General features: G+C 38.6%; 8 protein-coding genes and 1 non-coding gene across 28 annotated transcripts in view; 7 read left to right on the top strand and 2 right to left on the bottom strand.

The window, feature by feature from the left end:
* The window catches only part of LOC101738075 (proton-coupled amino acid transporter-like protein pathetic), a 12,360-nt gene extending 11,331 nt beyond the window's left edge, over positions 1-1,029 (top strand). For all 3 annotated transcript variants that reach the window (XM_021347098.3, XM_004924853.3, XM_021347099.3), the window contains one exon: positions 936-1,029. In XM_021347098.3, the coding sequence (XP_021202773.2) occupies positions 936-1,023 (88 nt within the window). In that variant the 3' untranslated portion in view covers positions 1,024-1,029. The remainder of the gene's footprint in view (positions 1-935) is intronic.
* Positions 1,030-17,781: 16,752 nt separating this feature from the next.
* LOC101737942 (proton-coupled amino acid transporter-like protein pathetic) lies at positions 17,782-32,490 on the top strand. Its single transcript, XM_004924852.5, has 9 exons — positions 17,782-17,910; positions 23,161-23,303; positions 25,967-26,111; positions 26,276-26,406; positions 26,548-26,783; positions 27,753-27,950; positions 29,300-29,405; positions 29,986-30,202; positions 32,229-32,490. Exons 1-9 carry the CDS (start codon positions 17,806-17,808, stop codon positions 32,421-32,423), a joined length of 1,476 nt encoding a protein of 491 aa, XP_004924909.2. The 5' UTR covers positions 17,782-17,805; the 3' UTR covers positions 32,424-32,490.
* Positions 32,491-32,624: 134 nt separating this feature from the next.
* Positions 32,625-36,763, top strand: LOC105841439 (uncharacterized). The gene is made up of 3 exons (XM_012689288.4): positions 32,625-34,093; positions 34,676-35,150; positions 36,383-36,763. The coding sequence occupies exons 1-3, from the start codon at positions 34,037-34,039 to the stop codon at positions 36,670-36,672; spliced, it is 822 nt and encodes a 273-aa protein (XP_012544742.1). The 5' UTR covers positions 32,625-34,036; the 3' UTR covers positions 36,673-36,763.
* A 4,266-nt stretch (positions 36,764-41,029) lies between these two features.
* TRNAA-GGC (transfer RNA alanine (anticodon GGC)) lies at positions 41,030-41,108 on the top strand. Its single transcript is given in 2 exon segments — positions 41,030-41,066; positions 41,073-41,108. It is a non-coding gene; the product is annotated as a tRNA-Ala (tRNA).
* A 5,781-nt stretch (positions 41,109-46,889) lies between these two features.
* LOC110384990 (uncharacterized) lies at positions 46,890-64,244 on the top strand. Of its 3 annotated transcripts, none has more exons than XM_062675652.1 (10): positions 46,890-47,036; positions 53,869-53,991; positions 55,913-56,050; positions 56,941-56,982; positions 58,478-58,594; positions 59,473-59,547; positions 61,124-61,168; positions 61,946-62,056; positions 62,880-62,957; positions 64,109-64,244. In XM_062675652.1, exons 2-10 carry the CDS (start codon positions 53,983-53,985, stop codon positions 64,220-64,222), a joined length of 729 nt encoding a protein of 242 aa, XP_062531636.1. In that variant the 5' UTR covers positions 46,890-47,036; positions 53,869-53,982; the 3' UTR covers positions 64,223-64,244. The 3 variants fall into 3 exon arrangements, with proteins under 3 accessions (XP_062531636.1, XP_062531635.1, XP_021202795.2); XM_062675651.1 differs by lacking the exon at positions 46,890-47,036 and adding an exon at positions 48,882-49,368; XM_021347120.3 differs by lacking the exons at positions 46,890-47,036; positions 56,941-56,982 and adding an exon at positions 48,882-49,368.
* A 923-nt stretch (positions 64,245-65,167) lies between these two features.
* On the bottom strand, positions 65,168-75,212 carry LOC101743163 (zinc finger matrin-type protein 5). Of its 3 annotated transcripts, none has more exons than XM_038019907.2 (4): positions 74,990-75,205; positions 73,967-74,101; positions 73,073-73,330; positions 65,168-65,661 (listed from the first exon to the last, which is right to left on the bottom strand). In XM_038019907.2, exons 1-3 carry the CDS (start codon positions 75,114-75,116, stop codon positions 73,083-73,085), a joined length of 510 nt encoding a protein of 169 aa, XP_037875835.1. In that variant the 5' UTR covers positions 75,117-75,205; the 3' UTR covers positions 65,168-65,661; positions 73,073-73,082. The 3 variants fall into 3 exon arrangements, with proteins under 3 accessions (XP_037875835.1, XP_062531641.1, XP_004924158.1); XM_062675657.1 differs by lacking the exon at positions 65,168-65,661 and adding an exon at positions 68,275-70,173; XM_004924101.5 differs by lacking the exon at positions 65,168-65,661 and having other exon boundaries at positions 68,275-73,330; positions 74,990-75,212.
* A 9,723-nt stretch (positions 75,213-84,935) lies between these two features.
* On the top strand, positions 84,936-108,789 carry LOC101737811 (uncharacterized). 2 transcript variants are annotated; one of them, XM_004924851.5, is made up of 10 exons: positions 84,936-85,078; positions 90,148-90,295; positions 94,005-95,107; positions 96,019-96,187; positions 96,851-97,023; positions 97,909-98,129; positions 99,896-100,060; positions 100,694-100,820; positions 102,948-103,037; positions 104,326-108,789. In XM_004924851.5, the coding sequence occupies exons 1-10, from the start codon at positions 85,004-85,006 to the stop codon at positions 104,851-104,853; spliced, it is 2,799 nt and encodes a 932-aa protein (XP_004924908.2). In that variant the 5' UTR covers positions 84,936-85,003; the 3' UTR covers positions 104,854-108,789. The 2 variants fall into 2 exon arrangements, with proteins under 2 accessions (XP_004924908.2, XP_012544774.2); XM_012689320.4 differs by lacking the exon at positions 102,948-103,037.
* Positions 108,790-110,763: 1,974 nt separating this feature from the next.
* On the top strand, positions 110,764-283,310 carry LOC101739070 (ryanodine receptor). 13 transcript variants are annotated; one of them, XM_062675634.1, is made up of 114 exons: positions 110,765-110,979; positions 147,568-147,691; positions 158,740-158,889; positions 159,985-160,038; positions 162,064-162,141; positions 162,766-162,884; positions 163,649-163,718; positions 166,017-166,216; positions 166,962-167,144; positions 167,645-167,816; positions 168,134-168,303; positions 168,489-168,613; positions 169,458-169,661; positions 170,145-170,314; positions 170,554-170,744; positions 171,060-171,200; positions 172,257-172,411; positions 172,819-172,960; positions 173,421-173,631; positions 173,776-173,853; positions 174,044-174,174; positions 174,429-174,519; positions 174,816-174,965; positions 175,284-175,437; positions 175,692-175,819; positions 175,964-176,044; positions 177,303-177,402; positions 187,044-187,161; positions 188,139-188,219; positions 188,807-188,919; positions 189,089-189,200; positions 189,754-189,890; positions 190,372-190,497; positions 191,492-191,612; positions 192,078-192,216; positions 192,923-193,000; positions 194,836-194,972; positions 195,499-195,642; positions 196,224-196,398; positions 196,872-197,069; positions 197,671-197,776; positions 197,941-198,052; positions 198,524-198,664; positions 200,003-200,140; positions 200,965-201,120; positions 201,454-201,569; positions 202,147-202,321; positions 202,886-202,989; positions 203,148-203,281; positions 203,854-203,943; positions 204,175-204,299; positions 204,799-204,981; positions 205,803-205,850; positions 206,562-206,679; positions 207,852-208,066; positions 208,309-208,456; positions 208,729-208,923; positions 209,883-209,912; positions 211,249-211,380; positions 211,689-211,818; positions 212,797-212,945; positions 213,703-213,851; positions 214,900-215,062; positions 215,629-215,821; positions 216,972-217,046; positions 217,857-217,980; positions 218,988-219,081; positions 219,867-220,004; positions 221,325-221,342; positions 222,906-223,062; positions 223,704-224,029; positions 226,647-226,801; positions 227,318-227,495; positions 227,878-228,013; positions 235,945-236,069; positions 236,846-236,966; positions 239,267-239,456; positions 240,023-240,272; positions 240,491-240,635; positions 241,595-241,707; positions 244,172-244,249; positions 245,443-245,601; positions 246,764-246,991; positions 247,577-247,689; positions 249,333-249,426; positions 250,030-250,158; positions 250,661-250,795; positions 252,070-252,090; positions 252,607-252,786; positions 253,718-253,838; positions 255,476-255,586; positions 256,272-256,399; positions 257,028-257,158; positions 257,853-258,013; positions 258,730-258,931; positions 259,794-259,955; positions 260,470-260,626; positions 261,716-261,918; positions 262,331-262,534; positions 264,277-264,395; positions 266,599-266,695; positions 267,303-267,434; positions 267,732-267,825; positions 268,872-269,030; positions 269,527-269,620; positions 270,587-270,726; positions 271,517-271,647; positions 272,580-272,738; positions 278,205-278,412; positions 278,784-278,915; positions 280,171-280,327; positions 280,578-280,687; positions 281,279-281,381; positions 282,137-283,310. In XM_062675634.1, exons 2-114 carry the CDS (start codon positions 147,635-147,637, stop codon positions 282,238-282,240), a joined length of 15,435 nt encoding a protein of 5,144 aa, XP_062531618.1. In that variant the 5' UTR covers positions 110,765-110,979; positions 147,568-147,634; the 3' UTR covers positions 282,241-283,310. The 13 variants fall into 13 exon arrangements, with proteins under 13 accessions (XP_012544765.2, XP_062531625.1, XP_012544769.2 ...); XM_062675638.1 differs by lacking the exon at positions 252,070-252,090 and having other exon boundaries at positions 244,172-244,243; positions 264,277-264,362; XM_062675636.1 differs by lacking the exon at positions 252,070-252,090 and having other exon boundaries at positions 244,172-244,243.
* On the bottom strand, positions 228,821-232,891 carry LOC110384989 (uncharacterized protein DDB_G0271670). The gene is made up of 6 exons (XM_062675555.1): positions 232,862-232,891; positions 231,535-232,426; positions 231,112-231,296; positions 230,649-230,784; positions 229,814-229,890; positions 228,821-229,240 (listed from the first exon to the last, which is right to left on the bottom strand). The coding sequence occupies exons 1-6, from the start codon at positions 232,889-232,891 to the stop codon at positions 228,848-228,850; spliced, it is 1,713 nt and encodes a 570-aa protein (XP_062531539.1). The 3' UTR covers positions 228,821-228,847.
* Positions 283,311-288,358: the final 5,048 nt, after the last annotated feature.

Raw genomic sequence — 288,358 nt, 5'->3', positions numbered from 1 at the left:
CGGTTCTTTTTTTTATTGCTTATATGGGTGGACGAACTCACAGCCCACCTGGTGTTAAGTGGTTACTGGAGCCTCTCCATCCACATCCACAACGTAAATGCGCCACCCACCTTGAAATATAAGTTCTACGGTCTCAGTATAGTTACAACGGCTGCCCCGCCCTTCAAACCGAAAGGCATTACTGCTTCACCGCAGAAATAGGCAGGGTGGTGGTACCTACCCGTGCGGACTTATAAGAGGTCCTACCACCAGTAATTACGCAAATTATATTGTTGCGGGTTTGATTTTTATTACACGATGTTATTCCTTCACCGTGGAAGTCAATCGTGAACATTTGTTGAGTACGTATTTCATTAGAAAAATTGGTAACCGCCTGGGATTCGAACACCGGTGCATCGCTCAACACGAATGCACCGGACGTCTTTATCCTTTTAGGCGACGACGACTAATCTATTCGTAATCTATCAACTTTTTTATCAACAACAATAACATAGTGAAACAAAAATCAAACCCAAAAAAATTACAAGCGTAATAACTGTTGGTAGGACGTTTTGTGAGTCTTCAACGGTAGGTATCATCACCCTGCCTATTTCTGCCGTGAAGAAGTAATGCGTTTCGGTCGGAAGGGTGGGACAGCAGCTGTATTGTAAAAGCAGACCTTAGAACTCATGTCTCAAGGTGGGTGGCGGCATTTACGTTGTTGATGTCTATGGGCTACGGCTTAATACCAGATAGGCCGAGACCCCATGTGGACTCGCAAGAGGTCCTACCACCAGTATTTCGAAACGAAGGTCCTTTACTCGGTCTTCATCATGTTTTGTGGACAAAAAAACATTTTAACATTCGGGTCATTAACCACCAGCCTTAATGAGGGTCGATTGTTTGAATTCATGATTGTTTTATAAAGTAACAAAGGTCTTTTTTTTTTTTTTCAGATGGAAGTTAACGATAAATATTATGAGTGTAATGATAGCTTTTACGATAGTAGGAAGTGCTTTTTGTCTGATGTTCATTAAAGTATAATTATTTGATCTGTTTTTTAATATTGTGTTAAGGTTTAGCAGGAGGCAGCGATTTGGCTATTTCCTTGGCATTACTAATGTCAATGAGCTATTACTACTTACCGTAAAAGTGAGCTCTACATTCATAGCATAGCAATAAATAGCATAGCAATAAATAAAAAAAGCTAAGTAAATGCAGTGATATTGCACAGCCTGTTTGAACTAGGCAGTAGATAGAGAAAACTGTATAGATCTTAACAAGTCGTTCATCCAATTTTAATTATGGTTTAGCTTAACACGTTCGCTGCGGCAAGTAAAATCTTAAACCTTTGTCTAGTGCGGCGGGCCAAATTGTGCCCCCAATGATTTTTCCGCCAGTGCGTGGTAGGTCTTTTTCGACACGTCAGCACTAGGTTAGATTAAATTGCTATAACTTTGCGAAAACATAATGTAGGTGAACAGTTTTTGGACTGTTGGAAAAACCTTGAACCCAACTTCTTTAGATTTGATTCGCCCCGGGATCTGCCGAACAGAAAATGAGAAATAAACCAGGGAAAGTGGCGGGTCGATATCGACCAGAACCGCACTAGAAAGTATTTTTAGTAGTGATGGGAAAGACAAAAATAAGGGGATATCGAAAATAAAACAGAATTAAAGTAAAGAAATAAAAATTGTTTATTTAATTATTTATTAATGGCTGTCTTTAAAACATTTCGCACAAAGATTTTGCTTGCACATTCTGCAGTATGTTTTAATTTTTTTTACTTTCCTTTTCACCTCGGAACTCTTCATGGTTTCCCGCAGTTTTTCATAGCACCCTACACAATTTCGCCGTTTACCGCTCATCTCAAGGATATGATCGGCCGTAGGTGTTACTTGATTTCCTGAAATGATTTTTTAAATTCTGTGATTCATTTACCTTATGAATTTGACTACAGGGCTCTCTGTGTATTAAATAGATTCTCAAATAAAATGAAAAAGTTAACATAGGTCTTGAAATAGTCAAATCTCATCACCATGCGTTGTCAAAGTGCACACTTTGATGGGTAAAATTAAACACACCATGCTACAAGATAAGGTGATACAACTTTGTTTTCTGCAATTTTCAGACCACTCTATTTGTTAAGCTTGTGAAAACAAAATATGTACATATAATACAGGGCCTTATATAGTAGACTTGAAGCGTTATTTTCATGTTAAATGCAGCCTTCTGACCCGAAACAACAACTCATGTGTTATTGAGTAAGTAAACAGAGTGTCATAACATACCTTAATATAAGGAGTAGTGCAATAAACGCCATACATTGCTCGCAGAAAAATAAACGGAGTCAAACCAAAGCTCATGCTCGAAGACCATGCACAGCCACCTAAGCACTCGTAATGTGTAAAAAATAATGACAACAGTTACCTGTTGCAGAGGTAGAACGTCGTCAACACGAAACAGAAGGAATCACCTTCAACATAGGTCTGAAGATGGTTACAGTTATGTTGCACGTCGTTATACGTCTTATTATCAGGGCATATATTTTAAAATTAATTTATTTTCCAAAATATTTATCATTCTTTTGTTGCCTGACATTGTGCCTTTAATTTTAAGGAATAAAAAAAACGTGACGTACGTCAGTTCCGATAGCTTGCCCAACACTAACTGGCGAGGCGGGCGCTCTGTGCGGTATCGGGCCGCCAACAGCCTGTTGGGACGGCGGGCCACAATAGGCCTCCTCCCGCACCGAGTTGATATTTTTTACCGTCAGTGCGTGATGGCCGATAAAGGCCTGCCGTGATGTTTTTATAGGGAACACCTATACTTTTGACCACAATCTCAAATATATATTTGTCTTTGTCGTACCTTTACAAACACCTGAGATAATCGTTCCGCACCAGCGAGAGGGACATAGTTTTCTTCGTCCGCACCAGGTGAAATTCCGCGGCAGGCTGATTTGGGCCTGTTCCGCAGTGAACGTGTTAATGTATAACGAACATGTAAAGCGTAACGTGAACTTGTGTGGATTGGCACCACTGTCCTGCATATCTTTTTTTTTTTTTTTTTTTTTATTGCTTAGATGGGTGGACGAGCTCACAGCCCACCTGGTGTTAAGTGGTTACTGGAGCCCATAGACATCCACAACGTAAATGCGCCACCCACCTTGAGATACAAGTTCTAAGGTCTCAAGTATAGTAACGACGGCTGCCCCACCCTTCAAACCGAAACGCATTACTGCTTCACGGCAGAAATAGGCAGGGTGGTGGTACCCACCCGCGTGGACTCACAAGAGGTCCTACCACCAGTAATTACGCAAATTATAATTTTGCGGGTTTCATTTTTATTACACGATGTTATTCCTTCACCGTGGAAGTCAATCGTGAACATTTGTTGAGTACGTATTTCATTTGAAAAATTGGTACCCGCCTGCGGGATTCGAACACCGGTGCATCGCTTCAACACGAATGCACCGGACGTCTTATCCGTTAGGCCACGACGACTACTAAACTCTCAAATCTCTAAAATCTCAACTGCAAAGCAGACAGGTACAACAGTCGGCTGAAAGAGATAGCTTTTAGCGATAAAACCGCGTATTGTACGATTATACCTGACTAACCCGATGGTTGAGGTTCGCGGGGATCCCCCGGATGCAGGCAGCGCAGGACCGGCCTTTGTGGCGAGGCTTGGGAGAGGCCTATGTGGGCTGATAAGAATAAGAAGAACCCGATGTTGCAGTAGTTGGGCCCTGAATACTGCGTCAAGGGTCATGGATTCGATTTTTCTAAATCAGGGAAACATTGTATGATAAACAAGTTTATTTACTCTTTGTCTGGGTGTTTGTTATTTATATATTATATATATATTTAAACGTATATAAGTGTGTATATCAGTCTCTGGTACCCATAAAACGGAATCCTAAATTTGGACCGAATGACCGTGTATGATTTTTTCTTCTTTTTCTCCGTGTATGATTTGTTCCCAGTTAAATATATATACCTACCTACTCTGCGTGTAGACTGTTTTTATTTAATGCTAATTGTGTTTTGGTTCCCTCTCTACAGTTGAATACTTTTCGTTACTGAGATTCGCTCTGTCATCTCTTAAGTCTCCAATATCCATTTAATACAGGCCGCGAGTAAGCCGTTGGTTGAAATTCCCAAAATTTATATATTTTTTCTCTAACAAAATTCCTATATTTCCGGGTTAGCAGTTAAATAAAAGTTAATGCACGCGTAATAAAAAGTAACGTTATTATTTTATTAGCGGGATCAGGAGGGGAGCATTCTGGAACTACTAAGTAGGTAGTCAGATTCGCAACGGAGAGACGGAAGTTTGTCAAACTTGAGAGGCCTTATTCTGAAGATTTCTAACGTATTGTTACGTGCTCGGGTTCGGAATAAATAAAACTTTCATTGAATTATAAATTATAACAGTATTAAAACACTTAAAACGCTATACACATAACTATAACACGTTGTAACTATACTTGAGACCTTAGAACTTATATCTCAAGGTGGGTGGCGCATTTACGTTGTAGATGTCTTTGGGTAGCCACATTTTTTTTTTGTCAGGAGGAAATCGCCGGACTTTCGCCCTCCCCTGGGGATGGAGGGCGGGGCATGTCGGAGTCGAACTGACTAAAACCTCCTGTCGCTCAAAAACCCGCGTCCGAACCTCGCATGAGACAGAACCCATAAAAAGGCAAAGGGGGGAAAGTGAAGCGTTTAGTGCGGAGCACATCTCTCCCATCACCCTCCTCCTATGGGTAACCACATAACCCATCTAAGCAATAAAAAATAAAAATAAACGCTTACGAAACACTTTACGTTTCGCAATTCACTTCTTCCGCTTCGCTTCAGGTGATTTTTTCGCTGTTTCGCTTCGAGTAGATCCAATTACTAACTGCCTTCAACAACAACGCTTTTATAGTCGATTTTATAGTTCTCGGTTTTACTAGTTATTTTGACATTTGTTTCCTCTATTCGGCGACAGATGGCGCTACTCTTACAGGCGTAGCAGTATTAATGTTTCGGTTTTAACAAAGTTGTTCTTTAATTACATTAAAGGTAGACGAGTATCTTTGCCAATTGATTGTCAGTGTTCAATGTACCCTGCAGCCAAGGGGTGAACTAAGCCACTGGCTAACTTTTTTTTATTGCCCTTATAGGCATACGAGCATACCGCCCACCCGATGGTGAGTGGTTACCGTTGCCCATGGACGTCAACAATGACAGGGGCAGAGCCAATCCGCTGCCTACCTGTTGTACCTGTATTTTCAAAACAATCTTGAAAAAGAGCGTGTTACAGCACTCCGGGTTTCTAAATCACTCTGAATCAGCGAGAAACTCAAGGTTAGATCAATTAAACATAATTCCGACAACATCATTGCACAAAAATTTACTAGTGCAAAATTATAATTAGCGTTACGCGCTGAGGCTCGGGATGAATAAAAAACTTCATCGCAACGCAAATTAAAACTCAATTTAATTAGCAATTAAATTAAATAATTTATTTCGTTTAGCTTCTAGTGATCCGTCCGTTAGCGTTTCGCTTCACTTTGAAGTCGTCGTGGCCTAAAGGATAAGACGTCCGGCGCATTCGTATCTAGAGCGATGCACCGGTGTTCGAATCCCGCAGGCGGGTACCAATTTTTCTAATGAATTACGTACTTAACCAATGTTAACGATTGATTTTCACGGTGAAGGAATAACATCGTGTAATAAAAATCAAACCCGCATAATTATAATTACTGGTGGTAGGACCTCTTGTGAGTTTGCACGGGTAGGTACCACCACCCTGCCTGTTTCTGCCGTGGAGCAGTAATGTGTTTCGGTTTGAAGGGTGGGGTAGCCGTTGTAACTATACTGAGACCTTAGAACTTATATCTCGAGGTGGATGGCGCATTTACGTTGTAAATGGCTATGGACACCAGTAACCACTTAACACCAGGTGGGCTATGGGCTCGTCCACCTACCTAAGCAATAAACGATTACTAACTGCCTTCATGTCGTATTTTCAAGTTGACACGACATGTCTACATATTTTTTTATTGCTACTGCCTGTGGACGAGCTTACGGCCCACCTGACAGTAAGCAGTCACTGGAGCCCATAGACATCAACCACGTAACGCGGCTGCCCATCTTGAAACATGAGTGTAGTATAACATTTATACAATATAGACTCTAGAACATTTCTGATAGTACTAGCGTTTTCGATATCTGTTTTTACTATTTGGCAAAAGATGGCGTTACTCGCACCGCCGTAACACTTTTGGGACGCTTCCGATTAAATACTTAGTGCTAGTTGTTTTACCTTTTTTTTTTTTTTTTATTGCTTAGATGTGTGGACGAGCTCACAGCCCACCTGGTATTAAGTGGTTACCGGAGCCCATAGACATCTACAACGTAAATGCCGCCACCCACCTTGAGATATAAGTTCTAAGGTCTCAAGTAAGTTACACGGGTCCTGGTACAAAAACGCAGCTATCCTTGATACGGCGCGTATTGTGAGGAGGTCTCTCACTCTGGGGTCGTAACCACTTGTAGCTTGTGTCGTAGACCCCGCCGTGGCTGTATATCAGTGGCTGTATATTTTTATATTGTTTTTTTTAAATTGTATTTAAAGTACAAAAAAAAATTTAATTTTGTATAATTCATAAGATTTTAAATAAATATAGAAGAATCATTGCTTTCACATAGATTTGGATTAGTGACGGGTAAATATGTAAATGAACCAATAAAAGACAAAAGCCTGCTGCTCAAATTGGATTTTTTTTATTGGACGATCTCACAGCCCTCCTGATGTTAAGTGGTCACTGGAGCCCATAGACATCTACAACGTAAATGCGCCACCCACCTTGACATATAAGTTGTAAGGTCTCAAGTATAGTTACAACGGCTGCCCCACCCTTCAAACCGAAACGTATTACTGCTTCACGGCAGAAATAAGCGGTGTGGTGGTACCTACCCGTGCGGACTCACAAGAGGTCCTGCCACCAGTAAGATCGGATTCATCGAAGAGCGCTGATTTTCGGCCACTCCCCTTTCTCTTTGGCGTATTGCCGTTTTTCAGGCTAGATACCAATCTCCAGTCCCAATACTCAGAATAATATTTGTTTTATTTCTGTCGCACGTCAGAATAATACCGTGAGCGAAACGAGAATGGCCAGTAATTATCATTGCCGTTTCAACGGCTGAAAGGGATATGCTGATCCCAAGGAACCACAATCCGGGATGAAAATTAATGTTTCACGTTGGTAGTGCGTTAACAGTTGACAATTCGTTAGCACGGTATTGTCATCGACAATAGTTTGGGGGCTTCCCGTTATTTTGGATTGTCAAATTGGATATTTTCTTTAAACGAGTAGTGGATAATCTGTAATATGCCAATTATTATGATTATCTTGTGTTTTTATTTATGACCAGCGACCCGCCCTCGCTTCGCTTCGGAAACATTAAATTTTATTATTGATAGGCGAGTCCCGCCATGTTGCGCGCGGTACGACAATAAGTGCGGGTGAAGCCGCAGGGCGAAGCTAGTCTAAAAAAAGTAACCTTAGTTACTCCTTATATCATCAGCTACATATTAGTGAAAGTCTTATTTAAATTGGTCCAGCGGTTTCAGAGATTAGCCGGAACAAACAGACAGACAGACAAAAATTGTAAAAAATGTTATTTTGGTGTGTGTACCGTATATATATTCATAAATGCATGTAGTAAAAAGCGGTTATTTCAATATTACAAACAGACACTCTAATTTTATTTATATGTTTAGATGGCGCGTCTATTGATCCAGGGTTGAAACTTTGTGTAAGTGTTAGAAGATTAGCGTCGTAGTACCAACAAATAAGTACAATTAGAACACTAGGCAGCGGCTTGGCTGTGCCCCTAGCGTTGCTGATGACCATGGGCGACGGTAACCACTCGCATCAGGTGGACTAAATTCTCGCCTACCTATAAGGACATTAAAGAAAAAGTTGATTGAACTAATGTCTGTTTTTCATACAATTAGCATATTAGCCACAGCGGATCATGACTCAGCGTCACTAGTAATAACAAAGGTAGGTTAATAAATTTGAATATAATACAGGAATTGGTCTACTTTATATAACCAACAGTTGTTGGTACAACATCTTGGGAGTCCGCACCGGTAGGTACTGCTGCCCTACCTATTTCTGACGTAAAGGATGTGGTAGCCGTTGTACTGTAAAATCTGGGACTTTGAACTCTGAATCAATCATCCTGATCCAGTAAAAGTGCTTTTAGGTACCTCAAGCACCGGTCATCGTTCTCGTCGAAACCGTCGCTTGCGACGAAGGGCTCGACGTGTAAATTAACCCACAGACACAGCCCACTGAGTTTCTCGCCGGATCTTCTCTGTGGGTCGCGTTTCCGATCCAGTGGTAGATTCTGCGAAGCACTGCTCTTGCTAGGGTGTGTTAGCAACGTCATCAGGTTTGAGCCCTGTGAGCTCACCTACTAGTTAAGGTTACGCTGAAATAGCCTCTCAACGCTATCAGAATAGGTAGGAAAAAAATATCTGTATCAATGTGGGTCATAGAATTTACACTCCCAACCAATAAAAAAAGACCTCACTATCCTGCCTATATTTGTTGCGAGGCCATTAATGTATTGTGTCTTGAAGGATGGGCCAGTCGTTTTTCAATATGATTGGGACTTCCACCATTGACCAAGGTAGGATTTCTATGGACCCCGGTGTGACGGTAGCCATCATACAACACAAGATATTTGACAAATGCCTGAATCTCGCTTACGACATTTTCAAGATAAGTCTGCATATATACAAGTTCCGTACAACAACATTCTGACATATAAAATGTATAATCTATGATTCGGACCGTCGGTCTACCGAGCAATATCACCCGCTCGGTGGAAGATCTTCCCTTTCTCGTATACCTACAAACTGGTGATTCGCGACGTGATTTGAACACGCAACCTTCTGTTATACCTACCCGGTAACCACTTAAAGCCAAATTCCCGGTAAGTTAATTCGGGAATCTAATTAGGTTTTGGAACGAAGTTCCTTATGGGACGATGCAGAGGGGCACCCTAGCCGGAAAAAAACGTCTGTAACGTAAGATTTTTATTATTTATGTATAGTCTTATATAATGGCTATACAGTGTCTAATGTATAGTCTACGTGATGACGGTTATTATTATTATTCATATAAATAGCTGTTTCTTTGTATATTATTATTATATATATTTTTATAAATAATTGTGAATAAAATAAAGTTGATAACTTTGTAAAGTAGTTTTTATTTTATTTTTATCAATAAAAAAATCAACAAACAAAAAATGTATAGTACCGGAATGATTATTTTCTTTATACCTCGAATAGAACATAAAAATAATAATTTTATAATAAGGAACTTCGTTCCTATCCAGTGTCCCACGACACCACACATCTTTTTTTTAATAAGGAGCTGTAATTTCACATCTTTAGAGTCAATAACCGTGGTGCGCGGTCGCGACACTTTACATGCATTGTTTATTAAAACACAACACAATTGTTTTCAAGGTTAAAATATTCATTCATTTCAATAAGAACAGACAACATTCGTATCAATTACACACACCAAGATGCGTATTAAGTGTCGTCGTTGTTAAAGCCGAATTTACATTACGAAATTAGTGGCGTGAAATTAATTTCGTGACATTAGTTTTACCAACAGTTTCACGTGTAATTTAATACTTTCGTAATGCATGCATTAATTTCATGCATGGAAATTAGTTTCATGCCCTGCGCGATTTTTTGGTGAAATTAATGTCATGCAACTAATTTCATAGTGTAAACGCGACGTGAAACTAATGTCGCGAAAGGGCCTGCGCTGTGCGGACGTGTGTATTGTTAGTTCGGACGCGCTTCAAGCGTTGAAAATGGCAAACCAATGATGGAATACAGAAAAAAATATAGATCTTATTAATGAATATCAATGACAAGGGTCCCGAAACACCTATAGTAAAAAATCAAAATTATCTACACTCATTCGAAAATAGTTTTTATAACTCTCAGGATCTTCATCTGCTAATTCAGAGACTAACTTCATTGCACCTAAATGCCTTCTTGTTGACCATCCTCGAATCTACCAACTTTTTTTTTCTTGATAGTCTTTTTTAAGTTTATAGGTATATAAGCATTTCTTTAGCTACATTGAATATAGTAAATTATAGCTTTGATGCTAACGGTGCCATGGTTACTGCGATACTGTGAATTTCGCGACACTAATTTTTTAACGAAATTACTTTCGCGTATATCGAAACTACTTTCGTGAAACTGAGCTCAACACGCATGCAATGCATTTTCTATTCCCCAAAATTACATAACCACTAGCGTACCTATCCCACAAACGTTATAGTGTGTACACGTCTTAAGACTTAGGTGCTAAGATAATTTAAAAAATATTGTCGTGGATTTACTGGTGGTGGGACCTCTTGTGAGTCCGCGCGGGTAGGTACCACCACCCTGCCTATTTCTGCCGTGAAATAGTAATGCGTTTCGGTATGAAGGGTGGGGCAGCCGTTGTAACTATACTGAGACCTTAGAACTTATATCTCAAGGTGGGTAGCGCATTTACGTTGTAGATGTCTATGGGCTCCAGTAACCACTTAACACCAGGTGGGCTGTGAGCTCGTCCAACCATGTAAGCAATAAAAAAAAGATCGTTCCAACCGATTACGGGGAGTTCAGATATACACACGCGAATGGTATAATTGTAAATAAAAAGATAAAGATCAACTAGTCAAGCTCTTAGTCAATGGTGTCTATTTGTGGTATTGAGAGAAGACCTGAATTTTCATTACTTAGATAAGCCAAAAATTTCACGGCCCTCCATAGACAGCAGCAGCTTACAGTACAACGGCTGCCCCACATTACAAAAGTCGATCAATCCGATCTTATTGCACATTTCTATTTTTTACTAGCTGACCCGGCAGACTTTGTAGTGCCTCAATCGATAAATAAAAGACCTAAACTTTTGTACAAAATAAACTTAAAACAAACAAAAGGAATCCGTCCGACGGGGGACACATCAAAGGAAAAACAAAATTGTTTGTTTTTATTTAATTCCGAGCATTTTCATATTTATCTACCTTTTAAACCTTCTCTGGACTTCCACAAATAATTCAGACCAAAATTAGCCAAATCGGTTCAGCCGTTCTTGAGTTTTAGCAAGACTAACGAACAGCAATTCATTTTTATATTATTTTTTATTGCATAGATGTCCCGGTACCCGCCTGCGAACATCGTTGCATCGCTAGATACGAATGCACCGAATGTATTATCCTTTAGGCCACGACGGCTTAAAGTTTTTCAAAGAATACTCCATCCTTTCTGGTAATGTGGTATAAGTATTAGAAAACTTTCAAAGTTAGTCAGTCGTACCTTAACGTTAAGTTCTCTAACATAAAACATTAACAAAACCAATTAAATTAAATTATATTAATATAAATTACCAAGATCTGAGTCTATAAGTAGGAGTCAATGCGCAAAATTGGTATTGATTCGTAGGCTAGATCGAGTAACAAAATGTTTTTTCGCCTTACGCTACATTGTTCATTGACGTCTAGTAACAGTCAAAGTTTAATGGAAAATATCAATTGTAACAACAAACAAAACATATTAATAACCAGTCAGGGCCCAATTACAATTCATTGTAGCAACAAATACACTTGAAAACAAAATATTGGGATATATCTGATGGCCTATTACTACGAAATTTAACCCAAGCTCATAGTTTCGCCAAAGTCGTCGTGGTCTAAAGGATGAGACGTCCGTTGCATTCGTATCTAGCGATGCTCTGGTGTTCGAATCCCGCAGGCGGGTACCAATTTTTCTAAATAAATACGTACTTAACGAATGTTCACGATTGACTTCCACGGTGAAGGAATAACATCGTGTAATAAAAATCAAATCCGCAAAATTATAATTTGCGTAATTACTGGTGGTAGGACCTCTTGGGAGTCCGCACGGATAGGTACCACCGCCCCACCTATTTCTGCCTTGAAGCAGTAATGCGTTTCGGTTTGAAAGGTGAGGCAGCCGTTGTAGCTATACTGAGGCTTTAGAACTTATATCTCAAGGTGTGTGTCGCATTCACGTTGTAGATGTCTATGGGCTCGAGTAACCACTTAACACCAGGTGGGCTGTGAGCTCGTCCACACATCTAAGCAATAAAAAAATTGTGTATCTGTGATTTTCGAATGTTTATCTCTCTCTAATGCTTTCATTACGAGAAGATCAATGACTCTTCATGTCTTGCGACCTTCCTGTAACCGAGTTAAATTTTTTGCCCATACGCACGAACATTTTCTTATCATGTAATCCTCAAACATCCTTCCTTCTTACTGTGAGATACTTGATATATTATACAGTTTTGAGGTCAAGCTTGTGATCTTTGAGAAACTTAGAAAAATACAATAGTGAAAACGCTCAAAGTGTAGTGTTAGCAGAAAAGAACAGATTGTGATAGGAACTAAATATGTCATAATGATAAAATAAAATATTACGAAAAAATAATTTGTTTTCAAGTAAAACACAGGTTATGTGTACTGTAGTAAACAACACTGTATACACTATAGGTATCCGAGCTCAGTGTAGCGAGAGGACAAGGCTTAACGCCGGATCGAGTGGGAGATAATCGCACAGTCGATTGCGCATGGCGACGCCTCGCCACGGCATGCGTCGCCACGCCAGAAATCGGTTTTACGTGCGGCTATAGATGTTTCACATCAAAAAATCATTTTGGATTTGAGGTTTTCCTGTGAAATTATTTTCTTTTACATACCTTACATATCACAATTGTCACGTATTGATGTGTTAAGCCATACCCAAGAATCGTACAGACAGACCTGTCGACCAAACGTGAGCAAGAGTACAAATAGATTTCCCAACTCTTCTTCTTTTTCTTCTTTTTCTCCACCTTATCCCACTAGGTGGGGCCGGCGCAGCTAATTTTTCTCTTCCGTTCTCTTCTTTCAGCCTTCATCTGAACACTCACTCCTTTCTCCTCATATCGCCATTGACATACTCCATCCGCGTCTTCTTCAGTCGACCTCTTCCCCCTCTACCTTGCACTACCATTTCTATACATCTCCTAGTTACATGCATCTTCTCTCTACGCATCACATGTCCATACCCCGCCAACTAAAGTTACCAAAAGAAAAAGCATTAAAACACTATGAGATGCCGTCAAACAATTTTGAAGCATAATCATGTAATCGCATTCTGTTGAACAACAAAATGTGAGACACAAAATCTTATGCTAATAATGATTCGAAGATAATATATTATTAAAGATAATGTACAGTCGGGCACTTAATATCTGTATCTCGGTTTAAGTTAGGCGCGGTCTCCGGTTTCATTCGCAAAAACTCGCATTTATAGTTTTACAGTAACGAAACTCGTCTCTACTCAGAATAGAAACCTATGTCGCTTTTCATCCCAAAAGTTGACGTCCATCTCGGGTGGGCGTCTAACATTGTCTATGTGCTGCTTGGAGCTGCTTGGATAATTATCATCGATAGTCATTTGACATGATAAAACCAGTCAAATCGAGTCCTTTGACTTTGAATTGAGACTAAAAACGTGTCACTAAGAGATGTATGAGAGATGTATGGAAATGGTAATGCAAGGTAGAGAGGGAAGAGGTCGACCGAAGAAGACATGGATAGAGTGTGCGAATGACGATATGAGAGAGAGAAGAGTGAGTGTTGAGATGACTGCTGATAGAAGAGAATGGAAGAGAAAAATTAGCTGTGCCGACCCCACCTAGTGGGATAAGGTGGAGAAAAAGAAGAAGAAAAACGTGTCACTATGTTTTGAGAAACAAAATGTAAGTTCACGCTTTGTTATTTTTGTCAATTGTAAACTGAACTGGTAGTTTATAAAAAAAAATGAGGAAAAATCTTAATAAAATACATAGATATTAATGTATTCAAACGTGCCAGTTGTCCGTGATTAAACTGTAGAGTACGTCTGTTAATTTCGAAAGAAAAAAAAACCCACATATTTTGTTCACCCACAAAAAATACAATTAGTAATCTATATATATAAAAAATAATTGCTGTTCGTTAATCTCGCTAAAACTTGAGAACGGCTGGACCGATTTGGCTAATTTTGGTCTTGAATGATTTGTGGAAGTCCAGAGAAGGTTTAAAAGGTAAATAAATATGAAAATATGCTCGGAATTAAATAAAAATAACAATTTTGTTTTCCCTTTCATGTGTCCCCCGTCGGACGGATTCCTTTTGTTTGTTTTAAGTTTATTTTATACAAAAGCTTAGGTCTTTTATTTATCGATTGAGGCACTACGAAGTCTGCCGGGTCTGCTAGTATGGTATACAAAATCTTTGGAAAATGTTCTTAGTCTCTCCAGTGAAACCGACAGATTACGTACGCGACCCAGTCACCAAATATGGCCCCTTGGCCTTTTCCGTACTGCCTTTTATAGACAGCGACCACACAACAGGTCTCAAAAAGAACCCCTTTTTTCTTCTCCTACCTAAGCCGGTAACCTATGGGCTTATGCCAGCGTAGCCAGGCGAGTAGGTGAGGTCACGGGGCTCTAACTTGAAGACGAGGTTCTAACCCTAACAAGAGCAGTGCTTCGTAGAATCACTGGATCGGAAACATGACCATCTGAGAAGATCGGCCGAGAAACTCAGTGTGCTGTGTCTGTGGGTTAGTTTGCTTGCCAAACTTTTGGTCGCAAGCTACGGGCTCGACGAGAACGGTGACTGATGCTTGAGGTACCCAAAAGCACCGATAATGGATCGGGAGGACGAATACGAAGCCCAGTAATTGAATGTTTTTAGTGTAGCGCTAGTGAGGGGAGCCTGGGCTTGATAATACGGCCGTTCCTAACGGCAAGTCGTCTTCGATCGCCTCATCTCTCAACAGAGGCATATCTCCTCCAGCTACGTCAAAGTTTGCGTTAACGATTTCACACTGTGTAACACAGAAAAAACTTACACTTAGACCTTAATGTTTTAAAACCTTCTAAAACTTAGAATCTCCACTACAGATGCAATCGTGCACTAAGTATACATAGGCAGCGTGGACGAGCCAAAAATAAAATTTTTAAGTGAGAAGAGAGGATATCGTACAACTGTCCCAAACTGCGCAATTTGAGACATATATTATATATTTATTGTGTTAGCCAATTTATGAAATGTCTAACACAGTAGCGCACGGTAGTTAGCAATATTGACACATACAGATAATGAACATTACCGACACAACAGAGTTAAATAGCAGGAACGAAAGATCCAGCGGAAACAGCATCTAACATACTGCTCTAAAAAAAGATGGGAAGTAAAGCACGGAAGTGTCCACCTCGACCTTAAAAATGGTAAGTAAAGCACCGAAGTGTCCACCTCGACCTTAAAAATGGTAAGTAAAGCACCGAAGTGTCCACCTCGACCTTAAAAATGGGAAGTAAAGCACCGAAGTGCCCACCTCGACCTTCACACTCTCGTACATCACCATCTACACTTATCACATGATATATCACCCGGGACGAAGTTCACACGCACAAAGTGTGTCTGCGAGTTTTGCCTTCACAACCTCACTATGAGAACTCCGATCTTTCATAACCAGGCAATATACAGGTTTGTAGAACACACCTAAAAGCTATAACATATGACATTTAACAAATAGCATTAACCAGTCGCTTTCATTTTATTATTTTATGAATAAGGGATTACTGGTGGCCCAGAGGCCTTTCCAGTTTCACCAAGACAAATGGGTGAGCAAAAGCTCGGCCAGGAGGAGATTTTCTAACAGTTGCCCGAGAGCCTCCAAAAGAGACCTAACAAGTCCAGAGCAACTGCTTCGCGAATGAATCTAGTCGCTTTCAAAGAAAGCCGCAGAACTATCGGGACACCAATCTCACATAACGTTCCACAATCTGTTCTAAAAAAACATTCAGCGTCCATAAGACAACTGTCGTCGTGGCCTAAAGGATAAGACGTCGTGGCCTAAAGGATAAGACGTCCGGTGCATTCGTTGTTGCGATGCACCGGTGTTCGAATCCCGCAGGCGGGTACCAATTTTTCGAATGAAATACGTACTTAACAAATGTTCACGATTGACTTCCACGGTGAAGGAATAACATCGTGTAATAAAAATAATACCCGCAAAATTATAATTTGCGTAATCACTGGTGGTAGGACCTATTGTGAGTCCGCACGGGTAGGTACCACCGCCCTGCCTATTTCTGCCATGAAGCAGTAATGCGTTTCGGTTTGAAGGGTGGAGCAGCCGATGTAGCTATACTTGAGACCTTAGAACTTATATCTCAAGGTGGGTGGCGGCATTTACGTTGTAGATATCTATGGGCTCCAGTAACCACTTAACACCAGGTGGGCTGTGAGCTCGTCCACCCATGTAAGCAATAAAAAAAATAAAAAAATCGTCTGAGAACCATGTCAGTTTTGCGTGTGTCGGTTCCGCATATACGTATGTTTCAACCCGATTAAAAATGCAGTAAATACTAATGAAAATAATATCACGTCACGTCTTCTTTTGCGATATACCAAGAAACGATTTTATAACTTGTCGTGCAAGCAAGGTTGATAACTGAAACCTTACATTTCAATTGTTATCTTGCAGGATTCAATGTAATTCACTTGTAAGCAACCTTAACAGTAATAACACTAAAAACGGTAGGGAAACAACTATGTTAGAAGTACAAGCGTGCACTCAAGTATAGCACATAATAATTAATTACATTGTAATAAAAGTTAATAAATAACAATTGTATGTAAGGCCATAAATTTAAGGCATTTCACACGCACAACATCACATGGTTGCATATGAATTACCTGATCAATGATATCTCTGCCTTAAAATACTGCTCACGCCATAACTAGTTATCATCTACTCACTATAATCACGAAGTACTCACATCAAAACAAAAATAATCGAATAAGAAAGTTAAACATAAAAATACCGAAAAAAGTAGACGCGATAAGGCATATTGGGATATCGCGCGATGTGATACTTCTAGTTACGTGCCATCTAGTCGGTCCCCGGATGACCCGCCGATCGAGAGGACCAACGTGCTAGTCCAGGGGTTTATTTTTTATTTTATTTTATGGCTTAAATGGGTGGACGAGCTCACAGCCCAATTGGTTATTTGTAGCCCAATTGGTACTGGTGTCAATTGGTTACTGGAACCCATAGACATCTACAAGGTAAATGCCGCCACCCACATTGAGATATAAGTTCTAAAGTCTCAGTATAGTTACAACGGCTGACCCACCCTTCAAAGCCAAACGCATTACTGCTTCACGGCAGAAATAGGCGGGGTGGTGGTACCCACCCGTGCGGACTCACAAGAGGTCCTACCACCAGTAAGAGGTGACAGTATTAATCAGCGCTGTAGCAAAAATCATAACAACACGTCTCAAGACATTCCAATTACTAAACACCTTTTTTAATACATCATCAATTACGAAAAAAAAATTACTAAAATTACTTTTTACTGGTGGTAGGACCTCTTGTGAGTCCGCGCGGGTAGGTACCACCACCCTGCCTATTTCTGCCGTGAAGCAGTAATGTGTTTCGGTTTGAAGGGCGGGGCAGCCGTTGTAACTATACTGAGATCTTAGAACTTATATCTCAAGGTGGGTGGCGCATTTACGTTGTAGATGTCCATGGGCTCCAGTAACCACTTAACACCAGGTGGGCTGTGAGCTCGTCCACCCATCTTAAGCAATAAAAAATATATATATATATATTATCGAAAACCTTGTACCCGGTTTTTCTGTTCGCGAGTGTACACGGAGAGGCTGCTGAATGTCGTACGTACCTATTCGGTGTCTTCAGTTCATTGATGTTACGTTTGATAATAAGTCGTATTCTGTGTTCGTTATTATTAAAATGGAATTGAGCAGTAATGTTGTAAGTAAAAATAATATTAAATGTGCATTTTCTCACCACAATACTTCCGTAGTGCTTGCAAATTACAAAACTTCCTATACCTTAGATCCTAACGTTATAAATTTGATAATAGATATCATTATAATACTCGTACTCAGACGTATCTATAATGAACAGGTATCAACAGGTAACAATACTCTCAGACATTGCTATAGTTCTAAAAGCTGTCATAATTGATAATGTCAAAGCGAGTCACAAAAATCGCCTTATTTATCGAGTGGAAAAAAAATTGCCGATATATATTTTTATTATGTGCATCTAATGTTTGGATATGGTATTTCTATGTATATATATATTTTTAAGTGCTAATAAAATTCTAAAAGACATTCTTAATGGTATAAGTTTAGGACAGTTTTGTTTACATATGTGTTTTTTTCTTTTACGTCGGATATAGACTGTTAAAAACTGGTTCTTCCTATTCGCCCTTGGCTTAAAATGCATGCCAATAATATAATCTTAAAAAGGCATGTATTTATACCTAAACTAATGTACCCGAAGTAGCCGAAATTCGACTATAATAATTAATTTAAATTATAAATTAGTACATCATTATGGTTCTATTGTCAACGACTAATATACTTCTATAATCACAGATTTCGCCAAGACTACACTTTAGACAAATATTAACAAAGACAAACAATATTTAATCTATTCTCAATTTGACCATAGATTTTATTCAATAAGAAAAGTTTGACAATAAACAAATAGTATGCATGCGTGTGTGTCTCAAATGCATGGTAGTGTGTGTAATGCTTTCTTTATTGATTTAATGTACCTTTTATGAATTATTTAAAAAAAAAATTGCATTGTGCACTCCTTCTCTATATTCTCTATAAGTGTGGGAAATTTCATACTCCTCCGTCCGCGCAATTTTCGTAAAAAGGGATACAAAGTTTTTGCTTCACGTATTAATATATAGATTTTAATGAACTTTTATTTTTATTTAAATAATATTTATTTTTATCTATTTTTTAATCACTTTTATGTTATAATTTTTCTAATTTTCGTAACATTATTGGAGTTTTAGTAACGATCCATAGTTAAAAAAAAATTATTATAGCCTATGTCACTCGGGAATAGTGTGGCTTCCAAACACTGAAAGAATTTTTCAAATCGGTTCAGTAGTTTCGGAGCCTATTCAATACAAACAAACAAACAAATCTTTTTTTTTTATTGCCCTTGTAGGCAGACGAGCGTACGGTCCACCTGATGGTGATTGGTTACCGTCGCCCATGGACTTCAGCAATGCCAGGGGCAGAGCCAAGCCGCTGCCTACCGCTTATCTTTCTTTCCTCTTTATAATATTAGTATTATTTAGATAGTATTAGATAGATTAGATAGTATAGATTAGACCAATTATTACTCTTATTTTTTCGTTATTTTTTTAACATTAACCGCTAATTGACTAATCGATTTTGGTGGTAGGACATCTTGTGAGTCCGCTCGGGTAGGTACCACTCTATCCTTTTTCTCTACCTAATCGTTGGTACGGTATCTAAGGGGCTATTCCAACTTCGCATGGTGAGCTCACGGGCTCAAGCTGAGATACTTGCTAACACTGCCCTTAGCAAGAGCAGTGCTTCTCTGAATCTACTACCGGATCGGAATCGCGTTCCACTGTGAAGATCCGTCGAGAAACTCAGTGGGTTTTACTGCTTATATTTTAAATCTAAAGTATGTGAGTACGAGTCGATGTATGTTAATCTTTCACGGTAAAACCACTGGATATTATTTGGATAAAACTTCCTTATCCTTTATTTATACATAGGATTATTTTATCAAGGTAAATAAAATAAACAGTATAAGATCGGGCCGGATATTTTTACGCGATGATAAACAACGACATTGCCTTTTATTGTGGTGCAGTAATTAACGGCTCTAACTCTTGCGCCGAGGGCTGTAGAAGTATGTACATATGTCACAGACAGAGTATCCTAAATTGGGCCCAGATGACCGTGCGTGGTTTTTTCCCAGTAATCATTAGTTATTTGATGTTCCCACCGAGACAAATCGAACGGTAGCTTACAAATCAGAGATTGCACAAACAACTCACGATGCCGGAAAAATGTAACTTCTTTCCTTCCTGTTAATGACAAATATTAGCGCGGGGCGCGCAAAACCACAGGGAATTTCTATTACGAAATATAAACATTGATAGCTACAAATTTCTTACATCATCAATGACAAGTTATGTTTGAAGCAGTATTTCAAATTTGATTTATTACGATTTAAAATATCGCTCTTGTACGACTTTTTTTTTCCTACCTAAGCTGGTTTCCAGCGGAACCTTAACTAGTAGGTGAGATCACGGGGCTCAAACCTGACGACGATGCTAAAACGAACCCTAGCAAGAGTCGTGCTTCGCAGAATCTACCACCGGATCGGAAACGCGACCCACTGAGAAGATCCGGCGAGAAACTCAGTGGGCTGTGTCTGAGAGTTAATTTACTCGTCGAGCCCTTCGTCGCAAGCGACGGGTTCGACGAGAACGGTGACCGGTGCTTGAAGTACCTAGAAGCACCGTCAGTGGATCGGGAGGATCCGAGATGACGTGTTGTACGACGCTAATACAATTGGTCTAGCGAAACTCACCACCGTGGTTCACAGGTTTTATTTATTGCTTAAATGAGAGAATGAACTCATTACACACACGGTGTTAAGTTGCTCCGGTAACTTGCCATCCTGAGACATGAGGTCTGGTCTCATTAGTAAAGTACAAAGGCTGCCCAGTGGTTCTTTAAGAAATACATTGCTGCTTCGCGACAGAAATACAACAGTTTTCAACGCCTTCTTCGTGGCCTTAAAGGATGAGACGTCCGGTGCATTCGTGTTGAGCGATGCACCGGTGTTCGAATCCCAGGCGGGTACCAATTTTTCTAATGAAAACGTACTCAATAAATTTTCACCGTATATATATTTGTATAATGTATTATAATATAAAGTAAGTATATGTATGTGTATATGTATGTATATATATTGTTTTGTATCTTGTAATATCATGTATATGTTATTATATGTAATGTTTACTGTATGCACTAGGTTTGTGTTCCTAATTCTTCTTTCCTTCTGCGGGCCTACTGGAAGAGATTTCAACATGTGAGAAGTGCCCTTGTACTCTGCATCCTTATTGAAGTGTTTATTCTAACAGCTGTGTGTACAAAATATATTTAATAAATAATTTATTATGTCTAAAATTTTTATTTAGCTCTTCGTTCTATAGTTATATGGATACGAGTAAATTCAACGCGCAGATATCTTCGCGAAATAGGAGGAAAATAAAAAACTAAACCGGTCTGATGAGGAAGATTCGCGCATTCCTCCAGCGATTTTCGATGAGATCTTAATACAATACAATATTGATGACGTCAGAGAATTTATATTAAAATAATTTGTGTACTGAGCATAAACAAAATTTCGGTACCACGTCTCAAGATGGGCTGGATCTGGGTGACAGCGTCAAGCAACATTAATAAAGGAGCAGCTTGGCTATGCTCCTGGTATTGTTGACCTCCACGGGCAAGGTTAAAAAAAGAATGATTATAAAAATTATGATAGTTGATTTTCTCAGTTTAAAAAAAATATATATTGCTCAGGTGGGTCGTTGAGCTCACAGCCCACCTGATGTTAAGTGGTCACTGGAGCCCATAGACATCTACAACGTAAATGCGCCACCCACTTTGAGATATAAGTTTTAAGATCTCAGTATAGTTACAACGGCTGCCCTATCCTTCAAACCGAAACGCATTACTGCTTCACGACAGAATTACATTTATCTTTATTTTGAATAGATCTCTTCTAGGTTCTAAGGTCTTAATATAGTTATAACGACTGCCCCACCGTTCAAACCGAAACGCATTGCTGCTTCACGGCATAAATAGGCAGGGTGGTGGTACCTACCCATGCGGACTCACAAGATGTCCTACCACTAGTAATATATATATTAAATAAATACCTATACTTTGTCATTTTTTTGACTAGATAATGCTTTAGCATCACGCGAGCCTTGAGCTCGTTAAGCTAATTCAAATATATATTACATACCTAAATAACTAACTCCCACACAAATTTTATTTAGAAATTTTAATTCTGCCAACAGCCTTGTTAGTTACTTTCAAACAAACATTTAGATAATTCTATAGTATTCTAAAAAACGACTAATTATTTGGGTTGTGAAGTTCAAGTAATAATAGAAATAGAATTTAGGTTAGCGTGGTATGGACATGTGATGCGTAGAGAGAAGATGCATGTGACTAGGAGATGTATGGAAATGGTAATGCAAGGTAGAGGGGGAAGAGGTCGATCGAAGAAGACATGGATGGAGTGTGTGATTGACGATATGAGAAAGAGAGAGGAGTGAGTGTTGAGATGACGGCTGATAGAAGAGAATGGAATAGAAAAATTCGCTGTACCGATCCCACCTAATGGGATAAGGTGGAGAAAAAGATGAAGAGTAATAATAGAATAAATGGAATAAATTTCCAATCCTGCCAATAGCCTAGTTACTCTCAAACAGAAATTTAGATAATTCTATAGTGTTCTGAAAACGACTAATTATTTGGATTTTGTAGTTCCAATAACTATTTAATTTAAAATAAGAAGATTAAAATTTAATTAACACTTATTTGGCTTACAAGTAGTAGTAGTAGTAGGAAGTTTACAAGTAACTGATGAATACAATTTTTAATTGATCCCATTTATAACTTTCTAATACAACGTAGAATATACAAGCTTCAACAAATAACATCTTAAAACTCACTAAACATGAAAATTGTATTCGATGCATCGGAAATTGTAAAAAGCAAAATTAAGCCGTAAATTATAGATTCAATCGCGTTTTGGTCGTGGCCTTAAAGATAAGGTGCCTGGTGCATTCGTATCGAGCGATGCGATCGTGCCGGTGTTCTAATCCCGCATGCAACTATCAATTTCCAGAGATCTTTTTTGCTTCGTTCAGTGTTTCCTGAGCGCTATAAAATGTATTTCTTCAAAGGAGCCTTGAAAAGAGCTCGCAGCAATAGACAGCAACTTGGCTGTGCACCTAACATTGCTAATGCCCATCTGCGGTGACTTATCATCACTTTGGACCGTAAGCTGGTCTGCATGCAGCTAGAATCAATAATAAAAATACACCTTGCCTTTGTATATCTCTTTAGGCAAAACATCACTTTGAAATCCACTGTTATTAAATAATTAATTCTAATCGTTTTCCAGAACCACTGCTATACAAACACAGAAGTTGAACCTTCGAGCAAGCCGCCTCCACACCCACCACCGGACAAGAAGAAATACACTCTCCACGCAGACAAGGACAGTTATGATTTTGTCGCTCACAGGTCTACCAGAAAGCCAACTAAGTAAGTGGTCAATAGGTATTAAGTATGTTTGAAGGATATATTTAGCAGATCTAAAATAGTACCACCTCCGATTTTTCTTTGGATGTCATGAAAGACAATAAAGATTCATCAGAAACTCGGTAGCAGCGTTTGCTAAGCATGCCGCGATCCAGCCCATATTTTCATATGCTCTGGTTGCAATAGGATATATTCCGAGCGAGCACACATAATGCAATTATGCACTCCGGTATGAAGAATTGGACAGCAATTCTTAAAGGTCTAAGAGGTTTTATTTTGATTTAAAGAAAAAAAAAATTATATTTTTGTACGTTATTACAAAGTTTGGCCGTACACTGTGTGCATTACTAATAAAAATCTTACGTTACGGACGTTTTTTCCCAGTTAGGGTGCCCCTCCGCATCGTCTCATAAGGAACTATGTTCCAAAAACAGTATATTTTCAAAAATTATTTCAAGAAATTAGAAACTATCGGGTGCTTGCTTTATTTAAATAAACAAGAGGGTGTTCCATTAAAAACGTAAAACAAAATTAATCAAATGGTTACCATGACTTCGCTAGTAGCAATTTTTTTTTTTTAATAATATTTGCTATCACTAATTCGCACATTTGCGGCTGTATGTCCTCAATAATTTTACGAATTCCATCTTTAATCAATTGTTAACTTTTGTCATAGATATACATTTCACATAGATCCATAGCTGTTTGGCTCATATTCATTTCCATTGTTAATGAATTATATGCTTCCATAAAACTAAATGAACAGCCGATCTTGACATTTAAAAACCTCGTTTTAAAAAAATCGAAGTATAACCTCTAAGCCCTTCAGTGTAAAATTGAAGCTTCAAGCTTGTGTCTTGTGCAGATCGATGTCTATGAGCTACAAACCAGATTAATAAGAAATTAAGCAGATAAAATTCAGTATACAAATGCTCACTGTTATTCCTTACCCATGTATCTGATCATTAGTAGCCGGAATGTCAATACATTCCAATTATCAACGTAATGCAAGGTCGAATTCGTTATGGACCGAAATCGACCGTCGATCATCAAATTGTAACGCTTGAAATGAGACCTACATTTATCTGAATAATTGTTTTATTGACAATGACAAAGTGGTACTAATAGAATATATTATATATTTTAAAGAACGAATTTAAATGAACCAATGCATTATCTAATCGAAATCTATGAAACCAGTATTCTCGCCTCGAAAGACCAAATGATATGGTACATCTTGACATACGATGTCCAAAAAATATATTAGATTGACATAGTGACAAGCACGACAATCGATTTGAAAAGCTTGATTGCTTTGCCACAGAATTGTCTGGCTTCATCAAAATCAAGCAACACTGAGCTTAGAACCTAGAATAGATCTATTCAAAATAAAGATAAATGTAATCCATTTCTGTCGTGAAGCAGTAATGCGTTTCGGTTTGAAGGATGGGGCAGCCGTTGTAACTATACTGAGATCTTAAAACTTATATCTCAAGGTGGGTAGCGCATTTACGTCGTAGATGGCTATGGGCTCCAGTAACCACTTAACACCCCAGGTAGGCCTTGAGCACGTCCTCCCATAGAAGCAATAAAAAAAATAAAAAATGGGGTGTGGCTGTGTTATGGACACGGCCGTTTGTTGTACGTGAATACGTCTCGTAACGGGTAATAGTTTCTATATAAAATATTATTATTTATGTATGTCATAGTCATAAGAAGTCCTCCGGGTATACATGTTTTGTTTATGATGGCAACTTTTTCATTTAATGAGTTCAGGAAATAAATCAACTAAACATATAATTACTGTATTATAACTTTATTTATTATAGGTCTTTGTCATAAGCCCGATGTCGATACAGAAGCGATTTCATCATCCATCTGCGTAATTTCAACCGTCCCAGCTGCAGATGTACTGGCACCGTCGTTGATCCGCTCGGCCGCACTCATTACTTTACGTTGCCGGCACTGCTTGACTCGATCATATGGTGTTTTATTGGTACCATTCGATTGCTGTTGAGATTCCCTTTCCAACCGTATACGATCTCTGTATTTCGATTTGGCTTTTCGACGCGTATAGGCCGACATTATATATTTTTTGATATTATTTTTTCATTTTAACACCTTATTATATTCACAGTTACAATTTTACACTAATGTTATATATATGTAATCGATAGATTTTGACGAGAGCTAACGATTGAAATCTGAATGAACGTCGTAGCTTCACCGAGTCGAAAGTTATACTAAATGGAAATCTCGGTATGCAGCAAAATTACCTTCAAAATGGCGGGGCTGCCCCCTTTCCCGCGCGCGATGTGTTACAGTCCTTACTTAGCGTAATAAATTCTTTGGTTCTTTAGCTATCCAGTGGTGTAACTGAAATTTGGATGGAGATGATAGATATGTAGCTGCAACACTAAACTGTATCCCCCGATTTTGTTATCATTCGTTTTTTTGGATTGCCTCCCTATAGAAGTAATTTTAAAGACGTATTCACGTCAAAATCCAAAGATTTTGTGATACCCTTGTGCGTGATACTCTTTCAAAAAATGTCGTCTTTTGTATACTAAGGACAGTGATAATACAGATGAAGAAGGTCAGAAATAGTAACTACATTTGCTGATTAAACTATTATAAGAACGTTGTCCTCTCTGTTCTTGTTTCAGTACCCTAGAATCAATAGGGCATCTTGTAAAAGGTTGTTTGGGTGGTGGGATTTTGGGTATACACGAGGCTTACATGAAATGTGGATTGTGGAGTTCTCTCGTTATTACAATCGTCTTTGGATTTTACATTACGTACTGCGTGCATGTAAGTTATTTTATGCATTTGTATATTTTTTTTGTCATTAATCTCACCAATCAAGTTGTCTATTCCCGATATCCTCTTAGCATCACATAAGTCCAAAGCATAACCATAGGTTCAACAACCGGTAAATTGGTAACCAGCTAATAGGTTACCTTATGTTCTTTCAGATTCTGGTGAAATCGGCACAAATATTGTACAAAAGGCTGCATGTACCAGAGATGTCATATCCTGATGTCGCTGAGGCGTCATTGGAGATAGGACCGTTCCCAAAACTAAGGAAGTACAGCAAATGGTTCAGGTAGATAGATTTTCATCAAATAAACAACATTATTTTAATTTTATCTAAATCTAAAATCGTTTCCTTCCAACCTTTGATTAAAAGTCTGTTAAAGAACGAATGCCAAATGAAATGTAAATAATAACTGATTTTCTATTTCAGATACGCAGTAGACTTGATTATCTGCATAGACCTGTTTGGGGCCTGCTGCGTCTACCAAATCATCATAGCGAAGACCATTAAACAGCTGATCGGGGGCAACGAAGGAATCGATTCAGAAAACCTGAACTACTTGAGGCTTTACATCTTAGCTCTATTAGTTCCAATACTTCTGTTATGCATGATCACAACACTGAAATACTTAGCGCCTTTCACTCTCCTCGCTGATGTGTTCATAGGTAATTTTGTAACTGGAATATAACTTGCTTTATGATAAATTCGAATATCGAAGGACTAAAAAAGATGGTACATGTCGCTAAGTTAACGCGATATGCTTTAAATAAATCAAGGGTGGAAAAGAGGATGGATTTCGTGGAAATAAAAATTGAAAAATGAGCAATAATATAATAATCTAATCAGTAACTGTTACATAAACAGGCTGTAGAATCGAATTATTTTTATTAGTTGAAAGACATATTGTGTACCTGTAAAGAAAGGTACGTCCATCGCCTATTACTGTCGTGGGGAATAAGTGCATTGTGTGCTTAAACATTGGTTAATACTCTGTACGAAAATTAAGACACGGACGCCATGCTTCAACAGGAGTGACACGTTGTGAAGTTTTTTCAAGCCAAGTTTACGGAGAGTGCTTATCGATAGGTAGCCGCTTGGCTCTGCTTCTAGCATTGCTGAAGTCCATGAGGGACGGTAACTACTCACCAATTCACAATCATGTGGGCTGGATGCTCGTCTGCCTACAAAAGCAATTAAAAATATGATTAGGCTAAGGTTCTTCAACTCAGCCAAAGATTGGTTATTTCAATAATGACTTTAGAACTTGTATAAGTTTGGGAAGCCCAGATTTTATCAATCACGTATCTATGACGACCTTAATTGGATGCTTTCATTTAAGCAATATCAATCTAGGAAACATTAGGTGATCTAGAGAAGGTAATCTAGAGAACACTGGTGGTGGAGCTTCTTGTGAGTCCGCACGGGTAGGTACCCTGCCTGTTTCTGCCGTGAAGCAGTAATGCGTTTCAGTTGAAGGGTGGGGCAGCCGTTGTAACTATACTGAGAACTTAGAACTTATATCTCAAGGTGGGTGGCGCATTTATGTTGTAGATGTCTATGGGCTCCAGTAACCACTTAACACCAGGCGGGCTGTGAGCTCGTCCACCCAACTAAGCAAAAATAAAACATTACAGTTGCGTGCGTGATAGCGACGGTGGTGTACAGTCTACGTTCAGCGCCGGATATCTCGACGGTTCCAGCTTGGAAAGATGTCATAGGGTTCTTTGAATTCTGCGGAATCGTCGTCTTCAGTATGGAGGGCATCGGTGTTTCGCTTCCAATTGAGAACAATATGAAAGAGCCAAAGAAGTTTCCAATAATCTTAAGTGCCGGTAAGTTTGTTTAACTGCTCGGCTAATTGGTACGTCAGGACCAGCGTACAATGCCAGGTTCTTGTACCTTCTAAACGGGAGTCAAGCAGACCATGCATTAATCACCTTGAAAACTCGACGTAGTGAAGAATAGTGAGCACATAGAGATGAAAGTCTGTTTTGAAACGTCCTTTGCCTAAAACTATGCCAAGGGCCAAAACTTGAAAGCAAGTTTTTTTGTGTTTTCACGAACTGTTCCCATCATGTGCGAATTATTATGCATAATAAAAGTCTAACCCTCAAATATTCTTCGCTTGAACCCTGTCCTTATCTCACTATGTGGGGTCGGAACAGAATTTCCTCTATTTCCATTTGGGCCTATTATAGGTCCTCTCTCCGCTCAGACCCTTCTCTCGCATATTCTCGTTCACAAAGTGCATCCAAGTAAATTTAGGACACCCCCTAGAAGTGTAGCCCTCAAATAAGTTTGCGTCAGTACAGGTGGTAGGTATCGTAAGCCATTAACTAACACTACTATTCCTAAGCTTATTTCGTAGCCTGTAGGAATATTTTGTAGGAAAAACAGAACGCATATCGCATAACTATCCATTCCTAGTTGTAGGCGACAGTCGCTGTGCAATGTAATTATTATAGACCAGAAGAACGACGATAAAAAACTTAATCTTGTCAGTCATATTTTCAATGTAATTTTGCCTATAAAAGGCTTCTGAATAACGTTCGAACCGTCTGTCTAATGTGCAATAACATCGGCTTTAGGACCTGTGGCAGTGTTAAAGCATTTTGCTAAGATTCAATTTCGTTTCATTGTCCCTTTAAGGCTGAGAATATTCATTTTTTGAATGCAGTTTGACGATTATCCCATTGCGTGGTTTTCAGCCACTTATCCGATTGGAAAGTCTGCGGAGAGCACATATTTTGTGAATTTACCTTCTTTTTTTTATTGCCCTTGTAGGCAGACGAGCATACCTGATGATGAGTGGTTACCGTCGCCCATGGACTTCAGCAACGCCAGAGGCAGAGCCAAACCGCTGCCTACCGCTAAATACACATTATACCTAATAAACATTATAGAGGGGTATTCCGTTTTTTAGACATTTTTGCAACTTTACAGGAGAGTCATTTAAAATTTAAAAATTTGACAAAATATCATACATACAAAAAACGTTCTTCGACTATTTCAATTCAGTAAGCTTAATTGAAGTTCAATTAAAAACATCGAACTGTTGATGCTAATGCCAAATAAAACGCACCTTTAATTACAAATATAAATCTCGCGTATTAAAAATATTATAATATAAAAAAATATAAAAAATATTATAAAACTATTCAAATCACTTTTTGAATTTCAGGTATGACCGTGGTGGTGTCGTTTTTGATAGTAGTTGGCTTTTTCGGATACTGGGGCTTCGGCGAAAGCTCCAGGTCGCCTGTAACTCTGAATTTTCCATCAGAAATGTAAGTATTGTTGCCTACATATAAAAATAAAGATAAAATGGCCAGTATTTTAAAACGGCGACTTCGTGTTATAATGGGATAAGTCTCCGAAACTCTGCGATGAATTAAATAGATATTTTTTTGCTTAGATGAGTGGACGAGCTCACAGCCCACCTGGTGTTAAGTAGTTGCTGGAGCCCATAGACATCTACAACGTAAATGCGCCACTCACCTTGAGATACAAGGTCTCAAGTATAGCTACAACGGCTGCCCTTCAAACCGAAACGCATTACTGCTTCACGGCAGAAGTAGGCTGGGTGGTGGTACCTACCCGCGCGGACTCACAGGAGGTCCTACCACCAGTAATTACGCAAATTATAATTTTGCGGGTTTGATTTTTATTACACGATGTTATTCCTTCACCGTGGAAGTCAATCGTGAGCATTTGTTGAGTACGTATTTCATTAGAAAAATTGGTACCCGCCTGGGGTTCGAACCACCGGTGCGTCGCTCAACACAAATGCACCGGACGTCTTATCCTTTAGGCCACGACGACGATAAGTCTGAAAGTATCTCAAAGTAATTCTCTTATTCTTTTCAGTTTCGCTACAATAATGAAGTGCCTAATGGCTGTCATGATCTTCGTGACCTTCGCCTTGAACTTCTGGGCTCCTTTCAATTTGGTGTGGCACTATGTGTCGAAGAAGCACGACCCTAAAAAACACTGGCTGTGGGAGAGACTATACCGAGGCTCATTCATTATTGTCATCACAGCCATTGCTATTGCCTTCCCCAATATTGGAAATTTGATGGGATTGGTAAGTTGATCAGATGCATGATAAATTCAAGGGCGATAGTATGCCAACTTAATAAAGCCCATTTACCGCAACGCTCATATATTTAACTGTATTTTTTTATTGCTTAGGTAGGTGGACGAGCTCACAGCCCACCTGGTGTTAAGTGGTACTGGGGCCGATAGACATCCACAACCTAAATGCACCACCCACCTAGATATAAGTTCTAAGATCTCAGTATAGTTACAACCGCTGCCCTGCCTTTCAAACCGAAACGCATTACTGCTTCACGGCAGAAATAGCCAGTGTGATGGTACCCACCCGCGCGGACTCACAAGATGTCCTACGACCAGTAATGTGATTTTATGAGTAGGGTAGAACGGATTGTTGATGAGACAATAATGGCTGAGAGGATTAACATATGGTAGATAGATACCATATTATTATTATATTTCGGTCAACTCTACCTGATGTCTATAGACGAAAACAAAGGTATTGATAAAACATTTAGTATTTGTCAAAAACCAAACATATCTTGGCTTACTTAGCTGACCGATCTTCTAATTTGACTTTGATCTCATCACTACCAAACTAGAAGATCCACTAGGGCAGTCTGAATCTCATTACAGCCGTTTCGGAGTATGTAGAGATTTAACGGCCGTCTGGTGTAGTGGTAAGTGACATGGTCACTACACAAGGGGGTCGCGGGTTCGAATCCCGCCAAGGGAAGATATTTGTATGATAAATATAAATGTCTTTTCCAGGGTTATGGATGTCTATTAAATATATGTATGTGTATAATAAAAATCTTACATTTATATCCGTTATCTGGTACCTGTAACACAAGTTCTTTACAAACTTACGACGGGACCAGTTAACGGGGCGTGATTGTTAAAAAAAATAAAAAAAAAGCGTTTACTCGTCGACTCAGAAGTCGTTGTGGCCTAAAGGATAAGGCGTCCGGTGCATTCGTGTTGAGCGATGCACCGATATTCGAATCCCAGGCGGGTACCAATTTTTCTAATGAAATACGTACTCAACAAATGTTCACGATTGACTGCCATCGTGTAATAAAAATCAAACCCGCAAAATTATAATTTGCGTAATTACTGGTGGTAGGACCTCTTAAGTCCGCGCAGGTAGGTACCACCGCCCTACCTATTTCTGCCGTGAAGCAGTAATGCGTTTCGGTTTGAAGGGTAGGGCAGCCGTTGTAACTATACTGAGGCCTTATATCTCCCCTCCAATCTTTACAATCCTGCTTTTGCAGGTTAGCCGTCGGAGCTCCGTGGTTCGTGAGGAACGTTGACCTACACGACGACCTGGACCTCGAATCTATCCAGAAATACATGAAGTCAGCGTCGGAACGGTACTTCGATAAGGCTATGCGTCATGATAATCGCCTTATCGTTGCCGGCGCTGACTACTCCCCGAATCCTGATCACGCAGGAGCCAGTCACCGTCGACGCCCTAGACACGTCCTTACGGATCCATCAGATCCAATAACCTTTGCATTAGACGCCTTCAGCTCTAACACTAGGAGCAGGCTTAGGGACCTCGGTAACCGTACTCGTCGAACTCGACAAAGAGTTCGCCGTGCAACCTAACCCATGAATGATCTTCTCAGCGGGTCGCGATTCCGATCCGGTAGTAGATTCATTCGCGAAGCAGCTACTCTGGAGTTGTTAGGTCTCCTTCGGAGGCGCTCGGGTAGCTGTTAGCAAATCCCACCCCTCCTGGCTGAGCCTTTGCTCGCCCACGTGTCCTGGTGAAACTGGAAAAGCCTCCGGGCCACCAGTAATCTTTCAATAATAAAAAAATAAAAAATAAAAAAACTTATATCTCAAGGTGGGTGGCGCATTTACGTTGTACATGTCTATGGGCTCCAGTAACCACTTAACACCAGGTGGGCTGTGAGCTCATCCGCCCATCTAAGCATTAAAAAAAATATATATATATTTTTGCCCTATGTGTTTTAGGAATATTTACCACAGAAGGAAACGTTGGCTTCGTTATTGCATGCAATTATATTCTGCTTCTCTTTTCACAGCTAGGAGCGTTCTGCCTATCTAACATGGGCTTTATATTCCCAGCAATCATAGAGCTGTTAGTTGTTTGGGAGGATCCGGGTCTCGGGAAATACCGATGGCGTTTATGGAAGAATGTATTGGTTTTGTTAGTAGGAATCCTCCTTTTCATAGCGGGTACTTATTCAAACGTAAAAGGTTTGATAGCTAACTTATAGCTCAAACGATGTACCATAATATATAAAGTTAAGTATTTAATTAAATTTATCATAGTTTTATGTGAAATTTGTTTCATTTTTGCAATTGCATTTTTTTTACTGTTTGGTTATTGAGAAACTATGGTTACTATGCCGAGGAATTCAGTATATTCCCGAAGCGAGTCAAAATCTTTAATTATATCAAAATGTGGTATTAGACATCTAGGTGTAAGTAAATTGTACAGAGGAAAAAATGTTGCACTTTCGCCATGTCTAGTTTGTTTTCTGCTATATTAATAAACTATTTTTCTACTGCGTTATCGACTTCAATCTCTTCCCAATACTTCGATTAATTAATTCCTCAATTAATACCCGCCTCTTTTAGTTTTTTTTTTTTTTAAATACGCCAAATGTAAGTAAAGTATGCAAGAAGATGCCGAATAAAACTTAATCGATAAACAGAACCCACTGAGTTTCTCGCCAGTTCTTCATAGTTTAACCGTTCCGGTGATAAATTCAGACGAAGCACGGCTCTTGATAAGGTAGATGTTAGTAAGTTCTTCCAAGCTGAGCCACGTTAGTTGACCCATCAATCAAGGTGAAGCCAGAATAGGTCCTCGAGACAAAAAGAAAACGGTAAATTATTAGGTCTTTACCAACCCAACCAAGTGTTTCAGCCAAACGTCCGCTCTCGCCGAGAAAAGACAGCTAAGACTGGTTCAGACATATTTCTGCACCTCACAAATGACGCCGGACGGGCAATCAACAGTGTCACGACACGTCACGTCATTCGCTCATCCGAAGTTATGTGCCAACTACATAATAATATTTTTAATATTTTGGAGTTTACTCCTTTAGAATCGATTTACATATATAGGCCCGGGGTATGAAAATTATGGGGACCAAAATCGTACTAGCATGTCACACGAAATGCGTTATGCGCCTGATTGGCTCCTGATTGCGTGATGCGTGCGCGCGCCAATCAAAATCGTACTAGCATGTCACACGAAATGCGTTATGCGCCTGATTGGCTCCTGATTGCGTGATGCGTGCGCGCGCCAATCAGGAGCCAACGCGCGGCCGCGTTATCGCAGGTGACGCCGGGCTGCTGCGCCGGCAGTCCGCCACAAAGCCTCGTACTGATCGCGCGTTTCTCTCATTATTGTATTTTCATATATTTGTTAGTCGTTTGTTTTGTGTCTCGTTAATTTGTTAATAATCTGTAGTGTATCGTGTTGTCGTAATATAGAACTATTTCTCGTATTGTTTCGTTTAATTTTTTATATCCAGTAAACTCCAGTCGTGCGTCGGAGCGGACACACACACTTTTTTTTTAATATTTTTATCAGCATAGCATTGTATGCTATGCTGATAAAAATATTCTTGGTACACTAACTGTTACCGACAAACAAATATTCAATTCAGTAGGTTTAAATTATATTTGTAACATAAAACTGGAGAATCGAAGATAAAAATCACAAGAATATTAATATCAGAATCACTTTTTATAGTCTCGTCGTTTAAATATTAATAAGGTCACCTAAGTAAATCAATTTCACTGTTGTTTTAATCAATTAATTCCGCGAACGCGTGGAACCTTTAAGTTTTAATCTGCGTCCAGAATTTTCAACGCAATGCACGTTTTATTCGTGATAACAGCTTTTATTATCACAGATATTAGAGGAAATGAGGTATGTTCAATTTTTTTTAATTCACGTCCAATATTATTTATTTTTATTTTACTGTTAGTAGAGGATATTGTATGTCCGCGGTGATGTAACCATTTGGCTTATTTCTGCCATGAAGCAATTTGACCCTCCGTTTTGAAGAGTGCGGCAGTTATACAACACAGCCTTTGTATAGGTAGCGGTACTCAAGGTGTAAATTCCCCGGACTGGTGGTAAGACGTCATAAAAATTCGCACGGGTAGGTACTACCACCCACATATTTCTGCCGTGAAGCAGTAATGTGTTTCGGTTTAAAGGGTGGGGCAGCCGTTGTACTGTTAAAGCTGAGAACTTACAACTCATGTCTCGAGATGGGTGGCGGCATTTTAAGTTCTAGATGTCTATGGGCTCCGGTAAACTACTTATCACCAGGTTGGCCGTGGAATTAAAAACCTTGCTTAAAGATAAGTTTCCTGTAAAAAAATTACAGGAAACATGAGCGACATATAGTCATTTTAAATTTTAATCATGAACCTTTTTATAAATACAAACGTTTTAAACACATAAACACGTTTTTTTTTTTTAATAAATTCTATTGCTTTTTAGACAACAACTGAACGTTTGTCCAAGATAATTCGTATAGTAATTTCTAAGCCAGAAACGGACAGCGAAATTGTCTTAGATGATAATGACGGAAATAAAATATCGAGCGAGGTTACGAGAATTCAACACGAAACGGATCCGAATGATTATGATAATGATGCTATTTCAAAATCAGGCTTCGACGGAGATTACTCTTTAGAAGAATTTGCCGAAACATTTAAATATGAACCAGAAGGAGCAGAAAAAATACAGAAAAAAGAACAATTTCTGAACGATGTAAACAATATTGCGAGATCCTTAAACGTTTTAGTGAATGTCGATAAAATTGATGTTATTAATGATTCTACGAAGAAATCTGATTCTAGGTCCGATTTAAATAACAGAAGATCTAACTTTATACAAACGAAGCACAATCATGACGTGAATCCTGGGGTGGTACTGTTTTACTCACCCATCCTCTACTGTCTCACGCCACAAGGTAAATCTCAGAATCAAAATTAATCGTATTGGATAAATACCTCCAGTTTCCCAAGTGCGTTGGAATGAAACATTCATCCGAACCTCCTGTTGGAATTCGAAACTGCTGGGGACCGACCTGGGACGACCCACACCACACTTGACGAATTGCGGCACGTGACAACTTAACTTGGACAGCTAATTAAACTGTTCCATATCCTAAGCACTATCTAGTTCCCAGAACAATCAAATCATTGTTCCATATCCTAAGTAGGTATCTAGTTCCCAGAATAATCGAATCGCTCAGCCAATCGACCTACGGTAATTTGACTATGTCAATAGCAAATTCATGTTGCCCCAATTATCATAATATCTTTCTTTTGTTGTAGATTGACACAGAACCGCCTGGTATTAAGTGGGTAGCCGAGACCATATACATAAAGACGTCAATGACCCCATCCTATTGAAACGGACAGCTTATGTTCAATTGCTTTGCATAACGACCCCACTCTTCTTCAATTAGCACAATGTAATTGTTTCAAAACAGATATAAGTGGAATGGTTGTTCAATCGACGTTAAGGAATCAAAGTTAAAAAGTGTAATTACCACAAACGAAAAACGTTAGGGCAAATACAATATGTTTTTTAGTGCTTGGATGGATGGACGAGCTCTTAGCCAACCTGGTGTTAAGTGGTTACTGGAGCCCATAGACATCTACTACGTAAATTCGCCACCCACCCTGAAATATAAGTTCTAAGGTTTCAGTATAGTTACAACAGATACCCCACCCTTCAAACCGAAACGCATTACTGCTTCACGGCAGAGATAGGCAGGATGGTGGCACCTACCCATGCGGACTCATAAGACGTCCTACCACCAGTAAATACAAACAAACGACATGTCATATTTTTGGGAAATTACAAAATAATATTCGTGTCTAAAGAATTCTAATAGAAATATGAATAAGGTTTAGTGATGTTGGGAACACAATTCGAACAATCAAGTTACAGAGTTAAAGGCGCGATGCATTTATTAATTTGTCTTCAGATCATTTGGTATCGAGAAGGGTTTGACAATATAGTCAGCCATTCTTGTCAATATTTGATTCAAGATAGATAAGGGCACGTACGAAAACTACCAATGGTCATATAATAATTAGAAGTCAAAAGGCGATAAGTGCGTTGTCCCTTGCTCCAGTATTTTTATCAATAAAACTGTAGTGTACTTTATCGTGTCATCCACGTTTTTTTCAGGGCACACAAGAATTTGCGAAAAATATACCAATCCAGGGATATATCGTTCACCGCATTTCTTCCAAAAGGCTTTGCTGTCGCCAATCAAGTTGCCACTGAGACATCATCACCACGAACCGATGTTGCCAATTAACAGGATCGTATTACCTTCATTGACCAGTAAAGAATATAGAAGAAAACTAAAAGACCATACCTTTGATTCGGTGTATGGTTCTAACAGACATTCAAATCGCATTTGCGCTGTTGGCCAACAAAATTATCCGAATCCATACGATACCGTGCAATGTTAAATGGCATCTTTGGTTACATTCAGGCAATGTTCAAGCTCTGTAGAATTTAATTTGATTCACATCTTTACGTAATATACAAAAGCGAACCGTACGTTATTTTTATTTAAATCTAAAATCCTTCAGACGTTACCCGTCGCTCCTTGACAGTGCAAGGACGATAATCATGTCTAAAGTACCAACAACTGTGTGCGAGAACTTAAATCACAAACAAACTGTGACTTGAACGATTAAAGCGCCGTGCTTTTTTCCCTACCGATTCGCTGATACTCTAAGGGGCTATTCCTCGCGGACGGGTAAGTTAGCCCACGGGCTCAACTTGAGAGAGAGCTAACACTAGCCCTAGCAAGAGCAGTGAATCGCAGAAATCGCACCCCCAATGAGAAAACCCAGCGAGAAACTCATTGGGTAAGCGTCGCCGTCGTGCCCTAAAGGCGAAGATGCCTGATGCACTTGTGAGTGTCAAGTGTCAGTCAACTTGATGTGTCTATTGCAATGTTAAAAGCCCTAGAAACTATATACATGAAAATATACTCATACCTACTGTTGGCGGAATGTGAAATATGCCTCCACGAGTAGGATTTATCTTATCTTATACCTTTAAACGAGCAATGCTTGTATAATATATATAATCTGAATCTCGGAAACGGCTCAAACGATTTTCATAAAATTTAGTATACAGGGGATTTCGGGGGCAATAAACTGATCTAGCTACGACTATTTTCAGAAAATGTTATTTTATTCGTGTTTTCAATAATCAACTCTTCCCGACATCTATTGGCGAATAATAATACTATTTTTCTTAATTGAGGGCAACTAACTGCTTTAAAGACACAACAAGATGGCGTTGTAAAAAAAAACAGAGCAAAGCTCGGTCATCATCTAATTTAAATATAGGCAGAAGAGGACGTTCCTTCTGATATTAAGTGGTCTTCGTCACTCATAGATGTGGTCAGTCCGAGTCATCACGCCTAAATACCGCCGCCCTGTCTATTTATGTAGCAAGGCTATCTACATTTCGGTTTAAGAATGGGACAGCGGTTATATAACTCAATTGAGATTTAACCTCAGGTGGCGGCATGTATTTCTGTGATGGCCCAAAGTTTAATACTAGATAAGCCGCCCACGCGTCTATCGTGCCAATAGTATTATTAGGTCATAGGCTATTAGTATTAGATTATCATTTGTTTAGTCATAAGCTCTTCACAAACCACGTCGGACTATTCTGTAATACTTCTGATCTCTTCTCATCTCGAGTGATGTAGGTAATTAACTTTTTAATATCTTAATGAGTTACAAAACTTTGATGACTAGATTAAACTATTTAATATTATTAAGCACTAAATAAAAGTCATTTTCAGTTCAACAAAGTTAAATCTAACGACTCAACAAAAGTATTGTGACATCCCAGATTTGTCCCTATTCCAACTCTAGTCTCTATTCCCCCAATCTACTGTACTTAAATAATATAATTATATATTCCGCTCACATGATTATTCGATACTTACATGCGTTCGGTCGTACTATAAAATCAATTTAGTGTCTTATATCGCTAAATTATCGTAATCGCCGATATAAATCCTAAATCCGAAACTATATCTAATATGCCTCATCCGTATTTCCCTTGGGGTGTTTCAAGAATATTCTAGACATCTTTGTAGTGCGCATAGTGTAAGAAAGAGATGAATGTATATCTATCATATCCTATTAAAACAGAATGCCCGTTGTCAGCGTGTTGTTTGATTGATAATATGTAACGCTGAGTTATCGGAACACTGCCATTTTATTATCATATCAATTCGCATTACGTTTAGATGGTCAAACGATAATGGAACCTATGCTACGAACCGTTAGGTTGATATTACTCTAACATAGATTTTAGTGTTACGTCATAATTAAAGTATAATTTAAAAATGCAATTAGATAAACAAGACTCGTTAGCTCAGCGGTTAGAGCAGCCCGTCTGAAACATGGTAGAGGTGGTCGGGGGTTCAAATCCCTCACGAGTCGATTTTTGTGATCTGAATAGGATTATGTTTTTTAACATATTTTTTTTTATGTTTGAGGCATTACTGGTGGCCGATAGGCCTCTCCAGTTTCACCAGGACAGTTGGGCGAGCAAAGGCTCAGCCAGGAGGGATGGGATTTGCTAACAGCTGCCCGAGGGTCTCCAAACCTAACAACTCAAGGGCAGCTGCTTCGCGAATGAATCTACTACCGGATGGAATGGTTTTAACATTCACCATAATAACAAGCCCAGGTTTAAGCTAATGGGGGCAAAGCGAAATCTATCCTAACCTTCAGACTAGTTCAAGCCTAGAATAACACCACCCCTCTCTTTCCGAGGGCCTCGTAAAAGACGACTAAGAAATTCTCATGAGAATGTTCAGTCAATACCTTGAACATTATACCACGCTGGTATATGGTATATGACCTCATGCGCAACGTTTTAATTAGTGAGCATCCTGTATATATCACAATTTGAGACTTCAACATTTTATCTTGAGGTATCACTCACTCACCTTCCTGTAGTCTTTTCGTTCTTATTTTCTTCCGTAAATTAGAATATATTAATTTTATTAGGAGGGCAACGTGCTGTAGATACAATTAAACACAAGAGTCGATATTACTCGTAACATTTGAAGTCGTCATGGCCTAAAGGATAAGACGCCGGGTGTATTCATATCAAGCGATGCAACGGTGTTCGAATCCCGCAGGCAGGTACCAATTTTTCTATTGAAATACACACCTAACAATTGTTAATAAATCAAAATGAATATTTGCGTAATTACTGGTGGTAGGTCGTCCTGTGTGTCTCCACTGGTATGTACCCTGTCAATTCCTGCGTGAAGCAGTAATGCGTTACGGTTTGAAGGGTGGGCCAGCCGTTATGCTATTACAACTGAGACTTTAGAACACTTGTCTCAAGGTGGCATGTATGTTGTAGTGGTCTATAGGCTCCGGTAACCACTTAACACCAGGTGTGTCGTGAGCTCGTCCACCCATCTAAGCAATAAACCAAAAAAAACTCCCATCACAGAATTTTCCCCGAGGCATTCGCGTGTGCTGTGTTTGAAAGTTCTTTCTTATTGGGCGTACGTGCTCACCCTTCGTCTGATCTGACTGGTTAGGAGGTACTCAGGTAGTTAGGAGGTTGTCAGGAGCCTACAGAAGTAACGACGCGAATGTCACCACACCCCGTGAAGTTAGAGTATTAAATAACAACTGCCCTACCCATCAGACAGAAACGTATGACTGTTTCACCATAGAAAAAGTCAGGATTGCAGACCCTTGATACGAACGTGCCGGCTGACACAACGCCTTACGGAATCCATATTTTTTTGAGACTTTTATCACAGAATGACATCCCCTCACAGTCGTCGTTAGCTTACGACATTTTTCCATAGAATATTAGTACTTAAGCGGGCTTTCAGCGCTGGTAACGTTGCTTGATACGAATATACGACATCATATCCTTTAGAACACTTCGATTTAAAATTTAAGAGATAATGAAAAAGACGAGAAACGACAACTGCTCTTTAAATGTATTTCAGTAAATCCAAGGAAAATAATCCAGAAAGCTTTTTACTGCTTTAGCTGGAGACAATAAACAAATGACGACCGGCGATGGCGACCGGTCACCCACTCTGAGTGACGATATCGAAGATATTTTTATTGCTTAGATGGGTGGACGAGCTCACAGGCCACCTGATGTTAAGTGGTTACTGGAGCCCATAGACGTCTACAACGTAAATGCCGCCACCCACCTTGAGATATGAGTTCTAAGGTCTCAGTATAGTTACAACGGCTGCCCCAGCCTTCAAACCGAAACGCATTACTGCTTCAAGGCAGAAATAAGCGGGGTGGTGGTACCTACCCATGCGGACTCATAAGCGAATTGATTCTATTATGGATTTTTTTTTATTTTTCAAAATTTCATATAAGCTGTATCCTTAGAAAAAAAACACAACATTTTTACTTTCGATCTATCAATGAGATATTTTTAAACTCATACGAAAATACTTTGTGATATGAAAAACACTGAAGAAAATGATACATATCATACTGTGCTCGCCACTTCAATGCAATGGTTGTATTGAATATTCTCAAACCGTCCGAATAGGTATTATTATTTCTGCAAGGCGATTAAGAATTTGATCTCATGTTTCAAGATAGGCGGTGACATTCTAATCATGGTGTATCTGGAGTGCGGCGACCATTCAATAAAGAGTGGACAGAGAAACTGGACGCTCATTTTAAAAAAAAAGGATATTAAAAAGGCACGAAATTCATTCAGGACGTATGCGGGTATGACGTCATAAACAGGAATGAGAGTGGAAGATCGAAGGCTCTACATCAAGGCTCGTTAGCTCAGTGGTTAGAGCGCCCAGCTGGCGCACAGTAATGGGAAGACGAGGGTTCAAATCCCTCACGAGCTAATTTTTTCCAAGATTTTCTTATGTTGAAATTGCTTCTACTTTGTTGTGTCATTTTTACCATTACTAAATGACAGCTTAGTCAGACTCATCCTGTGGAAAGTATGTTAACACCGGTCATCAGGTGACATCGTGGTATTGTCACCAAACTCCCAATATTTTCTTTAAATATGATTCAAAAACAAGCAACTGAATCTGTAAGTACTATTTTGTTTATATCAATGAAAATAATTCCTAAATTCATATTAATGTAGATAATAAATGCTGTTTTCAGTTTGTTCGGATTTATATCTCAGCTCCATCTAGCTGAAATGTTCATAATTTGCTACACAGGTGAGAACCGTCCATCGGGGGTCCTGTGGAGAACCTGAGAACCTGATCAAACGTTTTACTGTGTGTATTAATGTCGCATTGTCATAGTATTTACTGACTTAGACAAGTAGAGGAAACCCAGTGTTGATCTCATATTCAGCGGCCACCACAGCCAAAGGAAACTGAACAACTTAAATGCGATGGAAATGAGATGGAGTCTGTGTTTTTGTTTCATTTATTGTACACATGTGTGTGAACGAGCTCATGCCCCTCTTGATTATAAGTGGCTACCAGGGTCTGTAGGCATCACCTAGTAACATGAGCACGTAGCTTCAATTGTTTCTCTATTGTATAATGACTCTACTGCTCTGCAAACCAGAACGCATTACTGGTTTACGGCAGAAATTGGCAGAGTAGCAGTACCTGCCTCTGAGGAATCACAAAATACCCCGACACTAGTACTGCAATATAGAAGTAATTCACAGAAATCTGTTTAATGCGTTTCGGTTTGAAGGGTGGGGCAGCCGTTGTAACTATGCTGAGACCTTAGAACCCATATCTCAGGGTGGGTGGCGGCATTTATGTTGAAGATGTCTGTCCGGTAATCACATAACACCAGGTGGGCCATAAGTTCGTCTATCCACGCAGGCGATAAAAAAAAACCGGTTCTTAACAATATTTTGACTTTTACTGAGTTCTAGATATTTCAGCATATCTGCTGCAAACACCATGATCGCGAATTATGTAGCTTAAAATTTAGATTATCACGAAAAAATGAAAACGAATCGTGAGGAAGCTGGATCGAAGGTAGAATTGTAGTCGGAAACCGCAAGAAATGGCAATCTGTGAGCAAGTAGAAGACAAAGAAAATAATATGTAAAGTATGCAAATATTCTAATGATCGATACGTAATGATTTTCTTCTTTCAGCCGTCATCTCAACACTCACTCCTCTCTCTCTCATATCGTCATTCACACACTCCATCCATGTCTTCTTCGGTCGGCCTCTTCCCCCTCTACCTCGCATTACCATTTCCATACATCTTCGCTATCACCTATCATTATCACGAAAAAATTAAAATGAATCCTAAGGAAGCTGGGTTGAAAGTAGAATCGTAGTCGGAGATGGTAAGAAATGGCAATCTATGGGCAAGAAGAAGACAAAGAAAACACTATGTAAATGTTTTAGTGATAAGTAATATAAGCTCAAAGTAGACCACATTTCCCATTTCCTTTGAGTATGACGTCACAAACAGGAATGAGAGTGGAAGATCGAAGGCTCTACAACGAGGCTCGTTAGCTCAGCGGTTAGAGCGCCCAGCTGGCGCACAGTCATGGGAAGACGAGGGTTCAAATCCCTCACGAGCTAATTTTTTCCAAGATTTGTTTATGTTGAATTTGCATCTCCTAAGTTCAATCATTGTTTCCATTACTAAAATGACAGCTTAGTCTGCACTCTTCCTGTGGAAAATAAGTAAGAAAGAAGTGAGAAAGTTTTAATGATTTCCCGACACCTCCCCGCTGATCCAAGCGCCATGACCTTTATTGCTTGGTAACGCAGACAGCTGCTTTGATGGCTAATCGAATAGAACAAAACCACATACACTATTAACCAGAAGTGAGAAGGCATCTCGAGTAGAGATGTTTCAATTATTCTCAGCTAACTGAAATAATCGATAGTATTATTTAAACGGGTTCTTACGCTGGTGTTTTGACTTTTATTGAATTCCAAACATTCCAGCATATTTGCTGCAAGTGCCATGATCGCGAATTATATAGATTTTGTAATTTAGATTACCACGCAAAAATTAAAACGAATCGTGAGGAAAGTATAATTGTAATTGGAAATGGCAAGAAATGTCAATCTGTGAGCAAAAAGAAGACAAAGAAAATAATATGTAAAGTATGCAAATATTCTAGTGATAGATATGTAAACCCAAAGTAGATCGCATTTCCCATTTCCTTTGAGTATGACGTCACAAACAGGAATGAGAGTGGAAGATCGAAGGCTCTACAACGAGGCTCGTTAGCTCAGCGGTTAGAGCGCCCAGCTGGCGCACAGTCATGGGAAGACGAGGGTTCAAATCCCTCACGAGCTAATTTTTTCCAAGATTTTTTTATGTTGAATTTGCATCTCCTAAGTTCAATCATTGTTAAGATTACTAAAATGACAGCTTAGTCTGCACTCTTCCTGTGGAAAATGAGTTAGAAAGAAGTGAGAAAGTTTTAATGATTTCCCGACATCTCCCCGCTGCTCCAAGCGCCATCCATGACCTTGATGGCTTGGTAATGCAGATAACTGCTTCGATAGTTAATCAAATAGAACAAAACCACAAAGACCAGTAGTGAGAAGTTATCTCGAGTAAAGAAGCTTCAATTATAATCAGTTAGCTGAAATAATCGATAATATAATTTAACGGGTTCATACCAATATTTTAACTTTTATTGAGTTCTAGATATTTCAGCATATCTGTTGCAAGCGCCATGATCGCGAATTATATAGAGTTCGTAATTTAGATTACCACGCAAAAATTAAAACGAATCGTGAGGAAGCTGGGTCGAAAGTAAATTATGGCAAGAAATGTCAGTCTGTGGGCAAGAAGAAGATAAAGAAAATACTAAGTAAAGTATGCAAATATTTTAGTCATAGGTAATGTAAGCCCAAAGTAGACCGCATTTCCCATTTCCTTTGAGTATGACGTCACAAACAGGAATGAGAGTGGAAGATCGAAGGCTCTACAACGAGGCTCGTTAGCTCAGCGGTTAGAGCGCCCAGCTGGCGTGCAGTCATGGGAAGACGAGGGTTCAAATCCCTCACGAGCTAATTTTTTCCAAGACTTTCTTATGTTGTAATTGCTTTTACTCAGTTGTTTCATTTTTACCATTTGTAAAATGACAGCTTAGTCTGCACTCTTCCTGTGGAAAATTAGTGAGAAAGAAGTGAAAAAGTTTTAATGATTTTCCGACATCTCCCCGCTGCTCCAAGCGCCATCCATGATCTTCATAGCTTGGTAATGCTGACAGCTACTTCTATAGTTAATCGAATAAAACAAAACTACAAACATCAGTAGTGAAAAGGCATCTCGAGTAGAGAAGCTTCAATTATTCTCAGTTAACTGAAATAATCGATATCTAATATTACTTAACGGGTTCGTACTATTATTGATCGAAGGTTCAGGCCAATATTTTGACTTTTATTGAATTCTAGATATTTCAGCATATTTGTTGCAAGCGCCAGATCGCGAACTATATAGAGTCTGTAATTTAGATTACCACGTAAAAATTAAAACGAATCATAAGGAAGCTGGGTCGAAAGTAGAATTGTAGTCGGAAATCGCAAGAAATGACAATCTGTGGGCAAGAAGAAGACAAAAAATACACTATGTAGAGAATGCAAATATTCTGGTGATAGGTAATGTAAGCCCAAAGTAGATCGTATTTTCCATTTCCTTAGAATATGACGTCACAAACAGGAATGAGAGTGGAAGATCGAAGGCTCTACAACGAGGCTCGTTAGCTCAGCGGTCAGAGCGCCCAGCTGGCGCACAGTCATGGGAAGACGAGGGTTCAAATCCCTCACGAGCTAAGCTAAGCTTTTTCCAAGATTTTTTTATGTTGAATATGCTTCTCCTAAATTCTGTCATTTTTATCACTACTAAACTGCCCTGATTCAGTCCTAATATTAATTGACGTTATCACCATCAATAACGACACAGCGGTAATGTCCTCGCCATTTTCTCCTTAAATATTTTTTAAGAATGAGCAACCGGCTCTGTAAATACTATTTTGTTTATATGTAATAATATAATTTATACTAGAGATCCCGCAGTAGTCAAAATTCGACTATAATTAATTGGAATTGTAAGTTTGTACACTATTATGATTGTATTTTATACGTCTATAATCACAAATTTCGCCATGACTACTACACTATAAAAAATATTAACAAAGACAAACAATATTTAATCTATTCTCAATTTGACAACAGACGCCAAGAACAAAAGTTTAACAATAAATAGTATGCATGCGTGTGTGCGTCAAATACATGGTATGTAGTGTGTGTAATGTTTTCTTTATTGATTTAATGTATCTTTTATGCATTCCTTTAAAAAAATATTAGCATTGTGCACTTCTTCTCTATATTCTCTATAAGTGTGGAAAATTTCATACTCCTCCGTCCGCGCAATTTTCGTAAAAAGGGATACAGAGTTTTTGCTTCACTTATTAATATATAGATAATAATCATTAAATTCATATTTATGTTGATAATAAATGCCGGTTTCTGTTTGTTCAGATTTATATTATAGCTCCATCTAGCTGAAATTTTCACAATTTGCTACACAGGTGAGAACCGTCCATCAAGCGTCTTATGGAGAAGCCCGACCAAACATTACTATGTATTGATGTCGCATTGTCATAGTATTTACTGACTTAGCTATAACGATAATTGTAGCTGAAATTAAGTATTGTACTTTTTGGCGAAGCATGTTGCTGATAACTAACTCTATTTCTGTAATCAGACGAAGCGTGTTGCGGATAATAACATGTACTTTTAGGTTATTAAAATAATAGTTTGTAGAATCTATGTAGATCATATAAAATGGAAATAATGAAGATCTACTCTTTGACGAGGTCCAGTGTTGATTAAATGAAAACATTAGTGAAAAATAATTACGAAACATCTAAAATTAATACTCAATAATGAAATAATGAATAATGAAATACGTTCTCAACAAATGTTCACGATTGACTTCCACGGTGAAGGAATAACATCGTGTAATAAAAATCAAACCCGCGAAATTATAATTTGCGTAATTACTGGTGGTAGAACCTCTTGTGAGTCCACACAGGTAGGTACCACCACCCTGCCTATTTCTGCCGTGAAACAGTAATGCGTTTCGGTTTGAAGGGTGGGGCAGCCGTTGTAACTATACTTGAGACCTTCGAATTTATATCTCAAGGTGGGTGGCGCATTTATGTTGTAGATGTCGATGGGCCCCAGTAACTATTTAACACCAGGTAGGCTGTGAGCTCGTCCACCTACCTGAACAATAAAAACAATAAATAATAATAATAATGACAGACAGGCTCTTGCTTCGTGTAAATGATTCTGATCACATCAGAGGCTACAGTTTAAAAACGAAATTTTAGAAATAATTTTTGAAACAAACAATAAAACATTATTCGTAAATTATGAAGGGAAGGACTAAGCGAAAAAAATTAGCTCGTGAGGGATTTGAACCCTCGTCTTCCCATGACTGTGCGCCAGCTGGGCGCTCTAACCGCTGAGCTAACGAGCCTTGTTGTAGAGCCTTCGATCTTCCACTCTCATTCCTGTTTGTGACGTCATACTCAAAGGAAATGGAAAATGCGATCTACTTTGGGTTTACATATCTATCATTAGAATATTTGCATACTCTACATAGCCTTTTCTTTGTCTTCTTTTTGCTCATAGATTGACATTTCTTGCCATTCCCAACTACAATTATACTTTCCTCACCATTCGTTTTAATTTTTGCGTGTTAATCTAAATTACAAAATCTATATAATTCGCGATCATGGATGGCACTTGCAGCAAATATGCTGAAATATTTGGAATTCAATAAAAGTCAAAATATTGGTAAGAACCCGTTAAATAATACTATCGATTATTTCAATTAACTGAGAATAATTGAAGCTTTTCTACTCGAGATGCCTTCTCACTTCTGGTTAATTGTGTATGTGATTTTGTTCTATTCGATTAACTATCGAAGCAGCTGTCTGCGTTACCAAGCTTTGTTTTCCTACCTAAGCTGAGAGCCTTGAGAGGCTATTTCAGCGTAACCTTAACTAGTAGGTGAGCTCACGGGGCTTAAACCTGACGACGTTGCTAACAAACCCTAGCAAGAGCCGTGCTTCGCAAAATCTTACACCTGATCGGAAACGCGACCCACTGAGATGATCCGGCGAGAAACTCAGTGGGCTGTGTCTGAAAGGTTACCAAGCAATGAAAGTCATGGCGCTTGGAGCAGCGAGGACATGTCGGGAAATCATTAAAGCTTTCTCACTTCTTTCTCACTCAGTTGCCTTAGGTAGGTTGGGGATTAAACTGTCATTTTAGAAATGGTAACAATGATAGAGCTTAGGAGAAGCAAATTCAACATAAAAAAATCTTGGAAAAAGATTAGCTCGTGAGGGATTTGAACCCTCGTCTTCCCATGACTGTGCGCCAGCTGGGCGCTCTAACCGCTGAGCTAACGAGCCTCGTTGTAGAGCCTTCGATCTTCCACTCTCATTCCTGTTTGTGACGTCATACTCAAAGGAAATGGAAAATGCGATCTACTTTGAGCTTACATATCTATCATTAGAATATTTGCATACTTTACATAGTGTTTTCTTTGTCTTCTTCTTGCTCACAGATTACCATTTCTTGCCGTTTCCGACTACAATTCTACTTTCTACCCAGCTTCTTCACGATTCGTTTTAATTTTTGCGTGATATTCTAAATTACAAACTCTATATAGTTCGCGATCATGGCGTTTGCAACAGATATGTTGAAATATCTAGAACTCAATAAAAGTCAAAATATTGGTAAGAACCAGTTTTTTATTGTTTTTTTTTATTGCTTAGATGTGTGTATGAACTCACGGCCCACCTGATGTTATGTGGTTACCGGAGCCCACAGGCATCTACAACGTAAATGCCGCCACCCACCTTGAGATATGGGCTCTAAGGACTCAGTATAGTTACAATGGCTGCTCCACCTGAACCGAAACGCATTAAACAGATTTCTATGAATTACTTCTATATTGCAGTACTAGGCAGGGTATTTTGTTATTCCTCACAGGCAGGTACTGCTGCTCTGCCTATTTCTGCCGTAAATCAGTAATGCGTTCTGGTTTGTAGAGCAGTAGAGTCATTATACAATAGAGAAACAATTGAAGCTACGTGCTCACGTTACAAGGTGATGCCTACAGGCCGTGGTAGCCACTTATAATCAAGCGGGCCATGAGCTCGTTCACACACATATGTACAATAAAATGAAATAAAAACACAGACTCCATCTCATTTAAGTTGTTCAGTTTGCTTGGGCTACGGTGGCCGTTAAATACGAGATCAACACTGGGCTTCGTCTACTTGTCCAAGTCAGTAAATACTACGACAATGCGACATTAATACACACAGTAAAACGTTTGATGAGGTTCTCAGGTTCTCCACAGGACTCCCGATGGACGGTTCTGACCTGTGTAGCAAATTATGAACATTTCAGCTAGATGGAGTTGAAATATAAATCCGAACGAACTGAAAAAGGCATTTATTATCTACATTAATACGAATTTAGAAATTATTTTCATTGATATAAACAAAATAGTACTGACAGAGTCAGTTGCCTGTTCTTGAATAACACTTAAAGGAAGTATTGGGAGTTTGGTGACAATACCACGATGTCATCTGATGACCGGTGGTAATATACTTTCCACAGGAAGGGTACGAATAAGCTATCATTTTATTGATGGTAAAAATGATAGAGCTTAGGAGAAGTAATTTCAACATAAGAAAATCTTGGAAAAAAATTAGCTCGTGAGGGATTTGAACCCTCGTCTTCCCATGACTGTGCGCCAGCTGGGCGCTCTAACCGCTGAGCTAACTAGCCTCGTTGTAGAGCCTTCGATCTTCCACTCTCATTCCTGTTTATGACGTCATACTCAAAGGATATGGAAAATGCGGTCTACTTTGGGCTTACATTACCTATCACTAAAACATTTACTTAGTGTTTTCTTTGTCTTCTTCTTGCTCACATATTACCATTTCTTGCCATTTCCGACTACAATTCTACTTTCAACCCAGCTTCTTCACGATCCGTTTTAATTTTTGCGTGATATTCTAAATTACAAACTCTATATAGTTCGCGATCATGGCGTTTGCAACAGATATGTTGAAATATCTAGAACTCAATAAAAGTCAAAATATTGGTAAGAACCAGTTTTTTATTGTTTTTTTTTTATTGCTTAGATGTGTGTATGAACTCACGGCCCACCTGATGTTATGTGGTTACCGGAGCCCACAGACATCTACAACGTAAATGCCGCCACCCACCTTGAGATATGGGTTCTAAGGACTCAGTATAGTTACAACGGCTGCTCCACCCTTCAAACCGAAACGCATTAAACAGATTTCTATGAATTACTTCTACCTAGTCAGGTCATAAATTCTGTCACATGTTTAATGTAAAATAATTGAAACAAGTTTATTCATTATGTAACCATTCATATACCAAAATGAACTTAACAAAACATAGATTCTTATGACACTAAAGTTTATTCAAAAGACCTCCGTGATTTTGAATACAGGCCTTCAATCTGCGCGGCCAGTCGTCTATCGCAGCACGAACGAGGTCCATGTCAATATCGGCGGCTGCCTTAATCAAGGATGTCTTGAGTGACTCCAAATTGGGATGAGGCTTTGAGCACGCCTTTTCCTCCAAGTGTTGCCATATCTTGTAATCTAACGGATTCAAATCTGGACTGGAGGAGGGCCAGTCTTCGTGCCGGATGAAGTCGATTTCACGCGCCGCCAGCCAGTCTTGTGTGCTCTTCGCTCTATGAGCTGGCGCCAAATCTTGTTGGAATACCCAGTGCCTGCTATTGAACATGATATGAGAAACAGGTTCCACAAGGTTCGTCAGGACTGTATTTTGATACACAACTGCATTCGTTTTTACACCTTTCTCACAAAAATGTACCTCTGTTAAGCCCCAATAAGAAACTCCCAACCATACAATGAGCGAGGATGGAAAATGACCTCGTTGGACACGCGGAATACGGTTGCTCGCTTCTTCACTACTGTGTGCGTACACCTTATCATTTTGTTTGTTGTAGCTCTCTTCTACGGTAAAAAATTTTTCATCCGAAAAAAGAATTTCCCGATATTTTTTTCCCGCGTACCGCTTCAACAAAGCGCGGCATCTCTTCAGTCTCAGGTCCATTAGACGAGCATTCAAACGATGTCCTGTTTTTCTTCGATATGCCCGAAGCCCTAAGTCTTCATTTAACACCCTTTTCACCGTGGTTCTGCTTAATCCCATCTGAAGGGCCAACAGTTTCTGCTTACGTTTGGGATTTCTTTGAATTCGCGCCTTCACAGCTTTTATCACTGCTGGAGTCCTAACAGACCGAGGGCGACACTTCTTGACCTGTAATCTACACTAGAGTCTTCATTATATCGTTTGATGGTACGATAAACGAATCTTTTGGTTATATTCAAATTTTTCAGTATGTTAAAAATTTGAATTGGCGCGTAACCGCAACGATGCAACGCAATAACTGCAACACGGTCTTCTTTAAGCGTCCACTCCATATTTAAAAATGAGTAAAATTTCTAAAAGTATACATTTTTATTTTCATGAATAATTCGAGATTCGAATTCAATAAACTTTTTTGTGGTCAGCATTCTAAAAGAATTTTTTTTACTGTGTGACAATACTTATGACCTGACTAGTTATATTGCAGTACTAGGCAGGGTATTTTGTTATTCCTCACAGGCAGGTACTGCTGCTCTGCCTATTTCTGCTGTAAATCAGTAATGCGTTCTGGTTTGTAGAGCAGTAGAGTCATTATACAATAGAGAAACGATTGAAGCTGCGTGCTCACGTTACAAGGTGATGCCTACAGGCCGTGGTAGCCACTTATAATCAAGCGGGCCATGAGCTCGTTCACACATATATGTACAATAAAATGAAATAAAAACACAGACTCCATCTCATTTAAGTTGTTCAGTTTCCTTGGGCTGCGGTGGCCGTTAAATGCGAGATCAACACTGGGCTTCGTCTACTTGTCCAAGTCAGTAAATACTATGACAATGCGACATTAATACACACAGTAAAACGTTTGATGAGGTTCTCAGGTTCTCCACAGGACTCCCGATGGACGGTTCTGACCTGTGTAGCAAATTATGAACATTTCAGCTAGATGGAGTTGAAATATAAATACGAACGAACTGGAAAAGGCATTTATTATCTACATTAATATAAATTTAGGAATTATTTTCCCATGTGTGCCATTCCCGTGATATTCCTGATGACTGGTGGTAATGACCACTTTGCATGAGAAGATTTTGACAAAGCTGTAATTTAGTAATGGTAAAAATTATATAACTTTGGAGAAGCAAATCTTAGAAAAAATTAGCTCGTGAGGGATTTGAACCCTCGTCTTCCCATGACTGTACGCCAGCTGGGCGCTCTAACCGCTAAGCTAACGAGCCTCGTTGTAGAGCCTTCGATCTTCCACCCTCATTCCTGTTTATGACGTCATACTCAAAGGAAATGGGAAATGCGATCTATTTTTAGCTTACATATCTATCACCAGAATATTTGCATACTTTGCATAGTGATTTCTTTGTATTTTTTATGCTTACAAATTGCCATCTCTTACCACTCTGACTACGATAAATTATTAAAATTCGTAATTATTTGGATAAGAACAAAGATTAAAAGATTTGCTACGTCTCAAAATCACCAAAATTATTCGACTGTGAAATATTGCAGTAGTTTCCCAATTTATATCCACCTAGGAATACTCGTATGGTTAGCTAAGACCCATTGTATCCTCTGCAGCCCATCACGGAGGTTCCGCTCGTGAGTATCGATGCTATTATCAAACACCATCAACTCTGCTGTCCTGTAGTTCCACTAAAGGAATCAGATATTGAAACTACGAACCTAAGATTCCGTAGCCCGGGATTCGGTGAAGGATTAAGATTGCGAATTGCAAGATGTTATATAATGAGAACATACAACAAGAGACCGGCTGAAAACGGTCCAGGAGAACCAAAAATTGGGATAATTGGTGCAAATTTGTCACTGGTTTGCCAATTCTTGCCATTTCCGACTACCATTCTACTTTCAACCTAGCTTCTTCACGATTCATTTTAATTTTTGCGCAATAATCTAAATTACAAACTCTATATGATTCGTGTTCATGGCGTTTGCAACAAATACTTACTTTTTACTGGTGGTAGGACCTCTTGGGAGTCCGCACGGGTAGGTACCACCATCCCGCCTATTTCCGCCGTGAAGCAGTAATGCGTTTCGGTTCGAAGGGTGGGGTAGCCGTTGTAACTATACTGAGACCTTAGAACTTATATCTCGAGGTGGGTGGCGCATTTACGTTGTAGATGTCTATGGGCTCCAGTAACCACTTAACACCAGGTGAGCTGTGAGCTCGTCCATCCATCTAAGCAATAAAAAATAAAATAAATAAAAAACAAATTGAACAATAATGACGGATTCGCAAGCAAAAATAAACAAGTTTGACTGCGACACGGCTCCCGAGAACAATCTTAACCTTCGATCAATGCGTTCTCGAGTTTCTATATTCCCTGTAGCAGTTTATTTAGTGAGGAACAAACACTTGGGGCCGATATTATTGTGGTATTGTTAATGATGTACGGGCAAGATTTAAGAAACACGAAAATCAGTCGATTTATGATAACGAAAATGAAAATTATTATTAACGACTGAAACTTAATTATTAGTTGTTGCATCAAAAAAAAATACTTTGTAGAAAACTGCACGGTCAATGAAATCGCAATAAGAAAAAGTAATAAGCGTTTTCGTTTTGTTTTCAAAAGATTGGAGTTTCCGATGGATTTTAATTCGAACTTATTATTTTTCTGTATTGTAATACTAACGAACCAGGTATGTTGATTGTTTGTGGAAAACATCTAAATGCGTATCTCAATTGTCCAAATCGGCTCCTTATCCCGGTATATCCTACTTTAAGCAATAGGCAATCCTTCTTCAAACGAGGCCTGTGAAGAGTACTTAACGGTAGGCAGCGGCTTGGCTCTGCCTCTGGCATTGCTGAAGTCCATGGGCGACGGTAACCGCTCACCACCAGGTGGGCCGTATGCTTGTCTGCCTTTTTTTTAAAGCATAGATAGGTGGACGAGCTCACAGCCCACCTGGTGCTAAGTGGTTGGTGGGGCCCATAGACATCTACAACGTAAATGCCACCACCCACCTTGAGGTATGAGTTCTAACTTCCCTACCCTAGCTGCCCAACCCTTCAAACCGAAACGCATTACTGCTTCACGGCAGAAATAGGTGGAGGCGTGGTACCTACCCGTACGGACTCACAAAAATTCCTACCACCAGTACAAGGGCAATAAAGAAAATGAAATAGATTATTAGATTATTTATGTCCCTGGTATTAAAACTGATGGTCATTACCGAAGACAGTCATTACGATAATGACATAATAATATCGTTTGCCTTCGAAGATAATTAAAAAACACATTCGTTTTTATTGTCAATTTTTTAAATCGAATTTTATCGACTTTATATCTGACGGCCCTACTTTGTTATAAAAATACTATACGTATTTAACAAAAAACCGACAGTTTATCAGTCAGGATAGAGTGAATTGTGGCTCTTAATAATAATCCAAGATAACAACTTTGTACCTCTGTTACAGAGATGTGAAGCGAAACACAAAGTCGTAAGCCAACGGGACCGCGAAAACCAAATAATTAAATTGTTGAGGGCTGCTACCGCTGATGCCAATAATCAAGACGAGATATGGAAGTATATGGATGAGGTCTTAAAAAAAACAACTATTCTGCGTCAATAATTCTGAGTCAAGGGCTCTGCCTGTAGTATATCTGTAATTCACACGTCATTTCGGATCCTCCCGACCCACTAAGGGTGCTTTTAGGTACCTCAAACACCGGTCGCTTGCGACGAAGGGCTCGACGAGTAAATTAACCCACAGATACAGCCCACTGAGTTTCTCGCCGGATCTTCTCAGTGGGTCGCGTTTCCGATCCGGTGGTAGATTCTGCGAAGCACGGCTCTTGCTGGGGTTCGTGTTAGCAACGTCATCAGGTTTGAGCCCCGTGAGCTCACCTACACGTCAAGGCGAAGCTGAAATAGCCTCTCAAGGCTATCAGCTTAGGTACAAAACAAAAATTCTGTAATTCTAAATTAATTCATTACCGTATACATTGTGATGTATGTAAATCTTAACTATGGCTTAGGTCGCACTAGGATTATTTTTTATTGTTTGGATGCGTGGACGAGCTCGCAGCCCACCTGGTGTTAAGTGGTTACTGGAGCCCATAGACATCTATAACTTAGATATAAGTTCTAAGGTCTCAAGTATAGTTACAACGGCTGCCCCACCCTTCAAACCGAAACGCATTACTGCTTCACGGCAGAAATAGGCAGGGTGGTAGTACCTACCCGTGCGGACTCACAAGAGATCCTACCACCAGTAAGTAACGATTAAATATAGAATATAGAAAATATATAAAAATATAGAAAATAAATTTATTGTAAAAAAAAACGTGCGTATAAGTATGCCAAATTTCGATTTAATCCGACGTTTGGAAAGGGATCAAAATTACAGTTAAAGATTCCTTTTTTTTTTTTTTTTATGATTGAAAGTTTACTGGTGGCCCGAAGGCCTTTCCAGTTTCACCAGGACAGGTGGGCGAGCAAAGGCTCAGCCAAGAGGGGTGGGATTTGCTAACAACTGCCCGAGCGCCTCCGAAGGAGACCTAACAACTCAAGAGCAATTGTTTCGCGAATGAATCTACTACCGGATCGGAATCGCGACCCGCTGAGAAGATCCGGCGAGAAACTCAGCGGGCTGATGCATGGGTTAGGTTGCACGTCGACCTCTTTGTCGAGTTCGACGAGTACGGTTACCGGGGTCCCTAAGCCTGCCCCTAGTATTAGAGCTGAAGGCATCTAATACAAAGGTTATTGGATCTGATGGATCCGTAAGGACGTGTCTAGGGCGTCGACGGTGACTGGCTCCTGCATGATCAGGATTCGGGGAGTAGTCAGCGGCGGCAACGATAAGGCGATTATCATGACGCATAGCCTTATCGAAGTATCGTTCCGACGCTGACTTCATGTATTTCCGAATTGATTCGAGGCCCAGGTCGTCGTGTAGGTCGTTCCTCACGAACCACGGAGCCCCGACAGCTAACCTGCAAAAGCGGGATTGTAGGGATTGGAGGGTGTCTATGTGTGTGCGGGCCGCGTGAGCGAACACCACACTCGCGTAAGTCATGACGGGCCTTATGCAAGTTTTGTAAAGTGTCACCTTGTTCCGAAGGGACATTTTACTCCGCTTACAGATCATGGGGAAGTTAAAGATTCCGTGACGTACATACACGTATGAAGCTAATAAAAGCGTATTAAAAAATAGGACTCCATGAAGAATAGGATTGTTTTGGCTAGTTTCTCTGGTGGCTTTCTTTTTATGGAACTTGTTATTTTGAAATTTAAAAAGTATAGTGTAGGTATATGTAAGTATATATACGTGATATCAAATTTGGATATTGACAATATTGAATTTGGATTATTCAGTAAAATGCCTGTATCATTTTTCAAACCAGATAGCATTCATTGCCTTGCAGCAGGAACATGAATAAGATATTGGACCGTACCAGCTCGTAAAACCTACCTTCTAAGGGGTAATCATTTAAATGGTAAAACTGAATTCACAGAAAGAAATGCAACGGTTCATTGCTGAACTGAACTCTCGAGATCCTTCGTCGTGGTCAGCCACCAATCCACATTTTGCGCAGCCCAACGTGTATAAAGATTTGGGGAGAAGATTCGTACCGCAATATCCTTATACGGAGGTAAGAACAAGTGATGGCGTTGGAAGGTTTTCATGTGTAACCAACAGACGTGTTCAAAGCCTGGTGTTAAGGGGTAGAATCCATAGACTTGATAACATTAGACCCGGCAACCGTTTGGACCTAACCATTTGGCCTAATGTCTCACAAAAGATTGTTGTTCTAATTGGTGTGTGTTTTAAACTCATCTATGCAATAAGAAGACCATAACGAAGTATGACGTATGGCATATTGTAAGCCAACACGGATACATATTCTGTCTCTTTTTACCGTAAAATAGTCATGTATTCCAGTCTGAAGACGGGCGGTAAGAAATAAAATTAAGGTGGCAGGTGAAACTGGTGGTAGGACCTCTTGTGATTACTGGTGGTAGGACCTCATGTGAATCTGCAAAAGCAGTTACTACCACACTGCCTATTTCTGCCGTGAAGCAGTAATGCGTTTCGATTTGAAGGGTGAGACAGAGGTCGTGACTATACTGAGACCTTAGAACTCATATCTCAATGTGGGTAGCGGCATTTACATTGTAGATGTATATGTGCTCCAGTACCTAACCACTTAACACCAGGTGGGCTGTGATCTCGTCCACACATCTAATCAATAAAAACAAAAATAATCTTCGATATCGTCTCTCAAAGTGGGTGGGTGGTCTCCATGTTTATTGTCTCCAGCTATAGCTATTATCTGTGAAAAACTGGTAAGACTCTTCTGTCTTTTGAACTTCGAATAACAATGCAGTATTTATAATACCAAAGAGCTTATCTGATGGTGCACTTGGGTCAAGGGTAACGGAACCCTTCAAACGTCTGCTTAAAAATCTATGTTTGAGCAGAAAGATTTGTCTGAACGTGTAAATACATGTTTACTAAAATATTGTTTTAATTTTGCTTAAGAATCAAGAAGAAGAGGATGTCAATTATCTAACACCAGAATTGGTACGACATTTTTTCTCATTCTTTTCATTCTTTGATAACTCATGCACCATCCAGGCGGTTCGATAGTGGAATGCTCTGCCGGATGCCGTGAGAAATGCTTCTTTAAAAGTATGGTGAAAGAACATTACCTATCCGCCTAGTGTTGTTTGCTGGTTTATGTTTTATCCTTACTGTTAATTTATTATGTGTATGTAAGTATATTGGAATATAAATCTTAAGGCGATTTCATATTGTGTTTAACGGTATTTTTTTAATTATATTTTCTTTAATAATGTGCTGTTAATAGTACATCGCAACATACCTGCTGTATCTTTATCTGTCCAGAATTTTGGGTAATTAAACGGTTGTCTGGAAGAGATCGCTTTAGCGATAAGACCGCCTATTGTACAAACGTATCTGCTGGTTGACTGTTTTCTGATGTTAATTGTGTTTTGGTGTGCAATAAAGTATGTTCTCTTTCTCTCTCTTTCTCTCTCTCTCTACACTTCTTCTCACTACACCTTTCGTTTAAATTTCAACAAACTTAAACATTTTTTAATTTCTTTTGCAATTTGTTTTTTGCTGCATAAATGCTGACCATATATAATTAAAATAAACCATGGAAGCAATTACATGATTTATTTCATTAAAATTGATTGCTTTCGAAACTGTATTGGCGTTGTGGATTTTCCAATCGATTTTTTTTATTATGGTTAAAAAAGTATTGTCACTAAAAGTAGACTTAAGTGACCACGCTCGTGGAGATAATCAATGCCAAAGGTAAGCTAAGCTGCCTATACCTGATTAAATATAAAGATCACACTAGGGATTCGCACTCGGGATACACGGCATTCGATGACTGAATAATAATATGATGAAGGTCGGGCCGAAGATGTTAAAGGCCCACTCACTAAACGACTTCCTTAAACTCTCGTCTGGCGTCCAATTCTTGCTCAAAACAGAACCCGACAAGGCACGACGGATTCCTTGGTCAATACTTCAACCAGACGCGCAGATCTTCCCAAGCGCCCCAGCTGAAAAAGTCGTCATGGCCGCAAAATTATAATTTGCGTAATTACTGGTGGTGGACCTCTTGTGAGTCCGCACGGGTAGGCACCACCACCCTGCCTATTTCTGCCGTGAAGCAGTAATGCGTTTCGGTTTGAAGGGTGGGGCAGGCGTTGTAACTATACTGAGACCTTAGAACTTATATCTCAAGGAGGGTGGCGCTTTTACGTCGTAGATGTCTATGGGCTCCAGTAACCACTTAACACCAGGTGGACTGTGAGCTCGTCCACCCATCTAGCAATAAAAAAAAATCGGCGACTACATCTTCCGTCACGGTACGGAACCCCTTAGGTCGCCCTAGGCAATGCCACTAGTGTCCTGAAACATCCCATTAGACCAGAACTTGTCTGGAGGATACACTATCGACCGGTCGCTCTTCCCCATCAGTGCTAAGATATAAGAATGCCTCAGAATTAAAGCTATCAATCAGTCTTTGAAAAAATTACAGGCGACCCCGGAACTTCTGCTGGCATTAGCAAAGCAAGCCTCGCTTTGGACAAATCCCGACTTGAACAACGCTTATATTCAGCCAAGACACATTCAGAAGAACATATTGAGAAGCGGTGTGAGTCTCACTTAAGCTATTTTTAATACGCTTTTATTAGCTTCATACGTATGTTAGTATGTTTGTTAGTATGTATCTTTGAACATGATTTTGACCCCTTCAAAACGTCGGATTAACTCGAAATTTGGCATACTTATTAAAAATGATTTATTGTAAAAAAAGCGTGAAGCGCATGGTATGAATAGTTATAAATATTTTATGAACAGCTATGAGTAAATTATTTTTATAGTAGTAGTTATTTTGATAATATCCTAAAAATCATTTTTTTTTACACTGTGTTTAATTCAAATATATTAAAAAATATTTTCTATTATTTAGTTAGATTTTCTATAAAAGCGTATTTTTTTTTTAGTTTTTTTAACTATTATTTGTTGTGATACATTTCCTAAAAAACAAACAGATGATTTCTAACCGTTGTGAAATGTACGACATTGATAAGATAGATAAATATTTTTACTCGAATAATTTTTGATATGAAACAAGAACACTTACACTTAGAAATCCCAAAAATTCTGATGATGATTCAAAGTTTTTAATTCTACGATGTAATGGTATTTTATGTTATCAGGGTTTTTTAGATGCTCTGAGGAATTGGTACCGTCATCTTCTTTTGAACATTGCACAAACATAACCCAACACGGCAGTGGGGTAGGGCGCCGGCTGTGAGCGGCAGGAGTTTTTGGTGAGGTTCGACTCCCACATACCCCACCTGCCGTGCGGGTGGGAATCCGGCGATTTTCTCCTGTGGAAAAAAAAAAAAAAACACGGCAGTGGAGCGTAACTTGCAGAATCCGCTGATTTGCTTAATATTGCGATTTGTTCAACCTCGCTTACTACATACAACATATTGACATTATTTGAACCTTCATTGCTTTCAGAATTATTGGGATGGTTTCTGGAAAGAAGATATGGATCCCAAGACTCTGTTAAGATCAAATGATAAACTCAAAATGGTAGGTATATCTACATTTTCTACGACAATTTTCAAGATATTCTGTAAGAGTTTACAGTCGGTGATAAGCACCACAGAGCAAGGTCACGCTCGTGACATATCTGGAAAGTTTTAATAGTATTTAAATAAGAATTATGTTTGGAATCCCAGCTTGACGGTATATATCGTTGGATGATAGTAGCAAAGTTCCTAATTCTAAAAATCGAGATATATAATTCTATAATACATATCAAACTGGTGGTAGGACCTCTGGAGAGTCCGCGCGGGTAGGTACCACCACCCTGCCTATTTCTGTCGTGGAGTAGTAATGCTTTTCGGTTCGAAGGGTGGGGCAGCCGTTGTAACTGTACTTGAGATCTTAGAACTTATTCTCAAGGTGGGTGGCGCATTTACGTTGTAGATGTCTATGGGCTCCAGTAACCACTTAACACCAGGTGGGCTGTGAGCTCGTCCACCCATCTAAGCTATAAAAAAAAAACTACTTCATTCAGTTCTGCATAGCTTTTTTGCAAATTATTTTGCTTATTCTTCTCGGTTCATCCTTCCTTTTCAATTAGCTCCAAATTTCTGATTACCTCGACAATAGTTCAACTGTGTGCTTAGTGCGAGTTTTTTGACGTTCTCGAAAACGTAAAAGTTAGCTCATATTTGTATGGAGTGGGATCGTTTGCGTACGTTTGCCGCTAGGGGCGCTGTTCCAACTGCATACAAAATTGGGTTAACTTTTACGTTATCGAGAACGTTAAAAAACTCGCACTAAGCACACTGTTCTCACGTCACGCTTTGACTTAATGGAATTGCCACAGCCGAGGCCCCTTCTTCGGTAGTTTTCCAATTACAGAGCATAATGCGACTCAGTGATGCACAATGCCGAATTATGCTGAAGCTTAATTGGAACGTGAATTAGTTTTCAAATGCATCAGCAGAGTGCGCTAAGTTAGCACAGTTTTAATTAACATTGATTATTTCTAAAAACCTACGACGAAACGAAAGCCTTGCAATTTTTTTCAACATGAAATAATATTACTAACGATAATATAAACAAAATTTCGATCAATGCCAACTTAAAGAAAAAACACTTGTCAATTTTCTGTCACTGAGTCGGTATCGATTGCGAGTATCACGCGAGAGCAGTACTTTTGAGAGTGCTCGATTGTGCGAAGCGTTGCTGCAGTTGGAACATTCAACGTTAAGCATTATGCCGCATAATGCGCTCTTGTGCTGTAATTGGAAAACTACCATCATGAGGTCTATATTTACGTTTATTGTATCCTCAAAATCAGAAAACAAGTATGGCCCTTTGCGAGAATTCAGAGAATACAACTTTGATTTATAGATAAGGAATAAGCGAAAAACGTAGATACCTTATCCAATTTTGCTAGAATGAAGATGAATTTGTTTGAACATTGCAAAATAAGCTTTTCTTAAGTCTCAAGACGCTACCGGCATTCACGAAAGGGACTGCAAATTGATAATGAATTGACTAAACAATAATTCGTTTGTATTGTACAACTAGATAATATTATCTGTATGAGATATAAAAAAAATCTTGTGTTGTATTTTGTGTTTGAATTCAGGTAAATAAAGAAGAGGAAATTGCTGATGATTTGACCCCACAATTGGTAAGTATAAATTTAATTGAAACTTTACTCTGCCTAATTTCCTCCTTACGTCAATTACAAAATGCTGGGGCTTGTTACCGACGAGTATATCAGCTTCTTTTGTAATGTAATCCTCTATCAGTTCTGACTTTCAGCAACATGTACTTACCTAACATCATCATTGAATGCTTTGAACCCCATCTTCCTGGCTTCTTGGCCCATATTTTTTCGGCAACAATCAGTTTTTGGACGCTGTCACCAGATTTACAGGCTGTGTCCGAAGAACTTAAATACTTACCCACCGTGGGCCTTTGTTTGAGGATCTCACCGTTTTAAATTTGAATTCGCTCAGAACCGAAGGTTACCGTAAAAATTCCAGACTAGCTGTGAACTTCTCTGTTCGTATGCAGCAGTAGATTGAGGTTTTTTTCTCCCTGAAAGCCCTAATTTTTAACATCTACTTTGGAACGTGATGTCGGAATCTTTGTTGTAATATATAATACTATTATTATTCCACCATTCCTCAATATGCAGAGAGAAGTGTTGGTTACCCCTGATGTAATTCTTTCACAATCGTTAGGTAGAGCAAAGGGTATCTTCATGCAGGATTTTAACCCCGTTATAGGCACATCGCTCGAGGTCGCCGGTCCCTTAATTTTTTATCTCACATAAAATTTTCACTATAAGTACCTACCATGTATAAATTAAAATAAGTTCTGAACTTTTCTTGTATAGAAAAAGATTTTGAAAGGTATTCCACTTCCGTCACATATTTTACCCGCGTCAACATTTATACAGGCATCGCCAGAAATTGTCCTAGCGTTAGCCAAACAAGCAGCAATTCTAGAAGCATCTAAACCTGTAAATCCTAGCGAAGATATCGTTCAGAAAAACATTTTAAGGAGTGGGGTAAGTGTGATTAAATTTATGAAAATACTAATGTCCTATACGTATATTATTCTATCTGAATTTTGTCTTCGCAAATCTTTTTCATCAGGTAGGTACTACGGAAGTTAAAAAATCAAATTTTTAATACTGAATCATGAAGATCCTGTTCAACTCTACTTTGGGGTGGCCACAATAGAATCACGTGGATGAGCGTGACACTTGGGCTTAGTCCCAAAATACCTTTAACAATAACTTTTTTTTTACCTATGCTGATAGCTTTGAGAGGCTTTTTTTATTTATTTTTTATTGCCCTTGTAGGCAGACGAGCATACAGCCCACCTGATGGTGAGTGGTTACCGTTGCCCATGGACTTCAGCAATGCCAGGGGCAGAGCCAAGCCGCTGCCTACCGCAAATTTCAGTGTTACTCTAGTGGGTAGGTGAGCTCTCGGGGCTCAAAGCGGAGGTGTTGCTAACACTGGCCCTAGCAAGAGCAGTGCTTCGAAGAATCTAACCACCAGATTCGAAACGCGACCCACTGAGAAGATCGGGCGAGAAACTCAGTGGGCTGTGTCTATAGGAACAATAACAATATGCGCTAGTATTTTAACTAAATCCTACCACAGTAAATATCAGCCATATTCAAATACCATAAAGCATTAATCTTTCTCCATCATTTTGAATTTATTGGATAAATGATCTCACGGACCTCTTGATGTTAATTAGTTACAGGAGCTAATAAACACGTGAATATGATTACGCACGAGACACCGGGCATCTTATCTTACAGACATGAGAAAGAACTTTGCGGCTTATTCAAACCATCGGACTAATTTCTCTTTCAGAATTATTGGAACGATTTTTGGAAAGAAGACGTTAATGATGCTACGAACATTTTGCGATCCAACAAAAAAATCAACCTGGTAATTAATTTTTTCTAATTTTAACTAATTACAGGAGAAAATCAATTGTTAATTATTTTAATTAAATAACATTAAATTATCTCGATTAAGGAGGTACAGTCAAAGGCCCTTGTGCCTAGGTTTTTTATTGGTAGTACTGCATCTTAGGAGCCCGCACGGAATGGTACCACCTACCTGCCTAATTCTGCCGTAAAGCTGTAATGCGTTACGGTTTGAACAGGGGGACAACCGTTGCACTGTAAAAGACTTAGAATATACTAGCTGTACTCGACCGCTTCGCTGGGTATTTAAAATTAACGTTATTATTTATTGTCATTATTATTAGGGAGCCCAAAACTCATATAAATATTAGCCTATCCATTAAGTACATGTATTTTCTACATGGATACCAAGTTTCAAGTTAGTCGGCTGCATGGTTCAGTAGTTATAACGGCATATCCGTAAAAACCACTGTAGATTTATATATTAGTATAGATTTCTCAACATGGGCGGTGGCATTTGCGTTGTTGATGCCTATGAGCTCCGATAGTCATTTAACACCAGATGCGCCGTGAGATCTAGCACCCAACAGAGCAGAAAACCCTCGGTGACAATGCAGTTTTAAGTTGGAATGAGCAGTGAACATATCCTGTATACCTACTTAACGTTGGAAATTTTTTTTATTGCTTAGATGGGTGGACGAGCTCGCAGCCCACCTGATGTTAAGTGGTTACTGGAGCCCATAGACATCCACAACGTAAATGCGCCACCCAATAAGTTCTAAGGTCTCAAGTTTAGTTACAACGGCTGTCCCACCCTTCAAACCGAAACGCATTACTGCTTCACGGCAGAAATAGGCAGGGTGGTGGTATCCACCCGCGCGGACTCACAAGAGGTCCTACCACCAGTAATTACGCAAATTATAATTTTGCGGGTTTCATTTTTATTACACGATGTTATTCCTTCACCGTGGAAGTCAATCGTGAACATTTGCTTAGTACGTATTTCTTTAGAAAAATTGGTACCCGCCTGAGATTCGAACACAGGTGCATCGCGCTCAACACGAATGCACCGGACGTCTTATCCGTTAGGCCACGACGACTTCAAAAGGAATGAATGATCAGCTAACATATCCTGTACCTAGGTATACATAATGATTAAAAACTTTACAGAAAACCATTAAGATTAAAATCACGCCAGAAGATGACGAGTACGAGGCTATAATGAAATTGAAGAAAATATCACCGTATTTAATTTACGCGGTAAACAATAAAAAAACATACTAAATAAAAGGTGGTTTGTGTAATATTTGGAGGTGTTTTCTTTTTTATTTTCAACGCGAATTCACTCAAGGTAGCCTGGTGAAATGTGAACAAAATGAAGTAGCATTTGCTTTGGGCTGCTGATCTTCCTCAAGTGGCAATTTGTTGAGTCACACAAAATAAAAACGTTCAATTACTACCTGTTCATAGATTTAAGAAAACTGTCAAGGAACGTTTGTGCAACAAGGCATATTATAAAGTTAAGGATTATTTACTAGATGGCACTACGTGGGAATGAGGCCTTTTCATTCTTCATAAAAAAAAAAAAGTGTGTGTGTCCGCTCCGACGCACGACTGGAGTTTACTGGATATAAAAAATTAAACGAAACAATACGAGAAATAGTTCTATATTACGACAACACGATACACTACAGATTATTAACAAATTAACGAGACACAAAACAAACGACTAACAAATATATGAAAATACAATAATGAGAGAAACGCGCGATCAGTACGAGGCTTTGTGGCGGACTGCCGGCGCAGCAGCCCGGCGTCACCTGCGATAACGTATTTCGTGTGACATGCGCAATCAGGCGCATAACGCATTTCGTGTGACATGCTAGTACGATTTTGGTCCCCATAATTTTCATACCCCGGGCCTATATATGTAAATCGATTCTAAAGGAGTAAACTCCAAAAAATTTTTATTGTATTTTTTGACTTGTTTTTTCCTTTATTTGTAAATATGTTTACTTATTTTAAAAAAAAAAGAAAATATTTGAGAAAAAAACAAAAAAGAGGCCGCTGAGTTTGTTTCGCCGGTTCTTCTCAGGACTCAGGACTGTGGCTTTTTTTGGAACCGGTGGTAGAGTTAACATTGTTATTTATATTTTGACATTCAACAAGTGTGTTATACTGACATCTAAGTTGAAATAAATGATTTTGAATTTGAATAAAACAAGTATACAATGTGAATAATTTTAATTAAGAAACCCATCATTATAAGGATCTCTTAGGACATTAATCAGCAAATTGTTGGTATCAGGCTTCCAAAGATCGGTAGCTTTCTGTTCGGCCAGTCTAGCCTTTCTATAACATTCGAGAATGTTCCTTTTCAATTTCTTCTCGTCTTTCTCCTCTAAATACTCAATCATCTTTCTTAGATCATCTTTAACTTCGCGGGTACGTTTGATTCTTTGTACTTCGTTGTAAAGATAATTCGTAGTCTGATAATTGTCTTTTATGAAATCGGTTATGACTTGAACTTTCTTCGCGTGCTGTTGCCTGGAAAGCGCAGCGACTTTCAAATCTTCCTTGAACTTTTCCACGTCTTCGAATCTCCTGCTCTTCATTTCGTGAGAATAAATTTCGTCGTCTTCCTTAGACCATAATTCGTCGATAATCTTCATTTTAATAAAATCATTTGAATAAGGATGCGTTTTGTTAATAATTATTGTTACCTTTAAAATACAATTTAAAACAGTTTTGTATGTTTCGGTGCTAAATTATTACGCTTAATCTAAACTAGATGTTGACCGAGCTTTGCTCGGGTTTTTTTTTTGATAACGGCATCTTGTTGTGTCTTTAAAGCGGTTAGTTGCCCTCAATTAAGAAAAATAGTATTATTATTCGCCAATAGATGTCGGGAAGAGTTGATTAATGAAAACACGAATAAAACAACATTTTCTGAAAATAAATCGTAGCTAGATCGATTTATCGCCCCCGAAATCCCCTGTATACTAAATTTTTGAAAATCGTTGGAGCCGTTTCCGAGATTCACATTATAACTAGTCAGGTCATAAGTATTGTCACACAGTAAAAACTTTTCTTTTAGAATGCTGGCCACAAAAAAGTTTATTGAATTCGAATTTCGAATTGTTCATGAAAATAAAAATGTATACTTTTAGAATTTTACTTATTTTTAAATATGGAGTGGACGCTTAAAGAAGACCGTGTTGCAGTTATTGCGTTGCATCGTTGCAGTTACGCACCAATTCAAATTTTTAACATACTGAAAAATTTGAATATAACCAAAAGATTCGTTTATCGTACCATCAAACGATACAATGAAGACTCTAGTGTAGATGACAGGTCAAGAAGTGGTCGCCCTCGGTCTGTTAGGACTCCAGCAGTGATAAAAGCTGTGAAGGCGCGAATTCAAAGAAATCCCAAACGTAAGCAGAAACTGTTGGCCCTTCAGATGGTGTAAAGCAGAACCACGGTGAAAAGGGTGTTAAATGAAGACTTAGGGCTTCGGGCATATCGAAGAAAAACAGGACATCGTTTGAATGCTCGTCTAATGGACCTGAGGCTGAAGAGATGCCGCGCTTTGTTGAAGCGGTACGCGCGAAAAAAATATCGGGAAATTCTTTTTTCGGATGAAAAAATTTTTACCGTAGAAGAGAGCTACAACAAACAAAATGATAAGGTGTACGCACACAGTAGTGAAGAAGCGAGCAACCGTATACCGCGTGTCCAACGAGGTCATTTTCCATCCTCGCTCATGGTATGGTTGGGAGTTTCTTATTGGGGCTTAACAGAGGTACATTTTTGTGAGAAAGGTGTAAAAACGAATGCAGTTGTGTATCAAAATACAGTCCTGACGAACCTTGTGGAACCTGTTTCTCATACCATGTTCAATAACAGGCACTGGGTATTCCAACAAGATTCGGCGCCAGCTCATAGAGCGAAGAGCACACAAGACTGGCTGGCGGCGCGTGAAATCGACTTCATCCGGCACGAAGACTGGCCCTCCTCCAGTCCAGATTTGAATCCGTTAGATTACAAGAAATGGCAACACTTGGAGGAAAAGGCGTGCTCAAGGCCTCATCCCAATTTGGAGTCACTCAAGACATCCTTGATTAAGGCAGCCGCCGATATTGACATGGACCTCGTTCGTGCTGCGATAGACGACTGGCCGCGCAGATTGAAGGCCTGTATTCAAAATAACGGAGGTCATTTTGAATAAACATTAAAGTCATAAGAATCTAGGTTTTGTTAAGTTCATTTTGGTATATGAATGGTTACATAATGAATAAACTTGTTTCAATTATTTTACATTAAACATGTGACAGAATTTATGACCTGACTAGATATATATACAAGGATTGCTCGTTTAAAGGTATAAGATAATAATAAGATTAAAGGGGGAAGCATTTTTTTTTTAAATAGTTTAATACATTTTAATCTTTGCCTGATTTAATAATGATTTTAAAAACTAGCGTTAAGAAACACAAAAAAATCTTCCCAACATCCGACCCGGTTTGATTTTTGTTCTCCTACCTATGCTGATAGCCTTGAGAGGTTATTTCAGCTTCGCCTTAACGTGTAGGCGAGCTCACGGGGCTCAAACCGGAAGTGTTGCTAACACTGGCCCTAGCAAGAACAGTGCTTCGCAGAATATACCACCGGATCGGAAACACGACACACTGAGAAGATCTGGCGAGAAACTCAGTGGGCTGTGTCTATGGGTTAATTTACTCATCGAGCCCTTCGTCGCAAGCGAAGTTTTCGGCGAGGACGGTGACCAATGCTTGAGGTACCTAAAAGCACCGTTAATGGATCGGGAGGTTCTGTAATTACGTGTTTAGGGCGACGTCGACTGTTTACCATTCGGTCCACAGGATCCGGTATGATCGGTTTGAAAGATGAAACGACTCTTATATACTGACTTATAAAATAAAATAAAAATAATAATTTTCGTAATTATTGGTGGTAGGACCTCTTGTGAGTCCGCACGGGTAGGTGCCACCACCCCGCTTATTTCTGCCGTGAAGCAGTAATGCGTTTTGGTTTGAAGGGTGGGGCAGCAATTGTAATTATACTGAAACCTTAAAACTATATATGTATATATAAGTCAAGGTGGATATAGACATGGGCATTGTCATGTTTATAAGCTTCGAAGTGGTCTGTGAGCTCGTTCATTTAACATTACTATAACAAATAAACAAACTTACGAAAAATATTTTTATTTGTAACTTGCAAAACATGTTCGAAGTTTTACTTACATATTTTATCAATTCAATATATTTGATTGGAGATATAATGGAATTTACATGCAAATAAAAAGGCGCTGAATGTTAAAGCAATTTATTGTGCAACATAATATTATTACAATAAAAAAAAATATGGTTACGAAATTTGTTCTATTGTCAATTTTAATTTTATATAATAATATGTACAAGGTAGGTTTTATGGTAGCATTTGCTGCTATTATTTGATTAACAGTAATTGTGCTCGAAATTTAAAATGCAAAAAATTAAAATATTTTACTATGTGGAAACATCATGTTTTTAACAGTAATATGTTTTTTTTTTTATTGCTTAGATGAGTGAACGAGCTCACAGACCACCTGGTGTTAAGTGGTTACTGGAGCCCATAGACATCTACAACGTAAATGCGCCACCCACCTTGAGATATAAGTTCTAAGGTCTCAATTATAGTGACAGCAGAAAAAAGGAATTACACTTGCAACAATAAATACTTAGTACTAATAATGATAAAATTCAATGCTGTATTAAAATAAAATATGTGTGATATGATAAAATGTAATAAATAATAAACGTAACGTAGTTTTGATCGTGTTTGCAACTTGGGCGAACCAAAGAAAGTAACCACCAAAGAATAAGCAACCTGTAGCGGTAGCTATCATACAGTAGGTACAGGATATTTGAGATTTTTATTTATTTATTTTTATTGCTGAGATGGGTGGACGAGCTCACAGCCCACCTGGTGTTAAGTGGTTACTAGAGCCCATAGACATCTACAACGTAAATGCGCCACCCACCTTGAGATATAAGTTCTAAGGTCTCAAGTATAGTTACAACGGCTGCCCCACCCTTCAAACCGAAACGCATTACTGCTTCACGGCAAAAATAGGCAGGGTGGTGGTACCTACCCGCGCGGACTCACAAGAGGTCCTACTGCCAGTAAGGTCAGATGCCTGAATCTCACAACATTTTCAAGATAAGCTTGCATATTAAATAAAAGTTCCGAACAACAACATTTGGACCGTCGGTCTACTGAGCAATATCACTCGCTCGATGACCGATGAAGATTCCCTTTATCGTATACCCCCAAACGATCGAATTTCCGATCGAATTGTTTTATTGTTAATAATCACAAGCCCAAAATACGCATATTATTGATTAGGTCATGATAAATATTTATATATCATTAATGTATTTACCTATAAAAAATATATTGTTAAATGAATAGATAATTAATTTTTAAAATAACTACAGAAAACTCAACTAAAATTCGATAACTATTTAACTTCACAACTCTTAAAAAATACTTTTTTTTAACAGGTTTACTCTCAGAGATATGAAGTTTCGCCTGAATTTAGATTTGTGAACTACCCTCCAATATATTACCAAAGACTTAGAAGGATTACACCATATAGAACTAGTCAGGTTTTTTGGACTAGAAGAATTTAATATGAGAGATTAATTTCGAAATAATCAAGGCCTTAAGTATTTTGTACAGTAGGTGTAAATTCATAATGATAAAATGGCTTGTGACAGCCTTGAATGAAGAGCTTTTGACGTGACAACGTCTTATAATTCGATGGAGCTGCCTGCACGCACGAAAAATCATGACTCATGCGGCGTTACCTCACTCTGAGGCGTTCCATTTAAGGCTTGAAGTGCAAGCGAGAGCGCGCAACGAGCGACAAAGAGGCACAATCGGCCTCCGCGTTCGGCAGCGTTCGACATCTGTCTCTCTCCTACTTGAGTGAGCGATGCATCCGCGTGGACAGCTGCTATACAATAATACATTTACATGTTTTCGTCAAGTATGAAGTTCAGTGAAAAGTGAATGTGGTGTCAATTTTTTATAGCAACGATTATTGCGATAATTTAAAAATGAAACCATTCCATCAGTATTTTCTTATGACGTTGTCACGTTCAACTATCGTCAGTCCCCCGACTTACAAACAACCGATATTTTTTTGATTAAATTTGATTACTCTAAAATAAATATAGAAAATTAATATATTTTGCTATTTCATTGTGAAGTGTACTCAGTTTTTTTTTATTGCTTAGATGGGTGGACGAGCTCACAGCGCACCTGGTGTTAAGTGGTTACTGGAGCCCATAGTCATCTACAAGGTAAATGTGTCACCCACCTTGAGATATAAGTTCTAAGGTCTCAGTATAGTTACAACGGCTGCCCCACCCGCCAAACCGAAACACATTACTGCTTCACAGTAGAAATAGGCGGGGTGGTGGTACCTACCCGTGCGGACTCACAAGAGGTCCTACCACCAGTAATTACGCAAATTATAATTTTGCGGGTTTAATTTTTATTACACGATGTTATTCCTTCACCTTGGAAGTCAATCGTGAACATTTGTTAAGTACGTATTTCATTAGAAAAATTGGTATCTGCCTGCGGGATTCGAACACCGGTGCATTGCTAGATAAGAATGCAACGGACGTCTTATCCTTTAGACCAGGACGACTTCAAACGTAATGTAATGTCATACATTTTAATTAATTTTTAATACGCAGTAGTTTCACACGCTGTAATGCACAAACACCAGCGTCCCGGGCGCCATTAAGCAGGCCGAATGCAGGCAACATTGGAGGAAGCTGGTGCAAAAACTGGACCAAGGTGGTCACGACCCTCTGTAATGAGGAAACGACAAAGAAGAATGCACAATAATATTATGCACATAACCTGTATATATGGCAGATAAATTGATCCTGGTACCTTCGGTGATTAATAATTAGTAAGGCCATAGATTAGCACTTTATCATATACTTGTCCGGCTGATTACTAATTGTTTCTCAAATTTGGATTTACTTCTTACCAATCACCGATTTAAAACTTTGAGAGACATACAAAATTTGTATGATAATTACAATAGTTTCCTAAACAAACAATCCTAATTGTTAAAAGTCAATTGGTCCAATCACATTAGGTATTTTTTAATTTTCTTTTTGAAATAACTTCTTTACTAAACATACCACTACTATACCTTAGGCGGGAAAAGTTTTTTTTTTTAAATGTTACATGTAAACTTTATTTCAAACAAGTATTTAGTAAGGACATTGAATGATTGAAGCCTGTCTAATTTCAGATAACAATAAAACAATGAAAAAGGTCTTTATATCAGTGGTATTCTTCCGTGATAATGTTCTCCTTCTATAATGAAGTATAATAACCGGCAAACTTCTTGAGCATTTGTTGACGTAGTGGGGGTAAGTTTGCGCATGGTACACTCACGTGCAAAAACATTACTTACTCTGCGTCATAATGCTATTAAATTATTAAAATCAACATATGTATTTATTTATATATTTATTAGAACATCAACAAAACATATAGGTTAATAATGGTAATAATTTAATCTTGGGGTAAAATAGATATTCCTTCTATTAAGTCAAAACTAGAGCTGTTGCCAGGTCTTGGTTCAGTTAAAGCGAAGCTGGTATTTGTAATTTTTTTTTTCGTTATCATAATCTTGACCATCATCATCATCACTGTTTTCATCACCCGAGTCGCTATCATCGTGATGAGTCGACATAGGACTCATCGGCGTAGTTTACAACTCGGTCGATTCGGTCTTCTTTTTTGTCTATAATTAATTATTTTTTGAAGATATTCGATTCGTAGTAATCGAATGTTACTTTTTTCATTTACCAGCTTCCGATTATTTTCTGTTCTTTTTTTCCATCTGAAGCCTAGCTCTTTCATAATTCGTCGTAAGCTTCATTCCGAGCCATTAAAATTTATATCTTCTTTAAATTCTTCGAAGCCTTTCTACGGTACGGAGTTTCGCTGCTTGTTATGATTTACTTATTATGATTATTATGAGTTATGATTTATTTATTATGATTACATCTTTTTATTACAGATTGAACGAAACTATCCATTCCGGTAACTTTCTTCTTCCCTGATCTTTTCTTACCCGGAGTCCGAAACACTGCGAGCAAGCCAGAGCCTTTAGCTTCGTTAATAATGCACCTAACAGTACTCACTGATGTTTTTGTTGCTTCCGAAGTCTGTTTTAATTTTTCCATATCATTCTTCCCCTGTTTTATAATGAAGCAATATACGTCGTACACAAATTTTCTACCCTTTCTTTTAAGCACTACACCAGTTTGTCACGGCATAGTGTATGTTTTATAAAAAATCAACAAACACTCAACAAATAGCAATGGCAACAAAGTCCACAAGCAATTATAACAAATAACTTAACGATTAATAACGATAGACTTTCCACTGTACGCAAGCGTACTTTTGGGAGCAAGCGGAAAGAGGGCGCGGTGCGGGACGCAAGGTTCGACTGATCTACCAATAACGCGCTCGATACGATTTCCCCTGCCGTCGCGCCTCACCCTCACCACCAAAGTGACCTAAAATTCGGTTCTGCGCAGTCAAGGTCATTTGCTCAAGAAGTTTGCCGATTACTATAACTGTGTTTACCAAAGTTTTAAGGTTAAGCAAAATTACATATTAATAATAAATAACAATCAAAACAATGTAGTGAGTACTAGACATAGAGAATAAAGTACATCATGTAATAGGGACAATAAATAACACATGGTTGTTATGAATGGCGGTCAAGTAATCAAAATAAGACCAAGCCGTCAATAAGTGTTTATATTGTAGCAGAAGATCTAGTCATCTTGAACTATGCAATCATGAGGTTTACTCTGCATACTTATACCAGTTTCCTACCTAACAGTGTACAAAATTTATTGATTTTCATATTTACTGCTGCTAGGGAGCGTTATATGCACATTCCGCTGCCCTGTTTATTTTTAATGCAAAATAGTAATCTATTTTGGTTTAAAAGGGAAGTATTGTGTTATCAGCTACACAAATGCAACAAGTGATGCTTTCATCAAAAATACATACATATTCCAATTCATCCCCAATGAGTAGGAGGACAATACATATTTTCCGGTGTGAACCTTTCTAGGCTCGGTGGTAATTTGAACATATCAAACTTAGGATTGTACACCCAAGGCAGGAAATGTGTCCGCCCGTTCGCATCAACTATGAGAGTTTCGCTCTGCACAGTGAGATCGTTTGACTTTTCATTTTGCAATTGTTCATACAAATTTTCCAAGGACGGTTCTGGCTGTTTTGTTTTCTTTCGTTTTTGTTGCTGAACTGTAAAAAAATATCGTTTTATTGAATTTTGTAGATAAAATATAAAAATAGAAATATTGTAGATAATCTTATCACATTGACTGCACTATAAGTCTCCGGTGCCCTACATGGGGCAGTGAAGTAATTACGTCGATTTTTCTTACTAAGCATCTGGATAAATTTGCCTTCTATTGTTTTTAATCTATGTTTTAGTCTTTTAGGTCTCTAGAAAATGATTCCTCTATCCTAAAGTCTACTAGATATTCCAGCGCCTTAGTAAATAGAGTGATTGATAATTTTTTTATTGCTTAGATGAGTGAACGAGCTCACAGTCCACCTGGTGTTAAGTGGTTATTGGAGCCCATAGACATCTACAACGTAAATGCGCCACACACCTTGAGATATAGTTTTAAGGTCTCAGTACAGTCACAACAGCTACCCCACCCTTCAAACCGAAACGCATTACTGCTTCACGGCAGAAACAGGCGGGGTGGTGGTATCTACCCGCGCAGACTCACAAGAGGTCCTACCACCAGTAAAAACCAGTAAATACTTCAGTATGCCACATAAGACACCGGTGACCTAAATGACAGTCGACATGTTGGTATGGTTTATTATGTTAAGAAAACACATCTAAGTGCAAGTAAAGATTGTTACCTTGTAGGTTCAAATTATCTAATTCCTCCTTCGTGTAATGCGAGTACCTGCATATTGGTCCGAACGAACAATTTCCACTCATAAATCTGGTGCATTGAATTTTTTTACTCTCTTCTAATATAATAGTCTCTGGATCTGTAATTTACATTAAAGAACCACTTCATAAAATTTTGTAATTTTTAAATAAATAAGATTTGAATTTGGGTTTAAAGTGTTTCATTTTTCTATTTTTCTATTTAGACTGATCTCACGGTCATTCAGGTTTGAAATTGTTACCTGATGTCAAGGACATCACAATGTCTGGAATCAACCATGTACAGGCTCACATTGTTCTGTCAATAATGTAACAATTCAATTCTTTTTTGTTTTTGTCTAGGTGAGCTCCATCGCTCATGAGCTTTAACATTGCCAGGAAACAAACCACTGCCTACCGCTGAATACTCTTTTATAATACAACCTGTATTCGAGCCTAGTACAGACTCCAGCTCTCTTGAAGGTTTTATCTTATGCTGATAGAAATTTGTAATTTATCTAAATTACAAATTTCTAGATAAATTCTAAATTTCTGATAGAAATTTGTAATTTATCTAAATTACAAATTTCTATCAAACTAACAAACCTCATCAAGTAAACTTTCATGTGAAGAACAGGTCTTCTTGCTCTTTGGCTGGGTGTTTATTAACTATATAATAATATGTATATAATTTTTTTATTGCCCCTGTAGGCAGACGAGCACACGGCCCACCTGATGGTGAGTGGTTACCGTCGCCCATGGACTTCAGCAATGCCAGGGGCAGAGCCAAGCTGCTGCCTACAAAGTATTATGTCAGTATCTGGTACCCATAACACAGGGAATCCTAATTTGAGGCCGGATGATCGTACATAATTCGTTCCCAGTTATTTAATTATTATTGTATTGCATATTATTATAAGAGAACCTTTATGAGAAAAATAAATATCAGCAAGAATTTTATGTCTTAGTTTGGTACATACGACTTTTGTAGTAACTTATCTTTAGAATACCTTTATATTCTTGATAGTGTTCATGTACCAATTTCTGATGTTCCAATCCTTTATTGTGTGTTTTTATTATTGCCGGCGTAGCAACCATAGACTTATCGCAGTAATCACAGTAATACTTTTTACCCATTTTATATTTGTAGTAAGCTAATCAATTTATTGATGCGTTTATTTTATCAAAATTACCCCCACGAATTATCTGTTTTTTGTTTTTTTTTTTAAAGATTTTATGACCTGGTAACTAAGACCTATAAGTCATGTATTATTTTATTTTATACTACAGCCCGCTCCGGCTTCGCTCGGGTCTTTAACAAAAATTTCGACGACGTTGTTTTATTTTTTTATATAAAAGAACACTTATTGCGGCACAACTATAATAGTTAGACATATGCTGTTGCGACACTTTTTGTAAATAATAACATGTTCTACAAAGTCGTAGTACATTATTATATTCTATCATCAAAAGTTTTCGCAGGGCACGCAATGTAAAGAATATTTTAGGTATATTTTTTACACCTTAGGTTACATTATTGGAGTTTTAGTAAGGATCCCTAATTTTTTTCAAAAAATATTATAGCCTATGTCACTCGGGAATAGCGTACCTCCCAAACAGTGAAATAATTTTTCAAATCAGTTCAGTAGTTTCAGAGCCTATTCTATACAAACAAACAAATCTTTCCTCTTTATAATATTACTAGCGACCCGCCCTCGCTTCGCTTCGGAAACATTAAAACACACATGAAACCAAAAAAAAAGAAAAAAATTAAAAAAGTAGCCTATGTTCATCAGGGACAATGTCGGCATCTAATGGAAAAAGAATTTTTCAAATCGATCCAGTAGTTTCGGAGCTTATTCGAAACAAACAAACAAACAAATCTTTCCTCTTTATAATATTAGTATAGATTAGCATAGATTCTTAATTTTATGAAAAATGATAATATGGAGGGACATGAAATGAAATGAAATTAACCAACTGGGATGAAATTAAATGAAATGAGATGAGATGATATGGGATGAAATATATAATCTCAGTAAAATGATGGGTCTCTTACTGAAAATTTTCAGTGGACTTTTTGGAGGATCCCGAGAAGTTACGTCCAGTGGCTTTGTTTCATTTTTCCACATTTGCGCACTTTCACAGATACTAAACAGTTATTAAACCACTTTTATTACACATTTAAACCTGAAGAAACACTAAATAGACAAAATAAAACAAATCACACAACTTCACTCCTGTCCCAAAAGGTCCTTGTTATTAATTATTTAATATTGATTTTATTGATCACCATTTTTTTATCATACCAAACGAAGCCCATGCACCCAAATATTTGGTCACAAAGATGGCAGTTATATTGCATGGAAAGTGGAATGGAACATAATGAAATTAAACGAGATGAAGTAAAAAAATACCGTAATCTTGGTTTAGAAGAAATTAAAAAATCTCTCAGTAAAATAGTGGAAATTTACAGAGACTTCAGTTGATATTTGAGAGAACGAGAAGGGAATTTTATTTACCCATAATTGTGCATTTAATAATTATATAAAAAAAAATTTTTACGTCACATAAGAACTAAGGAGTACCATCTCAGTATTTAAAAAAGTATCCACTGAGAGGGAAACAATTATTAAGAAGGCGCCTTAATAGCAAGTGGAAAGATTTTAAAAACAGCGCCATAAACTACCACACCTCGGCTATGTTCCGAGGTGTACTGTGAGCACTGTGTGATGTCAAATTACTATTCTGCGAAGCCGGTCTTTTGTATTGTAGTTAGCTACACCAGTTATGTACTGTTTAAAACGGAACGCCGTACCATCGACGTTGTTTGTTGTTATTTTCACTTCAACAAAAAATATTGGTTATATTTAGTTAAATTTAAAAAATTTAAATTCAACTTTTCTCAGTTGAATTCAACGGCGGATCCAGGGGGGGGTCATGGGGGTCATGACCCCCCCTGAGCTTGTTCCAGGACTTGAACTAACTTGGACTAATTGAAGTATATCATGATTTATTTATTATCTATTGTTATCAAAATTTAATTATAAGTTCTTAACTTGCCCACGACTATGTGACCCCCTCCTGGCGCCAAAGCTGGATCCGCCCTTGGTTGAATTCATTGCATAATAAAAGTAAGTTTAATAGGACGTTTAGTAAAAGAAAATATTGTTTTTCAAGTAATTTAATAGATATTAACTTAATAACTGAATTTTTGAAATGAGCTTATTAACGGTAAAAGTAAGCACTGAGAGCACATTATTTCTAAAATACCTGCAGGGTTCACGGTAGAAAAATAGCGATGATTTATGAATCATATATTTCCTTATGTACCGCAACTGTATACTGTCAGTCCTTAACTTAACGAATTTCTCCCGTGAGAGCACTGAACAGTGCTCGCAATATACATCGGAAAATAGTCTTCACTGTAACCCAATTGACACACTTCACTCTCTGTAGAATTGCCATATTCATGCATTTCCACTTCCTACACTCGTATTCCGCATCTCTAAAATCTGTTTTGATTGTTATCAAGGATTTAAAAATTAGAAGTAAAGAATGAAAATTATTAAATCTGTTTCTTGATCCTTTGATTTCTCTGTTGATCATGGAGAATATAAGTAAGAAGTACCATCTTGTAAATACAATAAGTTGAAAAAGTGTCCACCCATAAATAGCAAGTTCTTTTTTGAAGACTCACCGAAGCAGCGCTGGTGTAGGAAGTGGACATGATAATTATGAACATAACAGTTCTAAAAACAGAGTGAAGTTTATTGGATTGAAGTGAAGTGTGGTAGTTTATGGCGACGTTAAAATCCTTCCACTTGCTATAATGCTATGACTACATTGGAATAGCAAATATATTTAAAGATCATTTTAAAGTAATTTCTCCATTAAAGAGCATCATTGAGGAATGGTGCTGAGTTCTGTCAATCAGGTTTGCCAGTTCATTTTACTTGTAAAGAAATAAAAACTGTGATAAAGGGTATGAAAAGAGGCAGGTCTCCTGGTAATGATGGACTCAGCATCGAGCATCTCCAGAATTCTGGTGTTCACCTGCCGAGAGTTTTGACTATGTTGTTCAATTTGTTTGTAGGGCATTCTCACTTACCAGGGGACATGTTGGACACAATAGTTGTACCTATTGTAAAAAACAGGACAGGAGACATAGCGGATAAGGGAAATTATAGACCAATTTCACTGGCAACCGTCATAGCCAAGGTGTTTGACAGCGTACTTGACTCTCATCTCAGTGGATACACTAAACTACATGATACACAGTTTGGATTTTGTGCTGGGCTATCTACTGAGAATGCCATTTTTGCACTGAAGCATGCTGTCAAATACTACACTGATAGGAAAACACCAGTGTATGCCTGTTTCCTGGACCTATCAAAAGCCTTTGACCTTGTTTCCTATAATATCTTGTGGGAAAAGCTAATGGGAGAGGGTGTACCTCCTTCATTAGTAAATATATTATCTCTGTGGTATCAGAAGCAGAGGAACTTTGTAAGGTGGTCCAATGTACTGTCAGACCCATACAAACTAGAATGTGGTGTAAGGCAGGGTGGTTTGACCTCCCCGAGGCTCTTTAATATCTATGTAAATTCTATGTAAATAAGCTACTCGAGGAGCTCAGCAGCACACGTGTTGGTTGTCATATAGATGATTTATGTCCTAATAACATTAGCTATGCAGATGACATGGTGCTGCTGAGCCCATCAATATGTGGGTTAAGAAAGTTGCTTTCCATATGTGAATCCTATGCTGAGGATCATGGCCTAAAATATAACCCTAGTAAAAGTGAGCTGTTGGTGTTCAGAGGTGTAAACAAAAGTCCACGTCATGTCCCGCCTCTAATGCTCGGTGGCTTACCTGTACAAAGAGTAACACAAATAAATAAGTTCAAATATCTAGGGCATATTATAACTGAGGAATTAAAAGATGATATGGACATGGAAAGGGAACGCAGGGCATTGGCTGTCAGAGGGAATGTAGTGGCTGCCAGGGCCGGTGTTGATTTATTGATTTATTTATTTAAATACTATTTTTTTTTTATTATTATAATAGCGCCACCTTAATTTTTTTTCTTGGACTTGTATTCGCTCGCTTTCAGCGAACACTTTTTAATAGGTACACTGAGATGGTACTCTTTATGTCTATCCTCCGTACTGAGCTACAACCTTTTCTCGCAAAGCTAGCAGTTGCAAACACAAACAATTTTTTTTTTAGTTTATGGCCTGGTATCTAGACTTTTAGGCCAAAACACAAACAATAATATTTGCATAATGTTGTAACTAGTAGCAACAGAACCTCTGTAACTTTGGTAGAATTTATAATCAAATTTTGGACATGAGAATATCATAATCAATAGGTCAAACTGTACATATTCCTTTTTTTTCTAAATTTTTGAAAAAATCATTATGTGTATCAAGGGCCATAATTCTTAAACTCAATCTTTACCTTAATTTTTTGTTAAAATGTGTACTACTATTATGGTAGGTTTTCACTTTACTAGCTTGGTAACTGATTTCAAAGTGACGTTTATTTAATAAAATCAGCTGAACAATGCATGACTTTTTGGCGGGAAGTCAAACCTATTAGGCGGAATTTTTTGAAAGAAAATTTTCACAAATTGTTTTTACCAGGAATTTGTAACCAGGCATATAATCTCACTATTTATAGGTGAGATTCAACATGAGGGGCAAGCGCAAAAAGCGCAAAGCCGACGATCTACATCAAGATGTGGCAAGTGTCGACGACTCAGATACTTCGACCGATACTGCTGAAACCGATAAGTATACCATTTATAAATCGGAAAATTACTGCCGTCAGTATCCAGAGGATGGCGGTAATTTTGAATATATTGTAATATATGAAAGTTCCGAAACCAGGCCAATAGGCGACAGAGACCTCATGTCCCTTGGCGCTTCATTAAAACGAGGCAACAAGGGCATAAAAAGATTTAAGAGAATAAACAAATACAAAATCGGAGCTATATTCGAGCGGCCAGGGTTAGCTAATAGCGCCCTATATAATACCAAAACATTAAAGGACCTGCACCTAAAAGCATCAATTCCCGCTTTACTCACTGAAACTACTGGTGTAATTCGAAATGTTCCCACTTATATGTCGAACAAAAACATATATAATGGATTATCAAGTTCCAGAGATGTAGTTTCCGTGCGTAGACTTATGCGTCGAGGCCGCGATGAGGACGGCAAATCGTGTTTGCTGCCCACCCAAACAGTTGCCTTAACTTTCGCCTGCCCTACATTACCAGACAGTGTTGATATAGATTCATGGTACTTCGAGGTAAGCCTATACATTCCACCAGTTAGCCAATGCCTGCGTTGTCTACGCTACGGTCATATCGGCAAATTTTGTAAGAATTCGCAAAAATGCACCATCTGCGGTGAAGAACACCTATACAGAGACTGCCCTAAAGATCCCAAGGAAGCCATTTGTGTTCACTGCAGTGGCAATCACATAGCAATTTCATCAGATTGCCCTATTAAGAAAAAAAAAATTGAAGAAAATAAAACTAAATACCAAAAAGTTGCATACGCCGATTTATTCAATGAGAAGTCTTTTCCAACATTAAACAAGTCTAAACCAACTGATAATATAAAAAACCTTCTACAGTGCGATGACTTTGTAAACTTACTTATTTCTTCTATTATCAAAATAATATCTCTCAACAAGTCTGACGAAACGCCTGTTACTTCTGCAGGCATCAAAAGCTTTCTATTAGATACTTTCAGTACAAACAAAAACAGAAATAAACTTAAAATCACTTAATTTTTTTATGGACTACTTGAACATAATTCAGTGGAATGCTCAAAGTCTATCTAGTAATAAACATGCTTTTACATATTTCCTTTACAATAATGATATACATATTGCTTTAATTTCTGAAACATGGTTAAAACCCGAAAAACAATTTAATATCAAAGGTTACAAAATAGAAAGATTAGATATTGGTAGCAACCATAATGGTGTTGCTATACTTATAAAAAATAATTTAAACTATATTAGATTAAATACATTACATGATGATTCTTTGCAGAACATAGCAATTAGATTACAGTTCAACAATGAAGAAATCTCTATTGTTAGCTTCTATAGTCCTACTTCAGCTGCCTCGCAAAATTTTACTTATACACATATCAATAATTTGATTGATTCTCTTCCAAAGCCCTTGCTATTGGCAGGTGATTTTAATGCTCATCATACAATGTGGGGTTGCACTTCGAATAATGGTCGTGGTACAACACTACATAATATTATTGAAGATAGTGATCTTTGTATACTCAATGATGGACAAGCCACCACTGTGGGTTCCCACAAATGGCGTCCCAATGCATTAGATCTCACAATTGTTTCATCATCACTATCACTTCGTTGCAACTGGTCTGTTCACAATGATCCAATGGGCAGCTATCACTTGCCAACTGTCACTAGCATCTTGTTCAGCTATTCTGAAAATACAAATAACAAAGCAAGTCAGGGTAATTTTTCCAAACCAAGCTACATAAATGTTGACTGGTTCAAGTATAAACAAATTGTTGACTCCAAAATTTTAGATCACACTTTCGATTTTTCCGATCCCATTCTTTCATACACCATTTTTTGTAATATTTTATTGGAAAGTGTCAATGATGCTAACACGAAAACAAAAAACATAACCTTATCACACAACACAAATCACAAAAAAAGGCTATGTCTACCTTGGTGGAATCAGACCTGTACTGCTGCCATAGAACAGTGTCGCAAGGTTTATTTGCAATTCAAATCAGATCCTTCTATGGAAAACTATATCTCATTTAAAAAACAACAAGCACTTAAAAAACTTACACTTAATAAAGAAAGAGAAGCTTCTTGGACAGCTTTTTGTGAGTTACTCAACAGACAAACGCCATTATCGACCATCTGGAAAACAATAAGAAAATTTAACAAAACCTATCACAACAATAATATTAAAAGCTCTACAAATAGCAGTTGGATACAAGATTTTTTAAATAAATTTTCATCAAACCCCCAGTCACAGGTCAATTTCAATATCCATGTATCAAACACACATACACACAATGAATTTCTTACTAAAAGTTTTACTTTACCTGAACTACATAGTGCTCTCAACTCTAGACGCGATACGGCCTTTGGTTTGGATAATATTTCATACAAAATGCTAAAGAATCTCTCAGTTGACGTGAAAAAAATGTTAATTCTCATATTAAACCTACTTTGGAATGCATCTCTGATCCCACCGGAGTGGAAAACTGATTGCCTTGTACCAATATTAAAACCAGGCAAAGATAACACAAATCACAATTCATACCGACCTATAGCCCTGACATCTTGTTTTGGTAAACTTTTTGAGCAAATGTTAAAACAAAGATTAGAGTTCTATATAGAATCAAATAAATTATTACCTTCAAATCAATTTGGTTTCCGTAGAGGTTTTTCTGCTGCTGAAAGTATGAATAATCTTTACTTAGATATTCATAGTGCATTTGCATATAACAGATTCCTTGTCTGTGTTTTTCTTGATATTGTTGGAGCATTTAATAATGTTGACCATAAAGTTCTCACTAGAGAGCTATTGACTCTTGGCATACCTGTTAAAATAATTGCTTGGATTTTTTATTTTTTACATGGCCGACAAGTATATGTTAAATTTAATAATAATTTATACGGTCCAAAACCCTCTTATTTGGGAGTTTGTCAAGGTGGAATACTTAGTCCATTATTGTTTATTCTGTATATTCATAAATTAAATATTGTTCTTGGTCCAGAAGTCACAAACTTACAATATGCTGATGATTTTGCTGTGTACTGCTCAGAATCTAACATGGAAATAGCAGAAAACAAATTAAACACAGCTTTAAAAAAATTAAAAGTTTACTTTAATTACTTAAAATTGGATATAAGTTTGAGTAAATCGAAAGTAGTGGTTTTTAGTAGATCTAGAAATTTATGTGCTAACTTATATTATAATGATAACTTAATCCCTATGGTAGATGAATTTAAATTTCTTGGTGTAATATTTACCAAGAATTTATCTTGGAATAAGCATGTTTATGACTTGTCAGACAGAGCTTCTAAAGCTTTCAATATTCTTAAGCCTCTTGCAAGGACATCATGGGGTGCTGACCCTAAAATTTTACTTATGTTGTACAAATCTATAGTCCGATCTCATTTTGAGTACAGCTATTTTTGTTACGCATCAAATTCCATTCTTATTAAAAAGCTTGAAATTATCCAAAACAACAGTTTGCGATTAATAACTGGTGCCATGAAAACCACACCAATAATATCTATGCAAGTAGAATGTAACGTCCCACCATTACATCTAAGATTCAAATTTTTAAAATTTAAATTTCTTCTTAAGCTCTTTGCTATTTCACATCATGCACTACTGCGAAAACTTCAGCATTCCCAAACTATTCCTTCTTCCATTAATTCCCCAAAATACCCTTTCATTCTTCTTCACTTCTCGAATTTTATGGCGTTTGTTGAGCAATATAACATTTACAAAGCAGTTGATAAATGGGCTTGTTATGAAGATACATTTGAGAGTAAATTCTGTGCTATGCGTATATCTATAAATAATGACCTTAAATCTAAAGAAGACTTTGATCAACACATAACCGAATGGCCCGATTTTCACTGTATTTATACTGACGCCTCAAAATCAGATCAAGGAGTATCACTAGCCTATTATCACAACAATATTAAGGTTGGATATGGATATGGTTTACCACCTTCATCCAGCATTTTCACAGCAGAAGCACTTGCTATATTGCATGCCTTGAAATATATAAAAGAAGACATATGTGCCAGAAAACAGAATAAGTGGCTTATCGTCAGTGACAGTATGTCAGTTCTTTCCAACCTTCAAAATAATTGCTTTAGCAATAGAATAAACCATGTCATCTATCATATTAAAAAACTTTGGACGGATTTGCGTAACCAAAATATCACTGTTGAATTCACATGGACTCCAGCACATTGTGGAGTGGTGGGCAATGAAAAAGTTGATAATTTTGCAAAATCAATAAATAACTTGGGAGGCCAGATTAAAAATATTTCAATTCCATGGCAAGACCTAATTCCTGATATTCGTCAACAAATTAATAAAGATTGGCTCGAAAATAGAAGGCATATAAATGAAACCAAAGGTAAATGGTATGCTGAAATAAATAATGAAATCGGTATTAAACCCTGGTTCGCTAGGAGCAAATATTTCTGTAAAAGGAAGTTCTACACACAGATTTGTAGACTGAGATTTGGTCATTGCAAATTTAACGCTCACCTTTACCGAATGAAAATAACTTCATCACCAAATTGTAATAAATGCTCCCTAAATGAAGAACAAACTTTACATCATATTTTTTTCACATGTCCAGCTTTTAATATTCATCGCATCTTATTTATTGATAAACTGCAAGAGGTTTATAAGGATAGCATCCCGCCTTCTCTTCAAGAATTGCTTAAGTGCCCTGCAAGTTTTAGAGCAGTATATGAATACATTATCTCAACTTTCGGAGACTTTTAATGGAAAACACAAATTTTGACTTTATAGTCAGATTTTCCAAGAAACACAATTGCGACAACTCTCAATCGAAACAAATGGGAAAAAAAAAAAAAAAAAAACAAAACTGAATAGACATTTACACGGATTTGAAAAATATTTATAAATGAAGAATACTAAAGAATTGGCTTTTTTGCCTTGAAACATAAAATTAAATATGAAAATATTAAACTTAAGAATTGGCTGTATGGCTTAGTTCCATTGCCTTTCTCTTCGAGAAAAACCTTACTACTACTACTGAACAATGCATTTTTTGTTTATTTCTGTGAAAAGGAAATTAATTTTAATTATTAATACTAGTTGTAAATAAATAATCTGTTATAATACATAAAATGCGTGAAGCTTATAATTTTGTGTTGTTAGCAAGTTACAGTGTACTTTTTGCTTTTGTGTAAACTATTATTTTTGTTAATTTTATTGTTGAACAATGTTCGGAAGACCGAGATGTAGGGAGTGGACTCCACTTTCTACACAACAGCTACGCTTAAGAAGCCTAATTCAGGTAATAAAGTGAGAAACAAGCATGAAGCTTACAAACAGACGCCTACAAATTACGATAATCACTACGAGTGTACGAAGGCCGTGATAGGTGGTTTGTAATAACATTCCCTTAATCGTAAATTTAAAATAATTAAATCTTTATACATAATTGTAGTTTATTTTCGTAAATTAATTTCTTAACATAGTGTATTTATATGTTCGAAATACAAACGCGGTAATCGCTATCCAACGCATTTTAAATATTTATACTTTCTTTTTATGTTCATACAAAAAAACGAACTTGTTATCATCATAATATGATATATTATGATATCCTTAATAATTATCTGAAATATCCTTGTTATTAAAATATATAACCCTTGATTTACTAACATTTTATTCATTTGTTTTAAAGTAAATTGGGTATAATAATTGAGTACAGAGTCATTATCTAAAAGTATAAATTGTATTACTGTCCTGGTAGATAGGAGGCTACTTCTTACTAGTACATCATTGTTTCTGTCGGTAAGGCATCTTGTGTGTCCTCACTGGTAGGCAACACCACTCTGTACTAGTAATAAATTCCAGTTTGAAGGGCTGACAGCCGCTATACAAATTAGACTTAGACCTCATATCTGAACTAATCTGAAAGTATACAATATTCGCGTTGTGATATCTATGGGTTCTGATAACCATTTAACAATGGGTGTGTCTCGCAAATGCTCTTACAGCAAAACTCACTAGATCTTTTGATCATCCTTCATAATCGACTAATTTTTAAAAAAAAGTTATAAAATTTGCAATAAAGTAATGGAATAATTCAAATTACTAAAATATCCGAACATTGTAATTTTTTGAAGTGAAAACTTCTTTAGAATCGTTGTGATTTCAAACCAGATGCAACGGAAAAAACGACAGGTAAGAGACTCAAATACAAAAGAATGAGACAGAAATATACATACTATTTAATACAGCGCCATCTGTGAGATTTTTTAATACTAACGTGTGTATGAAAGCTCTTGTACTGAATTTTAATTTAGGATTATAAGTGAAATTAAAATATCAATTCACAGAGGGCGCTACCTTACAATTATTTACTAATGACAAAATTTTACATATACTTAAGATGTTTAGGATAATTGTATTTTAATTTTGGAAGGTTTCACTTCTACCACGTGTGAATTGCACACATGTTTTTTTTTTCTAAAGATTTCTGGAATTTCCACAATTTTGGTATTCCCAATGATAATTAGGTACCATTATTACCCAGCCTAGATAATTTTGAAGTATTCAAGTGTTTTCTCTATTTAGCGCCAAAGTAATTAATAAGAATAAAATATGTAATAACTTATCACAAGTACAAAGAGTGACTTTATCGCTTCAAGCGATCTCTTTCAAACAACTATTGCATGAAAGGGATCCATAAAAAAAATTCAAATGTGGTGTACATAACTATATTAGCAATATTTTAGACTAATAAAGATAGGATAGGTTAATGTGATAATAATTTTTTGAGAGATTGGGGAATATCGTGATGTACATCAAATCAGGTCCAATGCTACATAGTGATAACAACTGCTAGGGCGTAACGACTGAGAAGAAGAATATTATGTTGTAACATTAAAATGACATTCATATTTGAATGCTAATGTGGGGCAGCCGTTGTAACTATACTGAGACATTAGAACTCATATCTCAAGGTGGGTGGCCGCATTTACGTTGTAGATGTCTATGTGCTCCGGTAGCTACTTAACACCAGGTGGGCCGTGAGCTCGTCCAACCATCAAAGCAAAAATAAACAAAATTATAATAATACAAAATTACATCAAATGACCAATTTCATTATCGAACGAAGGCTAATTTTATACATATAATGTACTTATTAATAGAATTATCAAAAAGTCAAGGTTGCCTTATTACTAGAAAAATACAAACCTGTTTTTTTAATTTTTTATTTTTTGGAGGATTGCAATATTAATTTAATATAAGACATTTTTAATTGAGTATTCTAATGATATCAGGTATAAGGAAGAGAGAGAGAAGTTTCGTATAAAATTTGATAATAGTGTGCACAAAAATAAAATGTCCACAAAAAACACTTTATTGTGACCTTTAAAACTGCAAAGTGCATTGTTGTGATATTAAAGATTAAAAATAGTCTTTATTATTTCGAAGACTCATGTAATACAATTTAACAGTATATTAAAATTTTTAAACATCTATATATATAAAAGAAAGTCATGTTAGGTTACACTATTTATAACTCAAGAACGGCTGAACTGATTTGGCTGAAGATTAGTGAGGAGGTAGCTTAGAACCAGGAGAAGGATATAGGATACTTTTTATCACGTTCCCGTGGGACGTGACATAAAACGTGTTATAACAAAACGCAACTGATATGGAATAACAAAACGCAACTGACAGCTAAACGTTCTATGGTTAAATAAAGTAAAATTTTGAAGTTGACTGGTTGACGTGTTTGAAACAAACCGTGTGGCGGAACAAAGTTCGCCGGGTCCGCTAGTAAGAAATAAAAGAAGATTCCTATGAATTGTAGATTAAAAACGAATTTGAAAAAGTACACCATTAGTAATAACTGTGGGTAGACTACCATCGTGTGGTCTTGGTGCTTAGCACTAGCTTGCACTGCTTGGAACTAGTGAAATGTGAACATCGTGGTAGGAAATGTCCTTCTTCAAACGAGGCTTGTGGAGAGTATTAAACGGTAGGCAGCGGCTTGGCTCTGCCCCTGGCATTGCTGAAGTCCATGAGCGACGGTAACCACTCACCATCAGGTGGGCCGTATGCTCGTCTGCCGATACGGCAATTAAAAAGAAAAGGAACCCGATAATATTTTTTTTTGTAGATAGCCTAGCCGTAAATAGGCAATTTGAATCATAAATATCATAACATTTAATATATTTTCCAAAATAAATACATGGAAACAAATCACGCACCGTCAACCCGTCCCAATTTTGGATTCTCGGTGTTATGGGTATCAGAGACTGACATATAATATACGTGTCGGAGACGGTCATTAGTTTGGTAGCTTTTTTTTTTCCTACCTAAGCTGATAGCCTTGAGACGCTATATCAGTGGTACCTTACCTAGTAGGTGAGCTCACGGGGCTCAAACCTGACGACATTGCTAACACGAACCCTAGCAAGAGCCGTGCTTCGCAGAATCTACCACCGGATCGGAAACGCGACCCAATGAGAAGATCCGGCGAGAAACTCAGTGGGCTGTGTCTGAGGGCTAATTTTGGTAGCAAAACGTAGCGCAGCACGATTTTCGGGAGATGAACACAATCGTAATGACGTCGGGGCTCGGCTAACTTCGTGCTACGACAGAGCCTAGCCGATGGAGTCGCGCATAGACGCCATTACACTTATCAACCAGCCTTCTTGAAGAGCGATGCCTCCATCCTAAGAACTGTCATTCGTTTGAAGATTTCTAAGTTATTCTAAGACAAAAAACGTCCTTTGTGTGCTCAATATTTCTCTTAACTCGATCACCCTATTCGCCCCTATGATATCTGACGATGGTCTTAATGATGCGGTTTCTCCGACATTCATATATAGATACTAACACCCAGACAAAGAGCGAACAAACCTGTTCATCACACGATTGTTTGCCCGACGCGGGAATCGAACCCACGACCCTCGGCCTCGGCACAAGAGTCAGGAGCGCTAATTATTGCACCACCGAGTCAACCAGTAAAATCAGTAAAGCCAATAAAATACATACAAACTCTTCAAACTACTGGTGGTAGTCCTACCACCAGTAGGTCCCTCTTGTGAGTCCGCGCGGGTGGGTACCACCACTCTGCCTATTTCTGCCGTGAAGCAGTAATGCGTTTCGGTTTGAAGAGCGGGGCAGCTGTTGTAACTATACTGAGATCTTAGAACTTATATCTCAAGGTGGGTGGCGCATTTACGTTGTGGATGTCTATGGGCTCCAGTAACCACTTAACACCAGGTGGGCTGTGAGCTCGTCCATCCATCTAAGCAATAAAAAAAAAAAAAACTAAAGCATCTCATCTACAAAGTCTAGTATTACTCGTAATGCCTAATGAATGAATGTCTAATATGATTATGAATTGCAACTTCGTATTGCGATTACAACAACGCCGTAATTTCTCGCCCGGTTTACGAATGCACCTTTAACATTTCAAATTGAATGATAACATTAATAATAAAACAATCGTAAGATTATTCTGATTATGAAGATATAGCGACCCGCCCTCGCTTCGCTTCGGAAACATTAAAACACACATGAAACCAAAAAAATAATTTTTTTTTTTTTTAAAAAGTAGCCTATGTTCATCAGGGACAATGTCGGCTTCTAATGGAAAAAGAATTTTTCAAATCGGTCCAGTAGTTTCAGAGCCTATTCAATACAAACAAACAAACAAATCTTTCCTCTTTATAATATTAGTATAGATTGTGCATTATTTTAGTGTGGAAAAAAAACGGTCGGTCGCTTATTGATATCAGCCATCCTAAGGGTACAGCCAAACCGCTGCCTAAAATAACATTTTCAAATCAGTTTGCGTGTTGGCTTTCCTTATTATCTGTTAAAGGCTTAAAGTTTTTACTGGTGGTAGGACCTTTTGTCCGCACGGGTAGGTACCACCAACCTGCCAATTTCTGCCATGAAGCAGTAATGCGTTTCGGTTTGAAGGGCGGGGCAGCTGTTGTAACTATACTGAGACCTTAGAACTTATATGTCAAGGTGGATGGCGCATTTGCGTTGTAGATGTCTATGCCCACCAGTAACCACTTAACGCCAGGTGGGCTGTGAGCTCGTCCACCCATCTAAGCAATAAAAAAGGTGCTTTTGCTAGTGTTAAATTATTTGAACAGTTAATTCATAATTAATCAAATATTTAATCAGATGAATGTCTTTTTTTGACACTAACAGATAACTGAGATAATGGACATGAACCTTTGACATGTACTGAATTTTTTTTTTAAATTACATTTAATTTCAAAGAATTTGTTCACGGTATAAAGTAGTTGGCATTGCGATACATATTCGCAAGTGTCTACAATTCCACAAGTAATAACAAACTTACATTTTCCCTTTCAGATCGTCGGCTACAATATACGACCACCTGAATCTTACCCGGTCCAGTGCAGTTTCTACTTAACCCTGCATCACACCACCATGTCTGCCCCGTTTTACACCAGCGAGAGGATATGCTCGCCGCATCCGAAATGGAAAGAGATCGACTCTGGTAGAGTAACCGTGATAGATGACAAATGATTCCTTGTTTAGCTTAGGAATTGGGCCACTCAAAATAATGGAAGGCGGCTCCGGAATAATTTTAATATTATACGTTACTAGCTGACCCGGCAGACTTCGTAATGCCTCAATCGATAAATAAAAGACCTAAACTTATGTATAAAATAAACTTAAAACAAACAAAAGGAATCCGTCCGACGGGGAACACATCAGAGAACAAAATTGTTATTTTTATTTAATTTCGATCATTTTCATATTTATCTACCTTTTAAACCTTCTCTGGACTTCCACGAATAATTCAAGACCAAAATTAGCCAAATCGGTCCAGCCGTTCTCGAGTTTTAGCGAGACTAATGAACAGCAATTCATTTTTATATATATAGATAGAAGATAGATAAGATAAGATAAGATTAATCAAACTTAGTATTACAATTGAAATAATTACAACGAATAGTGTAAAGACAATAAGAAACTAGATTAAACCGTATAATTACTTTTAATTATGTATACGATTCGCGAAAGACTGGACTATATCGCCGAGGACTATATAATATAGGGTTGTTCGGAAAGTAATTTCGTTTTTTTTCTCAAAATGAACTCATACATCGGGCTTCGAGGATAATCCCAGGCCTTTCGAGTGATCATTAACTGTTGAATTTGATAAATTTAACCTCGATCCGATCTAACGTGTTGTTATTCGCCGGTTCGCATCAACTAATGCCTTTATGGCGTCTTTATCAGCTTCAACCGGCCTTCCCGAACGTGGTGCATCTTCGACATCAAAATTGCCGGATTGAAATTTAACGAATCAGTTCTGGCACTGGCGTACTGTCAACACAACACAGCGGTAGGCAGCGGCTTGGCTCTGCCCCTGGCATTGCTGAAGTCCATGGGCGACGGTAACCACTCACTATCAGGTGGGCCGTATGCTCGTCTGCCTACAAAGGCAATAAAAAAAATAAAAAAAAACACCTTCTCTATACACATCGGTCAATTTCTTTCTGGCTTGAACAGCATTTTTACCCTTTCTGTAGTAAAACAGTAAGGTATTATGTCGAAAAAGCTGCTTATCACTCTCCATATTTAAAAGGGCACCAACCAAAAACTGCTAGCGTAGAATTAATTGAAATTTTCACACACAAGTCTTGCTATATGAACTCTCAAAGTATATAAAAATTATATACGGCTTAAATGTGAATTTGGGTGCAAAAAATACAATTAAATCCTCTGTCGGGAAACAACGAAATTACTTTCTGAACCACCTATTATAATGCGAAATAGTTCATGTTTTTGGACAAATCTATGACACATGACTTTAAATGAGTGCTTATTGCCCATTGATTGATTGATTGAGTCGAATGAGAATTCGTATTGTGACTGACAAGTATAATACGGTTGTTATATACATTAACGGCTGTCTGGTGTAGTTGTAAGTGACACGGTTACTACACAAGGGGTTCGCCGGTTCGGATCCCGCCAACGGAAGGTATTTGTATGATAAATTTTCTAGGGTTATTTCCGTTATCTGGTACCTGTAACACAAGTTCTTTACGAACTTAGCACGGGACCAGTTAACGTGGCATGATTGTTAGTAAATATTTGTTATTATTTATTATTTGTATACATTGTTTATTAAATAAGAAAGCATCGTGGCAGAAATAGGCAGGGGGGTGTATGCATATCTGTGATGGCTTGCAAGCCGTGCCGCTAGCCCAATATTACTTACTTCACGTCATTACGGATCCATCAGATCTAATAACTCTTGCATTAGATACCTTCAGCTCTAACGCTAGGAGCAGGCTGAGGAACCCCGGTAACCATACTCGTCGAACTCGACAAAGAGGTCGACGTGCAACCTAACCCAAGCATCAGCCCGCTGAGTTTCTCGCCGGATCTTCTCAGCAGGTCGCGATTCCGATCCGGTAGTAGATTCATTCGCGAAGCAGTTGCTCTTGAGTTGTTAGGTCTCCTTCGGAGGCGCTCGGGCAGCTGTTAGCAAATCCCACCCCTTCTGGCTGAGCCTTTGCTCGCCCACCTGTCCTGGTGAAACTGAAAAGGCCTTCGGGTCACCAGTAATACTTCAATCATAACTACTTACTAGGTCAAGTCAGGAATTGGATATATTTTACTGGTACCCGTGCCGTGATAAAAAAATTGAACCGTTGCATTTGATTAATGTCATTAAAATGGTTAGTCTTTGTTGATTCGACGCTTATAATACGAGCCAAAAAATATTTTTGTGTCGGTACGGCGGCATTCCGTTTTAAATTACAAAGTAAATTACGACAATGTGAGTGTAAATTACATTATGCTGGTAAATGTGTCACTAAAATGACTCATAATTGTGTTCAATTGCGTATTACGTATTTAGGTTAATAGTTATCTAGAAATAATTAATGCCGGCGCTGTTTAGTTTGATTGAAGGGACTGTTTAATGTTTCATCTTGCAAATGTGCTAAGATAATGAGCGTTCTTGTGCGTACTTTTGTGTGTACGAGGAAAGAAATGTTCGCATTAGATTGCGCTCAGAAATCGATCAAAGCGTAGTTGAATTATTATCGCATGAAACCCGAGAATTTGGCCGCAGATTTGTGACCTTAGTCTCTTGCAAGACAGACATAGTAATGTCGAAAGCGAAGAATACTGTACAAGCTTAAAAGTATTAATTTCGAACACGTAATGCTAGGAAAAGGAAGCTTTTAAAAGTTGTAGTATACGTCGCGATATTAAGCTGCCGTCATGTCCTGAAGGCGATACACCACACATGGTAGTTTCTTCGATTTTCGCGACTAGCAGAGTCGAAGTTATCGCGGTCTAAAAGATAAGATGACCTATGTATTTGTATCGGGCGATGCGACTCGCTTCGTTCCGTATTATTAGTTTTTTTTTTATACCTAGCTTGTAACCTAGGGGGCTATGACAGCGTAACCGGGCGAGTAGGGGAGTTCACGGGTGCTCTAATCTGAGGACGTTGCTAGCAAAAGCAGTGCTTCGCAGAATCTACCACCGGTTCGGAAACGCAACCCACTGAGAAGACCCGGCGAGAAACTCTGTCGGCTGTGTCTGTGGGTTAATTTACTCGCCGAGCCCTTCGTCGCAAGCGACGGGTTCGACGAGAACGATGACCGGTGCTTGGGGTACCTAAAAATGGATCGGGAGGATCCGAAATGACGTGTTTTGGGCGACGTCGACTGTTTGCCATTTGGTCCGCAAGATCGGCTATGTAGTTACCGGCGGCCACGATGAGAGGGTTCTCGTGTCGTGCCGCTTTATCGAAATGGCGCATTGATGCCGACTGTAGATACTTACTGATGAACTCTAGATCCAGGTTGTCGTGAAGATCGACGTTCCTGACGAACCACGGGGCTCTGACGGCTATCCTGTAAAACGAGATTGAATGGTTCGAAGGGGTTTGAAGTTCGTGCGGGCCGCGTGAGCGAACACTACACTTGCATAGGTCATGACGGGTAATTTACTCGCCGAACCCTAGGCCGAACCATCGAAGGCGTTGCAAGCGACGGCTTCGACGAGAACGATGACTATATTATTAGAGTAAACCTTATCGTATCATTAACCCAACTTTTATTAACAGAAATAAACTTGTTTAGGAGTTCACAAAACTTTGCCGATATGACTCATTTTTCCGGATATCACAATCGAATGACGTATGCATAAAACAATATTTTTTTTATCTCTTACAGAAATAACTCATAATATGTCATCAACGAACGTTGTTATAAGGATATGGTGTCACACATTACACCCCACGGAGAGTTGTAATAACACACAAGATACGGTTATACAGACTTGGGGGGTTTATTTTAGCGGCCTCCGATATATAGGGGCGAATTTAGCCTCGAATTTCACGTCCGACTGCTTCAAATGCAACACGCTGGTGTTTCAAATGCACGGTGGTCATTTTTGCTCGTACAAAAGTCTCAAGTTAGACGTTATCCCCCCGGAGAATGAATTGGATCAGGGGTCGCTGTCATCGGATTCGTCGGGACGAACGAATCTATCGAGAACTACTTTAGAATCGAGATTGGTTTCGGATTCTAAATTACTCCATGCGAGATCTATATCGCCCGGTAAACGCGGCAGGAAACCGGATAAAGAGTACTCGAAAAGCCACAGTCCAATAGAAAAGACGTTTCATCAGAACTTTCCAACAATACGACCGTCGGCCAGTTTGATTATCACCCAAAATAGATTAAGGGATAATAATGTTGAAATAGGTAGACGTAAAGAGAATCCGAGTAATATTTATGAGTATTCACCTGATTACATGGACGTTAAAGAATTCACAGAGGACCGATACAACAGTTACTCCAAGGAAACGTCCCACGAAGACTTGTCGCAGAGTAAAATCGATTGCAGCGAAACCGCCGAGAATTACGACCTGCGAAACGAATTGGACGGCATCCCGAAAATCCGATACATGACCATGAATTTCTTGAAATCGGAGATCAGGCCGAGCTACAACGCGACGAAGCTGCAGAAGCTGCATCTGTTGCAGTATTCGATAAAGAAGAAGCAAGAGGCGGTCGAAGAGATCAAGGAGAGGATCTACAAGAAGTCCGCCCTGACCGACGGCCGGTCCCCGTCTGACGAGAAAGAGTTCTTGTTGCGCGGCAAGAGTAGATCGCAAAGAAATCTGTTTAGTCCGGACGATAATAGTTTGAATAGAGAAAAATCGGCGTCACAAAGCGATTTGAATGTTAAAAATGGTAGGATCAAAGAAGAAAGGCCGCTGTCAAACGGACCTAGACTTACTTTGAAACTGAACGATCTCCTATCTTATAAGGTAGGTAAATTTTATTAATATAATTTACTAGCTTTTACTCGCGACTCCGTCCGCGTGAAATAGTTACTTTGGCATAACACTAAATTTTACCCCCACTTCATTTACGTAGGAAGTGATTTTTTTTTATTATAGAATGTTAAGGAGCTATTTAAACCCCTATTTTGAAACATTCTTTATTGGTGCTCCACTTGTATTGGTCTTACTGTGATGTTATATAGCCTATAGCCTTCCTCAATAAATGGGTTATCTAACACTGACAGAATTCTTCAAATCGGACTAGTAGTTCCTGAGACTAGTGCGTTCAAACAAACAAACTCTTCAGCTTTATAATATTAGTATAGATAAGTCGTGGCCTAAAGGATAAGATGCCTGGTATATTCGTAACTAGCGATGCGACTGGGCCGGTGTTCGAATCCCGCAAGCAGGTACCAATCTATCCAATGAAATATAATATGTATTTTACAAATATTCACGATTGACTTCCACGTTGAAGGAATAACATCGTGTAGTAAAAATCAAACCCACAAAATTATAATTTGCGTAATTACTGGTGGTAAGACATATTGTAAGTCCGCACAGGTAGGTACCACAACCCCGCCTATTTCTGCCATGAAGCAATAATGCGTTTGGGTTTGAAGGGGTATTGTAACTATACTAAGACCTCATATCTCAAGGTAGGTGGCGGCATTTACGTTGTAGATGTGTATGGACTCCGGTAACCGCTTAATATCTGGTGGGCCGTGAGCTCATACACCCAACTAAGCTGTAAAAAAAAAAACAGGCCGTCACCCAGCTCAAGAATTGATGGTCGATCTTTTGAACTATCGATGACCACAGAACTGGGTTCCGTATTAGTATTTTCACACCGAAGATACACATATGACTAAAAAAACATTACTACTGATCCCCAGACAAAGCCATCTCCATTTCAAAGGGCCGAACACGTGAGACTGACGAAACAAATAGAGATATTAAGATTTAAACGTATAATACTATCAGACGAAAGAGACAGCAAGCTAGCGAACATAAGGAGACTGAAAGAGAGGCACGCTAAATTGTCCGAGGCGAATCAGGATGTTGGTAAGATCTCAGAACTCGCTAATATAAATAAATATAAATAAACAAACAGAGTTACACAAGTTAATAATATATGTATATATAAAGGGGAGTATGGCATTCAACACAAAAATTCAGCGGTTTTTCTTAGGGTAATACCAATAAAATTGAAGTTAAAATGGTTCCAGAGGCTTAAATTTTCATATACGATGCATTATTATACATAGTTCATTACAAAATATACACATAAACTTAAAAAACTAGCTTGACCTGATTCACCTTGGCTTTGGGGGTGAATTGGGTTACGTATGGGGATAATAGTTTTTCGATAGGGCTGGCACTGTTTAGTTGTTAGATAGGTAATTAACTTTTCAATATCTTTAATCAGCTACAAAACTCTGATGACTAAATTGAACTACATATTTAATATTCATAAACACTAAATAAAGGTCCTTTTCAATTCAACAGATTTAAATCTCACAGAAGCATTGTGACAACCCAGATTTGTCCCTATTCTAATTCTAGTCTCTATTCACCCCAATCTACGGATTGCCTTATTGTTTTTTTTTTTTTTTTTTTTCAAAATTGCAATTTTCTAGTATTCGTAGAATCCTCACGGGTTTTATGCTTTAAGTTGTTAGCGTGGTAATCTTTTGTGAATATAAGGTTTTCCTTTTGTTTGTTAAGGTTCGGAATTAATGGAGAACTATCACACGTTATCGCGACGCACGGATTCGCTCAAGGAGACGAGACAGAACTGCGGGGCTCTGCGGGAGCTGGCCGGTCGCTCGCACTCGGCCTTGAGGAACAGGCGATGCGAGCTGTTGCTGATGCTGCACCACATATTCTACGTCGAAGAGGTCTGTTGACTGGGGCAGTGGTGGTGGTGGTCATGGCCATCGCAGTCTCTGGGTTGGAATGGCTGTGACTGCTATGCGATATGATCGTGGTACCCTTAAAGATCCCATCAGAGGCTTTATTAGTTCATACCGGTGTACTGTGTGTTTTACTGGTGGTAGGACCTCTTGTGAGTCTGATATGTCTTAGCGCTAAGAATATCTTTTTAATTCCCAAGCCGGATGGTACACGGAATATGTGTGAAAACGCACTGGTAAATTAGCGGCTCGACATAGAACGTATTTTTTTTGGACGAGCTCACAGCCCACCCGGTGTTAAGTGGTTACTGGAGCTCATAGACATCTACAATGTAAATGCGCCACCCATCTTGAGATATAAGTTCTAAGGTCTTAATTATAGCTACAACGACTGCCCCACCCTTCAAACCAAAATGCATTACTGCTTCACGGCAGAAATAGGCAGGATGGTGGTACCTACCCGCGCGGACTCACAAGAGGTCTTACCGCCAGTAAATACGCAAATTATAATTTTGCGAGTATGATATTTATTACACGATGTTATTCCTTCACCGTGGAAGTCAATCGTGAACAATTGTTAAGTGCGTATTTCATTAGAAAAATTGGTACCCGCCTAGGATTGGAGCACCGGTGCATCGCTACACACGAATGCACCGGACGTCTTATCCTTTAAGCCACGACGACTTCAAAATTATCTGACTGACTGATCTGACTGATTTGCCAATAATTGTTGGGCCGTGTTACGCAAACCAGTTTTACAGGACAATATCTGTCACGGCTGATTCACGGCAGACATAGGCCCTGGGTTCCCAAGATGGTCTACAACCAATATTTTGTTTCGACAATGATATTCGAAGTTGCGTGTTACAGAGAGGCCCATCGAAATGGTCAATAGTAAACGTTCCGTTGCCCATATGCGGGGACGAGAGCACCCGAGCGACCCCCGTGAGCGACTCCGTGGCGGCGGGGTTCGTAGCGCAGGCCACGTGTCTGGCCGCCTCCCTGCTCAACCAGCCCCTGCGCTACAAGATAACCCTCCTCGGATCCGCCAGCAAGATACTGGACGAAACACCCGATCTCCCAGATCCAAAGTGAGCTTTTTATTTGAACTAATAGTCCCTCTATAGTCGAAATTCGACAATAATTGATTGAAATTTTAAGATATTAAAGTTCTATTGTCAAAGCCTATTATACGTCCCTAGCCGTACTCGCCCGCTTCGCTGGGCATTTAAAATTAACATTATTATTTATTGTCATTATTATTATTAGGGAGTCCAACACTCATATAACTATTAGCCTATCAATTAAGTACATGTATTTTCTACATGAATACCAAGTTTCAAGTCAATCGGATGCACGGTTCAGTAGTTTTAACGGAACATCCGTAAAAATCACTGTAGATTTATATATTAGTATAGATTATTCACAGATTTCGCCAAGACTACACTATAGACAAATAATATTAAAGACAAACAATATTAACCCATTCTCAATTTGACCACAGACTTTAAGCAATAACAAAACTTTGACAATAAACAAAGAGTTATATATGTGTGTGTGTACTGTTTTCTTTATTGATTTAATGATTTTTTATTCATAATTTAAAAAAATAATAGCACTCTGCGCTCCTTCTCTATATTCTCTATAAGTGTGAGTAATTTCATAGTTCTCCAATTTTCAATTTTCGTAAAAAAGGGTACAAAGTTTCTGCTTCACGTATTAATATTATATTTGAGGGTAGATTAGATTAGTTCAATAAGTTGTGAGCCTGCACGGGTAAATATGATGAATACCTTAATGAGCAACGGCGGATCCAGGGGGGGGGGGGTCATGGGATCATGACCCCCCCGATCTAGTTCCAGGACTTGAACTAACTTGGACTAATTGAAGAACATCATGATTTATTTATTATCTATTGTTATCAAAATTAAATTATAAGTTCTTAACTTGCCCACGACTATGTGACCCCCTCCTGGCGCCAAATCTGGATCCGCCCCTGTTAATGAGTGACTAGTTCACGCAAGACTCTGCACTGGATCTCACTTATCCACCTACAGAATGAAAGCCTAGTAACCCTGGTAACTCTACTAGTCGAATCGAGGGTTTCCACGTGAAACTTAACCCATAACATTGGTGAGCTCTGAATTATTTTTACCCAAGAAACTGCCTATTTCTACTGTAAAGCAGTAATGCGCTCTGATTCGAGGAGTTGCAGCTGTTACTGTGAGACTTCGGCCACACGTCTGAGGGTGGCTTCGTGCTAATTCACCAGCCTCTACAGCAAGGCTTCCCCTGTGCTCCGACTCGAGGAGTTGGTGTAGTGGTTTTACTGTGAGACTTCGGCCACTTTAAAGTCGTCGTGGCCCAAAGGATAAGACGTCCGGTGCCTTCGCATGTAGCGATGAACCGGTGTTCGCATCCTGCAGGCGGCTACCAATTTTTCTAATTAAATACGTACTCGACAAATGTTCAAGATTGACTTCCACGGTGAAGGAATAACATCGTGTAGTAAAAATCAAACCCGCAAAATTATAATTTGCGTAATTACTGGTGGTAGGACCTCTTGTGAGTCCGCAGGGTACCACGGGTACCACCACCCCGCCTATTTCTGCCGTGAAGCAGTAATGCGTTTCGGTATGAAGGGTGGGGCGGCCGTTGTAACTATACTGCGATCTTAGAACTTATATCTCAAGGTGGGTGGCGCTTTTACGTTGTAGATGTCTATGAGCTCCAGTAACTACTTAATACCAGATGGATTGTGAGCTCGTCCACCCATCTAAGCAATAAAAAAAACACGTCTGAGGGTGGCTGCGTGCTGCTCCACCAGCCTCTACAGCAAAGCTTCCCCTGTCCCCAGCATCCCGCTGTTCGCTCGTGGCGGCGACACCACGCTGTTCCGGTACGCGCTATTCCTGCTCAACAAGTGCATAGCCCAGCTGATGTGGGGTCGAGGGCTGCCCGTCACGGACATAGGACCGACCCTAGCGAACCTGCAGAGGCTCTTGATAACACCATGTAATATGTAAGTTGACAGATTTGCTTGTTAGGGCACAGACTATATATATATTTTTTTTATTATTGATGAAAAACTTTTTTGAGAAATATTCTAGCTGATTACAACGAAAACATTTTTCTACGGAACCTACCCTAAACCTATCACATATCCTCTCCAAATTTCGAACTTTCCAATTGATTCCTAAATGGAACTGGTTTCCCTACCTTTTCCACACTAGTAGTGGAAAATGCACAAACCGTACGACCCGCAGTAAATAATAAAAATAGTCTAATAAAAAATAATTAATTTCGTTACCTACACATATGTAATTTAGCCTCTATTTTTATATATGATGTTATTAACAAAAACGTTTTTTATTTAAAATTAATATCTTAAATGGTCTTTTTTTTATTATAAATTCTTTAACGTATTGATTTAAAATTTTCAATGAAAATCTAAATAGATGATATCTTCTTTTTATAGAAATTTAATACATACCATAACAATCTTTCTTCTGTATAGTTAATTTTATTGAAACTTCCTATATTCAAATAGGGGTCATATGAGACAAGGTTTGCAATTCATTCCTCTATTCAATTTGATTCGTTACTAAAACTATACTATATATGAAGATGAAGAACGAAGACATTATTCCTGCAGGTCTGAGTCGTCGAAGCTGTTTGGTAGTAACCGTTGGCTGTCGGACGGTGACTGTCCGCGCGCCCAATCCTTACGCAGTATGGTCGCGTCCGACCGAGGGAAGTACAGGCCGTTTAATAGGTTCAAGGTATGCTTCTGTCCGTTCACTCATTCGTTCTCGTTCATAGTTCACTCGTTCATAGTTCATTCGTTCGTTCGCTCTTAATATAATCTGTTGGGTTATTTGTTATCTGTTAAGCTTGGATCGTGGTATGTAAATGGTCGTTAATTCGATTTTGATTGTAGATAATCATTAATTGACTTATATACATATATTATATGTACATAATATATCGTCTTCTCGCATTGAAACTGTATAATCTCAAAACTGATTAATTTTACAGGAGAGTGTTTTAAAGGTTTAACATGTGATATTTTTAATATTAATCATCTATGCAACACTTATTTTTTACCAGTAACATTATCTGTCTTTTAAAGTAAGATAAAATTATGTATTAATTTTGTTAATAGTAGTCAAAATATAGGTAAACTAAAAAAAAACTACTACTAAACTATGCTCTTTTAACAGTATTTATGAGAAAAATACTAGTGATACCAAATGATTCCAGATATTAACTCCAGTTTCGAATATTTTTGGAAATTGTACACTTTTAATGCGAAAAGACGATATATCGAGGGGTGAAAGCCTATTTGGTTTAAGGGGAATTTTTGCAACTTTACAGTCGAGCCATTTAATGATTCAAAATTTGGAAAAAATATCAAAACAACAAAAACCTTCTTCAGCTATTCCAATGGAGTAAACTTAATAGAAATTCAATTAAAACCATCGAACCGTTTATTCTAATACCAAATAAAATGCACCTTTAATTTTTAATATGCACTTTGTTTGTCATTGTTTTTGTATACATAAACTCAGGGATAAAGATCATGCGTCTAATAAATCGTTCATTCACTTAATCGTTCACTAATTCACTCACCCGGGAACCATTCTGCAATGTGGAGTCAAGTTAAATTAATAAAAAAAAAGCGAATGTGTCTTTTTGTTATTGCGATAAACGAGGTCACTGCAACTGCTATGCGGATTTCAAGTTTAGTTTACGCGCCAGTCAACCACTGGTTTACTGGTGGTAGTAAACCAGTGGTGGTGCTAGTACTGGTGGTGGTAGTAGTAAAAAAAAACCACCATCCTGCCTATCTCTGCCGTGAAGCAGTAATGCGTTTCGGTTTGAAGGGCGGGGCAGCCGTTGTACTGTTAAAACCGTGGAGAACTTCAATTCATGTCTCAAGGTAGGTGACGGCATTTACGTCGTAGTTGTCTATGGGCTCCAATAACCGCTTAACACCAGGTGGGCTGTGAGCTCGTTCACTCCTCTCAGGAATAAAAAAAAAAAGATGACAAGATAGCTTTTGGTTTGCCTGCAATTTTTGTTATTGGCTTTGTGGGGGAATTTACTGGTGGTAGGGTGACTTGTGTGCCTGCACGGGTAGGTACCATAACATGTGTATTTCCCGCTGCGAAGGGTGGGGCAGATGATGCACTATAGAACTGATTTAGAGCTCATGTCTCAAGGTGGCTGGAGGCGGTAACGTTGCTGATGTCAATGGGCTTCTATAACCGCGTAATACTTAAGAGGATCGTGAGCTTATTGACACGTCTAAGCAATAAGCCGTTACGAATAGTCTACAGATTTCGCAGTCACCAACAACTAAGTTGTTGTTTTCGTCGACATTTCAATGTTGCGTTGAAACTACCTTCAAATTTTCAAAAATAAATATTGCGTATTCTTTAATCTCCTTATCACACAGAATGAACTTATACTGTCTTGTGAGTCCGCACGGGTAGGTACCACAACCCTGCCTATTTCTGCCGTGAAGCAGTAATGCGTTTCGGTTTGAAGGATGGGGCAGCCGTTGTAACTATATTTGAGACCTTAGAACTGATATCTCAAGGTGGGTGGCTCGTTTACGTTGTAGATGTCTATGGGCTTCAGTAACCACTTTACACCAGGTGGGCTGTGAGCTCGTCCACCCATCTAAACAATAAAATAGAAAGACACATTAAATAAGACCAAAAAAAAAAGTTATTTGACAGTACGTTTGTCTGTTTGTTTATAATAAGAAATGATTAAAATGTGAAAAGGTTTATCCGCAAATTTTTCCTTTTGTTCGCTCTAAGGACTGTTGAGTTCTGTGAATCGTTGCATTCTGTGCGCGAGGACGGTGTTGATATGTGGTCCGTTCTCTTTGAACACAGGATTCATTGGATGGTCACTCGCCACATTCCGCCACGACCCTCCGGAGACATCGCCACTCGAAGAGCGTCGGTAGCTATCGCGACGACCAAGTGAGTTGGCTCCCTCTAGTCTGTTCCATCCATTCATCCATTCCGTGTTCATATTTGTTCTACAACAAAATTAGACTCGAATATTATAAGCCCAGTGACCCAACAAACGGTCCACTTAGAAGAACTCTTCCAATTAGAAGAACTCAAAAGAAGAAAAATATGAAGAAGAACTTCGTTACAAAAATACGTGCTTTGCGATCGTAGAGATTAAGCTATGGGAATACACGGCTAACAAAGAAATGATATATCAAATTCCATATACAACAAAATTAATATGATTTTTAGAGGGAAATGAGATGATACAATTCCATTGTCATATCGCTCATTGAAGAGGCTTAACTGAAAATTTTAAGAAAATGATTTTTGGAGTTTACTCCTTTAGAATCGATTTACATATATAGGCCCGGGGTATGAAAATTATGGGGACCAAAATCGTACTAGCATGTCACACGAAATGCGTTATGCGCCTGATTGCGCATGTCACACGAAATGCGTTATCGCAGGTGACGCCGGGCTGCTGCGCCGGCAGTCCGCCACAAAGCCTCGTACTGATCGCGCGTTTCTCTCATTATTGTATTTTCATATATTTGTTAGTCGTTTGTTTTGTGTCTCGTTAATTTGTTAATAATCTGTAGTGTATCGTGTTGTCGTAATATAGAACTATTTCTCGTATTGTTTCGTTTAATTTTTTATATCCAGTAAACTCCAGTCGTGCGTCGGAGCGGACACACACACTTTTTTTTTTACTTAGAACGACTTAGAGACATTTATTCTATCAATTAATAAAATTAAACAGTCTCTTTTAATGTATAATTCTGGTCGACGGCTTACGACGAAGGGTTCGACGAGTAAACTAACCCATAGGCACAGCCCATTGAGTTTCTCGGCGGATCTTGTCAGTTGGTCGCGTTTCCGATCCGGTGGTAATTCTGCGAAGCACGGCTCTTGCTAGAGCCGGTGTTAGCAACGCTTCCTGGTTTGAGCCCCGTGAACTCACTTACTCACGCTAGGGTAACGCTAATGGGTAGGAAAAAAAGTAGTTAAATAAGCACCAAGGTGCCAATGAATGTTCTTTATATTGTAAATTACGAGTTATAAATTTATCGATATTATCGGTATTTATCGATATTATAAAGTTATCGATAAATTCAGAGTATCAGGAAACAAAAAAAAAACGATGTATCCACATAAGTAGACAACAATACAACCAACACAAACATTATATTGATAACTATGCAGTATTAAATAATTATTATATAAATTAAATAATTAACAATTTCGTTCCCAGGAAACACCGACGTTCGATCAGTCCACTACATCGATAATGGGAAGCGAATCGAACATTTACAACATGAAGCTGTCCCAGGGCAACTCTGAGGCGGCGTCGACTCTCAAAACTCACAGCTCCGATTCCGCCATTCCGACGCTGACGGACGACGCTGTCAACGTCAATGCCGATGCAGCTGTCAATGTCACTGCGGACGGAGCTGTCAATGTCAGTTTCATTATAGGCGACGGCGAGAAGCTGGTCAGGCTCACGAGTAACAACGGTGACGTGGAACTGAGTGATAATGTAAAGAAAATATGCAACGAAATTAATGATTTTTGCTCGTCAAAAGCCATTGACATAGCACAGTACATGGAGAGGCGCGCCAGTGACATAGAGGACCTGGATTGTAGTGATTGCGTTAGGAATGAAAACGGCGAATGTGATATAGTCTGTGCGAACAATGTTAGGGACGTGATCGTCATACCCAGCGCTGAGGCCATCTTGGACACGGGGCAGAGCTGTCAAAGTGACAGGCACAACGATTGACAGATTGACAGCCCGCGTCTAATAGTTTGAATGTATACGATTGGACAGTTTTTTTTTGTTGTTTAGCCAAATGTGTTGTTGTTGATGAATGCAAAATAAAAAAAAGGTTTGAATTGTTTTTTTTTTTATAATTTAAGTCGTATAATATCGGCTTTGTAACTAAATTTATGTTTGTGCGGGTTGTTAAGGTTACTTAACTGACTTAAACATCGTCGCTTATTACGAAGATAATTTGAAGAGGTTATGTCGAGTGACAGTAAAAATATACAGCGTGTTTGTTTTATTACTATTTGTATAGTATTTTTCGGGTTATTTTAAAAATTAAATTGTTTTTAAATTTAATATAAATTGACCAACTCTTAAGGATGATTTTCACTAATTATCCCTTTTCGTACCAGATAATACATATCCTAAGAAAGTATTTGAACATTACTCGACTTCAGAAGCAAATAATATAGATTAATAGCTGATTTTTCATAAGAATAATATAATAAAATACGACCGAATTAAAATTACCGAAGTATGAATAAATCAATTCGAATGCAGCTCATTCTCATATTTAGTCGGATTATAAAAGCCATAACCGATTTAATAGACCCATAATAAAGGTAATATTAATATATATGATCGGTCCATGTAAATTGGTTGTATTATCGCAGTTTGTACGTAAACATATAATAATATATCAAGAGCCTTTTTTTTGTCAGGAGGAAATCACCGGACTTCCGCCCTCCACTGGGGATGGAGGGCGGGGTATGTCGGAGTTGAACCGACTAAAACCTCCTGTCGCTCAACAACCAGCATCCAAACCTCAGAAGTCTGAGTTCTGTCAGAATCAAGAAATTCCGTAACGAAAATAAAACCTAACACCCCCCACTCCGCCTACCATGTAGCTCGCGTTCAACACATTCTCACGTTGCACTTGTGTAGTGTTTGTGAATAAGCGCGCGGCGTGATGTCGCACTGCATGCGCATTGTGAAAAGTCAGTCCATCTCTCTCTCTCGCGCGCTCTAGCTTACGAGTGTGAAGGGGACAGTTAATGTTTTGCTTTTGTTAATGTTTATAAATATAGCGTGGTCTTATTTTATTATTGTTTTAATATTAAATTATTATTGTCTAATTATAATTGCATAAGTTGATAAAAAATGCTATGCAATAGCTTTACCGCGGCAGTCCCCGAGTGCCACCCGTGTTTTTTTTATGTGAAACATCTATAGCCGCACGTAAAACCGATTTTTGGCGTGGCGACGCGTCGCCATGCACAATCGACTGTGCGATTCTCTCCCACTCGATCCGGCGCTAAGCCATCTCTCTCACTACACTGAGCTCGGATACCTGTAGTGTATACTCCGTAGTGTATACAGTGTTGTTTACTACAGTACACATAACGTGTGTTTTATTTGAAAACAAATTATTTTTTCGTAATATTTTATTTTATCATTATGACATATTTAGTTCCTATCACAATCTGTTATTTTCTGCATATTACTTTTACAAAATAATGTCGATGTTTCCCATCTGCCAGGCGTCCCGTGACGGCTCACATTTTTTTTTATAAAATACTTACCTACTTGACAAGTCTTCACGAAGGACCTCCACGATGAAGATGTCAAAAATCAAACCTATAATAAAAATAATTGGTAATTTGTTTAACCAATAACACCTGATATTAAGTTTACCTATTAGCCATATTCGAATGGAAATAAATCTACTTATACGCAATATGTTGTGTGAATGTGAGTGAATGCCATATGAAAAATTGTCCAATCGTAATCTTAACGCTAAAATCGTATCGACGCTTGAAAGGCAAACGTGACTAAGCGACAATAACTGCTTTTTATATAAATGATAGGCAATAACCATATTCGATGCGCAAAAAAAAATATATATCTAGGTCTATTAAAATCATTTCAATCCTACAGCTAGATTCAATAAATTAGAATTTTTTTCAGGTATTTCTCAGGTTTTTCCTGGTGGTAGGACCTCTTGTGAGTCCGCGCGGGTAGGTACCACCACCCCGCCTATTTCTGCCGTGAAGCAGTAATGCGTTTCGGTTTGAAGGGTGGGGCAGCCGTTGTAACTATACTGAGACCTTAGAACTTATATCTCAAGGTGGGTGGCGCATTTACATTGTAGATGTCCATGGGCTCCAGTAACCACTTAACACCAGGTAGGCTGTGAGCTCGTCCACCCATCTAAGCAATAAAAAAAAAAGATATATTTTAAATTAATTTCAACTTTAAATTAGTCTACTGTAAAGTTCACGCATTGTCGTTTAGTCACGTTTGCCTTTCAAGCGTAGGTATAAATCAATCGAAAGCAATTCTAATTTCATTATGAAACTGTGATAAGTGGCCTTTTCGTATGCGTCACTTTGTTTTTAGCGATAGCTCTACAAACGTAGTAATTGTTAATCGGTTTAAGAATTTCTATACGATATAGATGAATTAGATTTCGTATTTCGCAAGAACGATCGTTCGTTTATCGTTTTGATATCGTAATGTCGGCTCCATCGACGTAGAGCAATTTAATAAAAAAAGGGAGTTTGAAAAATATTAATCTTCAAGTAGATGTGTATTATCTATACTAATATTATAAAGAAGAAAGATTTGTTTCTTTGTTTGTATTGAATAGGCTCCGAAACTACTGAACCGATTTGAAAAATTCTTTCACTGTTTGGAAGCTACGTTATTCTCGAGTGACATAGGCTATAATCTTTTTTGAAAAAAATTAGGGATCCTTACCAAAACTCCAATAATGTAACCCAAGGTGTAAAGAAATTACCTAAAATATTCTTTACATCGCGTGCCCTGCGAAAACTATTGATGATAGAATAAAATAATTTACTATTATACAACTTTGTAGAACACGTTATTATTTACAAAAAGTGTCGCGACAGCAAATGTCTAACTATTGTAGTTATGCCGCAATAAGTGTTATTTATTTAAAAAAATAAAACAACCTCATATATCGTTGAAATTTTTGTTAAAGACCCGAGCGGAGCCGGAGCGGGCCGCTAGTATTACAATAAAGACGTACTATCGCATGTGGTAGTGGTGTATTAACATTATTATTGACTTCGGTGTAGCTTTTTTTTTAAGGGATTTTATGACCTGGTAATTGAGACCTTTAAGTCATGTCTTATTTTAATTTATATTCATATTTTTATGAAAAATTATATTATGGAGTGAAATGAAATGAAGATGATTAATTTGAAACATTAATCAACTGGGATGAATTTCAATGAAATGAAATGAGATGATATGGGATGAAATATAATCTCAGTAAAATGGTGGTTATTTACTAAGATTTTTTCAGTGGACTTTTTGGAGGATCCCGAGAAGTTACGTCCAGCGGCTTTGTTTCATTTTCCCACATTTGTGCACTTTCATAGATATTAAACAGTTAATAAACCACTATTATTACACATTTAAACCCGAAGAAACACTAAATAGACAAAATAAAACAAATCACACAACTTCACTCCTCGCGTTCTCCCGCCAAAAAGTCCTCAGTGTAGCTAGCTCAATTTTTTTTATCTGTGTGCTTAGGTCGAGTATTTTAACGTTCTCGATAGCGTAAAAGTTAACTTGAATTTGTGTGAAGTTGGAACAGCGCCCCTAGCGGCAAACGTAGGGAAACTTTTATGCGATCGAAAAGTAAAAAAAACTCTCACTAAGCACACTGTTGTTATGAATAAAGTTCCTACTCTGTTAACTGTTATTGTAAGATTTCGAAGCGATAAACGATCGGAAGTTTCTAGAAGCTATTAAAATGAGATAAGCGTACCTACTTCTATTTATCCGTTTGATAATTTAGTAACTTAAATTTGTTATGTTAACTAAATACTAAGATTGATTGAGACGTGTAACAAAATTTTTAATAAATTGATAATTAAAAAAGAATATTGTTAAACGAATTATTTCGTGACTCAATTGAGTGTTTTTTTTTAAATTATTATTGAGGCTAAAGGTAAGCACGATCGTCTTGTATAGGGGACAAATTGAAATAGTATCCAGCAGCTATATAGTGAAAGAGCAGGTTACAAATCAGAAACTTAACAAAATAATGCTAGTGTTGCAAATTATTTATCATGTTTTTTTATTTATTTTGGCTTAGTAGGGTAGACGAGCTCACAGCCCACCTGGTGTTAAGTGGATACTGGAGTCCATAGACATCTACAACGTAAATGCGCCACCCACCTTGAGATATCAGTTCTAAGGTCTCAGTATGGTTACAACGGCTGCCCCGCCCTTCAAACCGAAACGCATTACTGCTTCACGGCAGAAATAGGCAGGGTGGGGTACCTACCCGTGCAGACTCGCAAGAGGTCCTACCACCAGTGTCACAAGAGGTCCTACCACCACCATTTTCGTCACTGAAGAACTTTTAAACCGCGACTAGAACTCCATTCTCGACAGGGATAAGGGTGTCCATGATTACGGCGACCATATGGAATAATTCTTTAAATTATTGGTTTAAAAACTATACATAAAATACAAATTGTATAAAAAGTTCGATTGTACATATAAATTCGACCTTGTTCTTGTCATGCCGAGAATATTATTATAATATCCAATGATTCCATTGGGCGATTGTGAAAATGGTACCAATAAATAATACATCTGTTTTGTATGGCTTTAAGTAGCTATTTGTTATAAATACACTTATTTATTTCGATTTCTTTTTATTTCATAATCTTATTAATAGTGGTGCCACGTGATCAAAATTCGACAATAGATAGGCCCTTGCCTTTATTATTTTTTTATTTTTTTATTGCCCTTGTAGGCAGAAGAGCATACGGCCCACCTGATGGTGAGTGGTTACCGTCGCCCATGGACTTCAGCAATGCCAGGAGCAGAGCCAAGTACGATTCGTGGTTATATAATTTACCAATCTAAATAAATAATGTAATCATTATCGAATAATACGTAATAAACACAATGATTGTACCTAGCAGTGTTTCAGGTGACGTGTAAATATAAATCGCCGAAATTACAAAATTTTTCTATACGATAACCCTCTTATCGTGGCTACTGCTGATTACATATCTTACTCAAGCGACTTGGAAACGCATAGTGGCCATTCCCAGAAACATGTTTTGTCGTATTCCGCGGATCGATTCCAGATGCTTTTAGGACCCTCAAACACCGGTCAGTGTCCTCTTGTGAACTAGCACACAGATACAACCCACTGAGTTTCTCGCCGTATCATCTCAATAGGTAGCGATTCCAATCCGGTGGTAGATTCAGCGAAGCGCTACTCTTGCTAGGGCTAGTGTTAGCAATTCTCGCGGTTTGAGCCTCTGAGCTCACCTACCGGTCCGTGCGTAGTTGGAATAGCCCCTTAGGCTGCCAACAATTAGGTAGAGGAAAAACGTTGTTATTTTTTTCTTTTTTTTTATTGCCCGTGTAGGCAGACGAGCATACGGCCTACTTGATGGTGAGTGGTTACCGCCTTCCATGGACTTCAGCAATGCCAAGGGCAGAGCCAAGCCGCTGCCTACCATTATGTACGTTATAAGCAAAGTAACAATTTGGCTATAAACTATACTAGTACGTCTTAGTAAATCTTGAGTTTTAAAAGCACGTGGATTTCCATGTGGCTACAGAATTTAATATGTTTCATAATGATTTAATTTATAATGTTTGATAAAATAATCGGATGATTATTAGGGCATTGACTCACGACATTTGGGGAACCGTGGTCAAAGAATAAAAGCTGAAGCTTATAAAATCCCCAGATTGTGATTTCCCATTTGAAAATAATCTGTACGTCCAATATAAAGTGAGCTGCACCTCGAAATAGTTACTAAAGAAACACGAGCGCGAATAGCTCAAGTTTCCTTGGTCGCAATGGCCGCCCAGCAAAAATATAAATAGAATTCGACCGGCACGCGTCCTGTTCTAAATTCAAACGGTCCGGCGCTTGGGCAGCCCGGACGTCAAAAACGAATTCGAAATTCGAGTTTTTAGAAAAACGCGGAAAGGCCGTCTTTCGGGTAATATTGGGACGTAGTTTTTTTTTTACTGAATAACAAATAGGTACCGCGATTTATTGTGCCAGTGAAAATGTGTGAACAGTGTGTCCAGCGTTAAAAGGAATACGGATGCTCAATTGACCTGGTAAGTAGTTATTTTAGGTTACTAAATAACTTTCTTTTTTCGTGTTATTATTTTTAATAATTAATTTTAAGGTAATCGTGGGATTTAACTTCAAAAATTTGGAAACAAAATTCAAGCTATAAAAGCTATAGAATATTTCCTTTTTTTTTTTAAATCTGATCGAAAGGAATATTTAGGGAATCCTTAAACTAAAACATTATTTTTTAGTGAATATATTACGAGAAATGAATTATATTGTTAACATGGGTTTTTTTTTATTCAACTAACAAACGCGATTATTCAATAGAATATTATGTAACACGTGCACTACAATGCCAAAAACAGATTTAGACTATTTAAAAGTAATAATACATTTGAAGTACACTTTCGATCCAATACTAGGCGCGCTTATGGTTTCATTGGCCTTAAATAATGAATAAAAACTTTGCTTAGAAAAATCTATATGGTTGCGGGAAAACTTAGTGTAATGCTTTCCCGTTTACCGCAATAAACAGATTTTATCATATACGACTTCGTAAGTCTAATCTTCTTTCTTCTTTTTCTCCACCTTATCCCACTAGGTGGGGTCGGCACAGCTATTTTTTCTATTCCATTCTCTTCTATTAGCCGTCATCTCAACACTCACTCCTATTTCTCTCTCATATCGTCATTTACACACCCCATCCATGGTCTTCGTTCGACCTCTTCCCCCTCTAAGTAGTAAGTTCCCTCGTAAGTATAATCGTCATCTTTGAATTGCAATCATTTAAAGGTCCTTTATCTTTTCGTAATGACAAACAATTGCACTGATATATAAATGATATAGATATAAATAAATAAGAATGAAAATCGGTGTTTCTGGGATTAGTAAAATACCTTAATGTATCCATGTATTGTAAATAAAATATTTTCAATACAGACATTAGGTTTGTAAACAGTATGCAGATCTTTAATAGGCCGGTCTTGACAAAAACGGTATAAAACTAAAGTGGTATGCAGACAGGTTGGTAGACAAAACATATTTTATTAATTAGCATTTTGTCACTGTTCAAATAAGTCTTTGTTTAGATAAAACAGCAATGTAAATCAAACCTTTGGCATGCGTGGTAGGACATCTAGTGAGTCCGTACGGGTTGGTACCACCACATTGCCTATTTCTGCCGTGAAGCAATGCGTTTCGGTTTGAAGGGCAGGGCAGCCGCTGTAACTAATGGAACCTTAGAACTCATATCTCAAGGTGAGTGGCGGCATTTACGTTGTAGATGTCTATGGGCTCCAGTAACCACTTAACACCAGGGCTGTGAGCTCGTCCACCCATATATGCAATAAATAATAAACTTGAAAAATCTGGTACCAGCTGATTTTGAATCACCTTACATAGCGTGCGTTCAAACAAGTACATTGTTACTTCTATACCATAAGATAATTTGAAAAATCTAAAAGACAAAATATTGCTTTTGATATTCCAACTCCATGCATGATCAGACGTAGGCTGATAAAAAAAAAGTGAAAGAAGTTTTACTAACGCGCGAATAGACTGTAATGATTGCATATTTATAAATATAATTGATGGTTCGAATGACACACAAGGTGTTGGTCTCACATCTATGACCGAGCATCGTTTGAAAACGGGACGATGTCAAATTTGGCTGAGTTATTTCAGGTGCGTTCACTTTGAACAAAGGTTGTTTGTATAAAAAAAAGAAAACCCGCGAAATTTTAGACAATCTTAGCGGCTGTCATAGCATTAACTGTCAAATTTGATCAGTTAGCATTTTCCCGCCTGGTAATATTTTATCATTATGTATATATTAATACGTGAAGCAAAAACTTTGTATCCCTTTTTACGAAAATTGCGCGGACGGAGGAGTATAAAATTTTCCACTCTTATAGATAATATAGAGAAGAAGTGCACAATGCTAATATTTTTTTACAATAATGCATAAAAAATACATTAAATCAATAAAGAAAACATTACACACACTACATACCATGTATTTGACGCACATACGCATGCATACTATTTATTGTCAAACTTTTGTTCTTGACGTCTGTGGTCAAATTGAGAATAGATTAAATATTGTTTGTCTTTATTAATATTTTTTTATAGTGTAGTCTTGGCGAAATTTGTGATTGTAGAAGTATAAAATACAATCATAATAGTGTACAAATTTACAATTCCAATTATAGTCGAATTTCGACTACTGCGGGACCTCTAGTCATGATAACACTCTAAAAAGCCCAAATTAGCCGATTTTCTCGCTCCAAAGCCCGATGTGCAATATTTTTTGTGCGGGCACTATACTTTTTTCCCCTACCTATTCACTGGTAGCCTAAGAAGCTAAGCATTGCAGCTAAGCCCGGACGGGTACGTGAGCTCACGGGCTCAAACTGATAGAATTTGCTAACTCTAGCCCTAGCAAGAGCAGTGCTTCGCAGAATCTACCACCGGATCGGAATCGCTACCCACTGAGAAGAGATCCAACGAGAAACTCAGTGGACTACCACTGTACAATAATAATATAACTATTTATTTAACACCACATGTACAGAGTAACCTTAAAAAACAAATAATAGACGGTGACATAAATTGGCAGCCTTATTTCTAAAAGCGATCTCTTCCAGACAACCTTGCAGGGAGAGGAATAAGCAAACTGAACGGTGCTATATTTTTTTTTTTATTTTTTTTATTGCTTTTATGTGTGGACGAGCTCACAGCCCACCTGGTGTTAAGTGGTTACTGGAGCCCATAGATATCTACAGCGTAAATGCGCCACACACCTTGAGATATAAGTTCTAAGGTCTCAGTATAGTTACAACGGCTGCCCCACCCTTCAAACCGAAACGCATTACTGCTTCACGGCAGAAATAGGCGGGGTGGTGGTACCTATCCGTGCGGACTCACAAGAGGTCCTACCACCAGTAAATATCTTATATATTATCTTATATATCTTAATAAACTTACATAAAGATAATATATACTTATATACACATGTTATTATTATTATAAATACTAAAAATATGCAAGTAAATACAAAAGAAGTTACAACTTGTATTGTTATATCGTAGGTGTCATATTATTGTGTAAGGTAGTGCGATTTTAGTCTGAACTTGAAAATTTCCGGCGAGGACGATTGTTTGATGTTTAAGGGTAGTGCATTCCATAAACAGACTGCTTCAACCATAAAGGAATGGTCGTAAAATGACGTCCCATGAGCCGGAAACTTCAGCATTAAATTCTCCGATGAGACCTAAGTGAATGAGAGTTTGCAGTATGTAGGAAATCAAAACGTTCCTGAAGGTAGCGCGGGGACGAGGAATTAAACAGGACACTGTAAAGAAGAGACAATATATGAACATTCCAACGATATGGAATAGGAAGCCACTTGAGCTTAACTCGATGCTCAGAGACGTGGCCATATTTGCGTAAACCAAATATAAACCTTATGATGAAATTTTGAAGACGCTCAAGTTTATTTAGCTGGGCCTCGGTTAGATCAAGATAGCGTCGGCATAATTTGTCGGCCAATATTGACGACTAAGAAAAAACATTGTCTTCAAAATTACATTGAGATTAAATAATACATCAGTTACATTTCTGCGAACGTACTTATCATCATAATAACGTGCCTAACATTGATCTAGAACAGGGTGCCAAATTCCGTGTTACAATGCAAATCAAATATTTAGTGCAATACAAAATTTGTCGAAAATGACATTGAGGATCGTGTCTGGCGTTGCGACGCGCTAAGCATCTGACAGTCCCCCGAAATCAGGAAAAGCCTGTATCGCCTTGTCGGCTATGTGGCCATCCCAGCTAGTTTGCCACGTACCATCCGGCTTTGGAACGAGCTCCCCTCCACGCTATTTTCTGAGCGCTATGACATGCCCTTCTTCAAACGAGGCTTGTGGAGATTATTAAGCGGTAGGCAGCGGTTTGGCTCCGCCCCTGGCACACCTCTTACCATCAAGTGAGCCGTATGTCGTCTGTCTACTCGGGCAATAAAAATAAAAACTTGCGACTTATAAAAACTTATCGCCCCCGAAATCCCCTGTATACTAAATTTTATGAAAATCGTTGGAGCAGTTTCCGAGATTCAGATTATATATATACAAGAATTGCTCATTTAAAGGTATAAGAAAGATAAGATAAGATAAGATTGATATTTCAATCTGTTATCCCAAGCTGGGTTGCGACATTCACGTTTAGGATCCGAATTTAACACCAAGAGGAACATGAGAATGCTCACCTGTCGTTGCAATAAAATAAAAACCACAAAACGCTGCCAAAATCAAGTGGCATTAAAACCATCGATATACAAAAATCTAGAAGTAGCATCTAATGTCATCTAAATAGTGAAATAAAACAATTAAAATACCTTGAAATTACTCACCGCGTTATTCGTTGGTCGAGAAGGCAATTATTGTTTTAGTGTATGGCATTGTGCCCATTTTAAAAATTCAATTTTTAGGGCGATGTTTTTTTATTTTGCTTTGATGGGTGGACGATCTCACAGCCTACCTGGCGTTAAGAGGTTTCTGGAGCCCATAGACATCCACAACGTAAATGCGCCACCCACCATGAGATATAAGTTCCATGTCTCAGTATAGTTAACGGCTGCCTTCCCTTCAAACCGAAACGCTTTACTGCTTCACAGCAGAAATAGGCGGGACGGTGGTACCCTACCCGTGCGGACTCACAAGAGGTCCTACGACCGGTAATAACGCAAATTATAATTTTGCGGGTTTGATTTTTACTACACGATGTTATTCCTTCACCGTGAAAGTCAATCGTGAACATTTGTTGAGTACGTATTTCATTAGAAAAATTGGTACCCGCCTGCGGGATTCGAACACCGGTGCATCGCTACATACGAATGCACCGGACGTCTTATCCCTTAGGCCACGACGACTCATTTCTTTTTTACATCATTGTGGAATCGAACTTTGAATAATTCGTACCATGTTGTTGCTCTAGATTGATAGTCGTATCCAACAGGGCCCTGAGTAATTAAATATTAATTCGCAAAAAGGTAAGGGCTTGAATACTTGAATAATTAAGCGTCTGTTTATCCTATGATGATCAATCTTCGTGATGGTACGACGAATTGTGGGCCATACGGGTCAAGACCTCCTTCCTGCTTATTTATACCGCGAAGCAGTAATACGTAAAGTGCCTTGGAAAACGAGATGGTTGTTTTCATCTGGACTTTTACTAAATACCAGATATATACCAGATATACAGCGGTATATATATATTAATACGTGAAGCAAAAACTTTGTATCCCTTTTTACGAAAATTGTGCGGACGGAGGAGTATGAAATTTTCCACACTTATAGAGAATATAGAGAAGAAGTGCACAATGTTAATATTTTTTTAAAATAATGCATAAAAGATACATTAAATCAATAAAGAAAATGCATGCATACTATTTATTGTCAAACTTTTGTTCATGACGTCTGTTGTCAAATTGAGATTAAATATTGTTTGTCTTTGTTCATATTTTTTATAGAGTAGCCTTAGCGAAATTTGTGATTACAGAATCTTAATAGTGTACAAACTTACAATTCCAATTAATTATAGTCGAATTTCAACTACTGCGGGACCTCTAGTCTATATAATAATACGTATAGAAAAATCTTTGTACACTTTTTTAAGAAAATTGCGTGGACGGACGAGTATGTTTCACACACTTATAGAAAAATATAGAGGAGTGCAGAATGCTAATACTTTTAAAAATTATACATAAAAATATTAATTAAAGCAATAAAAAAACATTACACACACTAGCACATACTTGACACCCACACGCATATAATAATATACTCTTTCAACATTCAAAAAAAGGAGGAGGTTCTCAATTCGACGGTACCTATGTTATTTTTTTATGTTTTTTACCTCATAACTTTTGACTGGGTGAATCGATTTTGACGACTCTTTTTTTATTAGAAAGCTGACGCTTCCAGCGTGGTCCCATTCCAATTTAGTCTAGTTTTGATAATGGTATCCATGAGAAAACCTTATAAGTCTTAAATTTGGATTAGTACGTGCGCGACAAATAGATGAATAACTCAATAACTCAATATCACGCTTTATTAGAAAGCTGACGCTTCCAGCGTGGTCCCATTCCAATTTAGTCTAGTTTTGATAATGGTATCCATGAGAAAACCTTATAAGTCTTAAATTTGGATTAGTACGTGCGCGACAAATAGATGAATAACTCAATAACTCAATATCACGCCAATCGATTTCGATAATTATTGATTTTAGTGTATATGAATTTGTTTTGGATTTTTTTTTCCATTTGAGATTTGAGTTAACTTTTACGATATCGAAAACGTTAAAAACTCGCACTAACGACACAGAGCGTTTTACATACTCCAGAACTCGGAGTTAATACCGTTAATGTCATCAGAGATTATTGATTTCAAAACACCCGCTTTCCAGTGCTTGCTAAGCTATAAAAATTCTAAATATTTAAATGATAAAAATAAAAGAGAAACTAAAGCGTCAAGAGTCACTAAAGAGTCGAATGTATTTTAAATTGTATATTACACTTCCACTTAGGTTTATACAAAAACACCAACCACTAAGTTAAAATTTGATTGACACACATGATGAGCGATAATAATCAAAACTACTTTTATGGATTACTTTTGCATTTTTTATCGTTTTTATATTATTTCAGACGATTCGAGAACTTACAGTTTTCGTGGTCATCGATATTGGAATATTTATCTATAGTAATATTGAGCTATATACATAGCTAATTACTTAAATGCTATATCGAATTAAGTTAAAGTACAATTTAAAATATTTTTATGGCAACGATTCGGTCGTTACCACGAAAACTGTAACGTATCCAAAACGTCGGAAATAATAAATGACTTTTTTTTTATTGCTTAGATGTGTGGACGAGCTCACGGCCCACCTGATGTTAAGTGGTTACTGAAGCCCATAGACATCTACAACGTAAATGCGCCACCCACCTCGAGATCTAAGGTCTCAGTATAGTTACAACGGCTACCCCATCCTTCGAACCGAAATTACGGCTTCACGGCGGAAATAGGCGGGGTGGTGGTACCTACCCGTGCGGATTCCCAAGAGGTCCTACCGCCAGTGATTACGCAAATTATAATTTTGCGGGTTTGATTTTTATTACACTATGTTATTCCTTCACCGTGGAAGTCAATCGTGAACGTTTGTTGAGTACGTATTTCATTAGAAAAATTGGTACCCGCCTGCGGGATTCGAACACCGGTGCATAGCTCAACACGAATGCACCGGACGTCTTATCCTTTAGGCCACGACGACTTCGTCTCCGTAATTTTATTTGTATACTTAAAAATATTAAAGTAATCGTCTCGTTTTTACCTTCGCACCGCCCGTTACCGGAGTAGAGTTCATCCATACTATCTGGAGCCACTGCGGTCATCCACAGTGCGTTTCCAGAGATCATTTTTGTCTAGTATCGCCCGGCTTTGTAATGAGCTCCCCTCCACGGTGTTTCCCGAGCGCTATGACACATGTCATTCTTCTTCAAACGAGGCTTGTGGAGATTACTAAGCGGTAGGCAGCGGCTTGGCTCCGCCCCTGGCATACCTCTTACCATCAAGTGGGCCGTATGTCGTCTGTTTGGTCGGGCAATAAAAAAAGACCTTGCGATTTTCTTCTATCAATTATATAGCACAATGATAGTAATATAAACCGCTATAATTAAACTGTAAAATTAGTTTTGTTTCTGTCTACGATTTGTGAAAACCGATGAAAATATTCAAGACAAAATAGTTTTAATTTTGTATACATCTCCAAAACGAAGAAAGCTATTTTCTGTTTTATTTTATTTTTATTTTTCATAAGCTCTACCCGATCGTAAAGCTTTAAAACTATCTAGCGCAACGATAATTCTCGCATGTGGATTCGACCGGGGCCTTGCAACGTTGAATCTGTGAGAACTTTGCAGTTCGAGCTTTTAGTTGGCTGCGGCATTTCGTAGCGGAAGCACGTATGTGTCTGTGAGCCGAGAGTCACACAAAAAAAAACAAACACAATCGTTTATAAACCAAAACGTTTAAGTGATTTTATTCAAAAGCGGCTCTGTTAGTGCGTTGTAAAGATTGTTTTTCAATGGCAAAAAAGGTTTGATGTTACTCACGGCAGTGCGTGTGCGAAATTTTTTGTTTTTATAATTTAATGTGGTTCGTTTAATGGTGACTTTCCGTGTTTCATTTAATTAATTTGATAGTTGATCAAATTTATTTTTGTTGATTTATTGAAGTGAAACTTACGATACTCAGTGTCGTTGTCGTACCAAAGAATAATGTACGATTTTATCATTGAAAACGTTCTCTTCCAGACAACGATTACATGAAAGGTAAGCTTACCTAAGTCGTGGTCAGGATATTTTAATAGCCAACAAAAAAATTATATTTGTTTCTTAACTGTCTATATTGTGTCTATCTATATTCTATCTATCTATATAGACAAAATAAAAACTTATTTATTTTAATCACGGATTCATTATTATCCGAAAAGTTCACAACAATAATTACCCAAATTATATCAATTTAGTTGTAACATACAAACATTATTTATTTCTCCAATTACCTCTAAGAAAGTATGGTTTGAACTCGCACTAATATTAGCTACCAATCAAGAATATGCGGAAAATACGATAGCTATACTGTATGTGAATGTAAATGCTTTTTTCATTATTCGACAGCTTCGTTAATAGGACATCATTGCCTTTGGAAATCGCCTAGGAACACGAAAGCGTTTTCCATTTGTAGTTCCCTTGAGTTTCTTTGAGTGCTACTGGTGGTAGGACCTCTTGTGAGTCCACGCGGGTGGGTACCACCACCCCGCCTATTTCTGCCGTTGTAACTATACTTGAGACCTTAGAACTTATATCTCAAGGTGGGTGGCGCATTTACGTTGTGGATGTCTATGGGCTCCACTAACCACTTAACACCAGGTGGGTTGTGATCGTCCACCCATCTAAGCAATAAAAAAAGAAGTAACTAGTAGATTATATAAACACACGACAAACAGATTAAGCATTCGCCTGCTGACAAACAGTCTCACTCCTAGCACGCGTGCCTCCCCATTACTCTTTGTGTACGCAGTAAATTTCTAATTAAATCCGATTCAGAAAAGCGAATGAATGTGTGACATATCTATAGAATATTTCAGAAGTAGTATGTTTTCGGAACAAAGTTCCTTATGGGACGATGCGGGGGGTACCCTAACAGGGAAAAAACGTCCGTAACGTAAGATTTTTATTAGAAATGCACACAGTACACTGTAATAACGTACAAAAAATAACATATTTTTTATTATACCTAGTCAGGTTATAAATTCTGTCACATGTTTAATGTAAAATAATTGAAACAAGTTTACTCATTATGTAACCATTCATATACCAAAATGAACTTAACAAAACGTAGATTCTTATGACATTAAAGTTTATTCAAAATGACCTCCGTGATTTTGAATATATGGCCTACAATCTGCGCGGCCAGTCGTCTATCGCCGCACGAACGAGGTCCATGTCAATATCGGCGGCTGCCTTAATCAAGGATGTCTTGAGTGACTCCAAATTGGGATGAGGCTTTGAGCACGCCTTTTTCTCCAAGTGTTGCCATATCTTGTAATCTAACGGATTCAAATCTGGACTGGAGGAGGGCCAGTCTTCGTGCCGGATGAAGTCGATTTCACGCGCCGCCAGCCAGTCTTGTGTGCTCTTCGCTCTATGAGCTGGCGCCGAATCTTGTTGGAATACCCAGTGCCTGTTATTGAATATGGTATGGGAAACAGGTTCCACAAGGTTCGTCAGGACTGTATTTTGATGCACAACTGCATTCGTTTTTACACCTTTCTCACAAAAATGTACCTCTGTTAAGCCCCAATAAGAACCTCCCAACCATACCATGAGCGAGGATGGAAAATGACCTCGTTGAACACGCGGAATACGGTTGCTCGCTTCTTCACTACTGTGTGCGTACACCTTATCATTTTGTTTGTTGTAGCTCTCTTCTACGGTAAAAATTTTTTCATCCGAAAAAAGAATTTCCCGATATTTTTTTCCCGCGTACCGATTCAACAAAGCGCGGCATCTCTTTAGTCTCAGGTCCATTAGACGAGCATTCAAACGATGTCCTGTTTTTCTTCGATATGCCCGAAGCCCTAAGTCTTCATTTAACACCCTTTTCACCGTGGTTCTGCTTAACCCCATCTGAAGGGCCAACAGTTTCTGCTTACGTTTGGGATTTCTTTGAATTCGCGCCTTCACATCTTTTATCACTGCTGGAGTCCTAACAGACCGAGGGCGACCACTTCTTGACCTGTCATCTACACTAGAGTTTTCATTGTATCGTTTGATGGTACGATTAACAAATCTTTTGGTTATATTCAAATTTTTCAGTATGTAAAAAATTTGAATTGGCGCGTAACCGCAACGATGCAACGCAATAACTGCAACACGGTCTTCTTTAAGCGTCCACTCCATATTTGTGTAATGAGTAAAATTCTAAAAGTATACATTTTTATTTTCATGAACAATTCGAAATTCGAATTCAATAAACTTTTTTGTGGCCAGCATTCTAAAAGAAAAGTTTTTACTGTGTGACAATACTTATGACCTGACTAGTTACTATATATTTTTTATAAATCATCTATATATATAAAAGAAAGTCGTGTTAGTTACACTATTTATAACTCAAGAACGGCTGAGCTGATTAGGCTGAAAATTGGTGAGGAGGTAGCTTAGAACCAGGAGAAGGATATAGGATACTTTTATCACGTTCCCATGGGACGTGACATAAAACGTGGTATAACAAAACGCAACTGATATGGAATAACAAAACACAACTGACAGCTAAACGTAATATATTCTATGGTTAATTATAGTAGAATTTTGAAGTTGACCGGTTGATGTGCAAAGAGTATGTAACACTTTGATGTGTTTGAAAAAACCGTGTGGCGGAACGAAGTTCGCCGGGTCCACTAGTTGTAAATAAAATAAAGTTGACAACTTTGTAAAGTAGTTTTTTTTTATCAATAAAAAAAATAATAATAAATGTATACCCGAATAATTATTTTCTTTATACCTCGAATAGAACTTAAAATTAATATTTTTATAATAAGCAGCTTCGTTCTTATCCGGTGTCCGACGACACCACACATCCCTTTTTTTTTGCATTAGCAAATAAAGTTACTGATTAATAGGCACTGTATCACACGGATGATAGTACCACCATTCTGCCTGTTTCTGCCGCGAAGTAGTCATACGTTCCGGTTCAAAATGTGGGACAGTGGTTCTGTTATTCCGTCGTAATGGCCATGGACTCAGGTAATGAATTGCCAGAGGGTTTTGATCTCGTCCACTAACTACGCAATAAAAATACAAAAAAAAAGAACGATTTACTAATTCACTAAGATTTCATGCAGATAATCATTCAATTATATTCCGACCACGGAATAGATAAATAATCTATTCCGAGATTCCGACACTGCGATGACTTGTTCACGAAAGATTGACAATAACAATGTTATTAATTATAACAGGCTGGAGAAAAACAATAGGTGTTCTGTCTCTTTTAAAATTTCATAAAAATCGTAAGAGAAGTTCGTTGTGGAACCGATCTGTTGAGGAACTAATTGGATACTTTTCATATTAAATAGGCTTCAATATTGAAGATCTCCGCTACCTATGTTACGTCAAGCTTAAATAAATGAACACAATTCTGCAATAACCTAGTTTTGAGTTCTTCGTGGACTGAATATTAATATATAGGCACGCTGAAATGCTTTTCACGTTCTACCCGCCACGACCCAAGACTGGAATACTCTCCAGTGCGCGAACCCACACACTTTCGAATGTGACCTTAGAAATCACATACAGACTTCGAACAACTTTAACATATTATATCCACATTAATGTGTAATGATACTTCAAATATATGACCTTTACGACCTTTCAAAAATTAACTATACCATATCTACACAATTTTTGATGTTTAAATTTAATACGTTAAATTCGTGATTTATAAAAAAAATGACAAGAAGAATTGCTCGTGTTATTCTTTAGTCTGTAAACTGCCAATCGGTTCTTTAATACGAATAGCTACGTAAAATCAGTCTATCATAAAATCGATGTTTATTATGACGTCTGGATGATTTTTCCATAACGCGAAAAGGATTTATATTGAAAACGCAAAGAATTTGGTCTAAAAAACTATTTTTATCGTTGTAACTTATTTGAGATGATGATTTTACTTACCATGATATTTAAGAATCAACTGGCAGTTTACATACTAAAGAATTACATGTTTACATATTTACAAGAATTACATATTTAAACGTATGTCAGTATTTATGTCCGTCTCTGGTTACTATAACACAGGGAATCCTAATTTGGGGCCGGATTACCGTGCATGATCTATTCCCAGCTATAAGAAAATATGTGGAATATTAGAATGATATTTTACATTAGGGTTTTGCTGGAGTATGTGGGATGGACACACAGAAACCGCAAAAACGGGTTTTGAATACGTCAAAGAGAGGGCGAATGTGTTTTTAAAAAGTTTTTAACTATGTTACCGACTCCGACGTACGTAAATAATCCTCTCTCTCTCTCTCTCTTTCTCTCTTTATTTCTCTCTCTCTCTCTATCTCTCTCTCTCTCTCTCTCTCTCTCTCTCGCTCTCTCTCTCTCTCTCTCTCTTTCTTCCTAGCTATTTATCCCATATGTTGGTGAGGTCAGCTTTCCTTATTATACTCCTCCACTTCGCTCTGTCTTCGACATCTTCAGTAGCATTGCATTCTCTCTTCTCCTTCAGCACTATATCCTTCCACCTTGTCTTGGGTCTTCCTCCAGATCTCCGACCGGGGAGATCGAGCAGCAGTGCCAAATTTCCAACGTAATCAGGTGGCCTCCTTAAATAATCTAAACTAACAAAAGAAAGAAAACATAAGATAAATTTTCTATTCTGGTGATTTTCGTAAAGATATTTCGTTGCGCTGTAAAAATTGATACTTGGTATTCATGATTTAGACGCACGTTTTGAAAGAAACTGTCTATGACAAAAACTTCCTTAAACTAAGCTTGAAGGAAGACTTCAGTTACCGCGTAGGAGTCGCTCTCTTAATTAGGTATTTTGTGTTAAGATCGGTGGGTGTTTTTGTAACATTCTCGAATTAGGTCAGCCAGTTCGACGCAGCGATGCCTTCGCGAGGATGGTTGTATCCTTGACACGGTTCTTATTTTTGGTCCCCTTTTGCATAGTTACTACGTTAATTACGACATTATTTGTATTGCATCTGACTTGAGGTACATGGATGAATCCAAAGTTAGGTATATCATTAAAACTATTATCATCGTCTTTAATCGCGAAAACTGACAATAAAAAAATTGTAGATCAACCCATAAAAATACTTTTAATTATGTATTGTGATTCTTCTCTTTATAATTAAGTATTGTGTTCACGGGTAGGACGTCTTGTGAGTCCGCATGGGTAGGTATTACCACCATTTTACGGTAGGCTTAGCTTTGCACCTTGCATTGCTGACGTACATGGCCAATGGTAATCACTCACCATCGGGTATGCTCGTCTGTCTACAAGGGCTATAAGAAAACCCTGTCTATTTCTTCCGTGAATCAGCAACGCATTTCGGTTTTGAAGGGTGCAGGATAGACGTTGTATTGCAAAAACTGAGAATTTAGAACTCATGTTTGAAGGTGGGTATTTACGTTGTAGATGTCTATTGACATTTGAACGGATGCATCGGTGTACGGACCACTCTCGACAGTCAGTACTACACAAACATTGGACGTGGAACATTGTCTTTGGTGATTAGTAGTACTGCCCCTATTGCGGTGAGCGCACGGAGCTCTGTCTCTAGTACTACTCTATATGTACCCTACAAAATTTTCCTTCATTTGGTTATCATTAACGGAGTCTCCATTTTTATAGTTTACTAGCTGTACTCGTCCGCTTCGCTGGGAAAATAAACATAATTATTTCGCACCCGCACAAAGATTCTCATCATTAACGCCCCCGCAACTGGTGTAGGGAGTCCAACACTCATATAAATATTAGCCTATTCATTAAGTACATGTATTTTCTACATGGATACCAAGTTTTAAGTCAATCAATAGTTATAACGGAACATCCGTAAAAATCACTGTAGATTTATATATTAGTATAGATTTAAATTACTGGGTTATGATTGGTGATTATTTAATAGCAACGAATTCCTGTATGCTATAATGAAAATGAAAATGATATTGGTAAGAGAGTGTTATGTTATTATGAATGGGGAAGGATATAGAGGAATAAGTAGATCTAAGAAGAAATGGATTGCGTGAAAAACGATATGTGTAAGAGGGGAGTGAGCGAAAAAATGATATATGATAGAGGAGTATGGAAGGAGAAAACATGTTGCGCTGACCCAGGTGACAGGGAGAAGGGCAGGAGAATGAAATTTCTGTATGCTATACCTCAGTTTCATTCTTGATCTTTGAGTCGTAACCCGACATATATATGTATGTAGTTCACCGTCACAGATAGTATTAATAAAAATAGTTTAAATTTATTACTAAGCTATCAGAGTGTGTTACATTGAAAACTCTAAAATTAAATAACAGTGAAATACAGTTGAAGTGTCCGTCAGTAGCTTAACTCACAAAACATCGAAAGCACTTAATCCTTCGAGCATCATTCATCACCGGCTCGAGGGGGTTTATATTATAAGTGTTCGGGGTGTATTGGAACAGCTCTCGAAAACAAAAACGGACCTGGGGAGTTCTGATACGGCAGTATCGAAACAGTCAAGGACGAAAATTATCTGTTCAGTCAGCTAACGTCAGATTTCATGACTTGTTGTAAGCCTTTATTGCTGATACTAAAAAATGATACAAACCGTAGCAAATTGTTTTAACTTAAATCTAATACATCGGGTTTCCCGGCTCAGTGATCAGCGTGTCCTGTGACACATAGGCTCTTCCAGCTGTTTCCATTCTTCTCTATTGGTAGCTTTTCTGGACCAGATTGTCCCTCCAATCATCTTAATATCATCTGTCCATCTTCTAGCTTGCCTACCTCTTTTTCTTTTGTCATCACGTGGCTACCATTCTGTTATAATTTTAGTCCATTTCATTCTGCTTTCCCTTGTCATGTGTCCTGTCCATCGCCATTTTAACTGTCTTATTTTCTTTAGTACATTTATTTATTTATTCTTACATAGATTTCATGACTTATAGCGTTCTTAAACTGTCTTTTGTAAAGATTGTGCGTTCACCATGTAGATTCTTCTTCTTTCTATCCTATTACTCTCTGCTGGGTGGGATGTAGGGCTCGAATCAAATCCTTCCATTTAGATCGGTCTGAGCAGTCTGTTTTACCTCCTCCCACGTCATGCCCAACACGCCCAGCTCCTGCTCCACTGAGCGACGCCAAATTGTTCAGGGATGGTCTCTCTTCCTTTGGCCAGACACTTTCCGGGTCAGTGTTCAGTGCTCTCTTCGATAGGTGGATATCGGGCTTTCTTAATATGTGACCAATCCAATGCAACTTCCGCGTAAGGGTCTCCTTCTCCATTGGTGTCTGCTTAGTGATCCTCCGCAGCTCTTTGTAAGTGATCATCTCAGACCAACAGATTTTCCAAATTTAGATTAGGTTCGAATATAGTTTATATTTAAGTATGTTTTTTTTATTTTTTTATTTCCCTTTTAGACAGACGAGCACACGGCCCACCTGAGCCCACGGTGAGTGGTTACCGTCGCCCATGGACTTCAGCAATGCCAGGGGCGGAGCCAAGCCGCTGCCTACCGGTAATGGAGGGTAATGGATCAGAGTGGTAGTCATCTCCGGGAAACATTCCGGGCTCAGCGTCGGTTTTGTGCAAGATGTAATTTATTTAAGTATCATGAGCTTATTCAGCTATTATTCTATACAGTATAAATTACTTTAGATACAACTAGTAGTAAGACAGTGGCTGGTGATGGCGGCGGCTCATTGAGATTCAGTCGAATGTACAACCTATACTGACCTTAAACGAACCATTAGCCGGACTCTACTGAACTAATGACGTCATCATCGCTTTCCCCTAATTTACAATCATACTGACCTCTCCAACACATATAGAACTAATATACTAATGTAATCTAATATACACCAATTTTTTTAATGCTTAGATGGATGGGCCCACCTGGTGTTAAGTGGTTACTGGAGCCCATAGACTTCTACAACGTAAATGCGCCACCCACCTTGAGATATAAGTTCTAAGGTCTCGGTATATTCACGGAAGGTTAAGCTTCTCATCGGGATTCACGATTCTCTAATCACATTCCCATATCTCGATCGACCAATTGTTAATCAAAGGACGTTTAGCGATCGACACTGTTCACACCGGAATCATTTGCTAACGTTCATTAATAAAAACTCACAATACATTGACACAGTCCACAGAGTTTCTCGCCGGATCTTCTCAGTGGGTCGCGATTTCGATCCGGCCGTAGATTCTGCGAAGCACTGCTCTTGCTAGTAGTGTTAGCAAATTCTCTCAGGTCGAACCCATGAGCTCACCTACACGTATGGGCGTAGTTGGAATATCCCCCTAGGCTACCAACGAATCGGTAGGAAAAAATACCACCAGACTCACAAGAGGTCTTACCACCAAACTTACAAGAGGTCTTACCACCAAACTCACAAGAGGTCCTACCACCAGAAAAATGTTTCGAGTTAAATGTGTCATCTTTGTGTGTTGTCTGGAAGAGATCGTTCTTAGCGATAAGACCGCCAATTGTACTTTTTTGTGTTTAATGTATCGCATTGTTTATTTGTTTTTTGGTGTACAATAAAGAATACTCTCTCTCTCTCTCTCTCTCTCTCTCTCTTTGGATAACTCAATGATGTTGTAGTTAGCGCCTCTTCCCTTTAAGCTAACAATGAATAGGTAGAGGTATTACAATTACAAAAACACACCAATACTCTCTAACACGTACGAGTAACTAAATTATATCCGTGAATATACAAAAATGCGTTAAATCCACGAAGCCCGTTCTAAGATATATTGCTTTTTCCTTAATCCCGACATTTGATTTAAAGCCAACATTACTGTACCTGTTTTTCTGGGAATTCCAAATGTGAGCTTTTAAGGTGGAAGCTCGTTTTGATATATGAAGCTCGTGATCAACTTTTTTACAGTTCATTTTGAGCGTACACGTTCAGTGTGGTTAGTGCGAGCTTTTTAACGTTCTCGATAGCGTAAAAGTTAACTAAGATTTGTAAGGAGTTGAAACGTTTGCCTACGTTTGCCGCTAGGGGCGCTGTTCCAACTGCATACAAATTTGAGTTAACTTTCACGCTATCGAGAACGTTAAAACACTCGCACTAATCACACAGGACGCACCTAGTTTTAAGTAATTATCGGTTTTTATAGATATTACAATTTAGTCGCTCACTTGTAGACACAAGGTTGAATTCTATATAGGGTTTTATGGTTACTATACTGACCTACATAAAGAATTGTATAACGGTTTTGGGGCCAGATGTCGGTACCTACACACCCTACGAATCAAAACAGTTCCAAATAACCAAGGCCTTTAGTACATCCATACTACCTGGAGCCACTGCGTTCATCCACAGTGCGTTTCTAGAGATCTTTTTTCCCACGTACCATCCGACTTTGGAATGAGCTCCTCTCCACGGTGTTTCCCGAGCGCTATGACATGTCCTTCTTCAAACGAGGCTTGTGGAGAATACTTGACGGTAGGCAGCGGCTTGGTTCTGCCCCTGGGATTGCTGAAGTCCATGGGCGACGGTAATCACTCACCATCAGGTGGGCCGTATGCTCGTCTGCCTGCAAGGGCAATAAATTTACCGATCTACGTGGTTACGTCCCAACGTAAATGCCACTGTTAACCATAAGACATGAGGTCTAAGTCTTAACTGTATAGTATAACAGCTTTAAGAAGTCATCGTGGCCTAAAGGATAAGACGTCCGGTGCATTCATATCTAGCGATGCAACGGTGTTCGAATCCCGCTGGCGGGTACCAATTTTTTTAATGAAATACGTACTTAACAAATGTTCATGATTGACTTCCACGGAATAACATCGTGTTATATATATTAAGCCCGCAAAATTTTAATTTGCGTAATTACTGGTAGTAGGACCTCTTGTAAGTCCGCACGGGTAGGTACCACCGCCCTGCCTATTTCTGTCGTGAAGCAGTAATGCGTTTCGGTTTGAAGGGTGGGGCAGCCGTTGTAACTATACTGAGACCTTAGAACTTTTATCTCAAGGTGGGTGGCGCATTTACGTTGTAGATGTCTGTGGGCTTCAGTAACCACTTAACACCAGGTGGGCTGTGAGCTCGTCCACCCATCTAAGCAATAAAAAAAAATAGAAATTGTGTTTTGGTGTGCAATAAAGTGTATTCTCTCTCTCTCTCTTTCTCTCTCCAATTTAGCCATATTAAAATAAGCAATAACTTTATCGCGAACAAATTTCGTAAACAGTTAAATTTTACTGAGGTCGCTAATTCAAGGTTCCGAGTTCAAGGTTTATGGTCGTAACGATATTCCATATCGAGGTTTTAATTAAGTTTCAACTAATTTGAATTCAATTTAAGAATTCTAGAATTTCAGAATTAGGTAATCGTAGGGTTTTGCCTAAAAGATAAGACGTCGGGTGCACTTCGCATAGAGCGATATGACTGAGCCGGGGTTCGAATCCAGGCAATAACAAATTTTTGTAATGAAATACGTACTTAACTCATATTCATTAATGGCTTCCGCGATAAAGGAACAACGTCGTACAATAAAAGCTAAGCCCGCAAAAAATATTGCGTAGTTAATGGTAGGACCGGAACCGATGGAGGCTGACAGTAGACAAGCTAAAACGGAGTCACGATCCTCAGCAATGAGGGAGCGATGGAGAAGAAGAATGGTAGGACGTGTTCTGAGTTCGCACACGAAGGTTTTTTTTATTGCCATTGTGGGCAGACGAGCATACGGCCCACTTGATGGTGAGTGTTTACCGACGCTCTTGGACGTCTGCCTTTCGTTTAATACTCTCCACAAGCCTAGTATGAAGAAGGAGGATGTCATAGCGCTCCGAAAACACCGTTGAGGGGAGCTCATTCCATAGCCGGATGGTACGTAGCAAAAAAGATCTCTGCAAACGCACTGTGGATGACCGCAGTGGCTCCAGGTAGTATGGATGAACTCTACTCCAGTGGCGGGCGGTGCGATGATAAAAACAAGATGATGGAATTATCTCAAACAATTCCTCAGAGCACTCCCCATGGAACATACGGTACAGAATACAGAGGGAACTGAAGTCCCTCCGCAGACCAGGTTCCAAACGATCCGTGGAAAATGGGATTATCGACAATGCGAACGGCTCTCTCCTGTATGGAGTCAAATGGAAGTAGCTGGTATTTGGGAGCCCCAGCCCAGAGGTGGGAGCAGTAACTCCTCGCGAGGCCGGACCTGTGCTTTTTTAAAGCAAAAGTCTTTGTTCAGGCGTGAAGTACCACTTCACTCTGTTGAGGGCTCCCAGCACTTTTGACGGCAAATTAACAACTTTACAACAACTTTGGCGGCACCACCGCCCTTTTTTATTGCTTAAATGGGTAGACGAGCTCACGGTCCACCTAGTTTTAAGTGGTTATCGTCCATAGAGACCTAAAACGTAAATGCCATCACCCATCCCGAAACGTGAGTTCTTAGTGTGTGAGGTCTCACTTTTTACAGTATAACAGCTACCCCACCCTTCAAACCGAAACGCATTACTACTTCACGGCAGAACTAGGCAGGTTGATAGTACCTACCCGCGCGGACTCACAAGAGATCTTACGACCAGTAATAACGCAAATTATAATAAGAGCTAAGCAGCCAAAATAAACGAGGTCAGAAGACGCTTTTCATCTCAGTGCAATATAATCAGCCATACAGATAATTTCGACAAGATAAATAAACTTCTTAAATAGATCCTTTGGACTCTTTGACAAAACATTGAAGATGGCAAAATGTTTTTTTTATCAATGCCTACATCTCTTTGCAGAGTAGAGATCCGAGGATAAATGTTTCGTGGAAATGTTGAAGGCAGTGAGATCATAATTGAGTATCATCTCTATTACACTTACCCATTATACCTACATTATTATGTATGTAAAATTACCAAATACATTTTTGTCATGTAAAAATCCTTTGTATGAATTGGATAGGATATGATAGGAACGCGAGTAATGTAGGTTTGGTAAGTGTAAAACGTTTGAAAAGAGTGTGGAACGGAGCGTTAAGATGAGTGAGAGAATACGGCAAGAAATGCAAAAAAAGAATGACAGAGAAAAGCAAGATGGCGAAGAAGACTAAATGAGCAAGGCGTAAAAAAGTTGTCAGTTAATTTTTAATTATAGCAACAGTGGATTTTTTATTGCTTAGATGTGTGGACGAGCTCACAACCCACCCGGTGTTAAGTGGTTACTGGAGCCCATAGACATCTACAACGTAAATGCGCCACCCACCTTGAGATATAAGTTCTAAGGTCTCAGTATAGTTACAATGGCTGCCCCACCCTTCAAACCGAAATAAATTACTGCTTCACGGTAGAAATAGGCGGGGTGGTGGTGCCTACCCGTGCAGATTCACAAGAGGTCCTACCACCATTAAAAAAAAGATTATAGAATAGTTTTATTTTGTGCGCCACGATCCCAATTCTACATTAATAATTTTGTTACTTTTGCAAACATTTAGCGATAAAAGCGGATTTCATTCAGTAATATAAACTTCAGTTTTTTTTATTACAAACTAGCTGACCCGACAGACTTCGTAGTGCCTCAATCGATTAATAAAAGACCTAAACTTTTGTATAAAATAAACTTAAAACAAACAAAAGGAATCCGTCCGACGGGGGACACATCAAAGGGAAAACAAAATTATTATTTTTATTTAATTCCGGGCACTTTCATATTTATCTACCTTTTAAACCTTCTCTGGACTTCCACAAATAATTTAAGGCCAAAATTAGCCAAATCGGTCCAGTCGTTCTCGAGTTTTAGCAAAACGAACGAACAGCAATTCATTTTTACATATATAGATAAATATTCATACCAGAGTAATATTAGATCGTAAACAAAGCAAATCGAACTTCGCCTACGACGTCTATAGTGCAGATTTCAATGAATCAATCGATTGAATGGACGAGGTTATGCGATTATGGTGCCAATTTAATAGACGTCAAGGTTCACTTTCGTATGCAGATTGGAATTTGGATTATGTGCAGTATTTGACCCTCGTCTTTTCGCTTGCGTTCAGTTATAGTCGCTCGTGTTTGTATATGGCTAAAATTAGTTAAATCTTTTGAATGTGAATTACGTTTTGAATTCGTGAATTCGTAAAATCATGAAAGCGTTTTGCATTAACCAAACTGACGGACACGAAACTGAAATCAGGACAACAATTGACAAGAATCAAACATAACCTTCTCCATTTTTTAAGTCGGCTACTTAAAAAGATGGGTGGTGTCGTGGGACACCGGATAGGAACGAAGTTCCTTATTATAAAAATATTAATTTTAAGTTCTATTCGAGGTATAAAGAAAATAATTATTTGGGTATACATTTTTTATTATGTTTTTTTTTTATTGATAAAAGTAAATAAAAACTACCTTACAAAGTTATTAACTTTATTTTATTCACAATGATTTATAAAAAGTATATAATAATAATATACAAATAAACAGCTATTTATATGAATAATAATAATAACCGTCATCACGTAGACTATACATTAGACACTGTATAGCCATCATACTAAGACTATAGATACATAAATAATAAAAATCTTACGTTACGGACGTTTTTTCCCGGGTACCCCTCCGCATGGTCCTATAAGGAACTTCATTCCAAAACCTCATTTTAACTTTACTTATTATTCAAGGCAAGTCTAATCTATTTCGGACGTGGCATTTTGAAAATAAATCAATTTACAAGATAAGAGCGCATTTGCCTTGAACCACACCTTGTATTACAAATAACATTACGCATACGGAAGACGACATAAATGGCTATTGCCATAATCAACTAAGTTACGTTTTCATTCATTTCAATCCTTCAAAGACGAATCCTACTAACATTATAAACGCGAAAGTTTGTAAGAATGTATTTTTGTTACTGTTTCACGCAAAAACTACTGAACAGTATTTGATGAAACTTTACAATAATATTGCTTACATTTCAGAATAACAATTTATAAAGATTTAGTGTTAATTACCCAAAATACAAAGGCAATAAAAAAAAAAAATATATATATATATATATATATAACAGCCCTAACAGCATCCTGAAGGCATTAACAGACCGCTATGACTGTCGGTACTTGAACCATTGTACCGTGGTTCACTTGCGGAATAAATAATAATAATAATGGTTGGTTCGAAGTAAGTATCAGTTGAATGGAATATTTTAAATGTATTCAACTGATCATTATTTTTAATAAATGCATCTTTTTTATTTGATTTAACAAAAGTTAATTTTAAGTATGTTTCAGTGATACTATGTACACATAATTATGGACTTGTTGCTGTTGTCTGAAACAAAATAAATCACTCATTCATTCATAACAATAATTGTCAAGTAAGAAAGAATTTTTTTTTGGATCGATTCATTCTAGACTTATTTCAAATCCATTTAATAATTGAAATGAACTCTGGCCTGAAAGGTAACTAAGGACATATGTTGAGTCCCGTGGGAACTATCACCGTTTAATTACGCCAATAAAGCTACTTTTCATAATGTAAGGGAAACGTTCCCACAATAAAAACTGCAATGAACTACAAATATCACTATAATAAATAATAGTTTAAAAAAACTAACAAAATACGCTTTTATAGAAAATCGCACTACAAAATAGAAAATAAATTTTAATAAATTTGAATTAAAAATAGTGTAAGAAAAAAAATTTTATTGTAAAAAAAAACGTGGGGTGCATGGTATCAGTAGTTATAAATATTTTATGAACAGATATGAGTTGCGTTATTTTGATAATATCCTGAAAAGCACCCCACGCTTTTTAGGATCTCTTGTGAGTCCGCACGGGTAGGTACCACCAATGCGTTTGGGTTTGAAGAGTAGGGCAGCCGTTGTAACTATTCTGAGAAAAAAATAATTATAATGTTGTGTATTGATAACATTTTTTAAGACCTATGGACTAATTGAGTGTTTGACTCCTCGATGGAGCTACACGTATATTAAATAATTTTATTAATAATGACATTGGTAACGCCATTAATCTTATTTTATCTTAACTTATACCTTTGAACGAGCAATTCTTGTATATATATAACCGAATCTCGGAAACGGCTCCAACGATTTTCATAAAATTTAGTATACAGGGGATTTCGGGGGCGATAAATCGATCTAGCTACGATTTATTTTCAGAAAATGTTGTTTTATTCGTGTTTTCAATAATCAATTCTTCCCGACATCTATTGGCGAATAATAATACTATTTTTCTTAATTGAGAGCAACTAACTGCTTTAAAGACACAACATGATGGCGTTATCAAAAAAAACCATCATCTAGTAATAATATTATTGGTAATGTCATTCTGTTTACGAAAAATACTTCAGTCTGTTGTAAATAACAACGTGCGAGCGATTCCGCTCCTACTGTCGCCGTCTATCGAAAAACAGTCCTTAATGGACGAAAATTCAGGTTTTAGTAATGCGATTACATTAATTGTTGACGAAATTTTTTGAGATATTCCAATAATAGGAATGCGAAAAAACTCCGATCAGAAGGTCGTATAGAAACTGTATATTAATAATAAAATTAGGTGAACATTTTGAGTTTAAAAAAATATTTTTTATTTTTTATTTTTTTATTGCTTAGATGGATGGACGAGCTCACAGCCCACCTGATGTTAAGTGGTTACTGGAGCCCATAGACATCTACAACGTAAATGCGCCACCCACCTCGAGATATAAGTTCTAAGGTCTCAGTATAGTTACAACGGCTACCCCACCCTTCGAACCGAAACGCATTACTGCTTCACGGCGGAAATAAGCAGGGCGGTGGTACCTACCCGTGCGGACTCCCAAGAGGTCCTACCACCAGTGATTACGCAAATTATAATTTTGCGGGTTTGATTTTTATTACACGATGTTATTCCTTCACCGTGAAAGTCAATCGTGAACATTTTTTGAGTACGTATTTCATTAGAAAAATTAGTAACCGCCTGCGGGATTCGAACACCGGTGCATCGCTTCATACGAATGCACCGGACGTCTTATCCTTTAGGCCACGACGACGACGAAATATGTTTTTTTGTACTCATATCAGAGACAGTTTCGGCACGAAATGTATTGCTATTGGCTTGTGTATTTCTGGATTATACGTAGGTCTAGACATCGTCGATCGAATAGTGTATTTGTGGTATTATGGTAGACTTTTCAAAACTTGGCAAATCTATATATAGGGTTACCTGAAATTCGATACATTCCCTTGGAGGGGTAAAAGTAGAGCTTATTTGCAATGGATTTTGTCATTATGGACCCTAGCCAATAAATAGTGATTACTTTTTGAGATATTCAAGTTTTTGTGCTTTTATTTTTAAATACCCATTTTCGGCAAAAAAAAAAGCTCCTAAGTGAATGTCCCAGTTTGATCCTATTTTTAAGCATGATCTGATATCTAACATCTCCACACTTCTTCCAAATAACAATAAGCTGTAGTAACACTCTTAAACTTAATGTTATGAACGTAGACTCGCTAGAGTTCAATAGATTTTTTTTTTAAAGCAACTTCATATTGAATTTATTTAAAATAGTTGTATGGAACGTGTCGTACAAATTACTAAAATAATTGCCCCATTTCATTAGCTGTTCATTCGGACGGATTCCTTTTGTCTTTTATTTATCGATTGAGGCACTACGAAGTCTGCCGGGTCAGCTAGTAAAAAATAAAAATCTTGTATTGAGTCATGATTAAACGTAAAAAATCTTAGTGCAAACAAAGTTACCCTGTTTTTTCTATTACAGTCTCGTTTATCAAACGTCAAATAATCTATATACGTGAAGCAAAAACTTTGTATCCCTTTTTATGAAAATTACGCGGACGGAGAAGTATGAAATTTTCCACACTTATAGAGAATATAGAGAAGAAGTGCACAATGCTAATATTGCGCAATGCAAATACATACCATGCATTTGACGCACACACGCATGCATACTATTTATTGTCAAACTTTTGTTCTTGATGTCTGTGGTAAAATTGAGAATAGGTTACATATTGTTTGTCTGTATTAATATTTTTTATAGTGTAGCCTTGGCGAAATTTGTGATTATAGAAGTATAAAATACAATCATAATAGTGTACAAACTTATTATGCAATTCCTATTAATTATAGTCGAATTTCGACTACTGCGGGACCTCTAGTATTTTTAATGGTTAAAAAAGTATCACCAAGTTATGTGGATTTAGAATGTCTGTAGGTGTTCCTTTTTAAAACAGATTGTTAATAAATGAAGAACTCTTCAATATAATTCTTTCGTCACTGTTCTATTCAAGTATCAATACTTACCCGCAAAACCTGGAAAAATTATGCGACCCGATCACGCAAAGCAACCAACAATTATGCTAATTACTAATGTATTGAATATTTCAATATCTAATATATAAAATTCTCGTGTCACAATGTTCGTTCCCATACTCCTCCGAAGCCGCTTGACCGATTCTCGTGAAATTTTTTATGGATATTCAGTAAGCCTGAGAATCGGCTACTATCTATTTTTCATACCCTTAAGTGATTAGGGTTGTCCACCCCTAACATTTTTTTTTTTATTTGGCCTTTTTTTTTGGTTATAATGAGGTATTATGTGGTTGAATGAGGTTTTGTTATTTTTATCATATATTCCCTGATCGTCCACAGCACTACATACCTCTTTCACTCATTTACCACATCCTTACACACTTACAATAAGTTAGTTTTTTTTTCTACACTAGAAATTCCCTAGAAATCTTATTTAAGGCAAAACAATGTTTGCCGGGTCAGCTAGTATTATAAAAAAATATATATATTATATTTTCTGCATCGTCGAGTTCACTCACTATTTATTTCTCTTTGAATGTACTTTAAGTTCTTGTCTAATGTGAAGCTAAGCTTTGGACCCTAACAACATATGCCTCAAGCCTCAATACCATTTGAATCTTTCCAGTCCACATCGGAATATATTGTTTCATTATTAATGTTTTCTATAAAGACACTATGTAAACAGGGTGTCCCAAAACGAAATCGATAATCTGATACTCGTAATCAGATACATCCTGTATATAGTTAACTAACAAATGTAGTTGAAAAATTGAAAACATGCTTTGTAATAGGTAAACCTGAAAAAAATGTAGGGTACAATGGTGGAGTGATTGTATTGACACAGGTCTTGGAAATGTGTGATAGTTTTCAAGTTAATTCGGACATGTCTTACACACAAATATACATCCAAAAGATATATTCAAAAGAAAGAAGAAATGATGCATCCAAAAACGAGCCAATCTATTCTTCTGACAAACTACTTAGAAGTGCAGAAAGCAAACTAGCTCTCTTAGTACAAACTATTGATCTACATTTAAGTAAACATGATACATGTATGTAGGATTTAATTATTACTAACATTTCTAATTATTGTAAAACATTTCTGAACGAGTGAAAGGATTCTGAACGCATGATGTGTGAAAGGGACGGATGTGGCTCTAGCTCTTTCTCTCGCACGACGCCGCCATTAGGAGTAAGACGTGTTTAATGTGCTCTTTAAGAAATTAAATAAAAGGTATTGTTAAACCCAAGAAATAGTGATTTCATTTAGACCCACACCTACATGTATATCGACGCTTGAAAAGCAAACGTGACTAAGCGACAATGCCTGAACTTTACAGTAGACTAATTTAAAGTTGAAATACCTGAAAACAAAATTTATTTAAACGAATCTAGCTGTAGTAGAATCTAGCTAGTAGCTGTAGTATTGAAATGATTTGAATAGACCTAGAAATATATTTTTTTTGCTCATCGAATATGGTTATTGCCTATCATTTATGTACAAAGCAGTTATTGTCGCGTAGTCACGTTTGCCTTTCAAGCATCGATATTTATCTCATTTTCGAATGTCATGAAAATGAGATAAATTTACCACAGACATAAATTTATCTCATTTTCTTGACCTTTCAAGGAATAAAACTGCTTAAGGGTTTTGTGTCGTCACTTCGAATCGACAGGAGACTTGACACAAATAAAGCTGGACCTATTGTATATGTATCTTGGTTGTATATTGGATATTCCTTTTCAATTGCGGAGAGGTTAGGTTACAAGGGTCAACCTTTTCGATAAAAAGTGTAGGAATATTCGGTCACATCCGATGTATCTTTTATTTATTTATTTTTTATTGCTTAGATGTGTGGACGAGCTCACAGCCCACCTGGTGTTAAGTGGTTACTGTAGCCCATATACATCTACAATGTAAATGCGCCACACACCTTGAGATATAAGTTCTAAGGTCTCAGTATAGTTACAACGGCTGCCCCACCCTTCGAACCGAAACGCATTACTCCTTCACGGCAGAAATAGGCGGGGTGGTGGTACCTACCCGTGCGAACTCACAAGAGGTCCTACCACCAGTATCTTCTGATATATGTTGGCATTCTGTAGACGAAATTCGAAAAAAATAGAGGATATTCGAACAAAATGGCACACATAAAGAACTAAATACCGCCAACTTTTCATATAATGATATTTGCGACCAGTGACGCACAAAGAAATTACATAAAATACGTAGTGTCATAAATATCGGTTCATTGCCCGTCGTATTCCAGTACTAAGGTTTACGTACAAACATGACAACGAAAACTTTATCTACAGCGCAAAAGTCAATAAACTCGCCTACGATATTATGTTTAACATCATACGTTTTCTTTTTAACAAATAGTAACTTTCGAGAGTTTTTTTTCTTCTTTTTGGAACGAAGTTCCTTATCGCGCGTTGTGAAAGGGGGCTAGACGGAAAAAATTCTTACGAAAAGTTGTCACGACACTTTTTAGATCCGTCATTCTGACCAATCAACGTGTAGGCGCTTATCGCGTGACATTGCTCGTATCCGATTGGTCCGCGTAATGAGTACAGTTTCTCGAGATAGCGTTTCAACAATAGTAATTTAGTTCATAGTATTGTTTTTTTCTTCTTCATAACGCCGTAATTTATTATTATGACTTAAAAAAATAATTACAATTCCTTCACTAATTAATCGAAAGGAACTTCGTTCCATCCGGGTGTCCCTTGACACCTCTGAAGTTTTTTTTTTAAACTATCACGCCACGTTAACTGGTCCCGTGATAAGTTCGTAAAGAACTTGTGTTACAGGTACCAGATAACGCATATAAATGTAAGATTTTTATTATACACATACATATATTTAATATACATCCATAACCCTGGAAAAGACATTTATATTTATCACACAAATATCTTCCCTTGGCGAGATTCGAACTGGCGACCCCCTTGTGTAGTGACCATGTCACTTACCACTACACCAGACGGCCGTTTGAGGGATCTTTGTCGGAGTTTAATTTACCTAATTTCCTATCTTCTTTATCCTTCACTTATCCTTAATCATTAATCGATGCAATATATCTTACTTGTTCGTTTATATCTATTTTAGTCACACTAATATTAATTCTGACCACATTCACATCCTTAAGTTCATTTTACACACCCACACACCAAAAAACTCAAATTTATTTTTTTGGTATCATTTAAATTCACAGTTATTTCAAATAGTTCCGATGCCAATTCGCAGGTATATTTACTCTATTGTTCCGCGATTATGACGAAGATTTCAGAAATGTGCGCAATGGATTTCAATTTCCTACTGATTAATTGAAGCCATGGTGACCAATATATCCCCAAGGATAGCGATATTGAAGTGGCAGTGGACAGGGCACATTACTCGTAGAAGGGATGGCCAGTGGGACTGAAAAGTTCTCGAGTGGCGAACGCGTACCGGAAGACGTGGCGTGGGTAGGCCTCCCACGACCGTGGACCGACCACCTATTGATATTCGCGAGAATAGATGCAAGCAGCGTAGGACTGGTCGTTGTGGCGTAGCGTAAAAATAAATATAAATAATGCAATTAGTAACTGTCGTCAAATCAAAGAAAGAAAGGCGAAGACAATTATTGAACTGTCACAGTTCACATTGATTGATGCTGTGAACAGATAAATGGCTTCCGATAGCATTACTGGAACTATTTATCGATATTACAGATATAATCTCGGTTATTTACTGGTGGTAGGACGTCTTATGAGCCCGCGCGGGTAGGTACCACCACTCTGCCTATTTCTGCCGTGAAGCAGTAATGCGTTTCGGTTCGAAGGGTGGGGCAGCCGTTGTAACTATGCTGAGATCTTATACCTCAAGGTGGGTGGCGCATTTACATTGTAGATGTCTATGGGCTCCAGTAACCACTTTACACCAGGTGGGCTGTGAGCTCGTCCACCCATCTAAGCAATAAAAAGTAAAATAAAAAAAATATAAATGATTTCATCATTCCAAACAGAACCTTTTAAATAGAACATTATTTTGTGGGGCAGTCATTGTACTGTACAACTTAGTTACAAAATTCATATTTCAAATTGAGGCTTCATTTACGTTGTATCTGACTATGGGCTCCGGTAACCAATTAACACAATAAATAAATAATATAATTGCGGAATTTAAACATCGGCATAACCGCATTGGTCGATACTTGTACACCATCTTATCTTTAATATCACGTTTTTAACGTAAAATTCCTCAAAAACACAATATTATTTTTGAAAAGAAAAATGTATAACAGCAATAAATTCTGTTATGAAAATTTTTTTTAGGGCGACTCGAGTTAAATAGTTCGCCAAAAACGCGTAGCGATTGCTACGGCTACGACGTGGTCGTTGACCTCTACGCTCCGTAGCACAATGCTACAATATTTTATCAGCGCTGTGATTCCGGGGAGTGTTTTGCGAATATGTTCTGTCAGACGTAACGACATGATACAAATAAAGGTTGTGTATACAATTAACCAATTTTAAAAAGGGTAGATACAGTCGTGGTCAACTAATTAGGGACATTCAAGATAGTGAAGGGCTATAACCGGTTATGTACATTTAAATATAAAACCCTATTGATTTCTCAGCACCTATTAATTGCATAATGTGGTCCGATTATTATGCTATAAATAAAAGATTTAGTAAATAGAAAAACTATTTAATATCAAAGATTAAACATGTATTAAATATTAAGGTACAATTCTGTAGTGGACATTTAATTAAGGACAGTAAAGTATAATGAAAAATACAGTTACACAAAACTTATAATCTTCAGTGTTATAATATCTTTAACAGCTCCATTTCTTACGTGTAAAATCAGTACCCAGTAGCAAAAGCTTTGTTAGTAATTACCGCTTGACACCGATGTGGCATAGACAATATCAGTTTCTGACATGTTTCGACAGGAATGTTTGCCCATGCCTCACAAAAAGCTTCATGAAATTCATCCAAATTTGCATTACGATAAGTGGCAACTTTTTTCTTGATTTCGTGCCAAAGGTGCTCAATTGGGTTGAGGTCCGGGCTATTTACTGGCCAATCTAGCACCGATACAAACTGACTGGTAAAAAACGACTTGACTGAATGGGCGGTATGTTTCGGGTCGTTATCCTGCTGAAACGTCCATATAATAGGGAGATGCTCCTCAGCATAGGGAAGCATAGTTTCATCCAATATTGCCTTGTATTGATGTTGGTCTAAGTTACCCTGAACTTTCCTCACAGGTCCCACTCCACGTCCAGAAAATGAACCCCATATTTTAATGTTTCCACCGCCATGTTTCACCTGTTTTTTTGTGAATCTTGGATTCATTTCCGCTTTTACAGGACGCCGTACATATTGCCTTCCATCTGAAGAAATCAAATTAACCTTGGTCTCGTCAGAGAAAAGTACATGTTGCCATTGGGCGTAGGTCCAATGTCCATATTTACGTGCAAATCCTAAACGAGCATTTCTATGTTCTTTCTTCAACAACGGTACTTTGCGAGCCACTCTTCCGAACAACCCTGCTTCTACCAAACGTCGTCGAACGGTCCTCGCAGATACACCGGCTCTTTCGTTTGCCCCAAACACTTCGTGTTTAATTAAAATAGAGCCTAGAAACGGACTTTTCTTAGCTAACCTTGTTATCATTCTATCTTCTTGCGGAGTCGTTTTTCTCGATCTTTTTGTTCTGGACACATTTAAAGCTGTGTTATAGCGCTTGAAATTTTGCACTGCATTGCACACCATAGTTTTTGAACAATTTAAATGTTGTGCTATCCTTCGGTATGAGCAACCACGCTCGACAAACTTCATGATAATTTTTCGTAGTGTTGGATCGCAACTTTTATTTTTGCCCGTTTTTCTTCAAAATAATTCTCAAAACTTAAAATAAAAAATCTGGATTGCCGCCAAAACGACCACTAAACAATAAGAAAAGAAACAAAAAGGTATTAAAATTCCAATTTTGAAATTAGAACGCAATACCTCAGTGTCCCTAATTAAATGGCCAGCCAGCATTCTTTGAACCAATAGCACTATGATATTGTATCAGCTATACTGTAAAGAGGTTTAATGTTTAAGAAGTTGTTATTGTTTGTATAATCGCGCACATAAATGACTAATTACACTTACATGTAAAAGATATGGAATATTGCTAAGACTCGTTGGAAAATAAAAAAAATATTCACAATTTGGCTTAACTAGAGATTGTCCCTAATTAGTTGACCACGACTGTATGTTTATCGAAATTGGCTATTGCCAAAAATGACAGCGATGTAAAGCACATTGCTTGAAACTAGTTTGAAATAAGTACAAAAAATACACTTAGACAGGCAAGAAGGTAAATTAAGAACTACTAATATCGTCTTCTCGCATAAAAACTGTATAATCTCAAAACTTACTAAATTTTGCAGGAGAGTTTTAAAAGGTTTAACATTATATGATATTATTAATATTAATCATCTTTGCAACATTTATTTTTTAGTTTTTACCAGTTACATATCTATCTTTTAAAGTAAGATAAAATTATGTATTAATTTTGTTAATAGTATTCAAAACATAGGTAAAAAAAACAAAATGTGGTGTCATGGGACACCAGGTAGGAACGAAGTTCCTTCGGCTAATGTAGAATCGACACAATTTGCAAAAAAAGAAATGGTGCTCAATTTTATGTTGGTTTTCTTGGTTTTTCTCTTAAATTTTGCTGATTAGTTTTTATTTAAGTACGGGAAAGTATTTAGGAAATTCAGTATTTTAGGAAATAATAAATTACGTAAAATAAAAAAAATAGTAATTCAAGTTATCAATTAAAATAACAAAATATATCTCTTTATTTTTGGTTGACAACATAAAATTACATAGAAATAGAAATAATTACTAAATAGAGAAAGAAGGGATTAGAGAACGAAAAGAAAGAAGGAGAAAGAGAAAGGTATTATACACTACTCGCTTGTGTATGCGACTGTCGCGCATGCGCACGTCTCATTTAACGGTTTTATTCCACGCACTTTTTTCCACGGATTTTTTCTTACGGTTTTACTATCACATTTTTTCAGTTCGGTCGCGCAGCAAAATCCCTATCCCCTCCAAGCCTGCCGTAAGGAACTTCGTTCCAATAAAATAAAAAACTAAAACTAAACTACGCTTTTTTGACAGTACTTATGAGAAAAACACTGGTGATACCAAATGATTCTGCATATTAACTCAATTTCGAATATTTTTGGAAATTGTACACTTTTAATGCGAAAAGACGATATAATGTACCCAATCAATTTATTACGTAGAAGTGGAATTGATTCGAATCTCGCAGACATGTACCAATTTTTCTAATGAAATACCTAATTGATAAATGTTCACGATTGACTTCCAAGGCTTGTTTTCTTATTGCTTAGATGGATGGACGAGCTCACGACCCACCTGGTGTTAAGTGGTTACCGAAGCCCATATACGACGTAAATGCCACCACCTACATCGAAGCAAGAGTTCTAATTCTTATGGGATCGATGGAATCTAATAAATTTTCCATACGATTATCTGTATAAGGAAGTAACAAGAGGTTGGAGTCTGGAAAGCTTTTTGGGAAATTAAAAAACTCAGTATAGTAATGATTGTTTTCTTTTTGGCAATATGCCACTTTCTGTACTTCTCCATAAATACTTTTAATAGAAGAATGTTTGTTTTTTAAATGGAAATACACTGAGAGATCCGGACAAAAGTATTCCATTTCATTTTGGCATCAACTCGGAAGCCTACGAAATCGTTTTGTAGAAAAATAATTGGCTACGTTAAAATATTTCTTAGCCATGTTTCCTTCGATGTGATTTGTAAATCCATTAGTCATTTAAGCCCGTTCATTTAAACATATTTATCGAAAGAATATTATGAAATTATTTTTTTTTTCGTGTACACATTATTTTTCAACTCAGGTCAGGTTTTTGACATAGTAAACGGATATAAGATATATTAAATGCGCACAAAGTGATTTAAGAAATTGGTGTGTAAAAAATATATAGTACAAAATCTAAATTACCTGTTCTCGTTGTGCCTACAACCTTTTGAAACACATTAAAACGCCAGTGGAATGGGATGAAGGCCACGAATTTCTCGCATAGTTCTAAGGCACACTCCGACCCTAATTCTTGTGCGTTACAAAAATAATCCAGGTTACGTATGCTTACGTACGTAACATTCGTAGACACTTTTCGGTATGGTAATAAGTTTTAATAAGTTTCCATTGGCCTAACAGCTCAAGAACTACTCCTTCGAGTATATATTGTTACGCGCTGGGGTTCGGGATAAATAAAATTTCACCAAAGTACAACTTAAAAACTGTATTCAATACTTATAACAAATAAACACTTCACAAATACTTTAAAACTCGCTTCGAGTAGTTCCTATTACTGACTGCCTGCGTGCAATCCCTACAACGCTTTTATAGCCGATACCTCATCCCTAGAATTATCGAGAATATTCTACACATCTCTAGTAGTCGTTTCCGCTATCTGTCAATAGATGGCGTTGTACTCCTCGAGCGTTCTGGGCGGTACTAGATCCTTCGATATTCGTACGACTATTCAGCGATAGATGGCATTACTCTTTACCGGCGTAACAGTATCTATAGTATGTATTACCCATTAAAGGCTCTCTTCCATCTGCCGGGAACGTGTTATGAGCTACTTCGGATACATCATGCGGTCTCCCAGACACGAATCAGGGAAGCTCATAATTGAGGGACGCATAGAGGGCAAGCGCGCCGTAGGCCAAAACACCAACCAGATGGTCAGATCTAATAAGAGAAGCACTTGGTGGTAGTCCTTGCTACCCATGAACACAGTGGAAGAAAACTGGATGAGTTGTGTCTATGTGTGTCTAGTGATTTGTGCTGAAGCTGTTGCTGTCATTAGAACTATTAGCATCAAAAAGCACTGAAAGTAGACCAGGTAGATTAAGATTACGACTACGATTGCGTTCCGATGCCGTCTTCATAAACACATGAATGTGTCCTCACTCCTCCTTCTTCAAACAAGGCTTGTGTGTGTGTTCACGGTAGGCAGCAAGTTGACTTTGCCCCTGGTATCGCTGACGTCTACGGACGATGGTAATCACTCAACATCAGGTGGGGCAAATGCTCGTCTGTCTACAAGAACCCTAAAAAAAGTATTCTAGATTTACAACGAATTCGCGGTCTCCGAGTTCGAGAATTTCACTGGTTTTCAAATTTTAACATTAACCACAATTCCAAACAACGATTAATAAACTCAGATTCTGCTGGCTCATGCAACTAACGGCCCTGTTGCCGTCTTATTTATTACTTAAGCGTGAAGTTACAAGGTTGTGGACTACAAGTCCACAACCTTGGGAAGTTACAAGGACTACTGTAAATCATTTCAACGACCTGTTGGATGCGAGGGCTCGTAAATATGTATAGAACAGGTTTTAGAAGCGCTGTCTTCTAATTGCCTTGAAAACAAACTAGGTTTTTTTATTTATTGCATAGATGTGTGTACGAGCTCACAGCCTGCTTAGTGTTAAGTGGTTACCGGAGCCCATATACATCTACAACGTAAATGCCACCACCCACCTTGGGATATGAGTTCGAAGGTCTCAAGTATAGCTCCAATCAAGCGAATATCGGTGTACATTGGTATTACAATGTCGACACGTTGAAATTTGAGATTGAAACATTAAAGCCTCTTTAATGACTGCTCTATCCTGATATGCCCAAGCGTATTTTCACACCATTAAATCACTTAAAGTTCAGGTCATTTCCTCATTGATGACAAATATACAAATTCGTTACTGGTTATGAATGTGTGAAGATATACGACGGAGGGAAAGACCTTCCACCGAGCGGGGTGATATTGCTCCGTAGACCGACGGTCCTAATATGGTTGTTCGGAACTTGTATATATGCAAGCTTATCTTGATAATGTTGTAAGCGAGATTCAGGCATCTGTCAAATATCTTGCGTTGTATGATGGCTACCCGCCACAAATGTAAAATTGGGAAGGTCACCGAACCGGTATTGGTGCGCAATTTAATGATTTAAATTACATTTCCCTGGTAGGGCGTATTGTAAGTCCGCACGGGTAGGTGCCAGTGCTTTTTTTGGGCCGGGGGCCGGACCTTCTACGGTTTCCTCGGATAGAAGGCGCGCGTGGTATGTGGGTCTGGACGGTCCGCAGATGTGTACGAAGTATGGCCCACTTGGTGATAAATGAGTACTGGAGCCCATAGTGGACTTATCTTGATGTCGTAGGCGAGATTCAGGCATCAGTGAGATATCTTGTGTTCTATTATGGCTATCGCCACAATATCTTTAGGTCATGCCGCCAACCCCCTTGAGAGTTGACGTCTGTGTCTCAACTGTATCAGCAATTATGCATATTACAACTTTTCAGGGGTATATTTTATAACACGATATTGTTACGCGCCGGGGTTCGGGATAAATAAAAATTTACCGAAGTATAAATTCCAACTGTATTTAACACATATAACACTTAATGAACACTTTAAAATTCTCAATTCGCTTCTTCCGCTTCGCTTCAGGTAATCCGTTCGCTGTTTTGCTTCGAGTAGTTCCGACTACTAACTGACTTCGTTTCATCTCTGCAACGCTTTTATAGTCGATAGGACACCCCTAGATTTATCGAGAACATTTTGAGCAAGTTGAGTAGCTTCGATGTGTGTTTGCGCGATCTGACAATAGATGGCGTTGTACTTTTCGAGCGTTCTCGACGTTACATTTGATATTCGTTTCGGCTATTCGGCGATAGATGTCGTTACTCTTACCGGCGTAACGATATTACCCTTTATGTATGTGTTTACTAGGTATTTCATTAGGTAAAATTAACTGCCTACCGGACTAGAACATTGGTACAATCGCATCCTTCGATAAGAATATAACAGGCGCCTTGTTCTTTGGGCTACGACCGCTTCGAATAACTTAAAGTTGTCATATTATTGATATTATTTCTATTTGTTCACAGTTTATTCTTCAATGGAGTGCGGATTAGCTGTGAAGTATTGACAGGAGGTTGAAATCGTCAATTCAAAATGGCGGAAGCTGAGGGCGGGGCGAGCGAGCAAGATGACGTTTCCTTCTTACGAACGGTCAGTAATCTTTAATTGCCAATTGTTTTAAACTAAAAAGTACTCATAGCATATTAAATCGCTTTGAGAAAAATACATTTATTTATCCAGTAAATTAAATAAAAATCTTAACAACGGATTCATGGATTGAGCGTGTCTCTTGACATTGATCTCTTTCTACTAGTAAAAGGGTCGCCAAATAGCGGACCGCGGTTAGCATCCGGAACGTCGACCCATTTTGTGCGCTCAAACAAAAAAAAAATTGCATTAAAGAGTTCGGAAGCTTCCAGTGAAGAGTATTGGATAAAATTTGTCTGTGTGGTAATAAATATCCAGAATTACGAAAGTTAGCTCTAGCTCCAGCTCTAGCTTAGAAACTACTGACTTTGTTTGAGTCAACTTAAATTGGTGAAGCAGCATTTTCAAAGATCAATTTCACTGGTTTAATTTTACTGGTGGTAATCAATTTTACTGGTGGTAGGACCTCTTGTGAGTCCGCACGGGTAGGTACCACCACTCCACCTATTTCTGCCGTGAAGCAGTAATGCGTTTCGGTTCGAAGGGTGGGGTAGCCGTCGTAACTATACTGAGACCTTAGCACTTATTTTCGAAATTTTTTTTTTTTTTTATTGCTTTGATGGATGGACGAGCTCACAGCCCACCTGGTGTTAAGTGGTTATTGGAGCTCATAGACATCTACAACGTAAAAGCGCCACCCACCTTGAGATATAAGTTCTAAGATCTCAGTATAGTTACAACGGCTGCCCCACCCTTCAAACCGAATCTTTTGCGAATGTAAGGTTTTTCTTTTGTTTGTTAAGGTTCGGAATTAATGGGAACTATCACACGTTATCGCGACGCACGGATTCGCTCAAGGAGACGAGACAGAACTGCGGGGCTCTGCGGGAGTCAGATCTTTTTTTTTATTGCTTAGATGACGTAGGGTGGACGAGCTCACAGCCCACCTGGTGTTAAGTGGTTACTGGAGCCCATAGACATCTATAACGTAAATGCGCCACCCACCTCGAGATATAAGTTCTCTCAAGGAGTGTGGCGCATTTACGTTGTAGATGTCTATGGGTCCCAGTAACCACTTAACACCAGGTGGGCTGTGAGCTCGTCCACATACCTAGGCAATAAAAAATAAAAAAAAATTTCGATCTCGACTTGACTGATGAAAATCTTCAGAAATTAATGTCAATAGTTCACACCAATTTTACTTGAAACCTTCAGATAGACAGATTATTGACAAATGTAATAGACAAATTGGTTACTGGAGCCCATAGACATCTACAACGTAAATGCGCCACCCACCTCGAGATATAAGTTCTAAGATCTCAGTATAGTTACAACGGCTACCCCACCCTTCGAACCGAAACGCATTACTGCTTCACGGCGGAAATAGGCGGGGTGGTGGTACCTACCCGTGCGGACTCAAAACCAAAACCTTTGTTATAAAATCATGTATTCTCATTTCCGATTCTAAAACAAGTATTGCTGTAGATTCTCCGATAGCTAATTACTTAGTGTACCTAAAAATTGGCCGAAATAACATTAATCTTTTAATCCGCATCTCTGTCCCTAATTTATACTAAGAACTTCGAGTTAATTCCTCTTTCATATTTAAAGCCTTCGAATTTAGGGGGAACAGTATAACGAAATCTTTCGATTAAAACAAAAAAAAAAACTTTGTAGAGTCTGAATTGAAGAACCAGTCGCAAGATGACTGGCAGCGTATATTTTGGGATGACCATGGGCTCGCGTGACTGTTTAGTATCGGAAAAATCGTGAGATCAACTGCTCATTGGATACTGCATAAACAATATAACATAAATAAGATTTTGATGAAAAACTTACTGGTGGTAGGACGTCTTGTGAGTCCGCATGGGTAGGTACCACCACCCTGCCTATTTCTGCTGTGAAGCAGTAATGCGTTTCGGTTTGAAGGGTGGGGTAGCCGTTGTAACTATGTTGAGACCTTAGAACTCATATCTCAAGATGAGTGGCGCATTTACGTTGTAGATGTCTATGGACTAAGCAATAAAAAATAAAACAAAACCTTTGTATTTCCAAACATATTCACCTATTTCCTTCTTAGATAAACATATTTTGTCCAATTTAGTCACTTCTCGCTCGCGTTTCGGCCTAAATACATTTTAAATGTACCCTACAGAACCCTGACCGAAATGAAAGGTTGCCTAAACCCTGAATGTCAAATCTTGGCAAACGAAATCGACAGCCCGTCAGATTAATCACTTAAGCATCGACGATCTACATATATAAATACATACAATCGCTTTGAGTTTTAAACTTCATCGTATTGTATCGACGAGAATATTTTTATCAATATCCTAGGGCTGGGGTGGTGATGTGTTTATGATTATTTATTGCTAAGACGGATTCCTTTATAAAAAAAGGGTGAACCCGATCGCGTTACGTATGGTGTTAAGACATCACCGTATGAACTATGAACTCCTGAACTATAAATATAAATATAACTATAAATCACCTACGAATGTACTAAATAAAATCCTGTAAATACTATTATTCAAGTACTATTTATATATTATACTAGCGACCCGCCCTCGCTTCGCTTCGGAAACATTAAAACACACATGAAACCAAAAAAAAAAAATAAAAAAAAAATTAAAAAAAGTAGCCTATGTTCATCAGGGACAATGTCGGCTTCTAATGGAAAAAGAATTTTTCAAATCGGTCCAGTAGTTTCGGAGCCTATTCGAAACAAACAAACAAACAAATCTTTCCTCTTTATAATATTAGTATAGATATAGATATAGACTATCACACAAGGATCTATTTAAAAAAAAAACGTTATTCGTTCGAAAGGCGTTCGAGCAATCCAACATACTTATAAGTGCTATTTAAAATGATATGATAATCGTAGCTATCCGTATTCTTGTCTATATTTTAGTTGTAAACTAAGAATTCAAACAAATTCGTACCTAAATGTACCCGTAGCTACGGATTCTTATAAGTCGTAATAAAATCCGAGATCCCAAAAATATATAAAGTATACGTAATAATAAACGCAAAATTAAGCCGTAACCAATAATTTGAATTGCGTTTACGTATCCCGAAAACCGTTGAAAATACTGTAACGAATGCGAGTCCTTAAAGCTTTTTTAGCGAAGCTTCGCTGGTGTCGTTGAAATAGATTAAACGGAAAGTGCTTTCGTTCGCGCGGAACTCGATAATTGGAGCTCCAAGTCGGTCCACGCAGGGCTTTCGCTACAGTTAGTTTTCTACTTTAGTCAGCTTGCGAGTGATTTTTGGTGATTTGATAACCCTGACTGCATTACGGAAGTTGCGGTACATACATTTAATATAAGGTGTCTGTATGTACTCAAAACATACATAGTTATTAATGATATTTTTATTTTTTATAATTTTCGACAAAACATAATATAACATTACTTTAATAACCTAAAAGTACATGTTATTATCCGCAACACGCTTCGTCAGATTACAGAAATAGAGTTTTTTTTTTATTGCTTAGATGGATGAACAATCTCACAGCCCATCTGGTGTTAAGTGGTTACTGGATCCCATAGACATCCACAACGTAAATGCGCCACACACAGCTTGAGATATAGTTCTAAGGTCTCAGTATAGTCACAACGGCTGCCCCACCCTTCAAACCGAAACGCATCACTGCTTCACGGCGGAAATAGGCGGGGCGATGGTACCTACCCGTGCGGACTCACAAGAGGTCCTACCACCAGTAATAAACAACAGTGTTATCAGCTACAAGCGTCGTCATAAGTAACAATACATTGTACTTGTCTCGTATGTGTTACAGACACGCGGAACGCAGAAGACTAGCTTTCCAGCGTGCAACCTTTAATATACTTAGTTTTCTTATCTATATATCAATACGTGAAGCAAAAACTTTGTATCCCTTTTTACGAAAATTGCGCGGACGGAGGAGTATGAAATTTTCCACGCTTATAGAGAATATAGAGAAGAAGTGCACAATGCTAATATTTTTTTTAAATAATGCATAAAAGATACATTAAATCAATAAAGAAAACATTACACACACTACATACCATGTATTTGACGCACACACGCATGCATACTATTTATTGTCAAACTTTTGTTCTTGACGTCTGTTGTCAAATTGAGAGTAGATTAAATATTGTTTGTATTTATTAATATTTTTTATAGTGTAGTCTTGGCGAAATTTGTGATTATAGAAGTATAAATTACAATCATAAAAATGTACAAACTTACAATTCCAATTAATTATAGTCGAATTTCGACTACTGCGGGACATCAAATTCTTGAAAAAAGACAAAGTGCTTAACATTACATTTCTTGCTGTGATTGTGCACAACCAATTTCTTCTTCTTCTTCTTCTCCTTTGGTCACCATTTATGATATTCAGTGTTGCAAATATAAGTACCTTCTTTTCCTCCGAAATGACGAAAAGGTGAACTTCTTGCTTTGTCGAATTTCGATTATTAGGCGAATACTTATTTTTTTATTATTGCTTAGATGGGTGGACGAGCTCACAGCCCACCTGGTGTTAAGTGGTTACTGGAGCCCATAGACATCTACGACGTAATTGCGCCACCCACCTTGAGATATAAGTTCTAAGGTCTCAGTATAGTTACAACGGCTGCCCCACCTTTCAAACCGAAACGCATTACTGCTTCAAGGTAGAAATAGGTGGGGTGGGGGTACCTACCCGTGCGAACTCACGAGAGGTCCTACCGCCAATGATAATATTATTAGTAATATTATTAATCATTAAACTCATGTTATTAAAAATATAAACTAAAATTTTTTCACACTTAGGGACTCATTACTAGTAAAACGTTGCGAACGCAAGATTTCAAGCCATTTAAAAAAAAAAAAAAAGAAGTACCAACCCTAGCAGCCTGAAAGCGAATCGTCGTAACTAATGGATGGTCAGGACTGAATAGTCTACAGTAACGCCTCAGTTTCGAAACGGCCTATGTCTATTATTCTATTTAAGTGGACTTAGTGAATGGACACACTAGGTATAAATTCGCAAACGCTTCTAGGCCACATTTTTCAACTAAATCGTATTATAATCATAAACTAAATGATTGAAATCCGAACGTCGGGATAATGATCAGACCTTCTATCAATTTTCTTATTTGTTATGCGATCGTGGTTTAACATATACTAGAGGTCCCGCAGTAGTCGAAATTCGACTATAATTAATTGGAATTGTAAGTTTGTACACTATTATGATTGTATTTTATACTTCTATAATCACAAATTTCGCCAAGACCACACTATAAAAAATATTAACAAAGACAAATAATATTTAATCTATTCTCAATTTTACAACAGACGTCAAGAACAAAAGTTTGACAATAAATAGTATGCATGCGTGTGTGCGTCAAATACATGGTATGTAGTGTGTGTAATGTTTTCTTTATTGATTTAATGTATCTTTTATGCATTATTTTAAAAAAAATATTAGCATTGTGCACTTCTTCTCTATATTCTCTATAAATGTGGAAAATTTCATACTCCTCCGTCCGCGCAATTTTCGTAAAAAGGGATACAAAGTATTTTGCTTCACGTATTAATATATAGATAATCTCAGCCGTAATCCTCGTAAATTATCAATGCACATTATGGATGGTTTCGATAGGTTTTTTATAAAAGGGGTTAAAGTATGAAATTGCCGTTTTATTGCAAAAGGTACTTCGAATTGACATAGAACCTTCATGGTTTGAGATTTTTGAGGGAAGCTTTTTTCAAATGGTACTTACTATGAGGTTCTTGTTTTAAAAAATGTGCAACATTCGATTATGGATTTTCAGTTGTTTTTTTTTTATTCAGCGTAGACAAAAAAGATGGATACTTCAAAAATTCGAAATTATAATTTGCGTAATTACTGGTGGTAGGACCTCTTGTGAGTCCGCACGGGTGGGTACCACCATCCTGCCTATTTCTGCCGTAAAGCCGTAATGCGTTTCGGTTTGAAGGGTGGGGCAGCCGTTGTAACTATACTGAGACCTTAGAACTTATATCTCAAGGTGGGTGGCGCATTTAACGCGCTCCGGTAACTACTTAACACTAGGCGGGCTGTGAGCTCGTCCACCCATCTAAGCAATAAAAAAAATCGAGTATTTTTGAATACAAGTTCCGACGCGGAACTAACGGTGCAGAAACAGCTCGCAATATCAATGTCGCGTTTTGAGAGGGGACTGCTAATACTTTCACGAAGCTTGTAGAATCTAGATCACCAGAGCTCTATCGCAAAGGCGTAAATATCCTTCCTATTAGATGGCAGCAATGGATAGATAATAATGTTAGATATTTTGATTAAATAAATATGTTAAATGATAAAAAAAACGAATTCCAATTTTTCAGTACAAATCGGCAATTTCATACTTTAACCCTTAATATTATATAGCTGCACCTGCCTGCTTCGCTGGGCATTTAGAATTAACATTATTATTTGTCACCCCCATAAACATTCTCATCATTAACGCCCCCGCAACTGGTGTAGAGAGTCCAACACTCATATAAATATTAGCCTATCCATTAAGTACATGTATAGGGGGTTGGTGCTTCCCGCTTCCGTAGGTTTAACCCGCGATTCCCTACAAGTGACCCCTGGGTGGTGCTAAACGGGAGCCGAAAACATAACCGGTGGTAGGACCTAGTCCGACTGGCTGGCGACCACCCTCCAACTAGAGTCCGCCGCCAAATAGCCTAGCTGTGTTCCGGCGTGTGGGTTGGAGAGCCAGTTCTATCCCTTCCCTTTCCCTTTCCTTGTTGGGGGTAAGTCTTGGTGACGCCTGGAACTTCCGGAGCAGACGTGCGTGCGAACTCACGGGGCGTGATTGTTTGGCGGGGGTATAGGGAGACCCAGTGAAACGGTACCCGCTGCCGCCCGCCGGTCAGTAGGGGACCTGAACCCGGGTGTCTCTACTAAACTCCGCCCCGGGAAGCTGTCCCGCCAACCGGTGTAAAATCCTGTCGTGCGGTCGTCGTGCCGGAGTCGGAGACCGGAGTGGATCCCGGCGATCGCATGCAGAGTGGACTGGGGGCCCTTCCATGCCCTGCGTCGGTCTCTCACGCAATCCGTGGTCGAGCACGTACTATGTTCCGCGCTTCATTCAGGTGTTGCCTCGGTCTCACCTCCAACATCCTACCTCTCCTAATCCTACTCTCCGAAAATTGAACAACTATGAAGTCGACAAAAAAAAAGAAAAGGGTTTCACAGGCGGTTCCCCATTCCACATTTAATGTGGATTTCAGCAATGTCAGGGGCCTACATAGCAACCTTGACGCCGTACACCACCACCTTGAGACGGCGCAGCCTGCCCTGCTTTTTTTAACGGAGACACAGATATCTGCTCCGGATGATACCTCATACCTTGAGTACCCCGGCTACGTATTGGAGCACAACTTCCTGCGTAAAGCCGGGGTGTGCGTATTCGTCCGGGCTGATGTCTGTTGTCGCCGTCTTCGGGGCCTCGAACAACGGGACCTGTCCCTCTTGTGGCTGCGCGTAGATCACGGGGGCCGTAGCCGAATCTACGCGTGCCTGTACAGGTCCCACAGCAGTGATGCAGGTTCAGCTCTGTTTGAGCATGTGCAAGAGGGGACTAACCGCGTGCTTGAGCAGTACCCATCTGCGGAGGTGGTGGTTCTTGGAGACTTTAACGCTCACCACCAAGAGTGGTTGGGGTCCAGAACCACTGACCTCCCGGGTCGGACTGCCTACGATTTCGCCTTGGCCTACGGCTTCTCCCAGCTGGTGACACAGCCCACCCGTGTCCCAGATATCGAGGGGCACGAGCCTTCTTTGTTGGACCTTCTGCTGACCACAGATCCGGCCGGATACAGTGTGGTGGTCGACGCTCCGCTTGGATCGTCTGATCACTGCCTTATTCGTGCTGCCGTACCACTCTCTCGTCCTGATCGTCGAACGACGACCGGGTATCGAAGAGTTTGGCGGTATATGTCAGCAGATTGGGATGGATTGCGTGAATTTTACGCATCCTACCCATGGGGGCGGTTCTGCTTTTCCTCTGCTGATCCTGACGTCTGTGCGGACCGTCTTAAAGACGTGGTGCTCCAGGGGATGGAATTGTTTATTCCCTCCTCTGAAGTGCCCGTTGGGGGTCGCAGCAGACCCTGGTATAACAATGCCAGCAGGGATGCTGCACGCCTCAAGCGGTCCGCATACGTGGCATGGGATAATGCCAGGAGACGTCGGGATCCTAACATCTCAGGGGAAAGGCGGAAATATAACGCCGCTTCCAGGTCCTACAAGAAGGTAATTGCCAAGGCGAAGTCGGAGCACGTTGCTAGAGTTGGCGAGCGATTGAAGAGCTATCCCTCCGGGAGCCGTGCTTTTTGGTCGCTCGCCAAAGCTGCAGAAGGAAACTTTTGCAGGTCTAGTCTCCCACCACTGCGCAAGTCCGATGACAGTCTGGCCCACAGCGCGAAAGAGAAGGCTGACCTTCTGGTCAAACTCTTCGCCTCGAACTCGACTGTGGACGACGGGGGTGCCACACCACCGAACATCCCCCGGTGTGATAGCTCCCTGCCGGATATCTGCTTCACACAGTGTGCAGTCAGGCGGGAGCTCCGACTCCTGGACGTCCATAAGTCGAGTGGGCCAGACGGCATCCCCGCAGTGGTTTTGAAAACGTGCGCCCCTGAGCTGACACCTGCGCTAACGCGTTTGTATCGCCTCTCTTATTGCACTAACAGGGTTCCGTCTTCATGGAAGACCGCCCACGTCCACCCTATCCCCAAGAAGGGTGACCGGTCGGACCCATCGAGCTACAGGCCTATCGCGATAACTTCCTTGCTTTCCAAGGTGATGGAGCGAATTATAAACACACAACTCCTGAAGTATCTTGAGGATCGCCAGCTGATCAGTGACCGACAGTACGGTTTCCGTCACGGTCGCTCAGCTGGCGATCTTCTTGTATACCTTACTCACAGGTGGGCTGAAGCCTTGGAGAGCAAGGGCGAGGCTCTTGCTGTGAGCCTTGATATCGCGAAGGCCTTCGACAGGGTCTGGCATAGGGCACTTCTATCGAAGTTACCATCTTACGGAATCCCCGAGGGTCTCTGCAAGTGGATCGCTAGCTTTTTGGATGGGCGGAGCATCACGGTCGTTGTAGACGGTGACTGTTCTGATACCATGACCATTAACGCTGGCGTTCCACAAGGTTCGGTGCTCTCCCCCACGCTTTTCATCCTGTATATCAATGACATGCTGTCTATTGATGGCATGCATTGCTATGCAGATGATAGCACGGGGGATGCGCGATATATCGGCCATCAGAGTCTCTCTCGGAGCGTGGTGCAAGAGAGACGATCAAAACTTGTGTCTGAAGTGGAGAACTCTCTGGGGCGAGTCTCCGAATGGGGTGAATTGAACTTGGTTCAATTCAACCCGATAAAGACACAAGTTTGCGCGTTCACTGCGAAGAAGGACCCCTTTGTCATGGCGCCGCAATTCCAAGGAGTATCCCTGCAACCTTCCGAGAGTATCGGGATACTTGGGGTCGACGTTTCGAGCGATGTCCAGTTTCGGAGTCATTTGGAAGGCAAAGCCAAGTTGGCGTCCAAAATGCTGGGAGTCCTCAACAGAGCGAAGCGGTACTTCACGCCTGGACAAAGACTTTTGCTTTATAAAGCACAAGTCCGGCTTCGCATGGAGTACTGCTCCCATCTCTGGGCCGGGGCTCCCAAATACCAGCTTCTTCCATTTGACTCCATACAGAGGAGGGCCGTTCGGATTGTCGATAATCCCATTCTCTCGGATCGTTTGGAGCCTCTGGGTCTGCGGAGGGACTTCGGTTCCCTCTGTATTTTATACCGTATGTTCCATGGGGAGTGCTCTGAGGAATTGTTCGAGATGATACCAACATCTCGTTTTTACCATCGCACCGCCCGCCACCGGAGTAGAGTTCATCCATACTACCTGGAGCCACTGCGGTCATCCACAGTGCGTTTCCAGAGATCTTTTTTGCCACGTACCATCCGGCTATGGAATGAGCTCCCCTCCTCGGTGTTTCCCGAGCGCTATGACATGTCCTTCTTCAAACGAGGCTTGTGGAGAGTATTAAGCGGTAGGCAGCGGCTTGGCTCTGCCCCTGGCATTGCTGAAGTCCATGGGCGACGGTAACCACTCACCATCAGGTGGGCCGTATGCCCGTCTGCCTACAAAGGCAATAAAAAAAAAAAAAAAAAAGTGTGTGTGTCCGCTCCGACGCACGACTGGAGTTTACTGGATATAAAAAATTAAACGAAACAATACGAGAAATAGTTCTATATTACGACAACACGATACACTACAGATTATTAACAAATTAACGAGACACAAAACAAACGACTAACAAATATATGAAAATACAATAATGAGAGAAACGCGCGATCAGTACGAGGCTTTGTGGCGGACTGCCGGCGCATGTACTAGCATGTCACACGAAATGCGCATAACGCATTTCGTGTGACATGCTAGTACGATTTTGGTCCCCATAATTTTCATACCCCGGGCCTATATATGTAAATCGATTCTAAAGGAGTAAACTCCAAAAAAAAAAATTTTCTACATGGATACCAAGTTTCAAGTCAATCGGATGCATGGTTCAATAGTTATAACGGAACATCCGTAAAAACCACTGTAGAGTTATATATTATTAGTATAGATTTAAGTTATCCTTTTAATCTATCTATATATATATAAAAATGACATGCTGTTCGTTAGTCTGCTAAAACTCCAGAACGGCTGAACCAATTTGGCTAATTTTGGTCTTGAATTATTTGTGGAAGTCCAGAGAAGGTTTAAAAGGTAGATAAATATGAAAATGCTCGGAATTAAATAATAATAACAATTTTGTTTTTCCTTTGACATGTCCCCCGTCGGACGGATTCCTTTTGTTTGTTTATTTTATTTTATACAAAAGTTTAGGTCTTTTATTTATTGATGAGGATTATGAGGCACTACGAAGTCTGCCGGGTCAGCTAGTGCATATTAAAATCGACTGCATTCACGATGTTTTCATTTTGTTATGTCTTTTGTTTTTTAGGAAGACATGGTGTGCCTCTCGTGTACCGCTACCGGGGAACGCGTGTGCCTCGCAGCTGAAGGATTTGGAAACCGGCACTGCTTCCTGGAGAACATCGCGGACAAGAACATACCACCCGATCTGTCGCAATGCGTCTTCGTCATAGAACAGGTGATTGTTCTAGTACAATTTGTTTTTTTATTGCTTAGACGAGTGGACGAGCTCACAGCCCACCTAGTGTTAAGTGGTTTCTGGAGCCCATAGACATCTGCAAATGCGCTACTCACCTTGAGATATAAGTTCTAAGGTCTCTAGTAACAACGGCTGCTCCACCCTTCAAACCGAAACACATTACTGCTTCACGGCAGAAATAGGCAAGGTGGTGGTACATACCCGCGCGAACTGACAAGAGGTCCTACCACCAGTAAAAAAAGAAATAAAATACAAATAAATGAATTAGCCTTAATTTTTTTCCGTACTTATTTGCTGGTAGCCTAAGAATAGTGGACGGGTGGGTGAGCTCATGTTCTCAACTTGAAAGAATTTGCTAACATCAGCCCTAGTAAGAGCAGTGCTTCGCAGAATCTACCACCGGATCGGAATCGCAACCTATTAAAAAGACGCCCATAAACTTATATGTTATTAAAGTTAAGGCATTTAATTATTGTATAACTAAGCTAATAATAATAAAAAAAACAATCAAGAATACAAGTCTTTATTTGTTATAGACAAATTGACTAAATTTTATCAATTTGCGGTTTCTAAAAATTTACAAAATCCTTTATTCAAAATAAAATATAGAATAGTTAATTTGTTACTGCCATCTACAGGAGCAATGAGAAACTAATCGAAGCGAAGCCATCTAGTGGCCAACGCCCGTAAACATTTTTGTTGAGTGCTTGAGTTGCTTATCTATAACTAATTTATATGTAATTATCCGAACTATTTCTACGACTCGAATGAACTTTTTTTTTATTGCTTGGGTGGACAAGCTCACAGCCCACCTGGTGTTAAGTGGTTACCGGAGCCCATAGACATATACAACGTAAATACGCCACCCACCTTGAGATATAAGTTCTAAGATCTCAGTATAGTTACAACGGCTGCCCTACCCTCCAAACCGAAACGCATTACTGCTTCACGGCAGAAATAGGCAGGGCGGTGGTACCTACCCGCGCGGGCTCACAAGAGGTCCTACCACCAGTAAATAGTAAAAAGTAAAGTAAAGAACTGAAGATAATTAATTTATTCTGGTGATTTTGACAGGCGTTATCAGTGAGAGCTCTCCAAGAATTGGTGACGGCGGCCGGATCGGAAACCGTAAGTGAAACTTTCTTAGATCCTAGAACAGCAATGTATGTTCTGAATAATATGTAAGTTCCTTTACGATATTAACACGGAACACCTTTCCTTGTAAAACGTATCACGAATTAATAATTCACTCTCTCTGTCTGTTTTGTTGATAATAAATAAAAAAAACCAATCGAATTAAATTGTAACTATTAAAGAGATTTTAATATGCAAATCCTGTGTTTTTATAAAAAAGAATCTGTTCACACTGTGTCTTTTAACATTTTATGTAATTAATTGAGGAGTTTACACACATATATATGTATTTTGGAAAACGTTTTGTTTAAATTTTTTCAGGGCAAAGAGAATTTAGTAAGTATTTGTGAGTAATTGCATGCTACATAAATTTTAAAAAAAAAAAGGTTTAATGTTGATCGTTTTCTTTGCATTGGCCATTTGGAGTTCAAAATTCAAAATTCAAATTTTTCTTTATCTAACCCAGTGATTCTCAACCTTTTTTTTGTTGCGGCACATATTTCACGATTTCAAAATTTGGCGGCACACAAAAAAAAAGGTAAAAATTATTTACTTACTACAACACACTGCATAAATTTTAATAGTTTATCAAAAAATTTTAATATACGAAATAAACTAAAATATACTATAATTTTTTTTTTGTGGACTTAAATAATAATATATATTCATGTTTAAAATATTTTTCTTTTAAAATGATATAATTTAATAATATTAACATTATTATATATTCGCAAAATTTGGCGGTACACTTTTGAAATTTGTCGGCACACAAAATTGCCGCGGTACAGTGGTTGAGAATCACTGATCTAACCCCTGTAGAATATCTTTTTTAATTGAAAGATTTTTTCTTACTAATTTGCTGTTTTAAGGTGATTTCAGAATAATTCTTTTATCGTTAATCTTAAAACCGATTTGCATTAAAACCGAAATAAACAAATTCACCACGGATGATGATTGAATTGAGTTTTGACGAATTTCGTATGAATCAATTTAAAATCGCCCGATCGACGTAAGCTTTCGAATTTCATTAAAGTTCAATTCACATTAAACAATACGTTAAATAATTTTAGCTTGTGTGAGGGTAAAACTTGATGCGTGTTTAAAGTTTTTTTTTTTTGAAACAAACATTTTTTTAAAAGTTGTCGTGAAAAAAAAACGAAAACAAAAAAAAACATTCTGCTGATTAATATTTTCTAAGCATGCATAGCGCCTAGATTTGATGATTACAAAACTTATTCTCTACAGCATAATTATACTCAATTCGCTCTGTTGATATCGTCAACATAGGTCTTAATTTCCTTTAAATCGTTTCATATGTTGTGGTTTAGTGTTCAGCGTCTACTACAGGCATAGACATACCGACCCCACAACCCCAATACGTGGGGCGACGATGATTCAGATCCTGCTTAACTCTTAAGGGCGGCTTGAGGCAATCGCCTGGTAGAGCACATTGAGATCCAGCACAATTAGGCATCCCCAACTGTATCTACAAATGTCTATCGCATCTCAGCTTTTTTTTTTATTGCCCTTGCAGGCAGACGAGCATACGGCTCACCTGAGTGGTTACTGTCGCCCATAGATTTCAGCAATGCCAAGGGCAGAGCCAAGCCGCTGTCTACCGCAAGCTCAGCTGTTCCAGTCTCAAAACTGCTGCAGCGGTGGCGAAATCTGACAAATACCTGAATTGCGTTAAAGCTATCTACAAAATGAATTTGCAAATATGAAAGTTCACGTAAAGTGTGAATCACATGTGAACTATCGCTCTACTATAGCCCTACTATAGTTTTCTATAGTGAAAAATGTACTTCTTCATTGTTCACACTATCAAAGTGCTGTAGCTATCCAATTCACCAGAGATATTGACCTCACGCCTCACTGGAAACAGCACTTAAAACAGGTAGGCAGTGCGCTACCTACCTACCTAGAGCAACAAAAAAAGCTTTTTGCCACTTAACAGTTGAAACAACTGACGATATCACTTTATTCATTTGCTATTATGGAAACTTGTATTGTTTGCAGGGCAAGGGCACTGGATCCGGTCACAGGACACTGCTTTACGGAAACGCGATCCTTTTGAGACATCTCAACAGTGATATGGTAAATATATCAATTACTGTCTTAGATACTCTCTTAGATACTGTCTTAGATGTCATAGATAGTCTTTACTGGTGGTAGGACATCTTATGAGTCCGCGCGGGTAGGTACCACCACCCTGCCTATTTCTGCCGTGAAGCAGTAATGCGTTTCAGTTCGAAGGGCGGGGCAGCCGTTGTAACTATACTGAGACCTTTAAACCTAAATCTATCTATCCACCTATATCTAAAGATGGTGGCGGCATTTACGTTGTAGATGTCTATACACTCCAGTAATGACTTAACACCAGGTGGGCTGTGATTTCGTCCACAAATCTATGTAATAAAAAAAACAGCAAAGTCTCTTCTCCCACATATAGTATATGCACAAAAGAACAATGAATATGAGTTCTCACTTTTCAAATGTATATCATTTTTTAATTAAATCTGCTATAATTTACCAACAGTCTCCAACTGTGACAGCCCTTGGAAATGAAATCACCAGAAATGCACACACACCCTGTTTCTAGAAACATCTTTTTCTTAGTCGTCACATTCTCTTGCTGCACACATTTGAGATTCTACTGCAGATTTCATTTGTCTAAAGACAATGAGATCAATGAGTTATTGTTTTTCTGAATTACCGCAGTACTTGGCGTGCTTGTCGACATCATCATCTCAAGACAAACTGGCTTTCGACGTTGGTCTCCAAGAGCACTCCCAGGGTGAAGCGTGCTGGTGGACATTGCATCCGGCCAGTAAACAAAGGTTATTATTGAAAGAGCCAAGATTGCTAAACTATTTAAGAACGAAAATGCTTTTCGAATTTTCAGTTATAGATAGAACCAGACATCATTTAATAGCGAACAGATTTCAAAGAAATCACAACTGATATTCCTTGAGGCATTTTATAGAAAAACTTGATTGAAATAAGAATGAAATAAGTACTTGACAAATGTTCATTTTGATGGACTTCCACGGTAAAGGAATAACATCGGGTAATAAAATTAATAAATTCATAATTTGTGTAATTACTGGTGGTAGGACTTCTTGAGTCCGCACGGGTAGGTACCACCGCCTTACCTATTTCTGCCGTGAAGCATTAATGCGTTTCGGTTTGAAGGGTGGGACAGCCGTTGTAACTTTATAGAGACCTGAGAACTTATATCTCAAGGTGGATGCCGCGCTTACGTTTTAGATGTCTATGGGCTCCAGTAACCACTTAAGACCAGGTGGGCTGTGAGCTCGTCCACCCATCTAAGCAATAAAAAAAAAGAAAAAAGGTAATTTTCATTGGAAGGTCTTCATCTAATGAAAATGATAAATTATTAATCCGTCCGCATAGCATTATTGCTGTACAACTCCAATATGCTAGTAAAGGCGCTAATCCAGCTTACGACAAGATCTGTTAGAAATAAATTGCTTTCGCATTATAGAATCCTCCTAGTAAAAAAAAAAATGTATAACATTGACAAGGTCATGTCAAGAAAACAAGTTCTTGCTTATGTAATAAGCGTCTGTTTATCTTACAGATCGGAGGGTGAAAAAGTGCGAGTGGGAGATGATTTGATTCTTGTATCTGTTGCCACTGAGAGATATTTGGTAAGCGGGGCGGCCATTTTATTTGTTTGCCTGCGAAATTTATTGGTTTTAGTTAATTAAGACGGAACAAGGGCAAGAGAATATTGCGTGAGCTTATTAGAGAAATTTGGTAATGAATAAATATTGTTTTGAATATTTTAATGCCAAATACATATATGAAATATATACAGTTTAGTGTCTCATCACCTAACAGATGGCAAGTTTTGAGATTTTTTCTTTTAATTAAATTCAAACTAGCTACTCACTAATCGAAAGCAAGAAACTTATAAGTTCAATGTAAAACTCTTGTGATCTTAATAAACTAACTTTTCTAGAGTTAGCTAGTGATGTGTCCAAAACAGTATTTAGGTTTGTCTGAAATTTGAGTTGCGTAATTATTTGCACAAACTACTATCTGTAATTAAAAAATAATTGGAAGTTCTTAAATGCTTATTTCAAGTTCAATGACGGTACCTGACCATTTTACACACATTTATAATTCGAGTTATTCGCCTTTGACATTACCTATACCCGAAAAAGCTCAAATTTCGATTAATAACCACGTGCTTATAAAAGCTATTATGAAATTGTAGACCACGTCACGTTGCTTCTCGCGTCGCTAATTGGTACATATTGATTTTAATGAAAATGTCCATTCATCATTCATGATTTAATCATAATTAATATTTGATTTTAACCTTAAAAACAACCATAGGGAAAGGTTAAAATGCGGCCAACACCTTGCATTCTCCGCGGACGCCGCAAAAAGGGATTATCCTTTATCCTATCGGTGAGGTTATAAGTGTCTGTTTGTCATCATTGAATGGATCGGAGGTGAAAGTCAAAACGCAAAATGAACAATGAAAATTTGAGAATCTATCCCATTTGTGTTCTGTAATTTGAAAATTTTCATCAGAATAAATGACAATGCGTTACATATTCTACTGTTTATAATCTAATGCATTCATTTTAACAAACTTGTGGCATACGTTATTTTTGGAACGAAGTTCCTTATCGCGCGTTGTGAAAGGGGGCTAGACGGAAAAAATTCTTACGAAAAGTTGTCACGACACTTTTTAGATCCGTCATTCTGACCAATCAACGTGTAGGCGCTTATCGCGTGACATTGCTCGTATCCGATTGGTCCGCGTAATGAGTACAGTTTCTCGAGATAGCGTTTCAATAATAGTAATTTAGTTCATAGTATTGTTTTTTTCTTCTTCATAATGCCGTAATTTATTATTATAACTTAAATTTAAAAAAAAATTACAATTACTTCACTAATTAATCGAAAGGAACTTCGTTCCATCCGGGTGTCCCTTGACATCTCTGAAGTTTTTTTTTTGTTATTTAGGTCATATTTTTTAATTTAATACAACTTCAAAGTACGTATTAGATAATTTACTGCCTGTACTCAAATGTATGTGATTTCAAAGAATAATGTTATTTACAGAGATCCTTTTTTTTATGTTTCATCAGACTTCATTCTCTGTCTAGACTTAAGTGTTGTTTTCATTTTTGTCAACGTTGTATTTTACTTGTGCAGTATTTTAGTAGTCTCAATTTGAGATTAAATAGATAAATCCCCTTTGATTTTCAAACTTAAAATCAAAATGGACCAAGGCACTTAAGAGTGTCCTGTGTATTGAAAATTTGTTCGAGCTTTACAAAGTCATAAATTACTTGTTACTTGAACTTTATAAATACAATTATGCAATTATCTGTTAAGATTTCCGTCCGAGGTTGTTCCAGAAGCTGCCTTTAGCCACATTTCTAAATATCTGATCACGCAGGGTGGGGATGTTTTTGTCGTTTTTAAGGGGAACCATGGCTCTAATTAGTTCTTGCAACTGCTGTAATATTAAATCAATTCAATAAATAAAAACAGTGTAAATAAATAGAATGTACGTTGCATAAAATTTTATGGCATAAGATTCATTAAATATTGACATATATTACATTATGTGAATCAATAAAGTGAAATTTTCGTAGTAATTAGCTTGATAGCTAAGATAAGCGTGCTATACATATGGCATGAGTAAAATTATGGAAATGAAAATATATTCTTATGTCTAAAGTGTTGAGTATTTTTGAAAGATTTTTTTTGTCAGTGAACTTGGAGCAATGGAAAATTGTTACGATTTAAGATAATACCGACGTCCCCACCCTGCGTATAGGATTATTAAGATTTCGGATAATCAATAACAAGATGTACAAATAGTTTGAGAGTAGTTGCAGGAACTTGTCTGGAGACAAAATATAGCAAAGCCACAAACCAATGTCAAAATTGTGTTTGTTAAAAAAAATCTATTTTTTCAGCACACAACTAAAGAGAATGAAGTATCGATCGTCAATGCCTCGTTTCACGTGACACACTGGTCGGTCCAGCCATACGGAACCGGCATCTCGAGGATGAAATACGTCGGCTACGTCTTCGGGGGAGACGTTCTACGTTTCTTCCACGGAGGAGACGAATGCCTTACAATACCTAGCACTTGGACTCGGGATGGAGGACAGAAGTAAGTATGGATAATTGTCGGAGATTAGTTAGAATTGGGAGTTATAAAATTAATGAGGAATGTGTGATGCGCGCTAAGTACTTAATATCAGGTGGGCTGTGAGCTCGTCCACCCATAAAAAAGAAAACAAAGTAAGTTTTTTTTTTTTTTTTGCTTAGATGGATGGTCGAGCTCACAGTACACCTGGTGTTAAGTGGTTACTGGAGCCCATAGACTCGTAATTACGCAAAAATATCATTTTGCGGGCTTGATTTTTATTACACGATGTTATTCCTTCATCGTGGAAGTCAATCGTGAACATTTGTTGAGTACGTATTTCATTAGAAAAATTGGTACCCGCCTGAGATTCGAACACCGGTGCATCGCTCAACACAAATTGGGAGAATTAGAATTGGAGTTATACAATTCGTGAAGATTATGTGCTGCGAGCTATATAAGTGCACTAAGACCAACAACTTTTGTTGTGATTGCGTTAAATAGTTCAAAGAAAGGCCCAAATTCCTCTCGCCAATAATTGGCAGTATAGTGATACTAGCAGAAGTTGGTTCAGCAGGAGAAGATAATTGAGTAGAGAATTCTGTTGCTGAAAATTCGACATGGCAATTTGCTTGTAGTAGCGCAATGTCATGGGAACATGTATTTGTATCTATCTCATGATGAGCACCTAAATAAATTGTTTTCAGTGACTTACCGCCTACCAGCATTATTAAAATAAACAATACAAGTCTCCTATTTGTTTTCACAGTATTGTAGTATACGAAGGCGGATCGGTCATGTCACAAGCTCGTTCGCTATGGCGTTTGGAACTAGCTCGTACCAAATGGGCCGGAGGCTTTATCAACTGGTACCATCCAATGAGGATTCGGCACATCACTACGGGTCGATACTTGGGTGTTAACGACCAGAATGAACTCCATTTGGTCAGCAGGTAAGATTGATAAAGCGATATATGAAAGACCGAACAGCGTAAAATCTAGAAAATTCTGAGTAGATGCATAAAATACCTTTAAGCCGGCTCTTACTAATAAATAAGTCTACTGTACGCTTACTGGTTGATTAACCACAATCAGCTAATTGTACCACATTTCAAGAATTCTATTCACATCATTTCCATATTTTATTCTTCTGCTGATTTTTTCTTGTAATGATGAAAATACTATTGCGAGATTTTTCTTATTGAAATAATTAAAGGTCGTTAATAGTTTATATTTAAAAAAAGTTTCCCAAGGATTTTTTTCTGCAATATTTGAAATACTGTATAATTTTAGAGGTTCAATTTTACAAGTCTTTTTGGTTTAATTCCGATGTAAAATTTGATGAGATTAATTAAAATTTGTTTACGCTTACGAAATATCAACCTCATGTTTTGATGGCAATACTTTAAGACTTTTTATAAAGTGACTTTTGATGAAGTATACATTTCTACAGAGAGGAAGCCACAACCGCTTCCTGCGCCTTTTGTCTTCGTCAAGAAAAAGATGATCAGAAACAAGTGCTTGAAGATAAAGATTTGGAAGTGATCGGAGCGCCAATTATTAAATACGGTGACTCAACAGTAATTGTGCAGCACTCTGAAACTGGCTTGTGGCTTTCATATAAGGTAAGTTCCATACGTAATTTTGATTAAGTAGTGACATTGGGTGATCAGGGTTCGTAACACACATTAATTATCCTCAAAGGAGCAGCCGCTGATTTACACGGATACAAGAAATTCTTATTTTTTATACCTAAAGAAATACATCAGATCTTTTTACCATTTAGTGTAGTTATAAACAAACCCTGTGCTCAAAATCAGTAATGAAGATATACATTGATGACTTGCTGAAATCATCCATTAATTTCTTAAATTTCCTTATCAGATTCTTTCTATTCTATGATAATGATTCTTATATTATTTGTAAAATACTTTTCGTTTAGTCTTACGAAACAAAGAAGAAAGGCGTCGGTAAAGTAGAAGAGAAACAAGCCATACTACACGAAGAAGGTAAAATGGACGACGGCCTTGATTTCTCCAGGTCCCAAGAAGAAGAGTCGAGGACCGCCAGAGTCATCAGGAAGTGTTCTTCTTTATTCACTAAGTTCATCAAGTAAGCCAACATTAAGTATCAAGGTCGTAATTATGTTATTTTTTAGGATTCAAAAGCTTTCTCCTAATATGCGTTAAGTTTGTACGTTTTCAATACCTTTTTTAGAAGCCACAGTTATATTAAATGAGCAGTTTTATCGAAATTTGTGTCCAAAAATTTAAATTGAATTTTTATGTTGTCCAAAGTGGCCTTGAAACTCTTCAAGAAAACAGAAGACACTCGATGTTCTTCGCGTCCGTGAACTTAGGAGAGATGGTGATGTGCTTGGAGGATCTTATAAACTATTTCGCACAGCCCGATGAGGACATGGGTAAGTGATAAATAAGTAAATAACTGGCAAACGTAGACCGCATTCACATTTACATTCACAGTGTGGCATTTTCATTCCTCCTCCTCCTTCCGTCGATCGTTCATTGCTGAGCATCGTGATGCGCCCGCCTGTGACCTTTTTTTTGTAATTTGTAGCCACTTTTGTCGGTCAGTGGTACAGTGAAGTGCTTGGCTCAGTCTCATGTCCAGTCACTCGGACACTTAAGCATTTTCATTAAAAGCAACAAAACTAATTCAGTTAACAAATGGCAAGAAAATCATAAAAACGAAGTTCCTCTCAAAAACTGCTATGCTCAAATAGCATACATATACAGTTGGTCTTTGATTACATTAGCTAGAGAATCTTAGAAGAGAGCAAGGGTACTGCTTCGTTATAAACAACGGTTGAGTTTGTTTCATATATTACTTCTGTTATGAAGTATTTCAATGACATAATTAAAATTTCTTTAACGATTTAATCTCGCCTTTTTATGTAGATAATGCGATATTAAACAGTAAAGGTAAATATAAAAATGTAGACATAGAAAAAACGCGAGGTTAAATTATATGAGGCATGTTTATTTTCATATACTTTATTGCTAAATCTGATCACCATCCTCGCCGAACCCGTCGCTTACGACGAAGGGCTTGGCAAGTAAATTAACCACTGAGTTTTTCGCCGCATCTTCTCAGTGGGTCGCGTTTCCGATCCGGTGGTAGTTTCTGCGAAGCACTGCTCTTGCTAGTGCTAGTGTTAGCAACAAGTGATAAAGCTGAAATAGCCTCTCAAGGATAACAGCATAGGTAGGAACAAAATGGCTAAATCGAATCATCTGCTAAAACAGAACACGAAGAAAAGCAAAACAAGTTCCGTGCTCTTCGAAACCGCCAAGATCTTTTCCAAGAGGAGGGTATCCTGAATTTAATCCTGGAAGCAATCGACAAGATCAACGTGATCACGTCCCAGGGATTCCTTGCTGGGTTCCTAGCTGGAGACGAATCGGGACAGAGCTGGGAAATGATCTCTGGATACCTTTATCAGCTTTTAGGTGAGAATGTTATTGGTTATTTTGTATATTTGATGCTGCACAAAATATGCACTAGTCTTTCAATGCCTTTTTGTATTGCGTAGCTGGGTGACATAGTTCACGGTCAACCTGCTGTAAAGTGGTTACTGGAACCTATATATCCATCTTTCAACATCAAGATGAGGTCACAACTGTGGTATTTAATGCTGGCTGAGTGGCTGGTGGTCTCACCCTTCACACCAGAATGGTAGAAATAAACCTTCACACCAGGATGGTGATAAAGTGGACATCCTACCCTAGCATCAGTTTTATACAAATAAATGTTTGTTTCTTTTGTTTACTTATCAGAATTGAATTGTGAAGTGATCAAAAAGTCTTCGAGTTTCAAATAGGCCATAAAACAAAGTAGCATCAAATTGGCACAATATAAACCAATGACCTATTATTGTAAGTTATTTTCTCAAACAAATTTGCATTATCACTAATCTAATTATATGTCTACAGCTGCTATTATAAAAGGAAACCACACGAACTGCGCACAGTTCGCAAACTCCAACCGTCTGAACTGGTTGTTCTCTAGACTCGGCTCACAGGCATCTGGCGAAGGAACTGGGATGCTGGACGTGTTGCATTGCGTGCTCATAGACTCGCCTGAAGCCTTGAATATGATGAGGGTAAGTAATGGCTGGGTATCATTGGCTCCTTAATTCAGCCATCAAGTCCTTTGTCCTAGTTTGAATGGTAGGACGGTCGTCATACGATACAATCGACTGCGTGTCTCACATTTATAAGCCGTTCGGATTATGGATGATAAAATCTTAAACCCCATTTACTTGCATAATTTCGAAATATCTAAAAAACATTTGTCTTATACCTTTTCGCAGATCCTCACAAATTATCCCTTTTTTTTCAGGATGAGCACATAAAAGTAATCATAAGCTTATTAGAAAAGCACGGGCGTGACCCGAAAGTTCTCGACGTGCTGTGCTCGCTGTGCGTCGGCAACGGAGTGGCCGTGCGCTCGTCCCAGAACAACATCTGCGACTACTTGCTGCCAGGGAAGAACTTGCTACTGCAGACTCAGCTAGTAGACCACGTTTCCAGGTAAGTCAGCGATAAGTTGGTAGGCAGCGACTTGGCTGTGCCCCGCTGGTATTACTGACGACCATGGGCGATGGTAACCACTTACCATTAGGTCATCAGGTGGACAATATGTTCGTTTGACCACAAAGGCTAAAAAGTCATGGTTCACGTGGCTATTGGATGGGGAAATCTGTCGTGTTTTTTAGATCTAGTTAGGCTCATTGGTACTGTAGGTGAAGACAAATGTGGATGCTGTTATGGTCTAGCGGATCCAATTTGTTTATTTTCTCAAAAGGATTTTCGTAAGAGAGAAACTTTTATTTGTTTTGGTTACAGTGTGCGACCGAACATTTTCGTGGGCCGCGTCGAAGGATCAGCAGTGTACCGTAAATGGTACTTCGAAGTGACGATGGACCACATCGAGAAAACCACGCACATGATGCCCCATCTGCGCATAGGATGGGCTAACACTTCTGGGTACGTAGTTTTTGAAAGTTATGGTTTATAGAATTAGAGATTTTTTTCCAAGTCGGTAGCTTTTTAGGTGAAGTCCTTAAATCTTAATCCTTAAGTCCTTTGGTGGGCCGTATGCTCGTCTAGGCAATAAAAAAAACTGGAATTTTACTGTGTCCTCTTTTAGTAAATATTTATAAATGAAATGAAACTCTTCGTAGTATACATAGCTATATTTTTTTTATTGCTTAGATGGATGGACGAGCTCACAGCCCACCTGGTGTTAAGTGGTTACTGGAGTCCATAGACATCTACAACGTAAATGCGCCACCCACCTCGAGATATAAGTTCTAAGGTCTCAGTATAGTTACAACGGCTACCCCACCCTTCGAACCGAAACGCTTCACCTAATTAATTTTATTAACAAATTATCAAAATTTTATTGAATTTTATATTCATGGCCATGGTATTTAGAACAGGGTACCTAATTCTTATCTGACTGCTGTTGCTTAAATGTCTAGTTTTTAGTTACTGTGTGTTTACTATCTGCTTAGGCACTACTATTTGCTTAGTATGTACTACCATGGTGGTAAAGGGCGGAGTCAAGCTAATTATACGACACCTAAACATCAGGGTGTGGATATAATTGTACTGTTTCCAAACATGTGAACTTTGATTATTAACTGGGCTGATGAAGAATTGAGCGAGTAAATTATATCAACTAGGATTGAATACTTTGCTGGCATTTCCCGCCATATTGCTTTTAATATACAAATAGCCTCGTAATGTAAACTCATATCTATAGCGACTAGCTCTCTCTCTCTTTCTCTTCCCGGTCATTTATCTCAAATGGTGGTGGGGTCATCTTTCCTTACTTCACTCATCTATTTCTCTCTGTTTTCGACATCCTCGTCAGCAACATTACGTTCTCTTTTGTCCTTCAGCACTAGATCCTTCCACCTTGTATATAGCGATAGATATATATATATATATATATATATATATATATATATATATATATATATATATATATATATATATATATCCATAGCGACTAAAACAATTTTATTTAATAAACAGATACGTACCGTATCCTGGTGGTGGCGAAAAGTGGGGCGGTAACGGTGTCGGTGATGATTTGTATTCCTTTGGTTTCGATGGAGCATATTTGTGGTCTGGTGGCAGGAAAACCCCGGTTAATCGCACTCACCACGAAGAACCTTATATCAGAAAAGGTATGGTACTATAATAAAATTATTTTTACTTATACCCTTACCTAGTATTTATAATTTCATTATCATATATTTGACCTGATTTATATATGAAATATTTATTACTGATTTAACTAGTATCATGGAAATCAATATGAATATTTCGATTTATTTTATATTTGATTTATCCTATTACATTCTTAGTATTTCAACTTTATCCAATTAAATTACATTACAAAAAACATTGCGTGGTTTTGACAATCCCAGATAGTCTACGCGTCCCCACAGCGCGGCGATCAGGCGAGGCATTCTGATCACTTGTCCAAAAATATAAGACTATAAATATTAGATAATTAATTGACAATGTTATTATTAAAGGACGCTCCTATGCTCTTAATTTCGAAAACTACACCATCATTATAATTTAACAGGCGATGTGATTGGGTGCGCTCTGGACTTGAACGTTCCTTTAATCAACTTCATGTTCAACGGCGTCAGGGTGACCGGATCTTTCACCAACTTCAACTTGGAAGGCATGTTCTTCCCCGCCATCAGCTGCTCAAGTAAATTAAGGTAATTTTACAATTGCACAAATTTAAATTGCACCAACGTGGGATCATTTCTTTGTCATTTGCTTCATGAGTAGCATTTTGTGCTACTTAAAGATGATAGCTCTGAAGATGCGTAACGATAAGACAGTCAAAGTGAAAACTACCTTCAAATATGGATAGAAAAATATCTGTAAATATGTAAATCTGTATAAATCTCTAAATTTACAGGTGGTAGGACCTTTTCAGTCCGCACGGGTAGGTCACCATCTTATGCTTATTTCTGCCGTGAAGCAGTTATGCGTTTCGGTTTGAAGGGTGGGGCAGTCATTGTAACTATACTGAGACCTTAGAACTTATATCTCAAGATGGGTGGCGCATTTAGATCGTAAATGTCTATGGGCTCCAGTAACCACTTAACACTAGGTGGGCTGTGAGCTCGTCCACCCATCTAAGCAATAAAAAAATACGTCATTGCTTTTCAGTTGTCGGTTTCTATTCGGCGGCGAACATGGTCGTCTGCGTTACGCGGCTCCCGAGGGATACTCTCCGCTGGTTGAGTCGCTGCTTCCGCAACAGATCCTCAGTCTCGAACCCTGCTTCTATTTTGGCAACCTCAACAAGAGGGCTCTAGCTGGACCATCTTTAGTTCAAGATGATACCGCATTTGTGCCTACACCGGTTGATACGATGACGGTGAGCTTGTTATTAAATTTTCAGCGTAATTTTATCACCGACTCTTATCTAGAGATCTTTTGTTGATGTAATTATAGAGACTCATTTTCTTCTAAAACCTTAAAATATTTTCAATGTAATTTAATTTAATTAAAACGTTTTCAGATATCTCTGCCAACATACGTGGAACAAATCAGGGATAAGCTAGCCGAAAATATTCACGAAATGTGGGCTATGAATAAGGTAATATATTTATCTCTGACATGATTTTTTTACTAAAGAAACTATGGGAGGAAGTAATATTCAATTTGCAAAGTAAAATTCTGGTATTTATTTAGTAAAAAATTCGTAAAAATTTCGGAATCTATTGCCTGTTTTTGGTTGCAGAAACGATTTCCCGATAACCAGTATTTATGAACTTTATACCCAACAGATTGAAGCCGGCTGGATGTACGGTGATCAGCGCGACGACATACATAAGATCCATCCTTGCTTGGTGCCCTTCGAGCGACTACCACCTGCTGAGAAGAGATACGATATCCAACTAGCTGTGCAAACATTGAAGTGAGCTATTAACTTGATACAGAAAGCCCTATACTATATTCATCATCTATGTTGTTTTTTGAGTTTAACGTATTACTAACACAGTATAATATAAGGGGTAAAAAGACGTTCAATATTAATTTTCCTTACAGATAATCTAGTCCAATCTAGATAAGCAATCAGAAGCATTTACACACTTTTCCTTTTAAATACTTGTTGATTAAAATATATTATTTTTCTTTTATAAATAAATGTTTCCTTTTATCGTATTTTAGAACAATTCTTGCGCTTGGCTACTACATTACTTTGGATAAGCCACCAGCACGTATCCGCAACGTCCGACTTCCAAACGAACCATTTTTACAGGTAAGATTTATCTGGACTTTAGTCAAGGTTACAGCCAAATCGCATATGGCGTTCGCGACACTTGATCTTATTACGATATTAACTAATGATGATTGCTAAGACTTTTAAAAGAGCTAATTAATAATATTAGATACAGAACTTTCTAATGAAATTTCAGCAAATGAAAATTAAGTTAAGTTGGTTTACCCAATTTACTTGGAAGATATCGTGATTTATGCATGTCTAGTTTATGCATGACTTAGGCTCGAGTTAATAAAAATGAAACTTAAAATATTTTTATATATTTATTTTGACAGTCAAACGGCTATAAACCAGCACCTTTAGACCTTGGTGCTGTTACTCTGACACCCAAAATGGATGAACTAGTGGACCAATTAGCTGAGAATACTCACAATCTTTGGGCCAGGGAAAGAATACAACAAGGTTGGACTTACGGTCTCAATGAGGTTTGTTGGTTTTTAATAATTACGATATAGTTCAAGAAGATGTTGTCAAAATTTTACTAGTGCTGTGGCGTGTAAGCTATGAAGGGGTACCATTTTATTTTTTTATTTTGTTGGCTAAATAATTATCCAATTTCTGATGGTCCTTATTGAAGTTCAACTGAGTCTCCGAACTAATATATAGGTGGTTATAATATTGAAGTCGTGTAGCATCTATGGACTCCAGAAACCTCCCGAACCGAAGATCATCTGTCTATTGAAGCATTTTTTTAAAAACGATAAATTTAAATTAGTTCGGGTAATAGGAACCTACTGTTTCAGGATCCGGAGATGCATCGCTCCCCTCACTTAGTGCCGTATCCTAAAGTTGATGATGCCATAAAAAAAGCCAACCGAGACACCGCGTCTGAAACTGTCCGAACTTTATTGGTTTACGGATATAATCTGGATCCGCCCACTGGAGAACAGCATGAAGGTAGATTCAGTTGAATTATTAATGATAACCAAGGTCATTGTAACTATTGTTATCAGGCTCTATTACTCTTATATATATATTGTTATAAACAAGTATTTTTTTTGAAAATGTACTCATCGCGTTAATCTATTGGTAATTGTCAATTTAATTATCTTTAAACATTAAAATATATGTATCTATATCCAAAGCACCAACATTTTTAAAATAAAAAAATCGCAATTGGATTTAAAAAAAAATCTATTTTTATTTTTTAGCTCTACTAGCGGAGGCTTCTAAGCAGAAACAAGCTGATTTCAGAACCTACAGGGCGGAAAAGAACTACGCCGTTAGTTCTGGGAAATGGTATTTCGAATTTGAAATATTAACGGCTGGGCCAATGAGGGTGAGTGATAAAGATATTACGTGAATTATAATCTTTCCTTAATATTTATGTTTCCTGTTGCGAAATCTAATTGCCAAAAATATTAAATTGAAAAATATTTTTTTAGCTATTAATTAGGTAGATCTAATCCATTCCACTTCATAGGTTGGTTGGGCTCATGCTGACATGGCTCCGGGCATGATGTTGGGACAAGACGAGAATTCTTGGGCGTTCGACGGATACAACGTAAGTACCTCCATTTGCTAATTAAGGATAAAAATACTTGCTATTCTGCGGCACAACAAATCAGTCGCAGAGCCTAATTAGAAATTCGAATCTATCTTAGACTTTATATAGACGAACCCGAATCTCCGTTTAGATAAAGGATTTCTTCAAGATACATTTCCCATTCTAATTAGTTGGTGATTAAAGTTTCGTGAATATCCTAGTGCTTAAAATTACATGGCGGAACGAGCGACGCATTCGGTATACAGCTCAAAGTCGGGGATATTGTGGGCTGCTTCCTAGACGTCGTCGACCAAACAATTAGTGAGTCGATGGCTTAATGTGACAGTGCCGCAGTGCTGCTCTGATATAAATCAACATAAATAATCAACTTCCTTATTAAGTTGCTTAATATACTTAAAAAGAAAAAAAACGAAATGGTAAATGTAAACTCACCTACGACAAGTCTAATTTGATTTGGCTTTGGAAAAGTTAAAAGCAAATTCATCACTTATCTATTCGTTTTCAAAAACAGAAGTTCCAATAGAAATATTAGAGTGAAGGAAATTGATTTATGATGATCTTATCAAAGCAGTACCACCGGCTGTAGGCATGATTCCTTCTTGTATAATATTACGATCAAAATAAATTCTAAAACGTACCTACTGTGTTGTGTCTGCAATACCAATATTCTGTAATTAATTAATAAACAACCTAAAACAAATAACAAATCATACTATTACTAGAAATAATTTGCAACCATGAAAAATATTATGAAATTGAGCAGAATTTTGACGCGAACACCGGAAAAATCACTGTGAAATTGATAATTATATTTAAATAGTCCCGGCTACACTAGACTGTAACTGCTAATATTTGTTTGAAAATCGGGTCTTAAAATTACTCACACGCCACTTATCTCACAGTAATTGTACTATGATAGAAACCTTCCTAAAAATGCAAACAATGACCGTACCAAAGTTAATAATAATCTGATCATTGGTCTGGAACGCATTGAGGACAAACAAACAAAGAAACATTCAAACGAATATTGCTTTTCAATTATATATTTACCAAATACGTGGTCCTATGTTATAAGAATTACTACAACAGCAATTTAAATTTACCATTAAAGGTTGAGCATAAAGTTTTATTTATTTAATCGGTATTATACTTGAAAAACGGAATTAGCAAAATTCCAAAATTTCCGATAGAGAATAGGAAACAATATAACTTAGAAAAGTACATAGTGAAGTCAGATTATTGTTTAATTTTGAAGGAGGAAAAGGTATACTCCAGTAGCACAGAAGCCTTCGGCAAGCAATGGGCAGTCGGTGATGTGGTTGGCGTGTTCCTTGATCTCATCGATAAGACGATAAGTAAACAAAAAAAAATTAATGGTTTGACATTTGAAAATTACGCTTCCTAATGGCTGAAACGTCTTGCTTGTGCACAAAAACATTACACCAATTATTTAGCTCATTCAAGTAAATTAATTTCTTTGTTTGGTCCCGATGCCTTTTTCATCAATAGCTAAGCTAGTGAACCCATTGGATCTATAGAAATTTTTCGATGCGATTTTGTCATTTAGGAAAGACTTGAGCATAATAAATACTAATAATTTCAATATAATATCTCAGACGCGAATATTTTTTAAGACTAATCGACAATGTTATGATACACTCTCATATATTATTCTTTTACATAAAATAATTGACATAGGTATAAATGTGTCACCAATTACGGATCCCAGAAATACAATAAACGTGCCCATAATTTTAGGGTATCTACTAACATTGTAGTTGAGGATTCTTTACAGAAGGAAAATCACCAAATATGTAACTTTTTTATTCCATTAATGAATAATAACCTTCTGAAATATGGGATGAATATCTCAATACTATAGTAGTGTTTCGTCTAAGCTTAAAGAAACTGTTATCGGTCGACACCACGGATGTCTTAAAAAATAATATAGTCAAAGTTTTAAATCCCTGTGGTGTCGCACCGGTAGATCCAGATAAATTTCCTTGCAGATCATTAAGACTATACAGCACTATGCACTAAAAAGTGTTGGTAGTGGTAGTAGCTTGTGTAGAATGATAGCAATTGATATAAATATAAATATAAATATAAATAAATATAAATATTTACTAACTATCACGCCACGTTAACTGGTCCCGTGCTAAGTTCGTAAAGAACTTGTGTTACAAGTACCAGATAACGGAAATAAATATAATATTTTTATTATACACATACATATATTTAATATACACCCATAACCCTGGAAAGACATTTATATTTATCATACAAATATCTTCCCTTGGCGGGATTCGAACCCGCGACCCTCTTGTGTAGTGACCATGTCACTTACCACTACACCAGACGGCCGTTTAATATATAATATATTGACTAACTTTAATTCGCTAACTACATTAGCTCCCATTAGTGGTGTCTTCTTTAGCTATGTAGGGACATTGTGTTTACATTCTATTGGCTATGTCATCCATATAAATAAGAAGAATACTACTGATAAAAAACTATAGATGTACTACAGATATTTAAAAATAGATATTTAGGTTAAAAAAATATATCCATTTAAATGGTACTCGTGAAGATGTATAAAAAATTGCTATAATATGTTTATTAGAGTTCAATCATACCGGTTTTATTGTATCCATTTTTGTTTGTAAAGTCAAACGAAAACAGCAGGATTCCCGCCTTATAAAAATACCTTTTTTCCAATTACATTATCCAAGCCTCGATTGGGATTGGACTCTTTTTTTTCCTACCTAAGCTGAGAGCGTTGAGAGGCTATATCAGCGTAGCCTTAACTAGTAGGTGAGCTCACGGGGCTCAAACCTGACGACGTTGCTAACACGAACCCTAGCAAGAGCCGTGCTTCGCTGAATCTACCACCACCGGAAACGCGACCCACTGAGAAAACCCGGTGAAAAACTGAGTGGGCTGTGTCTGAGGGTTAATTTAGTCGTCGAGCCCTTCGTCGCAAGCGACAGGTTCGACGAGAACGATGACCGGTGCTTGAGGTACCTAAAAGCACCGTTAGTAGATCGGGAGGATACGAAATGACTCAAACGAGGTAAATTCGAGGTAAGGTGATGCGTTCTTCGCAAAACGCATCTGTCCCTCTCATCTACTCCTCGGGATATTAAGACCGTAGTCGTCATCCACTAGACCTAGCAACCAAATTTTGTCAAGCCCTCCTGGATGACGTCGCCAACTTCACTTCTAAATAAAAATGCGAAGAAAAACCAATTTAAGTATAATTTTTTCCTCTGTATATGGTTAGTTTAGGAGTTTTAGTATCATCAACATACTTTTTTTATAGCAATGGTTTTTCCAAACTAAAGAGAACAGTCATTGTAACAGAACAAATTAATTCGAAGGCCTCTTAATTAGGGTCAAATTTACGATTTTTGGGCGATCACCAGTAAACATACATAGATGTGTGAACATTTTGGTTGAACTTTGTTGAAAATTTAATGATTTTATTAAAACATGTTCTAGCCTCATTTACAACTCTGATTTCGGGTAATTGGTTTTTTGTCAGTTTCTAAATTAATGCAACCCTGTACTATTATAATAGAATTATTCGGAAAATAAATCCTAAAGTGTAGTTACATTTGCCACAAAAAAATATAGTTATATCTTGTTTTTAATATTAGTTTATACCAGGTCCGCCCGTGTGGGCCTCAAATAAGGTAGGAGTTCAAATTGCCCTGAAATAGTAGCAGAATACAAGGGAATAGTAACTTTAAATCAAGATGCAAAAGCGACACTACATATTATATTGTACATTAGTGGCTTAGGATAGTGGCATCTAAAGTAGTGCGATTTTCATGGAGTTGTGAGTGAAGTTTTTGGATAACACCAGCCGATGCGCATTCGGGCCGAATTATGGCGGACTCCCAGAACACTAAGCCCTTGACGCTGGCTGTCCCATGACGATGTCCTAGGATACCCTGATGGGTCAGAACTAACCTACCAGACCAGAAAAACGATACAGTGCTCTCGCTATCGCTGGTTAGGAATCAGTAAAAGTTTTTTTGGAAAGTAGGCAAATATAATTCTGCTACTTGGGGGGGAAATAGTAATATTATAGATTAAGCTGACCAGGCTTTATACCCGTAGCTACTGGGAAACAGCTGAACATAAGATAATCATGTAAAATCCTTTGCTTTAGTTTTGCTTGTCGCCAGTTTCCTATTAGAATTTTGAGTGGAAGCAATTTGGGCTGATGATTTTTTCATGACGCGGTCACCGGACTATTATTTTATTACCAGATGAACAGATGAAAGCTACGGCTAACTTGGTGTTAAACAGATTTATTGAATTACCTAGTAACTACTGGTGGTAGGACCTCTTGTGTCTTCGCACGGGTAGGTACCACTGCCCTGCTTATTTCAGCCGTGAAGCAGTAATGCGTTTCGGTTTGAATGGTGGGGCAGCCGTTGTAACTGTACTGAGACCTTAGAACTTATATCTCAAGGAAGGTGGAGGCATTTACGTTGTAGATGTCTATGGGCTCCGGTAGCCACTGAGCACCAGGCGGGCCGTGAGCTGGTCCACCTACCTAAGCATTAAAAAAAAAAATTGTCAAATTTTCAAAATGCCTTACCCACCTAAAATGCCACGTACCAGTGCGAGCTCAAAATACCAGACTCTACCACAAGTGATTAAGCAAAGTCAACTATTTAGCACATCTTATTTTTGTTCTACGAACTTAATACATTATTATGTTTCAACTTGAAAGTCATCTGTGAACGTATAAGAGATTCTACTTTCGACATTTGAGCCTCGTTAATGTTGGCTCTCGATACAAAAACGATGGGCATCTCATTATTATGGCCACGGTTCAAAATGGCAATTAATTTTATTGTTAAATAATAACCACTGTGCAATAGATGAGTTTTAATAATAGGTTGGGAAAAAAGTCTTCTCGCATTATAGTATGTATGAACTTGTAATAAAATCTCTTTGGCTATACTATTTGAATCTGGTTGGTTTTGGTATCATTAAAAGTTTAAATTTTAAAGAAGATAATTCCAAATTCAAATTAGGAAAATGTGTGATTTTTCACGCTTAAAGTTTTTTTTTTTTTTTTTTTTTTTTTTTTTTATGATTGAAAGTTTACTGGTGGCCCGAAGGCCTTTCCAGTTTCACCAGGACAGGTGGGCGAGCAAAGGCTCAGCCAAGAGGGGTGGGATTTGCTAACAACTGCCCGAGCGCCTCCGAAGGAGACCTAACAACTCAAGAGCAATTGTTTCGCGAATGAATCTACTACCGGATCGGAATCGCGACCCGCTGAGAAGATCCGGCGAGAAACTCAGCGGGCTGATGCATGGGTTAGGTTGCACGTCGACCTCTTTGTCGAGTTCGACGAGTACGGTTACCGGGGTCCCTAAGCCTGCCCCTAGTATTAGAGCTGAAGGCATCTAATGCAAAGGTTATTGGATCTGATGGATCCGTAAGGACGTGTCTAGGGCGTCGACGGTGACTGGCTCCTGCATGATCAGGATTCGGGGAGTAGTCAGCGGCGGCAACGATAAGGCGATTATCATGACGCATAGCCTTATCGAAGTATCGTTCCGACGCTGACTTCATGTATTTCCGAATTGATTCGAGGCCCAGGTCGTCGTGTAGGTCAACGTTCCTCACGAACCACGGAGCCCCGACAGCTAACCTGCAAAAGCGGGATTGTAGGGATTGGAGGGTGTCTATGTGTGTGCGGGCCGCGTGAGCGAACACCACACTCGCGTAAGTCATGACGGGCCTTATGCAAGTTTTGTAAAGTGTCACCTTGTTCCGAAGGGACATTTTACTCCGCTTACAGATCATGGGGTAGAGTCTACCGAGAATAAACGCGGCACGGTCACGGACTGATTTTATATGCGGGCGGAATGTCATCGATGCATCCAGGGTAACGCCCAGGTACTTGACCTTCCTGGCCCAGGGTATGGGTTGTCTAAAGAGAGTAATCGGGGGTGTGAGATTCCTCCTCCTAATCCGGGAGGAAATCCGTGTGGAGCTTCCCCTCTGAAATAGCACCGCAGTACTTTTCGCTGGGTTGATGTCTATGCGCCATTTTCGGAACCACTGTCCTAGGGCTAGGGCTGCGCTCTGAAGCTTCTTCGCGATTAGGGACTTATTTCTACTAGAATAGTAAACAGTCGTGTCGTCGGCGAATAAAGCTAAATGGGTCGGCGGCGACCGGGGAATATCGTTGACGAATAAGCTAAATAGGAGGGGTGAGAGGACAGAGCCTTGCGGGACTCCAGCTGTGAGAGGTCGTGGGGAGGAGCGGGTTCCCTCGACTCGATATCGAAAAGAGCGGTTCGACAAGAAGTCCCGTATGATGAGCACGAGACTATCCGGCACGCCCATGTTGAATAGTTTGAAAATCAAACCATTGTGCCAGACTTTGTCGAACGCTTTTGCGACGTCGAAGAAGAGAGCTCCCGTGTATAACGGTTTTGGTCGATTAAGCCCCACAAGAATGTGCTCCGTGAGGCGGTGCACCTGTTGAACGCATGAGTGATTTGTACGGAATCCGAATTGTTCATCGATAAGAATGCCCTTGGATGAGACGAAGTCTCTGAGGCGTTTGTAGAGCAGACGCTCATACAGTTTGCCTAGAGACATGAGGAGGCTAATCGGGCGGTAGCTCGTCGGATGATTTTTTGGTTTACCGGGTTTATGTATGCCGATAACGTCCGCTTCTTTCCACACCGCGGGAAAGATACAGTTCGCCATAGCGGCATTGAAAATAGATGCCAACATCACGATGAGTTGGACGGGTAGAAGTTTAATAACGCGGTTGGATATACCGTCGGAACCGGGAGCCTTGCGAGGACGTAGGTCTTTGATCAAGTCTTTAACTTCCATCGGGGTGACGGGTGGTAACGCATCAGAGGGTGGCAAGGAGGCTCTGCGTTCTACCTCACTGTCTACTAATTCTACATGAACAGGGTCCACGGATTGAGTGCTGGGCGTGCACTGGGTTTGCAATGTATCGGCCAGCAGCTCTGCTTTTTCGTCATCATCGAACGCCGCGAGTCGGCCTGAGGGGCCTACGAGGGGGGGCATAGTTACTACCGTATCCGATTTGAGAGTACGAGCTAAGCGGTAGTAAGACCTTTGAGAGGGCGCGAGTCCTTCTAAGAAATCAGACCATCTGGCATCTCGGACTTCGGTGATGCGAGACTTTACGTCGCGTTGTAGGGCACGCATTCGAATACGATTTTCCGCGGTAGGATACCTATCGTACGCACGGATCGAGGCGTTCTTAGCTCTAAGGAGTTCCCTAATATCGTCGGGCAATTTGAAGCGGTGAAGGAAGTCCTCCGCTACAACTTGCTTCGATGACCTATCTAATGTCGAGGTGATGTGTGACGTTACGATGTCTATGGCTTCAGCGGTATCCTGAGGAGACGGGATAGAGTCCGGACTAAACGGAAGCGATGGTGGATCAGATTCAGCCAGGCTGATGCCCAGCGTGTGCCAATCCACCACAGTCCTCGTGACGGGAACGGAATCGGGAGCGCGACCGAGCTTCATAACGACGGGACGGTGGTCTGAATCTAACTCTGAAACTACTTCGATCGAGTGTAAGCGCAGAGTTACGTTTTTTAATAACGCTATGTCGAGTATATCCGGGCGATGCGCGATATTTAGCGGGTAGTGAGTCGGGGTTAGCGGAGCGACGATATCGAAGGCGAGATCATCGACTAACGCGTCAAGCCGCCTGCCATTCGGGGTTGTGGTGTGTGAGTTCCACCTGATGTGTTTACAATTTAGGTCGCCCGCCAGAATGACAGAGCTCCCCATACCGAGCAGCGCCTCGATATCACTGCTTAGAACGATCTTATCCGGTGGAAGATAAACGGACGCGATAACGATCGGCGCGTGTCCCGTCAGTGAGATTCGGCACACTGATGCTTCGATATTAGCGAGCGCGGGAGGATCGAGCGGGACGCAATGCAGGGCTCTTCTATAGTAAATGACGGTACCACCACCACGGGCAGAGAGCCTGTCGTTCCTGACCATGTTATAGTTCGCGATTTTAGGGTCACGGCGCGCGGGCTTAAGTAGGGTCTCCTGCACTAAAAAGATATCAATTTGGTGGTCACGCAAAAAGTCAGAAACCTGATCACGTTGATTTGCGAGACCGTAAGCGTTAAAAAATCCTATCGTTACGGATAGGGGCTTTATTCTACTTATATATGCCATTGATTACCGGCGGAGTGAGGGGAGGACGTACGTATTTAATGACGCGTATACGTCGGCGTATTCCTGCACAACGGCGATAAAGTGTTGTGCAGTGGAGGCAGCGCGAATGGCGTCGCCCAAAGCGTTAACGCGCTCAAAGTTGATCGACTGAAAGAAGTCGATCGCTAAAGCGAGATTGTCGGACGCGGTCGGAGGGCAAGTCGCGGGAGAGGGACGAGTCGCGGGGGCGGGACGAATCGCGGAGGAGGGAGTTGTAGCCGTGTTCGTGTACGGCAGCGGTTTTGCCCAGGCCGAGACACTGGGCACCGCCGCCGGAACGAACGCTGGCTTAGCCTGCGACGCAGAGGGTGCCGAGGCTTTGATGTCTGGGCCGGAAGCTCGGAGGCGGTTTTGGCGGGCGACGCGGCGATTTATTTTAGGGGCTCGGGGGCAACCACGGTAATTCGCGGGGTGACCCTGTGTTCGACACAGGACGCAGCTAGGCGGTTCCGTCGCGGTTTTTTGGTCGCGAGCGCAGAGGGCCGTGGCGTGATCGCCCAAACACTTAACACATCGGGGGCGCGCGTGACAGTTACGGGAAGAGTGCCCGTACAATTGACAGTTATGGCACTGGCTAGGAGTGCCTTTTTTATGGGGGGCTTCGACAGCGATACCAGAGAGCCTACAGACGGTCTGTGTGTTAAAGATTTTCTTACCCTCGGGGGTAGGCTGGAGAGCGACTAGAACCATATTATATGGCTCCCTACCGCGACCAGTGTGCATACGGTGCACAGAATTCACTGGTAGGCCTTGTTCTAACAGGTCGGCTTTTACGAGCTCTACATCTAACTCTTTAGGGATTCCGCGTATTACAACGCGGAGTTCGCGCTCCTCCTGGAGCGTATACGTATGGAAACTTATACGCTCCTTACGGAGGTAAGAAGAGAGGGCCCTATGGTCGTCGGGTGTTTGAACCTTAATTTGAATGCCGTTCGCGAGGTTACGGGCATTCGTGAAATTTATATTTTTGGCCTTAAGGGCCAGGCAAACTCGATCCCAAGCTGCCTTCTCCTGAAGGATAACCGGGGGAGGGGTCTGGGTTTTATTTTGTGCCACCGGACGCGGCGACGGAGTGGCACGGGCTGGGGGCGCAACGGGAGTCTGAGGGCGGGGGCGCGACGCGTTCACGGCTTTGCTAATTTTAGCGGCCGCGGGAGCTCGAGACTCCGCGGCACGCTTCTTACCCTTCTGTACCAGGGTGAATCCATCCGTCGATGAGGCGGGGGCGAGGTCGACCTCCATGTCCGAGTCAGAGTCGGAGCACGAGGAGGCGGGTGCAGGCGACCTACGAGCAAGTGTAGGTGTTTTAGAGGGCGCGACGGAGGCCGCGGATGATCGCTCAGCTGAAACGATGGTCACGGCGGACGACGCAGCAACTTTTCTCGCCAGTATAGGCGACACGGGAGCGGCAGGCACGACAGAGGCTGCGGTGCTCAATGCAGAAGCTCTGCACGCAGGTACAGGCGACGCAGGAGCAGCGAGCGCGGCGGAGTCCTCGAGAGGGTTCGCAGTGTGATTGGCCTTGAAGGCCAAAAACTCCGAGGCGAGCTGTGGGTGGCGAAGTCGGAGGAATTCCGCGAATACAGCGTCCATGATCGCTGAGTACCCAGGTGGGGCGGCCCCGGGTCTTGAAAACACTCGCCTTGCGGCGAGGCCCCAACTTCTCGGACCTGAGCGGTTCTATTGAACACAGGTGGCAATGCGGCGCGATTACTACAGGACAAAGAAAAAGCACAACAAAACAGAAATTACGAAAAGAAACAAAACAAATAAATACTTGCAGGAAACCACTTTGTCGGCAGATGTACCACGAACACAGAAACAACAAAAGGAAACAAAACAAATAAAAACTTCCAGAAAGAGCACTTAGTCGGCAGATGTACCACAAACACAGGCCGCGCGAACAATGGCCGGGCTAACAAAAGCCGGGCGAACAAAGACCGGGCGATCGAGTGGACGATGAGCACGTCCGCACGTGACGGGTGCCTCTATCGGAATGACGCTTAAAGTATTAGGATGTGTCGTTGATCGCAATGTGAACAATGCATTTAACTAAAACCTGCGGACTGTGTGGTGAATCCGTTGAGTTTAGTACCACAATATTACACATTTTTGGCACCGTGCGTTTTATTTGGAGATACAGTCAAGCTGTGAATATTAACTCAAATTCAACAGGAGCTATTTAAATCTTACATTTTCCTGTTAATAATTAGAATACGTCTATCATTCATAACAAAAATCTGCTCATTCATTTCCACTGGTCCATTTTTGTCTAACCATACATGGCGTTGATGTTTCTTTTACTAATAATTTTGTGTGTGAATTAATGGACGGTTTTGTGTTAACAAATCTTAAAATTTATGTATCTGACTGATAGTTAAATTCATGACTTTTCGTAAATTATTTCTCTTTTTTTTCATTTCAATTAATTTGCTTTTATATAAGGCTTTTGATGTTGTTTATAAATATTGATATTTTTTAAATTAAATATAATCAAAGATCCACACTACAATTTAAATAAAGCTTTTTCGGATAACTAACCTAAAATTTGTTATGTCTTCTCCAATTAATAGAAACTTTATAGTGTATATTATAAAGAAAATATAAGAATATACTTGATTCTATAAAAATGCACCCTCTTGTTAACGTTTTGCTAAAAATTCAAAATTATTCAAATATCTTAAAACTGAATAATAAATTTTATTAAAATTTCATCCATTCAATGTCACCTCAGGTTTCTCTCTTAACGGAGAGCTTCTGATGGATGCCCTTGGCGGGGAGACGACATTCGCAGATGTCCAAGGCGATAATTTCGTGCCGGCTTGCACACTTGGGGTCGGGCAGAAGGCCAGGTAAGAACTGAACTAAGCTATCTCAAAAATGGTGCAAAAAAGAGAACAGACATTAACGAAACGGTTCTACAAACGGTGTTATCGGCTGAACAGCCAAGTGCTCTGTGTGCTTAGTGCGAGTTTTTTAACGTTTTCGATAGCGTAAAAGTTACCTTAAATTTGCATGCAATTGGAATAGCGCCCCTAGCGGCAAACGTATGCAAACGATCCCATTCCATACAAATAAGAGTTAACATTTACGCTATCGAGATCGTTAAAAAATTCGCACTAAGCACACTGAATGTACCTATATTAGCTTCAGTGTTGCTGTGATTCGTTCACATCATTGTCATTATCAGTAAAGTAAAGTCCTCATAGTAAAGCTCTCCTTTAATTAACACCACTGAGTTCGGCCTTCGTTAATAATATAGTTACTGGTAAAATAGAGCAAAAGGACACAGTGCCAAACGCATCATGACATTCAACTCAGCTCTCCGTCACGCAAAGTGGTAAAATTCAACCTTGTCGCTACAAGTGAGCGACTAAATTGTAATATCTATAAAAACCGGTAATTACTTAAAACTAGGTGCGTCCTGTGTGATTAGTGCGAGTGTTTTAACGTTCTCGATAGCGTGAAAGTTAACTCAAATTTGTATTTAGTTGGAACAGCGCCCCTAGCGGCAAACGTAGGCAAACGTTCCAACTGCATACAAATTTGCGTAACTTTTACGCTATCGAAAACGCTAAAAATCTCGCACTAAGCACACTGATCGGAAGTTAACAAGTAACGGTGGCACCACTGCTGGGCAAATCCCAAAACGATTTGGTCCAAATGGCAGTCTCTAGTGAACATGAAGATCTCTCTGGTTCTACACTTAGATCTCACTGTACAACAAGTGTTTCCAAAACCCGACCAATAAGGGTTATTTATGTGAAACCAGGACAATAGTTAAAAGATAACACTAAACGCAAGTTTAATTCATTATTTTTCCTATCAGGTTGACATACGGACAAGACGTGAACACTCTAAAATACTTCACGACCTGCGGTCTTCAAGAGGGATACGAACCTTTCTGTGTGTAAGTACGGTTATATTGTTTAAGAATTTAAGTTCCAATATTGCATTAGCCATATATCTATACTAATATTATAAAGAGGAAAGATTTGTTTGTTTGTTTGTTTCGAATAGGCTCCGAAACTACTGGACCGATTTGAAAAATTATTTTTCCATTAGAAGCCGACATTGTCCCTGATGAACATAGGCTACTTTTTTTATTTTTTTTTTATTTATTTTTTTGGTTTCATGTGTGTTTTAATGTTTCCGAAGCGAAGCGAGGGCGGGTCGCTAGTTAGCCATAAAACTTTGTAAGACAAATATATTGATTGACCTTATGATTACACCAAATCTTCTGTTTGATTATTTCTATCATAAACAGTTATGAATAGTAGAGTGATTCGTTGGAATTCTAAGATTATTAAGATGAAACATTAAGTAACTAAACGAATAGCCAATTGTACGCTACGCTCTTTTTAATCAATCATCATATTATGTTTTTGCTAGATATTGGTGAGATAAGGATTACGTTTGCTAGTTATGTAGACTTATATACCTTAGCACCTATATTTGAATAAAGCCTTACGATGCCATTCTATTTCTCATCGACAGCAACATGAAAAGAGATGTCACTCATTGGTACACAAAAGACCAGCCCATCTATGAAAACACAGATGAAATGGCCGACACAAGAATCGATGTAACCAGGATACCAGCTGGATCAGGTACCTAAGAAACTATAAAACTAACTATTAAGGTTACAGTTTTGAAATTTCAGATATTATAGGTATAATATTAAGCAATGCGTCATAATTTACTTAAATATTATAACTTTGCTTAAGGATTATAATATAGCGAAGTATTTCTTGACTAATTTAAATTAATATATTACAGAGACTCCACCGTGTCTGAAAATATCTCACAACACATTCGAAACGATGGAAAAAGCCAACTGGGAGTTTCTGCGTTTGTCTCTACCGGTCATTTGCCATTCGCAGTTTATAGAGTAAGTACATTTACAGTTTCGGTTTGGAGAAGTCGTTGTGGCCTAAAGGATAAGACGTCCGGTGCCTTCGTACGTAGCGATGCACCGGTGTTCGAATCCCGCAGGCGGGTACCAATTTTTCCAATGAAATACGTACTTAACAAATGTTCACGATTGACTTCCACGGTGAAGGAATAACATCGTGTAATAAAAATCAAACCCGCAAAATTATAATTTGCGTAATCACTGGTGGTAGGACCTCTTGGGAGTCCACACGGGTAGGTACCACCACCCCGCCTATTTCCGCTGTGAAGCAGTAATACGTTTCGGTTTGAAGGGTGGGGTAGCCGATGTAACTATACTGAGATCTTAGAACTTATATCTCGAGGTGGGTGGCGCATTTACGTTGTAGATACCACTTAACACCAGGTGGGCTGTGAGCTCGTCCATCCATCTAAGCAATAAATAAATAAAAGGACTTTGAACATTAAGCATTATCAACCTTTAATAGCTTTGAACATAAATCTGGTGTTCGTATGAGAAAAGAGATAATTGTAACATAATTTTATCCCAGTGAATCAGAGAAAGCACGACGCTGGGTAGAGATTAAGGAACGTCAGCAGATCCTCATGAAAGAGGCCACCGAAGCTCAGATACCAGCTCACATCGACCAAATCATGAGGAGTGGATTTACTATGAATGACATAAAAGGTAGTACATTCAATTCTAATTGCAGTTGACTAAAGAACACATAAGAATCTCTACTCACATATAAGATTTTTATTAACTTACTATTAACTTTAAGATTATACCTCGATTTCTATATATTATGGGTAAACTCATATTGCTTTCTATTGTATTAGTAGTTTATTCTTGTATTAAAACAGATGGGTAAAGTTTGTTCATAAAAATCGGTAGTCATCTTTAAAAACTATTACACTAAAATTATTTAAAATATTGAAAACTAATGGCTATTTAATTATTGACTAAAGTTCGTATCGTTTTTTTTTAATATTTGGGACTTTTTTAATTTTTTTCGATCATTCTATAATATCAAAGTGAAACTCGATTATAATAAGTTTGTGTGCAATTTGCTGCTTCTAATAATCTTCTGCTTCTGACTAACTTTCGGTATTATTTGCACTGCAATTTTTGTACCTCTTATTCTGTTGACATTGTACCCCCTGTCCAGGTCTGCACTACGAAGACAATCAAGAAGAGATCCAGAGCTCCAAAGTGAAACGTCAGCCGTCCAGACCACCACGTAAGGGTTCAGTCACACGCGGTGTCACGATACAGAATTACAATACACCATCAGGTTACTTTTTGGAGTTTTGTGAGATTGGCTTCTATGTGTTCACGTTTTTCTGTATCGCCATTCATTTCTTATTATACACTTGGACTGTGGTTCGTAGATACTCTTGTTCGTAGGTCACGGATACTCATATTTGATCTATAAAACACTAAAATATGTAAATAGCGATCCTAAGATAATAAAATTATCTTTTTTCGCATTCGACACTTCTCAAATGTAAGCCTAATGCGATTCGATTTTAACATTGAATACTACAGATATGGAATTGTATAAGGTATCTATCTACATTCTTACCTGACTTCTGAAATAATTTATGTTGGAGATAATTAAAAGTCTTCCGAGCTATTTAAAATAAAACAATTTAATAGCATATTGCAGTTTCCAGATACTGTTGTTATCTAAATTCACTGTGCAGGCCCTTGAATTGAAATTTGTTTAGCGTGGTTATTGTTTTTAAAATTCCTGGTGGAAATGCTTTTGGAAATTTATCATGAGACCCAGTAACCTCAACTAACGTTGAGTCTCGAAGAGATTTTATTATTAATTATAATAATACTAATTATAATTAATTAGTGTTTTTTATGAGCGAAATCAAATTGGTAAACAAATCAACAAGGATAGTTTCATATTATCCATATTAAAAATTTGTTGTTTAAAATTCATTGGATGAAAACGAACACATCACAAGTTTTAGCTTTTGATCTATTTCTTCATACATTTGTGTACTTGTTTGTTCTACTATTCTTGCGTTTTTTTTAATACGACTTTTTCGTATCTTGTAGTAGTAATTGAACAAGAAACCCGTGGATGTGCAATATTTTTATGGTAACAGATATTTACAAACATTTCTATATCGAGCCATATAAAGTTTGTGTTAAATATCTAAATCCTAATTATAACTCATAGACGCAGCTGAATTACACCCGAATCAGTCAATGAATCGTCGATGAGAATAAAAAGTCCTGTAGTGTACTTGAAATAAAATGTTACGATCTAGGACAACAAGTAAATGGAATTCATCGGTCCACCAGTGAAGCAGAAATGGCGAAATATGAATTAGGCGCTCAAACTTTAGCGCCAGATGAGAAGAAAGATAAAAGAGGACGTTCTCCTTTCAAGTGAGTATTCCGCGCGAAATTTTTTATCTTTATTGTAATGAAGGTGAAAATACCCACTTAAAGGGGGAAAACAAAAAAATAGGCGTGGGGAGGGGGACATTCCGTCTTATAAAAATAGTTCTGAAATAAAGAAATATTTAGTTTTTTTTGTTTAGATATATTTAATTTAGATGTCTCTTAATGAGTGTTTGTGAGGCTGAACGACAAAGGGAAGATCTTCCACCGAGCGGGTGATATTTGCTCGGTAGACCGACGCGACGGTCTTAATGTTGTTGCTTGGAACTTGTATAATATATTATGCAAGCTTATCTTGAAAATGTCGTAAGCGAGATTCAGGCATCTGTCAAATATCTTGTGTTCTGTGATGGCTACCGCCACAAGTGAGTTTTTGATTTAGTCATAAAACCAACTGTTTTAGGTTTTTAGTTTAAACTTAATACAGTTACGTGAATTGCTTCCCGATAGATTTTTCAAGAGCAAACGTGCCGAGAGCAGTGATCGCGCCAAAATCCGCAAGTCCAAAACTCCAGATCCCTTCAGTGACACCGAACTGTCTCCTGACAGGGGGACGAAGAGACCCAACCCTCAGATCAAGGTGTCTCAGGTAACAAAAGAAATTAAGAAATAATTGGACGTGTAATTTTAGTGTTTATTTACAGAAATCTTCCCACGTGCTGTTTTAATAAATGTCTACATGACCCAATTCGACTAATTCCCTTAAGTAATGGATCCCTTTTGTCCCCTTTTTTTTTTAATTTACAAAGCAGTTAAATTGAAGGCCAAAGTTATCTCAAACATAATGGCTATAGCGACCAAATGAACCAAAAAATAAAACAAGAGAGATTTTAATACAGCTTAATTGAATTCATATTTTCTTGATTCCGTTAGTTGCAAATAACTTCACGATAGACAAGCATAATAGGAAACAAAAAGCTGCCTTCAAAGGAGGAAAAAAGTTTCATACATCCTTTAACATATCAATAAGATGTGTTATTAGAACACTGTATTAATAAATTAAATTGGCTAAAATCTATAGCTTTTTTAAAGTTATTCATAAAAAAAATGCAAATAATAATATTACATAGTATCCGTTATTATCTTAGCAGCGGTTTTGTCAATTTCTCTACTGGGTCCAATCTTGCAAGATCTTATCTCCTTAAATGTTTAACTTCTGTACCTATCTCAATGTACTTTAATTTCAAAGCAACTCCTGCACAATTCGCTCACATGATTTTGGTCTTTCGCCTGTTTTTATTTTGTTAACACTTTTCTGTTTTATGTTCACCTTTATGTTTTTTCATTACCCGAAGCCGAACCAAAGGTATAATAATGGCACGCAGCCCCGAGCAAGCAGACCCAACTTGTATGGAAGTCAAAGCGGTCTTAACGTAAGTCCAACGTGCCATTCAATTTTCCAATGTGATTAAAAACTATAGGAAATGTTGCTCTAACTAAAAACTGTAACTTCATATCGTCTTCTCGCATTAAAACTGTATAATCTCAAAACTTACTAATTTTACAGTAGTGTTTTAAAGGTTTAACATACGTGATATTTTTAATAATAATCATCTTTGCAACTTTTTTTTTTTTTTTACATTATCTGTCTTTTAAAGTAAAATAAAAACATGTAATTAATTTTCGTTAATAGTAGTCAAAATATAGGTAAACTAAAAAAAAAACTATAACTAAACTACGCTCTTTTGACAGTATTTATGAGAAAAATACTGATGATACCAAATGATTCCGCATATTAATTCAATTTCGAATATTTTTGGAAGTTGTACACTTTTAATACGAAAAGACGATGATATTGATGATTTGTTTGATATTGCACGTTTAATTATTAACTTTACGGAAATATATACAAAGTGAATAACAGTCGATTTGGTATAATGATTAATAAAATAGTTAGTGATAATTCATTAATACTACACTATTATCTGAAAATATAAACAAACTTAAGAAGATTTAATTTAAGAACTATATTTGGTATATAAAGAAAACTAAATAATATTTAAGCTTTAAAATGGCATGGTCCAAATATTACGTATATCGTAAGTTTTGTAGTTCAAAATACTATACTGTAAAGTTCTGTCTTAGACAAACTTTGCATATCTGATAGCAGTATTGAAGCATATCAACTTTGGACATTAATTTAAGAATTTTAAGTGAAATGGTAAAAAAATTAAGATTTTATTTTGTATGTATTAGGTACGACTATACTTTTGTCCAAACTCTACGATAGTGTACACGTAAAGATAACTTTATAACATAAGAAAAGGAATTACTAATGTAAAAATAATCTTAACACAGCGCGAGTCGCGGTAACACTAAACACTTTTACGGCTTAGACTAGCGTTTATTATTTTTATTATGATTTACCAACAACTTAGATGGTACTTAGCAAAATATCGAAATATCAACGGATAATATTTTTCTTGTGGTCCGCACGGGTAGTAGCCCAAGAACCCGCGACAGCCAGACCTTTGTTATTTTATAAAAGTTGAAAGTTTCTCTGTGTATGTCTCCAACACAGGTAAGAACGACCCGTGACTATAGTTTCGATTGTGGTTACTTGGGCAGGTAACAGGCAGTAAAGGTATATAAAATAGTACCTTAAATTCGTTAAAGTATTAAGTTATCTTTTTTTATTATTTACTCCAGAATATCTTTAGAAATCACGATATCCATTGCCGAACACTTTTTACAGTTCCTACCCTGCCGGACACACCTAAACTTTAATAAATTTTAATTATACTTTCGTTATACTATAAAAGCTGAATTTTATATATGTTACTTAGGGACTTATAAAAATATGTTACCTCAATAGCCAGACAGTTTTAATGGTTCTCACATCTTGTCATACACATTGAGAGCTCGCTGTAGGTGCGAGCGCGAGGTAGCAACTGTTCAACCGAGTGTGAGTGAGATAGAGCGCTTAGCTTACTTTACTTTACTAACATTTTTCTTGCGAGTCCGCGCGGGTAGGTACCACCACCCTGCATATTTCTGCCGTGAAGCAGTAATGCGTTTCGATTTGAAGGGCGGGGCAGCCGTTGTAACTATACTTGAGACCTTAGAACTTATATCTCAAGGTGGGTTGTGCATTAACGTTATAGATGTCTATGGGCTCCAGTGACCGCTTAACATCGGATGGGCTGTGAGCTCGTCCACCTATCTAAGTAATAAAAAATCGTTGAAAATGTTACTTGGACATATGCAGATGGCGACTCCAACTCAGGAGAGAAAGCAGTTAATGACAACCACGAATCTGTCGGCCGCTGCGACGGAGACCGTCGGCAACGAGATATTCGACTCCGAGTGCTTAAAGCTCATTAATGAATACTTCTACGGGGTCAGGTTAGTGTTTAGTTTAGTTTAGTCCTCGCGTCTTCTTGCGGGGGCGAAGATCGGACTACGGGACAAGTCCTCTCTGCCCTTCCTTGAACTCTCCGCCTTACAAAACATGGATGGTAAGTTAAATTTTTTTAGAAATACATAATTGGATGAATGATTTTTATTTACGTTGTAGATGTCTATGGGCTCCACCCACCTTGAGATATGAGTTCTAAGGTTCCCCTTCCCCACCCTTCAAACCGAAACGCATTACTGCTTCACGGCAGAAATGGGCAGGGTGGTGATACCTACACACGCGAACTCACAAGAGGTCCTACCACCAGTAATAGACCTGATAATATATTACCTAAATTAAGAACGTAATTTGCTATCCGAAAACAGTCTTGGTTTAAAGTCTCGTGTGCACCAATAATACGACTAACTTATAGAAGAACTAACTGGAAGTTTCAACGAATTCCCTCTGGTACCGCCCAAGCATAACAGCAATAGCTCTACCGATCCAAACTTTTATTCGTGGAATGATTTCCAGAATATTCCCTGGCCAAGACCCAACTCACGTGTACATTGGGTGGGTGACCACTCAGTACCATCTGCACTCGAAAGACTTCAACCAAAACAAGGTGATGAAGTCATCAGTCATCATCACCGACGACTACGACCGGGTCATTGAAAGGTGAGCGAATCCTCATCGTGAATTGCCCTTCTGATTCAATGGCCCTTTTTATAATTGGCTAATCAAACTTTAATGGGTACATAAGGCCCGTCTGGTCGCATAAGGGCCAGTTGTAGATTTAGGGTCCATTTACACAGACCGGATCGTATACGATTGGAATTGGCCGAAGCGAAGCCGCCAACTATTTTTTTTATTGCCTCGTAGGCAGACGATCATACGGTCCACTTGATGGTAAGTGGTCACCGTCACTCATGGACGTCAGAAATGTCAGGGGCAGAGCCAAGCCACTGCCTACCATTAAGTACTCTCCGCAAGCCTCGTTTGAAGAAGGACATGTCATAGCGCATTTCACATAGACTGGCTGGAGGAGATCTGAAATCGGATGCGCACGCAATTGGAGCTCCTTTTATTATTTCACACGCAGCGCATTCAAGCATCCTTAATGACAAAAAAAGCGCACATGCAAAAGTAAACCTTACTACAATTACTCAAAACTGTGTTTCCAACGTGATAAAAATCTAATCTCCTCTTCGAGCCGGTCTGTGCAAACGGACCCTTAAATTTAGTTCATTTTCTTTCAGCGTAAACCGTCAGTCCTGCTACATGGTGCGAGCTGATGAGCTTTACAACGAAGTGATGGCGGAAGCTACGGCCAAGGGCGCGTCCCAAGGAATGTTTATTGGATGTTCAGTGGACACTTCCACCGGGACTGTAGCGTTCACATGCGAGGGAAAAAGCACTAGCATTAAATTCAAGGTGATGTTATTTACATATTTCTAATTCCATTTGGGAGCTATTGAAATAAATTAACGACCATTTTAAATTGTAAAATAAAATTTAAAAAAATCCTGTTAATCTATATGTATAAAAATGAATTGCTGTTCGTTAGTCTCGCTAAAACTCGAGAACGGCGGAATGATTTGGCTTATTTTGGTCTTGAATTATTCGTGGAAGTTCAGAAAAGGTTTAAAAGGTAGATAAATATGAAAATGCTCGGAAATAAATAAAAATAACATTTTTTATTCTCCTTTGATGTGTCCCCCGTCGGACGGATTCTTTTTGTTTGTTTTAAGTTTATTTTATTTAGTTTAGGTCTTTTATTTATCGATTGAGGCACTACGAAGTTTGTCGGGTCAGCTAGTCATTAATATATTTGGATATACCGCAATAGAATATTGCAAAAATAATATTGAAAAATATTGAACTTGATTATGCGTTGGATATCCCAGATGGAGCCAGAGACCAAATTATTCCCGGCGATCTTCGTCGAAGCGACATCGAAAGAGATCCTCCAGATAGAGCTGGGCAGGTCTCCGACAAGTCTACCGCTAAGTGCCGCGGTGCTACCAACGAGCGACAAGCACGTCACGCCGCAGTTCCCGCCCAGGCTGAAAGTGCAGTGTCTCAAGCCGCATCAGTGGGCTAGAGTAAGAAACTATGTACTTTATTTGGCATTCATTTTTTTAAGGCATTTTATGACCTGGTAACTAAGACCTTTAAGTCGTGTCTTATTTTAATTTATATTCATATTTTTATGAAAAATGATAATATGGAGTGAAATGAAATGAGATGAGATGATATGGGATGAAATATAATATTAGTAAAATGGTGGTCGTTTACTGAGATCTTTTCAGTGGACTTTTTGGAGGATCACGAGAAGCAACGTCCAGCGGCTTTGTTTCATTTTCCCACATTTGTGCATTTTCACATATACTAAATAATTAATAAACCACCGTTATTACACATTTAAACCTGAAGAAACACTAAATAGACAAAATAAAACAAATCACACAACTTCACTGCACGCGTTCCCGCCTAAAAGTCCTATTGGCATTTAATTTCTTTAGAGCTCACAGGCCAGTCTTCGTTCCCCACAACTTGAATGACGTCACCTCTTCTCGAAGCTTCTGACCAAAGTATCAACTAAAATGACAACTATGTTCTCTTTCAATCTGGTCGCATAAATATAAACGGTGCGAGATTCATTTTTATTAAAGCCGGTTTTAATGCAGCATTCTTATGATTTAGGTACCAAATTCATCGTTGCAAGTGCACGCTCTAAAGCTGTCTGACATACGAGGCTGGTCGATGCTGTGCGAAGACGCAGTTTCTATGCTCGCATTGCACATACCAGGTGAGTTTCTATCTACGAATAAACAGACCTATTATTTATTCGTAGGTTTCTATAAAATGTCGATTGGGAATAGTGTATAATTTTAACAAATCGTATTCCTGTTGAAATTTGCTGCCCCAAAACCGTGGCAAATTATGTTGAACCTTCATAAACTCGTTTCACAGAGGAAGACCGGTGCATCGACATATTGGAGCTTATCGAAATGGATAAGCTGTTGAGCTTCCACTCGCACACCCTCACGTTATATGCAGCTTTATGCTACCAAAGCAACTACAGGTTTGTACCACATGACCAGAACCTAACCTAACAGAATTCCGCCACACGTCTGAATCCCCGTGATATTTTTATGAAATACTAGCCGACCCGGCAGACTTTGTAGTGCCTCAATCGATAAATAAAAGACCTAAAGTTTTGTACAAAATAAACTTAAAACAAACAAAAGGAATACGTCCGACGGGGGTCACATGAAAGGAAAAAAAATTATATTTTTATTTAAGTAATTCTGAGCATTTTCATATTTATCTACCTTTTAAACCTTCTTTGGACTTTCACAAATAATTCAAGACCAAAATTAGCCAAATCGGTCCAGCCGTTCTCGAGTTTTAGCGAAACTAACGAATAGCAATTCATTTTTATATATATAGATGTTGCATGTATACTAGGTTTTAAACATTGGAGTCTGGCGGTCGATCAGGAAGCTGCAAGACCTTTGCTGGATAATTCACTAAACCCAGACTTTTTTCACAGGGCTGCCCACGCTTTATGCCAGCATGTAGATCAAAAGCAATTGTTATACGCCATCAAGTCCCAGTACATGTCCGGGCCACTGCGCCAGGGTTTCTACGATCTACTCATTGCTCTACATTTAGAATCGCACGCAACCACGATGTAAGTAACAAAGTTTTAAGGCTTCGTCAAACAGAACGCGTACTTAGCGCTGCGTTTTAACGTCGCGCTCTTTTCGTGTCACACAAATTGACTAGATGAGCCCAACGCTTCTTGGCGCAACGTAACATTCGCCAAATCATAGTGCCTTTCGATAGCAGTGTGAAAATTTAAAAGTATTAAGATGTCGTGATTCAGATGTGGCATTGTATAAGCATGGGTATTTTCTAACAAATTCTATCCATTTTTATTATTATTTAGGCACTATCCAGTATTTTAATACACATTCACGCGGACGCTAAAATAAAATTTGTAAAAAATTACAACGGCTGACGTCAAAGCGTCCTAACGCCGCGTACTAGCCCTGGCGCTCTGTTTGACAGTATATTATCATAGTTGTACAACACATCTCGGCGTCATAGCGCGCCGTCAGTTTAGCGGTCCGACGCGCGCTAAGTACGCGTAAGTGTTGTACTTCTATGGTAACATACCGTCAAACAGAGCCCCAGCGCTATAAGTATGCAGCGCTCCATCGCGGCATTAGGACGCTTTGACGTCAGGCGTTGTGATTTATTACAAATTTTATTTTAGCGTCCGAGTGAATGTGTATTAAAATACTAGATAATGCCCGAAAAAATGATATAAATAGTTAGAAAATACTCACGCTTATACAATGCCACATCTGAATCACTCGATTTCTTAATACTTTTAAATTTTCACACTGCTATCGAAAAGCACTATGATTTGGCGAATGCGTTGCGTCAAGGAGCGTTAGACTCATCTAGTCAATTTGAAGAGCGCGACGTTAAATACGCGGCGCTAAGTACGCGTTCTGTTTGACGAAGGCTTTAATAAAACATTAAAGCCATTAAAGCATTAAAGACTTTCACGTCAAGTAACAAAGCACGTTCTTATTTCGAGGTGTATGTTTTTTTTGTATGGCCATTAATATTTCAATATGTTCAGTTGTAAGTGTAGGGAATATTGTGAGTCACACCGGCGAAGTGCATTTCGGTGTGACGTTTACGATAGCTAAGGTGACTTCAATCCCGTGGCTAAACCTTTTTTCTTGTTAATTTTTTTACTGGTGGTAGGACCGCTAGTGAGTGCGCGCGGGTAGGTACCACCACCCTGCCTATTTCTGCAGTGAAACAGTAATGCATTTCAGTTTGAAGGGTGGGGTACGCGTGTCTATGGGCTTCAGTAACCACTTAACACCAGGTGGGCTGTGAACTCGTCCACCCATCTAAGCCCCAAAAAAAATGGTGACTCAGCCCCGTGGCTAATAAGGTTTAGTTCCTGTTCGTTTTGGTAAAAAAAACTCCGGTTTGCTGTTCCAAGGGAAACCTGCAAGAATGAATTTGTGATACCCCTGGGGCCGGAGCTGAAGGTTCTGTACGACGAGCCCGACATGGGGCACAGCCTCCGCTCGCTGCAGACGGAGAGCGTCAGACCGCAGTTGGAAATGACCGATATCACGTAAGTAGAAATCTCATTCGAACTCTGTCTAATTCATAACCGATTTTGGAACGAAGTTCTTTATGGGACGATGCGGAGGGGAACCGGGAAAAAACGTCCGTAACGTAAGATTTTTTCCATTTAGTTTGTTATCAACAGATGTGGCTGTACGTAAATTCAACAATTCCTGAATCGCGGTAACGAAATGTTACACAGTTGATAGACGTTCTCGTATATCTCTTGCTAAATCATACTAACTTGGCGTAGGGGATACCGTGATCATGCAGGCGGTTCCCACTGGGCGAGGCTGCCCCATTGCACTGCGGAGTGGTTGACCCTTGCGATTATTTTTATTTTTCTCAATAAAAAAATCATAATAAAAATTGTATACCCGAATAAATATTTTCTTTATAATACCTCGAATAGAACTTAAAATTAATATTTTTATAATAAGAAACTTCATTCCTATCCGGTGTCCTACGACACCACACATCTTTTTTGTTTATTTTATTATAGTATTGGTATATCTGGCTAATGGTACTATCGAGTGCTATATTCGTATATAACCTATCCTATAAATACTTTATTAATACACACTAAAAAGCATACCAGTCGTTCCAAAAATTACTGTTATTTAAGACCTTAAATGTGAACGAGGTCTAAGAGACCTAGTCCGTATCTTCTTTGTGTACAGCACACGCTAAGAAACACCTGCACATCTCTGTCATCCGAACTACGTAACTTCAATTGGCTTTGGTGTAGGAAAGAGATGAATATATATCTAAAATATTGTGTTAAAACAAAAAGTATGTCGACGTGAACTCATTAATGTTCTTCGTTCACAGGGAAAAAAGTATAATGGACATAAGTAATCTGTACTCTCCGAAGTTCCCTCTGGAAGTTGTCCGTGAATTCGTGATGCAGGCACTCGCGGAGGCCGTGGAAACTAACCAGGTCCACAACAGAGATCCGGTCGGTGGAAGCAACGAGAATCTCTTCCTGTAAGTGCTTGCGATATTGAAGTGGCAGTGGGCAGGACACATTGCTCGCAGAACGGATGGCCGTTGGGGCCAGAAAGTTCTAGAGTGGCGACCGCGTACTGGAAGACGTAGCGTGGGTAGGCCTCCCACAAGATGGGCCGACGATCTATTGAGGTTGTGGGGATCCGCTGGATGCAGGCAGCGCAGGGCCGGGCTTGGCTTTGTGGCGAGGCTTGAGGGAGGCCTATGTCCAGCAGTGGACGTCCATGGGCTGATAAGAAGAAGAAGTGCTTTTGCTCTAGTCCTTTTATTTATAGGCTTTTAACCAATCTTCAAACTGCTATTTTATTTTAGGCCGCTAATTAAGCTCGTGGACCGTCTACTCCTGGTCGGAAAAATGCGCGACGAAGACGTTGAGAAACTTCTCATCATGATCAACCCCGAGACCTGGGATCCAACGTTCAATAAAGGTACCCACATTTTTATTAATATTAAGTGGCTTGCTATATCGCCAGACAAACTTACATACATGAACAATGTCAGTGACAAAACCAAGCTTTTCCATGAACCCAGCTACTCAATCCTCCTATGAAGATTTGCACGTGACAACACCAAGGAAAGGTTTTCTTCTTAAGCAAACACCCCATGTTCCAGATTTTATCCTGTGCTAAAACTCGTATAAGCCTAAAAATTTCACTCGGTCCCCAAAATACCAAAGACATTAAATTGGTCTCGAAATAAAATCGAGATACCGTAGTAATAATAATATCTTCTTCTTTGCCTCCACCTTACCCCACTAGGTAGAGTCGGCACAACGAATTGTTCTATTTCATTCTCTTCTATCAGCCGTCATCTCAACACTCATTCCTCTCTCTCTCATATAGTCATTCACACACTCCATCCATGTCTTCTTCAGTCGACCTATTCCCCCTCTGGTAGTAATAATAATATTATGATAAAAACGGGAACTCCTCTCTGACGTCAAATGGGCTGGAGTAACAAAGATACCGGTATCAATTCTGGAACCAACTTCTTTATTTCTAACAGAAGGCAAAGACGAACACCGAAAAGGACTTCTTCACATGAAAATGGCTGAAGGCGCTAAACTGCAAATGTGTTATTTGCTCCAACATCTGAACGACATGCAGCTACGTCACAGGGTTGAATCTATAGTGGCTTTTGCACATGACTTTGTCGGGGACCTGCAGTCCGACCAGTTGAGGTGAGGACAATTACAGATCTAGGGGTATTGATGTTTGTTCCTTGGAATCCAATGTCGGCTGTTGCTTAGTTGAAGATGGTCTTCAAACGGACTGATACAAATATATAACCATAGTACATACCATATAATCTAATTATCTTCTTTCCAAATTCACCTTTAAATAATAATAATAGCTGAAAACAAATCATGCACGGTCATCCGGCCTCAAATTAGGACACCCTGTGTTATGGATACCAAAGACTGATCTATATAGCTTAAATACATACAAATATAGATAATAGACACCCAGACCAAGAGCAAACAAACTTGTTTATCTCACGAATGTTTGCTCGATATGGGAATCGAACCCACAACCCTCAGCGCAAGAGTTAGAGCCGCTAAATACTGCGCCAGAGACTCGGTCGTATTAAATATTATCAGGCCTTCTAAACATACTTTTAAATAGTCCAAGACTCAAACAAATTATGCTCCCAATACACTCATCCGTGGATAATGTAGAAGAAACATGACGCGAACTTTTCCAGTGTTGACCTTTTATTTACCAATTGGTCTTGTCTTTAACAGACGCTACACTGAGATCAAGCAGTCAGATTTACCGAGTGCGGTTGCAGCCAAGAAGACCAGAGAATTCCGTTGTCCTCCTAGGGAACAGATGAACGCAATCCTGAGTGAGTCTTTAGAACATGCTATATTCCTTGTTTAAGTTGGGTTTTATTTTGAGAGTACACCTTTGCGTTTGGAATTTAGAAAGGAAATTCAGGATTTTCGTTAGCCGTTTCTCGGTTTCTCGTGTGATGATAATTTTAAACGTTTATATCCTTAATAGGTTTCAAACATCTTGAAGATATCGATAAGGAGAACTGTCCTTGTGGCGAAGAACTCATCGCTAGGATGAACGGCTTCCACGAAAGTCTCATGGTCCACGTATCTCTAAACGCCCTGCAAGAACCTGATCCTGAGGTATGTCAATCCAGAAAACCTTTTAAGTTTCTTGCAACTAACTACCTTTAAATATGTTAAAAATTCGTCAACCCAGAAAACCTTTCAAGTGTCTTGCAACTGCCCTTAAATGCCCTAAAAAATTCAAAAGCATATGAGAATACAGTTTAATGAATGCTGGGATGCTACCGTCGACCTTGGACATCACCAAAACCAGAAGTACAGTCAAGTCGCTAGACATTTTTGAGGTTTTCAAAGTTAATGACTCCTGATGTTTCTCTCTTTTTTAAGTACACATGTCACAGTGGAAACACTAGTGTCGATTGATGATGTTGCCGTTTTTTTTGGATTCCTTAAAGTTTTTTGTGTTGTCTTATGCTTGCAAACGAGGAAAGCAACTGTCTGTCATATTACCAGCTTAACTTGCCAATCTTACATGATCATGATAAGTGCCCAATTAATAACATCACCCAACCCTTTAGTTTGTCAGTATCAAGACAACTGTATGACTTAATTAATCAAGTCTACCAATTAGCCCATAGAACCACGCGAAGGGGATACTACAGAATGTTTTACCATCGATATTCTTTCAGGAGCCCACTGAACCAGAAATAAAGCCGGGGGCCATTAATAAATTATATAGCCTTATAAATACCGTCAAGGAACTAGAAGAGGAACCCAAGGTAAGCCATTTTATTTCAGCAAGAAAACTAAGGGAAAAGTGGACAGATTATAAGGCTGGTTTAAGGGTGTACGCATATGTACCGCTTTTCTATCCCTATAGAGTACAGTTCCTGTTAAAGAGCAATCGTGTCGTCGACTTAAAGACCCGTATGGCAGCCACCGAAAAACACTTCAGTCAAATATCTCACGGAGACTTATTCGTGTAACCTGTGATCATCTTCTTTTCGCAGACATTAGAGGAACCAGCCAAGAAGACTCCGGAGGAACGTTTCCGGAAAGTACTCATACAGACGATCGTGAATTGGGCGGAGGAATCGCAGATTGAGACTCCCAAGTTAGTCAGGGAGATGTTTAGGTCAGTCAAATGTGTATTCAGTTGTTAACTATTTTCAGGTAACTAGCTTTTATCCATGGCCGCGTCCACATTGGCAACAAAAAATATGAGAAGTCTTCCGTACGAATCTTTTTATTCGTGATAAATGGTAGTCTATTTTAAGGAGTTTTGAGGAATTTAAGTTGGAATACGGACCCTGGTAAGATCGGAAAAACGCTAGGGAAACGAAGATAAAAGATCTATCTATAAGCCTATGTCATCACAGAGTGGTCGGGACCGTCCAGTAGTGTTGATGGGGACAGACTTGATGCGTCTCACGACGTCCCGTCATCTCTCCCTGTTCAAAGCTATCCTACTGCACTCGTATAGGAGACCTCCCACTGTGTTTTTAATTTGGTCGACCGGTAGGTACAACTTTAGCGACCAAACCTAGTCTTGTTCAATTGCCTAAATTTTCGCCCAGACCTATTCAAAACTTGGTCAGCGGTACTACATCCAATTTATCAAATTTGCTTTCCAGCCTACTGGTTCGCCAGTATGACGCCGTAGGAGAACTGATCCGAGCTCTCGAAAAGACTTACGTCATCAATGCGAAGACCAAGCAGGACGTGGCCGAGATGTGGGTGGGACTCAGTCAGATCAGAGCCCTGCTCCCGGTGCAAATGAGTCAAGAAGAGGAGGAACTCATGAGGAAAAGGCTTTGGTGAGTCGAAGACCCAAATTAAGAAGATTAACTTAATTCGAAGCGAACAGATTAATTAAACGTTGGATGTAGTTGACAACAGACCGGCCGCACTGGAGATTGATTGGAGAGGTCTATGTTCAACTGTGAACAGCTTTAAGCTGAGATGATAATGATGATGAACAGAGTGAAATTAATGTTTGAATATTAAGCTATTTAGATTGGATTTTTTATAGACTAACTGTAACTTCAAGATAGAGTCATAAATCGCTAAACTATACTGGTGGTAGGACGTCTTGTGAGTTTGCACAGGTAGGTATCACTACCCTGACTATTTCTGCCGTGAAGCCGTTGTACTTAACACTGAAACTTAGAACTTATGTTCTAAGTTTCATGTACAGTTAACTTATGTTATAATAATAATAATAATAATATTTATTCAAGCCTCTTAAAATACAAACAGGCACAAAAATTCTTAACACTAGTATAATAATACACATGGCTTTTTTATGAGGTATACAATAACAATATTCCCTGACTTTTATGCTAGGAAAACCTGTGTTACAAAAGTCAGTGGTTAAGTGCTAGGTCATCAGGTAAAGAAAGTTAACCAGGAAGAACGATCTGTAAGAATATAGTACGTACGTGTGTGTGTGTGTGTGTGTGTGTAAGTGTATGTGTGTTATGTATGGGCTCCGTAGACCATTAAACACCAGGTAGACCATGGGCTCGTTCACCTGTCTAATAAAAAAGATCATTCTAGCAAGAGATAATTATATTGTTTTTGATTAGTAATATAAATCTATTCGCACTTAAACGATTTGATTCATTTTATTTAACAGGAAACTGGTCAACAACCACACTTTCTTCCAGCATCCAGATCTGATAAGGTTAGTATCTTAGTATGTACCCCTATCTACTCTTTTCTTTGTTAATTTGATCCAAAAATAAGGCAGCCCATTTTATCCAATGTGTACTGACGATCTTAAGTAGCAATGCGCAGGAATATTGCTATTCTGATCTATAGGTCGAAACGTATTTTATTATTTTAACCAATACCAACGATGACATACAGACGGTAGAACCAGCTCGTGTGGACACATGTGACACCCGCCACTAGATATGTGTCGTTCGTTAAATTTTAGAGATTCAGATCAGTACTGACCTGTTAACAAAATGATCCGGTTCGTACGACCCGTTCAGTCGAACGAACGACGTCTAAGCGAGACGGGCGCGGGGCGAGACGCGGCAACCCGAAAAGACCCGAATGACCGTCGTACTCGTATGGTTCTTTTCTTCTGATTCGCAGGTTTTGTGTTAAACGAGTCGATTTAGTGAACGACTCATATTTTTTGAAGTGACCCTATCGTTCACGCGGAAATTGAGACCCGGGTCGTTTGACTCGTTCGTTCGCGAACGACACATATCTACCCGCCACCGGAAAAAATATACTGTGTAACAACAGAACCATAAAGTTGCATGTACTTATTCATAAAAATCACATTTTAACAGCATTCTGCGTTATGTGCTCGATCATGCCACTAGTAGTGAACTTTTTTTTAAAAGCTGATAATATACATTTGATCGTTTTAACGTAACAGAGTATTGAGGGTACACGAAAACGTGATGGCTGTAATGATGAATACTTTGGGAAGGAGAGCCCAAGCGCAGTCTGATGCTGCACCGAACCAGCCGCTTGCCGAGGATACCAAGGAGAAGGTAAGCATTCTGTAAAAAACTTTATTTTTATACTTCTTTGGGGCTTACGACAAAGGGAAGATCTTCCACCGAGCGGGTGATATTACTCGGTAGACCGACAGGTCCGAATGCTGTTGTTCGGAACTTGTATATATATAAGCTTATCTTGAAAATGTCGTAAGCGAGATTCAGGCATCTGTCAATTATCTTGCGTTGTATGATGGCTACCCGCCACACTTCCAATAATGAAGGGCTTCATGACATGACCTAGACATAAGTTAAAGGAATTCATTTATAAATTTATTAATATTTTAAAAGGAGAACTAACAGCTTAACAGTAGAATAGAATAGAACAATAAATAGAAACAAAACCAGTTGGTGGTCCTCGCCAATAAAAACAAGCTAAATCACTGGCGAAACAAAAAATTAGCAAAGCAAGAATTAATAACAGTAAAAGAAAAATATGTAAACGAAACTACTTTTTTTTATTGCTTAGATGAGTGGACGAGCTCGCAGCCCACCTGGTGTTAAGTGGTTACTGGAAACCATAGACATCTATAACGTAAATGCGTCACCCACCTTGAGATAAGTTCTAAGGTCTCAGTATAGTTACAACGGCTGGCCTGCCTTTCAAACCGAAAAGCATTACTGTTTCACGGCAGAAATAGGCGGGGTGATGGTACCTACCCGCACGGACTCACAAGAGGTCTTACCACCAGTAATAATAATAACTTTAAACGTACACTTATATATAAATGTTAATTAATATAATTAGCTTTACTCTGTAATCCATACGATCCTCGCGCCAAATTACAATTCCAGACGCGTCACATCTTAACTGGCTTTGTTTTGGAGAGCAATTCATTTTCAAGCGGTATCTTGTATTATTTTGAAAATATTTATAACGTACTAGCTGACCCGGTCGACTTCGTAGTGCCTCAATCGATAAATAAAAGACATTTTGTATAAATAAACTTAAAACAAACAACGGAAAAACAAAATTGTTATTTTGATTTAATTCCAAGCATTTTCATATTTATCTACCTATTAAACCTTCTCTGGACTTCCACAAATAATTCAAGACCAAAATTAGCCAAATCGATCCAGCCGTTCTCGAGTTTTAGCGAGACTAACGAACAGCAATTCATTTTTATATTCATAACGTATTTTGCCTATTTCTATGCACCCTACAGGACACTTCGCATGAAATGGTTGTGGCCTGTTGTCGATTCCTCTGCTACTTCTGTCGCACCGGTCGTCAGAATCAAAAAGCCATGTTCGATCACTTTGACTTCTTGCTGGAGAACTCCAATATTCTACTGTCGAGACCTTCGTTGCGAGGTTCGACTCCTTTGGATGTTGCCTACTCCAGTTTGATGGAGAACACGGAATTGGCTTTAGCTTTGAGGTAAGAAGAATGATCAGAAATTTCAATGTCTCTTTCGAAGTTCGTATTTTTTTATTGATTGAAACTGTAACTCGACTTAACTTCTTTCCGATGGAAACACAAAGAGATTTCGCCATATTAGATGTATCTGGCAACATTTATGTCTTAACTCATAGTCGAAACCGAATAATTATATATTTAAAACCTTTGAGAAATCAAACAGTTTTTTTTTATGATAAAAAAATTCCTTCTCTTGCTTGTAGGGAGCACTATCTTGAGAAAATAGCGGTATACCTTTCTCGTTGTGGACTACAGAGCAACTCTGAGTTAGTGGAAAAGGGGTATCCAGACCTTGGATGGGATCCGGTAGAAGGCGAGAGATATTTGGACTTCCTGAGATTTTGTGTTTGGGTGAGTATTTTAACTTTCTTTGTCTGTAACGTATTTCTTGTGATATTACGCTTGTCCTGAATGCCAAACATTATGAAAGGAGACAAGTTGAATTGGTCAATAAATTTCGGAATGTTCAAAAAAGCTTAAACATTTTACGGTTAGCTGGTAGATAACTCAATTGTTGAGTTAATATATCTTATCCTAATTACTGTATTTTATTAACAGTGTGTACAAATAAAGAATAAAGAATTTGCAACTGACATATACTTTATGGAAAATCAATGCTTCAGGTAAATGGTGAAAGCGTAGAAGAAAACGCCAACTTAGTGATCCGCTTGCTAATCAGGCGGCCGGAGTGTCTTGGCCCGGCCCTTCGGGGAGAAGGCGAAGGTCTACTGAAGGCTATTGTGGACGCGAACAAAATGAGCGAAAGGATCGCAGATAGAAGAAAACTAAGAGAGATAGAACAGGAAGGGGATATTAATGTAAGTATACATAATACGGCTGAGACAGTCGAGAAAGTTCAACATTAAGAAAGTTTCGGTATTCGTAATCGAAGAGACGCGAGAATCTAAAACCGTGACCATCAATATATGTCGCAGAAGACCGAGTGCATCCATGTTTTAAGCTTCCACGTTTAGCGATCAATACATAGTTTCTTCACGACACTTGCCATTAAAAGGCACGCACAGAATAAAATTGATCAGTCTCAGAGTCATTTGGTCACCTGTCAGCTTAAATAAGCTATTTTGCCATGAGAATTTAGCACAACCTACCTGGCAACTATCTGGCTAGTTTTGAAAAAAATTCTGGACCTTTCAAACAGTTACGACAAGTCTGTTTTTAAACGATTTTCATGAAGTGACGACGTTGTTATATTATTGACCTTAATTCCTGATTGTGTTGACTTTTCGGCCATATGCTATTCTTAACTACAGCTGATTTGACCACATCTACTGTATAAAAAAAACAATTTTCTGCCACCAAGTAAAACAGATGCTCTGTATGGGAGGTTTTCGTCTACTATTACATGTGATATTCCTCACTAGTTTTCGCGTTTCCACCCTGTCTCTTCGCTTAAACCTTGCCTATGACCAGTTAAAGTAGACGGTATTCATTACGCCGAACCTAATGTGTCCGGAACCTCCAACGAATAAATCTTACATCACATCAGCATGACACAAATCATTACGAATGGTTCGGTGCCTATTTCAGATCGCACTTTAATGTGAGGACACAAAAAATGAAAACGATTAAGATTGATAATAAATTGATAATAGATTGATAATAAGATTGGTAATATAATGAAAATGATTAATCTTGTAAATGACCACATTACATTGATCAGTTAATGATTTTTTAACGAGATGACATTAAATCCTTTTCTGGAAATTTAAGTGTTAATCGCGACCGAATATTTATTCATTGAAAAAATCTCTTTCAGATAGGGCTATCAGGTCACCGAGAGAAGAGAGTAAATAAGAGATTTATTTATTTGCTTTTATGCTGTGGACATGTAGCTGTTAAATTCTATAGCTTCACTTTCGTTATTCTAACAATCTATCTTGGTACTGTTACGCGCTGGGGTTCGGGATAAATAAAATTCCACCAAAGTACAACTAAAAACTGTATTCAACACTTAGAACACTTAAACACTTCATAAACACTTTAAAACACTCAATTCGCTTGTTCCGCTTCGCTTCAGGTGATCCGTTTGCTGTTTCGGTTCGAGTAGTTCCGATTACTGTCTGACTGCGTGCCATCTGTACAACGCTTTTATAGCCGATACCTCATCCCTAGAATTATCGAGAATATACTACGCATCTCTAGTATTAGTTTCGGCTATCTGTCAATAGATGGCGTTGTATTTCTCGAGCCTTCTAGATCCTTCGATATTCGTTCGACTATTCGGCGATAGATGGCGTTACTCTTACCGGCGTAACAGTACCATTAAATAAGACTTGTTATACGACCAATCAACAATGCATCTCACTCAACAAATTTCTAAATTTTCTGAACTATTACTTGTGTGTAGTCTGTATGAGTAGGACTATCTGCGATATATTAATGGCATGACTAAAGGTTGCACTTAAAATAAGGAATGAGCTATACTTAAATTTAACTGATCTAAACGAAAAGTACTATTGGAAATTGGAGCTTAAACTTAATGATTTATTAACCACAATGCGGCGACTGAACAATGTGATCTATTTCGTATGTGAATTGCAAAAATAATAATTAATAAGAGATATATCTATAGAGATATAAAAATAACTAGATATCTCGCAATAGATAATACCAATTTTCGTTCAACCTTTTCTATCACTTTTTTTTTATTGCTTAGATGGGTGGACGATTTCACAGCCAACCTGGTGTTAAGTGATTACTGGAGCCCATAGACATCTACAACGTAAATGCGCCACCCACCTTGAGATATAAGTTCTAAGGTCTCAAGTACAGTTACAACGGCTGCCTCACCCTTCAAACCTAATTTAACACTTAAACACACTTCTTGAATATGGGTGATTTTAACAATTAGCCTTTTTTGCCTACCTATTGCTAGTGACATCGAGAGGTTACGAAAACCAGACGTGCAAGCTCATGAGGCTCAGTCTGAGGCTTTACTGACATCTGCTTAAATTACCACCCATTACGTTTGACCGTTTTGATATTTCTCAACTACCCCAGCATTTGGCATTAGTTCAGCCAGAAATTCAGATGATTAAATCCACATAGACCCCTATTTAAACAAAAAGGGTTTATTGGATATTTTTTTCAATTTACGTAATCGAAGGTCATCTGTTTAATAGTTCAGCCATCCACTCCCGGAGTCGGACGACGACGAGGATTACATCGATACTGGAGCGGCCATACTTAACTTCTACTGCACCCTGGTCGATCTGCTGGGGCGCTGTGCTCCGGATGCGGCAGTAATTGCTCTTGTAAGTACACAGGGGATGCGGCAGTAATTGCTCTTGCAATTATTCAAGATACGAAGTTACGATGACAAAATCCCTAATTAATTTAAACAATTTTGTACAATAATAACCAAATAACCACTTTAACGGCTTAAAGTCGCGCGTTTTTTTTATTATCCTTTATATTATTTGAGACGCTTAGAACATCTTACGGTTTTCGTGGTCACAGATGAATAGATGGACGGATGGATAGAGAATGATAAAGAAACAACAGGAAGGGCCTAACTAAAGATCTCCAATGCGTCAAAGTTACCTTTAATTTACCGTTTTAGGGTAAGAACGAGTCGCTTCGGGCCCGTGCCATTCTGCGCTCCTTGGTACCGTTGGAAGATCTTCAAGGAGTGCTCAGTCTTCGGTTCACCCTCAACAATCCCGCTGCCGGTGAAGAGAGACCCAAGTCCGGTAAGCTTAGGGTCGTTTTTCCGCACTACGCAGAAACCCCCCGTCGCCGAGCAGAGGGACGGGACTAGGGTCCCATTCCCTAAGAACTTGGGGTACCCGCTTAATGCGGAGAGGGACCCAGGCGTGGGGCGGCGGGCTCAGCATGCTCGCCCGTAATTTTAAGGCGGGTGATGGTAGACCCTGTTCCCACGACCGCTCCGGGGGAAGGTGCAACGCGGCGCCATCAAGGTGGGCTCCCGGCCCGTCGGCGGAGGGAACCGGCGGTCGTGTCGCCGGCACGGTGGGTGGGGGGCCGGTGGTTTTATTCTGTAAAAAAAGAAGTACAGAGTCGTCGTAGTATAAGTCATCGTGGCCTAAAAGATAAGACGTTTGGTGCATTCGTATGTAGTCGATGCACCGGTGCTCAAATCCCGCAGGGGGGTGGGTACCAATTTTTCTAATGAAATACACTTAACAAACGTTCACGATTGACTTCCACAGTGAAGGAATTACATCGTGTTATAAAAATCAAACCCGCAAAATTGTACTTAGCGTAATTACTGGTGGTAGGACCTCTTGTGAGTCTACTCGGGTAGGTACCACCACTCTGCATATCTCTGCCGTGAAGCAGTAATGCGTTTCGGTTTGAAGGGTGGGGTAGCCGTTGTAACTATACTGAGACCCTAGAACTTATATCTCAAGTTGGGCGCATTATGTTGTAGATGTCTATTGGGCTCCAGTATCCACTGTTGTTAACCAGGTGGTTTGTGAGATCGTCCACCCATCTAAGCAATAAAAAAAGGTCGCTTACAATGTTCGAATTTAATGAATATTTAAAATTTCATAAAGTTATTACTATATTGTATTGTGAATGTAAAACATTCAACAAATTTCCTCAAAATCTTCAAAAAAAACTACGTATAGATCGTAACAAAATTAACATGCACTCAATTGTTAATTAAACTACATGATAACTCATTTACGGTATTTGTCCAACAGACATGCCATCCGGACTAATCCCGGGACACAAGCAGAGCGTCGGACTTTTCTTAGAACGAGTCTATGGCATCGAGACCCAAGAGCTTTTCTACAAGCTTCTCGAAGAAGCTTTCTTGCCAGACTTGAGAGCTGCCACTATGCTAGACAGGGTATGATATCTATCGACGTAGATGAGCAAAGGTCTTATGCGCCTTCATTTCGAGACCATAGATTGATATCTATGTGGTCAACAATGAAACGTGAAATTGGATCAGTCCGTTAGAATTTTGTATTTCGGCTATATCATGTATTTATAAAAAAAATGAATGAATTGTCTAAAACTTTTCTTAAAGATACCTTTGATGATTATATCAGCTATGTTGGGAAGGGAGGTTGCCATTATCCCAATGCTTTGCATGTGAACTGGTAATCTCAGTGTGCTGTCATAATACTCGGAAAACGCAGTTGTTCCCTGGAAAATCCCTTAGTCGCATTTAACGACACCCATGGGGAGACAATGGGAGGTGTTATTCATTTTCGAGGCTGACATTACCCGACCTGGTCAACGTCACACGGCCTATGGATCTATGGGCGGAGACCAGTCGTTGTGGCGAGGCTCGGGAAGCCCTATGTCCAGCCTAGACAGTGGACGCATGTGGCCTTATTACTGGTGGTAGAACCTCTTGTGAGTCCACGCGGATAGGTACCACCACCCTGCCTATTTCTGTCGTGAAGCAGTAATGCGTTTCGGTTTGAAGGGCGGGTCAGCCGTTGTAACTATACTTGAGACCTTAGAACTGATAATTATCAAGGTGGGTGGCGCATTTAGGTCGTAGATGTCTATGGGCTCCAATAACCATTTAACACCAGGTGGATTCAATGATAAGACCTAGAATCTCCCAAGTCCAAAGTCTGATCTTTCGATAGAACGACGGCTGCGAATCGGACATGGCGCTTTCAATGAACCGGTACATCGGGAATTCGATCCTCCCGCTGCTGATCAAACACGCCAACTTCTACAACGAAGCCGAGAACTACGCCAGTCTGCTGGACGCCACGCTGCACACCGTCTACAGGTGGGAGGAACTCCTGACTTCAGGCTCGTCGAGTTCATCGTCAACCATCACAAAGTGCAGATCGAAGTCTTCATGATATCACGACTGCAAAATTGCATAACCTTCCCTCAAATTGGAACGCGTGGTTAGATCTAACCGCATATAGTTACATAATACAATTGTTGGCACTTTATTTAAGATCACATTGACGATAGGCAGTGACTTAGCTTTATTCATGGCATTGTTGAAGTCCATGGGCGACGATAACCACTCACCATCAGATGGGCCGTATACTCGTATGCCTACAAGGGCAATAAAAAGGTGCGAAGGTCGAAGGTGCTCGGGCGGCTGTTAGCAAACCCCATCCCTCCTGGCTGATCTCGTGTCGCTCGCCTGTCCTGGTGAAACTGCAAAGGCCTCCAAGAATCCTGCTTTCCAAAAAAATAATGGAGACTGTGGAATTCCTTACAATATTGTCTTCGAATATTCAAATGTTTTCGTGGTCACGGAGGACTGAGATATGAATATTGTGAAGATCACCGTCTATTTTTATCCACCAGCTGGAATTCTATTATCAGGATGATAAAAGTTAAATAAACTGCCAAACCTTAAGATACTTTGAGTTCTTTCTAATAGAAACAATAAAAAATCTGAGATTAAATCGCAATAGTACATTGCGTGGCAAACACGCGGGATGAGATGTCCTACTTTTTCCCACGGTGCACATACTAATTGAATAAGAACTGTCTGATGAACTCATCTTTGTTTAATACTTCACTATTAAATTTTATTGCCTTTTATTTATTTCACTTTTACACTAAACACAATATTGCAAATTCCCCGAGCACAACAATGGCGAAGAATTTTAGGTGCGTGAGAGCAGACGTAGACACTAACGCATGCGCACTTGTCAGTACCCAGCGAGGAAAAGTTACATTTTCTTCCCTGTACAGCGGGAGATAAAGTGATACTTTCTTCCCTGTACAGCAGGAGAAAATCCGAACTTTCGGCGTAGGTAGGAGAAAAAAATTGTTTCACGTTTAACTTCTTAACTATTCCCATTATGCAGATTATCCAAAAACCGCATGCTGACAAAAGGCCAACGTGAGGCTGTCTCCGACTTCTTGGTGGCTCTGACGTCAGCGATGCAGCCCTCCATGCTGTTGAAGCTGCTGAGGAAGCTCACGGTTGACGTCTCGAGACTGTCCGAGTACACCACCGTGGCTCTCAGAGTAAGTTTATTTATTTATTGCTTAGGTGGGTGGACAAGCTCACAGCCCACCTGGTGTTAAGTGGTTACTGGAGCCCATAGACATCTACAACCTAAATGCGCTACCCACCTTGAGACATAAGTTCTAAGGTGTCAGTGTAGTTACAACGGCTGCCCTATCCTTTCGCCTGCGGGATTCGAACACCGTTGCATCGCTAGATACAAATGCACCGGACGTCTTATCCTTTAGACCACGACGACTCTAAGGTTCCTTGAGTTTTCAAGAATAATGCTTGGTGACTATAAACTGATATCATTTGAGTGATTTCATCAGAAGCAAATCAACAAGTACGATCAATATCACATCTGGCGTAGTCTTGTAACCACGCCATGGTCTGTTTAAGGAGTAGTGTAGTGGTGGGGCATTCTCTGGTTTCCATAGTTACCACCATCGAATCTGTCACTGTTAGCCGAGATTCAGATGTCAGTCCTGTGTTTCGAGGAAGCTCTGTGGCTTGGGTTACTCGTTACCGCTATAAAAGACCCTCTGGTATATTATCCTGGTTCACAATTGTATTTGTTCCTCAGCTCCTGACGCTGCACTACGAACGTTGCGCCAAGTACTACGGCAGCACTGGTGGGCAGGGAATATACGGAGCATCTTCTGATGAGGAGAAGCGTCTCACCATGATGCTCTTCTCTAACATCTTCGATTCCCTCAGCAAGATGGACTACGAACCCGAGCTGTTTGGGAAAGCTTTACCCTGTCTCATCGCTATAGGTGAGTTTCATGAAATCAAAAGTGTTCTTATTTATTCTTAATTTACTTATTACACTTCATGTAAAATTTAAATTGGCGGACTTAATGCCTAAGGCATTTTCTACCAGTCAACTAAAGGTAGTGCAGAGTAAATAGTGGTAGGTGCAATGAAATTTATATTAAGTCACAAAAAGTATATACATACATAGATACATAATTACATACATACATACATACATACACACATACATATATACATTCAATTAGGTTATTAGTAATGACTTTACTATTACTACCAATGCAGTTTTACGTATGAGAAGAACGGACAAGAAAGTCAAGACTTGTCATTTTGGTGTATGCATGATCACAATCTTCTTTTTTGTCTCCATCTTATCCCACTAAATGGAGTCGGCAAAGTGCATGTTTCATTCCATTCTTTTCTATCAGCCGTCATCTTAACACTCACTCCTCTCTCTCTGTTATATCGTCATTCAGACACTCCATTCATGTCTTCTTGAGTCGACCTCTTCTCTCTACCTTGCACTACCATTTCCATACATCTCCTAGTCACATGCATCTCCTCTCTCATGATCACATAAAGGCTGCTATTAAACTTGTCTATAATAGGTTCAAATACTATGTCACAGTAGCTATACTCTGTGCAGTTGTGGTGATGATAATGCGTATCCCCATAACCTTGACCGAGTATTCTATCTGTTGATGCGACTTGTTGAGTAACTGGAAGTGAGCATCCTCTTATTGCTTAGTGTGTGGACGAGCTCACAGCCCACCTGGTGTTAAGTGGTTACTGGAGCCCATAGACATCTACAACGTAAATGCGTCACCCATCTTGAGATACAAGTTCTAAGGTCTCAAGTATAGTTACAACGGCTGCCCCACTCTTCAAACCGAAATGCATTACTGCTTCACGGCAGAAATAGGCGGGGTGGTGGTACCTACCCGCGCGTACTCACAAGAGGTCCTACCACCAGTAAAAAGTTCTTTCCTGAAATCCTTATTCACGCTAGCGAAAATTTCATGATACATACAATACTGCAATTCAGTACTTATAAATAAATACTAGACTTCTGTCGAGGATACTGATGTTTTTGTACAAGATATTTAAATAATCTTGTTTTTTGACTGGCCTAATCTATGTCGCAATTTTCAGGCTGTGCTCTACCACCAGACTACTCTCTATCGAAGAATTACGACGATGAATTCTATGGAAAGGAGCAAGCATCAGGTACGCATTCTAATTTAAATCTACATGCGCAGAGAGAGCATCTCAGTATACTCTTTATGAATAAAATAATTCTAAATAATTTTATGTACCCGTCTATACATATAAGAAAATAATGCCGATAAGAAAACAAGGAACTCATAAATTGATTGTCGATCTTAAGACATCAGTGGTCAGTGAAGACACGGTGGATTAGTTTAAACAAATCAATCTTTGTTTAATTAATTGTTCACGACGCATACACAGTCTACGTTTTCTGGGTACAGTCTTTCAAATTTCAAGGAAGCTTTCTATCATAGTACCAATAAGGTGCGATAAGGCACGCAAGCAATTTTGTCTAATCCCTTTTTCATCAAGTTTTGCCACAGGTCAAGTGGCCTTGTCTATTTTTTCATTGCTCTGCACAAGCCTCTCACAGCCCATCTGGTGTGAGACCTTAATCACTATATCTTGAGACATGAAGTTGGACATGCAATTGAAACAGACTGGTGGTAGGCCCTCTTGTGAGTCCGCACGGGTAGGTACCACCACCTTACCTATTTCTGCCGTGAAGCAGTAATGCGTTCCGGTTTGAAGGGTAGGGCAGCCGTTGTAACCATACTGAGACCTTAGAACTTATATCTCAAGATGAGTGGCGCATTTGCGTTGTAGATGTCTATGAGCTCCAGTAACCACTTAACACCGGGTGGACTGCGAGCTCGTCCACTCATCTCACCCATCTAAGAAAAATAAAAAAAACGCCGGATCAGCGCCAAGTTCAATTCCAACAAAACGCTTCCTCCAGATACTTACGTTACGTTGATTTAATCGTAGTAGGCTCCGACAACCCGCAGTACGATCCCCAGCCGATCAACACCTCATCAGTCGCCCTGAACAACGACTTGAACACGATCGTGCAGAAGTTCTCCGAGCATTACCACGACGCCTGGGCCTCCAGGTAAGCTGGAACACTGGAAAAATCTCAAAAGACGGTTCTTCGTACTGATTGTTTCACTATCAACACTGTCAAAATTCAAATGAATGAATACTTTTAATAAGAAACGACTCTTTTTATACCCTCTATTTATATATTACCATTGCGTTTGAATAAGTTCCAAATTGGCAGACAGTTACAGTTATAGACAGTCAGTTATTTTATATTTTTTTATTGCGTAGATGGGTGGACGAGCTCACAGTCCACCTGATGTTAAGTGGTTATTGGAGCTATGGGCTAATGGTAATACATAAATAGAGGATATAAAAGAATCGTTTCTTATTAAAAGTATTCATTCTATTGAATTTTGACTCCTTGGTTAAGTGTCTATGGAGACATCACTTATTTTTCGTATCATAAATAGCCTGTCCCATGCTCTAAGCTCAAATACAACACGCAAATGGTCACGATGGCGGTAACTGCCCACGCTAAAAAAGTAACGCAGTTATGTTCCATAATTAATAAAATAAAGTTCACATCAAATATCATGTACACATCAAAGTTCTAAGTTTCGAATTTTACGCGTGTGTGCTCTGGTTCATATTTATATACTCCACCTTTACAGACCCGAGTAGAACCTTCCCGAACTTTTCCATCCGACTTGGCACGTTTTTGCCAAAAATGCTCAGTTGCATCAATTTCATTCATCCAAGCTGCGACTTTGAAAACTATACGGGTAAAAGAAATCTATATCGCTACATCAAAACGAAAGTGCAACAAATCCATAATATGCCCTTATTAATACGACAAAGCGGGTGGAAAGATTCTTCATCCTCCTCCCATTATCCTCATAAGTAGGGTATCATACGTCTATACACTAACTCCAAGCTCTTTCAAATCCTCTTTCACAGTCCCATCAAAGTCTACTTAGTACATTCTCCCGTCATATGACCGTCTACATTAAAACCCGGATAATATTTCGAAATTATTATCTTCATGATCATAAGGTAAAGATAACACATGTTTTACAGGAAAATTGAGAACGGCTGGGTGTACGGCGAGTCTTGGTCAGACAGCCAGAAGACGCATCCACGACTGAAGCCTTACAACATGCTCAATGACTATGTAAGACTGCGTTGTTTTTCTGTTTTGAAACTAACTAACATCACTATAGAGTCGAATTTCAACTGCGAGTCTGCCGTCATTGGGAGAAGGCATTTGTACATTTGTCAGAAGAGTACCGTGATGCTTTAAGGAAATAATCCACGTAAATGTAACGAAGACTTAAGGAAAGCGGGAAGTGAATGTGTAATTTTTTTTCGGTATATTTAGTGTTTTACAGGTTTAAAGATTTGTTAACTATTTGGCGTCTGTGAGAGAGCAGAAACGTGGGATAATGAAACCAAAGCCGCTACTCATGACTTTTTAGGCTCAAGCAAAAAGTTCATCGAGGCCGCTGTAAATAGCCACCATTTTACACCGTTTCATCCCAATTGATTTCAACCTCAAATGAATCTTAAAAAAGGATGAGCTACGACTTAAGTTAGGATAATAATGGGAATAAAAAATAATTTACAAAAGGACCTAAACATCATTCAGAGGTGAAGGTTGTCGGATTCTTAATAATTATTTTGATTTGAAGGTTCGTACCGAAATTCTAGGATACAAGCTCTCTTGTTATTTAAGCCGTATAGGATCCTCCTAAGATGAAATCGTCACATCCTTTCTATTTGATTCGTTTGATCTCCCTCCGTTTCTATCAGACATTGATGCACACCGTCTGGTTTTGGGATCTTACAATGAAGCGAGATTCATCGTTAAGCACTTCTAACTTGGTTGATCGAGATCCCATACTCTGCACTTAATATACAGTGATAATCGTTGTAGTTACCGATAGTTTCATTGACCAGGAGAAAGAGCGGTACAAAGAACCGGTCCGCGAGTCGCTGAAGGCACTTCTGGCTCTGGGCTGGTCCGTGGAACATTCCGACGTAGACCTGCCCGCCAACAGTCGCGGCTCTGTGCGAAGACAGTCCAAGTCCGGACTGGTGAGTATACCCAAATTAACTTAACCACAAAGACTTATCGCAGACTTTAAGACCCCTTTTTAAGTGCGCTATCAAAAATTCATATATCGTCGTTGTCAAACCAAAATCTGCTATGTGCACTTTCTGAGATTTTTAATTTTTGACCTTTCCGTATAGTTTACAGCCCTATCTACCGTATAAAAAAAACTGTTATGTGTCTATCTATAGCTTTAATATTTATCTCTTAAAAATTCACCTTCATATAAAATTTTATACGAAAATGTTTTTACTCGTTAATTCAAAATGGGAGTTTTTGCACATAGCAGATTTTGGTTTGACAGCGACGATATGTCATATTTTTTAAACCAAATACTATGTGCGTTTAGATACCGAATATTAATACCAAGTTTTGAAAATGAAAATAAATATTTAGCTTTAGTCAAATGAAGGTAAAAGCTCACATAGCTTAGGACACTGCTAAGGAGATACTGCTAAAGAAACTCTAATGGTGTTTTTAATATAATTTGAACTTATAGTTTACGATACATGGCTACGAAAATATGAAATTTGGATGTGTTAAGCCCAAGTAGCTTTGGATGAAACAAATAAATATTACTAAGTGTTTTTTTTGTACAGAAAGAATGATAGACGTTGCAACTTCCCTAGACCAAGAGTTGCTTATATCATTCTCTTGTCCATAAGCTACAAGCGGACTTGTAAAACCATTGATACCTAAAATGACAAACCAACAAATATCCTGTCGTATTGATTACATCATTTTGCGGTAGGCAGCGGCTTGGCTCTGCCCTTGGCATTGCTGAAGTCCATGGGCGACGGTAACCACTCACCATCAGGTGGGCTGTATGCTCGTCTGCCTAGAAAGGCAATAAAAAAAAATAAAAAAAAAGCAGATATACCTGACTTTGTTAGAGTCATGCCGTTTTCTAAAATAAAAAACGCCATACTTGTGTCTATGGTAAATCAATCGGGCATTTTCAGTGATTGAATAACCAACATCAAACATGTAGCTTGGATTTAGTGTAAATTTTTAATACTGGTGGTAGGACCTCTTGTGAGTCCGCACGGGTAGGTATCATCACCACCTTGCGTATTTCTGCCGTGAAGCAATAATGCGTTTCGGACTGAAGGGTGGGGCAGCCGTTGTAACTATTGAGACCTTAGAACTTATATCTCAGGGCGGGTGGCGGCATTTACGTTGTAGATATCTATGGGCTCCGGTAACCGCTTAACACCAGATTAGGCTGTGAGCTCGTCCACCCATCTACGTAAATTATTAAATAAATATAATAAATTTATTTCTATGTCTACGTCCTATTTCAGCGTTCGTCTGAATTACCGGTACGTTTCCAGACATTTCCTATGTCTTATGATGCTCTTTCTATTAATTACACTTTTTCACAAATATTCAATAACCACACTATAAAAATAACATTGTTTGTATTCATTTCTATAGATTGTACTTACTGTTTTGGTTTACCTAGTTTTGTGTAGCAAGCAATAAATAATTAAATGCCATTTTTTCTTTGTTTACATATTTCTAGCAAAAATTCGGACAAGATAATAATAAAAAAAATGTTAGTTAATTTTCAAGGGTGATGAAATTTTTAAGACACTTCCAATAACTTTTAACTTAGAATGGACTTCTTTTAGGGTAACCAACTTTTCTTAAGTCACGCATCTGTATTGAATTTATACTATTATTTTTGGAATAAAAAATAAACCGCTGTTCTATTAACCCTAGAATAACTTTCGGACTATGACAATGTGGAAAAGGGTTACATTTACCAGATAATGTTTTGCTGGTGAGATAATGATTATTCACAATACTATTGAATTTATTTGACACAATAATAAAAATTTTAAAGCTATAGGCTTCAAGTTTTAAGAGCATTAGAGGTTTGTATTGAATTAGCGGGGCTAAGAGTTTTTTTGTTATTAGATGTAATATTGCTTTAGAGTTTTGTGCTCTGTGCTGTCCTAAGTTTTAAGTTTCATCATTATAATACACTCTTGCTTCGTTTTTTAAGTTCAACACCTGCTTAAAATGCTTACGGAACATCTTGAACTTTAATCATTACTTACTGTTAATTATGAAAGTTTTGGTCCATTTTTTTTTAGAACGAGCTTTTTTTGCGTAACTGAATATTTATTCTTTATGGCTTCGATGATTGAACGTGAAGATGAGCAATGTCCAGCGATTTATGTAAAGTGGCCACCGTGGTCCATGGACATCATAACGTGAACGACATCATTGGTGAGACACGACATTGAAATGTCATTTTTATACAAGGGTCATTTTCTCTTCGAATCAAAACACGTGATTGCTTTTCAGATGTTCAAGATGATAGACCTATCTGCCAAATCCAATATGATCTCTACTACCATAAAAAGTCGGTTGACGATCGCAATACACTGATACAACACGATTCTTTGGAGAACACTGCTGCCCATTCTCGGAAGAATTCCTTAGTGGCCTTACGAATACACAACACCCAAAACATAAGAACCGAAATGTCCACATTCAAATCCCCTATATTATTATCACAAAAAAACATCGTCTTCTCGTATTAAAACTTACTAATTTCACAGGAGAGTGTTTTAAAGGTTTAATATGTAATATTTTACCAGTTACATTACCTGTCTTTTATCTTACTTTACTGTCAAAACATAGGTAAACAAAAAACAAAACTAAAGCTAAACTACGCTCTTTTGGCAGTATTTATGAGAAAATCACTGGTGATACTAAATGATTCCGCATATTAACTCAATTTCGAATATTTTTGAAAATTGTACACTTTTAATGCGAAAAGACGACATCTTAATTTCATTTTGATTGGCTAGTATTTAAGCCAAGGATCAGACTTTATCCATTTTCGGAATCAATCATACGTATATTAACAGACCGACTCAGCAACCCCTTTCAACTACAACCCTCACCCCGTGGACATGACGAATCTGACGCTGTCCAGAGAAATGCAGAACATGGCCGAGAGACTGGCTGACAACGCACATGACATCTGGGCTAAGAAGAAAAAAGAAGAACTAGTTACTAATGGAGGTGAAGACTTATTGCCTACAATAGAACTAACAAATATTAGCCTAAGAATTGAAGTGGTCTAACTAAAAATTTTAAGAGAATGTGTCTTATACTTTGATCTACTTAGAGACATGTATTCTATATCAGAGTATAAAATTAAATAGACTCTTATAGTATAAAAAAACAAATGTACCAAGCTCTTTTCCATCAAGCGCATACATTAAAGTGTTAAAATCGACAAACTAAAAAAAACGATTCAGTTACCTTTTTTGGCGTTTATGAACAAACAAAACTTTTTGGATGTAATAACTTCAATCCTAAAGGTGCGATATATTAATATATTACTGTTTTCATTTTCTCGTGACATAAAATCAGAGGTGCACAAACTCTTTTTTCAACAACAACTCCTTCAGTGGATAGAACAATATTGACTACCCCTAGATAGGTACAGAGTGGTGTATTACAAATTGTTAAATCCACCGCAAAAAAAAGTTGGCAACCTCCAGAAAGGTCGTGACCTAAAGTTTCAATTCTTTGACCTTCCCAAAACCATCGTGCTTTAAATTTAGGAGAATGTGACAGCCGTTAGTAAAACAAATGAAACTTTGATACCCCAGTGCCTTGATTTTTTGCTAAACTAACTAAAGCAAATTCTCTTGCAGGGGGAATCCATCCTCAACTAGTTCCTTACGACCTCCTAACTGATAAAGAAAAGAAGAAAGACCGAGAACGCTCACAGGAGTTCCTCAAGTACCTCCAATATCAGGGCTATAAGCTGCACAGGCCAAGCAAAATCCCGCAGAGCGACACGGAACAGACCTCTGCCGGAGTGGCAATAGAGCTGAGATTCGCTTACTCGTTGCTAGAAAAGTTGATCCAGTACATAGACAGGGCTACAATCAACATGAAACTCCTGAAGCCATCGACGACGTTCAGTCGTAGAAGCAGCTTCAAGACAAGCACCAGAGATATAAAGTTCTTCTCGAAAGTGAGTTTTAAAGATAATATACATAAAGTTTAAGATTTGTTTAAAATACAAATTTAAAATTTATAGTTTTTACACGGTTTGAAGATTTATGTGCACGATTTTCCACAAAGTCTCTATAACTACTGCAAATTCGTGTTCCTTCCCATTATATCGACGCTTGAAAGGCAAACGTGACTAAGCGACAACAACTGCTTTGTACATAAATGATAACCATATTCGATGCGCAAAAAAATATATATTTCTAGGTCTATTAAAATCATTTCAATCCTACAACTACTAGCTAGATTCTACTACAGCTAGATTCGTTAAAATATTATTTTTTTCAGGTATTTCAACTTTAAACTAGTCTACTGTAAAGTTCACGCAATGTCGCTTAGTCACGTTTGCCTTTCAAGCGTCGATATGTACAATTGTGTTCTACACCTATTTTTTTTACATTGTATTTCAAGCAACAAAAGTCGGAACTTAAATATTTCAAGAAGGTACAATATACTTATTTTAGTTTAGTTGATTAATACATAGCCGAATTAGCCGGTTGGGTAGTACAGAGTTGTGTTTGCACGCTTACATATTTTCTTTTCTACCAATCTACCTGTAGTTAGTTGTAAATGGCCGGTTTGAATATCTATTGAAAAACTTGTAATTGCTTATCGCTAAAGATTACCAATTGCCAGCAATCGTAAAGTTAATTCTGTTATACATTTGAGTCGTCTATTATCAAAGGCGGCAATCTGTACATTTGGACAAAAATTTTTTATTGATATGTCAATACAGATTTATTTGAATATAATCGTCTCCTTCAAAGAATACGGTTCAAAACCTGCATTAAATAAAGGTTAATAGTTAACCTGTTATTTATCTAAGATGTCGTTCCGAAGAGTTTTGTGACTGCCAATGGAATACAAAGTCAATAATTCGTTTTTCTGATTTACCAATCATTGTCCAAAAATCAGATTGCCGCCTTTGATAATAGACGACTCATTTATCGATATATCAATATGTATCTATCGAATTATCAATACTACTAGAAAAAAAAACAAAAATGACGACGCTTGTAGCTGAAAGGAAGTATTGTACTTTTTGACGAAGCATGTTGCTGATAAATCTGTTTCTATAATCTGACGAAGCGTGTTGCGGATAATAATAATATTAAATTGACTTCGTCTATATGGATGATATTCTCATTTTATACTCTCAATAATGCATATTAAATTGACTTCGTCTATATTGATGATATTCTCATTTTATCATACTCTCAATAATGCATATTAAATTGACTTCGTCTATATTGCCGATATTTTCATTTTATCATACCCTCAATAATGCATATTAAATTGACTTCGTCTATATTGATGATATTCTCATTTTATACTCTCAATAATGCATATTAAATTGACTTCGTCTATATTGATGATATTCTCATTTTATCATACTCTCAATAATGCATATTAAATTGACTTCGTCTATATTGCCGATATTTTCATTTTATCATACCCTCAATAATGCATAATTATGTTTAAAAAAGTGTTATTTTATTATTGCGAAAAATAAAGATTCATTAGTTTATCGACCATTACACAGACTTCAAACATAGTTGTGAGCCCCATCTCGAACATTTAATGAGACGGTTTGCTCACTTTTGCGAAATATCAGGAACACTTGTTAACCAAATAATCTTGTAGTACATTTTTACATGAAAGGCTATCTGGTTGAAGCGACATTTTTGCAATCTACAGGAGAGCCATTTAAAGTTTGGAAAATATTTCATAACAAAAAAAAACTTCTTCAGCAATTTGAAGGGGATAAGCTTAATTGAAGTTCAATTAAGAAACATCGAACTCTTGATGCTAATGCCAAATAAAACACACCTTTAATTACAAAGATAAATGTTGCGTATTAAGAGAAATGTTGCTTAAACCAAATAGCCAAATAGCCAACCCATTACCCCTCGATATATATTTATTTATTTTCTCTCATAAAAGTATAGTACAAATACGAATTAAAGTTAAAATTCATTTTACTAGCAATGGCTTTCAAAGGAAAGAGCTGTAGTCTGTACTAGTTTCAAAAACCTGTATTACTGATATCGAGACTCCCTCCTTTCTAGATTAGATTTGGTTAGGCTATGTTGTGATGATAATAAGGACTTTTTGGCGGGAACGCAAGGAGTGAAGTTGTGTGATTTGTTTTATTTTGTCTATTTAGTGTTTCTTTAGGATTGAATGTGTAATAATAGTAGTTTATTAACTGTTTAGTATCTGTGAAAGCGCACAAATGTGGGAAAATGAATCAAAGCCGCTGGACGTAGCTTCTCGGGATCCTACAAAAAATCTCAGTAAATGACCACCATTTTACTGAGATTATATTTCATCCCATATCATCTCATCTCATTTCATTTCATTTTATCTCAGTTGATTAATGTCTCAAATTAATCATCTTCATTTCATTTCACTGCATATTATCATTTTTCATAAAAATAAGAATATAAATTAAAATATGACTTGACCTAAAGGTCTTAGTTACCAGGTCATAGAATCCCTTAAAAAATATAATAAATATAATAAGACGGTATAGTACAAACTGCATCCTAACTCTTTGCTCTCGTCTGCTATCCTAGGTGGTTCTCCCTCTAATGGAGAAGTACTTCTCGACCCATCGCAACTACTTCATAGCGGTTGCAACTGCCACCAATAATGTGGGAGCCGCGAGCCTTAAAGAGAAAGAAATGGTCGCCGCTTTGTTCTGTAAGCTGGCCAGCCTGCTTCGATCTAGGTCTGTACATACATACATAAACATATACTGTAGAATATAGAAGTCGGGGAATCTTCCATGGTATTTGTTATGGTTTCGCAGTGAAATTAACTGCATCTAGTCGATTTGGAGTATGAATTGGATAGTAACAATACGAACTCATTACAGATTATAAGTTTACGATAATCCAACATAAATGGCAGTGGTCCGATGCAAAAAGTAGATAGATGGGAACAGGCCAAAGATATAGCATACAAATTCAAACTTTATAATCAGTACCAGACTATTTCTCAGGATATACACCCGTATTGTTAACACCTGTGCAAGACCTAACTTCCTTTAGGAGGTCTATATCTCAGTTCCATAACACAAGGACTGCTCCGCCGTTGAAAGCGAAACGCATTACTGCTTCACGGCAGAATTGGGCAGGGCAGTGGCACCTACCCGACCGGGCCCATTACACGTATCACCACTAGTCAAAACAGACTACAGTTGGTGACTAAACATTCATATTAAAATTGTAATTTCCCCAAACAGACTAGCAGCTTTTGGCCCCGACGTCCGCATCACCGTTCGCTGTCTCCAAGTCCTCGTCAAGGGCATTGACGCTAAATCTCTGGTCAAAAACTGCCCGGAATTCATTCGGACTTCAATGCTGACCTTTTTCAACAACATGGCCGACGATGTTGGGCACACCATCATTAATTTGCAGGATGTGAGTGATTTTAATTTTTTTTTATTACATAGATGGGTGGACGAGCTCACAGCCCACCTGGTGTTAAGCGGTTACCGGAGCCCATAGACATCTACGCCGTAAATGCGCCACCCACCTTGAGATATAAGTTCTAAGGTCTGAATATAGTTACATCGGCTGCCCTGCCCTTCAGACCGAAACGCATTACTACTTCACGGCAGAAATAGGCAGGGTGGTGGTACCTACCCGCACGGACTCACAAGAGGTCCTACCACCAATAAAAAACCTAACCTGGGTGAACCTAATATGTTTGCAAAGCTCAAATCTATTCTGCGTGATGCTTTCCCGACAGAACAACAAAAGCGTCGCGACTTAAGAAGCTTATTTACATGAATAATTTCAGGGCAAGTACGCGCACCTCCGCGGTACCCATTTGAAAACGTCTACATCTCTTGGATACATTAACGGAGTACAATTACCTGTACTGACTGCTATGTTCGATCACCTAGCGAACTGCGAATACGGATCAGATCTGCTTTGTAAGTATTCTACTTAAAAATTGATATACCCTCCCTAACACTTCACATTATCTATAAGTATACTAATATTATAAGAGGAAAGATTTGTTTGTTTGTTTGTATTGAATAGGCTCCGAAACTACTGAACCGATTTCAAAAATTATTTCACTGTTTGGAAGCTACACTATTCCCGAGTGACATGGGCAATAATCTTTTTTGAAAAAAAAATTAGGGATCCTTACTAAAACTCCAATAATGTAACCCAAGGTGTAAATAAATTACCTAAAACATTCTTTACATCGCGTGCCCTGCGAAAACTATTGATGATAGAATAAAATAATTTACTATTATACAACTTTGTAGAACACATTATTATTTACAAAAAGTGTCGCGACAGCATATGTCTAACTATTATAGTTATGCCGCAATAAGTGTTCTTTTATTTAAAAAAATAAAACTGCATCAAATATCGTTGAAATTTTTGTAAAAGACCCGAACGGAGCCGGAGCGGTCCACTTGTCTATCTATATATATAAAAATGAATTGCTGTTCGTTAGTCTCGTTAAAACTCGAGAACGGCTGGACCGATTTGGCAAATTTGGTCTCGAATTATTCGTGGAAGTCCAGAGAAGGTTTAGAAGATAGATAAATATGAAAATGCTCGGAATTAAATAAAGATAACAATTTTGTTTTCCTTTGATTTGTCTCCCGTCGAACGGATTCATTTTTTTTGTTTTAAGTTTATTTTATACAAAAGTTTAGGTCTTTTAATTATCGATTGAAGCACTACGAAATCTGCCGGGCCAGCTAGTGTTAAAACAAATACTCTATCGTCAACAGGCTTTATTCGAAAATTCAATTATTTTTCTTTGTTTTCTTTGTCTTATCTTCACTTCTATCGCTTCTTGACGTGTTGCTATCGTTATCATCACTGCTGCCACTGCTACTGCTGCTACTGCTCTCACTACTGCTACTACTGCTGCTATCGGAATCGCTCGAATCTTCAGAATACAGTTTAAAGGCGGACCTGCATTGAGTTTTACAAGATCTCCTTAGAGACTTCGTTTTGGAATGACCACAATCCGATTTCTTACAAGCTTCCTTCGAACTAAACGTGCAAGCGTTTCGGCACTTTTCCACGGAATGTTCCTTGCAGGCTTTTTCATATTTATCGCGCAGAATATGAACATCACCAAAAGAATTAGAATTCATTATGTTTTTAGTTGTGTTTTTGCTGAGTTTCAACGCCTGTAAATAAAAAAAAAGACAATTTAAGTTCAATAACAATTTGGTGGTGAGTGGCTGATATTGAACCTTGATTTCTGTATTCCACCTACGCTAAGTACACTAATGTATTGAAACAGCGGCTATATTACGGTTAAAATGATTGAAATGATACCATCATCTCGGTTTTATGATCGCACAAGCCACCACGAAAGCAAAGTTCATGCTACTCTCTGTTTGTGCTAGCCCAGAATAATACCAACTCATGGAGCCTATACCGATACAAAACTAGTACCCATTCAGTGGGTGTCGTAAAAGACGAGTAACTGTGTAATAGCAGCATTTTTGGAGTACTAAATGAACTGCTGCGATTGCCAACCGACATTGAAAGTGGTAGGCAGTATGATAACCCAACGCGGTTAGGTACCACCATTCTACCTATTTCTTACACGAAGCAATCATGTGTTCCGATTTTCAAGACGGTACAGCCGCTATCCAATAAATAGTTCGATCTTGTGACTATTTTATAAACCGGGTAAACGTTGTATCCAAAAAATAAGTCATATATTTAGTTTATTATCTAAAACGTAAACTTACTTCATGTTCGGAATGCAAACGCGACAAACAGAACGTGTCTAATTGTCGATCTCTTGCTGGCTCCTTTTCGATTTCAACTAAAACATTTCGAGAAAAAAATGTAAAAAAAATGTATAGTTTACATAAGAAGTCATCGTGGCCTAAAGGATAAGTCCGGTAGCGATGTACCGGTGTTCGAATCCGGCAGGCGGGTACCAATTTTTCTAATGAAATACGTACTTAACAAATATTCACGATTGACTTCCACGGTGAAGGAATAGCATCGTGTTGTTAAAATCAAACCCGCAAAATTATAATTTGCGTAATTACTAGTGGTAGGACCACTTGTGAGTCCGCGCGGGTGGGTACCACCACCCTGCCTATTTCTGCCGTGAAGCAGTAATGCGTTTCGGTTTGAAGGGTAGGGCAGCCGCTGTAACTATACTGAGACCTTAGAACTTATAGGTAGGTGGCGGTATTTACGTTGTAGATATCTATGGGCTCCCGTAACGGCTTAACACCAGGTAGGCCGTGAGTTCGTCCACAGGCCTAAGCAATAAAAAATCATGTTTTTTATATTTATAAAGATTTCTTTAGTAGCTTCTGGAGCATCAATGGACGTTAATTGCTTTATGCGTGTTTATTCAACTGCATTCTGTAAGGCTACCCTCTCTTGCGGCATGAATGCTTCGCTGGAGAAATAGGCAGAATTCTTATGCAAACTTGCATGGACTTGCTATACCATGAATAAACCAGCAGGATTACCGATTAATATATTATTTTATCCAATCGTAATTCAAAGAAATAATCTTCTTTGTATCGTAAAATCCACCATAAAGTATCTGAGATATTAAACCTGAAGATGAACTGTTGACCGCATTCCCTTGGAACTCTCTGAGACATCCGGTCCTCGCTGCAGAGAGAAATTCAGTTTTGAATGCGGACTTGCATCTGTATTTGCCGCAGAAGGATTTCTTCGTTTTTTTGCAGGCCTTGAAAGGAAACAGACAAAAAGCAAACTAAAAACAGATGATATATTTTTTTGGGTTTCCGTAGCGGCTGCCATTAATTCGACGTACCTCAATACAGGCTTTTCTAGCGTCTTTAAAGCTTTGTGAATTTGTGACTACTAGTTTACCATTATCGTGCCTTCACATTAAATACAACGCTTTGTGATGAAGCATCATGTTTCTATCTATGGGCCTGTGTGTTCATTTCCTATCCCAACGATAAATCGCCGATATCTGATGAAGATTCTCGTTTTCGGACTAATCTAAGAAAAGTTTTACTCAAATTAGGTTGGCAAGCTTAATACGCACAGTATAACAATTTTTGACGACATGCCTCAAACACGCGTCTTCATACGCGTGTCTGAGAACGCTGGTCGTGAAGATTTCTTTACTTAAGTCTCCATTTTCAGATGATTCTTCAGTGGTTTCTACTCTATTTTCTTTCTGTGGAAGAAAAGCTTTCTCTTTTTGTATTGTAGTTAAAGAAAATTTAACTAATTAGCAAAATCAAATCAACCAAAAAGGATCTTATATACTTTTAAAGAAAACCATTCATTATAATCAATTGCCAATTTGTCGTATAAATACAGAAGTCAAGATTTTTTTTAGCAAGTAGGTTTTTGTTCGCAACTTTTATATATGCAAGATTATCTTAAAATGTCTACAAATGTAATCAATTAATAAATACCTCTTCGTTTTTTCTCGCAGCTGTTATTACTCTTTCAGTCAAACTGCCTTTCGCCTTATTTCGACCGTCCAAAACTTCATATTCGATTTCCCCTTGAGTTTCCAACTTTATTGGTTTATTGTTTTTGATGTCGTCCCAGAAGTTTGCAAACGTTTCTGCTCGTAGAATCTTCTTGACCCGTTTCGCTGTTTTAACTTTATGATTCACTAAATTGTACCTCGTATCGTTGGATTCCAGATATTTCTGCCCTTTTTTGTATGATCGAATTTTGTCATATCTTGTCTTTACTGTGCTGGTGATGGCGACGTATTGTCTAAAATTTTTATCGGTGTTTTTAATGTAATTATCAAATAAATGATTGTTCGAATTCAGTTTATCCAAGCTATCGTTTTTGTGTGTATCAACGAAAACTATTTCTGTTTTGTTTTCGTCAATTTTCTTTTTTAACCTGACTTCAGAATCGCTAGATGCAAAATCACTTTTATTATTCTGTTCGTTTCCAACTTCTGCTTTATTCGATGTTTTTTCAATTGATTTCTTATTCGCATTTCCTGATTGAATTTCATTATCACTTGCGCTCGAATCACTACTAATTGATACATTTTCTTCTTCGTCTGCACTGTCCCTTTCTGAAAAAATCATTTGCGTTGCCGGAAAGTAGCTGTTACGGGTTGTGACATACAGTTCCTTTTCCTTTGTTTTTAATTTGTGTTTCCTCTTTTTTTCGCTTTTCATGTTTTCAAACGGGCCATCATCGTTTTCTGAAGATTCTTTCCGTAGTGTTTCTTGCGATTTATATATTTCTTGAAGTCGCTCATAGTTGCTTATAAGCTCCTGCAGTACATTGTTGACTCGGGATATGTTTCGGATGACGTCACCGAAAACGTTCTCAGATTGACTAGAAATCTGAACTTCATCGATATCATTACTATTATCCTAAAAATATGTATACAGAACTCAAGTACAATTTACAAATGGAAATACTTCTAGGCAATGATATTTTATATGTAAAAAGAAGCAGATATGTTTCAAGCGCATGTCAAGTGAAGACTCGAAAATAGGCCAATCGGGACGTTTCGTCTTTAGTCGCGTCTAAACAAATGCAATAATAATTATAACAAGTGCAATCGTTCCAATTATAGCTATCTTTTTTACTCACGCGCTTATCCCATCTTTTGTACTATTCATTAATGCTACTTGTCAACATGTGTGTGCACTATATCGGTAGGTATGTAGATATATATGGCGCGATCAGATTTGAAGAGTCAGTTACTATGAAGATAACATATCTGTTGTATAAAAAATCATTGCTTCTGGGGGTGGAAATACAAAATCGTGGCCTTTTTGAAGTCTTGTGAAATTATTTCTAACCGTGTCATTCTTGTCAGTGCCACAAATCATTAATACAAACGTTTCAATAAATATGCAACTTAGAGTCATTTATATGGTCGAATGATAAATTTTACTAAAATATGTTACCACCAAATAGAGAAAACATTAACTAAAATACCTTATCAGCTGCTCAACATATTAAGGCAACCCTTATGTTTCACTTCCGTAAATTAGTCTAAAATTTGGATCTGTCCGACTTTTCAAAACGGAATACATGACAACTTCGAGGCAGAAATAGCAGAATGGCGGTATCTCTAGATGCTACTACCAATAATCACGCAAATTAATAAGTATATTGAAATTTTATTTCAAAATTTTCTCCCATCGTAGTGGTAATAACTTGTGAATGGTGTGTGTCTACAAATGCCTAATTAATTATAAAAAGATGTGTGGTGTCGTGGGACAACGGATAGGAACGTAGTTCCTTATTATAAAAATATTAATTTTAAGTTCTATTCGAGGTATAAAGAAAATAAAACTGGAGGTTTCGCAACAACCCACGGTCATTCGGTAACGTGCGAACTTATTGTGGTACACTTCATTCACGGTTGTTTGCATAGTGTATTGCGCAAACGGATATTCTGAAATCGTGGCCAATGAATGATAAAAAAATATATTGTTTTTTGTACGTTATTACAAAGTTAAGTCGTACACTGCGTGCATTACTAATAAAAATCTTACGTTGCGGACATTTTTTCGCGGTTAGGGTAACCCTCCGCATCGTCCCATGAGGAACTTCGTTCCAAAAAAATATACAAGCCACAAGATTCAACATTAGTCGTATGATCGCATCTTGAGATACAACGGGTGTCTCATTTAGTAGGACTGATCTATTAAAATCTTTATATATATATTTATTTGGTGCGTGTGTTTGTCACTGAACTCCTCCTAAGCGGCTGGACCTATTTGAATGATTTTTTTTGTATGCATTTGGTTGGCACCCTGGATGGTTTAGATTCACAAATCGGCCCGGCAGATAGCGCTGCAGTCGGTATCTAGGTTATTTATATATACTACAACTAAACGGCTGGATCGACTTGAATTAATTTTTGCAGGACAACGAAACAAGATACCGTTTTAGATTTAGATAACGTATTCGATAACAATAACGATTAACGAAAAAGGATTTCACTAGATCAGGATGTGTCCGAAACACAAAATAAATCTACTGAAAACAACAAAATTAAATTTGTTTTTCTTACCGAAACACAATAAGTGAACGGCAACAAAAACACTTGCCAGTAACATATGAATTTCAACATTTAAGTTTATAGTTTATTGAAAAACTTAATTTAATAAAAACAAATAACTTTATTACGTAACTCGAGGTTTATTGTTTATTGAAGTTTTTATTTATTTATTGAATCAAATATGAAAATATTTTTAGGACGCATGCTATATTTGCAACTTCATGTGGCCTGACTTACTAGATATGTCTTTCCTTATCTAGCTTCGGTAATAAGTGATTGTCTCATTTGTCAGTGGTTACCCGATCCTGTGGACCGAATGGTAAACAGTCGACGTCGCCCTAAGTACGTCATTACGGATCCTCCCGATACATTAACGGTGCTTTTAGGTAATTCAAGCACCGGTCACCGTCCTCGCCGAAACCACCGCTTGCGACAAAGGGCTCGGCTAGTAAATTGACCCACAGACACAGCCCACTGAGTTTCTCGCCTGATCTTTTCAGCGGGTCGGGCTTCCGATCCGGTGGTAGATTCTGCGAAGCACTGCTCTTGCTAGAGCCAGTGCTAGCAACACCTCTGGTTTGAGCCCCGAGAGCTCATCTACGCGCTAGGGTTTTTTTTTTTTTTTTTTTTTTTTATTGCTTAGATGGGTGGACGAGCTCACAGCCCACCTGGTGTTAAGTGGTTACTGGAGCCCATAGACATCTACAGTGTAAATGCGCCACCCACCTTGAGATATAAGTTCTAAGGTCTCAGTATAGTTACAACGGCTGCCCCACCCTTCAAACCGAAACGCATTACTGCTTCACGGCAGAAATAGGTAGGGTGATGGTACCTACCCGTGCGGACTCACAAGAGGTCCTACCACCAGTAAAGGGTCACGTTGAGGCACCTCTCAAGGCTATCAACATAATATGTAGAAAAAATAAAAAAATTATGTCAGTGGTAATGACCCAGACTATTTATTACACCGCGGTCTTCAGGTTTAATCCAACTAGGATTATGTTTATTAGAGAAGTGTTTAGTTTTAGACTCGAAGAACTTTCAATTTTTAATTGCACACCAGAGTTAACATTTATCAGATCTGAGGTAGCATTTTCTCTTGCATCGGAAACAAATATAAGAGGTAATAACATGTCTTGTAACAGTCGGCGTGATCTTATGGGGAATGAGGCGATCTGTGTTTTTGCTAATGCACAAATTCCGAACACAATTACCATTTTTTCCAAGCAAATATGTCCACCGTGAAGATATTTTTGAATTATATAATGTTAAGGAGCTAGTTAAACCCCTTTTTTGAAATATTCTTTATTGGTGCTCCGCTTGTATTGGTCTTAGCGTATGTTATAATATAGCCTATAGCCTTCCTCGATAAATGAGCTATCTAACACTAACAAACAATTTTTCAAATCGGACTAGTAGTCTTTGAGATTAGCGCGTTTAAACAAACAAACTCTTCAGCTTTATAATATTAGTATAGACTAGCGACCCGCCCTCGCTTCGCTTCGGAAACATTAAATTTTTATTATGATAGCTGAGTCCCGCGATTTTACCCGCGGTTATTGTCGTACCGCAGGTGACACCGCTGGGTGAAGCTAGTGTAAAAGTAGCCTAAGTTACTCCTTATATTATCAGCTACCTATCAGTGAAAGTCCCGTCAAAATCGGCCCAGCCGTTCCAGAGATAAGCTGGAACAAACAAACAAAGACAGACAGACAAAAACTGTAAAAAATATTGTTTTGGTGTATGTACCGTATATAATATATTCATATGCATGTAGTAAAAAGCGGTTATTTCAATATTACAAACAGACATTCCAATTTTATTCATATGTATATATGTATTCTCAATTTATTTAAAAACCGATCTTTCCAGTGGACGAAATTCAAGTTGCGTCATACAAGATGCTCGGGTCACTCTACACGTTGGGCACTGATGTAACGCTGACCCACGACCGCAAGTACTTGAAGACGGAGATTGAAAGACACAAGCCTGCTTTGGTATGATGACCTTGAATTCACTTATATAACCAAGATTAGCAGCCACGAGTTCCGATTTGAAAGGAAGGGACAGCCGTTTTGGGATACAATGAAGACTTCGATGTCATGTCGTGTATATGGACTTTAGTGATCATTGCCTGGTGCCGTGAGCTCATACTTTCTTCTGAGTAGGTCTCTTTATTGCTGAAGGTCGTGTCTAATTTGAAATGTGGACCACTCGGTGCACAACGTTCACGATTGACTTCCACGGTGAAGGAATAACGTCGTGTAATAAAAATCAAACCCGCAAAATTATAATTTGCGTAATGACTGGTGGTAGGACATCTTGTGAGTCCGCGGGGATTTTTTACGACCGCCCTGCCTATTTCTGCCGTGAAGCAGTAATGCGTTTCGGTCTGAAGGGTGGGGCAGCCGTTGTAACTATACTGAGACCTTACAACTTATATCTCAAGATGGGTGGCGCAATTACGTTGTAGATGTCTATGGGCTCCAGTAATCACTTAACACCAGGTGGGATGTGGGCTCGTCCACCCATCTAAGCAATAAAAAAAAACAATGCTTGACTACGTCTTCCTGTCCTCAGCGGTCTTTAAAGCCTCAGTTATTGGCAGGCCGGTGAGCGTCTTTACAGACCAGCGGGTAGTTGAGCATCCGCGTGATCTTCTCCCGTCAACCTGTCCAATTACCATCAGCTTCTCTAAATTATCGGGGCCTCCACGAGTAACCGAATTACGTGTATCATACAGCAGATAAATAGCCAATAATCCTCTCAACAGGGTTCGTGTCTGGGCGCTTTCAGTTCAACCTTCCCCGTGGCGTATCTGGAGCCGCATCTCAACAAACACAACCAGTTTTCTCTGCTTAACAGGATCGCTGAGCATTCGCTCGAGGCCCAAGGTATGGAGCTCTTTATCTTATTTTCTTCCCAGGACTTATTGGGAGAAGCGGCATTAGTACAATATATCGACGATAGAAAGGCAAACGTGACTAAGCAACAATAACTGCTTTGTACATAAATGATAGGCAATAACCGTATTCGATACGCAAAAAATATATATTTCTAGGTCTATTAAAATAATTTCAATGCTACAGCTAGATTCGTTAAAATATAAAAAAAAAATCAACTTTAAATTAGTCTACTGTAAAGTTCACGCATTGTCGCTTAGTCATGTTTGCCTTTCAAGCGTCGATATATTATTGTTTGAAATTAAATTGATCTAATTAAAAGAACTCATTGATGGTACTGTTACGCCGGTAAGAGTAACGCCATCTATTGCCGAATAGTCGAACGAATATCGAAGGATCTAGTAGAGCCTAGAACTCTCAAAAAGTACAACGCCATCTATGGACAGATAGCGGAAACTACTACTAGAGATGCGTGGAATATTCTCGATAATCCTAGGGATGAGGTATCGGCTATAAAAGCGATGTAGAGATGGCACGCAGCCAGTCAGTAAACGAAGCAAAACAGCAAATGGATCACCTGAAGCGAAGCGGAAAAAGCGAATTGAAAGTGTTTGTTGAGTGTTTTAAAGTCTTTGTGAAGTGTTTAAGTGTCCTAAGTGTTGAATTTTTAAGTTGTACTTTGGTGAAATTTTATTTATCCCGAACCCCAGCGCGTAACAGTACTATGTCCAATATCTTTCCTGGAGTACCGATCGCAGCTGTAGCAACTGTCGTCGCAATTTGATAAATGAAGGATCAAAAAACAGACGCACATTGCTTTAAATTACAGAAATAGATATTGATTTTGTATGATCACTTTTAATACGGAAATGCTCTAAGTGGGTGTTACGAGATAGAAAAGAGAATTGTACAGGGTGGCCCATAAGTCCTTTGATATGAAAAAAAAATTATTAAAATAAAACTAATTACATTATGAATTAAATTTTTATTTACATAAAAAGCTTAAAAAACGGGAATTATTTTTTGAAAATAACATCTCCTAAATGTAATCCGTTGCGATCACGGCACTCTTGCAAACGACGTCTAAAATTGTCGATGACTGCGCGGCACGTCACTGCTGAAATGCTTGTCATTTCTCTGCGGATGTTTTCTTTTAGGGCCTCAATTGACCGCGGGTTTGTGTCGTATACTTTAGCCTTAAGGTAGCCCCACAAAAATCCATCGGGGTCAGATCTGGACTACGTGGAGGCCAGGAAATGTCTCCTCTCTTAGAGATAACTTTGCCAGGAAAAAGTTGACGGATAACGGGCATAGCAGAGGTGTGAGAAGTGGCCCCATCCTGTTGAAACCACGTCCTGGCATTAAAGCCTGAAAAGTTTTGCAATTCTGGTATGAAAAACTCTTCGATCATAGCCACATATCGCTCCGACGTAACAGTAACTGCGCGCCCTCTGCCATCCTCAAAGAAGTAAGGCCCTAAGGTCTATGTTTTGTTCCGTACGTGACGTCCTTGGGCGACCCAACCGCGGTTTATCTAACGTCGAACCGGTCTCCTCGAACTTAGCAACCCAGTTCTTAATCGTTTGAAGAGTTGGAGTGTCGTCAAAGTTGTGTAAACCTTTGTGTTCTCGAAATTTACGCCGCGCAACGGTTGCCGAATTGTCGTTTTTATAAAACTCGCGCACACAAAACACACGGTCCGCTCCGGTAAAACGCTCCATCGCGACTAAATTCCCAGAAACCGAAGTTACTCCCCCCGCTTCCCCTGCACCGCTCACGCGCGCCCTGTTCGTTTTATTCAAATTTTACTTTTCAAAGGACTTATGGGCCACCCTGTATATCTTGCATCTGAACCAAGACTAAAAACCTATTATGAAACTCGAAATTTAACTTAAGATCGCTCGATCCATTAACGGTGCTTTTAGGTACCACAAGCACCGGTCACAGTCCTCGTCGAACCAGTCGCTTGCGACGAAGGGCTCGACGAGCGAATTAACCCATAGACACAGACCACTAAGTTTCTCGCCGGATCTTCTCAGTAGGTCGCGCTTCCGATCCGGTGGTAGATTCTGCGAAGCACTGCTCTTGCTAGGGTCAGTGTTAGCAACACTCCCGGTTTGAGCCCCGTGAGCTCACCTACTAGCAATGGTTACGCTAAAATAGCCTCTCAAGGCTATCAGCTTAGGTAGGAAAGAAAAAAAAGTAAATATTAGAGCTATGTTCATCTGAATTACGACAAATATAGAATAGTTACGTTTCTTTATGTCTAACTTTTCATGCCCATCCCACAGATATAATGGCGAAAATGGAGCAATCTATGCCGACTCTAGAGACGATCTTGAACGAAGTGGACCAATTCGTTGAATCAGACAAGACGTATAATGAAGCGCCGCATATTATCGACGTGGTCCTGCCATTACTGTGCTCTTACCTGCCGTTCTGGTGGGCGCAGGGACCCGACAACGTCACCCCTACTGGAGGGTGAGTATTGACCTGATTTAGGTGTCGTGAATGGAACAAAAGCAGCGTCGTTGTTCTGAGCTAGTGTCTCAACGTACACGTTGTGATGCCCATGGACATCAGTCTATTTAATTAAATACAATTAGATATCATTATACCATTTAACTGACCCAAACATTCTTCTGTCACACTTGGTCAGATATAAGGCGGATAGGACATAGATGATAAATCGATCATAATGTAAAACCGTTAATAAATTAATATTAATTACTGGTGGTAAGACCTCTTGTGAGTCCGCACGGGTAGTTACCACCACCCTACTTATTTCTGCCGTGAAGCAGTTATGCGAGTTGGTTTGAAGGGTGGGGCAGCCGTTGTAACTATACTCGAGACCTTATAACTTTATCTCAAGATGGGTGACGCATTTACGTTGTAAGTGTCTATGGGCTCCGGTAACCACGTAACACCAGGAGGGCCATGATCTCGTCCACCCGCCTAAGCAATAAAAAGTCAAGACCCTCATTAAGTCACATCGGTACAGATGTATCGGTTGCAGTGGAGAGACACTAGTTTGTTTACGTTCATAGGAACCACGTTACCATGGTAACGGCGGAGCACATGAACCAACTCCTCAAGAACGTGCTCAAACTAATCAAAAAGAACATCGGCAATGAAAGCGCCCCGTGGATGACGAGGATCGCCACTTACACCCAGCAGATCATCATCAACAGCTCCGAAGAGTTGCTCAGGGATTCCTTCCTGCCTCTCGCCGAGAGAGTCAGGAAACGAACAGACAATATGTTCCACAAGGAAGAGAGCTTGAGGGGCTTCATAAAGGTTATAATAATAATAATATTTTGAATAATAATAGTTTGATTGGATAAACGATTTTAGACTAAATCATTTGGTATTGTCCCGTTTGGCCCTAAACTAACAGTTTTAATTATCCGAGTAAGCTTTAGTTACATTAAAACATCCCATTCCTATTTAATTAAAATATTTTCGCGATTAAGTAATGGCTATTTAAAAGTATGTTTTGTTTTAAAAAAATTCAGTCCTCGACCGACGACACTTCGCAAGTAGAGTCTCAGATACAAGAAGACTGGCAGTTACTGGTGCGAGACATCTACTCCTTCTATCCGCTTCTCATCAAGTACGTGGACTTGCAGAGGAATCACTGGTTGAGGAATAATGTTCCAGGTATTTTTAAGTTTTATTTCAATAGGAAAAATTAATCACATTTAAATTTTTAAGAATTTTATTTCTATGAAGCAATGTTATTCCTGACCGGGTGGTATAGTAGTTACCGCTCCTGATTGTTGCTTCGAAGGTCGTAGGTTCGATTCTCGCATCACGCAAACATTCCTGTGATAAACAAGTTTGTTTGCTCTTCATCTGGGTGTTTATTGTCCATATATGTATGTATGTATGTATGTCAATCTCTGGAACCCATAACACAGGGAATCCTTTGGGGCTGGATAACCGTGCGTGATTTATTCCCAGTTTTTAAATCATTAAAATAAGCTTTAATTTTTGTCACACACGTACCTACTACTACAGTTTTCAAAAATATCTCTCGCAGCGACAGTTCCCGGTCGAAGACTTTTGCCGGTAAGCCATATAACCGGGGCAGTTTTGGGGATAGGTTACATTGCCATGTTCACAATAGCACTTGTCTTATACACTACCGTTTTCATTTATGGTACGGCATATCGTGAGGCCGCACGGGTAGGTACCACCAACCTGCCTAATTCTTATAGTAATTCGTTTCGGTTTGAAGCTGTTGTACTATTAAAATTGAAACCATAGAACTCATGTCTCAAGATGAATGGCGGTATTTACACATTTACATTTACTGGTGGTAGGACGACTTGTGAGTCCGCGCGGGTAGGTACCACCACGTACCTATTCCGTGAAGCAGTAATGCGTTTCGGTTTAAAGGGTGGGGCAGCCGTTGTAACTATAATGAGATTTTAGAACTTATATCTCAATGTGGGTGGCGCATTTACGTCGTAGATGTCTATGGGCTCCAGTAACCACTTAACACCAAATGGGCTGTGAGCTCGTCCACTCATCTAAGCAATAAAAAAGCTCGTTAAAACTTTTTCCTCATTGTCAGAAGCTTTTGAAAGCACAGTCTCGTCAATTCGTTCCAACAGAGGCCGAGGAGCTATACAACCACGTGGCCGAAATCTTCAACATCTGGTCGAAGAGTCAATACTTCTTGAAGGAAGAACAAAACTTTATATCGGCAAACGAAATCGATAATATGGTGCGTATGTCATAGCTGCCTTATTCAATCCCAACAGAATCTGAGGAGCGGATTTCAAATGAGATAATAATTAGATTAGTTCTTTCAAATGTATTTTATTTTTTTGCAATAGCACGAACGGAGTTAATACAAATTTAGAATCATGTATGTATGTAATGTGCTTGCTGCTACACCTAGTGGTCGTACGTCTTAAAGTGTTTCAATTATAAATGTATGTGTCTGTATCGTGTGAATCGATTATCTCATACATGTTCAGACATCATCAATCACAGTGCAACAAATCACTTTATGTTTTCATTATGTTTTATGTATACATATTTATATGTATGTGCAATGCAATAGTTCACACGTACAAAATCACAGCTTTTCACATTGTGTTATCGTCTTCATTCAATCAGGCATTTCGTTTGATTCACGAATCATCAGAGGGTTTATATCGCAATCACCAAAGTACACTAATAATTTTAGGAAAACAATTCAAAACTTGACTGGTCTTGACAAAAAGAAATCGTACCCTATATTATTATAATCTTGACAATGCATTTCTGATATAAATTAAATAATAACGCTCGAGAATTACTTTCTGGAAAATATGTTTAGTTTTTTTGACGTGACAATGTCTTATAATTCTATGGAGCCGGCTGCACGCACAAAAAAACATGACTCATTGAGGCGTTCCATTTAAGGCTTGAAGTGCAAGCGAGAGCGCGCAACGAGCGACAAAGAGGCACAATCGGCCTCCGCGTTCGGCAGCGTTCGACATCTGTCTCTCTCCTACTAGAGTGAGCGATGCATCCGCGTGGACAGCTGCTATACAATAATACATTTACATGTTTTCGTCAAGTATGAAGTTCAGTGAAAAGTGAATGTGGTGTCAATTGTCCATACAAAAATTAAATATCCATCAAACAAATAAAATTAAAATTTTCTTTTGAAAAATTAAACCATTCCATCAGTATTTTCTTATGACGTTGTCTAACACTAGCCCTAGCAAGAGCAGTGCTTCACAGAATCTACCACCGGATCGGAATTGGGACCCACTTTTTTTTATATAGCTTAGATGGGTGAACGATCTCACGGCCCACCTGATGTTAAGTGGTTACCGGAGCCCATAGACATGTACAACGGCATTCAGCCGCCACCCACCTCGAGACACGAATTGTAAGGCTTCACTTTTCGCAGTACAATGGCTGCCCTGCCCTTCAAACCGAAAACAAATTACTGCTTCACGGCAGAAATAGGCAGGGTGGTGGTACCTGCCCGTGCGGTCTCACAAGACATTCGGTCGACATTCCTAAAGTACTACAGTGCTCCAACGGTTATCCCGCAGAAATGGGATTGGATGACGTGGAGAGAGTTTATGTGCATGCGGGCCGCGTGAGCGAACACCACACTTGCATAGGTAGAACTTTTGCAAGTTATATAGAGTATTTAGCTTGTTACGAAGGGACAATTGACTTCGCTTGCAGATCACGGGGTAGAGTCGACCGAGTAGGAATGCAGCTCAGTCAAGTACTGATTTAATGTGGGAACCGATATCATCCGTCTGTCCAGGGTGACGCCTAGGTAATTGGCCTTCAAAGCCCACGGTGTGGGCTTCTCAAAGATTTTGGTGGCAGAAATGGAGTTACCGTGCCTAATTTGTGACGAGATACTAGCAGTGGTATCGGGAGGGCGACCCCTTTCCGCGAAGAGGACTAACTGAGTCGCCGGCGACCGGGCTATATCGTTAATATATATGCTAAAAAATATCGGGGAGAGAGCTGAGCCTTATAGGACTCCGGTCAAGATTTGTCGCGGAAGAGAGCGAGTTCTCTCAACTCGATACCGAAACGAACGGTTTGACAAGAAGTCTGGTATGATGAGCACGAGATTATCTGGCACTGCCATGGTGCTTAGATTATAAATTAAGCCTTTGTACCATCGACTTTGACGAACGCCGTCACGATATCGAAGAAGAGGGCACCTGCGAGGACGGGTCTGCGTCTATTTAGTCCTACTAAAATATCCAATATTCAATCTCAGTGCTCCAATAGCGAGCACCCCTACCTCCTGGCCGAGGGTGGTGAATCCGTTTCCAGCATCGGGCAGATATTCGTTTGATGAACGTATTTCTTCGTTCATTGTCTGGGTGTTTTATATATTATTATATGTGTGGATATTTAAACGCACACAAGAATGCATAGCAGTCTCTGATTCTCATAGTACAGGAAATCTTAGTTTGGTACTGGACGAACGTGTCTGGTTGATATTTTTTGAACGATCTATTATTATATGTACGAATGCGTATTTATTGCGTTTTGTATTTTGTTGATTGCGAGACAAGCTCGTTTTCAAATGTTGAAATATATAGATGTATTATCAAGCGTATCGGTCGGCCACAACGTTGGAAGCTGTGAAGATGGTTAAAAAAAAATCTCACGAATCACCCGCTTCGAGTATTTAGGCTGGTCGAATTCCGCAGGTCTTGATAATGCCAACAGCCACACGCCGAGTCACGGCCGTGGTCGACGGCACGTCGCAAAGTGGTGGGAAGGTGCGAGTATGTATTGTTTGATAAGATTAAGCAACGGCAATAATGGTCTTCGCTTCTAACCGGATACGCTTGGCTTTTCATTTATATCTGCTGCTGGGCGTTTCAGTGCGCGCTTCTAATTTATTTGAGTTAAGTCCAGTGATGCCATCTTGGGGGTTTTTCCCCTAAATTTAGGGGGAAGTATTTGAAAAAGGGGATTTTTAGGGTGAAACTTTTTTTAGGGGATTTTTTAGGGAGAAAATAAATTTTTCTCATAATATAATCAATTTTTTTTCGTCTAAACGAGTTAAGCAGTCAAGTCTTAAGAAGAATAGAATTTTAGAAACCGAATGATACGTATTTTAGTGCCCCCTGTAGTTTGATTGATTAACTCGTTGATATTACTTGTAAAATGTCAGAGTTAAAGTAAACAACTTTTAGATCAGAAGCTTTTTTGCGTACTTATTTATTTATTAATGTATTTATTTATTTATTGGTTGATTTTACGTATGACGTACTGACAAAAAAACAATAAATTATTTATCGTTGTTTGAAAATCTTATGTAATATTCTTATAGAAACTTTTTATAAAAATACCAAGGTAAGTTAATCTATAAAATATTATAACAATTATAAATATATAATTAAACTTTTCATTTACTGAAAAAAAATTAGGGTTGTTTCGAATTTAGGGGATTTTAAAATAGGCTTAGGGGAAAAAATTTGAGCAGTTGGCATCACTGGTTAAGTCATTAGTTGTCCCAAGCTATATCGTATATCGACATGTACTATTTGTTTTTTGTTTAGATTTATTTAAATTATCCATCAAGTGTACTTATTATAAGTTGATTGAATTAAAAATGTAACGGCTGAAGTAATTGAACTATAATTAAAATTGTATTCGTTTTTTTTTTTTGACAATTGAGAATCCGTCTATGCAATCATTTTTAGTGATCAATCAAAATATTATAGATAAATAAATAGTTTACGTGAGAAATAACGAAGCTCCCAAAATAGATGAAGTATTTTATTAGTTTAAACTATAAAACTCATTACATTAATAAAGCTACAACGATATAACCCAAGAACAAGTAAGTAGACAATATTTTGTTTTGTGCGTCCCACTCCCCGATGTCTGTGTCGATCGATTCCTTCGCTTACCGCTTTACAAAATTCGACGAGAAAAAAAAAGCGATCCTAACGCCATCTCTTATCATCAGAAAAAGAAGAAGCATCGCGACAAGAAACGTGACAAGGACAAGGAAGTTCAGGCGTCTCTGATGGTCGCCTGTCTGAAGCGGTTGCTGCCGGTAGGACTGAATCTCTTCGCTGGAAGGGAACAGGAACTGGTACAGCACTGCAAGGATAGGTTCCTGAAGGTGGGTTCCGATAAGCTTAAACTTTTTATTATTTTTATGGCTTACCTACCTGGTGTTTGTTTGTTTATTTATTTATTAAGTTGCAGCAACAAAGTGATCATCAATACAAAATATTGACAAACTGATAAAAGTTCATGGCAGATGTCACCTCAATTATAGGTGCAATCGAAAGTGCATTGACAACAAGAATAAAAATAAAAAGTGTTAAGTGGTTATTGGAGCCCATAGACATCTACAACGTAAATGCGTCACCCACCTTGAAATAAGTTCTAAGGTCTCAGTAGTACAACGACTGCCCCCCCCCCCTTCAAACCGAAACGCATTACTGCTTCACGGCAGTGGTGGTATTTACCCGTGCGGACTCACAAGAGGTCCTACCACCAGTAAACTACTCATTGTACGGGATTAAGGCAGTCTGACAGCTTACCCGAAGATATGAGTAAGCGGTCAACCTCTTCTTGAGCTATTTCGAGTGTTATTTATACCTAAAATTGTCCATTTGAAACATATCTTAATCCATATATAGATTAAAGTTTCTAGGGCCTGTCGTAAGCGCCATTAGGCTAGGTAACCTTGTCTATTTCTGCCACGAAAAAATGAAATCTTCCAATTTGAACCCCTTTCAATTAAGACTTACAGGGAACATACAAAGAGAAGTTCTTCCAGCGAGACTTGGTAGACCGACAGTTCGGATGCTGTGGCTCGGGATTTATTTGTTGTACAAGTTCATCTTGAAAACGCGAGTCAGATTTTGGCAGTATTTTTCCTGTTCTAATGTAACTACCGCTAAAGACTTGATGACCCTACGTGCAAATCCCGTGCATTCGTATCCAGCGGATAAGACTTCCGGTGCATTCGTATGTAGCGATGCACCGGTGCTCGAATCCCGCAGGCGGGTACCAATTTCTCCAATGAAATACGTACTTAACAAATATTCACGATTGACTTGCACGGTGAAGGAATAACATCGTCTAATAAAAATCAAACCCGCAAAATTATAATTTGCGTAATTACTAATGGTAGGACCTCTTGTGAGTTCGCGCGGCTTCGTATCACCACATACTGGGGGACAGTCGTTGTATCGTTAAAACTAAGACCTTTCACTCCTCTAAGGCAAGCAATAAAAAATCAATTTGTGTTCCAATAAAACGTGTTCTCTTAGAAAATGTCCGAGCATGACGTTGCCGAATTCGCGAAGACCCAGCTGACGCTACCGGATAAAATAGACCCGGCCGACGAGATGTCGTGGCAACACTACCTCTACAGCAAATTAGGGTCGAAAAGCAAGACTGCCATCACTCTGGAGAATGCCGAGAACAAAGCGAAAATCATCGACGACACCGTTGAGAGGATCGTCGCGATGAGCAAAGTGCTCTTCGGATTGCATATGGTGAGTTGACAAGAAGAGACTAGAGGGAGTTACAGAGAGAAAACTAGAGAAGAGTCTTTAGCTGTAGGCAACGTGTTGATGAGCTCGATATCAAACCACTCCAAAACAAACGGAAAATACTAAAATTGACTATCGATCAAAACATCATCATCACTCCACTGATGATCAATGGTGCCTATAGTGAATTTAATTTCAATTAAAAAAAAACACCAGATCTATGGCATGGTGGACCGATCACGTAGTGAGAATGGCGGGGCGGACGTGGGTGAGAATGGTGATGATGATGGATTATGGTATATAAATAAGGTTAGGCCTGCGCCCGGCAGTGGGTATGAAAGGGCTGAAGATAAAATGGTGCTCTAAGAACACGTCAATATTTTAAGGTTCAGACATTACCTTCGCAACCCGGTTTAGTCCTGCTTCGTGAACTGATTTGGTCGTAAAATTATCTATATCTGCCGTGAAGGATTTAGGGTCGCAAGGTATTCTATATATTAAGACCCTCTCTGTCTTTGATTTCGTTTTTGGCGACAGTACCGATGAGGCAATCTTGCTACGTCATAATTCCTTTAATCCACCAACCAGATCGACCATCCGCAACAAATGAGCAAGAACGTTTATCGATCAGTGGTCTCCATACAAAGGAAGAGGGCCGTGATAGCGTGTTTCAGACAGACGTCCCTACATTCGCTGCCGAGGTGCAAACTAAATTGAAACTTGTGTCGTGTGTGTCAAAGACGATACTAACAAAGCATGGTCGTGTTTTTAGGACTTTTCAAAAAGCAAATATTATAAACTTGCTGCGTACATATCCAAGGGTTCTGTTTATTGCCTACAACAATATACTCACATTCAGATAGTAGCTAAGTTTCATGACGATAAATCAATTAGAAAAGTAGTAATAAAGGATTGGTTTTGGTTCATTCACACTCTCTTATTATGATATGATATGATGAAGGTAGATTTTTCAAGGCAAGAGGCTAAGTGCTTTACCAAGACGTAAGGCGTGTTTTAAGATCTCAAGGGTATGTTCCACCAATCTGGCGATTTCCGCTACAAAACAGGCATGCTTGGAGTGTAGGCAGTGTGTATATGATTGAGATTCTGTTCTAAAGTCTCAACTGTGACGAAACTCACCAGATAAATCGCAAGCAATATTTTCTGTGCTTCATTAACCGCTTAACACCAAATGGTAATAAATAATTACTGGTGGTAGGACCTCTTCTGAGTCCGCACGGGTAGGTACCACCAACCCGCCTATTTCTGCCGTGAAGCAGTAATGCGTTTCAGTTTGAAGGGTGAGGCAGCCGTTGTAACTACACTGAGACCTTAGAACTTATATTATATCAAGGTGGGTGGCGCATTTACGTTGTAGATGTCTATGGGCTCCAGTAACCACATAACACCAGGTGGACTATGAGTTCGTCCACTCATCTAAGCAATAAAAAAAAAATTCGTTACCGCAATCATCATCATCCCCTTCATTTTCCCCCTTTAACTTTTCATGGGTTATGTCTCATGCGAGGTTCGGACGTGGGTTGTTGAGCGACAGGAGGTTTCTAGTCGGTTCTGATATACCCCGTCGGAGGGCGGAAGACTGGCGATTTCCTCCTGACCAAAAAAAAACCTAATCTGTGTGATTTATATTGTGCATGCCGCATGACGGATAGGCGACTAAACCGAAACAGAGGACAGATAATTGGAAGAGAATTCTGTGTGCCGCTAGGAAACGCGCGGCAATTGCTTGTCTTAGGTCCACACATCTGTATAAACTCAGCCGGTAAGTATAGGAATCATTGGGGACTCTATAGCGGAAAGGCAAGACGATTGCCATTTCTTATTGGAGCCCCTTGGGGATGTTTGTTAAAAATCTTCGGTCTTATTTTGTTCGGGTGTGTTGTGTGCATGTATTGTTAAAATTCTTTCTGTGAGAAAAATTCAGGTCCCCTTTTTGAGATAATTGTCTTGAGTAACACGTTTTGAATTTACGCTTAATTATTGATTCTTTCATGTTTTAAGATTAGATTCGCGTTTTACGAACAAATAAAAAAACAAATCGGTATTTTTAAATTTGTTATGAAAAAAAGATACAATAGTTTTATAAAAAAAAATTTAAAAAAATCCCATCAACAAAATTATTTGAGTAATTATTGTCGTATGATTGCCGTAATTATGATGACTCCCGCCAAACTCTAAACAGAGATCGCGTAGACATATCTTAAACAAAGATTCGATTCAATCTAATTACCTTGTGAGATTAACTGTGTAATAACTAATCACAAATTTTATACTATTCATAATGAATCTAAACGCTAATTTTAATTCCATACGAATTTCACAGACATCGTGCTTGTAACATCTTCGCGAGGACTTATTACGAGCTGTGGCTGGAGGAAGAAAACATCGGACAAGAAGTCATGATTGAGGATTTGACGGTAACAAAGCCATTTATTTTGTTATCCGATCCATTGAACTAAAAACCGATGGCAGCAGTTTCAGAAATGGGTCTATAAGTCTACATTTAACTGATTTTAGGTATTTAGTAACCCCGTAGCTAAGTTTAAGACCCTTGCAACTTTAGCAAGACTTAGTGCCTAACTTTTTGGCGGGAACGCAAGAAATGAAGTTGTGTGATTTGTTTTATTTTGTCTATTTAGTGCTTAGTTAGGTTTAAATGTGTAATAACGATGTTTTATTAACTGTTTGATATCTGTGAAAGTGCACAAATGTGGGAAAATGAAACAAAACCGCTGGACGTAACTTCCCGGGATCCTCCAAAAGGTCCACTGAAAAAATTTCAGTAAATCACCACCATTTTCCTGATATTATTTTTCGTCAAATATTATCTCTTTTCATTTAGTTTCATCCCAATAGATTAATGTCTCAAATGAATCATCTCCATTTCATTTCATTTCACTCCGTATTATCATTTTTCATAAAAATAAGAATATTAATTAAAATAAGACATGACTTAAAGATCTTAGTTACCAGGACATAAAATCCCTTAACTTAGTGCCTATAAAATCTTCTGGTTACAGCAATCGTTCGAGGATGCTGAACTCAAGAAGAGTGATGTGGTAGAGGAGGATGGGAAGCCAGATCCACTGACCCAGTTGGTCACGACCTTCTGCAGGGGAGCTATGACGGAACGGTCCGGAGCCTTGCAGGTATGGTGAAAATTATCTGAAAATACGGTAGGCAGCGGTTTGGCTCTGCCCCTGGCATTGCTGAAGCCCATGGGTGACGGTAACCACTCACCATCAGGTGGGCCGTATACTCGTCTGCCTACAAGGGCAATAAAAAAAATTACAAAAAAAAAACTTGACTTTTTTGTTTACGAAGTATGTATAAATTATCGCACAATAGACATGATGCAAAATTCGTTTATCCGAGATATATTTGACCACGTCCCACCAATATCTGGAATGTGAAACCCCCCCCCCCCTCCCCAAATATGAGGGACGCTATAAAAGGTCTTCCTTTGAACCATTTATTAAGAGACACTAACAATAATTACCAATATCAAAGAACGACTTTATGCAAAAGCAAACAACACCCTAACTTTGTCGGTCTAAGAATTTTTTTAACTAAATTGACACTTATGACCTTTTTTATACACATAACAAATTAAGATTCAGCTATCAATATGTTTTTGTTTAAAACGTACAGGAAGATCCACTGTACATGTCGTACGCGCATATCATTGCGAAGTCATGCGGAGAAGAGGAGGAGGAAGGAGGCGGAGAGGAGGAGGAGGGAGGAGGAGAAGCGGAAGGGGAAGAGGAAGGTCGGGCCAGTATACACGTGAGTTACTTTAATTGCAATTATTTAATGTTGTTACGCGCTGGGGTTCAGGATACATAAAAATTCTACCGAAGTACAAATTAAAACTGTATTGACACTTAGAGCAAAAAGATTTGTAGATATAAGATGAGAATGGTACCACTGGGGACACAACTCAGCTCTTTTTTTTTCCTGATGAAAATCTGACAACAAATTAGATTATTATTTTTAAAGAAACATATTGCTAAGTTGCAGCATAGAAAAAAATATTAACACTTAGAACACTTGACGAACACTTTAAAATTCTCACTTCACTTCTTCCGCTTCGCTTCAGGTGATCCGTTCACTGTTTCGCTTCAAGTAGTCCCGATTACTAACTGACTGCGTGCCATCTCTGTAACGCTTTTATAGTCGATACGACATCCCTAAATTTATCGAGAACATTCTGGGCAAGTCGAGTAGTTTTGATGTGTGTTTCCGCTATATGACAATAGATGGCGTTGTACTTCTCGAGCGTTCTAGATGTCACTAGATCATTTGATATTCGTTTCTGCTATTCGACGATAAATGGCGTTACTCTTACCGGCCTAACAATATTATTTGTTCAATTTGTTTAGGTTTTGTTAAATATGTACGAGGGTGTTCACTAACAGCCAGCGTTCTCTTCAGTCACACTACTCGGTGAAATTTGAGCGCGAACTTTCTTTATTGCCTTGCTTATTCTGTGGTTTTGTTGTTGCATATTTTCGTTTTAAAAACAACTCTATCGTATGCACCGTATGTTATAATTTCGCTTGCAAGTGAGGCTAACAGGACCATTAAAAAATTCGCCCTCCATTAAAGATGACATTGAACGCTAGCTACGTGGAAAGGTCTTTACTAGTGTAATTATAAAAAAAAAAGTTAACATGAACCTTAAGGACCGGTGTCAAGGTTAAGTTTCCTTATCATCGATACTGTGTTCGACAAGAGGTCAAGCCGGTTCGTGGCACGCCTGATGTTGCCCATGGACTGCACTGTTGAACTGTCACTCGCTTCGTAATAGAAAGCACTAATGTGTATATGCTTATTCCGTGTATAAACTTAAAAAAATCGATACTGAATCTCAGGTAAACTTGATTCTTACGACGTGTAAACGATAATTCTCATCTCACATAATAAATGCATTATTTATATTCAATAAATAAAGACAAAACAAAAAAACGTCCCAACAAACAATACTAATGTTTCGTTAAAAAGTATTGCGTAATTCATATTTCGAATTAAATTTAATCATTTGTTGTGCTTACAAGCAGAAAACTGTGGAAATGTTTATGGTAAGAAATACGTACTGTTACATAATCGAAATAACATAAATATAATTATTAATAAAAATATATATACTATTCAGAAGTAGAAGTTATATATTTAAAAAAAAACAAAACAAATAAAATAAAAATAGAATTTATTCGAACTACCGTCGAAAAAACCACTGAGCTATATCAAAATTCAATTCAATAGATTATTTGAAAAATATAAATTGGTATTTGTAAATCACAATTAATTACGTACTAATTCATACAATAGTTTGTAATTCGCATCATTTCAGTGTCTTATTTTAATCTTATATTTCATAGGCCACAAAAATTTAAGGTTATCGTCATTATCAAATTATGTTTAAACTAAATTCAATCATTTAAATATTAAATAAATTAAAAAATTAATACTAAATTATATTTAAAATAAATTCAATACACTAAATAATAAATAAAACAAGAATGACAGATATTAGAGAAACGAAATTACAGTGTAATTAAACAAATTTATCTCACATTTTACTTGAAACAATACAGGAGCAAGAAATGGAGAAGCAGAAGCTACTCTTCCACCAGGCGAGGCTCGCCAACAGGGGGGTCGCGGAGATGGTGCTCCTACACATATCTGCGTCCAAGGGGGTGCCCAGTGAAATGGTCATGAAAACGCTACAGCTCGGCATATCCATACTGCGCGGCGGGAACATTGACATACAGATGGTGAGGCCTTTTGTGTACCGTTTTTTTTTAAGAAAGAAGGACACTGGTGGGTGAAAGGCCTTTCTAGCTTTACTAGGACAGGTGGGCGAGCAAAGGCTCAGCCAGGAGGGGCGGGATTTGGTAAAAACTGCCCGAGCGCCTCCAAAGGAGACCTGACCTAACTCAAGGGCAGCTGCTATGAATCTACTACTGGATCGGAATTGCGACTCGCTAAGAAGATCCGGCGAGAAACTCAGCGGGCTGATGCATGGGTTAGGTTGCACGTCGACCTCTTTGTCGAGTTCGACGAGTACGGTTACCGGGGTCCCTAAGCCTGCTCCTAGTGTTAGAGCTGAAAGCGTCTAGTTTTGATCCATCAGATCAAGACGTGATGAGTATCATTGCCTTGAAAGAATTCCTTTAGCGCATGGCACGAAGAATCATTTCTAATGATGTGATGACGTAAATGTAAAGGAATAAAACATTTAATAATGTGTAAACATCGTGTCCTATTATTTTTATCAGATTTCCAATAATAAGGATGTTATGTGTTCGATAGTATGTATTTTTTTTTATATTTGTCACTTTTAATGACAGTTTCCTATATTTTTTTATCGATATCCCAAATGTCTGCTCGGGTAGGTACCACCGCCCTTCCTATTTCTGTTGTAAAGCAGTAATGCGTTTCAGCTTGAAGGTTCGGGTGGCTATTGTACTGAAAACTGAGACGTAAAACTCATGTCTCACGGTCGCGGTATTTACATTTAGATTTCTATGTGCTCCAGTAACCACTTCACACTAGTTGGGCCGTGAGCTCGACCAACTACCTAACCAACAATAATATTGCTACGGTACTTTTTCATTATAAAAACACTTCTAGACATATTTTTTTGGTATACGGTATGTTGGTCAAAAACATTGATGTAAAATGCAAATTTAATTCCGCGTACAGGGAATGCTGAACCATTTGAAAGACAAGAAAGACGTGGGCTTCTTCACGTCCATAGCTGGCCTCATGAACTCTTGCTCTGTGTTGGATCTGGATGCCTTCGAAAGGAACACTAAGGCTGAAGGTACATTCACATATTTATTACAAACTAGCTGACCCGGCAGACTTCGTAGTGCCTCAATCGATGAATAAAAGACCTAAACTTTTGTATAAAATAAACTTAAAACAAATAAAAGCTATCCGTCCGACGGGGGTCACATCAAAGGAAAAATAAAATTGTTATTTTTATTTAATTAAGAGCATTTTCATATTTATTTACCTTTTAAACCTTCTCTGGACTTCCTGGACAAATAATTCAAGACCAAAATTAGCCAAATCGGTCCAGTCGTTCTCGAGTTTTAGCGAGACTAACGAACAGCAATTCATTTTTATATGTATAGACAAAATGAAACTAATAACACAAGAATAATGTGTGAATCGGTTAAAATTATATAAAACTAGCAAACCCGGCCACGCGTTGCTGTGGCTAAGGTTTTAGTTTCTAAATACCACGTGGCCGGCTATGCTAATACCAAAAATTCACGAAGCAAGAACAATTGGATTTCACTGTATTGCGTTTACTACGAAATAAATTTCACTTATACTTTAGCCTCAGCAACACGTGGTGTTCATGGCATTAAATTGTAGCTTATGTGAAACGTTGGTATTTTTAACACAGCGCCATCTATGAGATATTAATGTCAGACAGAACTACAATTGTCTGTAAAAACTGATTTAAGGCGCTATCTATTATAGACTTGTAAAACTTACAATTAATATCAATAATCAACATAAGAAATCATTTTATTGTTAATTAATAAATATTGCGAGCATTAATCGAAATAAAAACCATCCTATGGCCTAATTTGGAACAAAATAAAAATAAAAAAATAATAGTTAAAATCGGTTCAGTAGTTTAGGTGTCCATCGCGGACAAGCAACGTGACACGTAATTTATATATACGTATATATATTAAGATATTCTAATGTTTAATCCAGTTATATTCATCCTTTATCTATGTAACGCTGTTTTTTAACGCGATTTTTATGCGTTCGATTACCTTGAGAATTTTCTCGATACAGTAGTGAACATTAATTAATTAAAAAACAATAAATTAGTCTATTCTCAATTATCTCATTCGTTCTATTAAATTAAGCCGTAAAAGCTTTAACAAGGCTTGTGGAGATTACTTAACGGTAGGCAGTGGCTTGGCTGTGCCCCTGGCATTGCTGATGTCCACGGTCGACGGTAACCGTCCATCATTAGGCAGGTCGTATGCTCGTCCGCATACAAGGACAATAAAATTAAAAAAAAAGATGTGTGGTGTCGTGGGACACCGGATAGGAACATAATTCCATATTATAAAAATATTAATTTTAAGTTCTATTCGAAAATAATTATTTGGGTATTTTTTGTTATGATTTTTTTATTGATAAAAATAAACTACTTTACATAGTTGTCAACTTTATTTTATTCACAATAATTTATAAAAAATATGTAATAAAAATATGTTATTTTTGGTACGTTATTATAAAGTTAAGTCGTACACTGTGTGCATTACTAATAAAAATCTTACGTTACGGACGTTTTTTCCTAGTTAGGGGTACCCCGCCGCATCGCCCCGTAAGGAACTTCGTTCCAAATAAGTAGTATTTATCGGATCATTGGAGCTCTTTTAAATTCGGCTTCGTGTTAATACACGCTCGTATTGCGTGTCCCAGGTCTCGGGGTGGGGCTGGAGGGAGCCGCCGGCGAAAAGAACATGCACGACGCAGAGTTCACGTGCGCTCTCTTCAGATTCATCCAGCTGACTTGCGAAGGGCACAACTTGGGTAAGGTCGGAGTTCAGATCCAATATATAGCTGCCTCTATGGATGTGTAATGTATGGTGCGTCGGTGGTGTGTAGTGTAATGGAAAAGAGGTAAGTACCTACCTGAGTAGGCGTCGTCGGTGTTTGGATGGTAAATGAAATACGACTCTCGACCTTTTTTTATTGCTTAGGCGGGTGGACGAGCTGACAGTTACTGGAGCCCATAGACATCTACAACGTTAATACGTCACCTACTTTGAGATATAAGTTCTAAGGTCTCAGTATAGTTACAACGGCTGCCCCACCCTGCAAGCAAGAAACGCATTACTGCTTCACGGCAGGAATAGGCAAGTTGGTGGTACCTACCCGCGTGGACTCACAAGAGGTCCTACTACCAGTAAAGAAGAATGGTTGCTAAATACGATATACAATGTAAATATCAGCTTGAAGTATGTGTTAAGTCTCAGATCTATGCAACGCCTGCCTCACCCCCCAAAGCAGAACCAAACCAACCAAATTTCTGATGATGAAGGTTTAAGAACTTTTTTTTTATTGCCCTTGTAGGCAGACGAGCACACGGCCCACCTGATGGTGAGTGGTTACCGTCGCTCATGGACTTCAGCAGTGCCAGGGGCAGAGCCAAGCCGCTGCCTACCGAAAGTCTTTTTACTCGAACTCTTTTTAATCAGTCATTATCGACGCTCAGATTGGCAGAACTACCTCCGGACCCAGGCCGGGAACACGACTACCGTGAACGTCGTGATCTGCACTGTGGACTACCTGCTACGTCTCCAGGAGTCCATCATGGACTTCTACTGGCACTATTCGAGCAAGGTACCCTCTTTAGGTTGACGACAACTTTTTTGCGTTTGGTATGTTATGGACATGTGATGAGACGCAATAAAAATGGGGTTGGTAAGAGAGTGTTAACTGTGAATGTGGAAGCATATAGAGGAAGAAGTAGACCTAAGAAGAAATGGATGGATTGCGTGAAAGACGATATGTGTAAGGGGGGAGTGAGCGAAGAAATGGTATATGATAGAGGAGTATGGAAGGAGAAGACATATTACGCTGACCCCAGGTGACTGAGAAAAGGGCAGGAGAATGATGATGACATGGACATAACAACGGACCGGCTGATGAGTTGCCTGGTATTACCATCCATCAATTTAGAACGGGTGATTTTGCAACTGACACACGGGCTACGTTCCGATATGTACTGTGAGCACTGTAAGATGTAAGTTTAATTTAGTATCAAAGCAATCTTAGCGAAGACGTTCCTTTATAGTTAGCTATACTGGTTACTCTTTAAAACAGAATATAGCACATTATACTGTCATAGACATTGTAGACGTTGTTTTCACTTGTTTGCCTTATTCGGGAATCGGACCCACGATAGTAGGTGCCACAGTCAAGACCTCTAACCACTGCACCACCGAGTCAATCATAATACGTTTCCCAGGAACTGATCGACCCGGCCGGTAAAGCGAACTTCTTTAAGGCGATCGGCGTCGCTTCGCAAGTCTTCAACACGCTCACTGAAGTCATCCAGGGACCTTGTACTCAGAACCAGCAGGCCTTAGCCCACTCCAGGTAGATAGTCGGTTATCATATCTCGAATACAACAGGACATGTTAAAGAACTCAATGTCCGGTTCGGGTTAAGTCACATGGCGCTTTGTTCTAAATTGTTACCGGAGTTCATCGACATTACGTGCATGCCTCAAGAAACCTTGAAGCATGACGTCGCCCGAACCGCGCCGCACGAATAGGCAAGTTGGTGGTATCTGCCCGCGCGACCTCTCGCAGTGCTGGCCAAACACCAATTGGGCAATAACGAAATACGAAACACCTTAGTCTGTTTCGTTATAGAGAGAGAGAGAGAGAGAGAGAGAGAGACATTTAAAAAAAACAGTTAACAAGCAGATTGTACAATACGCGGTCTTCTCGCTAAAAGCGATTTCTTCTAGACAACCGTTTAATTTACAGAAATTCTGATAAATATAAAGATATAGCAGGTATGTTGCGGTGTACCATTGGTAATATACTATTATAGAAAAAATATATGGGTATACGATAAATAGATATTATATTAAATATAATATGAAATGACCTTGTTATATTTGTCCTTTGACCAAAAAGAGAGATAAAGAAATGCACTTTTAAAGAAATTATCTAATTTCCGAAACACAAACCACGAGACCAGCAATACCTACAAAATTTAAATAAATTAACTCACTCAAACTTCAACAAGACGGTCCGTTTTAAAACATTTACATTTCCGCCAGACTGTGGGACGCTGTGGGAGGGTTTCTCTTCCTGTTCTCGCACATGCAGGACAAGCTGTCGAAGCACTCGTCACAAGTGGACCTGCTGAAGGAGCTACTCAATTTGCAGAAGGACATGATCACCATGATGCTTTCGATGCTCGAAGGAAACGTCGTCAATGGTAAGCGCCTTCCTCTATTTGATGATCCAATATTATAAATGGGATGGCTTTAGAAGAGCTATTATCAGTGATCGGAGTAGGTAGATTGATTTTATATACTTGCATCAAGATATTATAATATGGATATGCCATTTTATTAATTTTTTTTTTTGTTATTTGAAAAAAAAAAATTTTTATCTATATCAGATACCATTTCTATATTTATGAGATAAAGTAACAAAAAGCCCCGTCTAAGTTTTGTCTCATACTGACAAGCGTCATTTCTGATTCAACAGAAAGGGATAAAATACGGTGTAACTGTTCCAAGGTGTTTTTGTATAAAATAAAATACTGATTTCTTTCACCATTAGCTAGCACTGGTAGCGTAGATTAATATTATTAATACGTTTTTCACCTTAAACACCGATTCATGCTATTTCAAAATTCCGGAACAAATATCACAATAAATATGAAGTTCCCGTATTTTGAAGGTATATCCATATTATCCTCTACGTTTGACGTCAACGACCTTAAATCAGTCTACCTACTCCGAACTCTACCTATTATACAGGATTAGTGATATGGTGGAATGTAGGTCCACACACGTCGGTAGGAGAGGATTGGGAACTATTGTGATATATTTGAGTCATGTTATCCATTTAACTTAGGGTCAGGAGCTAATTCAGCCGTCTATGCAATGAAAATATGAAATTTTAAAGGTTTTGCTTCATAATCAGGTACCATCGGTAAGCAGATGGTGGACACATTAGTAGAGTCGGCTTCAAACGTGGAACTGATCCTCAAGTACTTCGACATGTTCCTGAAGCTGAAGGACTTGACCTCTAGCGCCAGTTTCCAAGAAATCGACGCCAATAACGACGGCTGGGTCCTGCCGAAAGACTTCAAAGAGAAGATGGAACAGCAAAAGAGTTACACGCCGTAAGTGGATTACATTGAATTATTGTACTTTAAGAAATATTTAATAAATAGTATAAAGCCTAATTAATAAACTAATGTTCTTATTGTTGACTAGCGACCTGCCCTCGCTTCGCTTCGGAAACATTAAATTTTATTATCGATAGTTGAGTCCCGCGGTACGACGGTGACACCGCGGGGCAAACCTAACCTAAAGAAAGTAGCCTAAGTTATTCCTTGTATCATCAGCTACCTATCAATGAAAGTCTCGTCAAAATTCGTCCAGCCGTTCTAGAAATTAGCCGGAACAAACAGACAGACAAACAGACAAAAATTGTAAAAAATGTTATTTTGGTGTATGTACCATATATACCTATATATTCATGTGCATGTAGTGAAAAGCGGTTATTTCAATATTACAAACAGACACTCCAATTTTATTTATATGTATATAATGTATTATTTTATTTACACCAAAATACGGTTTAGTTTAGTAAAACTATAGCACATATTGAGTTGTTCTATAAAGGTAAACAACATTTAAAGCTATTGCTTCACCACTATTTTTATATTTTTTATATTTCAATATGTCAAAATGCTTTTATATTTCTAATGTTCCTTCTTATGTTTCAATATTCGAAATTCTATTTATGTCATCTTTATAACATATTAACCTCTTTTAAGATAAATTGTGTGAGGTTACATGACAATGTATAGATGGAGTGTTTCGAGAACCCAAATGGATAAGGACCACTGTCCTGCATTATTTATACGATATACGCGATGCAATCACGTGTTTCTGTTGGAAGAGTAAAAACCGCCCTTATTCAATACAAATAAGAATCGTATCTACGGCCTTTTTAATAACGTTTCTTGTACCTTACAGCGAAGAGATAGAGTTCTTACTCGCTTGCTGCGAGACGAACCACGACGGTAAACTTGACTACGTGGGCTTCTGCGACCGTTTCCACGAACCGGCCAAAGAAATCGGCTTCAACCTTGCCGTACTGCTGACCAACCTCTCGGAGCACATGCCCAACGAACCAAGGTATGGTCCGCGCATGATGCAGTCTGTATAGGAACCAAACAGGTAGGCGAAGGGATAGCAGGTGGTAGGGCGTGTTGTGTGTTCACATGGGCAGGTAACACCGGCCCGACTATTTCAGCCGCGAACCAATAATGTGCTTCAATGTCCTAGGACACTACAACTTAGCGCTCGGCGAACTGTGACTTCACCCATTCTTCTCCTTAGTCCCCTTCCTCTTCTTTGTTTCTGAAGGTCTTTATAGCCTCGGTTATTGGCAAGCATTCACCCATTAAAGACATACGAGTGTAAAGAAAATTTACCCCTACACAGTCTCTCAAGGCAACGCTCTAGTGTTTACAGCTTTCAGTTTTTGATTCTACACACAATTATATACATACATAGATTTTAAATATCCAGATAAAAGGCAAATGTCCATCACAAGAACATCGGTTTGAAATGTTGATAGAATCCACGTCCCTCAGTTTAAGTCAGGCTAGCTAGGTAAATAATAAGAGCAATGTTACTTGCGAAACAGATTGGCCCGTTTCCTGGAAACAGCTGGCTCGGTGCTGAACTACTTCGAGCCATTCCTCGGCCGCATCGAGATCATGGGTGGATCGAAGCGCATCGAACGAGTCTACTTTGAGATCAAAGAATCTAATATTGAACAGTGGGAGAAGCCGCAGATCAAGGTGACGAACCTTATGACCCCCTATTTCCCAGGTCTTCCAAAGAGACAGTGCGTTTCCAGATATCTTTTTTGCCACCCACCATCCGGCTATGGAATGAGCTCCACTCCAGGGTGTTTCCCGAGAGCTTTGACATGTCCTTCTTCAAAAGAGCCTTGTAGAGAGTATTAAGCAGTAGGCAGCGGCTTGGCTCTTCCCCTGGCACTGCTGAAGTCCATGGGCGACGGGCACCACTCACCATCAGGTGGGCCGTATGCTCGTCTGCCTACAAGGGCAATAAAAAAAAAGATCAGCTTTGTTCATCGACTTTGCCAGCGCAAAGGCTGCACTTAGCCAAACTTAGTTTAATAAAATCTGCAAACCTCGTAAAGAAGAAAATGACGTCATGGTTGTATGACAACAAGATTTTGCTGCACAACTTAACGAATTCAGAAGCTGTGCTACATCTTATCATCTCTGTCACACACGACCTATGTGAGGTCTGTCAGTCGTTGTTCAATTGCAGACTGTGATCCTAATCTGATGTTTAATAGATGACTTTCTCGTGCGACAGAGATAACGCTATACAAAGCCGAAATTAGCCGATTGTCTCTATCCAATGATCGATGTTCAATAGTTATCGCCGGGTACTGTACTTATTTTACCAATATTGTATTCGGGTCTGACATATTAGCATGGTCGTATAACAATATTATTGACACGGTTACCTTTGGAGACGTAATGTCTGAATGCGGTATACACTTTGTGGTGCCTACGGATTCTGGTGTCCTTATACCACCAAATCACCAAATCACTTTACTGGTGGTAGGACCTCTTGTGTGTCCGCACGGGTAGGTACCACCACCCTGCCTGTTTCTGCCGTGAAGCAGTAATGCGTTTCGGTTTGAAGGGTGGAGCAGCCGTTGTAACTATACCGAGACCTTAGAACTTATATCTCAAGGTAGGTGGCGCATTTACGTTGTAGATGTTTATGGGCTCCAGTAACCACTTAACACCAGGTGGTCTGTGAGCTCGTCCACCTATCTAAGCAATAAAAAAATTAAAAAAAAAGCTGCCCACCGCAAGTATTAAGGTGCTCTGTTATTTCTACAGGAATCAAAGCGCGCGTTTTTCTACAGCATCGTAACCGAAGGCGGCGACAAGGAGAAGCTGGAAGCGTTCGTGAACTTCTGCGAGGACGCCATCTTTGAGATGACCCACGCGTCGGGTCTGATGGCCGCTTCGGACGACACCGCCGGCGGACCTAAGAACAGGGAGGCCAGCTACATGTACATGGGAGACGACGATGATGATCGGTATGTTTGTGGACGGTGAACTGGTACAAATGTGTTAGTGGACTGTGGACTGGTACAAATGTTTGTGGACTGTGGACTGATACAAATATTTTTGTAGACTGTTGACTGGTACAAATATGTTTGTGGACGGTGAACTGATACAAACCTACATGACAATCAAAGTGTTAAAAACTGAGAAATATCGGGCTGCAGTAATAATAACAATAATGTTATTTATTTTGCCAAAGATCCTTAGCGCATGTGCAAATTCTCAAGTTGATCTGTCGTGTTAGAGTCGCTCTTAATTATCATAAAAGATTATTTTACACAGATATATAGATACAAGAGCAGTCAATGAAATTGGGTTAAAAAATTATCGGACTTATTTTTTTTGTTTTTTTTTGTTAATATCAATCTTATTGGCTGTTTCCAGTGCCGGCAAGGATCCGTTCCGTCGCGGCATCCAATCAGTGAAAGACGGCATCTCCACGGCGTTCTCGTCTTTATCACCGTCGAACATAAAGGCGAAAATTGCAGATCTACAGCAAATGCCACCGGCAGAATTGGCCGTCGGCTTCTTCAAAATGTTCTTCTATATGTTCTATTACTTGGGCTATGGAGTGCTGGTCGTTGTCAGGTAAGACTTCGCCTTAAGCTCTAAGACTGACATTAACAACGTCCATGTCTGTAAGAGTTTCACCCGTTGATTCTTATCTATAGAAAAATTAATGAAATAAACACATGATTAATGTCTAGAATCGGTTTACTTACGTTTAGAATTTTTAGACAAAAAGTAAAAGGTAAATAAAAATTTATGCATAAATCGTCTTTATGTGTATAATGCAGTGATTCTCAACCTTTTATTTGTTGCGGCACATATTTAACGATTTTAAAATTTGGCGGCACACATTAAACGATTTTAAAATTTGGCGGCACACAAAGAAAAAGATTTAAACTATTTACTTTCTAAAACACTGCATAAAACGTTTATAAAAAACCATTAAATATACGAAATAAACTAATATATGCTTTAATAATATTTCAACGTTTAAAAAGGGATTATTTACAAGCTAATAATAATAAAAAAATTATTTGATATAATTTAATAATATTAACATCATTATATATTGGCAAAATTTAGCGGCACACTTTTGAAATTTCGCGGCACACAAAAGTGCCGCGGAACAGTGGTTGAGAATCACTGGTATAATGATTAGGTACATTGAAATCGTTTTGAATTTTATGTGTTTATTATTGTCTTCGCTTATCGTAAACGTAATTAAGAATTCGTCGTGGCCTAAAGGATAAGACGTCCGATGCATTCGTATCTAGCGATGCAACGGTGTTTGAATCCCGCAGGCGGGTACCAGTTTTTCAATTGAAATACGTACTTAACAAATGTTCACAATTGACTTCCACGGTGAAGCAATAACATCAGATCTATTCTCAGATTCTACTCGCTGAAAATATGAAGTGCGTATTTAATTAGAAAAAAATGATACCTGTTTGCGGGATTCGAACATTGACACAGTTGCGTCACTCGATACGAACGCACCGGTCGTCCTATCCTTTAGGCCACGACGCAGACACGGCCAGTGAGTTTCTCGCCTGATCTTCTCAGTGGGTCGCGTTTCCGATCTGGTGGTAGATTCTATGAAGCACTGCTCTTGCTAGGGTAGTGTTAGCAAATTCTCTCAGGTTAAGCCCGTGAGCTCATCTACCCGTCCGGCGTAACTAGAATAGCTACTGGCGAATAGTTAGGAAAAAAGCCACGACGACTCATTAGTTTTAGTTATGCTTACGAACCAAAACAGCCTAATGAAATACATAGATAATTATTTAATATAGTTTTCTGTTAAATATTTTCACGCTGCTCTAATTTACGAGTTCAGTCATTGGTAAATATATTTATTTATTGTTTAGATATTTTTAATTAATACTAGCTAACCCGGCAGACTTCGTAGTGCCTCAATCGAGAAATAAAAGACCTAAACTTTTGTATAAAATAAACTTAAAACAAACAAAAGGAATCCTTCCGATGGAGGACACATCAAAGAAAAAACAAAATTGTTATTATTATTTAATTCCGAGCATTTTGGTTCATATTTATCTACCTTTTAAACATTCTCTGGACTTCCACAAATAATTCAAGACTAAAATTAGCCAAATCGGTCCAGCCGCTCTCGAGTTTTAGCGAGACTAACGAGCAGCAATTCATTTTTATATATATAGATTACATTTATAATTTCGTAATCTATATCAAACCGTAATTATACACAATTTAATGTTAGCTTTTAACCGACTTCAAACAAGAGGAGACTCTCGTTTCGCGATGTGTGTTTTTTTTTAATTTAAAGCTTCACCGTTATTTTCTTTCAGGTACATATTCGGAGTGCTCCTTGGACTAATGCGGGGCCCGCAGGTGGAGGAGCCACCACCAGAGCCAACTGAAGAGGAGAAAATCGGTCAGTTAAGACACAGGTTGCTCGCGAATCAAAGTAAGGCGACCACCAGGTACTAAAGTGTGGATGCTTCGCCGGAAGCGTTTGGTCACGCGGACTAAAGAATTCGGTTTTTTTTTCAAGACGCCATTTTGTAAATGGCTGTATGATTCGTGTTTCCTTTGCCTTGAAATTTACTTGTAATGTTTAATATTTTTTTTACGTTAATTAATTACTGATTTGTTGTTTTGTAATCATGAATTTTATTGACGTGACCAAACGCAATATACAGACAAACTAAACAGCCACACGCAGAGTTGAGGAGTAACACTAAATGTTGCGCACACTGCTCACACACAGACACACTTACCTGTTTATATTTAAAAATATCTATTTTAGTTGAAACACTCAAAAATGTCAAGAACAAAATTGATAAAAATAATAAAAACAAAAATCGCACAAAACCTTCCTTTTGTTGAGACAATACGTGAATGAAGAATTTGAAAACTTCTATGACGCCGTTATTCTCTGGAATATGATGAAACGTAAAACCGACACTAAAGAGAGAAACAAATACCCCACTCGTCTGCGAGAGAATGAGATAGAGAGAATTTACCGCGCATGACGCGTTACTACAACACGACACATTATCGATAAAGTATTTGTTAATGAGCCAAACTACGGGCGGCATTCAATTTTTGATGTCCATGGACTCTTGAACCACTAAGGGGATATAAGCTCATTCGCCTATCTGCTGCTAGGCATCAACATATTATTTAGTATGGGGGGACTTCGGTCCTCTCTGTGTTTTGTACAATGCTCCACGAGGAGTGCTCTGAATCGTTTGAGATCTCTCCATCTCCTATTTACCATCGCATCTCCCGCCCGCAGAGTTCATCCATACTAATTGGAACCGCCGCGTTAATCCATAGTGCGTTTCCAGAGATCTTCTCTGCTATGAATGAATGAATACGATACATTCTAGACGCTATGATGTGTCCTTCTTCAAAGGCGATTTGTGGAGAGTACTCATTAGATAATGGCTTTGCTGTGCCTCTGACATTGCTGACGTACATGAGAGACCATTACTATTAGGGTGGAATGGATGCTCGTCAGCTTGCGAAGGCAATTCGGTCATTACGGATCCTCCCGATCCATTAACGGTGCTTTTAGGTACCACAAGCACCGGTCACCGACCTCGTCGAACCCGTTTCTTGCGGCGAAGGGCTCGACGAGCGAATTAACACATAGACACAGCTCACTGAGTTTCTGGCCGGATCTTCTCAGTGGGTCGCGTTTCCGATCCGGTGGTAGATTCCGCGAAGCACTGCTCTTGTTAGGGCCAGTGTTAGTCACACTCCCGGCTTAAGCCAGCTAGACCAGTGTGTGCTTAGTGAGTTTTTTACTTCACTTCCCTTCGTTTGACGCTGTTCCAACTCCATACGAATTAGAGTTAACTTTTACGCTATCGAGAACGTTAAAGAACTCGCACTAAGCACACTGTTCGTTGGCTCTGCTCTTGTAGGTTTGCGTTTTTCAACTAAAACGATCCTGTAAATATTCACAATAACCGTGAATTTGTTTTTACGTGTCTTTTTCTTTCTGGCTGCGATTAAGTATAACGCTGCTTAAGTTTCTGTGCGTGCTAATGCAAAGACGTTCGCCGGTATTCTGTTATTTAAATGAAATAGACAGAAAATAAGATGAGTTCTTGCGATTACTAGTGGTAGGACGTCTTGTGAGTCCGCGCGGGTAGGTACCACCACCCTGCCTACTTCTGCCGTGAAGTAGTAATGCGTTTCGGTTTGAAGGGCGGGGCAGCCGTTGTACTGTAAGAACTGAGACCTTAAAACTATTACCGCAAGGTAAGTGGCATTTGCGTTGTAGACGTCAATGGGCTCCGGTAAGCACTTAACATTAGGTGGCTACATTAGGTGGGTAAGATAAACATTTACATACGTCTATCGGAAAAATGAAATAAGTAATATTGTATATACCCTTTTCGTATTTCTTTAGGGGCATGTTAAATTATTATGAAGACGTGTTCTTTTATTAATTTTATTCGTCTTTGATCTGATATAATAGAAGGTAATTTGCGGCTTTCTTGTTTGTTTGTTTGTTTATCAGTGCCCTATGAAATTCTCGTGGCGTTTATATAATTAAAACAAAACTATATAAGTCGTTGATGCTACGTGATTCCAACGAATAGATGACAATGATATCGCGTGACGCCAACAACAGAATGATTTTATTTGATCAGGTCCGAGACATCTGCCAGCTTTACCGCCTGCTGATGACACTGGACAGATGCAAGTCTCGGCCTTCGGTTTGGACATAACTAAAGAAGACAACGGGCAGTGAGTATTGAAAGCTTATTGTACATCTATTGGACACCGGGAATGCTTTGCGTAATTATTTTATATGTTACTCCTTTATCTCCTTTTTGATGGTTGGTGATGGTTCGCACCGAAGCAACGTTCATATATGAATGGTTGTGGTACCAAAACACTTTCTTGTCATTTTTTTTTTCCTACCTTTGCTGATAGCCTTAAGAGGGTATTTCAGCTTCTCCTTGACGTGTAGGTGAGCTCAGGGGACTCAAACCGGGAGTGTTGCTAATACTGACCCTAGCAAGAGCAGTGCTTCACAGAATCTACCACCGGATCGGAAACGCTGAGAAGATCCGGCGAGAAACTCGGTGGGCTAACTTGTCACATAAAATCCGGCCCTGAGATGAAATTCTCTCCATGATGTTAACTGAGTGCTATGACATGTACTTCTAATGAGGCTTGTTGAGTAACCAGGTGTTGGGCATTGGCTGTGCCCCTTGCATTGCTGACGTCCGTGGGCGACGGCTACCACTCACAGCTAGATCGTGCGCTAATCTGTCTAAAAGAGAGAGAACACTTGACAGCTTGCAGGATACTTATGGTATATATTTACGTATTACTTATACCAACGCAGGATCCAGGTGAAGCCGCACGAGTCTCCTACTACATCGACGCCGTCTTCAGGTGAAGAGGCTGACGCGTCTCTCGACGAGGGACTGGAACACTCCGAAGAGCAACGACCACCGTCGCTGATCGACTTATTAGGGTAAATGAATTATCTGCAACTATAGAGCTGATGCTAGTGTAATAGTTGTAGGTATAGTAGTAAGGGCGTATGGGAAGATCGCCTGAGTGAGTATAATACCTATACCGCAAAGTGATCATGGGTTCCTGTTCGACAGTCTCTGTGCAACACCAACGAGGGTTAGGACTTTATATTTGAACTTTGTGATTTGTATGAATCGCTCTGCCTTCATAACACCTTTAATTATACGTGTTTGCGGGTATCCGCATACTGCGTCAAGTACTGCTTAAGTTTATATAAGAGGATCATGTTTTTCAGCGGGGAACAAGCAAAGAAACAAGCTCTAGAGCGCATTGAGGCTCAGGCCGCGCAACAGGCCGCCATGTCGGCGATCGAGGCCGAGAGCAAGAAGGTAAGCTATCGTCTCTTGTTTTGCCGGAAACGTGTCAAGAGTTCAGTGGTCATGGACTGTTTCGTCACAAACGTGACGTCATCAACTTTGCGACGGGAAGTCGAAATGTCCATTGTATTCCATAGACATTAAAACATCTTCGGTAAATAGCATTTCGATTAATGATGCCAACTAATCGTTCTCCGATTGTTTTGATGCAGCGAGGATTTCAAAATTTATATTTCAAAAAGGTATTTTTTATGATTTGTTTGTTAAAACAATTGTAATTATTGTATTTGACGTAATTAAGAGATATAGCGGGTCCGGCAGACATACTGTCATGAAAATTAAAGGGTTCCAGAATCTGATCGCAGCGCCACCTATTCGATCTAAAATACTAAATTGTGGACATGAAGAAGGGCTCGACAAGTTAAAAAACTTTCATATCGCGACACCGAACCCCGCTAAAAGTTTCACGCATGAATTCCGCAATTATGTTGCAAATACCAACTTGTAAGCATTGATTGGCGAACCTTGGGGAAGGGTTATGTTCAACAGTGGACGTGCGTGGTCTGAAAAAATAATAATTAATCAGCCGTCACATATAATGTGTATACCTAACCTTTTTAAACCGTCACATTCACGAAGCTATCGAAGTGTTCTGTAGCTTCAATTTACGCCGATACAAAAACCCGTAGTATAGGGTCCGTAGCTTTGGGAAGCATTTTCAGTTACCGCTTCTGCAGATGTTTTTATTTTTATTTTATTGCATAGATGTGTGGGCGAGCTCACAGCCTACCTGGTGTTAAGTGGTTACCGGAGCCCATAGACATCTACAACGTAAATGCCGCCACCCACCTTGAGATATGAGTTCTAAGGTCTCAGTATAGTTACAACGGCTGCCCCACCTTTCAAACCGAAACGCGTTACTGCTTCACGGCAGAAATAGGTAGGGTGGTGGTACTTACCCGTGCGGACTCACAAGAGGTCCTACCACCAGTATGTCCATGCTCTTGGAAGCAGCAAGGATAAACATACACCGATCAAAACTGTGTTCCTCGGCACAGGCCGTCCAGGGTCCTGCTTCGTCGTCAGCTCTCTCCCAAGTGGATCTGTCGCAGTACACACGGCGAGCCGTTTCGTTTTTGGCCAGAAACTTCTACAACTTGAAATACGTGGCCCTCGTGCTGGCTTTTTGCATCAACTTCGTGCTTTTGTTTTATAAGGTAAGCTATTAAGGCAAGACGTAATAGTTTTGTTTTGGATAAATCTCTAAAATTTCAAATGGGAAATGAACAAGACCGTACAAGAACTTTTTCAAATAACAATAAGTACTATAATGCAAACGGCAATGTACCTATACCTTACTACTGAAATGGGAAGTCCACACTTTTATTGTAAGAATTTTTATATTCATTGGTTTTTTTTATTGCTAGGATGTCTGTGCAGATGGTGTTAAATGCTCATCGGATCCATAGGCCTTAACCACGTTAACGTAGCTGCCCATCTTGAGACTTGTGTTTGAGTACAACGGCTGACTCACCCTTCAAACCGAAACGCATTACTGCATCACGGCAGAAATAGGCAGGGCGGTGGTACTTACCCGTGCAAGACCCCATACTAACACTAAAATTCATAGGCGCTAACAAATTATTTGACCAGACTGTCTCTAAGCAGCTTTGTTTTATTGGGAGTAATCAATCCTTGGTCCGTTGTCTTCAGGTTTCGACTCTTGATGGCGAAAAAGCCGAAGGTTCGGGCATCGGAGATATCATTGCGGGGTCTGGTTCTGGGCAAGGCTCTGGCAGTGGTGACGGTGAGTTAGGATCCGAATTAATAACTCTAGTGTCGCAATTTCACTCCACTAATTGTGACAAAACCTCTTGTCTCCAACAACAAACAAGTTTGGAGTATTCAATACCTACAATGAGGCTTTCGAAATCGTAATCCTGCAATATCCTTCACATGTGTCAAAAGGATTTCTTTTCGTTCTTTCCGTGCCTGGACTTTGTAGTACTTTTACGCTATTTTAGTTATTGTGCGTGGTAGTTATGTCATGAAATTTTACACAGTTACATGGTATAGGCCTAAAGTCACCAAATTCAGCGGAGAATGGGCAGCAGCGCCCTCCGAGGATTCCATACTGTCCTTCATATTTCTGCAGCAAAGCATGCATGAGTTGGAAGGAAGGGGCCGGATTTTATGTAAAACAATTTAGACTAGGATCTCATATTTCAATATTGTCTCCATTTATGCAATAACAAAAGACGTTTTGATGTGAATCATCTATGGTCGCACGTAAAATCGATTGCTGGCATGGCGACGCATATATCTAGTAGTATGTAACACTGGTCTGTTGTTAATATTAATATTTTATTTTACGTTATGCCACATGAATTGCCTGTCGTAAACTATATTTTTATGCATCAATAACTGCACTAATTAATATCAATGTTTCACGCTTGCCAGCCTTTTTATGTACCAGTCTTATTTCTTTTTTTTTTATTACTTAGATGGGTGGATAAGCTCACAACATACCTGGTGTTAGGTGGTTACTGGAGTCCACAGACATCTACGGCGCAAATGCGCCACCCATCTTGATATATAAGTTCTAAGGTCTCAAGTATAGTTACAACGGCTGCCCCGCCCTTCAAACCGAAACGCATTACTGCTTCACGGCAGAAATAGGCAGGGTGGTGGTGCCTACCCGCGCGGACTCACAAGAGGACCTACCACCAGTGTGAAGAAACGCTATTTACGCCTATATAAATATTGGACGCAGGAAGCGGCGAAGAAGACGACGCATTAGAAGTGGTACATATCGATGAAGACTTCTTCTATATGGAGCACGTCATCAAAGTGGCAGCGGTCCTGCATTCCATCGTGTCCCTGGCTATACTGATCGGGTATTATCATTTGAAGGTTCGTATCTGTTTGGTGGGTCTATTGGTGCATAGGCAGACCAAAGACCAGTTTAATGCGAGTCTTTTACCTTCTCGATCGCGTAAAAGCTAAGTCAAATTTGTGTGGAGTTTTTATTTATTTATTGCTTAGTTGTGTGGACGAGCTCACAGTCCACCTGATGTTAAGTGGTTACTGGAGCCCATAGACATCTACAACGTAAATGCGCCACACATCTTATATAAGTTCTAAGGTCTCAGTATAGTCACAACGGCTGCTCCACCCTTCAAACCGAAACGCATTACTGCTTCACGGCAGAAATAGGCAGGGCGGTGGTACCTACCCGTGCGGAGTCACAAGAGGTCCTACCATCAGTAATTGCCAACTCTACCACGTTTGAACATAGGGGCGCTATTCTAACTATTACGCGATCGAGTAGTTAAAAAACTCGCACTAAGCACACTGGTGTTGAAAGATTAAAGACTAAAGTTTGTGCCGATTTCGAAATTTCAATTTCCCAGGGTCCAATCCGCACTGATGAAACTTTTGCTTTGGGATAAAATGAAGGTTTAGAACACAGTATAAAAACGACCGGTTTTGACGTTAATGTCACGGTTTCAATTCTGTCTTTTTCCTTTAAAGCTTAACGCGCGATTGTTCTTTATAAAAATAAGAAGAATTGTAGCGTCACAATGTGGTCCAGCATTGGTGCCGTCGTTTATGTGATGAAAAGTCCTCACTATTGTTTGGTTTGTGTCCCGAAAACCCAAAAATAAGTACCTCTGGCCTGGTAATAGTTTGGTAATTTTAGGTACCGCTTGCGATCTTCAAACGCGAGAAGGAAATAGCTCGTAAACTGGAGTTTGACGGCCTGTACATCGCCGAGCAACCCGAAGATGATGACTTCAAAAGTCATTGGGATAAACTCGTCATATCCGCTAAGTAAGTATAGTGTGTGCCAGATTGTGTTAGACTGTGTTATATGGCTCTAGGAAAACTTCGAGCATCGTTTGAAAAAAAAGTAATGAATACATACTTTATAGATGAACCTATTGACTCGAAGGACCCTTTCAAAAACCACCCGAATAATGCAACAAGGAATTGCTTATACCTTACTTCTTCATTGAACAATTCATTGTGTTTCAAACTACAGAATGTGACCGATTTTAGATAAATTTCTACAAAGCACGTACTCATAATAAAATATCTATGCTCATATTCGATGGTCCTTAATGCACCATTTGATAGAGGCCTTATTGGCACTGACGTTTAAAAATCCATATTTATATTATTTTGCACTACGTACTTGAAGGACCTCACGCACCACATAGCACCATAAACGAACTAGAGGTGGCACGTAAATTATTCATAAACTCTTACCTCTTGTTTTTTATTGCTTAGATGGGTGGATGAGCTCACAGCCCACCTGGTGTTAAGTGGTTACTGAAGCCCATAGACGACATCTACATCGCAGATGTACAACCCACCTTGAAATAAAAGTTCTAAGGTCTCAGTATGGTTACAACGGCTGCCTCACCCTTCAAACCGAAACGCATTACTGCTTCACGGCAGAAATAGGCAGGGTGGTGGTATCTAACCGCGCGGACTCACAAGACGTCCTACCACCAGTAATTACGCAATTATTATTAGAAGTAATTATTAGAAGCCTTATTGGCACTGACGTTTAAAAATCCATGTATTTTTGCACTACATACTTTCAGGACCTCGTACTCCACATAGTACCATAAAAAAACTAGAGGCGGCACGTAAATTATTCATAAACACTTACCCACAGTCACGGAGGAGCTTGGCGGGGTATTTCAATTCGCAACCACATCTACTTGTTCATTATGGTATACATTCGTTCGCTCTAGGTCCTTCCCTGTGAACTATTGGGACAAATTCGTGAAGAAGAAAGTACGAGCTAAGTACTCTGAGACCTACGACTTCGATTCAATATCGAATATGCTCGGGATGGAGAAGACTTCGTTCTCAGCTCAAGAAGACGAAGGCAGCAAGGGGTTGCTCCACTAGTAAGTGAACCAATATTAAATTTATAATGTTTCACCCTCACAATCAAATGTATATGTCGGCGTTAAGCCAGGATTTACACACATAAGTTCTTTTACAATGAAAATACAATACAATTCTATAAAACTTTAACATTACTTGTTTACAACAAAAAGCCACGCCTGAGTTATTCAGTGGTTCTTACACAATTAGCCATTTTGTGTTGGTTATAGCAACTACAACTTCTTTTATACAAACAGATGTAATTACTGCGAAACAATTCACAAAACATAGCTTAATATTCAAAATACATATTTTAGTGATTTTACATGACTCACATTTAATTTATTTTACATTAATTACTTTTAATTAATATTAACTAACATTGTTATTATCCAGCCTAATAATAGATGGCGCCAACAACATCATTGCATAACAATTACAATACTTAATTAAATTATTAGTACTGTTAATTATAATATAAATTATTATTAATATTTATGCTTTATTCATATTTAATCATTTATAGTCATTTGTGTTTTTAGACAATAATATAAACATTAAACATATTCTGAACATTTTCACATCAAAACAGTGTCTGCTAATAATTAAATATGGTAGAATAACAGTTTTGTTGCTAATAATAAATAAATATTAACATAGAATAAACTAAACTATATATTATTAAGTTAATTATTGCCAACAGTGGCATCTGCGCCCATACGGCCATACTGATTCCAGCGCGTCCCTTGCGCTGTTTTAGCATTTCACATAACAGTAAACAAGGCATATCCCCTACTGGGATCTACCCAATACACAAGGCATCATTCACCCTTACGAGATCTAGCTAACACACAAGAGAATCACCCAACGGGATTTACCCAACACACAAAGCATCACTCATACAGGTCTAGTTAACTCGCAAGCCATCATCCTTACAGGATCTAGCCAACTTACCAGGCATCACCCTTACGGGATCTAGCCAACACACTCGGCATCACCCATACGGGATCTAGCCAACTCACAAGGCATCACCCACTTGGGATCTAGCCAACTCACAAGGCATCACCCTCTCGGGATCTAGCCAACTCACAAGGCATCACCCACTTGGGATCTAGCCAACCCACAAGGCATCACCCTCTCGGGATCTAGCCAACCCACAAGGCATCACCCCTTCGGGATCTAGCCAACTCACAAGGCATCACCCATTCGGGATCTAGCCAACTCATAAGGCATCACCCATACGGGATCTAGCCAACTCATAAGGCATCACCCATTCGGGATCTAGCCAACTCATAAGGCATCACCCATACGGGATCTAGCCAACTCATAAGGCATCACCCATTCGGGATCTAGCCAACTCATAAGGCATCACCCATACGGGATCTAGCCAACTCACAAGGCATCACCCATACGAGATCTAGCCAACTCATAAGGCATCACCCATACGGGATCTAGCCAACAAGACCAGGATTAAGGATTCGCATGGTGGCCCGCCAGCGTTTTAGGAAGGATAATTGGATAGGAAAATAAAAGTAGCCACTTTAACAAATTATCAATCATTTTACAGCAGAACAAATCTCTCTGCCCATACGGTAAATTTTTCAATTATCAGAATCCTCTGACATTAAGAAGATAGATTTACCTGTATCAAACCTTTACCATTACCAAACCTTTACCTTTACCTTTATCAAAACACATTGGATGGTAGAGACCGCTCGTCCATCCATTTCTCACCAGCTGATTCAACTTCCCCTAATTCATCATTCAGCGGACCATTTCCAATTTGCTTTATTTTAATGGCAGGTAGGGAACATCATCCTCCTAATGCCTCTGCATTTTTGTTTTATTTTTGTGCTGTAGCTTTTAATCAACTGTAATTCTTAAAGCTGCCTGTTAGAGCTTGTTAAATTATATTTTATAAACGTGTGACATTTATGACCCATCAATAGTTCAGCATGCCTGTTGACCATGCTCTCTCTCTTTGCAATAATGTGGTACTGAATTTCATACTGTTCACAAGTTTTTGAAACTCCTGAATTATCTTTTATCTTGGTGATTTTTTTAAAAGTGACAGGGTTCCAAAAATGTAACTAAGATTTTTAAAGCACAAATCAATACAGAGATCTGTGCAATCCTTTTTCTTGACTAATAATAAATTGGCATCCCCACTAGAAACCTAGGGTGCAGAGAGTTAGTCACCCACTCATCCAAAAATAAATAATTATGAAAGGAAAAGTAATAATATGGAGCTACTGAACAGGGATGAGCTGTCTCTTATTATGACATTTTATTAAAAGTTTATTTGTATTGTAATATGCTTGAACTCCTCACAATAAACAGGAGACATACAGTATGTACAGCGTTGTACTATCCTATCCAAATTAATTATTTCAAATCCAACTTTTATCTGCCTGATCACCATCTATCTATCTTTGCAAAAGTTACATGATGATTGAATAATGACTCCAAACTTGAGCGTTCACTGGATAGAAACTTATAAAAATAGATAAGTTCTCTTCAAAGAGTGCAACACTGAGAAGTTATTTTTAAAAGATTAAAACCTATTAGGATGTCAGCAAGACTGTCAGTATTACCATATGATTATGATTACCATATGAAATTCTATAATAGTTCTAGTATTTTTCTCCATTAAAAGTCACAATGCTTTGTTTTGAAATCAGTTGACCCCTTATGCTCAAAAACTTTACATGAAGTTGTTTAGCTTGCTAAACTAGATCTGCAATGACTTAAGTCTTATTAGTTGACCCTTTATGCTCAAAAACTTTACATGAAGTTGTTTAGCCTGCTAAACTAGATCTGCAATGACTTAAGTCTTATTAGTTGACCCTTTATGCTCAAAAACTTTACATGAAGTTGTTTAGCTTACTAAACTAGATCTGTAATGATTTAAGTCTTATTTGTGGTGATACCAGGTGATACGTTTGTCATCTTGACGGCGGTAACAAGTTTTCTCGAAATGACGCAAGTGACGCAGTAACCACATTTAAAACCTTAGTGTTACTAAAAGTGCCACGAAAACTGAAGGAATCATTATGTGATTGTGATAAAACTGAGTTATGTTTAGATTATTAACATTATATTTACAGTATATTTTCAATTTGACGCTTTCGGAACGTTTTTAGAATCGATATTATTTAGGAAGCGAAATACACACCACAGCGTATTTCTCAATAACTTGGATCGAATAAATTTAAGATAAATACCTGAAATCAGTATTTTTACCATCTCAGCGTCAGTAGTTTTTCCAAAACATCCACGGTCTAGAACTCATTTTAAATATCCACATCCTTACTGAATGCATGGATCAGTTCGTCCCTCGCTTGCTCCAATGCGGTTCAATACAAAGACCAGATATCGGCTTATGTCTTGCTTGCTCTTTTGAACTCGATGTTCATGCGATGAAACAATTAGCTTCATGATAGTTTCGTCCACATTTCCGCATCGGTATAAAAGTTATAATACCACCACAAGGGTACAGCATTTGCAGCTATCATCACTTTTCGCCTTTTTAATACAGGTTGAGAGACCCATCACTTCTTCAACAGTGGGTTACTTCATTCGGGGGCTTACGATTAATTTTGGGGCTGTGATCCCACTTCTGATGTCGGCGTTAAGCCAGGATTTACACACATAAGTTCTTTTACAATGAAAATACAATACAATTCTATAAAACTTTAACATTACTTGTTTACAACAAAAAGCCACGCCTGAGTTATTCAGTGGTTCTTATTACTATTACTCTCTTACTCTAATATATTAAGTGTATAATCTATGGTTCTTACACAATTAGCCATTTTGTGTTGGTTATAGCAACTACAACTTCTTTTATACAAACAGATGTAATTACTGCGAAACAATTCACAAAACATAGCTTAATATTCAAAATACATATTTTAGTGATTTTACATGACTCACATTTAATTTATTTTACATTAATTACTTTTAATTAATATTAACTAACATTGTTATTATCCAGCCTAATAATAGATGGCGCCAACAACATCATTGCATAACAATTACAATACTTAATTAAATTATTAGTACTGTTAATTATAATATAAATTATTATTAATATTTATGCTTTATTCATATTTAATCATTTATAGTCATTTGTGTTTTTAGACAATAATATAAACATTAAACATATTCTGAACATTTTCACATCAAAACAGTGTCTGCTAATAATTAAATATGGTAGAATAACAGTTTTGTTGCTAATAATAAATAAATATTAACATAGAATAAACTAAACTATATATTATTAAGTTAATTATTGCCAACAGTGGCATCTGCGCCCATATATACTATAATAAAATGTATTACCAGCTCGTGTGCTAATATTGCGCGATTTTATCATCACTCGAAACAAGCAGACCGCGTCTTATCCCATTTCTTAAATGAATACCAATAAGACAGGCGATTGGATGATGCGAACAAGAATTGGTGAAAGTTACCAAAAAAGAATGATAACCTTCTTTGTGGTCTTGAAGACGCTTAAAACAGTCTTTGTTAACGCCACCGGTATTTTATATCTATTACGGTAGATTGAGAGCTACTCTGCCCAAATTAATTAACCAGATATGATCCTGATTGACGATGCACCCTATCAATCCTATACTTTTTTTCCTACCTTATCGGAGTTGGTAGCGTAATGGGCGATTCCAACTTCACGCGGAGCGATCGATGAGCTCACGGGCTCAACTTGAAAGAATCGCTAACACTAGGCCTAGCAAGAGCAGTGCTTCGCTGAATCTACTAATGTATCAAAATCGCGACCCATCGAAAAGATCCGACGAGAAACTTAGTGGTTAATTCTGCACGAAGAAGGTGGAAGCTATGTATAAAATTCGTTATAAGGATGATGGCCTAGACAGGAATGAACCACCTGAACAGTCGTTTCCTGCACCAAAATGTCAATAGGCTCTTTAAGCGCTGTTACCAGGATTTATGGGGGCGGATTTATGATCAGAGGAATGACATAAGATTCCAAGGACGAAAGTATCGAGCAACTGTACCGTATGTTCCATGGGGAGTGCTCTGAGGAATTGTTTGAGATGATATCGGCATCTCGTTTTTACCATCGCACCGCCCGCCATCGGAGTAGAGTTCATCTATACTACCTGGAGCCACTGCGGTCATCCACAGTGCGTTTCCAGAGATCTTTTTTGCCACGTACCATCCGGCTATGGAATGAGCTCCTCTCCACTGTGTTTCCCGAGCGCTATGACATGTCCTTCTTCAAACGAGGCTCGTGGAGAGTATCAAGCGGTAGGCAGCGGCTTGGCTCTGCCCCTGACATTGCTGAAGTCCATGGACGACGGTAACCACTCACCATCAGGTGGGCCGTATGCTCGTCTGCCTACAAGGGCAATAAAACATATATAAAAAAAAACTGTTTGTTCGAGGTCTGAACTAAAGTTAATAACTAGTTTGGACTGCATGTTAATATTGAACGTTTCCCGCAGCATTATAAACATCGACTGGCGTTACCAAGTGTGGAAGGCCGGCGTCACGATAACGGACAACTCCTTCTTGTACTCGCTGTGGTATTTCGCTTTCTCGGTCATGGGAAATTTCAATAATTTCTTCTTCGCGGCCCATCTACTGGACGTCGCCGTCGGCTTCAAGACTCTAAGGACGATTCTTCAATCAGTAACACATAATGGGAAACAGGTATTTTGTCTCCTCATTCATGTCGGTAATAGCTTATGTGGCTTTTTTATTGCGGGTGAACGAGATGATGGGGCACGTTTTTAGATGGACGAGCTCACAGCCCACCTACTATTAAGTGGTTACTGGAGCCCATAGACAGCTACAACGTAAATGCGCCACCCACCTTGAGATGTAAGTTCTAAGGCCTCAGTATAGTTACAACGGCTGCCCCGCCCTTCAAACCGAAACGCATTACTGCTTCGCGGCAGAAATAGGCAGGGTGGTAGTACCTACCCGTGCGTACTCACAAAAGCAGTATTTACGCTATAATACGCTGTATATTGCCACGTCCGCTTCATGAAACCACACACCCTGTATTTATTTATTTTCAGCTCGTCTTAACAGTGATGTTGCTTACGATCATCGTGTACATATACACTGTGATCGCTTTCAATTTCTTCCGCAAGTTCTACGTCCAGGAGGAAGATGACGAGGTCAACCGGAACTGTCATGACATGCTGACGGTGCGTAGAATATTGTGTTACCTTAATGGTCATTACCAAAATATAGACCAATGTCTTCTTCTTTGTCTCCACCTTATCCAACTAGGTGGGGTCGGCACAGCGAATTTTTCTATTCCATTCTCCTCATCAACCGTCATCTCAACACTCACTCCTCTCTCTCTAATATCGTCATTCACACACTCTATCCATGTCTTCTTCTGTCGACCACTTCCCCCTCTACCTTGCACTACCACTTCCATACATCTCCTAGTCACATGTGTCTACTCTGTACGCATCACATGTCCATACCGAGCTCATTAATTTGTTAATTACCGGGGCTACTTTCACACTTTCTCTGGTATACCAATTTATGAAACTAATTTAAATTCTCTTTTACATGAACATTTTATTCTAGTTATTTTTTAAAATGAAACTTCTTTAGGCGCGTTGTGAGTAAAATTTAACTCTCGACAGATTCGTTACGGCTAGAGAGAAAAAAAATACAATTTAGGAAGAGCGAGAATGAGCAAAATAGACAGAGCGTCTCGCGAACCAGTCGACCGGGGAGAGAGGGAAAGGACAAAGCTAGCTAGGTCGTTTCTCCTATACACAATATTCCCTATTACAAGAAAAAATTATATAAGGATGAAAAATAAAGAAAACCACAGTACTACCCACCGCAAAAGAAGTTTCACTTCTTTCACGTGCACCAAGTTGCATGCGGACTTATATCTTTTTATAATTAATTGAAAATTTTATAACTATTAAAAGTAAAGACGTCATCAGTGGCATAAAGGAAGTGAAACCGTTGCCTTAAAAAAATAACTTCCGTGATGGTGCTCCATGATACGTGTGTAGGAACGAAGATATCAATTGATATAATTAAATGCATCGCTTTCAACACGCATCCCTAAAAGCTCGTATATTTTATTTCGGTACAGCGTCGGTAGCTGAAGATATAACATTTAAACATTATCCAACAAAATATATCGTACTATGTCGAATTATACAATATATTAATCCATTTATAATATTATGATGTTAATACAATAGCACTTTGTATACTTTGTTTAATACGGATAGAAAATTTAGAAAATGGCGGCCCTTTTAAAATCACAATATTTAATAACAAAGTTTGCCGCCAAAATTAAACAAAACAATGGATTAGAAGAATGACAGATATATGACATTGTTTTTTTTTTTCAATTATTGCCTCAGTGTTTTAGACCATACAGCCAAATTGTTGACGTTATTGTGCAAATGTTCTGTGGTCCAGTGCTTCGTGTTCAACCTGTACAAGGGAGTGCGCGCCGGCGGTGGTATCGGGGACGAGCTGGAGCCGCCCGACGGAGACGACTCCGAGGTCTACAGGATCATATTCGACATATCCTTCTTCTTCTTCATCATCGTCATTCTGCTGGCCATTTTGCAGGGTGATTACATACACACTTACATTATTACTGTTTTGAATTTTTTGTGCAATTGCAATGACTTGTGTTGCCATACTAGAAACAATTATATATAGTGTCATGCTTAGGATTACCTTAAATAGAGTTCATATATTTTAAAAACGTTGCTGCAGTAAGGACATCTATTTAATAAGAGTCCTTCAAATTGCTTGCTTGCAACAAATATTCAGTGTTAGAAAGTAATTTATCTAACTGCTGTGTCCTGTGTCTGAAGGTTTGATCATCGATGCCTTCGGTGAGCTCCGTGACCAGCTCGAGTCCGTGAAGGAGGACATGGAGTCCAACTGCTTTATATGCGGCATCAATAAAGACTACTTTGATAAGGTGAGCTAAGTATTGAAGTTTTTACAGACACACACACAGACACACACACAGACACACACACAGACACACAGACACACACACAGACACACACACAGACACACACACAGACACACACACAGACACACACACAGACACACACACAGACACACACACACACACACACACACACACACACACACACACACACACACACGCACCACACACGCACCACACACGCACCACACACGCACCACACACGCACGTACATGCACACACCTAATATAATATATATGTATGTTTATGGAATTTTCTTCGGTTTTTGTGGGACATTTATGTTTAAGTTTGGTAATGTTTAAGAGGCATCCTGTATTTTGGATGAAGCGGTCACTTTAGTTCGTGAATGCGATAGAACTTCTCAGTGGTTCGCCAACCTGATCCGATTGTAGATTCAGCGAAGCACTGCTCTTGCTAGGGCTAGTGTTAGCTATTTCCTCAAGCTGAGCCCCGTGAGCTCACCTATACGTTCGGAGAAGCTAGTCTAACCACCTTTACTAGCAGTAATTAGGCAAATAAAATGAAGTTTAGGACAGTACTGACGCGACTCTATTTCAGGTTCCACATGGGTTCGATACGCACGTGCAGCGAGAACATAATTTAGCGAATTACATGTTCTTCCTTATGCATCTCATCAATAAACCAGACACGGAATACACCGGTGAGTACATTACGCATTTTCTATCTACGTTCTAGCTTACGGACCATTTAGCACTGGTTACCGTGGTCCAAGCATTATAATCGAAATATACTGGTGGTAGGACGTCTTTTGAGTCCGCACGGGTAGGTACCACCGCCCTGCCTATTTCTGCGGTGAGCAGTGATGCGTTTCGGTTTAAAGGGCGGGGCAGCCGTTGTACTGTTAAAAGTGAGACATTACGACTCATGTCTCAAGGTGGGTGGAGGCATTTACATTGTAGATGTCTATGGGCTCCGGTAACCACTTAAGATCAGGTGGGCCATGAGCTCGTCCATCCATCTAAGCAATAAAAAAAACACTACGTCAAAATCTCAACTTTTACTGATGGTAGTACCTCTTGTGAGTCCGCGCGGGTAGGTACCACCACCCTGCCTATTTCTGTGGTGAGCAGTAATGCGTTTCGGTTTGAAGGGCGGGACAGCCGTTGTACTGTAAAACTGAGACTCATCACCAGATAGGGCTTGAGCTGGTTCACCTAACTAAGCAAAGAAAAAGAGTTTCATTTCGACCATTCCACTTGGTTACTGTCGGTTGCCGATTTTAATATTTTGTTTTGATTTTTATGACATAATTTCGGGTTGTTCGCCTCTGATCCCTTAGTCACATTAGAACACTGGCGAAAAGAGGAAGTACTAATTGAAGACTTAAAGAAAAACTTGTAGGTGCAAAAATGATGTTCGGTATTTGTTTAAATGATTTTTTTTTGAACCCTTCAGGTCAAGAAACATACGTATGGAACATGTACACGCAGCGTTGCTGGGACTTCTTCCCGGTCGGTGACTGCTTCAGGAAGCAATACGAAGATCTTATGGGAGAATAAACAGGAAACAAAACAAACAACATAGGAGATTTTAGTACAAACCTGTCAAGTGGCATTACGATCGCTTTTCATTGACAATTACGAAATTAATTCTGTCAATGTCACTGTCACTTTCTCTCCAATATGCCATAATAATATAAAGGAGATGATCGGTAAAATCGTTTTTCAAATTTTCGATGACTAATGTCTTGCCAAATTAACAATGCAGTCTTACAGAATGTATTTTTAGTGGATACTAGAGATAATTTATAAAAAATCGTTATTTGTCATTAAGTCTAACAGCGCTTAAAAGTTGGAATTTTGTCAGTTATTAAATAATAGGCTTATCTTAAATACTTGCCAATAAATATTACCGTATCCACCTTAAATGCTTTTCAATTGTTTATGTACGATAAGACAATTTAAATACTATTCCGATCGGTTCTATAACCAATTTTAATTACATTTTATATTATTAATTACTTCAAGCTAAAAATTCGCCTATAAAAAAACCTTTTAAATTGTAAAATTTCATTCGATTGCCCTTAAAGTAAACAGATATAATGCAAATTTAAATTGTTGGTAAATCAAATTTAAAAAAAAAAAATACTTTGCTCAAACCGTTTTAACTTTATTGCATTCTCTTGCGTTGCATTGCCTAGCAAAAAAAATCCGAACTTAGGTAATCTATATAAGTATCTAAGCAAAATACGTAAGAGCTTACGCAAATTATTAGCTGTGTACAGGTGTTTTGAATGTGTATTTAGATTTCATAAAAATATATTAAACTCGAACATTTTATTTGGTCCATTGTATCTTGAGAACTTACACTTATAATTCGTTTGTTTAAATCGTGAGTGACATTGACAGAAGACATATGACATCTTCAAAACATCTGTAATTTGACTAATTTTATTTAAAAAAAAGTTTACGAAAATTTTATATTTTATAGGTACAAAGTTTGAAGTTATTTGTCGAACAAAATAAAATGTAGTTCGAGTGGCCTTTCCATGAAATAATAATATTTGTTTAATATTACTTATATTACTTAAGATAATTTTATTGTAAAGCTAAATAAATTGAATATTATTTGAGATTGTTTTATTTTGATAATGTAGAAGGGTCGTGGTACAATTTACATAACTGTTCTTATTCTTGATTATAATGTTACGTTATTTATCAAGTAATTAAATACTTGTGAACATTTTTATTGGACAAATGCAATGACGTGCAAACAAACAATTACTTTAATTATTATATTTTAATATCGAAATTTTTAAGTCTGTTTGCTCACTTCGGTTAACAATGAGTCACTCATTGAATACTTACTTACTCATTGAATCATGGAGACGAAAAGGATTTTTGGGTTTGGCAACATATGTACCTGATTTCCGTACAAGCCAGATAGCAAGTCCGGTAGGTTCATTAGCTGCCTTTGTTGATCTATAATGACACGCTAGATTAGTTCCGTGTTATAGGAAACGCGCTGTAGGAATTATCTCGTATAACGCGCTTACTTTAGTCCATATAACGCGATATGTACAAAAATAATATTTAAACAAATTTAATACAGTATAACCAATGCTTTTACAATTCAGAAAATATGAACATAAATTAAAAAATAATTTTAATTCCATTAAAACAACGCAGTTGACACAATGTGCAAAGATAGGTACCTACGCGAAATTAATTATGAACTGTAGAAATCATTATCAATTTCACACTATGTACAGAAATATAAAGTGTGAAATCACCACATTATCTGGGGGAATACCCGTGCTATTCGAGACACTGAAACCGCGTAATATGAAAATGCGTTATAAGAATACCGTGTTATACTGGGGATTACGGTATATAACTCAACCAGGTGAATAAACGTAGTCAAAAGAAAAACCTTGCTGATAATTAAAAGCTGAGAAGAAATGATTTTAATCATCGCTGAAAAGGAATAGTAAATAAAAATCAGGCTTAATGATTTGTCTTTATTAAACTATGCTCAGTCTTCCTCTTTATTTAATTAAGTAACTTATGTTGTATGAACACTTCACCGATGATTGTACGCAGTGAGGTGTGTTAACCATAGTTGACGTGGTATCTGGAATAATATTTCTTCCTTGAAGCAACATTCCGGTTCGAAGGATAAAATACCTTATTTTCTAATTCATTTGACATCTTTTAGTGTACCCAAACAAAGTTCACGTAAAATTGGAAAAATCGATCGACCTTGTGCGTCTTAAAGCTCTTAAATTATTAACAGATAGGTACTGCGTTTTTCGATTCAAAGCACATGGAAGCTTCGCGACATAAACAGCCAGGTAGCGTCGACTAATACGAACTCACTAATGTGTTATCGAGCAACACTTCCGGCCTCACATAATAAATTATTTACGAACTTAGGAAATATATAGAACTTATTATTCTTATAATATAATTAGTAATTTCATAATCAAGTAAATAGTTCATTCATATTTCTTTATACTTATAATATTTTGTTGGCGCCTTCCGCTTGACAGCTTCCGGCGCAATAAGTCTTAATGTTATTTGTTACATAATTCGATATTATTAAATAATAATTGTACGTAAATAATCAGCAGAATAATTAAGATGAACAATGTTTAATATTACCTACTCAGTTTGTATTAAAATAGGTCAAGATGATTGTATAAATACCGACGGTTAGCATATCTCTGTTGCATTCGTATTCTACCCACCGTAACGTGTACTAAAGAGAATATATTATTTCGTGTGGAAGTAAATTGTCTCAATTGTCGCCGCCACCCTGAGGATCCGTTTATACTTCAGAAGCGGGATTATGCCAGGCCCATGCATTGACGGATTTGAGACCGCTGAGAAACACAGGCGATATAAAATGCGACGTGTCACCCAAACCGATGCGGAAGTTATTCCAACGTTCCGGCCGGATGAAAAATCTAGCAACGTCAAGGGATGGCTGCACAAGATCGACCAGTTGGATCACGTATATGGATGGGACAACAAAGACTGCCAGTTCATCATGCAGATATGTCTTCGTGGGTCGGCTAGGGATTGTGCGATACACCACCGCAACTATACTACACATCCGCGAATGGCTACCACATGGAGAAGAGAAGGTGCTGTTGCTCCAGTTGCAAGAGGGACCGACTTTCAACCAAAGAAATGTTACGCCTGCCGAAGAGAAGGTCATGAAACAAAGAACTGCAAGGAGCCGCGCTGCGAGGTGTGCCATCGCCCGGGACACACGTCGGTCAGCTGATGGTATGCGGCCAGCTCTTCACACCCAAAAGTGAGTAATAACTTATTTACAACATACAGCGTATGCATAGATTTGCAAAAAAAAATAGTGTTAATTAATGGCTCTAGTCTCATTGCATACATAGACATGGGCAGCAAATTAAATATTCTGTGTGGCATATGCTGATAAGTTAAAAAATTAAAGATTGTCTTCCGTGGTTACAATGAGAGGTTTTGGAGGCTCATACTCGTCGACCTCTTTAGGAACATCCCCGTGAATGTTCATATAGACAACATTATTGTGGCTTTGTGGAAATAACGAATTACGACATCGCTGATATAGATTTAATAATCGGAGAATCAATGATTAATATCAATATCACAAAATTCTGTTAAATTCGTGGGTAGTAGTGAAACTTTTAATAGTACTCTTAGTGAAATAAAATTACAGACAGACTTGTCCGATGTATTTAGGACACAGCTGTATAATATCACAGTAAAGTGCTGCTTTGGTACAAGTTTACCTCAATATTAACACTAATGAAACATTTCTTATGAATTCTGTATATTTTGAGCTGGGCTGTATGTCCTATATACTTTTGGGTGGACTTGTAAGGTCGAAAGATTGCTTTTTAAAAATAATTAATATCTGAGACAAAATCATTGAATGGAAACATAATTGATTAATAAGCACGCGTGGAAATTATTACTAATAAAAATGAGTCTACAAAGTAGTATGAACGTTATGATACTTGACCAATCTACTGACTCAGAATTGCAAGTAACTGATAAAACAAAATCAAACTATTTCAGGATAGAGGCTGCATCAGTTAACAATAAAAGCTGTGTGATGTACAAAAAATAAAAGCTGTTATATACAAAAAATAAAAGCTGTGTGATGTACAAAAAATAAAAGCTGTTATATACAAAAAATAAAAGCTGTGTGATGTACAAAAAAAATAAAAGCTGTGTTATATACAACAAATAAAAGCTGTGTTATATACAACAAATAAAAGCTGTGTTATATACAACAAATAAAAGCTGTGTTATATACAACAAATAAAAGCTGTGTTATATACAACAAATAAAAGCTGTGTTATATACAACAAATAAAAGCTGTGTTATATACAACAAATAATAGCTGTGTGATATACAACAAATAAAAGCTGTGTGATATACAACAAATAAAAGCTGTGTGATATACAACAAATAAAAGCTGTGTGATATACAACAAATAAAAGCTGTGTGATATACAACAAATAAAAGCTGTGTGATATACAACAAATAAAAGCTGTGTGATGTATATCACTAAAAGCTGTGTGATGTATATCACTAAAAGCTGTGTGATATACAACAAATAAAAGCTGTGTGATATACAACAAATAAAAGCTGTGTGATATACAACAAATAAAAGCTGTGTGATATACAACAAATAAAAGCTGTGTGATATACAACAAATAAAAGCTGTACAAATAAAATCTGTGTGATGTACAACAAATAAAAGCTGTACAAATAAAATCTGTGTGATGTACAACAAATAAAAGCTGTGTGATGTACAACAAATAAAAGCTGTGTGATGTACAACAAATAAAAGCTGTGTGATGTACAACAAATAAAAGGTGTGTGATGTACAACAAATAAAAGGTGTGTGATGTACAACAAATAAAAGCTGTGTGATGTACAACAAATAAAAGGTGTGTGATGTACAACAAATAAAAGGTGTGTGATGTACAACAAATAAAAGGTGTGTGATGTACAACAAATAAAAGGTGTGTGATGTACAACAAATAAAAGGTGTGTGATGTACAACAAATAAAAGGTGTGTGATGTACAACAAATAAAAGGTGTGTGTGATCTATGATAAATAAAAGGTGTGTGTGATCTATGATAAATAAAAGGTGTGTGTGATCTATGATAAATAAAAGGTGTGTCGTATGAATTAGATAATACAAGATATAATTACTGCTTAAACATGTCAATTTCAGGTGCCATACACCAGCGACAAACCAGGCGCCAATAGCAGCGCTGATCGCCGTGGGACACGGCATATACAGGATGGCCGAATGTTATCGAGCAACACTTCCGGCCTCACATAATAAATTATTTACGAACTTAGGAAATATATAGAACTTATTATTCTTATAATATAATTAGTAATTTCATAATCAAGTAAATAGTTCATTCATATTTCTTTATACTTATAATATTTTGTTGGCGCCTTCCGCTTGACAGCTTCCGGCGCAATAAGTCTTAATGTTATTTGTTACATAATTCGATATTATTAAATAATAATTGTACGTAAATAATCAGCAGAATAATTAAGATGAACAATGTTTAATATTACCTACTCAGTTTGTATTAAAATAGGTCAAGATGATTGTATAAATACCGACGGCTAGCATATCTCTGTTGCATTCGTATTCTACCCACCGTAACGTGTACTAAAGAGAATATATTATTTCGTGTGGAAGTAAATTGTCTCAATTGTCGCCGCCACCCTGAGGATCCGTTTATAAATGCTATACATTAATATGAAAGACAACAAGGTCTTACGATTTTAACTACATTAGTTAAATTTATAAAATTACTCATTACATACCAACGTCAATTTGCAGATCGCTTTTAGGGTTTCAATAGTGAACCATAAATAAACAGTTAAAAGGTAGATATTCCTAAAACAACACCTCACTCATGCTACAGAGACATTTTAGATAACGTAGCAATAGATCAGATACAAAGTAATGACAACATTTTATACCGTATGTTCCATGGGGAGTGCTCTGAGGAATTGTTCGAGATGATACCAGCATCTCGTTTTTACCATCGCACCGCCTGCCACCGGAGTAGAGTTCATCCATACTACCTGGAGCCACTGCGGTCATCCACAGTGCGTTTCCAGAGATCTTTT

The sequence above is a fragment of the Bombyx mori genome, chromosome 24 (genome assembly GCF_030269925.1).
Source record: "Bombyx mori chromosome 24, ASM3026992v2".
NCBI classification, from domain to species: domain Eukaryota; kingdom Metazoa; phylum Arthropoda; class Insecta; order Lepidoptera; family Bombycidae; genus Bombyx; species Bombyx mori.
Note: the sequence above shows the minus strand (reverse complement) of the source record. Positions and strands in the feature narration are given on the sequence as shown.

Excerpts from the sequence above, each read along its gene's own strand:
- LOC101737942 (XM_004924852.5), top strand. The coding sequence starts at position 17,806 with ATGTCGTACGTACCTATTCGGTGTCTTCAGTTCATTGATGTTACGTTT. Across the intron at positions 27,951-29,299 it reads TCCAATAATCTTAAGTGCCG|GTATGACCGTGGTGGTGTCG; the intron begins GTAAGTTTGTTT and ends TTTGAATTTCAG. Across the intron at positions 30,203-32,228 it reads TTGGAAATTTGATGGGATTG|CTAGGAGCGTTCTGCCTATC; the intron begins GTAAGTTGATCA and ends CTCTTTTCACAG.
- LOC105841439 (XM_012689288.4), top strand. The coding sequence starts at position 34,037 with ATGCACGTTTTATTCGTGATAACAGCTTTTATTATCACAGATATTAGA. Across the intron at positions 34,094-34,675 it reads CAGATATTAGAGGAAATGAG|ACAACAACTGAACGTTTGTC; the intron begins GTATGTTCAATT and ends ATTGCTTTTTAG. Across the intron at positions 35,151-36,382 it reads CTACTGTCTCACGCCACAAG|GGCACACAAGAATTTGCGAA; the intron begins GTAAATCTCAGA and ends CGTTTTTTTCAG.
- LOC110384990 (XM_062675652.1), top strand. Across the intron at positions 59,548-61,123 it reads CAAATGATAAACTCAAAATG|GTAAATAAAGAAGAGGAAAT; the intron begins GTAGGTATATCT and ends GTTTGAATTCAG. Across the intron at positions 61,169-61,945 it reads ATGATTTGACCCCACAATTG|GCATCGCCAGAAATTGTCCT; the intron begins GTAAGTATAAAT and ends ACATTTATACAG.
- LOC101737811 (XM_004924851.5), top strand. The coding sequence starts at position 85,004 with ATGTTCGGAAGACCGAGATGTAGGGAGTGGACTCCACTTTCTACACAA. Across the intron at positions 100,061-100,693 it reads TTGATAACACCATGTAATAT|GTCTGAGTCGTCGAAGCTGT; the intron begins GTAAGTTGACAG and ends TTATTCCTGCAG. Across the intron at positions 100,821-102,947 it reads GGCCGTTTAATAGGTTCAAG|GATTCATTGGATGGTCACTC; the intron begins GTATGCTTCTGT and ends CTTTGAACACAG.
- LOC101739070 (XM_062675634.1), top strand. The coding sequence starts at position 147,635 with ATGGCGGAAGCTGAGGGCGGGGCGAGCGAGCAAGATGACGTTTCCTTC. Across the intron at positions 197,070-197,670 it reads AGCCGCATCAGTGGGCTAGA|GTACCAAATTCATCGTTGCA; the intron begins GTAAGAAACTAT and ends CTTATGATTTAG. Across the intron at positions 250,796-252,069 it reads AAGGTCGGGCCAGTATACAC|AAAACTGTGGAAATGTTTAT; the intron begins GTGAGTTACTTT and ends GCTTACAAGCAG.
- LOC110384989 (XM_062675555.1), bottom strand. The coding sequence starts at position 232,891 with ATGATTTGTGGCACTGACAAGAATGACACG. Across the intron at positions 229,891-230,648 it reads GGTCAACAGTTCATCTTCAG|TTGAAATCGAAAAGGAGCCA; the intron begins GTTTAATATCTC and ends GAAATGTTTTAG. Across the intron at positions 229,241-229,813 it reads GTTTGCATTCCGAACATGAA|GCGTTGAAACTCAGCAAAAA; the intron begins GTAAGTTTACGT and ends TTTTATTTACAG.
- LOC101743163 (XM_004924101.5), bottom strand. The coding sequence starts at position 75,116 with ATGGGTAAAAAGTATTACTGTGATTACTGCGATAAGTCTATGGTTGCT. Across the intron at positions 74,102-74,989 it reads ACACTATCAAGAATATAAAG|ATCCAGAGACTATTATATTA; the intron begins GTATTCTAAAGA and ends TGTAAATTACAG. Across the intron at positions 73,331-73,966 it reads AGATAATTTGAACCTACAAG|TTCAGCAACAAAAACGAAAG; the intron begins GTAACAATCTTT and ends ATTTTTTTACAG.